The 256448-nt window shown below is 43.9% G+C and overlaps 6 protein-coding genes, 2 long non-coding RNA genes, 2 other non-coding genes and 1 pseudogene across 17 annotated transcripts; 4 read left to right on the top strand and 7 right to left on the bottom strand.

Moving 5' to 3' along the window:
* Positions 1–12968: 12968 nt before the first annotated feature.
* On the bottom strand, positions 12969–60468 carry KATNBL1 (katanin regulatory subunit B1 like 1). The gene is made up of 10 exons (XM_002718010.6): positions 60354–60468; positions 24860–24990; positions 24252–24292; positions 22466–22745; positions 20295–20413; positions 18066–18116; positions 17892–17981; positions 17474–17563; positions 16752–16845; positions 12969–13925 (listed from the first exon to the last, which is right to left on the bottom strand). Exons 2-10 carry the CDS (start codon positions 24974–24976, stop codon positions 13893–13895), a joined length of 915 nt encoding a protein of 304 aa, XP_002718056.1. The 5' UTR covers positions 24977–24990; positions 60354–60468; the 3' UTR covers positions 12969–13892.
* Positions 40433–40571, bottom strand: LOC127484037 (small nucleolar RNA SNORA46). The gene has a single exon (XR_007910818.3). It is a non-coding gene; the product is annotated as a small nucleolar RNA SNORA46 (small nucleolar RNA).
* Positions 60469–64599: 4131 nt separating the features above from the next.
* Positions 64600–65160, top strand: LOC149123066 (small ribosomal subunit protein uS15 pseudogene; annotated as a pseudogene).
* Positions 65161–69274: 4114 nt separating this feature from the next.
* LOC127483703 (uncharacterized) lies at positions 69275–71360 on the bottom strand. The gene is made up of 2 exons (XR_007910206.3): positions 70998–71360; positions 69275–70288 (listed from the first exon to the last, which is right to left on the bottom strand). It is a non-coding gene; the product is annotated as an uncharacterized LOC127483703 (long non-coding RNA).
* Positions 71361–71384: 24 nt separating this feature from the next.
* Positions 71385–77867, top strand: EMC4 (ER membrane protein complex subunit 4). 2 transcript variants are annotated; one of them, XM_002718012.6, is made up of 5 exons: positions 71385–71567; positions 71894–72008; positions 76523–76676; positions 76951–77111; positions 77329–77867. In XM_002718012.6, the coding sequence occupies exons 1-5, from the start codon at positions 71482–71484 to the stop codon at positions 77362–77364; spliced, it is 552 nt and encodes a 183-aa protein (XP_002718058.1). In that variant the 5' UTR covers positions 71385–71481; the 3' UTR covers positions 77365–77867. The 2 variants fall into 2 exon arrangements, with proteins under 2 accessions (XP_002718058.1, XP_051678086.1); XM_051822126.3 differs by having other exon boundaries at positions 71894–72016.
* On the bottom strand, positions 77550–199293 carry SLC12A6 (solute carrier family 12 member 6). 6 transcript variants are annotated; one of them, XM_008269264.5, is made up of 26 exons: positions 198517–199293; positions 197811–198068; positions 133334–133378; positions 114082–114176; positions 110547–110678; positions 109871–110017; positions 108459–108513; positions 106513–106643; positions 105638–105879; positions 102935–103149; positions 101445–101603; positions 101170–101268; positions 100842–100899; positions 96268–96442; positions 95862–95980; positions 92670–92768; positions 89980–90099; positions 89138–89242; positions 88542–88710; positions 87062–87257; positions 85337–85506; positions 82395–82526; positions 81753–81860; positions 81377–81561; positions 80886–81019; positions 77550–80500 (listed from the first exon to the last, which is right to left on the bottom strand). In XM_008269264.5, the coding sequence occupies exons 1-26, from the start codon at positions 198668–198670 to the stop codon at positions 80409–80411; spliced, it is 3594 nt and encodes a 1197-aa protein (XP_008267486.1). In that variant the 5' UTR covers positions 198671–199293; the 3' UTR covers positions 77550–80408. The 6 variants fall into 6 exon arrangements, with proteins under 6 accessions (XP_008267486.1, XP_051678068.1, XP_051678067.1 ...); XM_051822108.3 differs by having other exon boundaries at positions 197811–198085; positions 198517–198756; XM_051822107.3 differs by lacking the exon at positions 133334–133378 and having other exon boundaries at positions 198517–198806.
* LOC149123065 (U6 spliceosomal RNA) lies at positions 132638–132739 on the bottom strand. Its single transcript, XR_016218778.1, has one exon. It is a non-coding gene; the product is annotated as a U6 spliceosomal RNA (small nuclear RNA).
* A 55-nt stretch (positions 199294–199348) lies between the features above and the next one.
* On the top strand, positions 199349–202237 carry LOC149123064 (uncharacterized). Of its 2 annotated transcripts, none has more exons than XR_016218012.1 (2): positions 199349–199549; positions 201909–202237. It is a non-coding gene; the product is annotated as an uncharacterized LOC149123064 (long non-coding RNA). The 2 variants fall into 2 exon arrangements; XR_016218011.1 differs by having other exon boundaries at positions 199357–199549; positions 201913–202237.
* Positions 202238–204667: 2430 nt separating this feature from the next.
* Positions 204668–205392, bottom strand: LOC100344594 (H/ACA ribonucleoprotein complex subunit 3). Its single transcript, XM_002718016.6, has 2 exons — positions 205280–205392; positions 204668–205025 (listed from the first exon to the last, which is right to left on the bottom strand). The coding sequence occupies exons 1-2, from the start codon at positions 205331–205333 to the stop codon at positions 204885–204887; spliced, it is 195 nt and encodes a 64-aa protein (XP_002718062.1). The 5' UTR covers positions 205334–205392; the 3' UTR covers positions 204668–204884.
* Positions 205393–207087: 1695 nt separating this feature from the next.
* Positions 207088–218636, top strand: NUTM1 (NUT midline carcinoma family member 1). The gene is made up of 7 exons (XM_002718017.6): positions 207088–207118; positions 209482–210175; positions 212502–212630; positions 214676–214815; positions 215286–215572; positions 215820–215936; positions 216629–218636. The coding sequence occupies exons 1-7, from the start codon at positions 207103–207105 to the stop codon at positions 218582–218584; spliced, it is 3339 nt and encodes a 1112-aa protein (XP_002718063.2). The 5' UTR covers positions 207088–207102; the 3' UTR covers positions 218585–218636.
* Positions 218637–219556: 920 nt separating this feature from the next.
* Positions 219557–226670, bottom strand: LPCAT4 (lysophosphatidylcholine acyltransferase 4). Its single transcript, XM_017348160.4, has 14 exons — positions 226441–226670; positions 225110–225252; positions 224571–224791; positions 224136–224248; positions 223985–224045; positions 223637–223695; positions 223326–223360; positions 222844–222898; positions 222646–222728; positions 222276–222401; positions 221978–222110; positions 220709–220807; positions 220260–220416; positions 219557–219968 (listed from the first exon to the last, which is right to left on the bottom strand). The coding sequence occupies exons 1-14, from the start codon at positions 226552–226554 to the stop codon at positions 219793–219795; spliced, it is 1575 nt and encodes a 524-aa protein (XP_017203649.1). The 5' UTR covers positions 226555–226670; the 3' UTR covers positions 219557–219792.
* Between the last annotated feature and the right edge of the window lie 29778 nt (positions 226671–256448).

Raw genomic sequence — 256448 nt, 5'->3', positions numbered from 1 at the left:
TTGTAGATTTCAAAGTGTAAGTTTTGCACATTTGTTAAACTTAAAACATATATACAAGGTTTAATATGTATCATACAAAAGAAACAGACATTGTGAGGAATACAACGTTCTTTTAAAAGTCACATTTCCATGTCAAGGATGACAGTAATGCCTACTCACATGCCACATTCACTGAATTTTGCTAAGACTGCCCCACTGACAACCCTCTTTCTGCCCCAATCCTCTCACCTGCTATTCTGGGAGAAGAAAATAGCTGAACAGTTAGGAGTACAAAATTTGTAGTCAAACTGCCTGTTTTGCTACTGATTAGCTGTGTGGCCTTGGGCAAATCAGTTATATTCTCTGTACTTTCATTTCCTCATAAGGACAGTTATTAAACCTACCACATGGTGGTTGTGAGGACAGAAGGGGTTAACACAGACGTGCTCAGATCGCTTCTTGGCAGTTAGCATGCAGTAATTATTCTAACCTCCAGAAACACTTTTTCATCTGAGGTCCTCAATGACAGCAAGAGCTTCCTTCTAGAAAGTATGCCACAGTTCAATATCAAGAAGTCAAGCAATCAGAAAACTATGGATCAGTGTAATGCTGCAATCAGATACAACTCTTCAGTGGAAAACAGAGGGGGGGGAATCACCTGGTTATGGCGAAGCTCTGTCGGAGCCCAGCTGTCTTGGATAAACAGGTACAAAATGCTGGAGAAGTTCAGGAGTGGAAATCAAGATTCGAATGTGGGAGCAAAAATGTGCTTATGGGACACAATTACAGCTTCGCTGGTGCTTCACACAAACGATGGTTAAGTTCTCCAAAAGTGCTGAATGGAAAACTGAATCTAGTGACACAGCAAATCCTGTTAGGAGGCAATGCTAGTTACTGAGTGCTTTCCTGAACAAAGCGGGGTACTGTTTCTGTAAATACAGAAATTCAAAGCTCATAATCAACAAGCTATTGTATATTTACCAAACTCTTTAATACCTTAAGTATATAAAAAAAGGGCAGGTCAGGCTGCGGTGAAGGAGCTTAAGTTTATTAAGGCTTAAGGATTCAGCTCAGCCTTCAGGGATACAAAACAGGTTTCAGTTGATATAAAGTGTTGTCTAAGTGTCTTTCAAACCAAATCTGGCATAGCTTTATCAAGAAAATCTTCCATTGTGGTGTCAAAGCAGAAGTTGTACAATATGCTAAGGACATATCATGAGCCAAAGGATTACTCTGGAATGCTGAACCAAAGTCAGTCTCATTTCTCATAATCCAACTAAATAACACCCACTTCCTCTGATGATCTGGACCTCAGTTCTAAGTGTCTAGAACTCTGGGTCCCCTCAGGTAGTCCAGTGCCCTTTCTCCCCAGTCATTCTATTCGTGATTCTCCGTGTACTGAGGAGTGGTTCCTTCTGAATCGTTATAGGGAAAAATCAAGACAGAGGCAACTTTGGAATTCAGTAATTTCTTCTGACAGTTCAGGGAAGGTATTTCTCCTGGGCTAACTACACCCCTACACAGGGAGTGCTTTTGCATTTGGCTTTATCTTGTATGGCAATCCATCGTCACTGCATAGCCACCGTCCAATGCCAATTTTACCAGGTTATGGTATTTTATCTAAAATGGTTTCACAGGATGAGGAGGTAGTAGGGGGAAGATATATTTAAAAGCTACAATTTGGGGAGACCTGGATGAAGCTGCTGGCTTCAGCCTGGTCCAACCTTGGTTGTTGCGGCCCTATGGGGAATGAACAAGCAGATGGAAGATCTCTCTTTCTCTGTCTCTCCCTCTCACTCTCTCAAATTAATAAATATTTTTTAAAAAGCTACAATTTCACATAATTTATATATAAATCTTTTTCCTATAAGACAATGGAATCACAAACAGAAAAGAGCTATGGGTTTGCTTTTTACGTATCACTTACAATTTAAATGTGACTCTGCCCTAAAGAACCAAAAGTAGCAATTTAGAAAGAATGTTGCTGCAACAATTTAGGAAAGAAAAAATGAAAAACCAAATACTTCAAATGTACCATTGACTCCGTATGATTCAGGATACAGGCACTGAAAGATGTGTAGTCTAGCAGACATACAATCTAAATTAAATAGGAACATGGCTGTACATGGCCTGTAGAACACAAAAAGCCAAGTATCTTGAAGGAGCAAAACCTTTATTTTTAGCAAAACTTTGGGAATTATATTTGTCCTTGCAATGGAGCATTTACCTCAGGTTTTAAGTTATTAAAGGCTGAACAACAGACTCATTATTTCAGCACAACTAACAATGGCATGACACCAAAGAACATTAGAATGGGCAATAATTTTAAATTCTTAACCCAAACAAGAGAAAAGAGGAGTTGCAATTGGAATTTCTCGTAAGGAAACCTTCCCAACAACTGACCCATTCTACCAGTCTTGACATGTGGAGAAGGCAACAACCTTCTCTTGAAAGTTGTACCTTAATCCACTCGGTGCCACCACTCTCCAGACATCACACTGTGTGGACAATGAACTATATACATCAGTATGAATATCAGACAGCTAACTTAGAAATAAACAGGGATAGCCAGAAAACTCCCTATTGAACCTAGTGATTACCTGAGTTTGACCTATTCAAACCATGACCTACAGCTTCCCTCTTTTACAGCCAGTCATCTGGTAAAAAGTAACATGTAGTACATGAAGAAAAAAAAGCTGGTTTTAAAAAGAAAACACTACCTTTTTACATTTGAGTATGAAATTGCTTAGATCTGGATTTTTCTAAAACTATAGAATAAAAGACTTTCAAACTCTTTTATATTTGTATGGTTTTAGAATCAAATTAGTTCAGAACATTTTAAGAGCAGACACTGTACCTAACTTCTGTGCTTAACACTGACAAACTTACAGGGAGTAATCTGTTGATGGTAGTAGACAGTTTCACCACCTTAACCAGCTAACATCTTGCCTGTGCTTAGCATCCCAAAACAACCACTGCAGCAAATACAGAACTTCAGACATAATCTCAACCACACCTGTTAACATTCATTGGGGTATAAAACCACCTTCCCAACTCACCAATAAAATTTTTTGGAAAACTGAAACATGACTTCAGAGAATATATAATCAGAATGACTAACAGGAGAAAAGAGCTTTGTATTAGCCCAACCTGGAAAAAAAAAACATTCTACAGATTCAACTTTAATTTTCTGTTCTACATACTTGCACTTGTTACAATGTAATTGCTGAATGTTGAACCAACGAAATTTTCTTTTTGGTATCTTCTATTTGGCTGGTAATTATTGTGTACATACAAAAGGTCTTCAAGAAACTATGCATGGATTTCAAAATTTGTCCACACCAAAAACATTTCTATTTAATTCCATTTTCCACAAACTTTTTTTAGTGCCCTCACATATTTCTAAGCTATCTGTATTACAATTTACTTGGATCACTTCTAACAAACATTACTGGAATGTACCAGAGAACGCCCTTTTTACTATATGGTCAGTTGTTGCTTTATTCTTAAAAGATGGAACAAAAGATTGATCAAGAGATAAAAGCAGCAGACTTGAAATTCATACCACATGTGATATGACAAATGGGGGGTATGTCAGCTGCTACAAGGAGCTCATGGAAGCTGTATATATTTTATAAATATCTTTTAATTAAAATATTTTATTTCAAAGATAATAACGTACTTTCTCAAATACCACACTAGTCAATGCAACATTTGGATTTAAAACAAAAGCACTAAGGTATACATCATTTAAACACAAATTTACAATTCCCATATCAACTTATAATTTCAACAAATTATGTCTCATCATCTAACAAAGACAGAAAAAGGAGTCTTTTAAGCTTCACTTAGTCCAAATTACAAAAGTGTATCATTTGTCCAAGCAAATCTGGAGAAACATGGTATAACAGTATTCTAAAACATTACTCTTAAAGAATACTGCAAGCACATGTCAATTATTATGACCACTATAATTTTCATTATTCAATTCTAAACCTATCAATATTTAATCATAGAAATTTATAGACAATAACTATAGTTCAATGTTTCTAAAGTATAATTTTTAATTATCATTTGGAAGTTATAAGAAACTTTTAAAGCAATTTTTGCTATTTCCCATTTTGAAGATTTATAAAATGAAATCACTGCTGTCATTAATCTAACTACATGGAATCTGAGAAAGCAGAAATGATTATATTAGACTAAGCAAGCAATAGCATGGCCCTCAATCAACATTATCAGACATTCTTAAAAGCCTAATATATTAGGTTCATTTTGTTTAATTGCTATACTTGTATGCAGTTACTTTAATAAGCCAATTTTTTTTACCCTAAAAAGTACATATATGAGAAATCCAAAAAGGACAAAGATGTTAATTTTTTAAATTAGAAGAGTACTAATAATTCCGTTGAACTGTTTTCCTATTAACTGGCTTAGTAACTGTAAGTTTTATTTAAAAAAAAAAAAACAAAACTATACCAGGTTAAAATCACCAGTAACTTCATGAATGCAGAAGATGGCATTTTATTATAGCTCTTTAAAATATACACTTACATGCTTCTTTGTGTGCTCCTAGAGCTGATGAAAGCTGAGGAACTCTGCCTATTAGTATGCTAGAGATGTGCATTCAATGAGTCGTTAGTGCACCCCTCTCCTTTACCCTACAGAAATACACAGTAATTCTTATGGCTGATTATGGCAACCGGTTAGGCACAGGATAGTATGTAATTATTTGCTTTACCTATCTCAGTTTCTACTACTTACCACTGATTTTTCTGTTTCTAGCAATCACTGGTTTTACTCCAAGACACAATACAATGATTAAAGAACACAGAATCTATACAATATTAATTTAAGCAGGACAGTTCAGTTAGAAACACCTCATTAAATTCTTTGTAAAAAATGTCTTAAGAAAGGTAATTGGAAATTAGCATTTTTGGACAGGACTGAATCTTAAAAAAATCAACTCTTAGTTCCATATTGACTCAATATTCAGAGCATTGCTAAAGGTTATGTTCATTTTATTTCTTAAAAATTTACTTATTTGAATGAGAGAGAGAAAGAAATCTTCCATTCACTGGGTTACGTCCCAAATGCCTGAAACACCATAACTGGATTAGGCCAAGTCCAGAAGCCTGAAACTCCATACATTTCCCACATGGGTGACAGGGACCCAAGCACTCCAGCATCATCTGCTGCCTTCCCAGGTACTTTTGCAGGAAGCTGGACACACAGCAGAGTACCTGGCAGCTTAACCTGCTGTGCCATGGTGCATTTACTCTTACACATATGGTCAGAGCTACTTATTCAGAAGATTATGTTTGATGGCTGGAGAAAATATGCCATAGTATAAGTTGAAATCTTCCAATTAAGACCATTCAAACAAATCTAAACGATGTTTCTTTTTAAAATACAGAAATAATCTATTTTTTCCTTATAGGCTCTCTTCCTGACATGTAGTGGGGCGGGGAAGAGAAGGTAATAATTAGCAAAGGTCAACGAGAACAGAATCCTGTACTAAGAATGTTTCAAAAGCACTTATTTGGCATCTTCCAGTTTCTCCGAAGAAATTAACAGTAGCAGCTAGGGATGTGGTACAGTGGGGGCCTCTGCCTATGGCGCCTGCATCCCACATGGGCACTGGTTTGAGTTCCGGCTGCTCCACTTCCTACCCAGCCCCCTGCTAATGGCTTGGGAAAGCAGTGGAAGATGGTCCAAGTATTTGGGCCCCTGCACTGAAGTTCCTGGCTTTGGAACGGCCCAGCTTGAGCTGTTGCAGCCATTTGGAGAGTGAACCACCAGATGGAAGACCTGTCTTTCCCTCTCTCTGTAACTTTGCCTCTCAAAAAATAAACCTAAAAAAAAAAAAAAAGGAAAAGCTTTCAACTTTAAAAAAAATTAACAGTAATTGCTAAGAACATATGGCTTTAATAGTCAAAGTATTTAGTTACCCTCAAGTGTTTCTAGGGTAAGTAATGTAGGAAATAATTTACTAAGTATCAACATATAGAATATAAATCCAGTTAGCTTGAAAATACAAATACATGCAGAAGATAATCTGGAAGGATAGACACTCTGTGTCTGGGTAGATAAGATTATGTATCTTTGTTAGTCTGTTTTCAAAGTATGAACTACTTTTGTAATTTTAAAGAGACATAAGAAAAAAAACCACTATTATATCACACAATTCTCTATTACTTTTAAAGTAGAAAACACCAAGGACAATCTCAATTCTAGGAAAGTTTATGTATAATTTCACTTATTACATGACAATATCTCAATTTTACATTGGACAAAAACCTTTATTTTTATTCATAAGAGTGAGCACAAGCACTCCCATGTGCTGGTTTCCTACCTAAACACAACAGCTGGCACTGGGCCAGGCCAACGACCTGGAAACTCAATATGGGTCTCCCCTGTGGGAGCAGTCACTTGAGCCATCACCTGCTGCCTCCCGGAGTGCATATTAGCAGGAAGCGGCACTCTGACGTGGGTGAGAGCAACTTGAGTGGTGTCCTAACTGCTAGGCCAACTGCCTGCCCCAATTCCACACTCTGCCAATGGTCCTCAGGACCTAAGTTGATGGAATATAGAAACCGTACAACAGAATGACAAATACAATCACCTCATGGGTTGAAAATTTTAGCTAAGGAGTTTTAGCATGAACATTTGTAAATCAATTTCCCAAAACAAAAAAATGAGAAGCTAGAAATTTTTATTCTAGAACTACTCATTTTTGCTGCTATGCTATGCTAACATAAATACTTCTGCATTAATAAATTACTTCCTCATACCACATTTGCTTTTTTCAAATTAAATGCCAACTATCTGCTAGCCTTTGTGCTAGCTACTGGAGTGTAACAGAGAACATTATCTGGCTTCACAGAGTTATCAGTCTAGCTGAGCAGATTAAAAGTATCCGCACACACTGGTAAGAACAGAACAGTGCTGATGAATACAAGACACACTCCTGCACCCGGACACCCACCAGTTGAGGCTGCAGCAGTGGCTTCTCACAACTGCGTTGGGACCGATACAGCTTCTGCAGAGGATGTACAGCACTTTACAGAGACAAACAAGTGGATTCTGGCTGGCAGGGAGGTGTTGACAGAGCACAGCACACAGTATAGATTAAATGTGTCCCCTGAAGCTGGCACTGTAGCAGTGGGTAAAGCTGCTGCCTGCAATGCTGGCATCCCATATGGGCACCAGTTCCAGACCTGGCTGCTGCACTTCTGATCCAGCTCTCTGCTATGGCCTGGGAAAGCAGAAGCTAGCTCAATTCCTTAGGACACTACACCCACCTGAGACCCAGAAAGAGCTCCTGGCTTCAGATTGGTGCAGCTCTGGTGGTTGCAGCCATTTGGGGGAGTGAACCAGTATATGGAAGACCTCTCTCAAATAGATAAATGAATCTTAAACAAGTGTCTCCCAAAGGTCCTATGTTGGAAATTTAATCCTCAAACTCATGTTTTAGAAGCAGACTTTTAAATAGGTAACTGGAATTACGCTAAGTTGTTAAGTGTGGAGTCCTCACGATGCCTTAACAACTTTATGGAAGAGGGACCTGAGCTAGCACACTCCTCTCTAGCAGATGATGACCTCTGCCACGTTAGGACATGCAAAGAAAGCTCTCATCTGACCGCAAGCAGACGCTGATGCTTTGCTCTTGGACTTTCCAGCCTTCAGAACTGTGAGAAACCAATTTCTTTATAAGCTGCTCAACCTCAGGTATTTTGTTATAGCAACAGAAAATGGATTTTTTTTTTTAGCAGACTCTTCTTAAGAAGCCTTAAGGAGTGACATCAACAGGATTTATGCTTTACGAACAGTTCTGGGGTGAAATGTGTGAGAATGGGTTGTAAAAGGTGCGGGACCAATGCCAGAGAGACTAGTTATGAGGCTGCTAGAACAATGTACGAAATCCTTTAGGTTAATGGCAAAAAAGGTGGAAAGAGTAGAGATGAGAAAAATTTAGGGGGCTCCATTAAGATTTAATGAATGATTCAGAGATGATTCAAAGATGATCCACAGGTGTGTAGCTTGACAAATGCTGGTATTAGGACTATTAATTGAGACTAGAGACCTAGCATCCAGTAAGGGCATTTTGGGGGCAGAATGGATGGAAGAGAGAAGTAAAAAATAAGGTCAACTCTGGGTATACTGAATTCAGGATGTCTAAGATATCCCAATAAGTGCTTCCAAGCGGCAATATAATATACAAGGGTACTTCAAAACTTCATGAAAAATAGGATTAAAGAATACATTTATCTTCGTGTAAAAATCTTTTAAAATCCAGGCATGTGCATTATTTTAGAGCTAAGAGGTAGGCTTAGGGTAAGATACTTGAGAATGAACACAGTTCAGTGTTTTCTCAACCTTTCAAAAACTCATCTATTTGATCAACCAAAAAAAAAAAAAGTTTTCCTTCCAGCTCCCAAATGAGGACAATTAACAAAGTCATAGGAATAAATGACGTGTTTTCAGACACTGTGGCAGGGCAGGGCAGGGCAGGGCAGAGCAGAGCAGAGCAGAGCAGAGCCTTCACAATAGAAATCTCAAGAACATCAATGTCTAAGGACAGACGGAGGAGCCTTTAAAAGAGGAAAGAGGCCAGCACTGTGGTGTAGCAGATTAGGCTGCTGCCTTCAGCATCCCATTTGGGTGCTGGTTTGAGATCCAGCTCCCTGCTACTGCACCTGGGGATGCAGAAGATGGCCCAAGCGCTTGGGTTCCTGCACCCACGTGGGAGATCCTGAAGAAGTGCCTGGTTCCTGGCTTTGGCCTGGCCCAGGCCGGCCCAGCCCAGCCCTGGCCATTGCAGTCATTTGGAGTGTGAACCAAAAGATGGAAGACCTGTCTCTGCCACTCTAACTATTTGAAATACATAAAAAAAAAGAGGTGGCCACAAAACCAAAATAATACACACCTTGGAAGCTGAGTCTAAAACAAAGCATTTTCATATCAAGAGAACACAGAATACATGTTGACAAACTATACAAAATCTTGGAGTAAAATTTTTTCACCTGAAATAACTTATAACAGACTTGAGTTTTTAAACTTGGAAGGTACTCTTTATAGCCTAAGAATAATTGAGGGAAGAAGTGAAGAGATTTGGTTTCTCCCCTTGATCACTTAAAACCTACTTGAGAAGGAAAAAAGGAATTTGGGCCACTAAGGGAGAGGATTAGCCTTTTCCAAACTCCTTATGAGTTTAAAACTTGGCTTCAAGAAGAGTTTAATTCTCACATATCCTTCTGTGTTGAGGCAAGGCTGCAGATGTACAGAGAGGGCCTGGCAAGTGTACTACAAGGTAAGAGAAAGGTGAGGCAGGAGGTCCTCATTCAACTGTTCAGGTTTATACAACGGGCCAATGAGTTTTTCTTTCTTCCTCTTTAAAAAAAAAAAATGGAAGTAGAAAAGTAAATAGATGCTAACTCTGCTCCTGACTCCTGGAAGGTCAGGTCTAATTCCAATCCAAGCTTCATATTGCAGGTTTGGTTAATAAGTTCAGTAGAGCAATTCTGGAAGCAAGTAATTTTGACAGTTTAATGTGTGCCAGTATTTCCACAATAGTTCTTATCAAATACTCTGGATAAACTCTTCCTAGCTTTCAGGCAAATCCAGTGTCAAAACAGTACTGGACAGGTTCAGGACATGTAGAACTGAAAACAAAACACTGAGAACTTTAGATCAGTGCTAGCCCAAGTGCATTTGGGGAGTTGAAACCTCATCTGGACTAATAGGACCTCTCATTTGAAAACTTCTTAGTCCAGAGAATGATTAATCTGTATGTCAAAGCAATAATATACAGCAAGCTTTGCTATTAAAAATACATTGGTGGGCTGGCACCACGGCTCTCTAGGTTAATCCTCCGCCTGCAGTGCTGGCACTCCAAGTTCTAGTCCAGTTGGGGGTGCCGGTTCTGTCCCAGTTGCTCCTCTTGCAGTCCAGATCTCTGCTGTGGCCCGGGAAGGCAGTGGAGGCTGGCCCAAGCCCTTGGGCCCTGCACCCGCATGGGAGACCAGGAGGAAGCACCTGGCTCCTGGCTTCGGATCTGTGCAGCGCACTGGCCATAGCGGCCATTTGGGGGGTGAACCAACGGAAGGAAGACCTTTCTCTCTCTCTCACTCTGCCTGTCAAAAAAAAATTCATTGGTGGCTGTGGGGTTGACCTTTCATGGAATTATTGGGCACATAGTAACTGTTGTTTTGTATTTTATGACTCTTCACAGTAGTAAAATACTGTGGGATACATTGTTTTACTTTTAGGTGCATTTAATATTTATTAAGTTTTAGAAGATACTGTTAAAAATGACTTTAAATATATCATTGTAGATATGTATTCAAATACAGGTTATTCATTATAGAGTGTTTATTTTTGTTACTGTATTTGGTACTGTTACTGAACCATGAAATTGTATTAAGAAGTGTACAGTATTTAGGAATGGATATTTTTATTTTATGCTCCCTTTATAGAATTAAAAAAGAGAAGGGGTAACGTGTCACAAAGTTTTATGACAATTTTCATGACTAGAAGAATTAGAAAGGGAGAATGACTATCATAGGAGTAAAGAGCTACCAACACATGTCCAGCAATTCTATTTTCACCTGAATTCAGAAAATAAAAATCTGCACTGAGTGATAAGCAGCATGTGCAAATGGATCACCCAGCTGACTCAGCTGCTTGTGATTCTATTTTCTTTAATCACAAAAGAATAATACTATTTGGTTCTTAAATAAGAAGAAAGATAACTGGGAATGACTGGTGAAATATTAACTTAAATCTTGCTTTTCCAGACTGCTTAAGTAAATAAGAATTTCTGAACTAATGAGTAATGATAACAGGAATCATTTAATCTTCAATTATCCATTAATGTTGAATATGTCAGTAACTTACAAAATACAGAAATGTTCCAAGTTTGAGAAAATTACCATCTCAAAGGCCAGAAATACAGTTTTAAACCCATAGAACCATATTTAAGGTCAGGACATGACATGTAACAAGTATGGATTTTTGGAATTAATTCCTTTGTAGCCCTCATAGCACAGTATTGATATTTATGACTTCTCAAATGGACATAAATATATATTTCCTAGATGTCACATTTTAGAATTTATGTAAATAGTGCAAATTACCTTTAAAATCACTGCCAAAAAATTTTGAAAATACTTCCTAACTTTTAACCTTTATTGTGATTATGATCACTCATAACAGCCATTCACATATCCCTAATAGAAGTAAATTCCTTGATTATAATCCTCTATGGCCACAATAAACTACCTATCCTTATACTTGTAAAGTTTGCAAAGTCAAATATGGACTATCTAAGAAGGCAGACGAGCTAACAAAGGCATAGACACCTTGCTAGGTCTTTAGTTCTGTATACTACTTAGTAGCACAGCAACAAATGAGCAATGACAGACAGCAACTGACCCAATCTAGGTCAGTAACAGTCAAAACACTTTATAAACACTCTTTGGCTCTTTATGGAGATCAACACTGTTCTAACTGAAATGCTACAGCATGAGAAGAGCTTAGTAGCAACAGAGTATTCAAAAATACTTACTAACATCTTTTATCCAAGAATCTTAAAAACACTGAATCATCACAACTCAGTAACTGAGAGAGGTAGGTACTAAGGTAAACTGCAAAGGCCAGGAACACAAAGTAGGAGTGTATGCTACTAATGTTTGTGAGCTAAAGACTGCTGGCTTATATAACTCAGAGTATATAAAATGGAACATTGTCTTCCCGCCTTCAAGAAACCTAAATTTAAGCTCAAGAATTCAGTGTTAACAAGATACTTTTTCTTACTCTATTTCATTTGTACTTGGTTTTTAGCAGTTTGTTTTTCTAACAGTTGATTTTTGAAGATACTATTTAATGATTTGACAAATACAGAAAATATCTGACCTATTATTCAATACTGTGAAACTAAACATTACACAGAATTTACATATCTTATTTTGAATATATTATTTTGAAGTCTGCAGTATCATATATACCAATAATTTGACTTATCTTTCCATTTGAAGTTAGGTTTTTATGCTAAGCTCCATATGTCACCTTCCTTGTGACCCAGAACTGATTTTCAGTTTGAAATGAATGCAAGATGAGTACTGGAGGAAAGGTGAACTCTGTGATTGTAAAATTGTTTCTCTGTGTTTGTGTATGTAAAGTTAATGAACTTAAAAAAGGATTAAATTCCTGTCCTTAACCTCATAGCACCATACTCCAACCAAGTTAACTGGTTCAAACTGTTAGATAAGACAGTGATAACTAAAGCACAGCAACAACGAACAAAAGTTATATTTCATCATCTCAAGGTTTCACAGAGATGACACAGGTTTATGGTCCAAATTCCACATCCTGAGAAATGACTTCTTAAATAATTCACCTCTCATAGAAGCAGTTATCTGAAATCTAAAGACTGAAGAAAATAACAAATTACAACTAATATTCATGGTGAGGAATACATAACTATATGAAATATAGCCACACAAAAATAGAATTCAATGAAAGGTAACATTTTGAAAACAAAAAAGATGCTGGAGATCCATATCAGTAGTCACTAACTTGATAAATGTGAAAAGATTTTAATTCAAGTGCTTGAAGGAGTACTAAAGAGAAATCTGATTTTTAAGAATCTTTGCTCAGGCATCTGTCAGGCTTATTAAAGATGAGATGATGTATGAACCACCAATAGTGTTATTAAACTCAAATTACTTTCAAGATGGGTAACATTTAGAGTTGTTCAGTCATTCCAGGATTGGGCTAATTGACACTATAAGTGGAATTTTTAAAAAATGACCTCATACAGTCTGCTGGCATTTTATACTAACCATTATAGGAGGTAGTAAAATGCTGGAATTTAAAATACAAAGTCAGCATTAACTGTAAACAATTCTAAAGCACTGCAACTCTTTAAAACATGTAGTGATAAGAAATTAGAATGCATACAAAATCAGAATTAAAAAAGCAAAAAATAGAAATATTTAGTGAATTTACTCAAGTGAAGAAAGTTTAAATGATACAGAAATGAAAAATATTAGAAATATATATACAATAAAAAGTGAATATAAATTAGCTAATTCCATGGACATTTCCAGTTAAACATTCATACACATATTCACCTTTTTTATATAGGGATAATACATACATACATGGCATGATGATTCTGGCAAAAAAAAAATCAGAGATACTAAAAATATTCTCAAGTTTTAAAAATTGTGTGGAATATATCTGAACAATAACATTCTATGTGAATGTAAACCCCTGATTTAATTCCAGGATTTTATCATGCCAGAAGCATGGTTGGTTTCAATTTTTTAAAACAGATATTGGTATCATAATATATTGGCTTAGTTAATAATTAAGGCATTTTGCATAAACAGCATTTCAGTGTGAACATTTTTAATATTATTTACTTTAATGTTTTCACTTTCAAAGTCTTTCAACATAAGAAAATAGCTGCACACATTTAAGTTTTTTTATAAAACACAATCTTGAAAAAAAATCACGATTGGTCTTTGTAGTTTCTAGTAATAACTCTTGTCTTACTTTTGCAGAGTATAAATTATATTCTTATGCATGATTGCATTAAGACCCAGTAGTTCTTAAACAATGTTATCAAATAACCATACAGACCCCGAATGCAGCAAAGGCGAACAATCTTCATAGTGCACTTTCACCTCATTGAAGTTGAAGCTGCTCCTTTTGGATACTATTCCACTTCAATGTGAAGTAGATTGTTAGCATTTCATTAGTGGTTTCAATTTGTGGCTTTTTAAAAGAAAAAATGATTTTGATTTCTTCCACAGTTCACAGTTCTCAGAAGAGACCTATTTTTGGAAATCCTATAGTCCCAGGATGTCTCGAATAACCAAATGCTGTTTAGTAGATGAAATCTCTCAATGCAACTGTAATAAATAAGCATCTACATCCTTAGAGGATAAAACAGAAACATTTCATTAGCCAGTATAGTAAATACACATAAACAACACATTTTTATTTTCCTTTTTGGCTGCCTTAGTTTCCATTTGTGATCTTTTAACAGTTGAAGAGTGTTCTTCTCAACTTTTTATCTGCTTTTGTTTGGTACAGGGCCTGGGACATATCACACACTCGATAAATGTTTGCTAAGTGCTGAGACAATGTTTTGGTTCCTGTGCTCAAATAAGTTTGCATTCACAGGAATACCTTACCTTTAGAGCTATATAAACTCAAGGCCAGTTTCATAATAGACTCTCCAGTTTCTGCTCTCAGAAACTTACAAGTTAATTGAGAGCTTAATTTTGTAATAAAGTTTTCATTGTAACTTAAAGAACTTCACTTTGAACTATTAAATCACTTTAGTATAGTCTTCAATAATAAACATAGTATTTTAAGTCATGTTCACAATAAAGCTTCTCCCTTTATAAAGAATTATAATTAAAAGCAAATTTCTAAGAAATAATTATTCATTTCTATTCCAGAAAACAAGCTCCTATCAACCCGGAGGAAGCACCTGGCTCCTGGCTTTGGATCAGCGCAGCACGCCGGCTGTAGCAGCCATTTGGGGGGTGAACCAACGGAAGGAAGATTTGTCTTTCTGTCTTTCTTTCTAACTCTGCCTGTCCAAAAAAGAAAAAAGAAAAAAGCTCCTACCAAGCAAGAGGATGTGGTATGTATACTTTAAAAACCTAAAACAACCAAAATATTTCTAGAAATTGATTCCTAAGATTTTCACCATTAGGAATTCTTTAGTAGAGGCCAACATTGGGTAGCAGGTAAAGTTCCAGTCTATAATGCCAGCAACCCATATGGGCAGTGGCTCATATCCCGGGTGCACTATTTCTGATCCAGATCCTTGTTAATGGCCTGGGTAAAGCAATGGCAGATGGTTCAAGTACTTGGACCCCTGCCACCCACGTGGGATACCTGGATGAAATTGCTGGCTCATGGCTTTGGCCTGATCCAGCTCTGGCTGTTGTAGCCATCTAAGGAGTGAACCAGTGGACAGAAGATCTCTCTCCCTCTCCCTCTATAACTGATTTTCAAATGAAGAAATAAATCTTAAAAAGAAAAAAGAACTCATACAGTAAAATCATACAAAGTGGTAAACTTGAGGTCATCTTGCTTTTTTGGAAGTATCCATAAAGAATTTTAATAGTGTATGACATAAATTAAACTACATTTAATAAATTTTTTAAATCAAATATCACTTTCTATTCCTGGCTAATGCCCATTTATGATAGCAATGTGCCCACTAATAGGGCAGAAATATTTCTTAACTTTTTTTTTTTTGCAATTATATTTTAACTACCAATGTTTTTCTGGAGTTTAAATACCAAAATCCCAACTAGTAATGTACTTTTTCCTTTAAAAGACAAGCAAATCGATAAAGACCAATGTCCAATTCATTCTGTGATTTAAAGGTTACTTTTTCAAAAAGCATATTAGTAGGGCTGGCATTGTGGCATGGTGGGTTAAATCATTGCCAGCATCCCACATGGTTGCTGGTTTGAGTACTGGCTGCTTTTCTTCCAATCCAGCTCCCTGTTAATGTGCCTGGGAAAACAGTGGAGGATGGCCCAATTCCTTGGGCCCCTGTAGCCATATGGGAGACCCTGAGGAAGCTCCTGGTTCCTGGCTTCAGCCTGGCCCAGTCACAGCCATTTGGGGAGTGAGCTAGCGGATGGAAGACCTTTCTCTCTTTCTCTCCCTCTTTGTCTTTCCCTGTGACTCTTTCAAGTAAATAGAATAAATCTTCAAAAAAAAAAAAAACAAAAAAAAAACATATTAGCAAAGTAAAAATTAACATTCTAAACCCATCTGAATGTATTCCTCATCCCTTGTTTCCTTCTGATGTTGCTCTTATTTGGATTCTTAATTTTTCTTCAGATATTTTTCTATTAGAACTAGGTCATTAAATATCCTGTGGCATAGTATTTCTGTGGCTGTATATGAAACATTCAATGGATAACTCCTGTTCTTCCTGCCAAGGTCACACTCACATCCAGAGGACTTTAAGCACTTGCAAATATGAAACTGACTTGGGGCCAGCGTTGCGGCATAGCAGGTAAAGCTGCCACCAGCAGTACCGGCATCCCTTATGGGCACCAGTCCGAGACTTGGCTGCTCCACTTCAGATCCAGCTCTCTTATGGCCTTGGAAAACAGCAGAAGACGGCCCAGGTGCTTAGGCCCTGCACCCGCATAGGAGACCCAGAAGAAGCTCCTGGCTCCTGGCTTCAGATCGGCCCAGCTCTAGCCATTGTAGCCATTTGGGGTGTGAATCAGTGGATGGAAGACCTTGCTCTGACTCTGCCTCTCTGTAGCTCTGCCTTTCAGATAAATAAATAAATAAATAAGAGAAATAAATTGACTTAACACCTTGTTAGAACAGTACTCAATTATTTTGTCTAGAAACTGAAGAGCTCATTTACAAATGTATCCTATGTTATTTCTTGGTTTAATGCCTAATTTTTAAGTTTAAATGTAGATTGGGGCCAGCACTACCGTGTACCAGGTTCAAGTCCCAGCTTCTCCATTTCCGATCCAGCTCCCTGTTAATGCGCCTGGGAAAGCAGCAGAGGATGGCCCAAATCCTTGGATCCCAGCACCCACATGAGAGACCCAAATGAAGCTCCAGGCTCCTGGCTTTGGGCTGGCCCAACGCTGGCTATTGTGGCCATTTGGAGCATGAATCAGTGGATGGATGATCTTATTTCTCTCGCTCTCTGTAACTCTTCCTTTCAAATAAATATTAAAGAGAAAAACAGAGATTACCTTAGCTATATTACCAGTATATCCTGGAACCAAAGTAAGATGGTTTTCTTGTTCCCACAACCCACTTAATTGTTGTCTTAAAATCTGAATATTTCTAGGAGGAAAAAAAGAAAAACGAGAAAGCAAATATAGATGCATATGGCCTTTGTTAGTAAATTCACTTGATGAAAACAGTTTAAAATTTTCAAGTATTTATAAGAAAACTATAATGTAAGAAAATTATAAATGTTAAGGGGATTGTAGGGAGATTTTCTTTTTTTTATGGTTTCATGACAATCTGGCTCATTTGGTAGAATAACTGCATTCCCACACCAAAGCAGTCCTCAAATTATAATTATAAATATAGTTTCAGAACTGTAATCAACATCATACTCTCAGGATATGTCTAGGCAATCTAAGGACCCTGCAGGATGCTTCCAACCCTTATCCCATTACAGGTATTTTTTTCTCTCCTTTACTAATTAAACCCCTGTTAAATCATCATTGAACTTTTTCTTTCTTAAATGAAGGGTTGGGTTTTACGAGAAGAGATACAGGGGTTCCTGGGCTCTGGAACTCAACCTCTATGTTTTGATTTTCATGTATCACAACTCAGTATTTCTCTGAAAATGAAAAGAATAAATATATGCTGATGATACCAGTACAAAATTACCACCTAGTTTAATCAAGCGGCTTTTTTGAAAAAAGCTTCAGCACGACGGTACCTTTAAAGACATACTCACCCATCATTTCTGATTTCTGATTTGGATGACAGTTCTGACCACCACCTTTTTATGACTGCTTGAAGCCAGTTTAAACCAACTATTACATATCTGAAATGACAATGTTACAAAATGTTTTCATCTAAAAAGCCATTACAAAAGACACTTCCCTTCTCCAAAAACAGACATTGATCTTTCATCCCTTCTATAAACTTACTTCACTAGTTTCACGATCTATTTCATAAACTATATTTTATGTAACCCTTTTAAAACCCTTTTATGATTATGATTTAATCACTTAATGTTCTTCTAATTATACTATAAGCTCATGGAAAACAGAAACTACATGCCTCACATAGCCCAATTTGCTAATATGAACTCATGAAAACAAAATTAAGGATGTTCAAAAAGAAAAACAATTGATTCATTTGGCACTTACTCTTCAAATCTGCTTTTAAGTAATGACTTTACTAGAGGCAACAAGTCCACGCAGCAGCCAAGTGAGATATAGTGTTTTTCCTCCTGTAAACTAAAATAAATACTATGTTAAAAATACGTGCATTAATAAGTCATAATTTGTTCTGTAATTTTTTTGGTAAAATATTGTTTTTACCTATTGGTGAGTACAGGTAGGCAATCTACTACAACTCCAAGATCTTCTATCCTGTGGGTACAAAAAGAAAATTCCTAATTTTTTTATTTCAAGATTTATTTTATTTATTTGAAAGTCAGAGTTACAGAGAGAGAGAGAAAGAGGAGAGGAGAACAGAGTCTTCCATCTGCTGGTTCACTCCCCAATTGGCCACAACAGTCAGAGCTGTGCCGATCCAAAGCCAGGCGCTTCCTCCGGGTCTTGCACATGGGTGCATGGGCCCAAATACTTGGGCCATTTTCTACTGCTATCCCAGGCCATCGCAGAGAGCTGGATCAGAAGTGGAACAGCTGGGACTCAAGCTGGCACCCATATGGGATGCCGGCACCTCAGCAGCGGCTTTACCCCCTACACCACTGCGCCGGCCCCGAAAATTCCCTATTTATCTTTATGTTAAAATCTTCACACTGCTTTCAAGAGATTCACCATTTAAAAAATTTTTTTATTTATTTGAAAGGCAAAGTTATAGAAGGAGAGAAAGAGAGATCTTCCATCCACTGGTTTACTCCCCAAATGGCCACAATGGCTGGGGCTAAGGTGGGCCAGGCTGAAGCCAGGTGCCAGGAGCTTCTCCCTTGTCTCCCAGATGGGTGTAGCGGCCCAAGCACTTGGGTCATCTTCTGCTGCTTTCCCAGGCACATTAGCAGAGAGCTGGATAGGAAGTGTAGGAGCCAGTGCTCACATGGGATGCTGGCATCACAGGCAGTGGCTCTACCCACTATGCCACAACATTGGCCCCAGAGATCCACAAATTTAACAATTTCAATGTCTTTGATGAGCCAAGTACTAGGGACACAGCAGTGAACAAGAGATAGGGCTTGTATGCCCACTGTGAGTGAGGAGTAGGTTACAGACAGGCAAGGGATAGGGGCGGGGAGCAGCACTGGCTTTGTAGCACAGCAGGTTAAACTCCTGTATGGGAGAGTTAGTTCATCCCTGATGCTTTGCTTCCAATTCAGCTCACACTGGAAAGCAGCAGAGGAAGGTCCGTGTATTTGGGCCTCTTGTTTTCCATGTGAGTGACCAGGATGGAGTTCCAAGCTCCTGGCTTCTGCCTCATCCAGCACCAGCCATTGCAACCATTTAGGGAGTGAACCAGCAGATGAAGATCTCTCTCTCTCTATTGTTTTAACTCTTTGAAATAAATAAATAAATATTTTAAAAAAGAGAGACAGTGAACAAATAAGTAAAAATGTATAGAGTAGGTTGGTGATATTAATTTCTAAGGCGAAAAATAAAACAGGAGAGGGAGATGGGAAGTAAAGAGATACAATGGTCATGGAAAGTCTCACAAAGGTAACATTTTAGAGACTTGAATAAAACCAGGAAGGTAATGCTTAAAATTTGCAAATTCGCAAAGGAGATTTTTTTTTTTAAGATTTATTTACCGGGGCTGGTACTGTGGCACAGTGGGTTAAACTACTGCCTGCAGTGCTGGCATCCCATACGAATGCCACTTGGCCCAGCTGCTCCATATCTGGTACAGCTCCCTGCTGATGTGCCTGGGAAAGCAGCAGAGTGTGGTCCAACTACTTGAACCTCCATATCCATTGGGGGACCCAGATGGGATTCCTGGCTCCCGGCTCCTGGCTTCAGCCTGGCCCAACCAGGGCAGAAGTAACCATTTGGGAAGTGGACCAGCAGATGGGTAATCTCTAACTCTTTCAAGTAAATACATAAATCTTTTTTTAAGATTTATTTATTCATTTATATATTCATTTGAAAGGCAGAGCTAGAGAGAGGGGGAGGGAAGGAGAAAGAGAGACAGATATCATCCATCCACTGGTTCACTCCCCAAATGGCTGGTCTCTCAAGTGGGTGGCAGGGACCCAAGGACTTGGACCATCTTCCGATGCTTTCCCAGGCACAACAGCAGTGAGGTGGATGGGAAGTGGAGTGGCCAGGGTGTAAAGCAGTGCGCACTGTACCAAGACACCAGCCTCAAAAGGCATTTTAAAAAGGTTTCCCCATATTGGTATCTTAGTTTTATCGACAAGAACCTTAGAAAAACCAGTTTTGCTCAATCTGATAAAACAGATGTTTTCTGTAATTTTGGTTATTCATAGGCTGGGGGCAACTGTAATTTAAGCCAGACAGTTCCTATCAAAGCTAAGTACAGGCAGTTTAAAATTTTAGCCAGTAGTAAAATAAAGAAGATGTACTTCTAATTTTACACTCAAAATTACTTACCTCACCAAATAGGCTACAAGTTCACTTATGCTTCTCTTTCTCCAGAAAGTTAAAGCTACATTCAATCGCAAATTCCTGCTGAATAAAACCTGGGCCATTGTTTCATGGTCCTGAGAAACCTGGAAGATAATCATGATGGAAACAATTTTAGGATCTGTTTATTGTTTATCAGTACTTTTTCTAATACTAGCTACCATTTTTCTTTTACATTTCAATAACTCATGTAACAGGGACAGGCAGTGGTTAGATTGCCACTTGGGATGCCTACATCATATTGGAGTGCCTGGTAGGGTCCCAGGAACTCTGCTTCCAATCCAGCTTCCTGCTAATGTGTACTCGGGGAGGCAGCAGAGGCTCAAGTACTCATGTCCCTTCCACATAAGTGAGAGACCTGGGATTGAGTTCTGGAGGCTTCCAGCTTAGGACTGACCCATCCTTCACTGCTGCGGGCATTTGAAGAGTGGAACAGCAGATATGAACTCTGTCTCTTTATCTTTCCAAATAAAATGAAAACATCATTCCTTTTTTTTTTTTTTTTAAGATTTATTTATTTATTTGAAATTCAGAGTTACAGAGACAGAGTAATCTTCTATCTGCTGATGCACTCTGCAGATGGCTGGGCCAGACTGAAACCATGAGAAAGGAACTTCTTCCAGGTCTTCCACGTGGGTGTAGGGGTCTAAGCACTTGGGCCATCTTTCACTGCATTCCCAGGCTATTAGCAGGGAGCTAGACTGGAAGTGGAGCAGCCAGAATCTGAACCAGTGCACACATGGGATGCTGGTATTGTAAAAAGTTTAACACAGAACTGTATATATAAGAAAAAAACAGGGCCAGTGCTGTGGTGCAGTGGGCTACACCTCTGCCTGTGGCGCTGGTATCCTATATAGCTGCTCCTCTTGAAATCCAGCTCTCTGGTTATGGCCTGGGAAAGCAGTGGAAGATGGCCCAGGTGCTCGGACCACTGCAGCCACGTGAGAGACCCAGGCTCAGCTTGGGCCACTGTGGTCACTGGGGAGTGAACTGGCAGATGGAAGACCTTTCTGTCTGTAACTCTGCCTCTCAAATAAATAAATCTTAAAAAAAAAAAAAAAAAGAAGAAAAAAAAAAAAAAAAAAAGAATATTCTTTATAAGGAAAAAAAACCCCGCAAAATTCAAATATCATGCCCCAGAAATAACATTTAACACTGGCGTGTATCTTTCCAAATCATTTTCAAAGATAAATTAAGTACACAAAAAAGTCCATTTTTTTGTTTTTACAATCTTGTTTTTCACCTGTATAATCATTTTTCAATGTCAAAACAGATCAAGTGCATCTTTAAAAAACAGCATATTCTCCAGTTTTTAAATACCACAATTAATTTAGATTTTGGTTTCGACTTATTAAAACTATGCATCAGTCAACATCCTGATGTATGTCATTAATATGGACTTAGACAACTTATTTACTTATATAAAGGAAAAAATCCATGCATTTCATATATACAGTTTTAAGAACATAATAGCTTTTTTTGAAATTAATTTTACAAGTATTAGGTTTGCTAATAAGCCTTCCACTAGGCAATTCTGTGAACCCAGCCAACTATGCCTAGATAACCAGCCTCAGCGGTCCATTTTATTTATTTATTTTATTTAGTAGTTTAACTTTATTTTTCTAATTAGATTGTTTTTACTGACAAAAATTCTATATATTTATGGGGTACAATGTTAATATTTCAGTACATGCATAGATTTTAATGATCAAATTAGGATAATCAGCATCCATCACCTCAAATAGTCAAGATTTCTTTGTAGTGTGATCATTCAATAGTCTTTCTTCTAGCTATTTAGAAAAATATATTATTGTTAACTATTGTTAAGTGGTCCATTTTTTAAGCAAGATTTCTTTTTCCCTGGTTTTAAATTTCTACTGGCCAACCTGTCATTCTGGATATTTATAGCAGCATGTCAAGCATTTCAACCCACCTTATATATTGCTAACATAGAAATATAAAATTATTGATTCAAATATGGTTAAACTAAAAAACTGTCTCAAGGACTATCACTCAAGTAAGTTTGAATTCAATGAGTAAGAAAAATTATTTAGCTAGTACTATATAGCAATCAAAAAAACCCCAACAGGGTAACAGGAATAAAGGTAAGCTAGACATACCTTAGAAAAGTGACTTACCTCAGAAAAAAAACTACTATATTTTGATGATGGGCTTTCTGTCTGTGAAGAGCCAGGATCACTGGAATTAACCAAATATGTGCGACTATCATGGCGTAATTTTTCAGGCAGGTGACCTGCACAAGCCAGTTCATTTTCTTTATTTGCCATGTCACAGCCCCCAGTGCTAGGGGACTGTTTTTTTCTGTAACAAGGATTTGGAAAGGGATGATGAACTTTCTTTCTGCGATAGATCACCTTACGTAGTTTATCTGGGGTTTTCACAGCTTGTCCAACTGTTCTGTAAAAAGAATTTTTAAAGTAAAAAAATAATAAAAACCTTTAAAAGTTTTTAAATGAGATTTAATAGTCCACATTTTGCTGTAATCAACTGAAATTAGAAGTGAAAGGAATAATAAAGAATTCAAAATCTTAACTCTTAGTTTGAAAAGGAAAGCTACAAATTATCTGAAAGCAATGAGATGAATGACACTTTATAACAAATGAAAATGAAGATACATAGATGCTAACTATGATGCTTTTAAAATGAATCATTAAAGGCCATTCTGGAAATAAGAAAACTATAACACTTTCCTGTTACCTAATATTTGTCTAACAAAATGACATATTGTACAAGTCTGGATATTTTAATTATTTGATTAGGCTGAAATATACTTAATTCTGAACAGAACACAATACAGCAAACATGGTTCACTGGTTCTCAAATTATCTTTGTGTCAGGATGCTTCAAAATAAATTACTGAGAACTCAAAAAAGTGTTTCATGTGACTGAAACCTATTGATGTTTACTGTATCAGAAACTAAAACTAAGAAAATTTTAAAATATTTGTTATTTAAAAACAGACATTATATATCAACAAGAGATATGTTACACAAAAAATTGTGTTTCCCAAAACAATCAGAACAATGAGAAGGGTACTGCTTTACATTTTTTTCAAAATTCTAATATCTGATTTAACAGAAAACAGTTGGGTTCTTTTTTAAATCTGTATGCAATCTATTGTGACATAAAATGTCACAAATGTTTGGAAAACTCTACTATACAAGAGACTGAAAAGAAAAATGAATAATGTCTTGGTATTGTTATGAAAATAGTCTTGATCTCACATACTCCCTAAAAAAGCCCCAGAAACCTCTAGGTCCTCAGATTACACTTTGAACACCAGTGGTTTTGTAGAAAGTGCTTTTTATATTAAGTAGATTTGAGAATGAATGCCATGTTTATCACTTTCTGGTTATATGACCCTGAACAAATCACAACTTCTGTGAGTTTTAGTGTTCTCTCAGCTGCTAAGGGTAATACACTCAAGTACAACTGTTGTGAGGAAAAGAGATAATACTGATGTGTTTATCAGAGCAGAGCCTGTCACAATGAAGCTATCTAACAATAAATAAACTATTACTTTAATAAAAGAAAATACTTATTTCATCCACTATTTTCATCTTTACCCAGTTTTTCATATTTGCTATTTCCCTACAAACTTTAATTATATTTTACAATTTTAATTTGAGAAGCAGAGAGAGAGAGAGAGAGAGATGGAGAAAGAGATAAACAGAACTCCAATGCACTGGTTATGCCAATGGTCAGAGCCAAAGCTGGGAGCTGGGGAACTCAATCCCGGTAACCCATGTAAGCGCCCAGTCACTTCAGCCTCCCAGAGTCTGCGTTAGCAGGAGGCTGGATTCAGAAGAGGCTTCAAACCCAGGTCTTGTGACAGGGGACAAAGGTGTCTCAACCACTAGGGCAAACACTTCCCCTCTGCACAAACTATAAAGATGCTCTTACCTGTTTATGTAAGCAGCCAAATGTTTGGGAGATTTCTTAACCTGAAAAATGAATGTAAATAATCTAGTTACAGCATACTTAAGAGTTCTTTAACAGTTATGTAAATTTTGTGATTGATAAAGCTAAAATTCAACAAGTAGATTTTTCAGGTTGAAGTTTTTTCTGTTCTAATGCCGCAGTCTCCAGTTATCAGATACAAATGACATTGTATAAAAGTATTTTTGGCAAAGCAACATATCCATTTCCTTATTTACTAAGCCACTAGTCACATATACATATAAGGGTGCTTAATAAGGTGAGCTGAATTTTTATAGTCTAAAAGCAATTTTAGCAGTGCTAATGAGTCTTGCAATGGTTAAAAAAAGGAAAACCTCTGAGATTCCTCTTAAAGTAAAACAGTCAAATTATATAAAAACAGTACAGTAGCCAAGAAGTTTTTAGAGCTTCAGGTATTTCAAATGGTTATACTTTATTAACCCTACTTTGGGGAGATTAAGCAATTCTGACCCTCTCATTGTCTGAACAATTTAGCCATATCTAACCCTACCTGACTATAATTATCTGACAGTTTAAAATGTCTTACACTCTTTATCTAACCATGAACTTACCTCCTTCATGTTCTTATTGGTGAAATTAGAGATCCTTTTTCTAGGAAGATCAGTGGAATGATCCTCAATATTAGTACAAAAGTTCCGTTTTTTAACATTGTGGGTTTCAGATGCCATAATCTCTTAAATACCTAAACAACAAAATACAAATAAACAGAAAATAGAAAAGGCGAAAGAAATTGATTAAATCTTTAACAGGTACATAAATATACAGCAACAGCTCCACAACACAGCCTTATGTTTAAAGCAAAGAACATAGTTCTAATTTATATATTTGTAGAAACCTTAAACATGAGGGAAGCAGAAGGCAGGATATTTCAGGAACTTAAGACTCTTTCTATCCTTTCTCATTCTTTAGTAGCAACCTTTAAAATAATAGTGTGTGTGTGTGTGTATTTATACATACATATATATATATATAGATATACATACACATACATATATTTTTTAACCAAAGCCACATGTCAACCTCCCCATTTCCTCTATCACTAACCATTTACTAACTGCACAGGTTATAGAATAAAAATCTATGAAGAAGTAGTATCTTTAATATCCATTGGTTCATGTCCTGGCTGTTCCACTTATGCTTAAGCTCCCTGCTAATGGCCCAGGAAAAGCGGTGGAAAATGGCCCAAGTACTTAGGCTCCTGCCACCCAAATGGGAGACCTGGATAAAGATCCTGGCTTCCACCTGGCCCAGTCTGGGGAGTGAAAAACAGATATAAGATCTCTCTCTCTCTCTCTCCAACTCTTTTTTTTTTTTTTTGACAGGCAGAATGGACAGTGAGAGAGAGAGAGAGAGAGAGAAAGGTCTTCCTTTTCCATTGGTTCACCCCGCAATGGCTGCTGCGGCCGGCGTACCATGCTGATCAGAAGCCAGGAGCCAGGTGCTTCTCCTGGTCTCCCATGCGGGCGCAGGGCCCAAGGACTTGGGCAATCCTCCACTGCCTTCCCCGGCCACAGCAGAGAGCTGGACTGGAAGAGGAGCAACTAGGACAGAATCCGGCACCCCAACCAGGAGTAGAACCCCGTGTGCCAGTGCCGCAGGCGGAGGATTAGCCTATTGAGCAGTGGCGCCGGCCCAACTCTTTCAAATAAATAATCTTCCCAAAAAAAGTTTGTGAAAAAATGGAATTAAATGTTTTTTGGATACAAAAAATTGAAATCTGTCGCTCCCCGACTCACGGAGGAACGACATCAGAAGCTGTTTTCTTTCCCCGGTCCTTCCCGGATTTGCTGCCACTCCCCCGCTTTCGCGGAGGAGCGGCACCAGCTCTCAGGGGGGCCCCGCATGTTGTCTCTCTCTCTCTCTTTTATAGTCCTCTCCCACCAATCTGTGCTCTGCTGCCCACATGCTAAGCACGTGGCTTCCCTCCAAACAGGGGTTGGGTCAGGAATCAGCTATTTAAGGAAGCAGCTGTGTAAGATTTGTTTACTCCCTCAGAGCGGCCACATGGTGGGAGATCAGATGCATAGAGTTAGTCTTAATAGTCTCAGTGGTCCAGCCTAGTCTCGGTAGTCTCAGTACTTATTTCGCCATGTTGCGGGAGACAGGCCCTGCTCCCCACAGAAATCCGTGAATAATTTTTCAAAATATGCATTCTCCATGAACTATTTATAACCCTAAGCAGCCAAAGAAATCAAACATGGACTATACACATCTATACTTGTCCTACACCTAATCCTTATGCTTTTCTTTCATTCTTATAACTAGCTCTCTGAAGCCATCCAGACTTTGAAAAAAAAAAAAAATTCATGTTCCCTTGTTCCATTATTATTATATGCAAGGGGGGAAGGCAGAGTGAAAATGAATGTTATAACTTCATTTATATAACAGGAAATTAGTGATTTCCTACTTGTGTTCTGCTGACTTCACGCAGGAAATTTACTTTAGGTTATTCCTTTAAGTTAATGGAGATGATACTCAGATTCTCTTCTAAAGAATCATTTAGCAAACTTTCTGAAAATATTGTATTAAGCCTTAACTTCAGCGACTAGAACCCACCAGGTCGTTGGAGTTGAGTTCAAAGCAATTATTATTTGAATTATTATTCAAAGCAATTAAAACATTTATTTGGGGCCAGTGCTATGGCATAGCACAGAAAGCCTCCACCTGTGGTGTGGAAATCCCATATAGGCGACAGTTCAAGTCCTGGCTACTCATTCTGATCCAGCTCCCTGCAAATACACCTGGGAAAGCAGAAGACAGCCCAAAGTTCTTGGGCCCTTGCACCCAGGTCAAGAGACCTGGAAGAAGCTCCTGGTTCCTGGCTTCTGATTGGCCCTGCAACCATTTGGGGAGTGAACCAGCAGATAGAAGATCTCCTCCCACCCTTCCTTTCAAATAGATAAATCTTTTTAAAATATTTTATTTATTTGAAAATCAGAGTGATACAGAGGACAGACAAAAAAATTTTCCACCTTCTGAGTCACTCCCCAAAAGGCTACAATGGCCAGGGCTGGGCCAACCCAATGCCAGGAGCCAAAAGCTTCTTCCAAGTCTCCCAAGTTGGTGCAGAGGCCCAAGTACTTGAGCCATTTTCAGCTGTTTTCCCAGTGGAACAACCAGATCTCAAACTGGCACCCATATGGGAGCCAGCATCACAGGAGGCAACTTATTCCTCTCTGCCACAATGTCAGCCCCCAATTATTCATGTTTTGAAAATAAAGATACTCCAAACCCTTGGTTCACTCCCCAAAGTTGGGCTAAGCCATGTTGAAGCCAGGAGTCAGGAACTCCATTTGGGTCTCCCATGTGAGTTGCAGGAACCCAAGTACTTGAGCCATCCCAGGAAGCTGGATAGGAAGCATGAAGAGCTGGGGCTCAAAAAAGGCACTCAACAGGGGATATGGGCATTTCAAGCAGTAGCTGTGTCAATGCCTGCCTCGGAAATTACATTTTTTAAAAAGCTTCACAGGTGTTTCTGATGCATATTCCTCCCCCAAAACATGTACATACACATGAAATTTTGCAAATAATTTCAAGATAGTGTAAGTTTTCCTATATCTAATCCATGGATAGTCCTCCCACCTGTACCCTCAGGTTAAGAGTCTTCTAGAGTGAGATGTTATAAAAAGGAAATAATTGGAGTTGTCACTGTAGTGTACATATTTTAAGTCCACTTATGAAGAATTTTTAAATGATAAAATTATAGAAATGGATTAGTGTTTGCCAGGCATTAAGGGGAAAATACACAATTACCTAAAAATAAAATGCTTAATTTAAAAATTAATGTAGGGGCTGACACTCTGGCATAGCAGGTAAAGCCACCACCTGCAGTGCAGGCATCCTTCATGGGTACCAGTTCGAGTCCCCGCTGCTCTACTTCCGATCCAACTCTGCTATGGCCCGAGAAAGCAGCAGAAGATGGTCTAAGTCCTTGGGCCCCTGTACCCACGTGAGAGATCCGGAAGAAGCTCCTGACTCCTGGCTTCAGATCAGCCCAGTTCTGGCCATTGAGGCCACTTGAGGAGTGAACCAGGGGATGGAAGATCAGTCCCCCCACTTCCCATCTGCCTCTAACTCTGCCTTTCAAATAAATCTTGTAAAAATTCATGTAAATTACAAGTAACATAGATGTCACATTCTAGTAGCTGAATGAATGATCAAGAAAAACTTTAGAGCTTCTAAGTTATTGACTTAAAAACATTCTGGGGCCAGCACTGAGGTGTAGTAGGTTAAGCATCCACCCATCTACTCTACTTCAATCCAGCTCCCTGCTGATGGCCTGGAAAAGCAGAAGATGGCCCAAGTGTTTGGGCCGCTGTACCCATGTGGGAGACCTGGAAGAAGCTCCTGGCTTCGGATCAGCTCAGCTAGGGCTGTTGTGGCCATCTGGGGAGAGAACCAGTGGATGGAACACCTCTGTGTAACTCTCTCAAGTAAACAAATACTTCAAAAAAAAAAAAAAAGCATTCTGAATTCCAATACTAAAACCAGAAAAAGTCATTTTAAGCAAACAGACTAATTTCTCATGAACATCAATGCAAGGATTCTCAACAAAATATTAGAAGAAAATTATGCACCATAACCAAATGTGATTTAACCCACGTATACAAGATTGGGTCAACATTCAAAAATTAATTAATTCATCAAGTTAACAAGCTAAACAAGAAAAATGACATGATCCTATCAACAGATGCTGGGTGGGGGTGGAAGCACGTAATAAATTCCAACACTCATTCATCAAGAAACTGTAAAGGGGTAGACATGTGCCTCGCAACTGAGATGCTGGTTTGGGTAACTGCATCCCAGGTCAGTTTCTTGGTTCGAGTCTTGGCCCCACTCCAGATTCCAGCTTTCTACTAAGGAGAACCTGGGGAAGCAGCAGGTGATGGATGGTTCAAGGAGTCAGGTTACTGCCATCCACATGGGAGACCTAAATTGAGTTCCTGGCTCCCAGCTTTGAACTACTTCAGGCCTGCAAGTTGCAAGTGCTTGGGGAGTGAACCAGTGAATGGGAGCTCTCCATCTCTCAAATTTTTAAATAATAGGGGCTAGCACTGTGGCATAGCAGAATAAGCCACTGCCTGTAGTGCTGGCATCCCAAATGGGCACAAATTCTAGTCCCAGCTGCTCTACTTCCCATCCAGCTCCCTGTTAATGCACCTGGGAAAGCAGCAGAGGATGGCGCAAGTGCTTGGGCTCCTGTACCCATGTGGGAGACCCAGATAAAGCTCCTGGCTCCTGGCTCTGGCCTGACCCAGCCCTAGCTATTGCGACCATTTGGGGAGAGAACCAGTGGATTAAAGTGCTCTGTCTTTCCTTCTCTGTAATTCTACTTTTCAAATAAATATGTAAATCTTAAAGATAAAAAAAGATTATGATAGTCTGAAACGGTAGTATCCAGTTTAGGATTCTATAGATTTTTAAATATACAAAAAAGAGATTACTGAAGACTGCAAGTTGGGATGGATTCTCAGATGGCCAAACAGAGGTGTCCAAAGCTTATCTCTTCCTCCACAAAGAACCAAAGCAACAGTGCATAGCTGCATTTCCAGAAGAGCAATAAAAGGGAGAACGCTGGAAAACAGCAAGGAAGAGACGGGAACCCTGGAAGACACAGAGGCCTGGGATGGTAGAATAGGGACAGGAACAAAGCACACTGGCAGTGCAACCCTGGCTTGTTAACTGGAGGGACACTCCACTGCAGGAGAAAGGGTGAATGGGAGAGTACCACCAGGTCCCACTGCTGCAGATGCCAACAATCCCAGCTATGGGAGAGTTCCCCAATCATCACAGGCTTGAAGCCCACCAAGGGGAGTTACCCACAGCCCACACAGCAGCTGTGCTTCAGAGAAGAACACACACTGCCTCCCCAGCAGTCCCCAGAGCACAAGCTGCTGCAGGTCAACACCACCTTGAGAACAGAGCCTGTGTCAGAATTCATACTGCCTTAGGGACCAGAAGTCCCTGCACAGCCTCATCCCTGCCCCCACCCCCATCCTTAGACATTCTACCTCATGAGTACAGGGGGCTGCAGCCTCATGAACCTGACAAGACCTATCAGTGCAACTGACCACAGCACCCACACCTGCATAGTGGCCAGTACAAGAGGGACTTGGTGGTTCAGCTCTGTAAAAGTAGGGGGTGTCACTCCCAGGATCTGAGAGGTGGCCCCTGAGAGCTGCCCTCTCCGTGGCCAGCTGCCTCCTCCCCATTCCCTGCTGCTTCCTCTGACTGGATACCTATCAGCTCACTTTACCATTGGGCCTAAGGGTGCACACTCCACATAGGCTGCCACTGCAGAAGGTACATGAACCACACTCCTGGCACTGCCAGGGCTGCTGCTGAGGGGGACCTCGGCCAACGGCAGAGCTTGTCCCAGAGATGCAAAGGAAAGATCCACTGCACTCCATGCTCCCAGGGGCACCAATTCCATTGCTGGAGTAACCACATGGTGGTGGCAATGGGGTGGTGCTGCACCTTCCTGAGTCATGAGACTGCCCCATCCCTGCACGTCCCCTGGAAACTAATGGGCTTTCCAAGTCCACTGCCCCATGCACTGTGTCCAAAGCCATTGACTACAGGTAAAAAAGCTATATGGAGACCATACTATGGCACTTAGCCAGAACCAAAACCAACACAGCCTACCAAACCAACACCCTAAAACAGATCTTCAGCAGAAAGCCAATTACTACAAAAGCCATCTTTTAAAAATTATAGTCAACTGATCCAACAGATGCTCAAATATCAATGTAGGGATATAAGAAGTATGGAAATGCAAGGCAGGACCTGGTGTTGTGGTTTAGCAGATTATGCAACCGCTTGGGACACAGCTTCCCATATGGGAGTGCTGGAATTCCAATTACTTTGCTCCTGATCCAGCTACCTTGTAATGCATTCTGAGAAATGCCTGGGCTCCTGCCACCCATGTAAGAGACCTGAATTGAGTTCTGGGCTCCTGGCTTCAGTCTGGCCTAGTGCTGGATATTGCTACCATTTGGGGACTGAAGCAGTAGGTAGAAAAATGCCTTTCTGTCTCTCTGCCTTTAAAGTAGAATGAAGGAGGGAGAGAGGGAGAAAGGGAGAAATTGCAAGGTAAACAATGCTTCCAAAAGAACACAATTCTAACAGACTACAATGAACAGGATGTTGATAAAATGCCTAATAATGAATTCAAAAGAAAGATCCCAAGGAAACTCATTGAGATATAAAAGACAAATAATTCAATGAAATGAAGAAAACTTATGACAAAAAGGAAAAATTCAGCCAAGACAGATTATAAAAAAGAACCAAAGAGAAACCTCTAAAATTAAGCATTCAAACAGCCAAACAAAAATTACAGTTGAGGGGTAGGCATCTGCTGCAGCGACTAAGATCCTGCATTCCATAGTGGAGTACCCGGGTTCTGTCTCAGCTCTATTTTTTTTTTTTTTTTTTTTTTTTTTTTTGCCAGGCAGAGTTAGACAGTGAGAGAGAGATACACAGAGTTATAGACAGTGAGAGAGAGAGGTAGAGAAAAGTCTTCCTTCTGTTGGTTCACGCCCCTAACGGCCGCCACGGACAGCGCTGTGGCCGATCTGAAGCCAGGAGCCAGGTACTTCCTCCCAGTCTCCCATGCGGGTGCAGGGCCCAAGCACTTGGGCCACTCTCCACTGCACTCCTGGCACACAGCAGAGAGCTGGACTGGAAGAGGAACAACCAGGATTAGTACCCGGCACCCCAACCGGGACTAGAACCTGGTGCTGGCGCTGCAGGCGGAGGATTAGTCAAGTGTCACTTCTTTCTTCTTTTCTTTTCTCTTTTCTTTTCTTTTCTCTTTTCTTTTCTTTCTTTCTTTCTTTCTCTCTCTTTCTCTCTCTTTCTTTCTTTCTCTCTCTCTCTCTCTCTCTTTCTTTCTTTTTGCCACAGGGGGACGCTCATTTTATTTATTTTTTTATTTTTTATTTTTTTTGACAGGCAGAGTGGACAGTCAGAGAGACAGAGAGAAAGGTCTTCCTTTGCCGTTGGTTCACCCTCCAATGGCCGCCCCGGTCGGCACGCTGCGGCCGGCGCACCGCGCTGATCCGATGGCAGGAGCCAGGTACTTATCCTGGTCTCCCATGGGGTGCGGGGCCCAAGTACTTGGGCCATCCTCCAACTGCACTCCCTGGCCACAGCAGAGAGCTGGCCTGGAAGAGGGGCAACTGGGACAGAATCCGGCGCCCCCACCAGGACTAGAATCCGGTGTGCCGGCGCCGCAAGGTGGAGGATTAGCCTAGTGAGCTGCGGTGCCGGCCAGCTCTACTTTCAATTCCAGCTTCTTGCTAATGTACATGCTGGGAGGCAACAGGTGGTATCTCAAGTACATGAGTCCCCACCATCCCTGTGAAAAACCCAAACTGAGTTCTAGCCTCCTGGTTTCACCCTGGCTCAGCCCCAGCTGTTGCAGACATTGGGGAACAGAACCAGTGGATGTTGTTCAAATAAGATAAAGTTTAAAAATAAAAATTAAAAAAAAAAAAAAAAGAAAAAGAAGAGTGTCTCAACAACAGAGTAGAGCAAGCAGAAGAAAAACACTTCTGAACTTGAGGAGTGGTCTTTTGAAATATCTCAATTACACGAAAACAAAGAAAAAGAGGAAAGAACAAAAACAGCCTCCAAGACTTGTGGTGCACTATTAAATGAAAAAATACTTGAACTGGGGCCTGCACTGTGGCATAGTGGGCTAGGGCCTCCGCCCACAGTACTGGCATCCCATATGGGTGCTGGTTTATGCTCAGCTGCTCCTCTTCCAATCCAGCTCTCTGCTATGGCCTGAGAAAGCAAAAGATTGGGGCTGGCACCGTGGCTCACTTGGTTAATCCTCCACCTGCAGCGCCAGCATTCCATATGGGCACCAGGTTCTAGTCCTGGTTGCTCCTCTTCCAGTCCAGCTCTCTGCTGTGGCCCGGGAGGGCAGTGTAGGATGGCCCAAGTGCTTGGGCTCCTGCACCCGCATGGGAGACCAGGAAGAAGCACCTGGCTCCTGGCTTCGGATTGGCATAGCTCCGGCCATAGCAGCCATTTGGGTCAACCAATGGAAGGAAGACCTTTCTCTCTGTCCTTCTCTCTCACTGTCTGTAACTCTACCTGTCAAATAAAAAAAGAAAGCAGTAGAAGATGGCCCAAGTGCTTGGGGCCCCTGTATCCTTGTGGGAGACCGAGAAGAAGCTCCTGACTCCTGGCTTCAGATGGGCCCAGCTCCGGCCATTACAGCCATTTGGGGAGTGAACCAGTGGTTGGAAGACCTCTCTCTTTGTCCTTCCCTCTGTCTGTATCTCTACCTCTCAAGTAAATAAAATCTTTTAAAAATTTTTTTGAATTGTAGAGGCTTCAGAAACCAATGGGAAGGGAAAAGACATAGAAAATCTATTCAATGGAATAACTGATGAAAACATCCCTATCTTGTGAAAGATATGGATGTCCAGGTCCAGAATGTCAAAGGGACCTCAAACATACCTGACGAAAAGAGATTCTCAAAATGCGAATTACAGTCAACCTGTAAAAAGCCCAGGACAAAGAATTCTGAAAAGCACCAAGTCACACTCAAAGGAACCCCGAATAGACCAAAAGCCAACTTCTCAGCAGAAACCTAATACATCATAAGGAAATGGAATGACATACTCAAAATCCTGAAAGCATACATCTAACAAAGTGATCCTTCAGAAATGAAGAAGAAATAAAGACAGGCAAAAACTGAGGGGATTTATCCACCACCTGATCAGCCTTACAAGAAATGTTTAAAGGAGCTTTGCATCCAGAATTGAAAGGATAGCTACCATAACAAAAACACACAAAGGATAGGCTCAACTGGTAAAGCAGGACTGCAAATGAAAAAGAAAAAAGTCAAACCCTACACTATGATAGAAAACCACCTAACCACAAAAATAAACAAAAGAATAAACCATATAAGCAGAAAAAATTAACAAAATGGCAGGAATAAATTCTCATTAACAGTCATCATGAATGCTAACAGACTGAACTCCTTAACCAAAAGATAAAATAGAGTGGCTGAGTGGATTAAGAAGAAAAAGATCCAACCATATGTTGCCTATAAGGAACTCACTTCCCCAGTAAAGACACACAGAGGCTACAAGTAAAGGGCTAGAAAGATATTCCATCAAGGGGTTGGCATTGTGGTGCAGCAGGTTAAGCCATGGCCTGCAGCACTGGCAATCCAAGTGAAGCACCAGTTAGAGTCCTGGCTGATCCATTTCCGATGCAACTACCAGCTAATGTGCCTGGTAAAGCAACACAAGACAGCCAAGTGTTTGTGCTCCTGCCACCCACACAGGAAACTGGATGGAGTCCAGGCTCCTGGCTTCGGCCTGGCCTACGTAACTATTAGGGGGGTAAACCCGGGGACACAAGACCTCTCACTCTGTGTCTCTCTGTTTTTCAAATAAATAAAAACATCTTGAATCAAGAAAAGAAACTGAAACATCTCTACAAAACACCAAGAAAATAAATCATAAAAAACATAAAAAATGAAGACATTAGCTCATGCTAATGGATTCGAAGAATTTTGTTAAAATATTCATACTATTCAATGTGATTCATAGATTTAATGCAATCCTCATTAAAATATCAATTGCATTCTTCACAGAATTAGAAAAAAACCACAAAATTAAGATGGAACCATAAGATACAGAATAGTCAAAGCTATCCTGATGGAAAAAAAAAACAAAACCAAAAAATAAAACCCATTACTGGAGATATTACAGTATCTGTCTTTTGAACATACTACAAAGCTATCATAATCAAAATGGCATGGTACAAAATGGCATAAAAACAGGTACATACCCAGATCCGCAGAACAGAAAATCCACAGAAATTAATCTATATATTTACAATCAATGAATTTTTTTTAAATGTTTATATTTTTATATTTGAAAGGAGAGAGTGAGGGAAAGGGAAATAAATACTTGGGTTACTGCCACCACTTGGGAGACTAGGATGCAGTTCCTGATTCCCAGCTTCTACCTGGCCTAGTTAGGCTGTTGCAGGCATTTGGGAAGTAAACCAGCAAATCAAAGTTATTTCTGTGTCTTCTTCTCTCAAGTAAACAAATAATTTTAAAAGGGGGGAGGCGGCACTGTGGCACAGTAGGTTAACACCCTAGCCTGAAGCACTGGCGTCCCACATGGGCACTGGTTTGAGACCTGGCTGCTCCATTTCCGATCCAGCTCTCTGCTATGGCCTGGGAAAGCAGTAGAAGATGGCCCAAGTGCTTGGGCCGCTGCACCCGCTTTGGAGACCAGGAAGAAGCTCCTGGCTCCTGGCTTTGGATTGGCCCAGCTGTGGCCATTGCAGCCAATTGGGGAGTGAACCAGTGGATGGAAGACCTCTCTCTCTCTGCCTCTCCTCTCTGTATAACTCTTTCAAATAAATAAATATTTAAAAAGGGGGGGGGGGTGATTGGAAAAGACATTTTTCAAAAGAATATATACAAATGGCTAACAAGTACATGAAAAAGTGCTCAACATCACTAATCAGAGAAACGCAAGTGAAAACCACAATAAGGAATATCTTATCCCAGTTATAACAGCTATTATCAAATAGACAAAAAAATAACAAATAGTGGAAATGCAAGGAAAGGGAAACTCTTACACACTGTTGGTAGAAAAGTAAATTAGTAGCCATTATGGAAAACAGTATAGAGGTTCCCTCAAAACTGAGAACAGAATTACTATATGATCCAGCAATCCCACTACTGGGTATATATCCAAACATCGAAAGATACCAATGTGCCCAAGTTTACTGCAGCACTATTCACAACTGCCAAGACATGGAATCAATAAACATGTCCAGCAATGGATAAATGGACTTCAAAAACATGGTTTATATACATAATGGAATAATACTCAGCAATAAGAAAGGATGAAATCCTGTGCAGCTAGGTTGGTAGAACTGGAGGACGTTTTTAAATTTTTTTTTTATTTGACAGGTAGTTATAGACAGTGAGAGAGAGAGACAGAGAGAAAGGTCTTCCTTCTGTTGGTTCATCCCCCAAATGACTGCTACGTCCAGAACTGTACCAATCCGAAGCCAGGAGCCAGGTGCTTCTTCCTGGTCTCCCATGCGGGTGCAGGGGCCCAAGCACTTGGGCCATCCTCAACCGCCCTCCCGGGCCACAGCAGAGAGCTAGACTGGAAGAGGAGCAGCCGGGACTAGAATCGGCGCCCATATGGGATGCCAGCGCCGGCCACTGGAGGACATTATTTTAAGTGAAATAAGTCAGGCACAGAAAGATAAACACCACATGTTTTTGCTTATTTGTGGAAGTTGACCACATACTCACAGGACTAAAGAATAAAATAGAGGTCAGGAAAAGCAAGGGGAGAGAGAATAAACTGTGGGCAATGGGAACCAAACACAGAAGGGGAGTAGTTTTTTTTTTTTTAATTCTTCTGTAAATAAATAAATAAATAGAGATTTATTTATTTGAAAGAGTTACACAGAGAGGAGAGGCGGAGAGAGAGAGAGAGAAGTCTTCCATCAGCTGGTTCACTCCCCAGATGGCCACAATGGCCAGAGCTGTGCCGATCCAAAGCCAGGAGAGGCAGGAGCCTCTTCTGGGTCTCCCACATAGATCAAGGGGCCCAAGGGCTTGGGCCATCTTCTACTGCTTTCCCAGACCATAGCAGAGAGCTGGATCGGAAGTGGAGCAGCTGGGACTCGAACCAAAGCCCATATGGGATGCCAGCACTGCAGGTGGTGGCTTTACCTGCTAAGCCACAGTGCCGGCCCCAAGGGAGTAGTTCTAATGGTACACAGCACAACAGGGGAACAATAGTCTACAATAACTAATTATACATTTCAAAATAGCTAGAAGAGTTTGAAGGTACCAATACATGGATATGATAATATTTGAGGATATAGGAATGCTATTGACCCTGATTTAACCATTACACGCTGTATACTCGTATAAATTACAACACTATAACCCATAAGTACAAATTTTATAAGCCAAGCATTAAGGATAGATAAAAATTTTAGAAGAATACTATTTGGGAAACTAGTCTTGAGAGCTTAAAAACAGGTGGTCTGGAAATAATAATAAATTACAATAAAATAACAGATACCACCACTGCATCACTTAATATGAATCCACAGATGCTTTTTATCAAGCCTCTCATTTAATCATCAGCATAATCGATGCAGAAATTATACTTCCCATTTGTTTTTAAAGAATACAGGTTTGAGAATCACTTCATTCTAATGTATCAAAGATTTTTTTTCCTTTAGCACTAAATCTGCTCACTGAAGATGGATTCCAAAATCTCTCATCTCAGGACTCTGTACCCAGGAAATGCTTCCCCCTTATATAGTATTCTGCCTTGCTTCTTTGCATTTTCAGGTTCATTTTCAAATATCCTCTCTTCAGCATGGTTTTTCCAGAATCACTCTCCAAAACAGCACCCTACATTCACACTTCTTTACCTCCTTATTCTGCCCTATTTTTCTATACAGTACTTACTACTACCAAACATATATACATATGTATGTAAGTATAATTATGTATAAAATATATTTGTCTATCGTATCTTTTCCACTGGAGCAGACTTTGGTTGTTCACTATTAGAAGAGAAAGAGATCTGCCATCCATTGGTTCACTTCTCAAATAGCTGCAATGGTCAGGATGAGGCCAAACTGAAGCCAGGAGCCTGCAACTCCACGTGGATCTCCACATGGGTGGCAGGTGCCCAAGTACATCAGCCATCTGCTACTTTCCCAGGCACATTAGCAGGGAGCTAGATCAGAAATGGAGCAGCCAGGACTCAAACCAGTGTTCTGATATGCAATCCCTCGTTGCAAGCAGTGGCTTAACGCAGAGCACCATAATGCTGGCCCCAAAACAGGTGAATTTTATGATGTTTAAGTTATACTTCAAAAAAGCTTTAAAAATGAATGAAGAAAATTTCAAAATTGTAATGGTAAAGGCTCACTGCAAAGGATTTGTATCCTACAAATTCCATTTTCCTTCATGCCTCGTGCACTTGACAGCACCACTGTGCAAATAAAACTGGCTTAAAGCAATGGTTGAGGTCTCTGTTTTTCAAGTGCTATTTGATAATGTACAAAAAGAATCTGAAATGGGATTAAAGAGTTAAATAGCAATTGTAGAAATTAAGATAATCTCTTCAATAAAAAAGAGTAAAAGAAATAAGGTTCTAGAAGAATAAAAGCACGGGCTAAGCAACTGAGAAGGGACCAACATATTAACTTTACTTATAAACTATTGCAAATATTTCATATAGTCCACATTTCCTTCAATAAAGATAACACAGGGAGCCTTTGTTGTGGCACAGCAGGTTAAGCCACCATTTGGGACACCCACATCCAATACAAGAATGCTGGTTCAAGTAGCTACTCTGCTTCCAATCTAGAATTGCTAGATTGTGTCTGGGAAGCAATAGATAATGCCCTCCACTAATGCATCTGGGAAGCAATGGATAATGGCTCAAGCACTCCTATGTGGGAGAGACCCAGAGTTCCTAGCTTCTAGTATTGACCTGGCCCAGCCCCAGCTGTTGCAGCCATTTGGGGGAGTGAACTAGTGGGTGGAAGATTTCTATCTGCCTTTCAAATAAATATATCTAAACAAGTAAAAACTAAAAAACAAATAAAAGGCAACAGAGTGATTGCTATGAGCATTTTCTTCACAATGTAGAGAAACAGTGGCATGTAGAACTGGAGGAATGAATTCTCTTTACATAGTAGGTACTTCCTACCAGAAAGATGGCTTTCTTTTTATATTATTATTCATATACCACAGACTATTGGTTATTTACATTGTATTTAACTCTGTGATTTTACTAGGTAATTTCCTAGGAAAAACTTAGTTTTCCTGAGAAACAAAGTGTGGTTATGTACAATGAACCATTCTCCTGCAGTCACCACCACAGAGTCACTCTCAGTATTTCAAAGGGTATCTGTGGTTATCTACCAAGAGTCTGGAGGAAGAAAACAGTTCATAATCACTATCTTCTAACAATAAAATACATAAATAACAAAGGAGTTTTAAAATGTAAACCTTGATCTCTCTGCCTTTTTTAAAGAGAGACTGAAGTAACACAGTCTACTACATTCTACAATAGCTTTGTTTTCATTCCTTGAATCCAATCCATTTTCAACCACAGTAAATGTTTTCAATCCCGAATTACCAAACTTTAAAAAGCCTATTCTAGGAGCTGGTGCTGTGGTGCAGCAGGTTAAAGCCCCGGCCTGAAGCGCCAGTATCCCATATGGGCACCAGTTCTAGTCCCAGCTGCTCCTCTTCCTGTCCAGCTCTCTGCTATGGCCTGGGAAAGCAGTGGAAGATGGCCCAAGTGCTTGGGCCCCTGCACCCATGTGGGAGACCCAGAGGAGGCTCCTGGCTCCTGGCTTCAGATTGGCACAGCTCCGGCCATTGCGGCCATCTGGGGAGTGAACCAGCAGATGGAAGACCTCTCTCTGTCTCTACCTCTCTCTGTAACTCTTTCAAGTAAATAAAATAAATCTTAAAAAAAAAAAAAAAAAAAAAGCCTATTCCAGTCAAATAAGATGACAGCACCAATTTCTGAGGTGATGACAATAGACAGATAAATAAGCTATAAGCAACTTCCCAACCTTCCCTCATTTCATATGTGTCATTTTCTCTCAGGCAGATCTATAGGTCTTAAAGAAAAATCATAGGTTTCCCACGAGGCAGATGTCACCCCAAAAAATTATTTTTTCTCCAAGAATTTCAATGAAGAGGAGAGAAAAGAGAAGGTAGAGATGAGATTTTTCTGGGACAATCTTCAGGGCCTAGAGATACCGATTTCTCCTGCCTAAATAGCTGTCAGGCTGTCAATTATTGCTATGGTATGTTAGTGTTTATGCTTAAATGAAATCTGTAGCATTTTTGTTTAAAATGGAATCTGTATTGAATTGAAATCAAAGGTGATAAAAATGGAATTGAGAAAGCCAAGAATGACTTCGAATAGAATCAGTACTTACAATAGAATAGTTAAACTTTTTTCTAAAAAGCAAATAAATAAAAGGATTTTGACATCTTTCCTGGGAATTCTTGGGAAATTCCATGTATCCCAATAATCCTTGCTATCAGATAAAAGCCAAATAGTCAATGTCCCTTTTAACTCCATTAAGCAACAGCAGAATGGCACAAGTCAGCTGTGCAACAGATGGAGCCAGGAATTCTTTTGCACTACAGCGTAACCAAGAATGAGGAAGATTCTCATCCATAGGTTTAAATATAGTGCTGAAAACACTAATTTTCAAAGAACATTTTGTGAAATGGAAAGATTCAAAAAAGCTCTATCAAATTAACGGAAATTACTTATTACTGGTGGGAATGATGGGTGTTGTTTTCCTTCACATATTTCTGTTTTTACAGTGAACATGAATTACTTTTATAACCTGAAGAAATATTTAACTTTATGTTACTGCTTACAAAAAGTGACTGAATTGTCTGACTCCCCTACAGCAAACAAGCAGAACAGGTGCAAATGGCAATACATAGAGGTAATGTTTCATAAGAATCTATTTTAACTTTCCCAAATTAGGACAACTTCGTCTAATCTTCTCAATTCTTACCTTGAACTTTATTTAAACCTTGCTCCACACTTTTTTTTTAATCTTTGATTTCTTTCTTCCTTTAAACTGATTCCTCCCCTTCTGCTTTCAAACATGCTCAGGTTTCCCCTATCAACTTCCATATTCTTTGTTTCCCTTTGCTGCCAAATTTCTACAATGAGAGCCTTTTAGCTTCCATTTTCTCATTAACTTTATAATCTTGTTTTTATTCTACTCTCTCATCTGAAAAATTGCATCTTCAATGTCACCAGGAGCTATATGGAAGCCTTTATGGACCTCATGATGCTCATCCAGGTCAGCCAAGCCAACTCTAAAGACTTTGCTCATTCTTCATCACTATTTAGCTCTTTCATCACGTCACAGCCCATCCCTGATCCTTTCTGTTCACAGGAAGGCATGGCTGTCCTGACATGCCTTGTTCCCTTACCATTTTTCAAGTTCCTTTTCTTTCAGCAACTCTTCTTTCACTAGACTAACATTAGGGAAGTAAGTGTTCACAGCCTGAGCTATCTGTCTCTAGACTTCCTCACTTTCTTTGTAGTTGGCTTCCTGGTCTGCCATTGTTAGGTCCAAATCAACATACCTAAAACAAGTATCTTCAATCGCTTCAACATCAAACCAACAAGCTGCCCTTCCTAGTAACACAACTGGAATTAGTGGCATCAAATTTCTCTCAGAATATAAATTTGGGAGTTAGACTCCTCTCCTTAGTTCCAATAAATCACTAAGTTTTCTTGAAACTTCCTTCAAAATATTCTAACTTTCTCTTTTTCAATTTCATAAATAAAGCCCCATCACTTCAAGCCTAAACTACTGTAAGAATCATTTGAACTGATAAAGGATTAATATCCAAAATCTATAAAGAGCTCAAGAAATTCAACAACAAAACAAACAATCCAGTTAAGAAATGGGCAAAAGGGGCCAGAGCTTTGGCATAGTGGGTAAGGCCACTGCCTGCACTGCTGGCATCCCATATGGGCACTGGTTCAAGACCTGGCCACTCCACTTCCAATCGAGCTCTCTGCTATGGTCTGGGAAAGCAGAAGGTGGCTCAAGTGCTTGGGCCCCTGCATCCACGTGGGAGACCTGGAAGATGCTCCTGGCTCCTGGCTTTGGATCAGTGCAGCTCTGGCTGTTGCGGCCATCTGGGGAGTGAACCAGTGGATGGGAGACCCCTCGCTCTCTGTCTCTGTCTCGCTCTCTGTCTCACTTGCTCTCTCTCTCGCTCTTTCTCTGCCTCTGTGTAACCTTGCCTTTCAAATAAAATAAATAAATCTTAAAAAAAAAAAATAGGCAAAGGCTTTGAACAGGCATTTTTCAAGAGAGGAAATTCAAATGTCCAACAGATACATGACAAAATGTTCAGGATCACTAGCCATCAATGAAATGCAAATCAAAACCACAATGAGATTTCACCTTACCCCAGTTAGAAGGGCTCTTAAACATCACTCAACAAACAACAAATGCTTGCAAAGATGTGGGGGGAAAATATACCCTAATCTACTGTTGGTGGGAATGTAAACTGGTACAGCCACTGTGGAAGACAGTATGGAGATACCTCAGAAATATGAATACAGACCTACCATATGACCCAGCTATCTTACTCCTGGGAATTTACCCAAATGAAAATAAATCAGCATAAGAAAGAGTGATCTGTACCCCTATGTTTATTACAACTGAATTCAAAATAGCTAAGATATGAAATCAACACAGATGTCCATCAACTGGTGACTGGAAAAAAAATTATGGTACTTATAAAGTATGGAATACTACACAGTGGTAGAAAAAAAAGAAAAAAACATGAAATCCTGTTGTTTGCAACAAAATGGATGCAACTGGAAACAGCTATACTTAGCGAAATAAGCCAGTCCCCAAAAGACAAATATCGTATATTCTCCTTGATCTTTGGTAACTAACAGAGTACCTAAAAGGTAATTATAGGAGTGACATTGACACTTTGGGATATGAAGATTTTTATCAGCCTTGTCTCAACTGCTAAGGAACAGTTTTGTTTTGTTTTTTCCCCCATCATACTAGTTGTTGAACTCTTTACTTAGTGTAGGGTTAATCTTATGAGTATATAGTTAATTGAAAATAGATCTTTGTAAAAAATAAGAATGAGACTAAGGGAGGGAGGAGGAAGAGGGTGTGAGCACAGGTGGGAGGGAGGATAGAGTAGAAAGTATCACTATGTTCCTGAATCTGTATATATGAAATACATGAAATTTGCATATCTCAAATACGATTTAAAAAAAAATTTGATTTTTCTGCCACCAGTCTCCTCCTGGTACCCAAAAATCATCACATATAACATCTGCCTGCAGGATTCATGGAAAACTACTAGCACAGAACTTCAAGTTATTTTTAAAGAATCCACATAGATTTTAATAGGTGCTAGACTCTGTTCAAGTCTAGAGTTTAAACTATTAGAAATTACATATATATATTCAAAAGCTCTGAGAAACTTACATTATTACATTTAACTCTGTGATCTGCAAATTTAGCCACCATCCTTTGTTTATTTTTACAGATACATATAAAACCTGAAAGATGCAGATGTTCGCAAAATATAGTTTTCTGAACTGATTTACTAAACCAAAACTAAACTATTTATCTAAATATCAAAGGTCTTCATAATTGGGTACCTTATTGGAGATGAATAAATTTTATAATTAAGAGGGAAGAAACACAAAACTATTTTCCAGCTATTTTGTTACATGGGGTGTGAGGAGGGGCATACTACAATGGTGTTAAATAAAATAAGTCTGTATCAAAAGTGTACCACATGCCAGACATGAGCACAGTATATTATACCTTTCCATAGATGAGGACACTATAATACAGAAAGATAATTTGCCTAAGATCAAACAACAAAATGGTAAGAATAAGGACTACAAACCCAGCATTCCATGCCATTTGACTACTTTTTTCTTTTTAGATTTATTTATTTGTTAGAAAGGGAGACAGAAAGGGAGAGACAGAGACGTTCCATCTACTGGTTCACCCCTTTTCAGTTAAAATGTTTTCTCTCCTCAGCACTGTGGTGTAGTAGCCTAAGCCTCCACCATATGGGCTCTGGTGCATGTTCTGACTGCTCTTCTTCCAATCCAGCTCTCTACTATGGCCTGGGAAAGCAGTGGAGGATGGCCCAGACGCTTGGGCCCCTGCACCCTCAGGGGAGACTGGGAAGAAGCTCCTGGGTCAGGGGACAGTGCTGTGGTGTAGTAGGTTAAGTTTCTGCTGGCAGTGCCAGCATCCAATATGACTGCTGGTTCATGTTCTGGCTGCTTCTCTTCGGATCCAGCTTTCTGCTAAAGGCCTGGGAAAGCAGGAGAAGATGGTCCAAGTCCTTGGGCCCCTGCACTCATGTGGGAGACCCAGAAGTTATTCATGGCTCCTGATTTCGGATTGGCCCAGCTCTGGCCATTGCTGCCATTTGGAGAGTGAACCAGCAGATGGAAGACCATTCTCTCTGCCTCTCCCTCCCTTTCTCTGTAACTCTCTTTCAAATAAATATATAAAACTTAAAAAAAAAGCCTACGTTATTCTTTATATATATATGTACACACACGCATTTTTTTTTTAAGCCTACATGCTATACAACCTCATTTTTATGACATTATAAAAACAGCTGAAATACAGACAAGGAAAGAAAAAGATCAGTGGATATGAGAATAAGGGAAAAGGGAGGAAATTTACTACAAAGGGTAAACGTAAACTTTTTGGAGACAGAGACATGTTCTATATCTTGATCTCCATGGTCATTATATAACTGTGTACATGTCAAAAGTCATTGAAATGATACCTCAATAATCTCATTTCAAAGAAACTGGGGCACAGAGCAAATGTCAACCACAGCTTTTCACATTTGCCTGACAGAGCTGAAAATACAGCTCCCCTGGGAACACAATCTTTTTTTTTCTTTCTTTCTCCAGGAGACTAGTTCATACTTCTGTCCTGGAGGCTCCATCAGCATTCCTCAAAGCATCTGGAAAATAAATTTTTTCCAACGGGTAATTATCAAAGCCAGCCCTACTAGTTTTTTGGTTGTTCCATTCATAGTGTGGGCCAGGTCTGGAGATGCACTGAGTGCCCTCTGTATACAATGGCGTGGGGCAAGTGCTTTCACTTGAAGGTCAGGGGGAGTTAAAAATTTAATCCACCAAGGCCTCCAGGCTCTACCTGCCACTTTTAGTTCTCTGGAAAGCTTCCTGCTCACTATGCAATCACAAGTTACTACTTGGTAAAATAATTAAAGATTCACCCACCTAAAGGCTGACGTAGTTGATACGTCAAAGAGATCCGTGTTCAAATTCTTAGCTTTCTCACTTACCTAACTATGTGACTTTGGAAACAAGTTTCAATGTCTCAATCTATAAAAGATGTTGTGTATTTAACCTGTTCCACTCCAAAAGAATGAGAAAGCCTACAGTAAATAAAATTGGACTTTATTTTTAAAGATTTATTTATTAATTTGAAATGCAGAGTTACAGAGAGGCAGAGAAAGAGCTGGTTCACTCCCTAAATGGCCACAATGGCTGTAGTTGGGCCGATCAGAAGCTGGGAGCCAGGAGCTTCTTCTAGGTCTCCCATGTGGGTGCAGGGGCCCAAGCACTTGGGCCATCTTCTACTGCTTTCCCAGGCCATAGCAAAGAGCTGGATCATCAGAAGTGGAGCAGCTGGGACTCAAACCTGTGCCTATATGGGATGCCAACATGGTAGGTGGCAGCTTTACCAACTACACCACAGTGCTGGACCCAGGACTTTTTTTTTTAAGAGACAAGAAAACTAGGTTAAAAGGAAAAGGGGAACAAAAAAGTTAACTTAAGAGAATATTCTGAGTGTTCAAGTTGATTTGAAATAGGCAGTTTAGTGAGCACTATTACTGAAATGCTGCATAGAGATCAAGGGATTCAGTTCATGAGAAGATGGCAGAAACTAATCACAGTACAGCTTTTATAAAAGGAAACAGAGGGAAAAGCATAGAGACTCCTAAGATCCCTGTAAGCATCCCTAAACACTTACCAGGTCTCCTTTTCTAGGCTTTTGCTATTCATACCTCTCCTAATGTTTCATTTTTATTAAAACAAAATGTTTATTTTTTCCTGAAATGCCTCTTTTCTCTCCTTTCCAGTCCACCACAAGCCTCTCACCAAGAATGGGTTCAAGTCTTCCTCTCCCAAACATTTTTTAAAAAAAATTTATTTGAAAGGCAAAATTACAGAGATGGAGGAAGAGAGGGAGGGAGGGAGGGAGGGGAGGGTGAGAAGGGGAGAGAGAGCAGAGAGAGAGAGAGAGAGAAAATAAATGACTGAATCAATCTTCCATCTACTGATTCACTCCCCAAATCCCCAAATGGCCACAACAGCTGGGGTTGGGCCAGGTGGAAGCCAGGAACCAGGAGCTCCATTCATGGGTGGCAGTGACCCAAGCATTTGGGCCATCTTCCACAGCTTTCCCAGGAGCATTAGCAAAGAGCTGAATTGGAAATGGAGCAGCCAGGATTCAAACCAGCACTCACAACGGATGCTGGCATTGCAGGCAGTAGCTTAACCTGCTATTCCACAACGCCAGCTTCTCTGAAACATTTCTTGATTCTTATCTTCACTGATCCCTTCATCACCTTTGAAAAAATTTATTATTTTATGTGAAGGGCAGGGAGACAGAGAGCTCTCCTATCTGCAACTTCACTCCTCAAATGTCTGCCAAAAGCCAGAGGTGGGCCAGGCCAAAGTCACATGAGGGTAGCAAGAACCCACGTACTTGTGCCATTAACTACTGCCTTCCAGGTGCATTAGCAGGAAATTGGATCAGAAGCATGGAGTATGCAAGACATGAACTGACACTCCAATATGGGATGTGGGCAAGCTTGCTGCAGCATAATGCCTGCTCCTACACTCCTATTTTAAATGGTTATATTTACTAAATTGGAAACTAAGTAAACTTGGCCAATGTGGCAGAGATGGACAGATGTATTTTACTAACATTTTTCTAATTCAGATGCCTACCGGTAATTGCCTACCAGTAATTCAGATGCCTACCGGTGGAGAATGAACACAGGAATTTCTATATTATAAATTTTTCACAGTTGAAAATTTGACAGATGATAAACCTTATGTTTTAGTTTTAAAACAATTCATGTGAAGTTGTATTTTTCTTATATGATTTAACTGTAAAAATTACTCAGTAGGATATAACAAGAAAATACAACTTCTAGAGTCAGACTTCTGGGTTTGAGTCTGGTTTTAAACATTTACTAGTTATGTGACCTTAGATATGTTATTTAACTTCCTATTTTCAAAGCAGTGCTATGAGGATTAAATAACCCACTTGCCCCAATGTCTGGCACACAATCATGTATTTTTTATTATTTCTATATATAATTTTTTAGTTATTATTTAGTCATACATATATATCACTATTCAGTCAAGTTACTTTTGGTATAAGAAACATGAGCAATGGTATTAGCAAATTTTAATACCAGTTCCTAGATTCATTCTATGTATGTACATAGGTTCTTAAAAAAAAAAAAAAAAAAAAAAAAAAAGACAAAAAGAGATACCCCCAAAAATGCCTGCAACAGGCAGGGCTGGGCCAGGCCAAAGCCAGAAGCCTGTAATTCCATCTGGGTCTCCATGTGGGGGGCAAGGATCCAGCTACTTAAGCCATCACCTGCAGCTTTCCAGGGTGTACATTAGCACCAGAACCTGAACCTGAATCCAGGCAATCTTCTCACATGGGATGTGGGTATCCAAAGCATCATTTTAATCACTGGGCCAAATACCCACCCCATAAGAGTTCTTTCTAAAGGAATGTATTACAGGGGCCGGCAATGTGGCCAAGTAGGCTAAGCCTCTGCCTGCAGCACCAGCATCCCATATGGGTGCTGGTTTGTGTCCTGGCTGCTGCTCCTCCTCCAACCAAACTCCCTACTTATGGCCCGAGAAAGCAGTGGAAGTTGGTCCAAGTGCTTGGGTCCCTGCACCTACATGGGAGACTCAGAATTAGCTCCTGGCTTCGGACTGGCTCAGCTCCAGCCACTGTGCCCATTTGGGGAGTGAACCAGTAGATGGAAGACATTTCTCTGTCTTTCCCTCTCTCTCTCTGTAACTCTACCTCTTCAAATAAATAAAAATAAAAAAAAATAATAAAGAATGTTACAGTTCATTTTTTTCTGTTTATTTTCCTATAGTATCAATCTTCTTTGGTTTATTTTTGCTGCATCAATTATCCACAGTAAAAAATCACATTTCAAATAAAAATGAGTTTCTTAACAAGAGAACAAAAGCTTCTTAAGCCTTGAAACATACAAATTCCTATTATATAAAGTAACACAAAATAATTGAAAATTATACCACTTAATGACCTGAACCACTTAAATCAGAAGACTTCTTCGTGTCATTCACAGCTAAATTACAGCAATGAGTAGCTTCCTACCTCATTCCTGATCATACCCTTAAACTTTCCAACCTTTCCTACTGTGAAATCCTCTACTGTCATTCCAAGGCATATAGTGGAAGACGCAGAGAAATAAGCAGTTATAATATAGTATGTAAAGTATAGTGACATCCTTGAGGATTTATCTAACTGCTTAGGGGAAAAAGTATTCTTTCAGTTATAATATGAAATAGAAGACAGCAGCTTAGGCAAAGCTATTTAGAGTCATTTCACAGAGAGTAACAGTTTCCAGTGCAATAGGACCCACCCAGTGATTCTCACTAAATGTTAATCAATGTATAAAATGTATCTTCATAACTGCTACAAGAACATTCAAAAAATACATTCAGCTGAGCAGATCAGGACTTAGTATAAAGCTGGCAGAACTCACCTGACAAGAACTAAAAAACAAAAACAAAACACAGTTTAAGGTCAAGCCATATTCCAAGAAAGATATGATTCTCTGACGTTCCTTTCCTATGTACATTTGGTCAAGAGTGCCAGAGGTAGGAAGGTTGAGGGGATGGGGAGGAGGCTTACAACGGCAGTGAATACTTGTACTTGTACTCAAGAAGTATTTAATCATGTTTTTTATAAATTATTTGAGACAGTAACACACTGTACAGCAAGGACAGATTCAGTTATTTATTTTTGTATAGAGACTTTTAATCCCTACTACAGTCTTACAGGATTGAAGCTCAACATTTTTAAAGATCTGTCAATCAGAGGCCAGCACCGCGGCTCACTAGGCTAATCCTCCGCCTTGCGGCACCAGCACACCGGGTTCTAGTCCTGGTCCAGGCGCTGGTTGCCCCTCTTCCAGGCCAGCCCTCTGCTGTGGCCCGGGAGTGCAGTGGAGGATGGCCCAAGTGCTTGGGCCCTGCACCCGCATGGGAGACCAGGAGAAGCACCTGGCTCCTGCCTTCGGATCAGCGCGGTGCACCGGCCGCGGCGGCCATTGGAGGGTGAACCAATGGCAAAAGGAAGACCTTTCTGTCTCTCTGTGTCCACTCTGCCTGTCAAAAAAAAAACAAAAAAAAACAAAACAAACATTATCTTCATGATTTGAAACTTGCCACTTCATAAACCTTGTCATAAAGTATCTAATTTCTGTAGCAATGTAAGTCAAAAGTTGAAGCATGACCTAAAACCTTGGAAAACAATATGGGGTAAGCATTTGGCACAGCAGTTAAGATGCTGCTTGGGACTTCCATATCCCATATTGCAGTGCCTGAGTTCAAGTTTCAGCTTTGCTTCTGAGTCCAGCTTCTTGCTAATGCATACCCTGGGAGGCAGCAGGTGACAGCTCAAGTAGTTAGGTCCCCACCAGGTGCGGGAGACATAGATTGAGTTCCAGGCTCCCAACTTCTGCCTGGACCAATCTCAGCTGTTGCTAGCATTTGGGAAGCAAACCAGCAGATGGAAGCTCTCTCAGCCTTTCAAATAAAAAATAAGAAATATTTTTTTTAAAAAGTACAGATTGGGGCTGGCATTGAGCATAGTGGGTAAGGCTGCTGACTGTGACAATGGCATTCCCTATGAGTGCTGGTTTGTGTCCTGGCTGCTCTGCTTCTGGTTCAGCTCCCTGTTGGTGGTCTAGGAAAAGCTGTGGAAGATGGTCCAAGTGTTCACATGGGAGACCCAGATGAAATTCCTGGCTCCTGGCTTTGGCCTGGCCAACGCCAGGCCATTGTGGCCATCTCTCTCTCCTTTCATCTCTGTGGTTTTGACTATCAAGTGAATAAATCAAGCTTTAAGGGGGGGGGGGGGCAGCACAAATCATTTTGAAAATTAAACTGGGAAATCAATGGAAGATGCTGTTGCATTCAACATGTGAGGATTACAGTACATATAGGAGGTTGGCAAATGCTCCCTTACTCTTAGGGTACACTTCCTTCTCTAGCAATGTAATCAATCATACTAGGTATGACTCCTAGTTCCAAACTTAACTATAATCAAAATTAAAATATTAATCTTGCTTTAAAAATTTTTACCTTAACCTATGGACATATATGTACAACTGCCTACTACTCAACACCACATGGACATCTAAGAGCTGGCATTCTTTGGTATTTGAGCTGGCATTGTAGTGTAGTGAGTAAAGTTGACTATAATGCCAACAACCCATATAGGTGCTGGTTCCTGTCCTGGCTGCTCCACTTCTGATCCAGCTCTCTGCTAATGACCCGGGACAAGCAGCAGGGGCTGGCCCAAATGCTTGGGCCCTCGCCACTAGCATGGGAGAACCAGATGAAGTTCATGGCTGTTACACTACATGGGGAGTAAACCAGCAGATGGGAGACCCCTCCCTGTTTCTTCCTCTCTCTGCGTAACTCTTTAAAATAATAAATACATAAATCCTTTTTAAAAAGTCATTATTCTTGACTCTTAACATAATGAAAACAGAACTCTTAATATGCACCCTCTCAAATCTGCTTATCCCCATTATCTCCAACTCAGCTAACAAAATAATCAGCCTCTCAGTTTCTCAAGCCCAAAACAAAGGACTCAACCTTGATTCCTCTTTTCAATTCCCTACAGGAAATTCATTCCCTCTGCCTTTAAAATATACCCTCAAATTGTTCATTTTTCTTCATTTCCATTAACAACAACCTAGGTGAAACCACCAACCACCTTGGACAATAGTATCAACTTCCAAAATGCTCTAGCCACAGGTATTCAGTCCTTAAACAACCCAAACTTATTTTCCCATTTAGGTGGAGAGACCCAAGTACTTAAGCTATCTCCTGCCTCCCAGAGGACACATCAGCAGGAAGTTGGTGTAGAGAATTGGACTCAAACCCAAGCATTCTGGTTTGGGATGTGGGCATCCCAAGTGACATCTTAATGGCTTATGCCAAATGACTGCCCCATTTAGGAATTTTATGATGAAAAACTATTCTTGATTATTCATATGGTAGTTGTAGAACTAGGATGACTAGAAGAAAATGGTCAAGACTGCCAAATTTTCATCAATATATGATTTTTTTCTACAACATACTATCAACAATGTTATTAAGTGGTAGAATGGGGAGGGCATAGGCTTTTGTAAGTAAAAGGCACAATAAAAAATGTAACTGGCATTAAAGTAAAACAGAGTAATGGATAGAACTTGGCCAATGGCAGGGACAGTAAGGCAGCAATTGCTTAATAGTTCTGAAAGGAAGCAAAGTGAACAATGGATGCTTTACTACCATGAGGAAGAATTTTTATACCATCGGAGTGAGGTTACACTCTAACTGGTTTGTGTTCTGAGTTCTTTGAAGTTACTCAAGAATATCTGTACACAAGTTAGCCTTGCTCAGGCAAGAATCCATTACTTGTGTTATAGGTTAATTTAAGCCCTGGAGAAACAAAGATCCTGTCCTCCTGAAGCTTATATTCTAATGCATTTAAACCCTATTTAATACACATAAACTGTGTGCCTTTCCTCTCCCCAAAAAAATCTTATACTATTATATAGCTTTTAAAAATGTTTCTAGAACAGGCCGGCGCCGCGGCTCACTAGGCTAATCCTCCGCCTAGCGGCGCCGGCACACCGGGTTCTAGTCCCGGTCGGGGCGCCGGATTCTGTCCCGGTTGCCCCTCTTCCAGGCCAGCTCTCTGCTGTGGCCAGGGAGTGCAGTGGAGGATGGCCCAGGTGCTTGGGCCCTGCACCCCATGGGAGACCAGGAAAAGCACCTGGCTCCTGGCTCCTGCCATCGGATCAGCGCGGTGCGCCGGCCGCAGCACGCCGGCCGCGGCGGCCATTGGAGAGTGAACCAACGGCAAAGGAAGACCTTTCTCTCTGTCTCTCTCTCTCACTGTCCACTCTGCCTGTCAAAAAAAAAAAAAAAAATGTTTCTAGAACAAATAACTCCCAATTCATATTAAGATGTAACAAACTAGGGGCCAGCCATGACGCAGTAGGTTAATCCTCCGCCTGTGGCACCAGCATCCCTTATGAGTGCTGGTTCTAGTCCCTCTTCCAATCCAGCTCTCTGCTGTGGCCTGGAAAAGCAGTGGAAGATGGCCCAAGTGCTTGTACCCCTGCACTCTCATGGGAAACGGGGAAGAAACTCCTGGCTTCAGATCAGCACAGCTCCAGCGGTTGTGGCCATTTGGGGAGTGAACCAGCGGAAGGAAGACCTTTTTCTCTGTCTCTTCCTCTCACTGTCTGTAACTCTACCTCTCAAATAAATAAATAAAATTAAATTAAATTAAAAAAATATGATAAACTAGGTCTCCCTCCTCCTGAGAGGTCTCCCCTTGAGAAATAATCAGAGTTGGAAAGGACCTTGAAGATAATTTCAAAATGTAGATAAGATTAAGTGAGGAACACCCAGTTACTAAAGAGAGCCAGGCTTAGGGCTGTGACTTTGTGACTTCTAGTCATACTGCCTTTCCCACTATAAAACACTCAGCCACTTGTCTTAAGGCTAGTTAGAAGAGGAGATGCTAGAATAGGCAATTCATGACTCATACATAGTTGGTAGGTCTCTGGGTCATTTGTTCAAGCAAAAAAAAAAATAAAAATAAAAAAAAAAAAAAACAATTTCAGGCAGTGCATAAAGCTGAAGGAAAGATGGATGGTTACAGGAGAGAGAAGCCAAATAGAAGGATCTTACAGAACAGCATTTCTAAGATATCTACTCTCTTCGTGCCCCAAAACAAGAATGGCAAATACAAACTTCTCCAAAGTTAATAGATATAAGCTGTTAGTGAAAAAATGCTCATAAAATGAGCAAGAAATCATAATTTGATTTTGCCCAAAAACGGTCAAAGAATATCCTATCCAAATTAAGGTGTGTGTTCCCAGTAAACGTACCATTTATATCAGACTTGAGAAACTTTAAAAAACAAAATTTTACTTTCCCATATACATTTTCTAGAAAGCACCAAATTAACCAATAGAGATCAGCTTCTGAAGCTTGGGAAGTCTAAGATCCAGGGACCACATACAGTGAGGCCTTCTTGCTGTGTGGTAACACGGTGGAAAGCTTCACACGGTCAGAGTACACGTTCAAGGGAGGACAAGGGTACACAGAAGTGGAAGGGGTCTGGAACTCATCAGAATTTATTACTAACCCACTCCCCTGATAAGTAACTGACTCCCAAAACAGACATTAATCCATTCATGAGAGTAGAGCCCTCATGACCCAAACACCTCCCGTCAGGCTCAACATTCAAACAATAGCAATCAACAAGTACAATGATTGATAAAACATCACTGTAATAGGCAAGTATGAGATCATGACTCATCCTGTTTTTGGAAAAGCATTTTTAAAGAAAATTCCTATATTCACCACTGGCTTATAAAACTATAGCAATCTCGGCTGGTGCCGCAGTTCAATAGGCTAATCCTCTGCCTGCGGCGCTGGCACACCGGGTTCTAGTCCTGGTCTGGGTGCCGGATTCTGTCCCGGTCGCTCTTCTTCCAGTCCAGCTCTCTGCTGTGGCCCGGGAGTGCAGTGGAGGATGGCCCAAGTCCCTGGGCCCTGCACCCGCAGCGCGCCAGCTGCAGCGGCCATTGGGGAGTGAACCAACGGCAAAGGAAGACCTTTCTCTCTGTCTCTCTCTCACTGTCCACTCTGCCTGTCAAAAAAAAAAAAAACAAAACAAAACAAAACAAAAAAACTATAGCAATCTCTACATTTAAAAGATCAAAACTAGCCCTATACTGTCTTAAGGTGAAGATTTACGACTAACCAACCTAAGCCTTATTTACAATTTTAACTTGAAAAAAAATTTTTAAACCTTTCCAAAAAGAAGTGAAGAGGGGGTATTTGTGGAAAATAAGCCTAGTAAATAAATAAAGCAGTAAATCAATAAAAATAAGCTTTAGTAAATAAAGCAAAAAACAAAGATTAATTTTAGGAATCTGAGGAAGCTTGCAAGGTAACAGACATCTAGGGTCTTCATTAAAAACTCATTACTTGTCTTTATGAGTGGCAGATTCCAGTTCTAGGATGAAAATCATCATGATATTCTCAACTTATTTCAACAGTTCCACTCTTCTTTTAGTTTCCAGATATAAAACCTTGGAAATACCATGGACTTCTACCCCAATTCTTTTTTGTAGTTCATCAATCATCTATCTGTTCTAATACTTCTCTCTTCAAACTGTCTCTTTTGAATGCAAAGCAAAATTCCTGATTTCAAAAGAATGCAGACAAGCTGGGCATCTGGTGTAAGCTTGGGACTCCTGTATTCTACTCCAAGCACCTGGGTTCAAGTTCTGGACCAGCTTCTGATTCCAGCTTCCAGTTGTTACATGCCCTGGGAGGCAACAGGTGCTGGCAGCCCAGGTGGCTGGGCTCCTGCCAACCATGTGGGACGACACCCAAATGGAGCTCCCAGCACCAAGTACTAGCCTGACCCAGCCCCTTGCAGCCTTTTAGAGGGTAAACCAGTAGATAGGAGATCGCTCTCTCTGCCTTTCAAATTTAAAAAATTTTATGAAATGACTACAGACAAAACACTACAATTAAAAGTAACATTTTTCAAAGAAAGGAAAATACTCATGATACACTGAATCAAAAATGAAAACAAAAGCAAAACAATCCACAAGGAAAAAAATGTATAACCCCAGTTCCTTTTTTTAAATTTATTTTATTTGAAAGGCAGAGTTGCAGAGAAGCAGACAGAGATCTTCCATCCACTGGTTCACTCCCCGCAACAACTAAGGCTGGGCCAGACCAAAGCCAGGAATCAGGAGCTTCTTCTGGGTCTCCCAGGTAGGTGCAGGGACTGAAGCACTTGGACCATCTTCTGATGCTTTCCCAGACCATTATCAGGGAGCTGGATCAGAAGTAGAGCAGCTGGGACAACAGCAGTATCCTTATGTGATGTTGGAGTTACAGGCGGTAGCTATACCAACGCCAGCCCCCCATCCCAATTTCATAAGGGAAGGAGTCATCAGTATAAGAAGTTGAAAGGAAACACCACATTAAAATATTAACAATTTTTCTTTCTACTTGAGGGGTTTTAGAAGTGATATTTTTATTTTCCTTATACTTCCTCAATTTCCTGTAATATACATACATTACTTTTTTTTTTTTTTTAAGATTTATTTATTTGAAAGTTAGTTACACAGAGAGGAGAGGCAGAGAGAGAGCAGTCTTCCATTTGCTGGTTCACTCCCCAATTGGCCCGCCACAGCAGGAGCAGTGCCGATCTGAAGCCAGGAGCTTCTTCCGGGTCTCCCACTTGGATTAAGTGACCCAAGGACTTAGGCCTTCTTCTACTGCTTTCCCAGGCCACAGCAGAGAGCTGGATCAGAAGTGGAACAGCCGGGTCTCAAACCAGCATCCCTCAGGCCAGGGTGTTTACCCACTGCGCCACAGAGTCATCCCCATACATTACTTTTAAAAGTAGAAAAAATGTTATTTAGGAGCCAGTGCTGATGGCGCAGTGGGTTAACGCCCTGGCCTGAAACGTCAGCATCCCATATGGGTGCTAGTTCGAGCCCCGGCTGCTCCACTTCCGATCCAGCTCTCTGATATGGCCTGGGAAAGCGGTGGAGGATGGCCCAAGTCCTTGGGCCCCTGCACCCACATGGGAGACTTGGAAGAAGCTCCTGGCTCCTGGCTTTGGATCTGTGCAGCTCCAGCCCTTGCAGCCAATTGGGGAATGAACCATCAGATGGAAGACCTCTCTCTCTCTTTTTGCCTCTCTTCTCTCTGTGTAACTCACACTTTCAAATAAATAAATCTTTAAATAAGATGCTATTTAAGGGGCAGGCACTGTGGCCCAGAAATAAAGCTGCTACTTGAGATGCCCATGTTCCACACTGGTGTGCTTGGTGCTAGTCCTGGCTCTGCTTCTGACCCAGTTTCCTGCTAATGTATGCTGGGAGGCAACAGATAGCTCAAGGACTTAGATCCTTGCCTCTCACATGTGAGAACAGGATGGAGCTCAGGGCTCCTGGCTTTGGCTTGGCCAAGCCCCACCCATCTCTCTGTTTTTTTAAGAACTTAATCCTTTTTTCTTTTTGTTTTGATTTATTTATTTATTTGAAAGGCAGAGTTACAGAGAGGCAGAGGCAGAGAGAGAGAGGTCTTCCATCTGCTGGTTCACTCCCCAGATGGCCACAACTGGAGCTGTGCCAATCTGAAACCAGGAGCCAGGAGCTTCTTCCAGGTCTCCCATGCAAGTGCAAGGACTTGGGCCATCTTCTGTTTTCCCAAGCCATAGCAGAGAGCTGAATCAGGAGAGAAGCAGCCAGCGCCCATATGCGATGTGAGCACTCCAGGCTGCGGCTTTATCCACTACACGTAACTCTTGCATGCATTTGAGGAGTGAACCAGCAGATGGAAGATATATCCTTCTCTTGTTCTGTTGTCAAATAAAGAAAAATAAATCAATTGTTTCAAATAAAAAGGAAAAAATGCTATTTAAATAATGGTCTCATTACCACTACTTGCACGTTTTCATGGCTATCATCCAACTCCTACAGCCTCTCTATTCCCACATTCAAACAAAGGCCTCCTTCTTGAGGTCTCCGTGCCAGCTTTTCCCCAATGCATGCTCCCAAAATCCATGATTCATATTTATCTATCATCTACACATATGCAAGTACAGGCTAGCTAATCAGTTTAGGGGTTTCTCAACCCCAGCACCACTGACATTTGGGGTACTATTCCTTCGTGGAGGGGCTGTCCTATTATGAAACGTGTATCAGCATTTCTGGCCTCTTTCCAGTAGATGCCAGTAGCACTCCCTCACCCACAGTGTGACACTGCCGAGGGTTTCCTGAGGGGCGAAACCCAGTTAAGAACTCGACTTAAAAGTTTTAAAATTTCCAGAAGTCTATCTTATGCTGGGCACATTATGTCTTATACAACAATCCTCACAGTTTTGCCCCCTATAATCTTACTTATCAGGATCTTTCCAAGTAGGCTAGACCTACTGTTCCTTAGAAAAATAATTTCACTCCAACATCCAGGTCTTTGAACATATTGTTTCCTCACTACAATTCACATCAATCTTTCCATTCAGTGTCCTACATAAATCCTTCAATTGTTAGCTCTTTGCAGAAGCTTTACCCAGTTCATATCAGCATATGTTCACTGCGCTAATTAAGAGTATCAGAAGAGGCTGGCACCGCGGCTCACTAGGCTAATCCTCCATCTAACGGCGCCGGCACACCGGGTTCTAGTCCTGGTCGGGGCGCCGGATTCTGTCCCGGTTACCCCTCTTCCAGGCCAGCTCTCTGCTGTGGCCGGGGAAGGCAGTGGAGGATGGCCCAAGTGCTTGGGCCCTGCACCCCATGGGAGACCAGGAGAAGCACCTGGCTCCTGCCTTCGGATCAGCGCGGTGCGCAGGCCGCAGAGCGCCAGCCGTGGCGGCCATTGGAGGGTGAACCAATGGCAAAAAGGAAGACCTTTCTCTCTCTCTCTCTGTCCACTCTGCCTGCCAAAAAAAAAAAAAAAAGTATCAGAAGAAGACAGACACAAACACACTTGTCACACTTGTTAATCTCATATCCCAAATTGCATTAACCTCTCTAAATTTGTTGCTTAGCACATTTCTTTTGTATAGCCACTTGGCCCTAACAGTGTGCTGGGTATAGAAGCAATCAAATTTGTTAACTAATGGATAAAATGTAAAAGCTCTGCTATAAATAAGCATAAACTGGGGCCAGCATTGTGGCATAGCAGGTAAAGCTACTGCCTGTGACGCTGTCATCCCATATGGGCACAGGTTTGTATCCTGGCTGTTCCATGTTCGATTCAGCTCCCTGCTAATGGCCTGGGAAAAGCAACAGAAGATAGCTGAAATGTCTGGTCCCCTGCCACCCACATGGGAGATCCAGATGAAGCTCCTGGCTCTGGCCTGGCCCAGCCCTGGCTGGGCTGTTGCGGCAACCTGTGGAGTCTACTAGCAGATGGAAGCACGCGCTCTCTGTGCAACTCTTTCAAATAAGTAAATCCTTTAAAAAAAAAGTGTAAACTGATTTATTTTCAATTACCAATTTTAAATTTCCATGTATTTATTTGAGAGGGAGGGAGGGAGGGAGAGTACTCAAGCACACACATGCTCTCATCCACTAATTTATTCTCCAAATAACAGCCAACAGCTGACACTGGGCTGTCAGGAACTCAGTGTGGGTCTCCATTAGAGGCAGCAGAAGTATCATTTGAGTCATCACCTGCTGCCTGCCAGGGTTTGCAGTAGCAAGAAGCTGGAGTTGGAAGCCAGAGCTGTGAATCAAACCTAGGCTCTCTCAAGGGTGTAGAGCATCAATCACTACACTAACCACTTAATTCTTTAACTGTTGATTTCTCATGAAGTAATTTTGGTTTTGATCTATCTTTCTTGTCATGGAGTTATTAGCTGAGTATAATCATCCCAAGAACACAGTAACCACCAAGTAAGTTTTAAGAATGAAAACATTGATGTATAATGGTTTACTTTGAAGAAATACATAGGATTCTGTTCTTTAAAATGATAGGAAATAAAACAAAGTAATTTAAACTAGAAAATAACACACAAACCTCACAAATTCCATTTATCTTAAAATATTCAATGGAGTTTTCATTAGGCACAAAACTTAAGTTTGCTCAAAAAAAGCCATCTCAACTGAATGGTGTGTGAGTGTATGTGTACCCAGAGAAACATCCACACACTTATCTACGAAGTCGAGTAAATGAAAGCATTCTGTAAACTAAGAAGAACCACAAATAAAGAAGGCAGTGGAGCAGTATGAAGTCTGGAGGCAGTCTGCTTGGGTTCAAATTATACACGTGATCCCCAAAAAGCTGATGAAAAACGTGCATTATGAAAAAAACTGTACAGATTTCAAAAAGATAAACTTATCTTTTATTTCCCACAAACTTTCTGAAGTATTCATATTAGCAGTTTAAGCTTGTATAAGACATTTAACTCCCTCATGCTTCAGTTTCCTCGATGTCAAAATGTCGGTAATACCACCATTCCAAAGAAAACGCTTAAAATAATGCCCAGTGCATGAAGCACAAAGTAGAAGTACCCATTATTATTCCTGCAGTGCTAGCTACTAGCCGAGCAGAAGCCCCAGCGACAGGATTCTGCTTCAAGCCTGAAGCTGGCTGAAAAGCCAATCAAGACGACACTTAAGCACCCAAGTGTTACCAGGTGGACTCGCCCTCACCACCGCGGCCGAACGCTAACCTGGCGACTTCAGAACGAACTTCCCTGGCAATTTTTTTTTTCAACCTGCAAAGAAACTGACCTAGATGCCCCTGTTTAACTTCATAAGCCACAGAAGAAGAAAAAAAAAAACAATAACCCGCTGTTGCCTCTGTTTAGCCCATTTAAGAGAGCGGTTTAAAACAAAACCAAACCCTAGGCACGGTTACGAACGACTTTTCAGAAAACACAGCGACGTTTGAAAGTCGAAATCGGCAATTCCTATGCAGTTATGCGAAGCTTTTGTCCCGCAAGACAAAAGCTCATCTGTCAGGAAGCCGAGCAGCCCTCGGAAAACGAGGAAATGCGGCGGCGGGGCCTAGGCGGCTCTCGGAAACCTGTCCCACACGCCACGCCTCGCCTCGCCTCGCCTCTCCCCAGGCTGCAGACGCCGACTCCACCCCAGAATATGTGACAGCAGGTCCGGAGCCCCGGGCCCACTCGGGCGGCTGCGGGCCACGCTGCCCACGCCGCCCCGCCGCGGACACCCGGGGGCTCCACCCCGGCACGAGCCCAGGCCCCCGCGGACACCCGGGGGCTCCACCCCGCCCCGCCACGGGCCGGCCCGAGCCCAGGCCGCCGCGGACACCCGGGGGCTCCACCCCGGCCCTGCCGCGGACACCCGGGGGCTCCACCCCGGCCCGAGCCCAGGCCGCCGCGGACACCCGGGACTCCACCCCCGCCCCGCCTCGCCGCGGACACCCGAGGCTCCACCCCGGCCTCGCCGCGGACACCCGGGGAGCCCCGCCACGGGCCGGCCCGAGCCCAGGCCGCCGCGGGGCCTGCGAGCGGGCCGGGGCTGGAGAAGCCCTGGGCGACAGCGGCAGGCACGCAGCCCGCACAGGCTCGGCCGTCACTCACCTGCGCCTCATGGTACCTCGGCGCCTCTGCCCTGCCCCGGCGATGACGGACCGCGCCCGGCAGCCTAGAGAGTCCGTCGGCGGCCCCGCCGGGCCCGACGCACAGCCATTCAAACGCCGCCGTGCGCGCGGCCCGCCGGGATAGCTCCCGGTGGGCGTCGCCTTGGCTCCGCCCCCGCGCCGGCTCCACCCCTCTCGGGTCACAGAGCACAGGAGGGAGGGGGAAGAGGGCGTGTGACCACGACGCCTCCTGGTGGCCACGCGTGCAAACGGTAGCCGAGCTGGCCAGGGCTTGGCGAGTCCTAACTGCAAACAGGAGCTGATCCCAGGGCTCCGGGGGCAAACGACAGTTATTTCCTGAGCGTGACTCCCGCCAAGTAGGTGCGTTGTCTTGAAGAAGATAAAAATTCAGTACACCTGGGTGCGGTCACTTTCTCTCAAGCTGTTTCTTCATCAGCGTAAACAGGAATTTCTAGATGATCCACTATGCAAAATGCGTTGTGGTTGGCAGTCACCAGAAGAGGGTGAAAGAGTGTACGACATGGTCCTAGCCCTCAAGGGAGAGGGAAGATGTGGTAACGCAAGTAACGGAGCCCAGGGAATCTGCCTGCCCTCGGCTAAAACCAGGCCTCTGGTTGCCTCCCGTGCCAGGATTCTCGTGTGTGTGTGTGTGTGTGTGTGTGGGTGGGTGATTCCCCAGCCTTCACGGGCAGCAGCAGTCTTCCTGCCTCACACCCCTCTCTCTAAAGCGTACAGAACAATTCGGGGCAGCGTGTGTGGCAACCAGACCCCTAAGCACCCACAGGAGGAAGCGAACTCTCATACAAAGTCGTACACACACTTCTTGGCAGCCAGCAGGGGCAGGACTGCAGAAAAAAAGTTTGAGGGGGCACCTGCCGCGACGGACAGGACTTTTACAGGCAAGGTGTTCCATATGGAGAAGGGGAAACGCAAAGTAAGTTCCAGACCACCACCTATCCCAATGTGAGTGGAGTGAAGCGAGCTTTGGAGAGTGGCAGGAATGAAGACTGACACGTGTGACCACCTACAATTATCAGGAGAAGGTGTTTGGGCCAAGCAAGGAGACAAGAAGACTTGGAGCAGGGGAGCAACAGAATCAAGTCAACAAATAAATTTAAACAAAAAAAGAATTAAGTCAGTACTGTAGAAGGATGGATCTGCCACCAGAATGCAGGTTGCCGGGGGTAGAGGGGGTGTGGCTTGGTGGCAAGAACCTTAGATATCAAAGTGGCCGGATTCTGTTGAGAGGTTCCAAGCCTCATAGCATATACTGCATTGTCCTGTTCTCATTGACTTAGATGGATGCTGGGCCTGATAAAGGATGTTGAAGACACCTAAAGGAAACCAACAGCTCATCCATTCCCTGAGTAACATCTGCTGCCCAGCCTCAGCTCCTTTAGAAAATTCTGGGCCTGTGACTTTAGCAATCAAAATGAAAAGTTAGGGGGCAGGTCTTGTGGCTCAGTGGGCTAAACCTAGCCCAGCTGTAGCTGTTGCAGTCATCTGGGGAGTGAAGCAGAAAGATGTCTTTCTCTCTGTCTATCCCTCTCTCTCAGTTACTCTGCCTTTCCAGGAAACAGACCAAATCTTTAAAAGAAGGGAGAGTCAATCCCCACCTTCCTCTGCATGCTAAGAAAGCAGCGGCAGTAGGGAATCTTTCAGACAGAGCAGCTGCCGTGAAAATGAGCACAGCTCACTCCTGGCTTACAAGACTCACGATTGTTTCAAACTCTGCTTGGTGGCAGAAGCAGCAGTCTTGTTTGGGTTTTTAGGGAGTGGAGGGTGGGAGTGAATGGAAGTTGTTGAATGGTAGGGGATCCTATCATTAAGATTGTTTCAAGGAGCTGGCATTTTGGTACAGTGGGTAAAGCCGCCACCTGCACTATCAGCATCTCGTGTGGGCCCCAGCTCGTGAAGACGGTCCAAGTGCTTGAACCCCTGCCCAAGTGGCAGACCTGGGTGGAGTTCCATGCCCCTGGCTTTGGCCTGGCCCGGTTCTGACCATGTGGCCATCCGGGGAGTGAAGCAGCAGATGGAAATCTCTGTCTTTCCCTCTTTCTCTCGTTCAAATAAATACATTAACTTTTTATTTAAAAATTTTATTTATTTATTTGAGAGGTAGTTACAGACAGTGAGAGGGAGAGACGGAGAGAAAGGTCTTCCTTCTGTTGGTTCACTCCCCAAATGGCAGCAGTGGCTGGAACTGTGCCTGTCCGAAACCAGGAGCCAGGTGCTTCTTCCTGGTCTCCCATGTGGGTGTAGGGGCCCAAGCACTTGGGCCATCTTCTACTGCTTTCCTAGGCCACAGCTGAGAGCTGGACTGGAAGAGGAGCAGCCGGGACTAGAACCCGGCGCCCATATGGGATGCCAGCACTGCAAGCGGAAGATTAACCTACTGCGCCACGGCGCCGGCCCCAATACATTAACTTATTTTTTTTTAAAGATTCATTTATTTATTTGAAAGAGTTACACAGAGAGAGGCGAGGCAGAGAGAGAGGTCTTCCGTCCAATGGTTTACTCTCCAGATGGTTGCAAAGCCAGGAGCCAGGAGATTCTTCCAGGTCTCCCACATGGGTGCAGGGGCCCAAGGACTTGGGCCATCTTCTGCTGCTTTCCCAGGCCATAGCAGAGAACTGGATTGGAAGAGGAGAGCTGGGACTCGAACCAGTGCCCATCTGGGATGCTGACACTTCAGGCCAGGGCGTTAACCTGCTGCGCCACAGCGCCGTCCCCTAACTTTTAAAATGTTTATTTTGAAGTTCGTAGTTAACCTCTGTAACTGGGAAGCAGGTGAACCAAAAACATTTATGACCATGACAATATTTGATACTCGGCGACTTTCAAATCTGAATCCCAAGAGACCATCTCTCTCTACCCTCAAGTTCCTTTCCTGCAATTGGGATACTGTCAGCAAGTGGAAGGTGATAGAGGGCAACATGTTAGAGTGGGAAGAATGCTAGCGTTGGAGCAAGGCTCCTGGCTATTTGTAGTGGAATGAGAAGGTGAGAAGGTCATGCCAAGATGGCTGCCGACAACAGAAACTGCCTGCCAACAGGCCGTGATTGGATGGCTTCAGAAACCACATGACAACAGAGCCTGACAACAGGCTGTGATTGGATGGTTTCAGAAACTGCCTGGCAATAGTGCCTGCCTGGCAACAGGCTGTGATTGGATGGCTTTGGAAACTGCCTGGCAACAGGCTGTGATTGGTTAGGGCATAGACTGCCCCTGGACTGGATTGGCTGCCTTGGCTATATAAGCAGCGGTAGCAACTGAAATAAACAAGTTTGCTGCTGCTTGCCTCTGGCTTGCTTTCACCCGGCTCCCGGGGTCTGTGTGGTGACTCCGTGCCTCTTGTCCCCACCACGCTCCTCCTCTCAGAACGAATCCTCTCAGAAGAAATCAACTTCAACAGCTATTGAAAGCTTAACTCTTGCCTTTGGACCCTTTTGACAACATTTTGACCTTAAGTGCACAACAACTATAATAATAATAGTAATAATAATAATAATCTTTCAGGGGATCCTGGAAAATGGAGATACCATCATAAAACACCTAGAACAGTGATTAAACTTCTCTCAGCAAAACAGTCCCACCCCTAACCTCACCTGTCCAGTGATTTTTCCAGGATAGAGAACATGGTATGGTTGACTGCTGTCTTGGAAAAGCAAAGTGCTAGGAATAGACCTACTCCTTGGGGGCAGGAGTGGCAATACTGTGTGTGTGTTGGGGGGAGGTAGTGATGGAGGGACGAGTAACTGTGGTGCTGATGGCCTAGTAATTAAACAGGGTATCTGGAAGATATGATCATGTGCACAACAAGTTTGATTGTGCAGTTGCTGGGGCTGGAGTGAGGTGTTCAACACATGGGGCTTGGTAACAAAGAGGAATAGTGGAGAAGAGTTCAGGGAGAGCAGGCAGGTGGGAAGGAAATGAAGTGGGCCAGCCCTTGGTAGGGTGACCATCATTGGAATCAGGAGAATGTCCTTGGGAAGGGGACAGGACAGAGCAAAGCATTTCCCTAGCCTAGAGACAGGAACACTAGAAAAATCATGGAGTCCACTTCTTGGGCTGGACCCAAAGGCAGGACCACTCTTGTAACAAAACGGAGGTGGCTTGAGTTTCCTCCTAAAATTAGCTGCGTTCTTCAGATACTAGTTCTGCAAGATGTTGATAGATCCACAAAAGAAGAAAACAGCTCTGTTTGCTCCCTGTCTGCTGCCACCATGGGTCACATGCTTGCTCTTAGCAAGGGCCTGTCCCAGTGGGTTCTGCCCTATTGCCACTGCATCCCCACCTGGCTGGATTTGGCTTCCAGTGATGTGAAGGAGATTTACAAACTGGCCACAGAACACCTGACTCCCTTGCAAGTTGGTGTGATCCCGAGAGACTCATGTGGCATTGCCCAAGTGCGTTCTACGCAGGCAGGACCATCTCGGGACTCCTGAAGTCCAGAGGTCTTGCTCCTGATCTTCCTGAGATCTCTCTCATTTAGTTTAAAAAGCAGTTGCCGTTCAAAAGCACCTTGAGAAACAGAAAGGGTAAGGATGCTGATTCTGATAGAAAGCCAAACTCACCAACTGGCTCCCTACTACAAGACCAAGTGGGTCCTCTGCCCTACTGGAAATATGAGTCATCCACAGCCTCCGACCTGGTGGCAAAAGTTTGCCTAGGTACTCAAGCAATAAAATCATTGCTTAATTAAAAGATAAAGAAAACAACACAACTTTTTTTTTTAATGATTCATTTATTTATTTGAAAGAGTTACACAGAGAGAAGAAGAGGCAGAGAGAGAGAGAGAGGTCTTCCATCCTCTGATTCACTCCTCAAATGGCTGCAATGGCCAGAGCTATGCCGATCTGAAGCCAGGAGCCTGGAGCTTCTTCCAGGTCTCCCACGTGAGTGCAGGGGCCCAGGCACTTGGTCCATCTTTTGCTGCTTTCCCAGGCCATAGCAGAGAGCTTGATCGAAAGTGGAGAAGCTGGAATTTGAACTGGTCTCCATATGGGATGCCGGCACTGCAGGCGGCAGCTTTACCCACTACCCCACAGTGCTGGCCTCTAAAACAACTTTTAAAAAATGGTTTCCTTGACCACAGAAGTTTGTTAAGTGCTGGATTAAACAAATACATATATATATATATATATATATACACACACACACACATACACATATACTCATATATGTGTATATACATATATTTTACATTTATTTATTTATTTGAAAGAGTGTCAGAGAGTGAGGGACAGAGACACACAGATATCTTCCATCTACTAGTTCACTCCCCAAATGACTGCAACAGCCAGGTCTGGGCCAGGCTGAAGAAGGAGCCAGGTTCTGGGTCTCCCATGTGGATGGCAGGGACCCAAGCACTTGGGCTATCTTTTGCTGCTTTTCCCAGGCCATAATGGAGAGCCGGATCAGAAGTGGAGCAGCTGGGACTCAAACTGGCACCCATATGGGATGCTGGCACTGCAGGTGGTGGCTTTACCTGCTACGCCACAGCACCAGCCCCTGGAGGGGACACTATTAAAACAACTTACAATACTCTAGAAATAATTTATTTCCCAAGCTCTGGAAATGTAAATTAGTACATTTTAGAAGGACTATTTGAACCTATCAGCATTTAACTGTACAAACTATCTAGTAAAAAATCCTAATTGTATAGTTCTTCTACAAAGAACTGTTGGCAAATACCCAAGGATGTCTATAGCAACATTTTTGGTACTAGTGAAAAATGGGAACAACCTAAATGCCCACATCAACTGAGGTCTGATTAACTGAATTATCTCACATCCATGTATTCTCTGCAATTTTGAAAAAAAAAATGAGGTATATCTTCGTGACAGACATGGAAGATACCCAAGATAAAGTAAAAAAGCACATCACTGGATAGTATAAATTCCTATTTACGAAAGGAGCAAATGAAACAAATCTCCATTTATGTGTGTTTTAAATGATGAGTTTGTCTTTCAAGTACTAAAATAGGTACATATTGTCCTCCTTCAACTCTTTTGAATCCCACTTCATCCTCTCATTAGTATGGTTGGACTGCCATAACATAGTATCCGATGGCTTAAACAACATAATTTTTATTTTTTCACACTTTCATAGGCTGACAAGTTCAAGGCTGGTTTGGTTTCCTGCTTTGAGCTGTCTTCCTGGCTTATACATGGCCCCTGTGTCACTACGTCCTTATATGGTGGGGGAAAAGGCGGAAGAGACCTCTTTGGTGTCTCTTTGGTGCTATTGTGAAAGCCCCACCCTCGATTATGGCCCTGTCTAAATACTGACGGAGTTTGTGGACTCAAGAGGTTTCCATAGCCTTGGCAGCTCATGACAAGAGCCTCAGGTGATCACTGATGTCATAAATAAGAGTGTCAATTGTTAAATCAACAACGGGAGTCACTGTGCTACTGTGTGTAGGACATCTGTTGTTAATGTGTTGTACTATGAAAATTAACAGTAAAACTAGTCTTCAAACAGTACTTTATACTTTGTGTGTCTGTGGGTGCAAACTGTTGAAATCTTTACTTAGTCTAGAGTTGATCTTCTGTATCTAAAGATCATTGAAAATGAATCTTAATGAAGAATGGGATGGGAGAGGGAATAGGAGATGGGATGGTTTAGGGGTGGGAGGGCAGGTAGGGGGGGAAGAACTGCTATAATCCAAAAGTTGTACTTATGAAATTTATATTTATTAAATAAAAGCTTTCTATAAAAAAGCCCCACCCTCAAGACCTCATCTATCCCAAATTACTTGCAAAAGTCACATATGAGGCCAAGGGTTGAGAAGAGGAAGCACAGACTGAGTCCATCCAATTCTTTAGAAGCCTCAGGATATAAAACAATAGTTTATATCTGAACTGATTGAGGCTTTTAAAGACTGGCACATAGGGGAAAGAAACCCCAAAGGATCTGGATCAGTCCTTTGGATACTTGATGCAGAGATAGTTTAACACACTTTCAAGATAACCAGAGTGAATCCAGAGAAACCATGATTGGAGAGACTTGTTAGGCTGTCAGTGGTGTATCATTATGACTCATGCTGTGATTCAGATTCTTATCCTTTAATGGGATCTGTGGGAATGGCAACCCTCCCAGCTTCCTAAGCAAGTGCTTAGAGGGAAATGTGATATGACGAGAACTTGTTAAAATGTGAATTGCACAACACCCATCCTGAAAAGAAGAGAAGGTACTTGCTAAGAAACAGTGGTATTACTAAAAGTGACACCTTCTTCCAGTACTATACTACCAGTTTGTGTCATTACTGACATCTCATGACACTGCAAAAATTTATGAACTAGAAATTGAAAAAAAAATTATAATGTGTGTAGAAATGATGTGGTAACCCCACAGTGTCTACTAAGGAAGGATTGTACCCCCAGCCCCAAATTATTTTTCACTAAAGAGATCTGAAAAAAGTGTAAAGACAAAATGGTTTCCACTTAGGATCTTACCACTAGCACACAGAATAAATTGTGTCATGAATGAAATAGCATAGAGTGACCTTTTTCATAAGGCAATAATGATAACTGAATTAAAATAACACAAATAACTGGTCTGCAATGGAAGCCCATTTTATTGAAGCTGCAGTCTTAGGAGCTTTCAGAGTACACTGGGCAAATTATTGGACCAGAAAGGACAGCCAAATAGAATTATTTTTTTTTTTTTGACAGGCAGAGTGGACAGTGAGAGAGAGAGGGAGAAAGGTCTTCCTTTTGCCGTTGGTTCACCCTCCAATGGTCGCCGCGGCCTGCGCACTGTGGCCGGCACACCGCGCTGATCCGATGGCAGGAGCCAGGTGCTTCTCCTGGTCTCCCATGGGGTGCAGGGCCCAAGCACTTGGGCCATCCTCCACTGCACTCCCTGGCCACAGCAGAGAGCTGGCCTGGAAGAGGGGCAACCGGGACAGAATCCGGCGCCCTGACCGGGACTAGAACCCGGTGTGCCGGCGCCGCTAGGCGGAGGATTAGCCTAGTGAGCCGCGGCGCTGGCCCAAATAGAATTATTATAGAGACATTATCAAGTTGTATAGAGCAAAAACAAGATAGTATCTATAAAACTACTCCTTAAAAATTGTTTGAGGAGAAATTTTTCCTACTCTAGTTTCAATTTAAATGCAACTGCTCAGAAACAACATGAACTAGCTTCTTTGATTCCCAGAAAGAGGTGAAGGGTGAGATTAAAAAACACATACACAGGCTGGCGTTGCGGCTCACTAGGCTAATTCTCACAGGCTGCCTGTGGCGCTGGCACCCCGGGTTCTAGTCCCGGTTGTTCCTCTTCCAGTATAGCTCTCTTCTGTGGCCTGGGAAGGCAGTGGAGGATGGCCCAAGTGCTTGGGCCCTGCACCCACATGGGAGACCAGGAGGAAATACCTGGCTCCTGGCTTCGGATCAGCACAGCGCGCCAGCAGTGACAGCCATTTGGGGGGTGAACCACTGGAAGGAAGACCTTTCTCTTTGTCTTTCTCTCTAACTCTGCCTGGCAAAACAAACAAACAAACAAACAAACAAAAACAAAAATTACAGGTGGCACAAATTATGAAAGTCAAACAGAGGCAGGAGTTGTCGTGGGGGATTCAGCTGCTGTTTGGGATGACTGCATCCCATAGTGGAGTGCCTCAGACTGAGCCCCAGTGCCTCCACTTCCCATCCAGTTTTCTGCTAATGCACACCCTGAGAAGGCAGCAGATGATGACCCAGGTACCTGGGTCCCTACCACTCACATGGGAGACTCAGATGGATTTCCTGACTCCTGGCTTCCGCCTGGCTCAGCCCTGGCTGTTGCAGTATTTGGGAAATGGAAGATTTCTCTCTCTCTGTCGCTGTGCCTTTCAAATAAAAAATAATTATTTAAATAAAACTTTAAAAATGTCAAACAAGAAAACAATCATGGTTTACTTTCTTGTACTTTCTTTAATTAAAATCATCTTTGCTCAAAGGCACAAGTAAGGAAAGTTAAGTATGTCCATCATAATCAAGGTTTAATCCAGTGGGAGGCATACAAGGAGGCTCTCAAAAGCTAGTGGTTGCTAAAATTCTCGGTAAGTTCAAACTTTGTTATTGTGTTTGCTTATTTTACTCTTTAAATATTTTATTTTCACTTTATTTTGAAAGACAAGACAGAGAGATGAAGATAATCTTGTTATTTTGCAACAAGCTGCTTTAAGTTAGCAGTTCTCAATTCTCGCCCCACAGGACAACCACCCGGAGAACCATAAAAAACACTGGTGCGCAGACCCCACCCTTAGCAGATGGATCAGCATCTCTGGAGCTGCCCAGGCATCAGCATTTCAGAACGTGCTTGAGCTGATGCTCATGTGTGTTCAGAACAGAAACCACTATACTTCTAAGATTAGAATCACAATTATACTGTTTACATGTTTCTAACTACAAAAAATAGAACCTGCAGAATGCAGAGAACACGGGACAGCACAATTTAAAAAGATGATTCAGTGTCTCATGACTCTCATGTATCTTTTGTGCCATTTTTTCCTGAGTGTACTTGTATATGAATGGAATAACAATATGTAAAATGTTTTTTTCAAACGTATAATACATTTTAGAACTCACTCACTCTTAGAAATCACCTACAATCAGTCTCTTCTAGAGATGAAGAAATTAAGGTCAAAATGTTCCTAGATTATCTGGAATTAGAATTAGAATCCTGGGTTCTAGTCCCGGTTGCTCCTCTTTCAGTCCAGCTCTCTTCTGTGGCCTGGGATGGCAGTGGAGGATGGCCCAGGTCCTTGGTCCCTGGGAGACCAGGAGGAAGCACCTGGCTCCTGGCTTCGGATCAGCACAGCGCGCCAGCCGCAGTGCACCGGCTGTAGCGGCCATTGGAGGGTGAACAAATGGTAAAGGAAGACCTTTCTCTGTGTCTCTCTCTCTCTCTCACTGTCCACTCTGCCTGCCAAAAAAAAAAAAAAAAAAAAAAAAACTCGGTTTCCTAAGTTGATAGAAAAACTTATACTTATTTCCCTTTCCTTGAAAAAACAGTTTGTGCAAAAACCTAAATTTTCATAAGTTTAGTTTCAATTTGAATCCCATTTCTATAAAGGATCTATTATTTCTAACAATACTTTAATCTCCTGCCCTCGGGGATTTAGGTCAGGATATAGAGGAGTACGGGAGCTTCAGGAATTTCACAGAAAATTCTCATTATCCTGTAATTCAATTTTCCTATGAACTTTTAAAGCAGACACAATGCAATGTAAAAGTGCTATTTTGCAGAATATAGTAGACAAAATATGACAAACAGGATGTTCACATTGGTTATAAGAGCGGGCGGGAATCAATTTAAATATCCAATAGTGGGTTAAATTGTGAAAAGGTATAAAAGTTAGGTAATACAAAATCCAATCGCCAAGAATAACGATCTAAATTTTCAAATTCAACACATCATGCATGGGGTGGGTACCACGTAAGCTCACAATAAGCCGTAAAAATAGGCAGATCATCCACCTTTTACGGGTGAAGTTAAAGCACAACGTGTTCAAGCTGCGCAGGGTCACACAGTGAAAGCGGAGCCGAAGTGAGAGGCGGCCCTCTGACTCCAGTCCGCGGCTCCCAAACCCACCCCGCCACCCTGGCGTCGCGCAGAACGGGGCTCAAACTACCCAGCTCGAGGGTTGCTGTGAGAAGTCAGCGCAACTAAACAAAGCTCCGCGGGATACTCAGCACTCGGTACTAAATCACGCGCTCGAGGGCAGTCGGCGGTGCAGCTGGGAGTTACACCGAGGATTTCCACCGCTTCTTCCCGGGAGCGAGACGATGAAGAATTCTCTTCTTGGCTTCGCTTCCTGAGACAGAGTCACTTAGGGACTTTGCTTCTGCCCTGTAAAGCGCACCTCAGGTCAGGGAACACAGAGCAAGCCTATTCAGAAAGGTGCAAGCTCCCAGGAGTCGCTTCGGAAGCTTTTAAAACTTGCCCCACTTTCTAATCCCCGAACGCGCTTAGGCCCGCAGCGGAAGTGACGTCATACACCGGCGCCGGAAGTGTTCTTGCAGAACGGGACCTTGAAGTTAGGGACGCTAGTGGGCCTGCGGCAGGCGTACGGTTTGGGGTGAGAAGTTTCCCGGCTTTAGTAAGCGGTCGTTGCTATGACAGCCCAAGGGAGCCTGGTCGCGAACCGAGGCCGGCGCTTCAAGTGGGCCATTGAGCTGAGCGGGCCTGGAGGAGGCAGCAGGTGAGCTATCTGGGGAAGCTCGACACCAGTCTTCTATCCCAGAGCAGTACGAGTGATGGGTCCTGGGCCCTGAGGCGCAAGCCTCTGAACAGGTTGAGTGGCGCACAACCCGGGGAGGTTGCAGCTTCTCTGCTATTGGAGGTGATGTGACCAAAGGATGCTTTTTTTCTGTCTTGTTAATAAGCCCGGGGCTGACGAACTCACCAGAAGGCTTGGTCGAATTTGTATCGATGCATCTGAGGGTCTCTTCGTGTGGTTGGTAGAACAGGAAATGGGGATATAAGCGTGGGAGGTTCAGGTTTAATTTTTTGGCTTGGGTTTTTTAGGGGCCGAAGTGACCGGAGTAGTGGTCAGGGAGACTCACTGTACCCAGTCGGTTACTTGGACAAGCAAGTGCCTGATACCAGTGTGCAGGAGACAGACCGGATCCTGGTGGAGAAGGTACAGAGGTATAAATGTTACTGTAGTCCTTGGGCCAGTTGATCCATCATCCTCTTCTGGGTAGCATTACTGTTATCCTGGATGTTTGTGAGCTAACCTGCTTGAGTTTATTACAGAAGTCTGCTTAGCAGCTCCAAAAGTGCTTAATAATTGGTAAAACTAAGAGACGTTTGGAGCATAAGTTCTAAGAAGGTAGGTTGCAAATGATCTGTGTGTACCAGCAGTTTCCATCTCCTCTCTTTTGCACTCCCCTTCCCTTGCACAGTTCAGTCCAATCTACCAGAACGTTGTTGGCTTCATCTCCAAACTAATCTTGGTCCTACTGCTTCTTCCTGCCTTCATCTGTCATCCTGATCTAAGCTACCATCCCTCACCCAGATGTCTGCAATACACTATATATATTCTTGAGATAGAGCTTATGTACAGTTAATAACATATACACAATTAAAGCATGGTTTCTCAGCCTCGGCACTGTTGGCTGAATACTTGTGTGTGGTGGGGTATTGCACTGTAGGGTGCTGAGCAGCACCCCTGGCTACTACCCAGCAGATGCTAATAGTGCCCTTCCCTAGTTATGACAATCAAAACGATGTTTCCAACATTTCCTTCTCCTGGGAGGCAAATTGCCCTCAGTTGAGAACCATTATGCAATCTGACGACCGTTGACAGTGCTGTACCCCCATGAAACCATCACCACCTTGAAAGAGAAAATGTCTTCCTACAAAGATTCCTTGTGCCCTTATCTGCAGATTTTGGACTGGTCTTGCTTCTTCCATCTTACACCAGCACAGCAGTTTATGATCCTTTTTTAAACAAGTCAGATCATTCCTACTCAAAAACTCCCCTATGGCTCCCCATTCATTCAGCACCAAAGTCAATTTTTGTAATGTTCTGCGTAAGTCTGTATTGACCAAGCCCCTTAGAACCTATTTGACCTCATGTCCTACCTTTTTTCTCATCATTGATTCCATTGTAGTCACAATGGCCTCCTTGCTCTCCTTTAGAATGCCAGACAAGCTCCTGTCTTTTCCAGGCCTTCTTCGCTCTTCATGGAATGCTCTTCCCCAGCTACCATCCTGACTTGATCTCCTTTAGTTCTCTCAAGTGTTACCGACTTGGTGAAGCCTACCTTTATGGCACTAAGTATTTTGTTTTCCTATGCTGTGTTTCTCCATTATCAATCATATATGATGTGAATATATAATTTACTCATGTTGTTGCCTATATGCCTTACTATTTTGTTAAGCTCCATAACAGCAGGACTTTGATGTATCCCAAGTGCCTAGTACAGTGCTTGGCCCTTCCTTTCCCTTTTAGGTTTCTCTTTCAGCCATAATATTGTTCAGTATCATATGGTCTTTGTTTCATGGTGCACAGATGATTTTCACAAAATGAAAATGAGTACCATTATAAAATTTTTTTTAAGATTTTTATTTATTTATTTGAGAGGTAGAGTTACAGACAGTGAGAGGGAGAGACAGAGAGAAAGGTCTTCTGTCTGCTGGTTCACTCCCCAGATGGCCGCAATGGCCGGAGCCAGGAGCTTCTTCTGTCTTCTGGGTCTCCCACTTGGGTGCAGGTGCCCAAGGGCTTGGGCCATCTTCTACTGCCTTCCCAGGCCACAGCTGAGAGCTGGATTGGAAGAGGAGCAGCTGGGACCAGAACCGGCGCCCATATGGGATGCCGGCACTGCAGGCAGAGGATTAACCTACTGTGCCAAGGCACCAGACTCATAAATATTTTTAAGATTTACTTATTTGAAAGTCAGAGCTACAGAGAGAGAGAGAGAGAGAGAGAGAGAGAGAGAGAGAGAGATCTTCCATCTGCTGGTTCAGTTCCCAAATGGCTCCAACAGCAAGGGCTAGGCCATGGTCATGCTGAAGCCAGGAGCTTCATTTGGGTCTCCCCCATGGGTGGCTGGGGCCCAAACAGTTGTGCCATTTTCCACTGCTTTTCCCAGGCCATTAGCAGGGAGCTGGATAGAAAGTGGAGCAACTGGGACAGGAACCTGTGCCCATATAGGGTGCTGGCAACACAGGGGGTGGCTTTATTCTCTATACCACAATATTGGCCCAAGAATTTTTGTTTAAATCATATAAAAGGTACCTTTATTTATTTATCTTTTTTAAAAGATATTTTTATTTGAAATGCAGAGTTAGAGAGAATCTTCTATCCATTGGTTTGCTCCCCAGATGGTTGCAATAACTGGAGCTGAGCCGATCCAAAGCCAGGAGCAGAGAGTTTCTTCCAGGACTCCCATGTGGGTGCAGGGGCCCAAGGACTTGGGCCATCTTCGCTATTTTTCCAGGCAAATTAGCAGGGAGCTAGATTGGAAGCGGAGCAGCCAGGACTTGAATCGGTACCCTATGGGATGCTGGCACTGCAGGTAGTGGCTCAAACCACTTTGCCACAGTGCCAGCCCCCACTTTTATTGTTAATATTTATTTGAAAGGCAGAGAGAGAGAGAAAGAGAGAGAGAGATCATTTTTGGAACTGCTAGTTAATTCCTCATGCCTGCAACACCTGGAGCTGGACCAGGCCAAAGCCAGGCGCTCCATCCAGGTCTCTCATGTGGTTGGTAGGGACCCAAGTAGATGGGCCATTGTCTGCTAATGCATTAACAGAGAAAGCTGGATCAGAGCAGTGTAGCTGGAACTTGAGCCAGTATTCCCATGTGGGATGCTAGTGTCCCAAGCAGCAGTTAACCTCTACTGCACCCTAATGCCCACCCCTTGTTTTGGGTTTTTGCATTTAATGAGTGATAATTGACCTATAAATTTTTCTTATAATGTCTTTGTCAAGTTTTTGCACTTATTGAGACTTCACATAATGAGTGGTAGAATTTTTTTTTTATTCTCTAGAAGAATTTATGTAAGAATAGCTTTGGGGCCCAGCCTTGTGGCATATTGGGTTACACTGCTGTCTCCAGTACCAGCATCCCATATGGGTGCTAGCTGGTTCTGACTGCTCCACTTTTTATCCAGCTTCCTGCTAACACTTCTGGGAAAGCAGCAGAGGATGGCCAAAGTCATTGGACCCTGGTACCCATGTGGGAGATGCAGAAGCAGCTCCTGGCTCCCGACTTTGGTCTGACCCTGCCCTGGCTGTTGCAGCCATTTGGGGAGTGAACCAGCAGATGGAAGATCTTTCTCTGTAACTCTTTCAAATAAGTTAAAAAAATTTTTATTTTTTCTTAAATGTTTTGAATTTGCCAAGGAAAGCTGTTTGGGTTTAATTATAGATTCATTTCTGTAACAGTTATTGGACTGTAAGTTATTTTTTTAATTTTTTATGCCACTTTGGTAAGTCACTTTTTCCTAGGAATTTATCCATTTCTTAAATTTCAGTTGTATCGACTGACAAAGTTCATAGTATGTTCAACCTCTGATTTTATTTCATGAATTTTTGTTCTACTTTGTTTCTTTTCAGAATTCTTGGGTTTGTTCTTTTCTAGCTTCTGGAAATGAATGCATACTTTATTATAAATTTAAGATTATATATTTCTTAAAGCTCTGTATCACAAGTTTAACATTTGGTATTTTTGTTAACAGTTAACAATCTTAATTTTTATTGCACCTTTGATTCATAAATTACATTTTAGTTTTCAAACTAGGGGTTTTCTAGTTTTTATTATTGATTTATAGCTTAATTACATTGTAGTCAAAGAACATGCTTTGTGTAAACTGACATTTTCTCCATGACTTAACAAGTGATCAGTTTTTGTAGTCATCCTGTGTGTTTGCAAAGAATGAATTCTGCACTTGTTGAGTGCAATGTTTTTTTTCTATCAGTTGGGTTACATTTGTTATTCAGATCTTCTATGTCTTGATTTGTGTTCATGTTCTATTATTGAGGTGTGCTAATTTTCCACTCTGTGGAGTTTTTTTGAATTTAGATGGGACAATGATAAATGCAGAAGTATCTAAATAGGAAAATCTTTTCTTTAGCCAAACTCAGAAGAAGAAAAAATGACATCTGGAAAACCTATAGGGCAAAGCCCAATGTGGTGAGAATGCGTTAACTTTAGAAGAGAGAGCTTCCAGTGGCAACATCAAGAAAAAAGGTGGTAGAATTGAGGGGTCAACTGTATCAGAGGCAGGAATTGGGAATTCTGTAAATTTGATTTTTAAAAAAATATTTGAGAGGTAGTGTTACAGTGAGAGGGAGAGACAGAGAAAGGTCTTCTATCTGATGGTTAATTCCCTAAATGGCCACAATGGCTGCAGCTGGGCCGATCCGAAGCCCTGGAGCTTTCTCTGGGTCTTCCACGTGGGTGCGGAGGCCCAAGTGCTTGGACCATCTTCTACTGCTTTCCCAGGCCATAGCAGAGAGCTAGATCAGAAGAGGAGCAGCCAGGACTAGAACTGGCATCCTTATGGGATGCAGCATCGCCGGTGGAAGATTAACCTGTAGCACCACAGTGCTGGCCCATTCATCTGAACGGTAGTGATACAGTGAATCTGCGACTGAGGACAGTGATCAGATAGAGGTTAAAATTGTGTGTTTTATTTCAGCGTTGCTGGGATATTGCCTTGGGTCCCCTGAAACAGATTCCTATGAACCTCTTCATCATGTACATGGCAGGCAATACGATCTCCATCTTCCCCACGATGATGGTGTGTATGATGGCCTGGCGACCCATTCAGGCACTTATGGCTATTTCAGCCAGTAAGTATTGTTGAGATAATGATCCTTCCCTAAGTTTTAAGAATTACAGGTAAATTCTTGGACACAGTTCCTGGCTAGAGAATGTACAGGGGGTGGTGCTGATGGTAGTGGCATGGAGGGGAGAACAGTGCTTACCATGGTGTCCTGTTGACCTTTAGTGGTCTTATTTGCTATCTTACTATAGGCCTGTGTATATTATCTTAAAATGTGGTTGGCTTGATTCATACTGGAAAAAAAGTTATGTTGATTTTGACAGTTTCTGTTATCCCAACAGCTTTCAAGATGCTAGAAAGTTCAAGCCAGAAATTTCTTCAGGGTTTGGTCTATCTTATTGGGAACCTGATGGGTTTGGCATTGGCTGTTTACAAGTGCCAGTCTATGGGATTACTGCCTACACATGCATCAGATTGGTTAGCCTTCATTGAGCCCCCTGAGGTAAGGAACAAGAAAGGCTGGATACTGGGCAGTTCTAATGTGAGTAACAAGAATCACAGATCCATTTGATGGTATGGGATAACAGTTAATTTCTTCAGAAGTAAGAGTCATTGGAAATTTCAAAGTTATTAGAGTTTGTGAGTAAAATATTAAGTAATCGATTCAGGAAGCTATTTCAGCAATTTACCATTCACTTGTGTGCTTTTTCTCCTTTCAGAGAATGGAGTTCAGTGGTGGAGGATTACTTCTGTGAACCTGGCCTATGTATCCGCTTCTCATGTACATCCTTCTTCAGTCTCCATTGGCTCTTAAGCACACCCTTACAGTGATCACTGATGTTGGAAGAACCAATAGCTGTTTTCCCCTGGAGAGACAGCTTCCAGAAGGACAATGTGCATATTACTGCTGTCATAAAGAAATTGTACCACAACCCCTGACTGAAAATAATGTAGAAAACTTTATTTATGTTTCCAATACAGAGCAAAACAAACATGACCAGAACTCTATGTAAACAAAAGAACAGTTGCTGCTAAGTCAGTAACTATAGCAGCATTTCAATAAATTAAATGGTTGAGAACAATGCTTAAAAAAGTTGCAAAAGTTTGCTTTTAAATCTATTTTCCTTAATATCTCACTTCTATTTAACACAAGCTAGGACATAAAAATTCTCTCGAAGACACTTGTGGAATAAACTAATGCTTGATTCAGATTATACATGATGTAAAGAAAAATAAACCAGAAAAAAAAGCACATAAATATGCTTACAGTATGTAACTGTTATTTTAATACCCACAATAAGGGATTTTTAACATGTTTAGGGGGAATGAGGATTGGTGGGATCCTTGGGGCCACAGGAATCTGAGGCGATGGAGGATAAGGAGCACAGACCTTTTGCCTGCCAAGAGGAACCTGGCTGCTGTTGAGTAAGTGCTGCAGTTCCATCTTCAGCTTTTACAATAGCTGTGGAAGGCAGAGGGCCAGCAGGAGGAGAATGTATTATACCCTGCCCTACTAAAGTCATAGGTAAGATGTAAAAGCTGGGTCTCATTCCAAAGGCAGAAGGTCTGTCTTTTCTCTTCCCTCTTGAAACACAAAGCCCCTTCCCCTAAGGTGCTTTCTCTCATCAAGTTTTCAGTATTGCTTTATTTGCAGTGATTAAGAGACCAGACACTTTGCAGACAACATAAGCAACACATAGACATGAAATGCTTTAGACAGAGATGAGGATAAATCTGGCCTAATAACCATTTTTCCATGTAACAGTGATTTTGTGTTTTAGGGGTTGAAGTAGTGGCTATCTTAATAGCCACTAATTTCCTTATCCCTTTAAAGTACTCTTACAGAGTTCCAACCACTAGTAATCAGTTCTAAAGCTAGCCTTATTTTATGCTCATACTTGTCCTAAATGGGGAGGGAAAAAAAAAGTGTCACTTTGGCCAGGGGTGTATGTAAATGTTGGGGGATTCCTGGGCAGGCTAATCTTGACAGTACTGATCTTTAAGATCTTGGGTCCTAGAGGACCTGTCCCGCTATTACTGTACACAACTAAGCAGTGGAGTGTTGCAATGGGAATGGTAAACAATGTTTCTACCTTTTGTTAGAACCAACAGAAAAAAAAGACAGGATCCTGTCTGCTCTGCTGCCCTGAGTGGGCCTGGAGGTTGAAAGCTGAGCAATGGGAACAAATATGTAACGCAAGTTTCTTAAGCTCTAAGGAAGGATTTTCTTTGTTCTTATGAGTCAAATGAATAATTTTGACACCTACAGTTCAGCTTGCTTCAAATCCTGTTGAGTAATCAAAGATTGGCACTTTTTATCATTAGTAAAGCAAAATCTGAAAGCAGCCTGAATACAAGAAGAGTTTCTCTAAACACTTGTCCTGTAAAGGAAGATTTCACAGACATGAAATAAGCCAGGGTTTTTGTGACCGATAGAGTAGTGAATAAAAAAGCTGAGCTTTTTTATGTGTTTTCTTGGCACATTTAGAGCTTTCTGAAAACAAACTGCCGAAGACTATTTGCTTGGGTAACCTCTTAGGTCAGAGACAAGTTTCTGCAGTCAGAATTAGGAATCAAATTGAAAAGGGGAAAATGCTCCTCCTCTGGTGTTTAGGTGAGTGCCTCAAGTCTTAACTATGGCTTTGGAGATGAGGCCAAGGTTTCTTAGTGAAAAAACTCTTCAGTCAAGCCAGTGCCAATCTGTATGCCAGTTTAGTGAAGTAGGTAAGGAGAACAGCAGCTCAGTAATAACTTTGGCACTATGGAAAGCATATGGCTCTAGAATTTCCAGTTCTGTTGCTGAATTCATCCTTTAAAGATGGTCTGAGGTTTTGGGGGAGGATTTTAGCCATTCTTCCTACTGTACCTTATTTTTTACCTGTGCTTATGAAGAAGGCATAAAGAGAAAGAAAGGTGTGCATTGTGCCCCATATTTCTTAGGGAACAGCATGTATGTTTTGCCCATGTTGCATAGAAAACCAGACTACTTAAGTAAATCTTAATGACTATCTTGAAACTCCCTTAGTTCAGCCATTTGAAAAAGAACCTGAAATAATTTATACCCTTAACAAGCAATTCCATGGTAACAAGTTACAGCATGAGTTCTGAGTTAATATAAACAGCTGAAACATACACTGACACACTGGATACATAAGCCTGGCATTTTGGGGGAAATCTTGTTTTTGAGAAAGTAGACACTGCAGCCATGTCTCAGCCATGTATTTTACTACCCTAACATAAAATTACTGAGTCCTAAAGAGCAGTGGGTACAGAAAGAAATAGCTAAAAAAAGTTTCCATCTTGGCTTGCCATGGTTATCTCTACAAATGTAATGGATCCTCATACTTGGCTGTGAATTCTTCAGTAGGATAAGGTGGTCTCTGTGGCTGTTAACTCTGTGGTGTCATCATCAAGCTATGGTTTCTGAGACCTATCTTTACTGTTGGCTATGTTCTTGCTTTTTGTCTTCAGCTGACTTTCTAACCATCTCTTTTACTAATTCGTTTATTGGCTTAGCTTGTTAATTCTATTCTAACTTGCTTTCTACTGACGACATGGCTTTTGGGATTTGACCATTGTTCTGATGTTGAAGGAATATTTGCTTCATCTGTTAGGACAGCAGATCTTTTAGTACTGTTTTTGCAGAAGTACTTGAGGCTCAGCTCATCAAGAGTTCAGTGTATTGTGTATGGAACACAGGCCTCTAGTCAGATGGAGTGGTAGTAAAGAGCTGTCACTTCCATGGAGGACAGAAGCATTGTAGGAAAGGTGAGGCCAAGCAGAGTCATCCAGGAGCTGATTATGAGTAAATGGTGATCACTTCACTGCCACCGCCACGGACAAGGAGGACTCGCTCCAGTCCCTCCGTGAGCACTTCTAAGAATTCCATGTCTTCAGAACTTGTCAAGGAGACAAACAGGCAGAAGACAACACTTTACAATCTGGCATCATCATCATCTGAATTTAACTTATCACAGAACTATCTAGTAAGTACACATGTCTTAATTAATAAACTCAGAATTGGAAAGTCTAAATTCTGGATTTAGTTTTACCCTTTGAAGTAATCCCATTGCATATATACTACAAGACTCATTTGTTAGGCATTTTCTAAACCTTAAAAATTGGGAAACTCACAAAAAGCTTAATCAGTCTTATAATTTTGCATGAAACCCTGCCTGAGAAGTTTAAGGCTTCCTTCCTCAAAGAGGAAATGTCTCACTTAAGAAAAGGCTAAGAAGAATTTCCCTACTGGCAACTCCACTCTTCAAAAGGATACAGTTTTCATCACCTTCAGGGTTTCGGGGTGGCCCTGGCATATTCAACAGAACCAGCTTGGCTTCATGGGACTTGTTAACTATAACCTCATTGAGCTTCACTGCTGTATGCATCCGCCTCACATTTGACTGGTCTCTGGGTCAGGGAGAAATAGAAGTAGTTAAGGCAAAGAGAAAACTAGCTATAGTCATTCTCAAGATCCAGAGTTTTTCTTCTTGATATTGATAATATAAAAGTATTTCCATATGATAATAATATCCTGGGTTTTCTCATTTAATGTTTGCTTGTATTATACCAGGGACACACTACAGATATGAGCTACATGGAGAGAAAGAAGGATGTACTTGTGTACAGTGTTAATTGGGAGTTAATCTGCACACGCAAACAATAGAGATAGCTGGATTTGGAGTGAAATGAACAGACTATCCTTTGTGTCTAGGCAAAGTCACACCTTTGTCATTGATGAGAATTCTATTATGTGGGAAAACTCACGGACGCATGTTAAGCAGATCCTGGAATCCTTCCATCGACTTGGCTTTTTGCCCCCGGGATGCCATGTACTTGTCTTTTGTCCAAGTCATGTGCACCTTCTCCTGATAGGTTTCTGTCTCTTCATCTTCATCTGAGCCAATGCTGGTTAGTCGTAGCATTGAGTTCCTGTCTTTTACCAATTGGGCCTAAGGAAAGTCCAACACAGTTATTCTACCTAATTTTGCCTCATGCTTCATCTTTAATTATTTTGAAACAGTAGTGGTGTTATAGTGGAATAAGATGGAAAAAGATTGTTGCCCTATTAAAACAAATACAGTATCAACTGTTATACCTACAGACTTCATGGGGCTGGGCTTAGATGGAAGCAGGGTCTCACCTCTCTGTCGCGCTCTGTTTTGGAGAGCCTCATGTGCCGCAGCATCTGGGACCTCTGCTCCATCATCAGGGTGCGCTCATAAGTATAAGCTGAGATGTCACTGTCGTGCTGCCACAAATAGCATACCAGGTGGGCAGAAAGCACAAAGGAGAAAGAAAAGTGAGTTACACATTTTTATTCCCACTAACTTAAACCAGAAAAGTATCATATCAACCTAAGTTTCACCCTTATTTTGTCCAGTTTTTGAGCTACATGTTATTTTAGGTTGTAGATACAATCTAGAAGCCCTGAAGGTCTTTTCTATAGTCTAACCACCACAAAAAACATGAACTCAAGTGCTTTTTAAAATTACTACCAGGTTATAAAAAGCAAAGTCTGTAATCATAAATATGAATTAAAAACTATTAAAACTATAATCAGGAATATAAAGGCTGTGAAATAAACAAAAAAGCAAGATCGAAAAGCAACACCAAACATATATCACATACATATATTACTTATCTAGGTCAACCAACTAGGGTTTTGTTGGAACTAGGACATTCATCCACATTTACAGCTGAATAATTTCCCAAACCAGAAGAGGTTCTAGCAAGACAGGGTGGAGGCTGGGGGGTGGGGGGAGGGTGGTCTCTGCTTCCTCACCATCTCTACCACCTCCACCTCTGCTTCAATGCGCAGATGATACAGGAAGGTAGCCAGGTCCTTCTTCATCTGGATACTGTTGTCTTCTAGCTGGGCTACTGTGAAGATCCGGATGCTACATTTTCGCCACACCTGACAGGGCGCCATACATACATGGAAAATTAGGTCCAAGAAGTCAAAAGGAGTTGGTTTCCAAAACACAAGGCATTTTAGCCTAGAACAATCTCTGTATAGTATGAGGATATTTGTTCCTAGCTTCCTGCTTACTGAATTATTGCACTAGGGCAAAAGACAGAGTAACATTAAATAGTTCTAAGGAATTCTTTAATCTCTTAAGAAAAAACTGGCAAAGGAAAAGAAGGATGCTATGATATGAAATACACAGCTGGTCTTTGTCCCTGTTTCCTCGCATATATTCCTAAAATTCTAGGAATCTTCAAAGTGGTAGGAGTGTTTTTTAATGCTAATGACTGGTAGTTGGCTGCCCCAAGGCAGTTTCAGGATGGGGCCTGGTCACCAGAATGACCAAGCAGGATCAGTGGGCTGGGACTTTAAACCTCATTCTCCAACCCCTAGGAAGATGAAAGGGGCTGAAGGTAGCCAGTGATTATTCAACTGTGCCTGTGTAATGAAGCCTCCACCAAAGCCTGAAAGGAGTGGTGTCAGAGAGCCAAACGTCGAGAATCCTGCAGGGCACAGCTCCCAGGGAGAGCCCCTTCCCTCATGTGGCCCTCTGTGCATCTTCCCTTCCCTTTCTCCTTCCTTCCTTCGCCCCTTCTTTCGTTCTTTTGTTAGAGAGAGAAAAGAGACAGGAAAGAGATATCTTCCATTCACTAGTTCACTCTCCTGATGGCCACAATGGCTGGGGCTGGGCCTGGTTGAAGCCAGGAGCTTCAACTGGGTCTCCCACATGGATGTTGAGGCCTAAGCACTTGGGCCAGCTTCTGCTGCTTTCACAGGTGCATTAGCAGGAAGCTAGATCAGAAATGGAGCAGCCAGGACATGAACCAGTGCCCATTTGGATGCCAGCCAGCATTGCAGGAGGCAGCTTAATCCACTATGCCAGCCCTGCATCTTTTCATTTGTATCCTTTAAAATAACCTTGACAGGTCCGTTAAGCTAACACCTGTGATGTTGCTCCTCTTCTGATCTAGCTCCCTGTTAATATGCCTGGGAAGAGAAAGATGGCCCCAGTGCTACCCACGTGTGAGGCTCTGATGTATTTCCTGGCTCCTGGCTTTGGCCCGGCCCAGTACCAACTGTCAGGGCCACTGGGGAGGGGACTAGCAGATGGCAGATGACTCTGTCTTTCCCTTTCTGCATTTCAAATAAAGAAATAAATTTTTAAAATCCTTTATAATGAATAGGTGTTTCCCTAAGCTCTGTGAGTCACTCTGGCACCTTAACTGAACCTAAGGAGGGAGTTGTGGCACCCCAGTTTTTAAGTAGGTCAGTAAGAAGCACAGGTAGGCTGGCGCCACAGCTCAACAGGCTAATCCTCCGCCCACGGCGCCAGCACACAGGGTTCTAGTCCCGGTCGGGGCGCTGGATTCTGTCCCGGTTGCCCCTCTTCCAGACCAGCTCTCTGCTGTGGCCTGGGAGTGCAGTGGAGGATGGCCCAGGTCCTTGGGCCCTGCACCCGCATGGGAGACCACCTGGCTCCTGGCTTTGGATCAGCGTGGTGCGCCCTCCACAGCACGCCAGCCATGGCGGCCATTGGAGGGTGAACCAATGGTAAAGGAAGACCTTTCTCTCTGTCTCTGTCTACTCTGTCCAAATAAACACACACACACACACACACACACACAGGTAAAACCACCTGGACCTTGCAATTTGCATTCCAAATAGCAGGTAGCCTTGTGGGACTTATCCTCAATCTGTGGGATATGATGCTGCCCCCAGGAAGACAGTGTCAGAGTTGCGCTGAAGTAGAGGACACCCTGCTGGTGTTGACCGCAAAACCCCAGCTTGTTTGATGTGTGGGAAAAACCCCAGCACATGTGGTGAGTAAAGTGGGAGACACCCAGTTTGTTTATTCCTTGACTCGTGATACATCAAGAGATCAATGACATCATGCAGACTATATTATTTACTATTTTAAATTTCAGTTTAATTAGTCTTAGCAAAGGATGAGCATGTATGTGTGTGTGAAATACACATATATACACGCATATACTTTAGGTTTCTAGTATTTGAGAGATTTTTATTTATTTGCAAGGCACAAAGACATCTCCCATCTGCTGGTTCATTCTCCAAATACCCACAACAGGCAGAGCTGGGCCACACTGAAATCAGGAGTCTGGGATTCCACTGGGGTCTCCCATGTGGGAGGCAGGGATCCAAGTTACTTAAGTCATCACCTGACACTTCCCAGGAAGCATTAGCTGGAAGCTGGAATCTGCAGCAGAGCTGAGACTCAGGCACTCTGATATGGGATGTGGGCATACCAGGTGACATTTTAACCTATGTACCCAAATGTTGCCCTATTTCCCATTTTAAAAAAATAAAGATGTGTTGGCCGGCGCCGCAGCTTACTAGGCTAATCCTCTGCCTGTGGCGCCAGCACCCCGGGTTCTAATCCTGGTTGGGGCGCCGCATTCTGTCCCAGTTGCCCCTCTTCCAGTCCAGCTCTCTGCTGTGGCCTGGGAAGGCAGTAGAGGATGGCCCAAGTCCCTGGGCCCTGCACCTGCATGGGAGACCAGGAGGAAGCACCTGGCTCCTGGCTTCGGACTGGTGCTGTGTGCCAGCCCTAGAGGCTCTTTGTGGGGTGAACCAACAGAAGGAAGACCTTTCTCTCTGTCTCTCTAACTCTGCCTGTCAAAAAAAAAATATAAATAAAGATGTGCTAACTTCTTACAACATTATATCATCAAATAGGAAGATTTAGTCTAGTGAACCAGGACAGAAGGGAGAAACAGATTCTTCAAAGTTGTCTATGATACCTTGTGCTGTTTCAGTAGGAATGGTAATAGCATGAGCATCCCCCCATCATGCACAATCCACCACACGTCTATGTTGCCCTCAGAAAACTGCTCCACATTGCTGGGGAAGAAGGAGACGTTCTTCGCCACCAGCAGGGCGAGATGGGCAGCAGTTGTCACTCGAACTGTGCCTGAGGAGAAAAAAGGTCCAGGATGAGCAGAGGAATCCTTAGGCTCGCTTTGTTTCCCACCATGTCAGGAAAGCAAGAATAATGCTCTTGGTTTTATTTTATTTTTTAATTTTTTTGCCAGGCAGAGTTAGATAGTGAGAGAGAAAGAGAGACAGAGAGAAAGGTCTTCCCTCCGTTGGTTCACTCCCCTAATGGCTGTCACGGCCAGCGCTGCGCCGATCCGAAGCCAGGAGCCAGGTACTTCCTCCTGGTGTCCCATGCGGGTGCAGGACCCAAGCACCTGGGCCATCCTCTGTTGCCTTCCTGGGCCACAGCAGAGAGCTGGACTGGAAGAGGAGCAACCAGGACTAGTACCCGGTGCCCCAACCGGGACTAGAACCCAGAGTGCCGGCACCGTAGGCGGAGGATTAGCCAAGGGAACCATGGCGCTGGCCAGAATAATGCTCTTGTAACATTTCTGTGAACAAGGTGTCCTATTTACCTAAGAGATTACACCTCATTATGTAAAAAACAAAGATAGCTGGCGCCACGGCTTACTTGGCTAATCCTCCACCTGCGGTGCCAGCACCCCGGGTTCTATTCTCGGTCAGCGGCGCCGATTCTGTCCAGGCTGCTCCTCTTGCAGCCCTTCCAGTCCAGCTCTCTGCTGTAGCCCGGGAAGGCAGTGGAGGATGGCCCAGGTCCTTGGGCCCTGCACCCCATGGGAGACCAGGAGGAAGCACCTGGCTCCTGGCTTCGGATCAGCACGGTACTCTGGCAGCAGCGCACTGGCCCTAGTGGCTCTTTGTGGGGTGAACCAACAGAAGGAAGACCTTTCTCTCTGTCTCTTTCTAACTCTGCCTGTCCAAAACAAAACAAACCAAACAAACAAACAAAAAAACAGACAAAACCACTGAGAAAATCCAACTAGGTAACAGAATTAGATCGAGAACCACAGTTTATGTTACTAGACATATTCTGATTGTGAATTTCTAAGTGGGAAATGTGAATCTTGGGAGATACTGAGGAATAATCTCCCAATTTCTGTGAGGATGACAGTATGGGAAATAATCAATGAGAACATGGCAATTGTGGACTTGAAAGAGAGGGGGTGGGCACTTGGCTTAGCAGTTAACCGAGTTCAGACACCTGCATCCCATGTCGGAGTGCCTGGGTTCAAGTCCCAGCTATGCTCCCTATTCCAGCTTCCTGCTGATGACTCAAGTGGTCAGGTCCCTCTCACCCAGGTGGGAGACACGACTGAGTTCCCAGATGCTGGATTCAGCCTGATTCAACCCCATCTGGAGTGGCACTTGGGGACTGAACCAGTGCAGAGGTGATCTCTGACTCTGTCTCTCTTAAATGCATTAATAAATGACCTGACAGAGAGAAACAATTCATGGTCACAAACAGGTAGAACCAGGTTATTATTGCCAGTAGTGTTTTCAGGTGACTTTATAAAGCTATGTGCCAGCAATGGTACAGTCTCTGGGAAGCAAGGGGTGGGGTAAGGTGACCAGGATTAGACTGCATCTCTTACTTGGGCCCCTGGGTTAGTATAGGAAATGTTTCATACCAATAAAAGTTTTCCAGGCACGAGCATCTTCGCTTTGGCGCCAGCCATTGGGCCAGCCCATCACCACCGTGTTGTGCTTCATGCCCCCGAGGCCGCAGGACTGGATGAGGTGGGAAATGCCCTCTCTCAGCTTAGCGGCCACCACCAGCTGGCAGAATCCTTTCACTCTCTCTGCCTCCATTAGATGCTTTATGGTCTGAAAGAGTCACAGAACCACAACAATGAATTGCTTCACCCTGGACCTTTAAACCCAGTATTCCCTCTCCATTTTATCTTCTAAACTCTTGCCCACCCCTTCACAACACTATACTAACCTATAGAAAAGCCCAAAAAGTGAAAATTACCCCCCATGAAATGTCACCATCCTTTTTTGTTCATTAAGGGCTTAGTACATATTTTTACCTCTGCACATAGTTTCTCTACCTTTTCCTCTATTCTGCTTCTTCTTTTCCTTTCTTTGTAACTACCCCCTCCAAAAGAAAAAAAAAAAGAGAACAGAGATCTCCAGGAAGTAAATATTCACTGTTCTTGTTCAGCTGGCCAGGGTGAATTCACCAGCGTGAACGCCATCTTCTTCCTTCCTCAGCCCCGGGCATCAGCTGGCTTATCTACTAGAAATTCAGTCTGTGATGCAGTTTCACTTTGGACTTGTCCCAGTAAGTCTTGCTTTTCTACTGAGTTCCCATAACCCTCTAAGGGGTAATTTAACGGGATTACCGATGGCATTTGTATTTGCTCTGCTGTTCATTCATGTAGTCACGCCAACCTGGGAGAAACCTCACTGACTCTAATCCACCCTCCCCAGCAGAAAGGAGAATAATGGTGTGCAAGAAGATTTGACTTTCCAAAAGGTACAGGTCAGTCAGTGGTGTGGCTGGGAAAAGAACCAGGCTGTCCTGATTTACAGTCTGGTCCTCTGTTTTTAATAATTTTTACTGTCATTCTAGATGAATGTTTCTCAGCATTTCTAGATTTTAAAGTATTAAAGCATCCTAAAATGAGATTCAATAAAAAGGTTTTAAATACAATTAAAAATTTCATCAAGCAACAAGATTACTTTTATTACTTGATAATAGACATCAGAGTGAAACTATGCTTCTCCAGGTTCAGCATGAATATGTGGTGCAGCTATTCAGAAGCAGGCAAGGACCTTGTGATGCCACAAAAAACGGGTGAGGAAAGAGCAGGAGGAGCTGCTCGCTGCCCTTTGCCAAAGGATGCGAAGAAGCCGCCACACAGTTCTAGGGACCGCTCTTGGGCTCAGATCAGTGCTTGCAGTTCATTGGAAATGTTGAGCCTGGTATGCTCACAGTTTCATAATGCTTTACACGGGAAGGAAGAAGAAAAAGCTACCTTCTGGCTCATCTGATTATTTGGGAGGTAGGAGTGTTCAAAAGTCAGCAGTAAGCAGGAAATCTCCTAGATCACTCAGGGAAGGGATTCACTACTGACCACTAGGCCGGTAAGTCTTGCCTCTTACCTGCTCAGCAGCTAAAGCTTCACCATAGTTCTCCAGGAAGTTCCCCACAATGACTGAGCCCACGATAGTAAGGCCCTTTCCTGCTTTGAGCTGTGAGGCGAAAGTGAGGAGGCGAGGATGCTTGACATGTAAGTCTTCATCTAGTTTCAGTAACACAAGCAACTGAGGCCTGTGGAGAATGGGGGAAGGAGGAGGTGGCGGGTGAGAAGGAAGAGAGAACACACTTTAGGTCTGGTAAACAGAAGGGTAATTCCACCTTTAATTCAGCAGATTCATGTAAAACATGTAATTTGGCAGAAGGAAGTGATCAGAGGAAATGATAGGGTCAGAGCACTGAGTTATTTTGAATGCTTCCAATATCATTTTAGACTGATCAGACTTCACGCAAAAAACAGTCAATTATGAATATTAAGATCACAAGTCCCTTGAAAAGGTACCCAAAGAACCACGGGTGTGGGATCATTCAGAATAGGTCCTCCACACCAGTTCCTTGAGCCATACTGTTTCCTCTTCCTGTAATTGACGAAGCACACATTTCTGTATGTTAACCATGGGTCAAAAGTCACTAAGCACTAAGGTGAAGCTGGTTTCTTTACCTCCAGTTCTTAGTGTGTGGAGGTCCTTCCTCCAGGCGAAGCAAAGCAAACCGGGCTGCACTGAGGGACAGCCCACGGATCCCATCACCCCATTCCTTCTCAGCTCTGAGAGACAAAGGAGGAGACAGATTTAAACTAAATTGTCAAGAAATAAACTTTTTAATCTAAAGGTGACATATGCACTAGGTAGAAGATTAAAACTTTTACTAATGGCATATGCAGTGCTCTTTACTAACATAGTGAGCCCACGAGGCAGTCTATTGGAAATCTTTAGCCTTGATATGCTCATAGTTTAGTAATGCGGACCAACACCACCCTGCACCCAGACTGCACTGCACAAACATTGGATGGGTCACTCACTTGGTCCTTCTGTGCATCTACCCAACAACAGCAACTTGGGACTCAGAAATTATTATATATTCAGAGTTCAAGTACTATTAGAATTAAGAAGTTATTTATTTCCACTTTTGGAAGCTGTTAGTAAGGTCTTATTACAAAGTTATTGTGGGCTAATATATTTTTCATTTCAGAGACAATCCCATGACTGAAGTGATCAGCCAAAATATTCACATTTGTATTACACTCCATTTGATACTTATCAGTTTTACTCAGATGTGTCCTTTTATTTTTCATTGACCCACTCTTTCTTTCTCAAGAGGTTCCCCTTGGGATGAAAAACTTGTATCTGTAGGATGTTTAATAGAATTAGGGGTACCAAATTTGTGTAACAAGTTACAAATCAAACTACCTGGGTCCCAAATGTAGTTTTCATGGAGTTGGTTCTAACTAAACTAGCCCATTTATGTACGTTTAGCAGATATCAAGGTAAAATCCACACTCACCCTTGGTACTCAATGTACTTGTATATCATGCCAGCAATTACCATAGCAACAATGGCATAATACCAGGAAGAGATGAACATGAGTGCCAGACAAATACTCATTCCCATGAAAGAGAGGGCCCTAGAAAACAGGAAATAAAACACAAACAGAAATATGTCTTTCTGAGCAGCTAAAAAAGCCTATGCTAGAGGTATTTCTCATACAGGCTCTGGTGAGATATTTTCAAAAAATTTCCTATCTATTACAGAAAGAACTTTTATAAAGTACATTAACTGAGGTATCGGAAAAATTATGACATGCCTGGATGCTATGGCAATGTTGAATTGCTTAAACATTTCTAGATGTTTAGTCTCAGTTTCTATCACTGCCTCATCATGGACTGGCAACAGTCAATAAACTGTGCTGAGCCCAAACCCACCTGTACTGGTGGAGGCTGGAATAACATAAACGAACAGGGATGCCACCAAAATCAGTTGTTTTGAGGATGCTTAATACTTTCTGGGTAAAGCAGCAATGGGACATGTGGTCAGATATGTTAATAACTCTATGATCTTTTAAAACAAATTTCACCTAAATATTCCTAAAACTTTCATGAACATTTGTTAGCTTAATTGTAAAAGCCACTGAGAGAAAACTGCCACTAATTTTCTTACTGTACACAAGAGAAACTTGGGAGAGCAATAAAGTGCTTGTTTTGATCCGGGAAACTACACTTACCTGATCTTCTGTGTGTAGAACAAACTTCCTAGCTCTGTAATCACTTTAAAGAATGAATAGGAGAGTTGCTAATTTGGGGATTAGGTTCTAATGAAAAAATAGAGTAGAAGAAAATAAAGTAACAGGAGCAAAATAGCAACACACACAAAAAGTTCATAATGAAGCTTCAACTAAAGTTAAAGCTAGATAGGGGACCAGAGGTGTTACAATCAGTTAAAGATATAAATTGTTCCAGATAAAGGTCATATCACTGTCCACTACTGGTAAAGCAAAGCCAGAAAGGGATCTAGGAAAATCAGCAACCAGGAATGTGGTCACTGAGACACACAGGGCATAAAGAACGGTGAGGCCGGCATCTGGCACAGCGGTTGGTCTCTCTGCCCCACACTGGAACCCCCAGCTCCAGCTCCTGACTCCAGCTTCCTGCTAATGCAGATCTGGGAGGAAGCAGTGATGGCTCAAGTAACTGGGTTCCTGCCACTCAAGAGGACCTGGAATGAGTTCCTCAGCTTCCAGCTTTGGCCCCAGCTAGGGGCCACTGGGGACACTTGAGGAATGAACCCAAAGATGGGAGGTACCCCCCTGCCTCTCAAGTACATGAAAATTTTTGAGAACCCCAAAGACTCTTGATTATGAGAGAAATGAGGATGGTAGTTAAACAAAACAAAATCTAACAGGGGGCCAGCACTTTGGTGCAATGCGTTGAGCCAGAACCTGAGATGCTGGCACCTCATGTGGGTGCCAGTTTGAGCTGCTCAACTTCTGGTCCAGGTCCCTGCACAGGTGCTTGGGAAAGCAGAATATGTCCCAAGCATTTGGGTCCCTTCTATCTATGTAGGAGACCTGGATAGATTTCCAGGCTCCTGCTTCGGCCTGGCCCAGGCCAGGTTGGTGCAAACATTTGGAGAGTGAACTAGCAAACTGAAGCGCTCTCTCTCACCTTGTAACTCTTCCTTCCAAATAAATAAATGCATCTTTAAACATACACACACACACACACACACACACACACGCACAGATAGCTTCTGCAGGACTGGGGAGAGTTAATGACAACAACAATAGCAACACATTTCCAGAACTTTACTATGTACCAGGCATTATACTGAGCACTTCAAAGTTACTAGTCCCTGGACTGGCACAGTGGTACAGCAGGTTAAGCTGCTGCCTGCGATGCTGGCATTCTGGTTTTAGTCCCAGGCTGCTCTATTCCCAATTTAGCTTACTACTAACAAGCACAGGAAAGCAGTGGAAGATGGCCTGAGGGCCTGGGCCCTGCCATACATATGGAAGACCGGTATGGTGTTCCAGACTCCTGGCTTCTGCTTAGCCCAGCCTTGGCTGTTGTGGTCATTTGGGGAGTGAATCAGCATAGGGAAGATCTCTCTCTCTCTCTCTCCCTCTTTCTCTGTTACTCTGCCTTTCAAGTAAATAAACCTGTAAATCCTAAAAAAAAAAAATAGTTATTAGTCCCTTAGTAAAATGAAGGTTTACATGGTTATGTGCTCTGCTGAAGGTTACAACTAGGCAGCACAAGAGCTGAGCCTGGAACATGGGTCACCTTGCTCTAAACCTCACCCTCAGTAAACCTGTCATAAGGAAGAGTGTTTGAGAATGAAAATTGATGAGAATATTGAGTAAACATAGACAGGGATGGAATCCAGTGCTCAGTTAAAAGGCAAACAGGAAAATAAGATATGCAAAGAAAAGGTTGTTTTAACTTGAAGATTGTAGTGGGCTGGAAATACTTATTGTTGGTGGTTTTGTTCTTTATTCTCAGAAGTTGTTGTAAGTTACTATAGTAGTGAAAAAAATGCAATATAAGGGTGGCAATTCATAAGAAAACTGAAAGTTGAAACAGACAGTAGTGAATGGCTGGCCAAGAAAAATACTGTACTGAAAACCCATAATTTCCTAGGTTTCTAGGTCAACGACGGGTTCTTTCCAAATGTGGGGAAGAAGCAAAGCAGACTTACCAGTGGTAGTAGCGGAATCGGGGTCTCCAGTTGGGTGTTCGAAGTAATGTTTGCAAGGCACATGCCAAGTTCACAAAGAGGTAACACATGAGAAAAAACCTGGGAGATAAAAATAAGAGGAATGACTTACTGTAAAGTGATTTTTAAAATATTTATTTATTTGAAAGGCAGAGTTACAGAGAAGGGGGAGAGGAGTAGGGGCAGGGGGAAGGAGGAGGGGGCAGAGAGCGGGAGAGGAAGAGGGAGAGGGAGGGGGAGAGAGAGAGGGGGAGAGAGAGAGGGGGAGAGAGAGAGGGGGAGAGAGAGAGGGAGGGAGGGAAGGAAGAGGGGGAGAGAGAGGTATCTTCCATCTGCTGTTCATTCTCCAAATGGCTGCAACGGCCAGAGCTGGGCTGATTTGAAGCCAGGAGCTTCTTCCAGGTCTCCCACAAGTGTGCAGGGGCCCAAGTACTTGGGCCATCTTCCATTGCTTTCCCAGGTGCATTACCAGGGAGCTTGGACTGGAAGTGGATCAGCAGGGACTCGAACCAGTTCCCATACTGGATGCCAGCATGGCAGGTGATAGCTTTACCTGCTATACCACAGCACCAGCCCCAAGTGATTCTTTGAGGGTTATTTTAACTAAATAGAGAAGTTTTTATATTGAAGCCTGTTTCTAGACACTAACCCTTAATAACATAGGGTATAGAGAAACTTAAACCTGCTCATCATCCCATGTTCTCTGGCTCAAGTCAGTGGCACAAGCACTCTTTATCCAGTTGCTCTTGGGACAATCAAGGTTTCCTCTTCCTTATTCACTCTTGTTCCAGATTCACGTATCAAGTCATAAATATTCAACCTATTTAAAAATCCTTCTACTTTTTTCTTCATTTTCCACTCTACTACTGTCACCTTCTTAGTTCAAACTCCTACTTCTTCTTTCCAAATAGCATTTCTAGCTCAACTTTAGCTTCCTTATATCCACCTTTTATATCAAGTTCATTATTCTAAAACATAACTATGAACACAGTACCAATTGTTTTCGAAAGATTATCCACTACTTTCAGGCCAAAGTTCCGGGTCCTTTGTGATCTGCTCCATTACTTCTCCATCTGCCGCTCCCAACATGCACCTCCCACGGTAGACAAGCTAAGCTATTTTCAATCCTGGAAGTGCTACATAATTTCATCCCCTAGTTTCTTTATGCTTATTCCCTGCCTGGACTGTTCTTCATTGTTTGAGATGCAGGTGTCACTTCCTGAAGGACATCTCTCTTGAGTCTCAGTCTATTTCGATGCCTTGCTTTTGTGCTCCTAGGGTACCTAATGTTACTATTTGTTTCATCACACTACGTGCCCACTGGTTTCCTGATTTATAAGACTGTGCCTCGGGCCGGCGCCGCAGCTCATTAGGCTAATCCTCCGCCTAGCGGCGCCGGCACACTGGGTTCTAGTCCCAGTCGGGGTGCCGGATTCTGTCCCAGTTGCCCCTCTTCCAGGCCAGCTCTCTGCTGTGGCCAGGGAGTGCAGTGGAGGATGGCCCAGGTGCTTGTGCCCTGCACCCTATGGGAGACCAGGAAAAAGCACCTGGCTCCTGGCTCCTGCCATCGGATCAGCGCGGTGCGCCGGCCGCAGCGCGCCGGCCGCGGCGGCCATTGGAGGGTGAACCAATGGCAAAGGAAGACCTTTCTCTCTGTCTCTCTCTCTCACTGTCCACTCTGCCTGTCAAAAAAAAAAAAAAAAAAAAAAAAAAAAAAAAGACTGTGCCTCATTCATCCTTGTATTCATAGCACATTACAGAGTACCATATTATAGGTAGATAGTAAACCATCAGGCAAATGAATGAATGAAATGAACAAATGAATAGAAACTAACAATAGTAATAAAAGCTACAACCTATAGGAATCAGAAACGGAGGCAAATAACTTTTTTTCCTTCCATTTTTGTGGTGACATGTTTACTCATACCATGAAGTAAATGGCTCTCATACCAGTGTGCAGTGACACTGAACATTCTCATCTAACATAACTTGCTCAGATTATAGGCAGACTGACACTTCTCACAGGTATTGCAAGTTGCATGATGATGACCATGAGCAGGTGTGAGACTCAAACCTTTCAAAGCTTTACTTCTTTTATTAGCACTCCTAACACTACAAATGAGGAAAGCTCGACAACCCGCTCCCACTCAAATCTCCTGGCAAACCTAAATATGGGGATGCAAGAATTTCTTTAAAAGAATATTTGTTTAAAAGGCAGAACAATAGGCCGGCGCCGTGGCTCACTAGGCTAATCCTCCGCCTAGCGGCGCCGGCACACCGGGTTCTAGTCCCGGTCGGGGCGCCGGATTCTGTCCCGGTTGCCCCTCTTCCAGGCCAGCCCTCTGCTGTGGCCAGGGAGTGCAGTGGAGGATGGCCCAGGTGCTTGGGCCCTGCACCCCATGGGAGACCAGGAAAAGCACCTGGCTCCTGGCTCCTGCCATTGGATCAGTGCGGTGCGCCGGCCGCAGCGCGCCGGCCGCGGCGGCCATTGGAGGGTGAACCAACGGCAAAGGAAGACCTTTCTCTCTGTCTCTCTCTCTCACTGTCCACTCTGCCTGTCAAAAAAAATAAATAAATAAATAAATAAATAAATAAATAAATAAATAAAATAAAAAAAAAAGGCAGAACAATAGAGAGAAAGGGAGAGAGAAAGAGATCTTCCATCCACCGGTAGACTCCCCAAATGCCCAGAAGCTGGGAGCCCAGAACTCCATTTGGGTCTCACAGGTAGAAGGCAGAGACTCAAGCAGTTGAGCCATCATCTGCTGTCTCACGGGGTGCATTAGCAGGAAGCTGGATTGGAAGTAGAGTAGCCAGGATTGAACCAGGCACTCTGAGATGGGATTCAGGAATCCCTAGCAGCAGGCTAACCTGCAGCACCACATTGTTTGCACTCCCAAGCATGTTAATAATGCAATGCAGCGTTTTGGGGCAGGACATTAGCTCAGGCTGAACCCACAGCCAATGTCTCAGAAAGGTCATCCGCAGAGAACTTTTGAAGTTATGTAGGTACAGAAAAGAAACCAAAACAAAAACACAGTAATCTAAAAAGTTAGCCTTACATGAATGTTCTCAGGAATATTTATTAAGTGAAGTTACAGCTGTGTGTATGTGTGAATATGTATGTATATACCATTTAAGCAAGAATAATTTAAAAGAGTAACTAGCTCTTACATGGAGAGAATTGGGGCCACGAGATCCAAGGAGGCGATAAGGATTCCCAGCTCTGCAATAGCAGCAGTTAGAAGTAAAGCCCAGGTGGGTTCCCCGTTGGCTTTACTGTGACCAAAAACCTGTACATAGAAGAGAAAATATCAGGCACAGGAATGTTGAGTCAATGTTCCCTATTCCTCTGTCCCACAGTTTCAGACATCTGCACGGTAGGTGTTTCAACTGTGATCACTTTAAGGACCTGTACGGCCATCACATATATAAGCTCATAATAGGGATTTAGAGGATCTTGAGCTAAACACTCATGTCTCCACACTTACGATCTAGTAATTAATTCCTAAGCTCACAAAGACCACATTATTTTTCATAAAACCTGGGAAAAAAAGAGGGCATAGAACAGGTCACTCACCCTTAGAAATGGAATGATGTTATCCTTGGCAATGGCCTGTAGCAGCCTGGGTGCACCTGTGAGGCTCTGAAGTCCAGCCCCACACGTTGAAAAGAATGAGCCAATAACAATTACCCATGGGGATGGCCAAGATAAGGTGCCTACCACCAAATTACCTTTCACAGCATCCCCAAACCTGGAGAAGAAACAATAGGGACATTTAACCTGGAAGTAACTTTAGACAGAAAGATTAGAGAGATGTTCATTCAATATTTTCCAATTCATACTTTTTAGGGAATCAAAATTGAGACAGATTTGAAAATTAAGAAATGTAAAGATAGATTTGATCAAAGGCACTGCTATAATGGCCATCTGGCCTACAGTGAAGACACTAGTTAAAATGTTTAATGTGGTATCAGCGTTTGGGGGTTTGATTCTCAGCTCTGACTCCATATTCCAAAGTCCTGATTGAAACCTTGGGAGGCATCAGTGATGGCTCTAGTGGTTGGGTTCCTGCCACCCACCTGGGAGACCTGGGTTGAGTTCCTGGCTCAAGACTTCAGCCCAGCTCAGCCCTGGATGTTCTGGGCACTTGGGGAATGGACCAGTGTACTGGAAATCTTTGTCTCTCTGCCTCTCATATTTAAAAAAAAAAAAAAAAAAAAAAGGCACTTTTGACCTGTATTAAGAAAAAATAACCTGTAAGATTGGAAAATAAGCTAAGCATCAATTACAGATTTCCCCTTCAGATAATCAAGAGGTCTCCTTTTGGAGACAAATTGGAAAATCAGAGAAAAATACAAAGAAAGGGGAAAAACAGGAAATGGGGTGCTAGTGTTGTACAGCATGTTAAGTCACCACCTGCAACTGGCATCCCATGTAAGACCCAGTTCGAGTCCAGGGTGCCCAACTTCTGACTAGCTCTCTGCTAATGCACCTGGGAAAGCAGGCTTGAGTGCTTGGGTCCCTGTTACCCATGTGGGAGACCCGGATAGGCGCTCTGGGTGCCTGGCTTTGGCCTGGCTCAGTCCCAGTTTCTTTCATTCAGTCATCTGAGGGGTGAATCAGCAGACGGAAGATCTCTCTCACTCTCTCTGCCTTTCAAATAAATAAGTCAATCTTAATAAAAATAGGAAAGTAAATCCACAATCTTAACATTTTGTGTACTTTGCATATTTTAGTCTATTTATTGTTTTTTAAAACACGTGATCTCACTGCACCTGTAATTCTGTATTCTTTTAAAGCACATGCATTTTCCTGTGTCAAGAAAACTATGAATAAATTTCAGTGGTTTGAATAATATTACATTGTATTTTACATGGATCCATTCTTCCAGTGTTGGTTGTCTGCTATACTAAACACAACTAACATCTTCATGCCATAGCTACATTCACACTTCAGACTATTTTTCCTTATGGCAAACGCCTACTTGTTCCAAAAAGGCTCAATACTTTAAAACATCTCAACCTTAAAAGTCACTACCAAACTGCTTTCCAGGAAGGTTATACATTTTCTTCTCTTTAAATCTGATGTTAGATTTTAAATTTATTTATTTGAGAGAGAAAGAGACAGACAGGGCCCATCCACTGGTTCATTCCCCAAATGCCCACAACAGCTGGGTCTGGGCTGATACCAAGGTCAGGAGCCATAAGCGCAATTCAGGTATCCCCCATGAGGGGCAGGAACTCAATTACTGTCTCTCTGCCTTTCAGATAAATAAAAATAAACATTAAACAAAAAGAACTCTACTACTATGAAATTCTTGTGCATGTTTTTCTTTTTGGTAGTATTTACTAATTTGAAGATAGAAAAGACAGCTCCCATCCCTGGTTCACTCCCCAAATGCCTGCAAAGACTCTTTTGCCAGGACTGAAACAAAGCTAGGGCTGGGAACTCAATGAAAGCCTACCATGTGGGTGGCAGAAATTCAATTACTTGGCCATCACTGCTGCCTCCCAGGGTTTGCATCAGTAGGAAGCTAGAGCCAGGAGCTGGCTAAATGTCTACTCTGTCTTCTGTATGATTCCTTTGTTGTTCTTTATTTTGTTTTTTAATTGAAAAGCAGAAAAACAGAGAGAGACTAAGAGATCTTCACCAGCTTTCACTCCTTCAATTGTAATAGCTGGGGCTGGGCAGACAGAAGTCAGGAGTCCAAAATAAATCAGAATATCACTTCTGGGTGGCAGGGACCCAAGCACTCAAGCCATTACCTGTGTCTCCAAGGGTGCAGGAAGCTGAAATAGGAAGTGGAGCCGGGACTCGAATGCAGGCACTTTGATATGGGATGTGGGCATCACAATTTAACCTCTGCACCAAATGCATGCCCCATGTATTAGTGTTTTTGTTGTTGTTTTAAAATATTTCCATATATTTGAAAGGCAAAGTAAGAGTGAAAGAGAGAAGAAGAGGTGAGTGGAGGTAGAGAGAAAGAGAGAGCTCTTCCATTTGATGGTTCATTCCCCAGGGGCGGGCCAGGTCAAAGCCATGAGACTAGGACTCCATCTGGGTCTCTCACATGGGTGCCAGGGCCCCAGAGCACTTCAGCCATCATCTGCTGCTTCCCAGGATGCCTCAGCAGGAAGCTGAGTTGGAAGTGGAGACAGTCCTCAACACCAGGCACTTGGATACGGGATGTGGGCATCCTGTGGAGTGGCTTAACCTGCTGTACCACAACATCTGTTCCCTGTGTGTGACTCTTGATATACACACGCAAGTATTTCTGTTGGATATACCCAGAAGTGGAACTGCCGAGTTACAGAGAGGTGCACGTTCAACTTTAGGAGATAATGACCAATTGTTTTCCAAAGCACATTCCAACTTACATTCTCAACAATTTTTATAATATGGTATAATTTACCAGAGTTCCATAAATCTATATTTTCCACTACAGTATATTTAAAAATCATTGCTATTCTGATATATAATTCTCTATTAATACATGAATAGTATCATACTATACTATTCCACACACACACGTATATATACTATGCTACTTGTAACACACATACATACATACACACACATACATACACACATATACAGTGTGCTACTTGTTTTGTTAACAGTATTTATACTGCATCTATTAGGCTTCCTATTCTCACAAGAGTCAACCTAGTAGGGGAGAATAATCTGAAAATGAGTAGCTGCAATGTAGTATGGGGAGTACAATAACATAGCATGTTCAAATACGGTGGCTGAACAGAGGGAGGAGTGGTTAGGTAAGTCTGCAATAGCTCTAGAGGAGAGAAGGTACTTAGCCTAGTTTTAGAGGATGAATGTGAGTCTGCCAAATGTGTGATGGTTGGAGGTTTGAAATAACAAGGTACCTTTAACTCAAGATTATGTCTAGAACACACAATCTAGGAAGGAATGGTGGGAGTTACAGAACAAAGAGCAGACATGGCCAGATCAAAGTGATTTTTTTTTCTTTTGACAGGCAGAGTGGACAGTGAGAGAGAGAGACAGAGAGAAAGGTCTTCCTTTGCCGTTGGTTCACCCTCCAATGGCCGCCGTGGCCAGCGCGCTGCGCTGATCCAATGGCAGGAGCCAGGTACTTATCCTGGTCTCCCATGGGGTGCAGGGCCCAAGTACTCGGGCCATCCTCCACTGTACTCCCTGGCCACAGCAGAGAGCTGGCCTGGAAGAGGGGCAACCGGGACAGAATCCGGCACCCCGACTGGGACTAGAACCTAGTGTGCCGGCGCCGCAAGGCAGAGGATTAGCCTAGGGAGCTGTGGCGCCGGCCAAAAGTGATGGGTTTTTAAGGAGCGTAGGCAGGCTCTTAAGCAGAGAGGTTTGTCTGAAACATTTTGTGTTTTAGAAAAAGCTATCTGGGGGCAATGTGGGGGGATTAGAAGATGGTAAACAGGAAGGGAAATGATGACAGTAATGTAGGCAAAATATCCTGAGGGCCTTCACAAAGTGATGGTGATAAACAGAAGAGAAAGTGAGATCAGGGCTGAAAGGTGACATATACAGGGCTTAGGCATCAACTGGATGAGGCAGCTGATGGGAAATGTCTAGAGTGAGACTGATTCTGATTTGAGAGGGATGAATGGTGAGGCATTAACCAAGACACAGAACATCTGAGGAGAAGCAGCAGGTTCTGGGTAAGTATTTGCCTAGAAATCTCTTGCCAAACATATTTTATACTCCTAGGTGAGAGGAAAGGAAAAACATATTCAGTAGCCTTCCTAAAGGAAATGAAGAAAGTAAGTTTCAGGCTTTTATTCAGAATGCCAAACTGAATTAGATAATTCTGTCTCATAAAGAAGCTAGAGATATTTCAAAGGTTTGAACTTTATTAACTTGTCTTCCTTTTTGCCTAGTTTTCCAACAGTTTCTAATATACAAGGAAATCCTCACTATTCAAATTCGCTGTTTTTTTTTGAACAGCTATATTCACTGCATCTCATATATTTATAACAACATACTGGCCCTTATTATTCACTAGCCTTTTGGCGCATTATATATTCTAATTGTTAATCATGATTAAAACCTCAGGTTAGATTTCTGACATTCCAACTGTGTTGGAGCCAAGTGCGATGATCAGATGTTACAGAAGACAGATTATTATAACGAAATTAATCACTTACTTGTCTCTGAGCACAACCCCTTCAATACAAGCACCAAAAAGGACGACATTGCTTAAATCTACCATACCGAGAGTCAAGGAAACGGCTGTTTACCCTTTGACATGATAGAAAGTAGACACTTGGGATATTTCTTCTAACAGTAAAATGAGATGCTAAATATGCTAAATCTATAAATTCCTTATTGAATTTTGTACACAAGGTTTATCTGGCAAGAATTAGGTGGTAGAAAGCAGTTATCTTTATTACCAGGGTAAGAACCCCACCATCACTCTAGTTCTACTAGATGTTCCCATGACTCAGGCTCAGACTAGATCTGTGAAAAGGATACAGACAAAGGATGTGGTCAGAATGGCAAGGATAGTGCCGATGGGAATGGACTTCTGGGCATCCTTCAGATCTCCAGATCTGTTTGATCCAGCCATGATCCCTGTGGACAGGAGGAAAAATAAGTTAATTTTTGAGTTCCTGGGCACTTTGGTATTCATGCAATTACCAAAATCTAGAGACACAGCGTGAAACCCTGAGAACATAATTCTGTCTCCTGAGTCAAACAACTCCCTGGGTCTCACAGTTTCTAAACTAGAGAGCAGCGCCTCAGCTTACCTGTGACAGAGGGAAAGAAGATCCCCACCAGGAGAGTGAAGGAGGTGGTGATGTCGACAAGGACGTATTCATGGTTTAAGCTGCCCAGGACATCAGATGATTTGGCTGAGGGCTTTTCGATAATCTCTCCTTTAGGTAAATAATTACTCCAAAGATTTTCTGCAGTGGGGAAGAAAGATAATATAAGCAGCAGCAATATGGAAAGAAGATAATCAGATCATTTCTACTCAAACAGTATTCAAAATCAGCTTTCTCGTTTACATAGTTTATAAAGGGATTTCTGCTTCTTCCACACGAGCACATGTACACACACTTGTATGTGCTGCACAACAAAGCACACGTAAATGAAAACATAAAACCTTTCTCATTTAGTTAAAATATACTTGGAAAAAATGCTATGGCACACGTGAATGCAGTTAACTTTACTAATGCAAGTTATTAGAAATTAAGCAGACTAAAGCTGAATTCCCTGTACAATCCATTATTACAATCCACAATCCAGGGCCGACGCTGTGGCACAGTGGGTTAAAGCCTTGGTCTGAAGCGTTGGCATCACATATGGGCTCCGGTTCTAGTCCTGGCTGCTCCTCTTCCGATCCAGCTCTCTGCTATGGCCTGGGAAAGCAGTAGAAGATGGCCCACGTCCTTGGGCCCCTGCACCCACGTAGGAGATCCAGAAGAAACTCCTGGCTCCTGGCTTCGGATCGGCGCAGCTCTGGCTGTTGTAGCCATCTGGGGAGTGTACCAACGGATGAAAGACCTCTCTCTCTGACTCTACCTCTGTCTGTAACTCTGCCTTTCAAATAAATAAAATAAATCTTTTTAAAAAAATCCACAATCTATAACAACGCTATTTCTAACTCATTAATGTGAACTGGCTTATGTGCAATGACATTTGAGGACCAAGACACTTAAGACAGATGTTACTTAAAGAGTTTCAGGAATTTAGCTCTTAGGGAAACACACATGTGGATGTACTCGCATGAAAATAGTTCTATTTGGGGCCAGCACTGTGGTGTAGTAGGTTAGGCCTCTGTCTGCAGTGCTGGCATCCCATACGGGCACCGGTTTGAGTCTCGGCTGCTCCACTTCCAATCCAACTCTCTGCTAATGGCTGGGAAAGCAATGGAGGATGGCCCAAGTGCTTGGGCCCCTGCACACATGTGCGAGACCTGGAAGACGCTCCTGGCTCCTGGCTTGGATTGGCCCAGCTCCAGCGTTGGGGGATTGAACCAGAAGATGGAAGCTCACTCTTGCTAACTCTGCCTCTCAAAAAAAAAAAAAAAAAAAATTCTATTCCAGATGTCAATGCAAGAAAAAGACAACACTCTGCAAGGCAGTCCTAAATAAAGATAATGGTACTAACAGAAAAGCAGAAATTGTTGAACTAAGAGCTGTGTGTTGATCTGAAGGAGGAAAGGGGCACCAAGACTTCATGGACAACGTTAAGAGGTTAAGAAAACAAAACCCATTTTCCTCAGAGAACTTACCTGTAATGATACCACTAGCCAATCCAGGAATGCCCTGAATTGAAGTGACATTATTGTGAACAAAGTATTCATCACAGGTGGCATTGAAAAACTGACTTGAGTTACAGAAGAAGCCCCATAACTTTGATGGAACTGTCATGTTGTTAACTTCCTTGGTCTTAGAGCAAACATCGATGTGTCTTGAAGAAAGAGTACGGTTACCTAACATGCAGACCCTAAGTGAAGATAAATAAGGAGAAAGATCAAAGAAGAAAAAGAAAATACATTTTTCAAAAAGGTAATAGGTTAGGAAAGCACCCTCCCCCAAAATATCTCTGGGAGCTTTTGTTTTCATGGGTGGGAAGGAACTAATATTTATTAACTACCATTGTGAATGGTGAGTTATATTTTCTGTTAATTAAATCCTTACAGTGATCTCATAATGTTAATATTAATATTTTTCTATTTTGTCTATGAAGAATTACAATTTAGACAGTTATAGTATTCTGCCCAAGGCCGTACAGGTGGTAGGTGGCAAAGACAGAATTCAAACACATGAGCTTTCCAATGACAACTGAGCTGATTCATCCTTCAAATTTTTAGAAAATTAAAGAACTGCTGGTTCTATAAGCATCCTGGAGTCATTCTGTTCTTATTTTTAAAATGTCCTTATTATCATTGTTTTTTTTTTTGCCTAAAATTCCTTATATTCATAACAAACCCCTTGAAAATGGCGTGCTAAAGGTCAAACATTTTGGCTACTATTGTGAGGAAGGCAGTGTGGCTAAAACTGAAAAGCACATCCCTTCATGGCCCAAGAGAAAACAGCTTTTGAACTTCAGCCTAGACCCAGTGGGAGTGAGGGTATTTAAGGATAATACAAATAATAACTTCTTGTTTTATTTTCTTCTTTAACCCAGAATCATAAATATGAACAAAGAAATAATACAACCACAGTAAAATACCTCTCAGTAGGAACAAGGCAACTTTTAAAATCTGCAACCTGGCTGTACACATAATGAACCATGCAACTATTACTCAGCTTAAACAACTCTCAATATTTTTCAGAGTTGTTTTGTGCATTCCTCTAGGTTTTTAGTCTTGCTTTGCCGGAACATTTTAAAGAAAGTACCATATATAATGACTGTTTACCAACCAAGAAAGAAGAGGATAAGCAAAGGAGAATGTGAGGCAAATGGAATTTCCCAAATTGAGATGTAACCAGAATGGTGCTTTTATAATATTTACATTTTGGAGCCAGCACTGTGGCGTAGTGGGTAAAGTCAACGCCTGCAGTGCCGGCATCCATGTGGATGCCAGTTCGAGTCCCGGCTGCTCCACTTCCGATCCAGCTCTCTGCTATGAATTGCGAAAGCAACAGAAGATGGCTCAAGTCCTTGGGTCCCTGCACCGACATGGGAGACCCAGAAGAAACTCCTGGCTTCTGGCTTCAGATCGGCATAGCTCCATCCATTGCGGCCAATTGGGGAGTGAACCAGCAGATGGAAGACCTCTCTCTCTCTCTGTCTCTCCTTCTCTCTCTGTGTAACTCTTTCAAACAAATAAATAAATCTTAAAAAAACAAAAGACAGTCCATTATGCTACTAAGAATAAAAAATGCGGCTGGCGCCGTGGCTCAATAGGCTAATCCTCCGCCTGTGGCACCAGCACACCGTGTTCTAGTCCCGGTCAGAGCGCCGGATTCTGTCCCGGTTGCCCCTCTTCCAGGCCAGCTCTCTGCTGTGGCCCGGGAGTGCAGTGGAGGATGGCCCAAGTCCTTGGGCCCTGCACCCCATGGGAGACCAGGAGAAGCACGGATCAGCACGGTGCGCCAGCCGCAGTGCGCTGGCCGCAGTGGCCATTGGAGGGTGAACCAACGGCAAAGGAAGACCTTTCTCTCTGTCTCTCTCTCTCTCACTGTCCACTCTGCCTGTCAAAAAAAAAAAAAAAAAAAAGAATAAAAAATGCAATTATTTTAAAAATTCACATAAGAATTTAGGTTTCTTTTGACTCTCTTGATTTTTCATTAATAAAAGGAATCCAGCATTTAAATATCTTACAAAGGTTGCTAGCTATAACTACACTGTAAAGCCCTTAGTGAAAATATGTATAATTGGTATCAGAGGAACAAAACCTACTATCTGTATCAAATGAGGGTTACAGCTGCTGGTTCTATGCTGGGACATAGGAGCAAGATTCACATGACAGTGTTTAACAAGAGGCTTCTTGCCTGTTCGCTAGCTGGGCTTATCTAGGAGGCCAATCTTTATTTATTTATTTATTTATTTATTTATTTGACAGGCAGAGTTAGACAGTGAGAGAGAGACAGAGAGACAGACAGAGAGAAAGGTCTTCCTTCTGTTGGTTCACCCCCCAAATGGCTGCTACGGCCGGTGCACCACGCTGATCCAAAGCCACGAGCCAGGTGCTTCTCCTGGTCTCCCATGGGGTGCAGGGCCCAAGGACCTGGGCCATCCTCCACTGCACTCCTGGGCCACAGCAGAGAGCTGGATTGGAAGAGGAGCAACCGGGACAGAGTCCTGCACCCCAACTGGGACGAGAACCCAGGGTGCCAGTGCTGCAGGCAGAGGATAAGCCTATTGAGCCGTGGCGCTGGCCTAGGAGGCCAATCTTAGACACTGAAATTCAGATTGAAATTAGCACACCAGCAGATACATCAATGGCTTCCTATAATGATGGCTAAGCAAAAAGGCAGACACATACGGAAAGTGTGGAGGGGCAAAAGACGACTTGATGGCTCCAGCATAGATGGCCAAGATGGACACAATGACACAGGCCAGGAAAAGAGAGGCAAACTTGTTCACATAGCGCACACCGATGAATACCACCAATACCAGGAGAACCAAGAAAGCTGTGCCGTAGACACGCATGTTATTAAGCATGGCTGCTGATTCCTTGAGTGCATCCTCACTGCGAAAGATGGCAGCCCGGGGAAAAATATATACCTGTTAGATGAAAGAACAGGAAAATGATGTAATTTCAAAATAATCAAAGGGAAAGGCTGAAACAGTTTACATTTGCTTTCACAAAGGAAAGCATATAACAAATGGCTGGAGAATTAGCTGAATTCCTGTTAGGATTTGGAATGCCTACCAAAATGGGATGTCATAGATATTTTCCTCCCATGTGCTATTCTTTAAGATTACATTTCAAAACAGAGAAAAAAGGGAATTAATTTTATTCAGTGTTATATAAAATTATAATTATCCTGAGTCCTGCTCTGTTATCATTATTTTAAATTGTAAAAAAAACACATCCCAGTGAATATGGAAATGAAAAACATTTTATTTCATTGAGATAAAGGTCTCAAAGAAAGTAAATTTTGTTTTCCTTTTTCCTCATTGAGAGAAGTGTTACATCCAAGGGAGAGTGGCAGTAATAGAGTGGAAGGAAAGAGTTAGACAAAGGATACCTCAACCTTTCTGCCTTATATTCACAGTAAGAGGCCAGTAACAGATTAGAGTCAATCACCAGATGGATTCCTATAGGTGACCTCTCAGAAGCATTCATATCAAAGAACGGATTAAACCCAAATCTAACTCTTCTATATTGCAGACCACAAATAATAAAGTACTTACCAGAAAAATTTCAATTGCCCCAAGGATATACATGGCTGCTGCAAATGTGGTACCAAGATAAAAGCAGAGGCCAACAGCGCCACCAAACTCTGGACCCAGAGCTCGGGAAATCATAAAGTATGAGCCCCCAGCTACAAGATAAAATAGAAGGTGAACAGGATAGAGTGAGTGTGTTAATAAGAAACATGTAAACAAGACACACACAACAAAAATATGCATGAAGGATGTTTTTTAGGCTTCAAAATATCCTGAATGAGGGACTGGTGTTGCAGGTGTATCAGATAAAACCACTGCCTACAAAGCCTGAATCCCATAAGGGCACCAGTTCAATTCCTGGCAGCTCCATTCCAATCCAGCTGCCTGCCAATTCACCTAGGAGAGCAGCAGCAGAGGATGGCCCAAGTCCTTTGGTCCCTGCACCCACATGGGAGATCCAGAAGATCTGGGGTCCCAGCTTCAGCCAAGCCCAGCCCAGCCCTGGCTGATGAGGCTACTTAGGGAGTGAATCAAGGGATGGGAGACTTCTGTCCCTCCCCTCCCCCCACCCCATAACTCTGCCTTCAAATACACTTTTAAAAAAATTTTAAAGACTTATTTATTTACTTGAAAGGCAGAGTTAGAGGCAGATGCGGGGGGTGGGGGGAGAGAAAGAGAGAGAGAGAGAGACAATTCTGTGAATTGTTTCTCACTTTGAAGCTCAATTGTGTTGACTTGGACAAGTAGAATGTCCCATAAAAACCACTTAGGCCCCTGTTTGGAGCCTGGCTGGCTCTGAACACTGCCAGGGACCCACTCAGCCTGCCTCTGCCCTCCCTGTAGAAAGGCTCTGCCTGCTGCACCCAGCTTCCCTGACGGTGGACTGCAAACAGCCAGGGCTTAGTGTTGGGTCTCAAGTTAGTTGGCCAAGGTCTTTTGAAAAAAAAAAAAAAAAAGAGAGAGAGAGAGAGAAAGAAAAACAAATAAAATAAGGGGCCGGCACTGTGGGTTAAGCTGCCGCATCCCATATGGGTGCTAGTGCTGCTCCATTTTCAGGCCAGCTCCCTGCTAATGTGCCTGGGACAGCAATGGAGGACGGCCCAAGTGCTTGGGCCCCTGTACCCATGTGGGAGACCCAGGGGAAGCTCTTAGCCCCTGGTTTTGGTCTAGCCTGGCCCCAGCCATGGAGGCCATTTGGGCAGTGAACCACAGGATGGAAAACCTCTCTGTCTCTGTAACTCTTTATCTTTCAAATAAATAAATCTTAAAAAAAAGATAAAACCTTCTTTGTAGAATATGCCACATATGTAAAACATCACAAAACACATGTAGCTAATATTAGAAAAGAGCCGGTGCCGCGGCTCAACAGGCTAATCCTCTGCCTTGCGGCGCCGGCACACCGGGTTCTAGTCCCAGTCCGGGCGCTGGATGCTGTCCTGGTTGCCCCTCTTCCAGGCCTGCTCTCTGCTGTGGCCTGGGAGTGCAGTGGAGGATGGCCCAAGTGCTTGGGCCCTGCACCCCATGGGAGACCAGGATAAGCACCTGGCTGCTGCCTTCGGATCAGTGTGGTGCGCTGGCCGCGGTGGCCATTGGAGGGTGAACCAACGGCAAAGGAAGACCTTTCTGTCTCTGTCTCTCTCTCTCTCACTGTCCACTCTGTCAAAAAAAAAAAAAAAAATCAAAGAATATTTACTATAGGCATGAGACAGCCTTCCACTCAAATACATTCTAACTAAAATTTAAACTAAGAACATAACTGAAATGAAAAGACTTCTAAGTTTAGGAAATAGGCAGATTTTAAAGAAGCTATCTTAATGCCAAATAGTATTAATAATTAATAGTATTAATGTCTATGTCCTATAGTCTATTACTTTGGTATTCTGTTCCTTGGAAGTTTGCGCCTTGGCCTTTGTGGCATAAACACACAATAATCATTGACAACCCCTGAAATCCAACCTTGACCAACTGACCTGGCACCACTCCGTTAGTGGCAATGGCACTCATGGAGATAGCAGTCAACATTGTCTGCAGAGAAAGGGAGAGAAGATTGTCACTGATGGAAAGACATTTCTGTACTATTTCCCTCCTGCAGACCTCAGAGCAGTTTTCAAAAATTTGACTCTACCTACTTTGATGAACAGTTTATGTCAAACCTAATGGCCTGAAATCAGATAATGTGCTCCAGTTCACTGCATGAACCACCAATATCATCTGCAGGATTCTGCTAAAATGTTCCCACATTGCAATCAGTAAATTTGCTGCTATTAAGAACTGCTGATCTCACTCTGGGTCCTAGTTAAATAGGAAAGAAAGCATATTACATTGAAAAGGAAGTAATGAATTAATAAGAAACTCAGAAAATAGGTAAAATCCTGACAAAAGATTAACTGTGATACCAGAATAATATTCATTAAGAGAGGGAACCTTGGAAGACTTCTGATCATGTAAGTATAGTTTAAAATACTGTCTGGTACTATAGGACAGAAAGCAGTGCAGACAGGGAGTAGCTGGATTCAGAGGTACTGGTCAGTAGGATATTAAAGTAGTTCAATGACAAGTTTCAAATTACAGTGGGAGTAGGGAGAATAAAATGATAGGGTGGAATGTAAGAGATTTCACAGAGAATGGATTAGCCTTGGTAACTGATTAGGCTGAGAGGCAATCAAGGAGCCAAAGTATGCCCTTGAAGTTTCAAGCCTGAGAAACTGAGAAAGAAAACATGGAGCCTTGATTTTTCAGCTATTATTGATATGGGCTATGTCAAACCTCATTTGTATGGCTTTCAGCTAAAAACAATGTAAAAGGAGGGTAGAATGTGATAGTAATGAAAGAGGGCAGTAGAAATCTATGATAAACCAATAGATGTGACTGAGATACACAAACAGGAGGAGTTAAAATTAAAGGACCATCAGAATGTACGCAGCAAGTGGAGAGAAAACCTACAAAGAACAACTGAATCTTGAGGAAAGGGCTAAGGGGACTTCAAAACAACAAAAAACAAACCAATAGTCTACCTCGTAAGTAGCTCTGTTTTGGTTCTCAATAAGTACTGTAGCTAATGCATTACATTTTCTAACAGATTGTCACAAATTTGATGCTATTATGCTCAAATGGTTTGGACTTTTAAATTCTTTGAAGATAGAACTTTATCTTCTACTTCCGGTTGAAATCTTGTTTTGTAACTTCTAGTACTTCATATAAGAGATAGCAGACAGGGAACAGGCATTAAATAACTGAAAATCCTTCAAATTTTAATATCAGAATCTCTCTTGAGATTATGAATCTTCCCAAATGCTGTTTTATTCAACAAGAGGTCGTGTGCACATACTGATGAGAACTTGAAAGATTCCAGGTTAACTCCAGGAGCCAACAGGGGACTTACACAGCAGCAGCAGATGAGGACGATTGCAAAGGCCTGAAGAACTCCAGCAGTGCCGACCACCCATGTAAGGCGTAGAAAGAGGATCACTCCAAAAATATTTTGTAGACAGGGGAGGTAGACACCCATGAAAGTACCCATCTGGGGGGTCTGGGAAGAAAAGAGGTCGACAGAAAAAATTATACAGTCATCCAGAAGAGATGCTTTTATTTTTTACTGTTACATAAAAACTTGCTCCCTAATTACCAAAAATCTCAAGGAAGAGATAACAAGTTAAATAAATATCTTCAAAAGGCTCTCCTCTTACAGTGCTCTCCTCTCACAGGCTCACTCCCTCACATTAGTTAGGGTTCTCTTCAAGTATCACCTAGTCCTGTCTCTGTCCACTCTGTCAAATGTGGCGACCCCTCCACTTGGCATCCTTGCCAGTGATAGTCTGTTTACTCTGCATAAGTTTTTGCTACAGTAGTTATCAACACTTAATAAGAGCTTAATGATCATCTTCTCATATTAGAATTGAGGCTGCTTGGCAGCCAGGGCTCTGAATGTTCAGCGTATGCTAGGACCCCAGTAACAGAGCAGCACCAGGCATGTAGCAAGTCTCTAAGTCACTGGATGAGCAGTGATGCCCTGGATTTGTGGAGCCTTTTTATTTATCCTTATCATTCTGATGTCTCACCTTGGTGGGCTTCTTTTTCCCTTCAGTGATGTTTTCTGCCTCTTCATGTTCCTTTGCTCCTTGTGTCAGATTTGTGTAATTGGCCATGCGATTGAGGAGAGAAGACACTTTTGGTCTGGTGTCCATTTCTTCCTACAAAGCCAGAAGCATGGAAGAAATGAGTTACGAAAAACACTGAAAGCAAGCATCAAAATAACCTTTCTCCCAGAACACTGTACAATGAGAAAATATTTCATAGGTAAAAATTTTAAGAAAATTAATGACACTTAATTCTTCTACATTAAAAAAAGTCAAAATCAGGACATCACGAATCCTTGCTCTCTTTCATTCATATATATATATATATATATATATATATATATATATATATATATATATATAAAAAACTGGTAACAGTTATATGGGGCTGGCTTTGTGGTTAAGCTACAGCCTGCAAAGCCAGCATCCCATATGAGTGCTTGTTTGAGTCCCATCTGCACCACTTCTGATCTAGTTCCCTGCTAATGTATGTGGAAAGCAGAAGATGGCCCAAGTACTTAGGCTCCTGCACTCATATGGGAAACCTGGATGGAGTTCCAGGCTCTTCGCTTCAGCCTGGCCTATATCTGGGGAATGAACCAATAGATGGATGATCTTTCTCTCTCCCACTACCCTATAACTCTGCCTTTCAAATCAATAAATCTTTATTTAAAAAAAAGTTATATATATATTTGTAGCATACATGATTTTTTGATTTTATAAATATATAAAATGCAAAATGATCACATCAAGTGAATTACCATATCTCTCAATTACTTGTTTTTTAAAGTAAGTTTATTTGTTTATTTGAAAGGCAGAATGACAGAGAGAGGGAGAGACAGAGATCTTCAGTTTGCTGGTTCACTTGACAAATGGCTGTAAGAGCTGGGGTTGGTCCAAGTCAAAGCCAGGAGCTAAGATCCAGGTGCCAGGAATTCCATTCAGGTCTCCCACGTGGGTGGTAGGGACCCAAGCACTGGAGTCACCAACTGCTGCTTCCCAGGTGCATTAGCAGGAAGCTGGATTGGAAGCAGAGGTCTGACTTGATCCCAGGCACTCTGATAGGGGATGTAGGCATCCCAAGTAGCAGCTTAACCCACTGTGCCACAATACCAGCCCCTTAAATACTTAATTTTTTGTAGCTAAGATCATTTAAAATCTACTTTGTTAGCAATTTTCAAGTATAAATTAACTACATTGTGCTGTATAACAAATATAAAAAATGTATTCCTCCTAAGTGAAACCTTGTACTCTAACATCACCTTATTCCCTCCTCTGGCGCCTACCCTCTTACCCCATAATTACCATTCTACTCCCTATGAGCTCAACATTTTAAGAATCCACAATTAAGTGAGACCATGCCACATTTGTGTTTCTGTGCCTTCTTACTTGACGTAATATAATGCCCTCCAGGTTCACCCAGGTTCTTGCAAATGTCAGGGTTATCTTCTTTTTAAAGGTGAAATGTTGTTCTACCACATAAATATTCAACATTTTCTTTATCCATTCATATCTTGAAGGACACTTAGAAAGGTTTGTTGTCTTGATTGTTGTGAATAGTGCTGCCATGAATGCAGAAGTGCAGGTATCTCTTCGACACACTGATTTCACTTCTGAATAAATACCGAGTTGTGGTACGGCTGAATCATATGGTAGTTCTATTTTTAATTTTTTGAGGAACATCATGATATTTTATGATAACAAAATTCTTTTTTTCTACCTAAATTTGTTTGAGAGAGGGAGAGGGAGAGGGAGAGGAGGGGGGAAGAGAGAGAGAGAGAAAGAGAGAAAGAGAGAGAGACACTCTGTACAATGGTAACAGCCATAGCTGGGAACACAATCTAGGTCTCCCACATGGGTGGACAGAACCCAATTATTTCAGCTATATTTACTGCCTCATACAGTCTTCTTTGGCAGGAAGCTCGAATCAGTTTCAATAACAGAGAATCAAGGGCCTGTGCTGTGGCATAGCGAGTAAAGCTGCCACCTGCAGAGCTGGCATCCCATATGGGTGCCAGTTCAAGTCCTGGCTGCTCCATTTCTGATCCAGCTCTCTGCTATGGCCTGGGAAAGCAGTAGAAGAAGGCCCAAGTGTTGGGCTCCTGCACCGATGTGGAAGACCTAGAAGAAGCTCCTGGCTCCTAGCTTCCCAATGGCCCAGCTCTGGCTGTTGCAGCCATTTGGGGAGTGAAACAGCAAATGGAAGATATATTCTCTCTCTGTAACTCTGACTTTCAAATGAATAAATAAATCTTTTTTTTTTTTTTTTTAAGAGCAGAGAATCAAACCCAGGTACTCTGATATGGGATGTGGGCATATTAAACATTAGGTTAAACATCTAGTCCCTGACCACAAGATTTTTCAATGAAAATTTTCATTTCTCTTTCTAACAGCTATGTAACTTTAGAAAAACAAATTATTGGTCCTTAGAGCAACCTGTGAAAAACACTGGTAATAAGATCCTTAACTATAGTGGCCTCCCCTTTTTTGTTTACTAATACATAAGACTTTATTTACAACATGGAGCATGGACAGGTTGGGAAAGAACTTTACAACTGATCTAAATCTTCACATTAGACTTTTCCTTGAATAAAGTGAAAGTATTTAAAAAACACAGGCATTGAGTGAAGTGGAACTTGAATCACTGTCTAAAGCCAGACAAAGGAATTGACGGACTAAACCAGTCACCTTTCAACAACCAGACTCCATCAAAGTCCATGTTGTTGTAGTCAGGTAACAGATCCTCTTCATTATACTAAATGAAACAAGCCAGGCACAAAAAGACAGATACTGCATGGGCACATTTAAGTGTGGAAGTTAAAAAATTAAACTCACGGAGTCAGAGGCAGGGAGAAAGGAGGATGGGGAAAAGATATGGTGTCAGTCATAGGGTACAAAGACTTAGGAGGAATATGTTTTGAGACCAACAGTCAACAATAATGTACTGCATATTTCAAAATTGCTAAGAAAGTAAAATTCAAATGTTCTCACCACAATGAATAGTAAATGAGTATATGGTAATTCGATTTAATCATCCTACAATGTAAACATACATCAATATATCACACTCCACTCCACAAAAATATACAAGTCTTATTTGTCAACTAAAAAAAGACATATAGGTCCTCTTAATATGGCATCCTGCTTCCTACTGTGATTTTTTTTTGTTTATTTTTAAGGTAAATGATACTCTTGCAAACAGAAGCTTGAAAATATACTGCTTTATATTTAGGAATATTATCCCAATATAAACATTTAAGTTATAGGTGAATTAGGCTGTACATACTTCATAAATCTATATTCTTTCCTTACCTTATAGAAATCTGATTAAATGCCTTTTTAATATAATTAGGTTATACAGACAAAATTAACTGCAATGACAAGTTATAATAACTACTGTATTTTAACATTAGTTATTACATTATCTACCTGGTACAATTAAAAATAAATGGAGTAAACAGCTATTTTGAAATATCTGTTCCTGAGGTCTCCGTCAGAGTTTTCTCCCAAATATTACCTCAAAGAGTGCCAAGTTTTTATCAAAATATTCATCTCCTTCTTCATAATTGGAATTATTAAGATAAGCATTTCGAGCTTTCTTATGCCCATCATCTAGAAAAAAAAGTAAACTAAGTTAGATTTTTATTGCTGTTAAAGAAGCACCAGCACTATAACTCTTCACGGCCTTTGTATTAACAGAACTCATGGTCACATTCAGATCTTATCTAAGTGTGGCAGAACTCAGCACTGTTTGGAGAATGTAGCCCCAACAAGTCTCTGAAGAAGTAAACACAGACAATATAAAACCTCTGGAGACACTGCTCTTTTAGGATTCCAGTCTACAGAAATCCTACTCTTAAATAGGTTTTCTAAATCTAGGATGAAAAATAAGTACTTGAGTTTCTACCTGGTGTAAAATATTACGTTAGACATGGATTAAACACTACTGTTGCTGACACGGCAGGAAAAGCTCTCTGCCCCCAGGGCTGTCAACCCTTGTGTAAATTACAACCCTTGTGCTAAATTAGGCCATTTAACTAAGTTTTTAAACTAAGATTTATTTATTTATTTGAAAGGTAGAGTTATGGATGGGGGGGTGCAGAGGGAAAGAGAGAGGGAGAGAGAGAGAGAATATGAATCTTCCATCTACTGGTTCACTCCCCAAATGGCTACAATGGCTGGGTCTGGGCCAGGCTGAAGGGCCTAGAACTCTACCTGGGTCTCCCACGTGGGTGGCAGGGGCCCAAGTACTTGGGCCACTTTCCTCTGCTTTCTCAGGCTCATTAGCAGGGAGCTGGATCTAAATGGAGCAGCCAGAACTTGATCCAGCACCCATATGGAATGCTGGAGTCGCAGGCAATGGCTTAACCTGCTATGTATGGCACAATGCCAGCTCCATTTTTTGTATTTTTATGTTAAAGACGCATATTTTTATATTAAAGAGGCACACAACAGGAATTTGGTAAAACGGTTATAAAGAAGAAAAAAGAGGCCGGTGCTGCGGCTCAATAGGCTAATCCTCCACCTTGCGGCGCCGGCATACCGGGTTCTAGTCTCAGTCCTGGCGCTGGATTCTGTCCTGGTTGCCCCTCTTCCAGGCCAGCCCTCTGCTATGACCCAAGTGCTTGGGCCCTGCACCCGCATGGGAGACCAGGAGAAGCACCTGGCTCCTGGCTTTGGATCAGCGCCGTGCGCCGGCCGCAGCGCGCCGGCCACGACGGCCATTGGAGGGTGAACCAATGGCAAAAAGGAAGACCTTTTTCCCTCTCTCTCTCTCTCACTGTCCACTCTGCCTGTCAAAAATAAAAAGAGACTGAGTCACTAAGACAGCAGACTGTGTTGCATGCTTCCTTAACTTTGGTTCTTTATTGCTTAAAAGCAACATAATTACATGGTCTGGTAGGATATCAGAGAAAATAAAATATAATGGAACTAAGATCTTCAATATTAATGAAATAGATACTGATATAAAAATTAAAGAAATTAAAAACTCTATAACCTCATAAGAGGAGCTTGATAGCCAAAAAACTATCAAAATGATAGATGTTAAATCAAAAGACAAAACAACCAACTTGAAGAAATTTCCAATGGCTAAAAATGGGATAAATGAACACTACACATACACTTTTTAGACTGATATCTCCAATATGAAATATCCAAAATGATATTTTAAAAACTAATTACCTTTGCTAGGTTGTTAAGGACACACACACATAATTCTGAAAAATTATAAATGGAAAGAACCAGTTATCCTGCCTTGTACCAAGTGTTTCTGAATAGCTAAATATGACTAAAGAAAAAAATTTCATTATAAAAACACTGTTCCTGATTAATGATAAATGGAATGATATAATTAGAAAAAAACTCAGACTGTGGCTGGTGTCACTGTTTGGGTTGCCCGTGTCCCATATAGGAGAATCTGCTTTGAGTACTGGCTACTCTGTTCTGAACCAACCTCCTGCTAACGTGCATCCTGGGAGGCAGCAGGTGATAGGTCAAGTACTTGAATTCCTGCCACTCACATGGGAGACCCGGATGAAGCTCCAGGCTCAGCCCAGGCTATTGGGGGCCTATGGCTTTCTATGTCTCTCCCTCCCCAGTCCATCACTTTGCCTTTCAAATAAATAAAAACATAAACAAACTCTAAAAACAAACAAAAGAACCCAAAACCTAACCATTTGCAACCTCTAATGAATCTAGGCAGTGATCACAACCTCCAGGCCAAAGGCTGAGGTAGAATTACATGTGGATAGATCAGGGTGATCCAGAGCTGATGACACACCTGAACACCACTGGAAGTGGGACAACACAATTCCCTGATGTAGTACAATGAAAAGTATACTATACAATCATCTCTCATGTCTTCTTTTTCATTTTTTTATTTATTTAAAAGGCAGACAGACAGAGACAGACAAAAAGGGACACAGATCTTCTATCTGCTGGTATACTCCCCATATACCCAACAGCCAGGGCTAGGCCAGGCTAAAGCCAAGAATTGGGAACTCTGGTGGCAGGGATCCAAACACTTGAGCCACCATCTGCTGCCTCCCAGGGTACACATTAGCAGGTAGTTGGAATCAGAAGCACAGTCAGGACTTGAACCCAGATACTCTGGTATGGATGTGGGCATTCCAAGCAGCGTCTTAACCCCTGCAACAAATGCCATTTCCTCTATAATAATTCTTATCAAAAGAATGGAAATTAAATGTAATCAAGCCTCTACATCTAATTACTAGTTCACAGAAAACACAAAGGACAAATATGCAAAATATAACAAGAATGTAGTCACCTAATTCAGAATGCAGTACATTCTACATGACAATTTTATTTCTTTAGCAAATGACATAAATTCATAAATTAAAGAGAGACTTAGGAGTAACAGGTGGTTATCATAACAGTTAAGATGGTGCCTAACCTGGCTGTTCCAGCCAGCTGGAGAGTGAACCAGCAGATGGGAAGATCTCATTCACTGTCTCTCCCTCTCTCTGTAACTGACTTTCAAATAAATAAACCTTTTTAAGATTCTATTTTTTTAAAGATTTATTTATTTGAAAGGCAGAGTTACAAACACAAACACAGACACACACACACACACACATGAGTCTTCCATCTACTGGTTCATTCCCCAGATGGCCACGGCGGCCAGAGCTGTGCCAATCTGAAGCCAGGAGCTTCTTCCGTGTATTCCATGTAGGTACAGGGGTCCAAAGACTTGAGCCATCTTCCTCTGCTATCCCAGGTGCATCAGCAGGGAACTGGATGGGAAGTGGACTTGAGCTGGCGCTCATATAGGATGCCAGCACTGCAGATGCAGCTTTACCCACTACGTCACAGTGCCAGCCCCAAGTTTTTTTTTATTTATTTATTTATTTATTTATTTATTTATTTATTTATTTATCAGAAAGGCAGAGTTAGAGAGGGAGAAGGAGAGAGAGATATCTCCCATCCACTGGTTCACTCCCCAAGTAGCTGCAACAGCCAGGGCTGGGCCAGGCCAAAGCCAGGAGCATCTTCTGGGTCCCCCACATGTGTGTAGGGGTCCAAGAACTTGGGCCATCTTCTGCTGCTTTCCCAGGCACATTAGTAGGGAGCTGGACAGGAAGTGGAGCAGCTGGGACTCGAACCAGCACACATATGGGATGCTGGCACTGCAGATGGTGCAGATGGTGCCAAGATGCCTGCCTCCTGCATTGGAATGCCTTGTTTCAATGCCTGGCTCTGGCTTCGGTAACATAGACCCTGAGAGGCAACGAGGAGGGCTCAAGTAATTATATTCCTAGTGCCAATGTTGAAGACCTCAACTGATTCCTGATATTCCTGATTCCAGTCTTTGGTCCCACACAATCATAGTTGTTGTGGGCATTTAGGGAATGAAATCTGCAGATGAGAGGGCTCAGTCTGCCTCACAAATAAACAGAGACTTAAGAGACATAGCCAATTCCAAGGTGTGAACTTTGTTAGAATCCTGAGTTAAACAAGTCAAAAGCAAAGACATTTTTGAAACAAAAATTTGCATATATACTGGTTATTTGATTTTTTTAAAAGAAGGGGTAAATAAAACCATACAGTGTCTGGAATTTTCTTTTATCTTTATTTGAGACACATAGAGAAAGAAATAGAGAGACAGGGACAGGTAGAAAGCAATCTCCCATCTGCTGGGTCACTCTCCAAATGCCTATAACAGCCTGAACTGGGTCAGGCTGAGGCTGGGAGCTGAGAACTTAATTCAGTTCTCCCAACCAGATGTCAGGGACTCAAGCACTTGAGTCATCACCATCTACCTTCCAGGGTGCACATCAGTAAGAAACTAGAATTGGGAGCAAGATTGGGACTCAAATTCAGGCACTTCAATTTGGGATGTGAGGTCCCAACTGGTGTCTCAACCACTAGGCCAAATGCTTGCCCCTGGAGTTTTCTCTAAATTATTCTAATAAAAAACTGGGGGTGGGGCCCTTGAAAACAGATTCAAAACATTATTGAAGCTGAGTGACAGCTTCATGGAGGTTCACCATACTATTCTACTTTTCTATACCTATTGTCTTTAACAACACTTACAAAAAGAAAGGAAATTGGGGCTGGTGCTGAGGTGTAGCGGGTTTAAGCAGCTTCTTGTGATGCCAATATGAGCACCAGTTTGAGTCCTGAGTCCCAGCCATTTCACTTCTGATCTAGTTCCCTGCTAGTGTGCCTAGGAAAACAACAGCAGAAGGCACAAATGTTTGGGCTCCCACCGCCTGTGTGGAAGACCTGAATGGAGTTCCAGGCTCCTGGCTTCAGTCTGGTCCAGCCTCAGCTGTTGCAGCCATTTTGGGGGTGAACCAGTGGATGCAAGATTTCTCTGCTCTCCTCCTCTCTCTCTGTAACTCTGCCTTAAATAAATAAATAAATCTTAATTTTCTAAAGAAGGAAAATATATCATTTTGCTCTAATGGCTCCAGAAAATTCTAAAGAGAATAACACAGCTTAAAAATTATCATTTCTGCTTTTCACCAAGATGGCACTGAAGGCGAAGAAGTAAGCTCCTGCCCACTCCTAAAGCAGAAGCAAAAACAAAGGCTTTCAAGGCCAAGAAGGCGGTGATGAAAGGCATTCACAGCCACAAAAAACAACAACAACAACAACAAAAATCCACACATCACACATGTTCCAGCAGCCCAAATGTGCTCGGAAGAGCGCTTGACCACTATGCCATCATCAAGTTCCGCCTGACCACTGAGTCTGCCATGAAGAAGAGAGAAGACAACACCACACTAGTGTTCACTGTGGATGTCAAAGCTAACAAACACCAGATTAAACAAGCTGTGAAGTAACTATGACATTGATATGGCCAGTCAACACTCTGATCAGACTTGATCTGATCAGGAGGAGGGGAGGGGAGGGGAGGGGAAGGAGAGAGGAAGAGGAGAGGAGGGGAAGGAGAGAGGGAGAGGGAAAGGGAGAGGGAGAGGAGAGGAGAAGAGAGGAGAGGAGAGGAGAGGAGGGGGAAGGGGAGAGGGGGAGAGGGGGAGAGGGGGAGAGGGAGAGAGGGAGAGAGGGAGAGAGGGAGAGAGGGAGGGGGGAGAGGGGGAGAGGGGGAGAGAGAGTGAGGGAGAGGGGAAAAGGGAGAGGGGAGGGGGAGAGGAGGAGGGGGTAAGGAAGGGAGAGAGAGACTTTCTATCTGCTGGTTCACTCCCCAGATGGACACAATAGCCAGGAGCCTGGGATTCCATCTGAGTCTCTCATATGGGTGGCAGGGGCCCAAGGACTTGGACCATCCCCTGGTTTCCCAGGTGCAATAGTAGGGTGCTGGATCACAAGTGGAACAGCCAGGATTCAAATTGGTGCTCATATGGGATGCTGGCATTAGCATCAGGTGGTGACTTTGTGACTTTACCTGCTGTGCCACAACAATGGCCCCAGATGCGTAAGCTGATATTTTCATGTTAATGCTTGATGAATGAAGGGTAGAGAGTTGATCTAATTATGGCCGCTGAGAGTTGGAGCTGGTGGGAAGTCTTTGGATCATTGCGGGTGTGCCCTCAGAGAGTGGTTCTTGAGAGGGAGTTTATTATTGGAGGTTGGCTGAGGCTCGCTCTGCTTCCTGGCCAGTGATATGATCACCCCTCTGCACCTGCCATGAGCAGCCTTCGTAGACACTGAACTAAGGGGCCGTTTGAAGTGGAGTGAAACTTCCAAACTGTAAGCTGAAATAAACTTTTTGTTTCCCAAGAGGCTCCTCTCGAATATTTTCGTAAAAGTACTGAAAAGTAGACTAATACAAGATACAAGCTCCAACATACTGTTCAGCAACTTTATAATTGTGTTGGCCCAAGGTCTTTGCTGCCTCATTCTGCTGCCTGCATTTAAGTCACTTCCTAGCAACCTTGACATCTCTATATTTGGACCTTTCTAGTCTCAATTTTCAGGGGAAATTAATCACTGAAACTTTCAGATACCCTGTTTCTGGCCAAACTTTCATTTGCTTGCTTGCTTAATATTACTGGAGGGTGGAATAATGTCCCTGGAGACTTTGCCTATTTGTATGAGATCAATAATACCTTAAAAATTGTCCTTCCCAAAGTCTGTCTGTGGTGAAAGAGCTCTACAGAGGTCCTGGTAAATCACGAGGTCGTCATGGAAGGTCAAGGATTTCCAGGCAAGGGACAAAACTCCTGTTAGGCCTGGTTATACCGAAAGGCATGAAATTAGCATAGCTCACTTCTCAGCCTGAATATTTTGGTGGGAAGCCATGCTGTGGGAGAGTACACCCTTCCAAAGCCTGGGTCACTACTCTGACCCCAGGAAATATCAAATGGAAGAGTGCTTCTGGGGTTTCTGAATAGCAAGTCATCCTTTTTTTTTTTTTTTTTTTTTTTTTTTTGACAGGCAGAGTGGACAATGAGAGAGAGAGAGACAGAGAGAAAGGTCTTCCTTTGCCGTTGGTTCACCCTCCAATGGTTGCCATGGCCAGTGCACTGTGGCCGGTGCACCGTGCTGATCCAATGGCAGGAGCCAGGTACTTATCCTGGTCTCCCATGGGGTGCAGGGCCCAAGCACTTGGGCCATCCTCCACTGCGCTCCCTGGCCACAGCAGAGAGCTGGCCTGCAAGGGGGCAACCGGGACAGAATCCGGCGCCCCAACCGGGACTAGAACCGGTGTGCCGGCACCGCAAGGTGGAGGATTAGCCTAGTGAGCCGCGGCGCCGGCCGCAAGTCATCTTTACTCTGTAGGAACTACGAACCAAATCCATTTCCTAGGGCTCTTTCAGGACTATCTAGATTGCTTTGGAGGATACCTACTGAGACTGGCCTTGGTAATGTTTTGAATTATCAGCCCATCCAAATAATGCTGATATTACTAGGAAAGTTATTGGTATTTCATTGCATAATTCAAATGAAAAGTGACAAGAGAAACACTGGCTCTACTCAGGAGTTTAGATTTTTGGTTTTTTTATAGTGTGTGTTTATGTATTTGTAAGCAGAGAATAATGGTATACCAAATGTTTTCCTCATCATAAAAGCTTTATTGTTATGATGCTATTATTTCTATAATACTGCTTTTGAAAATTACCATTTATATAATCTCTTGGGCCTGAGATAAATTTCATATTACTCCTTTACCTTAATCTTGCTAAACAGTCTTTGCTGGTCTGGAGTAGGCAGAAGGCAGGCACAAGTGTTCTTAATTTCCCTTGGCACAGGTTTGGGTTTGAACTAAGTGACTACATGAACATGAAATGCTGCCTCAAATGCTATAAATTATGTTAATATTATAGCTTGTTTTAGTAAGCAGCCAAATAAGAAGCATACATTATGACTGGCTGCTATACCTCTTAAATCTATAAATTTCTGAAATAGACATTTGGTGGAGTAATTTCCTGCCTGGGATATCAGTGTGTCTGGTTTGAGTCCTGACTCCTCTGCTTCTGATCCAGCTTCCTGCTAACGTGCACCATAGGAGGCAGCAGATGATCCATTAAATTGCTAGGGTTCCTGCCACTCATATGTTCAGAGACCTGGAAGGAGTTCCAGGCTCCTGGCTCCGATCTGGCTCAGTCCTGGCTGTTGGCAGACATTTGGGGAGTGAACCACCAGATGGAAGACCTCTCTCTGCCATTTGAATAAATTTATATAAAATATATATTACATATATTTTCTTTTTCCCCTTCCAGTTTCTTTGTTGAAGACATGTCATTCATCCTGGAGAGTTTCTGATGGTATTTTTTTTAAGATTTATTTATCTCAAAGGCAGAGTGACACAAAGGGCAGGATAAAGATGGAGAGAGATCTTCCATCTGCTGGTTTACTCCCCAAAAGGGTACACTGGCCAGGACTGGGCCAGGATGAAGACAGGAGCCTCGAACTCCAGCCAGGTCTCCCATGTGGGTTTAGGGGCCCAACTAGTTGGGCTATCACCTCCTGCTTTCCTAGGCACCTTAGCAGGGAGCTGAATTCAAATTGGAGCAGCCAGGACTCACACTAGCACTCCAACATGGGATGCCAGTGTCACAAGAAGCATCTTAAGCCACTGTGCCACAATGCTGGTCTATGATGTTATGATTTCGATGATGGCCTCTGAGGGGGTTTAACATGTTCTATTTTTTTGTAATTCTTCTAAGTTGGTAGCTAAATTTAGAGGCATAATCATATTCATTCATTATTTTTAAGGGAGATGGAGGAAAGTGATTTTAAAATTTTTTTAATTTTAAATTATTTTTAAAAGATTTATTAATTTATTTGAAAAGCAGAGTTACAGAGAGGGAGAGGAAGATGCAGAGAGATAGATGTCTTCCATCCACTGGTTCACTCCCCAGATGGCTACAGGGGCTGGGGCTGGGCCAGACTGAAGCTAGGAACTAGGAGGTTCATCCAGCTCTCCCACATGGGTGCAGGGGCCCAAGCACTTGGGCCATCTTCTGCTGCTTTCCCAGATGTATTAGCAGGGAGCTGGCTGGGAAGTGGAGCATCTGGGACTCGAAACAGCATCCATATGGGATGCCAGCCTGCAGACGGCAGCTTCACCTGCTATACCACAGCACTGGCCCAAGGAAAACGACTAAAGTGTTTGTGATCATATACCAGGAGGTATACGTCATCTCGTTATCTTTTGAGATGTTAGCAACTGTTGATGATTAATGTATAGCTTCATCAATTTATGAGAAGTAACAAATTGGAGATATTGTCATTCTATTATTCTTTCTTTATTAGCTGAATATTTATATAGAGAGACATTCTCTTCAATCTACTATTTGGTTACCCAGTCCCACAGTTAAAGGCAAGACAAATGCGTCATTATTTCCTGTTATTGACTACTTCTTAGAGTAATGAATCAGTTAACTAGACTACTCCAATGGTAATCTATTAGATTTTTAAGTATCATTATAAACTCATGAATTTAAATATTGGGTACGTTTCAAATCAAGTGTTATTTCTGGATCTATTAAGATAATAAAGGGGTGGCCGGTGCCGCGGCTCACTAGGCTAATCCTCCGCCTGCGGCACCGGCACCCCGGGTTCTAGTCCTGGTTGCGGCGCCCGATTCTGTCCCGGTTGCCCCTCTTCCAGTCCAGCTCTCTGCTGTGTGCTGTGGCCTGGGAAGGCAGTGGAGGATGGCCCAAGTGCTTGGGCCCTGCACCCGCATGGGAGACCTGGAGGAAGCACCTGGCTCCTGGCTTCGGATCAGCGCAACACACAGGCAGTGGTGGCCATTGAGGGGTGAACCAACGGAAGGAAGACCTTTCTCTGTCTCTCTCCCACTGTCTAACTCTGTCAAAAAAAAAAAAAAAAAGATACTAAAGGGGCTGTCATTGTGGTACAGCAGCTTAAACTGTTGCCCAGGATGCCAGCATCCTATAGGAGTGCTGGTTTGAGTCCTGGCTGCTCTACTTCTGATCCAGCTCCTTGATGTTGTGCCTGGACAGCAGTGGAAGATGGCCCAAATGCTTGGGCCACTGCAACCACATGGGAGATCCAGAGGCTTCTGGCTTTGGCCTGGCCCAGTCCTGGCTGTTGAGGCCATTGGGAGAATGAACCAACAGATGGAGATCTCTTTGTGCAACTCTGCCTTTCGAATAAATAAATAAATCTTTTAAAAAACATGATATGATATTCTCTCCTTTAACATGGTAATATAATGATTTATGTAAGTTATTTTCAGTATTAAAGAAATGTATTTCTAGTAAAAATCCAACTTGGGATAATTTTTAAAAAATGTATTGCTCAATTCAAATAGCAAATATTTTACTTAGGATCAGATATGTGTTCATAGGTAAGACTGGCCCTTTCTTTCCTTAAGTCATCATTGTTAAATTTTGGTATCAAGGTTACAGAAGCCTCAAACTGAGTTACATAGTATTCAGTTATAGTTTTCTATTCCTTGAGACTGTAGATGATGAATTCTTTTTCCCTGAATATTTGGTAGAATTTCAAGTAAAAATGCCAAGATCCACCACTACTTGTTTGCTTGCTTGCTTTCTAAATTTCTTAAACTTAAACTTATACACATACTCACAGGGAAGTTTGATAAATCCTAAGTGTAAAGCTTGATTCATTATAATAACAACAGTTTCACCTTTCCATCTCCTCATTCTGACCCTAAGTGTTGCAAGAGGCTTGATGAGTCAGTGGGAACAGTAGATATGTTGAAATAACTGCACCCTGTTGGCAGGAAAAACATTTAGCAGGTCTGGAAGATGCTATTATAAATCCAATTCAGCAGGAAAGGTCTGAAAGATGCTATTATAAATTAAATTCAACAGGCAAGGTAACTGTACCAGGTTTTCACCTACTAGGCCAAATTACCCTAAAGAGAGAGCTGACAGAATATTAATTCAAGCTACCATTGCCTTCTCTAAGAAACTACAAGATATTTTTAAATATAGCCACAAATTGGGGGCCAGTGCTGTGGCTTAGTGGATTAAGCTGCTGCCTGCAGTGCCGGCATCCCATATGGGTGTCGGTTAGAATCCTAGCTGCTCCACTTCCAATCCAGCTCCCTGTTAATGTGCCTGGGAAAGCAGCAGCAGAAGGCCCAAGTCCTTGGGTCCCTGAACCCACGTGCTAGATCAGAAGCTCCTAGCTCCTGGCTCCTAGCTTCAGCTTGGCCCAGCCTAGGCTATTGTGGCCATTTGTGGAGTGAATCAGAGGATGGAAGATCTCTGTCTCTCCCTCTCTGTAACTTGGCCTTTCAAATAAATAAAATAAATCTTTTAAAAATATTTATGTAACAATAAATCATCTTTCACTATTTGCAGATTCAAAATTCTTTTTAATAAATCTTTCAAAAATTTTGAAGCTGTGGCTAAAACATATGTAGGGCAGAAGACAGAAGATGACCATTCTTGGGGCCAGCACCATGGCGCAGTAGGTTAATTCTCCACCTGTGGCGCTGGCATCCCATATGGGCACCGGTTCTAATCCCAGTTGCTCCACTTCCAATCCAGCTCTCTGCTATGGCCTGGGAGAGTAGTATAAGATGGCCCAAGTTATTGGGCCCCTGCACCCGCATAGAACACCAGGAAGAAATGCCTGGCTCCTGGCTTTGGATTGGCGCAGTTTCGGCTGCTGGAGCTATCTGGGGAGTGAACCAGTAGATGGAAGACCTTTCTGTCTCTCCCTCTCACTGTCTGTAACTCTATCTCTCAAATAAAATAAATGTAAAACAAAGATGACCATTCTTCAGAGAATTAGAAACAAAAGAACATACAAACTGACCTTATGAGCCTAGAAGAGAGAATCTAGGGTAGCAGGATGGACTGAGAATCTGAACAGAAGATGGTGCATAAATCCCTAGGCTGGTTAAAACTGAATGCAGCTGAATGCTGCCAAATGAGATTAATTTCTAGAGTAAGATCTTTACAAATACTCTGAGGACTTTTACGATCACATACTGGTTCTTTTGGCCTACAATTGTGTTTTTGCCTTTTTTTTTTCCACTCCAGAAGCTTAATGGGGAACAAAATTCAGTTTGGTAACATGGAACTGTACCAACTCAACTCATTCTGTCCTTAACTCTACTGTACATGTGTTCCTGGCCAGATAATGAACCACTCTCATACTTCTCCATCATGTATTGTACCAGAAACAGAAGGAATGGGGTAAAAGATGCGCTCTTCATGGTCTGATGGAATCGTTCAATGAAATCTTAGCCATTCCTGATACAAACATGACATTTTTATACACATAAAACTAATTTTGAACACTATAAAACAAACTAGCCAATAAAAACAGAGACAGCCCCAATCCCATAGAGCTAGGACCTTGGTGATCAGATTTCTATATTTATGCCAACCCATTTACATAAGAAATATTTATTGTGTACAGAGGGTATCAGGTACTGGTCTAGCACAAAAACTCATTGAAAGGAATGAGTTAGGATCTCAATTCAAAGAATCTTCTAAGTTTCTAACATAGAAAGCAAAAAAAGAACATCTCAGTTTCTTCAACTAACACACTGAAGCTTTTACAAGCCAACAAGTCACACCAAGCATTTTTCCTACTCTGAAGTTTTTGATAGCTTGTATTTTTCACACTTGCTTTGTACATATTCAAGCAGCTAAGAATTCAGCAATGAACAAAGCAAAAGACACATGCAAGTAAATGACTGGTAATATGTTAAAAAGCACAAAATGTCATAATTAAAGAACTATAAATAAGAACTAAAGATGAAAGTTTCACTTATTAGTAAAAGAAAAAGTTTTAAGACTGACAACACTGATAGGATAGGATCCAAGATGACTGAATAGGAAAAAGACATGCTGATTCCGACTGCAGGAAGATACCAGAACAGGGGAGGAAACGCATTCCCAGTGAACAGCTGGAGAGAAGTCTGCACTGGAGACAGACTCCATGGAGCAGTGGGGACAGTACAACCAGGCAGCAACCAGTGAGATACCACTGGAGACTCTCCAGCTGCTGGCTGAGGGGGACACTACCTTCCCTGGGCAAGGTGAAATGAGCCTGTAGCAGCCCACCACCACTGGTAATATCACCTAGAGGAGAACCTCATGGTCCATACTATCTTTGAGTCAGGCTGCCTACCTAACCCCATGAAGGGAGAGCACACTGCTTTCTTCCCGTACTCCCATCACAGAGGAAGTGCCACCATGGTAAGGCCAGTGGAAGCTGCTGTGGCCTGTGGGCCTTGATGGATTTTGTCAGAGGGAAAAGTCTGCAGTCCCCAGTAACTTTGAGTCTGGTCTGGGCACCCACTTGGGTCCATGAAGCGAGGCAATGTTGCTCCCTTCCCCTCAACCCACCAAGGTGTTGGACTCAGCTGGCCGAGGCAGAGCACTGATAAACCTGTGACAGATTAGCAGCTGGCTCTGGGAATGGGGTGGCTCTCTCCATGGAAGGGAGGCTTGTGGGGCAGAAAGCAGACACACTGTTTCCTGAGACTGCAGGAACCAAGCGCCCTGACTGTGGGACTCCTGTGACTGTGTGGTAGGGAGCAGGGTGTGGCAGTGTCTTTGGGTGATTACGGGGTCTGGCTCCAAAGGCTCAGAGTTCCCTGAGCGCTGGGGAGGATCACTGCAGAGGGTTCTGCTAAGCGCAGAGATCCTTTGTGGCGTCTGTGTGCCTGAGTGGGTGGGGTACACAGGCACTACAGGCTTACCCTGGGCAGTTGGTTAACCTTGGCAGAGAGGGGCTGGGGCCGTGAATGCACCAGCCAGTGCAGTCATAACAATACTGAGATCTACCATGCCCAACTTGGGCGTTCCTCTGGCAGCTGCCCCACCTTTAAGCACTAGCCTTTGTGCCCTGGCCCCACCCAGCACACACTTCAGGATATCCACTGAAAGAGCAGGCATTCCACTAAGCTATAGAGGCAGATTTCAAAGAACAAAGTCCTCAGGGGGAGGAAACCCACATTCTATGAATGTAGAAATAAAAAAAAAAAAAAAAAAACAGAACAAGGAAGACAGTATGACTCCCTAAAAGGAACACAACACTTTAATATTAAAATATGAAGATGAAGAGAATGATGAACTGCCTGAAAAGGAAATCAAAAGAATGATCATAAGATTACTCAGAGGGGCCAATGCTGTGGCATAGCAGGTAAAGCCGCCACCTGCAGTGCCGGCATCCCATATGGGTGCTGGTTCAAGTCCCAGCTGCTATACTTCCAATCCAGCTCTCTGCTGTGGCCTGGGAAAGCAGTGGAAGATGGCCCAAGTCCTTGGACCCCTGCACCCGCGTGGCATGTGGGAGACCCAGAAGAAGCTCCTGGCTCCTGGCTTCGGATTGGCGCAGCTCCAGCAGTGCGGCCAGTTGGGGAGTGAACCAGGGACAGAAGACCTCTCTCTTGCTCTCGCGTGCGCACGCTCTCTCTCTCCCTCTGCCTCTCCTCTCTGTGTAACTCCGACTTTCAAATAAATAAATACATCTTTTTAAAAAATCGTTAAAATAGACAATGAAGGACATTACGTGATGATTAAGGGATCAATTCAACAGGAAGATGTGACTATAGTAAATGTATATGGACCCAGTGTTAGGGCACCCAGCAATTTAAAACAAATGTAAATGATATAAAGGGAGACATAGGCTCCAATACAATAATAATGGGGGGCTTCAACACCTCACTTTCATCAATGGATAGATCAACTAGACAACAAAAACAGCAAAGAAGGGACAGAGCTATTTTATACTACTGACCAAATGGATCTAATTGATACCTGCAGGACAGTTCATCCAATAGCAGCAGAATACAGTCTTTTTATAAGTGCATGGAACATTCCCTAGGATAGGACACATGCTAAGCCATAATATAAGTCTCCACAAATTAAAAAAAAAGAAAAGAAAAGCAGAGAAATCATACCATGTATCTCTTCTGACAACAATGGAATGAAGCTGGAAATTAACAACTTATGAAACTCAGGAAAATACACAAACATATGGAGACTGAACAACATGCTTCTGTATAAACAATGGGTCACAGAAGCAATCAAAAGGGAAATAAAAAAATTCCTAGAAATGAATGAAGATGACAACATAACATATCAAAAACAAAAACAGTGTTAAGAGCAAAGTTTACAGTAATCAGTGCCTACATCAAGAAATTGGACAGGCATCAAATAAATGATCTAATAATGCATCTCAAGGATCTAGAAAAATAAGAACAAACCAAGTCCAAAATTAATAGGAGGAAACGAAGAAGAAAAATCAGAAAAGAAACAAACAAAATTGAAATTTACCCGGTGCCGTGGCTCAGTGGGCTAATCCTCTGCCTTGCGGCGCTGGCATACCGGGTTCTAGTCCCAGTCGGGGCGCCGGATTCTGTCCCGGTTGCCCCTCTTCCAGGCCAGCTCTCTGCTGTGGCCCGGGAGTGCAGTGGAGGATGGCCCAAGTGCTTGGGCCCTGCACCCCATGGGAGACCAGGATAAGCACCTGGCTCCTGCCATCGGATTAGCGCAGTGCGCTGGCCGCAGCGCGCTGGCTGCGGCGGCCATTGGAGGGTGAACCAACGGCAAAGGAAGACCTTTCTCTCTATCTCTCTCTCTCACTGTCCACTCTTTCTGTCAAAAAATAAAAGAAAATAAAAAAATTAAAAAAGAAATTAAAAAAATGATACTAAGGGGTCTGGCATTGTGGCATAATGGATTAAGCAGCCACCTGCAATGCCAGCATCCCATATGGGTGCCAGTTCAAGTACTGGCTGCTCCACTTCTGATCCAGATCCCTGCAAATGCAATTGGGAAAGCAGCAGAAGATGGCCCAAGTGCTTGGGCCCCTGAACCCTGTGGAAGATGTGGATGAAGCTCTTGGCTCCTGGCTTTGGCCTGGCCCAGAGCCAGCTGTTGCAGCCATTTGGAGAGCGAACCAGCAGATGAAGATCTCTCTTTCTGTCCCTCCCTCAGTGTAACTCTGCCATTCAAATAAGATTTTTAAAAAAGGATACAAAAGATCAGTGAAATGAGAGCTATTGAAAAAAAAATAAAACTGATAAACCATTGGCTCAGCACCCCCCCAAAAGGAAAAGACCCAAATTAATAAAATCAGAGATGAAAAAGGTGATGTTACAATGGATATCACAGAATCAAAAGAATCATCAGGAATTACTACAAATAGCTATATGCCAAAAAAATTGGAAAATCTAGAAGAAATGGATAGATTCTTGGGCACATGCAATTTACCAAAATTGAAGCAAAGAGACACAGAAAACCTAAATAGACCAATAACCAAGATGGAGACTGAATCAGTAATAAAGACCTTCCCTGGCCGGCGCCGTGGCTCACTTGGCTAATCCTCCGCCTGTGGCGCCGGCACCCTGGATTCTAGTCCCAGTTGCTCCTCTTCCAGTCCAGCTCTCTGCTGTGGCCCGGGAGGGCAGAGGAGGATGGCCCAAGTGCTTGGGTCCCTGCACCCGCATGGGAGACTGAGAGGAAGTAGCCGGCTCCTGGCTTTGGATCGGCGCAGTGCCAGCCATAGCGGCCACTGGGGGATGAACCAACAGAAGGAAGACCTTTCTCTCTGTCTCTCTCACTGCCTATAATTCTCTCTCTCTCTCTCTCTCTCTCTCTCACTAACTCTGCCTGGCAAAAAAAAAAAAAAAATTAAAAATTAAAAAAGTAACCCTCCCCACAAAGAAAAGCTTAGGATTGGACAATTTCATTGCTGAATTCTACCGCTTAAGACTAATCCCAATTCTTTTTCTTTTTTTTTTTTTAATTTTTTTATTATTTATTTGAGAGGCAGAATTACAGACAGAGAAAAAGAAAGACAGAAAGAAAGGTTTTCCATCCACTGGTTCACTGCCCAATGGCTGTGATGGCCAGAGCTGAGCCAATCTGAAGCCAGGAGCCAGAAGCTTCTTCTGGGTCTCCCACATGGGTACAGAGGCCCAAGCACCTGGGCCATCTTCCACTGCTTTTCAGGCCATAGCAGAGAGCTAGATAAGAAGAGGAGCATTGGGGCTTGAACCGGCACCCATATGGCATGCTGGTACTGCAGGTGGAGGCTTAGTCTGGCACGCCACAGTGCCAGCCCCAATCCCAATTCTTCTTAAACTGTTCAGAACAACTAAAAGGGATCAATCTCCCCAGATCTTCCTTTTATAAGGCCAGTATCATCTTAATTTGAAAATCACAAAAAGATACAACACCGAAAGAGATCTACAGACTAATATCCCTGATGAACACAGATGCAAAAATCCTCAACAAAATATTACCTAACCAAATCCAGTAACATCAGAAAGATCATTCACCCAGGTGAAGTGGGATTTATCACTGGTATGCAGGGAAGGGAATTTACCAAAGGGAAATAAAATCTGTATATGAGAGAGTTATCTGTACCCCTATGTTTACAGAAGCAAACCTACAATAGCTAAGCTATGGAATCAACCTAGATGTCTATCAACTGATGACCAGATAAAGACACTAGAATATTACTCAGCCATATAAAAGAATGAAATATTTTTGTAACCAAATGGATGGAATTGGAGACCATTATGCTTAGTGAAAAAAGCCAGTCCCCAAAAAACAAATATCATATTTTATCTGATTTGCAGTAATACATACAGTATAAAATATAATTAAAATGATTTATGCAATTTGATTATTGTTTATAGCCCTTGTGAATACTCCTGAGGAACAATGTTTTTTCTAGTTACTACTTGTTGAATTCTTTATTTAATATAGGACTCAGATGTGATTATAAAGTAAACTGAAAGTATGTCACTGCAAAAATTAAAAGAAAAATAAGAAAATATGGGGGAGGGGGAAGGACAGTGGTAGCAAAGAGGGAGGGTAGGATGAAAAGTATTATTATGTTCTTAAAACTGTGTATATGAAATACATGAAACTTGTTCCCTTTATATATGCATAAAACAACCAGATTGGTAATACTTACTTTGGATGACAAGGGTGCCAAGCATTCCTCCATACCCCTTTTAGGTGAGTACAGCTTAAACTGATTTTTTTTTTTTTTTTTGGAAATTTATATACCCTTTGAGCAAGGAATTTACCCTATAAATACTCTGGCCATGAGAATATAAGTACAAGGCACTCATGTTGCAACATGTGCAACAGTAACAGCCCTGGAAATAACCTAAAACTCTCATGAGTAGGATACTGCCTGAGTTAAATGGTAGTGTATGCCGATCGTGGTGCAATGGGTTAAGCCACCACTTATAACACCTACATGCCACATCGGAGTCTTGGCTATTGTGGCCATTTGGGGAGTGAACATGCAGATGGAAGATCTCTTTCTTTGTTTCTCCTTTTCTCTCTGTCACTCTGCTTTTCAAATAAATAAAACAGATCTAAAAAAAAATTATAGGCTGGGGCACAAAGGAATACTATTCCACCACCATTTAGATACTAATGAGATAACCCAGATAAAATGTTGTAAAAAAAAAAAAATAGCCTGTAAAACATGGCAGATCTATACAGTATAACCCCATGGGCACAAAATGGAAAAACAATAGTTATATACAGTAGTGGGAGAGGAGATATTTAAAAAACTTTTATTTTGTTTCTATTTTTCTTTCTTTTTTAAGATGAGGAGTAGGAGATGGGGCTTGAAGCTGAAAGGTCCTCAACTGGGTAAGTCACTTTACCAGTCTCATTTCCCTACTTATGAACTTAAGAAAAGGAAAGCAAAGTATGGAATGCTTCAAGTTTGTGTGTCATCCTTGTGGAGAGGCCACACTAATCTCCATATCAACCCAATTTTAGTATCAGTGCTGCTGAAACAAACACTCTTTTTACCTTTTGTACTGTCTGATTTTCTCACTAGAATGTTTTATTTTTATGTCTTGGAAATTTATCAGTTCTGAGATCTTGAGAAATTCTTGCCAAGTTATAAGCTTATTATAATTTAATTAAGTGATACCTAGAGGAAATGAATTCACTTTCATAACTTGTTTCACAGACAAGGAATTACAACACCAGTTTCAATGGGTTGCTGAAGGCCATGCTATTTCCGCAATTAAGATGAAGGTGATCAAAACGTCAAGAAAAGTAATAAGAGAAAAGCAGCTGCAAAGCCCATTACAGAATATCTTTTTTTCAAAACCATCCTGGAAAAAGAGGTTCTTATTCTGAGATTTTTATAAACCACAGACTATGTAACATTATTTTTTAATCTAACTAAACTTAGTCTTAGCAATCAAAGAAGTAGTTTCCTAAAACTTATGAAGTAGGAATAGCAGAATAAAAGTAAAGGGAATAACAGCATAGGATAAGCAGAAAAGGAAGGGGCAGAAAATAGAATTAAACAGGCATATAATGCCTGGTATAATAAACAGGTGAGGGATGACTTTAGAGAGAGTCGATCCCAACGTAATACTATACCTAACAGTTGGCTGTGTTCCCCTGTGATGGAGTTCTGACTCGGGTCTGAAAAACAAACAATTGAAAAGAAAAGAAAAAAATGAATGATCAAAACAAATAATTTCTTAAAAATTACCAACAAAAGTTAACCAAGGAAATAAGCGAAAATTAAAAAAAACTTATGAAACATTAATGAAAGGATAATAAACAACAGAATGGACTTTTATATAACAAACAAAAAAACTATCATTTTCCTCAAAAAATTAAATACTCAACTACTACATGACCCAACAATTCAACTCTTAGGTATATACTGAAAAGAAATGAAAATGAAGACTCGGCTGCTTGTACAAGTTTATAGCAGCATTATTCACAACAACAGATGGATGAATAAACAGAAAGTGGCACATGCATATAATGGGATACCATTCAATGGTCAAAAGAGTGAAATTCTGATACATGCTACACCATGGATGAGTCTCATGGACTTAAGGGAAATCAGCCAGACACCAGACACAAGAAGAGAGATACTGTATTGTGGGGAGCAACTCGGACTAGACTAAGTTACTGGAATTAAGACTTATTCTATGCATCTGCTCTCCCACAATATGGCGCTGGGAGAGGAGGAAACAGCTTCTACGCAGCTGCCTCTTGCCAACTTGAGTGATGACCTCCAGGAGCTGATCCTGCTCCTGATTGGAGGAGAGCAGCGTACTCGGCATGTGGGCAGCCGAGTTGGGATTGGCGGAAGAGGACTATAAAGGAGGAGAGAGACAACATGCACCAGGAACATCTAAGGGGAACACCTGTGCAGCCCCCGAGAGAGCCGGCCGGCGGTGTGCCGCTCCCCCGCGGAAGTGGGGAATGTGGCAGGGGGAACCGCCCTTCCACGGAGGTGGAAGGGACGGTAGCCAACCCGGGAAGGACCAGCAGCCAACCCGGGAAGAACCAGCAGCAAACCCGGGGAGGGCCGAGCAGACGAAAGAACAGCGCAGGGTCCTGTGTCGTTCCTCCACGAAGACGGGGAGTGACACTGTATAATTCTATTTATATGAAATCTCAAGAGAGGGCAACTTAATGGAGACAAAGTAAATTAATTAGAGGTTCCCAGAGGCTAGGTTGAATGGGGTAACAGATGCTATTGCTTGATGTGTACAGAGTTGTGGTTTGGGGTGATGGAAAAACAGTGGTAATATGCCTGCCACCAAGTTACAAACTTACAAATGATTAAAATGGCAAATTTTATGCCTTATTTATACATATATTTTTTAGCCACAATAAATCAGTTATCACACTAGCTTGATGAAGCAATAGTTCCATAAAGTAGAAGGATAACCCAGGGCTTATAACATAGGTTACATTTTCTTCTTTAATGACAAACGCATATATGGCAATAGCAGCTCAAAGTCAAGACATGAATAAAGCATCCATTACTACTACTAAGTTCTGATTTAATTTCCAAATAAAACGATCAAACTGCTTTTATAAATACCTATTTCTTTAGTCATCTGAAATGAAATTAGTGGCAATAAGCCAAGTTCCTAATGCAACAGATACTGACAATCACTCCTTAACAATCAGCCACTTGTTTATTTTAAAGGCTTGAAAAGCATTAAGGGCTAAATATGGAAAAGATCCCGAGCTCTACTTCCCTGGAAGATTAAATCTCTTGAGAAGTAGAGGATTACATCTGCCTTCCTTCTACATGTCTGAGGAAATAAAACCTTTAGGTCAGGGCGTCTATGAACAATGGGGAGGGGATTACACCTTCATTTTTACTAACTTCTAATTGAAGTTTAATATTTTCTCCAGTTATGATACAACTGATATACTATATAAAGTACTGTGAATTATTCAACAATAAATATAAAATTTAAATTTTTATTTATTTGAAAGGCAGAGAGAGATCAGTCTCCCATCTGCCAGTTTACTCCTCAAATGCCCGTGATAGCTAGAGCTGCGTCAGCAGCTAGGAACTCAATCCAGGTGTTCTACAGGAGCAGCAGGGACCCAACTACTTGGGCCATCACGGGCTGCCTTGCTGGGTACACATCTGCAGGAAGCTGAATTTCAAGTGGAGCCAGGACTAGAACCCTCACAACTCAGATACGGGATGCAGATGTCTTAACCACTGCGTCAAACACCTGCCCCCAAATATTTTTACATCACATTATTTCTCTTTTATACAAAATTCAAATATTTTTCCATTGCCCATGTGTTTTATATATAATTTAAGTCTGACACTTTGTGTCCCACACAGAAAATAAAAATCAGAAAGCTTAACAAATTCCAGTATCTGATAATATATTCTACATTTAAAAAAATTTATCATTTATTTGAAAGGCAGAGTTACAGAGAGAGAAAAGAGAATGAGAGAGAAAAAGAGAGGTATCTTCCAACCACTGGTTCACTCCACAAATGGCCGCAATGGCCAAGGGCTAGGCCAGGCAGAAGCCGGGAGCGAAGAGCTTCTTCCCGGTCTCCCACATGGGTGCAGGGGCCCAACGACTTGAGCCATCTTTGGCTGCTTTCCCAGGCCATAGCAGGGAGCTGGATCAGAAGCAGAGCAGCTGGGACTAGAATCAGCACCCATATGGGAAGCCAGCGCTGCAGACAGCGGCTTAACCAGCGGTACCAGAGTGTTGGCTCCAATATAGTCAACATATTCTAACCAAGGAGGAAATAAGGTAGAAACTCGATTTCCACAACTAATGTTTTTCATGCTATGTGAACATTTTAATATGTTTTCAGATAATTTTCTTTCTTCATTTGGCTTTGAAAAAGAGAAATTCCAAATTCTATTCTATGACATTTTTCCCAACATACCAGCAGGTGAATTCCTAACTTCTACTTCAAGCTTAACTGATTTCCCATCTAAATAAAGAACAGTGGTTGTTCCTGTGCATAAGACAAAGCATGAACAACAATTCTAAATTAAGCTCTTTCATTAGATCAGAGTGTCTCCTTTCCTTTCTCCCTTCCCTCCTCCTCCGTATGCAGGGGCAAAATTGGGGCTCTATTATTACAAGGAAACAGGTGTATAGGTGGCATGGAAAGCAGCAGGAAAGAATCACAGAATTTAAGAGCTGGAGGAATCCTGGTTATCACCAGACCTATGCTAGTGACCCTAAAGGAAGCTGAGAGAAGGGTTATCACCTTACCTCTTTTTCCTCCCTAAATTGAGCTAGCATCTTTGTTTTAAGATTCAGATTGCTAGGGGCCAGTGCTGTGGCGCAGTGAGTTAATGCCCTTGCAGGCATCCCATAAGGACGCTGGTTCGAGACCTGGCTGCTCCACTTCTGATGCAGCTCTCTGCTGTGGCCTGGGAAAGCAGTAGAAGATGGCTCAAGTCCTTAGGCCCCTGCACCCGCATGGGAGACCAGGAAGATCTTGGCTCCTGGCTTCAGACTGGTGCAGCTCTGGCTGTTGCGGCCAATTGGGGAGTGAACCATAGGCTAGAAGACACACTCTCTCTCTTTCTCTGTCTCTCAGCCTCTCCTCTCTGTGTAACTCTTACTTTCAAATAAATAAATAAATCTTAAAAAAAAAAAAAAAGATTTGGACTGCAAATACTATCACTAACGGGAATGCCTTATATCTCTTAAGTGTGCTGGGCCATAAAAAGTTGAAGATATCACCTTAAATATTTATACTTGAGAAAATTAATACTTGGGTTAATTACTGGCCAAAGACACATCATGCTAATGCCAAAAGAAAAAGGCCAGAGATAGTCTTTTTTAAAAATTAATTAATCTATTTGAAAGGCAGAGTTATAGAAAGAGGGACAGAGATATCTTCCATCCATCGCTTCACTACCCAAATAGTCACAATGACCAGGGCTGGGCCAGGCTGAAAGCCTGGTCTTTCAGGTCTCCTATGTGAGTGTAGGGGCTCAAGCACTTAGGCCATCCTCTGTTGCTTTCCCAAACACATTAGTGGGGAGTGGGATTGGAAGTGGAGCAGCTGGGACTTGAATCGGCACTCACATGGGATGCCAGTATTGTGGTGGTATCTTTACGCACTACTCCATAACACCAGCCCCCAGAGATACAATCTTAAGAATTTCTATTCATAAATAATCTAAATTTTTTGAGAAAATCTAAAATGAGTTATTTGGAATTGCTATGGAATTTGTCCTATGTCAGAAACAGAAAAACTTCTCAGAAAACTCAGGTAGGTTAGGTATGGTTTTAGGAAGGAAACTATATACTATTTTTTCTTCCTATACTGTATAATTCCTTGCCTTCTAAGTTACGCATCCATGATATACACCCATTCTCTGGTCAGACAACACTCTTCCTTTGAACACCCTCCTATCCTTGAGACGAATAGAAACAAAGCATTTGTGTAGTTCCCTACATATTCAACTTAAATTTTTGTTTTTCATTTATTATAATTAAAGGATTAGGGGCAAGAATTTGGCCTGGCAGTTAAGATGTAGATGTGTCATACTGGAGTGCTTGGGTTGGACACCTGCCTCTTCTCCTGACTCTAGCTTCCTGCTAAGGCAGATCGTGGGAAGGCAGTGGTGAGAAGGGAAGTTACTGGGTTCCTGCAACCCATGTGGGAGACCTGGAGAGTTAGTTCTAGTCTTTGGACTCAGCCCAGTCCCACCTGTCTGGGAATTTGGGGAGAGAAGCAGCAGCTGAGAACTCTATATCTGTTTCTAAAATCAGTAAACATTCTTAAAAAATTAAAAGGTAATGCTTAATACCTATTTTGAAATTTAAAGACTAACCTCTAAGAACCTGCAAATGCTTCACTAATATATGTTAGAACTAAAATATGTATAAACTGGAGAGTGAACAGACCCATAAACCCACGATAATGAAACCAGCAATACTTGCAGCAATCACAGTTGGTAAGCAGACTGAAGTTGAAGGGAGTTTATTGGTTTGCAATCCAAATGTGTAGTCAGCATACCTGAGATGTGCCTGGATACCTACTGCCTTTATCTGAGCTCTACTGTTTAACATTTTTGTTGCCTATGTCACTGGTGAGGGTACACCCAAGTATGCCTAAGACTGGGAGTTACTTGACTTAAAATGACATTTATTTTAACAAAATTACCTTCTGTAATAGGAACCATATGCTAATAAACTATTTTTTTTAAATTCTTGTTTAAATGTTGTTTGAAAGGCATGGATACAGACATACAGAGAGAGCAGGAATCCATTGGTTCACTCCCAAAGCGGGTCCCCAACAGTCCCTAGCTGGAGTTCAAGCTGGGTTCAGGAACTCCATCCAGGTCTCCCACGTGGGTGGTAAGAACCCCAATTATTTGAGTCATCACCACTGTCTCCCAGAGACTGTTTCAGCAGGAAGCTGGAATCAGGAGCTGAAGCCAGGTATCCAACATAGGCACTCTGATGTGAAACATGGGCTTCGTAACTGGTGTGTTAACCAGTAGGCTAAATGCCTGCCCCTACCTTACTATTTTTATCTTCACTGGCCTTCATGAATTAAGTTAATCCAAGGTTATAATGTAACAAGCTTATAATAAAAACCTTGAGCTACAAGTCAAAATGGTAGTCCGGTAGTCCAAATAAAAAAATAAGAACAAAAAAATACCTTTTAACAATTGATAGGTGCAATCATAAAATGAACAGAAAATACCTACTTGTAACAGTAGTGCTTTTACAAGTAGGCACTTGCTCAATATATTTAATTTATCCTGGGTAAATGATAGAGCTAGGAAGATGATTGTGGGTGGTACTCCCTTTCAAAATTGTCTCTGTAAAGTTTTTCTAAAGATTTTTATCTCCTTAGATTATCCATGACTGTTTTCTCCGAATTTCCTTTCAGAGTTATTTAAACTACCATGCACCTAGACAATGTAAAACAAGTAAAGGCTAGCTTGTATCTTTGTAGCAAAAACTCAGTGTAAAAGATCTGGATTAAAGAAAGAATCAGAGCCGGCGCCGTGGCTCAATAGGCTAATCCTCCACCTTGCGGCGCCGGCACACCGGGTTCTAGTCCCGGTCGGGGCGCCGGATTCTGTCCCGGTTGCCCCTCTTCCAGGCCAGCTCTCTGCTATGGCCAGGGAGTGCAGTGGAGGATGGCCCAGGTGCTTGGGCCCTGCACCCCATGGGAGACCAGGAAAAAGCACCTGGCTCCTGGCTCCTGCCATCGGATCAGCGCGCTGCGCCGGCTGCAGCGGCGGCCATTGGAGGGTGAACCAACGGCAAGGGAAGACCTGTCTCTCTCTCTCACTGTCCACTCTGCCTATCAAAAAATAAAAAAAAAATAAAAAAAAAAATCATTAATCCCATTAAGCAGTGAATAATAGAAAGTTTTGCCTAATTCTTTAGATAAAGAAGTAGACATGACCAAGGATATAATAAAACAAAAAGCTTTTAACATCAAGATCATTAGACTATTATGCTATTGGCTGTATTATCTAGACATCCAATTCAGGATCCCAAACACATGAAGTCACTGGTCACCCTTTTATTTTGTTAAAGTTTAAAAAAAAAAAAAAAATGGGGCTGGCGCTGTGGTGGAACAGGTTAAGCCTCCGCTTGTAGTGCTGGCATCTCATATAGGTACCTGCTCAAGTTCTGGCTGCTACATTTCTGATCTAGCTGCCTGCTTTTGCACCTGAGAAAGCAGTGGGGGACAGCCTGAATCATTGGGCTCCTGTACCCACTTGGGAGACCTGAAAGAAGCTCCTTACTCCTGGTTTTTGCCTAGCCTAGCCCTGGCTGTTTTGGCCATTTGGGGAGTGAAGGAATGGGTAGATCTCTTTTTCTCTCTGTATCTCTGCCTTTCAAATAAATACATAAACCTTTAAAAATTATTTTCATCTAGTTGAGAGGCAGAGTGACAGAGGGAGACACACACACACACATACATAGAGACAGACAGACAGAGAGAAACAGAGACAAGGAGAAGAGAGAGAGACAGAGAGAGAGAGAAAATCGATGGTTCTCTCATACTGGTTTATTCCCCAAATGCCTGCAAAATCCCTGGCTAACCTCAAGCCAGGAGCCAGGAACTCCATACAGGACTCCCACATGGGTGGCAGGGGCCCAAGCCCTTGAGCCATGACCTGCTGCCTGCAAGGATGCATCAGCAGAGGATCAGAAATGTAGTAGCCACTGGAACCCTGGCATTCTGATGGGAGGGGGCAGGCATCCCAAGCAGAGGTTTAACCCACTGCAACATAACACCTGCCCCCAAAGTCACTAGTCTTAATTTAACAAATTTCGTATGTTCTAGACTCCAACTTTAAAAAACCCAAAGCATCATCATCAAAAGAAATCATTTTGACTCAGAATTAGGCAAAGATGATTAAAAATAGTACCAAAGACAATTACAGTAATCTGACATTCATATCTGTTGGATCTTGCCTCTGAAAAGCCTACTCTCTTTATGTAACAGATTCTTAACTTACTGCAATAAAACTAAATAGAACTAGAAAACTCACATATTGATCAGTTTAAATAAATGGATATTTGAAAAACAGTGGGGGTTGGTGGCAGTGCTGGCATTGCAGTACAGTGGGTTAACCTGCCTCTTGCTATGCTGGTATCCCATTATTAGAGTGCTGCTTTGAGTGCCAGATACTCTACCTCCCATCCACTTCCTGCTAATGCACCTGGGAAGACGGCAGAAGATGGCCCAAGTACCTGGGTCCCTCCTACTTACGAAGGACACCAGAATGGAGTTCCTGGTTCCTGGCATTAGTCTGGCCCAGATCCAGCTGTTGTGGCAATTTGGGAGTAAGTCAGCAGATAGAAGACCTGTCTCTCCCTCCCTCTCTGTTGCTCTATCAAATGAATATAAATAAATAAATAAATCTTAAACTAACCACAGGCAATTTCTGGCAAACTAAGCAGTAAGATGGAAATGTAAACCAGCACATGCAAAAAGTCAGTAAAACTTTTTTTAAGGTTTACTTATTCTTTTATTTGAAAGGCATAGTTACAGAGAGGCACAGGTGAGAGAGATCTTCCATCTGCTGGTTCACTCCCCAAATGGTTGCAATGCCAGAGCTGGGCCAATCCAAAGCCAGGAGCCAGGAACTTTTTTCGGGTTTCCCATGTGGATGCAGTGGCCCAAGGACTTGGGCCATCTTTTACTGCTTTCCCAGGTCATAGCAGAGAGCTGGATCAGAAGTAGAGCAGCTAAGACTCAAACCAGTGCCCATATAGTATGCTGGCACTACAAGGGACAGCCCTACCTGCTATGCCACAGCACCAGCCCCAAAACATTACTTCTTTATGGTTCTAGTCTACCTCATAAATGGGAATAAAAAATAATTATCTTACATTTTAATAGAATAAGAATACTGTTGGGGGCCAATATTGTGGTGTAGCAGGTTAAGCCTCCACCTGCAACGCCAGCATCCAATATGGGCACCAGTTCAAGACCCAGCTGCTCCACTTCCAATCCAGCTCCCTGCTAATGGCCTAGGAAAAGTAGTGGAGGATGGGCCAAGTGCTTGGGTCCCTGCACCCAAGTGGGAGACCCAAAGGAACCTCTGGACTCCTAGTTTGGCCTGGCCAAGCCCCCAACCTTGTGGCCATTTGGGGAGTGAACTAGTAGATGGAAAATCTCTTTCACCCCTCCTCTCTCTGTAACATTGCCTTTCAAATAAAGAAAAATAGATCTTCAAAGAAAATACTGTTTTAAAATACTGTTTTAAGAGGGAGAGCTGGTGTTGGGGTACAACAGGTTAGGCCATTGCTTCTGACACTGGCATCCCAAATCAGAGTGCCAGTTTGAGTCCAGCTGCAGCTTTGTGATCCAGCTGCCTGCTAATGTGCCTGGAAAATCTGTGAACGATGGCCCGTGTACTTGGAGTCCTGCCACCACTTGGGAGATGGAGTTTCAGGCTCTTGGGTTTCCTAGACAGGCCCCAGCAGTTGTGGCCATTTGTGGAGTGAACCAGATGGAAAAAACCTCTCTCCTCCTTCCTTCATCTCCTCCTCTCCCCTCTCCCAACCCCCCATCACTCTGCCTTTCAAATACATACATATTTATTAAAAACTTCTTAAAAAGATATATTGGTGTGGGCATTTGGCACAGTGGATAAGACACTCACCCCACATCAGAGTGCTGGGAGTTGCCCAAATAGTATTTAAAATGACATTTAATTTAGGCTGGCGCCGTGGCTCACTAGGCTAATCCTCCGCCTTGCGGCGCCGGCACACCGGGTTCTAGTCCCAGTTGGGGCGCCGGATTCTGTCCCGGTTGCCCCTCTTCCAGACCAGCTCTCTGCTGTGGCCAGGGAGTGCAGTGGAGGATGGCCCAGGTGCTTGGGCCCTGCACCCCATGGGAGACCAGGATAAGTACCTGGCTCCTGCCATCGGATCAGCGTGGTGCGCTGGCCGCAGCACGCCGGCTGCGGCGGCCATTGGAGGGTGACCCAATGGCAAAGGAAGACCTTTCTCTCTCTCTCACTGTCCACTCTGCCTGTCAAAAAAAAAAAAAAAAAAAAAGACATTTAATTTAACAAAATTACTTTCTGCTTCTGAATCCAACTTCGTGTTAATGCACCTTCGAGGCAGTAGATGGTGACTGGGTAGTTGGGTCCTTGCCACTCACATGAGAGACCTGGATTGAGTCCTGGGATCCCATGGCTTCACCTTGGGCCAACCCTGCCTACTGTGGGCATTTGGTGAATGAACCAACAGATGATCTATCTGTCCCTTTTCCTTTCTTTCAAATGAAATGAAGTGGAAGAGATGGTGAAATAGGGAGGGGGCTTACTGCTCTATTCTAGGGGAAGATAGTTTAAAAAATAAGCAGTGAGCGAGCAGTACCAGTGAAGAGTTAGGGAGAAAACAGCAGAGGGAACTCCATGCAAGTTAGAGGGACACAGTGGATCTATGTGGACATGCACAACTCAAGACCTCAGCAGCCGAAAGCCTCAGCAACAGCATTGGGGTGAGGTGAGACCAGACTGTTGCAGCCCACGCAGCAGTACGTCATTGAAGAAATCAAAAAATTTTTGGAAATGAATGAAGATGACAACATAACATATCAAAACTTAAGGAATACAGCAAAAACAGTGTTAAGAGGAAAGTTTATAGATATTGGTGCCTCCATCAAGAAATTAGAAAGGCACCAAATAAATGAGTTATCAATGCATCTCAAGGACCTAGCAAAACAGCAAACCAAACCCAAAACTAGTAGGAGAAAAGAAATCATTAAAATTAAAGAGGAAATAAAAAAAAACTGAAATAAAAAAATACAAAACATCAGTGAAATGAAAAGTTGGATTCTTGAAAAAAAAAATCAACAAAATTAACACAACATTGTCCCAACTAACCATAAAAAGAGGGAGAAGACCCAAATCAACAAAATTAGTGATTAAAAAGGAAATGTAACAACAGATACCACAGAAATAAAAAGAATCATCAGAAATTACTACAAAAAGTTGTATGCCAACAAATCGAGAAACCTAGAAGAAATGCATACATTATACATTCCTGGACAACATACCTTAACTGGGCCATGAAGATATAGAAAACCTAAACAGACTAAAAACTAAGATGGAAACTGAATCACCACCAATAAAGACTCTTCCAGCAAGAAAAGCCCAGCACTAGATGGCCTCACGGCTGAACTCTACCACTGAAACAAGAACTGACTCCAATTCTTCTTAAGCTATAAAAAAACTGGAAGGGAGGGAATCCTCCCAAACTCCTTCTAGAAAATCAGCATCACCTTAATTCCTAAACCTGAAAAAGATTCCAAAACCTGAAAAAGAGAAAGAGAACTACAGACCAATTTCCCCGATGAACATAGACGCAAAAATCTTCAACAAAATATCAGCCAATCGAATCCGACAGCACATCAGAGAGCCCATTCAACTGGACCAACTGGGATTTATCCCAGGTATGCAGGGAAAGTTCAACATTTGCAAATACAATCAATGTTATACAAACTGAAGAACAAAAACCATATGATTGCCTCAATAGATGCAGAGAAAGCATCTGATAAAATACAACACCCTTTCATGATGAAAATTCTAAGTGAATTGGGTTCAGAAGGAACAATCAAGGCAATTTAGGACAAACCCATGGCCAGTGTCCTGTCGAATGCGGAAAAGTTGGAAGCATTCCCAGTGAGATCTGGAACCAGGCAAGGATGCCCGCTCTCATCATTGCTATTCAATATAGTCCTGGAAATTTCAGACAGAGCCATTGGGCAAGAAAAAGAAATCAAAGGGATACAAATTGGGAAGGAGGAAGTCAAACTATCCATCTTTGCAGATAACATGATTCTATATACAGGGGATCCAAAAGACTCCACTAAGAGACTACTGGAACTCACAGAAGAGTTTGGTAAAGTGGTAGGATAGAAAACCAACACACAAAAATCAATAGCCTTCATATACACAGACAATGCCACAGCCAAGATTGAGCTTCTAAGATCAATCCCATTCACAATAGCTACAAGTAAAATCAAATACCTTGGAATAAATCTAACTAAGGTTGTCAAAGATCTCTATGATGAGAATTACAAAACATTAAAGAAAGAAATAGAAGACACACACACACACACACACACAAAGGAAAAATGTGATATCAATGCGATACCAACCAAAATACCAAGGACATTCTTGTCAGAAATAGAAAAATGATGCAGAAATTCATATGGAAAAACAGGAGACCCTGAATAGCTAAAGCAATTTTATGTAACAAAGAGGCATCACAACACCAGATTTCAAGACATACTACATACTACAGGGAAGTTATAATCAAACAACCCTGAAATGGCTGCTACGGCCAGCATGCTGCGCCGATCCGAAGCCAGGAGCCAGGTACTTCCTCCTGGTCTCCCATGCAGGTGCAGGACCCAAGCACTTGGGCCATCCTCCACTGCACTCCCGGGCCACAGCAGAGAGCTGGACTGGAAGAGGGGCAACCAGGACAGAATCCGGCGCCCCGACCGGGACTAGAACCCGGGGTACCAGTGCAGCTGGCGGAGGATTAGCCTAGTGAGCCGCAGCGCCGGCCTAAAGACCTAAATTTACACCTGATACCATCAAATTATTAGATAACATTTGGGAAATCGTGCAAGACAGGCAGAGTCCTTGAGAAAGATCCCAGAGGCACAGGCATCAAAGCCAAAATTAACAAATGGGATTACATTAAATTGAGAAGCTACTACACTGCAAAAGAAACACTCAACAAACTGAAGAGGCAACTGAGAATGGGAGAAATTACTTGCAAACTATGTAACTGATAAAGGATTAACCAGAACATATAAAGAGATCAAGACCTCAACAACAAAAAACTCAGTTAAGAAATGGGCAAGGGGCAGCGCTGTGGCTTAGCAGGTAAAGCCACCACCTGCAGTGCTGGCATCCCATATGTGTGCCAGTTTGAGTCCTGGCTGCTCCACTGCCTATCCAACTCTCTGCTATGGCATGAGAAAGCAGTAGAAAATGGCCCAAGTCCTTGGGCCCCTGCACCCATGTGGGAGACCTGGAAGAAGCTCCTGGCTTCAGACTGGCACAGCTCCGGCTGTTGCAACCATTTGGGGAGTGAACCAGTGGATGGAAGATTCTCTGTCTCTGCCTCTCTGTAACTCTTTCAAATAAATATTTTTAAAAAATAAAAAGAGCCAGAGCCATGGCTCAATAGGCTAATTCTCCACCTGTGGTGCCGGCACACTGGGTTCTAGTCCCAGTCAGGGCGCCCAATTCTGTCCTGGTTGCTCCTCTTCCAGTCCAGCTCTCTGCTGTGGCCTGGGAGTGCAGTGGAGGATGGCCCAAGTGCTTGGGCCCTGCACCAGCATGGGAGACCAGGAGGAAGCGCCTGGCTCCTGGCTTCGGATCAGCGCGGTGTGCCGGCTGTAGCGCACCAGCCACAATAGCCACTGGGGGTGAACCAACGGAAAAGGAAGACCTTTCTCTCTCTCTCTCACTGTCCACTCAGCCTGTCAAAAAAAAACAATTAAAAATAAAAAAAAAATTAAAAGGGGCAAAGGACTTAAACAGGCATTTTTCAAAAGAAGAAATCCAAACGGCCAACAGACACATGAGAATATGCTCAAGATCACTAACTATTGGGGAAATGCAAATCAAAACCACAATGAGGGGCCGGCACTGTGGCACAGTGGGTTAAAGCCCTGGCCTGAAGCGCCGGCATACCATATGGGCACCGGTTCTAGTCCCGGCTGCTCCTCTTCTGATCCTGCTCTCTGCTATGGCCTGGGAAAGCAGTAGAAGATGGCCCAAGTTCTTGGGCCCCTGCATCCACATGGGAGACTTGGAAGAAGCTCCTGGCTTCAAATTGGCACGGCTCCAGCTGTTGCAGCCAACTGGGGAGTGAACTATCGGATAGAAGACCTCTCTCTCTGTCTCCACCCCTCTGTGTAACTCTGTCATCCAAATAAATAAAAATAATAAATAAATCTTTAAAAAAAAGCCACAATGAGGTTTCACCTCACCCCTGTTATTTTTTTTTTTTTTTTTTTTTTTTTTTGACAGGCAGAGTGGACAGTGAGAGAGAGAGACAGAGAGAAAGGTCTTCCTTTTGCCGTTGGTTCACCCTCCATTGGCCGCCGCGGCCGGCGCGCTGCGGCCGGCGCACCGCGCTGATCCGATGGCAGGAGCCAGGAGCCAGGTGCTTTTCCTGGTCTCCCATGGGGTGCAGGGCCCAAGCACCTGGGCCATCCTCCACTGCACTCCCTGGCCACAGCAGAGGGCTGGCCTGGAAGAGGGGCAACCGGGACAGAATCCGGCGCCCCGACCGGGACTAGAACCCGGTGTGCCGGCGCCGCTAGGCGGAGGATTAGCCTAGTGAGCCGCGGCGCCGGCTACCTCACCCCTGTTATAATGGCTTTCATACAGAAATCAGTGAACAACAAATGCTGGTGAGGATGTGGGAAAAAAGGTACCATAATCTGCTGTTGGTGGGAATGTAAACTGGTGCAGCCACTGTGGAAGACAGTATGGAGACACCTCAGAAATCTGAATTTCTACCATATGACCCAGATATTCTACTCCTGGGAATTTGCCCAAGGGAAATAAAATCAGCATATAAAAGAGTTATCTGTATCCCCATGATTATTGCAGCTTAATTCACAATAGCTAAGATATGGAATCAACTCAAATGCCCATCAACTTAAGAATGGATAAAGAAGTTATGGGATATACACACCATGGAATACTACACAGAGTTTCATATAAAATAAAAAATTCATATAAAATAAAAATTTCATATAAAAATATGAAATCCTGTCATTTGCAACAGAATGAATGAAACTGGGAAATATCATACTTAGTGAAATAAGCCAGTCAAAAAAGGACAAACAGCAAACAGGTTTTCCCTGATCTGTGATAAGTAATAGAGTACCTAAAAGGTAATCTACAGGAGCTGGTGATGTCGTGTAGTGGGTAAAGGTAACACCTGCAGTGCTGCCATCTCACATGGGAGCTGGTTTGAGTCCCGGCTGCTCCACTACCAATCCAGCTTTCTGCTATGGCCTGGAAAAGCAACAGAAGATGGCCCAAGTCCTTGGGCCCCTGCACCTGCGTGGGAGACCCAAAGAAGCTCCTGGCTCCTAGCTTCAGATTGGCTCAGCGCCGGCTGTTGCGGCCATTTGGGGAGTAAACCAGCAGATAGAAGATCTCTCTCCCTTTCTCTGATTCTGCCTCTCGTACCTCTACCTTTGAATAAATAAATAAATTAAAAAAAAATGTAACTTTTAACAGCCCTAGTCTCGACTGTTGAGGAACAGTTTTTTTTTTTTCCATACAATTTGTTGAACTGCTTACTCAGTATAGAGTTAATTGTATGTGTATAAAGTTAATTGAAAATCGATCTTAGTAAAAAATAAGAATGGGCATAGAAGAGGGAGGATGGAGGTGGGAGAAGGATGGGAGTGTGGGTGGGAAGAATATTCCTAAAGTTGTATTTATAAAATGCATGAAGTCTGTACTCCCTAAATAAAAGGTTTCTGGAGAAGAAAAAAGTAAAATGAAAATAAATTTATTTTTATTTTTTTTAACTTTTATTTAATGAATATAAATTTCCAAAGTACAGCTTATGGATTACAATGGCTTCCCCCCCATAACTTCCCTCCCACCCGCAACCCTCCCCTAAATGAAAATAAATTTTAAAAATTAAAATGATATACTGAGCTTATCATGCCTCCTCTTCCTCCAAAATGTCATTAGCTTGGATTTATAGTTTAGCTCAAATCATCTGTCATATAAGTGATTTGTGGATTGCTAACCATGGGTAGAACAGGTTATGGTAGTAGCACTGAACCACAACGTACTTCACTAACAGCATATATTCCTGAGTGTATTAATAGAGATTTGGTGAGAAAATGGTTTGGGGAGGGGATAGTAAGTAAATTTGGCAAATCTATTTAATATGTAAATAGAATTCTATAATGTATCTCATATACTTCAATATGCTAATTGCCAAAAGAATATTCTTAATTGTATCAGAAGAGAAAATTCATCTTCAATCAAGTAACTCATGTTACTAGCATTCCATAATGTATACTCCATGCAAGTTGAACTAATTAATATCAATATCCCAAGGTTAAGAGGTAACTCTCAGGATCATCATTCTCATTCACTTGTACATTCATTCACTCAACACTACATGTATTTTCATTTAATTAGTCTCTTCCAAATTTCCTAAGTTAAATGTATAAGTCATATAACTAACTTTAATGATTCAAGTTCAAAGGAAAAGCCAGAGGTTCTATAGTTTTATCAAGTGCAATGGATTACTACTTTTTAAATATTTATTTATTTATTTACTTGAAAGGCCAAAATGACAGAGACAGAGACAGACAGGGAGAGAAAGAGATCTTCCATCCGTTGGTTGACTCTTCAAATGACTGCAACAGCCAGGGCCAGGCCAGGCAGAAGCCAGGAGCCTGGAGCTCCATCTAGGTCTTCCACTTTAGTGGCAGAGACCCAAGCACTTCAGCCATCTTCTGCTGCCTTCCCAGGTGCATTAGCAGGAAGTTGGACCGGTCAGGCACTTTAACATGGGATTTTGGCATCGCAGGTGGTGGCTTAACCTACTGTGCCACAACACCAGCCCCTTGAATGACTATTATAAAGCTTCACTTACTCATTCATTTAGTAATCCACCATTCAAATATCTGAGTGACTAATAAGTACCAGGTATTTTCCTATGTGCTAGGGATAGAACAGTAAATAAGAAAAGGTTCCCGTTCTTAAGTAGATATGAAAAGATTAATAGAAAAACATTAATAAGATAATTTCAGTTTGATAAGTGTTACAAAGAAAATAAGAGGCTGGCACTGTGGTGTAGCAGGGAAAGCCACTGCCTGCAGTGCCAGCATCCCATATGGGCGCCAGCTCAAATGTTCCAGCTCTCTGCTATGGCCTGGGAAAGCAACAGAAGATGGTCCAAGTCCTTGGGCCCCTGCACCAGTGTGGAAGATCCAGAAGAAGCTCCTGGCTCCTGGCTTTGGATTGGCACAGCTCCAGCCATTGTGGCCATTTGGGGAGTGAACTAGTGGATGGAAGACCTTGTTCTCTCTTTGTTTCTACCTCTCTGTGTAACTATACCTTTCAAATAAATAGATAAATCCTTAAAAAAATGGTTGACGTAAATTTTATGTTTTTAAACAAGATTTTTATTTTTTATTTTTTTGACAGGCAGAGTTAGACAGTGAGAGAGAGAGAGAAAGGTCTTCCTTCCATTGGTTCACCCCCCAAATAGCTGCTATGGCTGGCGTGCTGCACTGATCTGAAGCCAGGAGACTGGTGCTTCCTCCTGGTCTCCCATGCAGGTGCCCAGGCCCAAGCACATGGGACATCCTCCACTGCCTTCCTGGGCCACAGCAGAGAGCTGGCCTGGAAGAGGAGCAACTGGGACAGAACCGGTGCCCCAACCAGGACTAGAACCCTCAGTACTGGCGCCACAGGCAGAGGATTAGTCTAGTGAGCTGCGGTGCCAGCCCATTTTTAAACAAGCTAAGAACAATTCATTCTACACTTTATATTATTAACAAATACATTTTTGGTCTTCATTTAGAGTAATCATAAGTCTAAAATGAGAGCTCAGTTTTCTATTTTCCAATGTGTATTAATTCTCTAGCAACCCAATCTCCCAAGTCACAAGATGTAAATACAATGTACTTCAGTAAATGAAATCATAAAGCTTACACATCTTGGTGTCTAATGCAGCTATAAAAATTACTTAATGTTGGGGCCAGTGCTGTGGCCTAGCAGAGCCGGCATCCCATATGGGTGCCGGTTCAAGTCCCGGCTGCTCCTCTACTGATCCAGCTCTCTGCTATGGCCTGGGAAAGCAGTGGAAGATGGCTAAGTCCTTCAGCCCCTACACCCATGTGGGAGACCCAGAAGAAGCTCCTGGCTCTTGGCTTTGGATTGGTTCATCTCTGGACATATGGGGAATGAACCAGCTGATGAAAGACCTTTTTCTCTGTCTACCCCTCTCTCTGTAACTCTCTCAAATAAATAAAATCTTTAAAACAAGTTACTTAATATTAACACAATATTGTTTGGAAAAGACCAATGAGGAAGTAAATTTAATGAATGCAAAAGAAATATTCCTGTTTTCTTAAATCTTGATTAATTTTGAGAGCTCTGACACATGACTTAAAGGACACAGCAATTAGATAAAACAGAGAAATCAGCAAAATATAGAAGTATTTTTTTTTTTTTTGACAGGCAGAGTGGGCAGTGAGAGAGACAGACAGAGAGAAAGGTCTTCCTTTTACCGTTGGTTCACCCTCCAATGGCCGCTGTGGCCGGCGCACCGCGCTGATCCAATGGCAGGAGCCAGGTACTTATCCTGGTCTCCCATGGGGTGCAGGGCCCAAGCACTTGAGCCATCCTCCACTGCACTCCCTGGCCACAGCAGAGAGCTGGCCTGGAAGAGGGGCAACTGGGACAGAATCCGGTGCCCCAGCTGGGACTAGCACCCAGTGTGCCGGCGCCGCAAGGCGGAGGATTAGCCTATTGAGCCGTGGTGCCAGCCTAGAAGTATTTCTATCAGGACCAACAGGAAGTTTAAAAATCATAGAAATCATTCACACATTAACATTTAACCTCAAATGCATACATTTATATATGTGCTTTGATTCACCAATCTTTTAGTGTAAGTTACATGACTTTGCTGATTGAATTTATTCACTCTTATTGCATACATTACACCCATAAGGCATAAGTCTGTGGTTTCCAGCTTTGATTGAAGACACTTGTAAAGCAATCCATATTATTTTTAAAGCTCTATAACCCACCCCCTACACACACAATCTTTTACAAGTCTCTTATCTACTGCTAATTTATGTAAGTTGTCAATGACACTAAATAATTCCTGTTAGCTTTCATAGGAACAATTTTACTTTCTCTATTCATACTGCATCAATTCATACCATACTTGTATCTAAATAAACTATGGGTTTAAAATACATATAAGTAGGGGCTAGGATTGTGGTGAGGGGTGGTAAGCTATTACTTGCAATGACAGCATCCCATATTGGAGACCCTGGTTCAAATCTCAGCAGCTCTGTTTCCAATCCAGCTCCCTAGTAATGTGCCTGAGAAAGCAGAAGATAACCCCAGTGCTTAGACACCTGCCAACTACATGGGAGACCTGAACTGAGTTCTGGGCTCCTGACCTTGGCCTGGAACAGCCCCGGCTGTTGCAGTCATTTGGGAATGAACCAGCAGATGTTCATTCCCTTTCAAATGAAGAATTCATTCTCCCTTTCAAATGAAGAATAAAATAAATCTTAATAAAATGCATACAAGTAGCAGAAACATATTTGGGATCAAATATAGCAATCTTCTGGTAAACATAACCGCAACAGAAACAATTAGCACTTATTAGGGTGCGTATGTAATAAACATCTAAACACTCTACATGTATTATCTCATTTACGGCAACCCCATCTTACGCTAAGACAATATCATTACTGTCTGGTTTTACAGGACAGGAAAAGGGAACCTCTAGATGACGGTAAAGAGGAAGCCCACTGCAACAGCTGTGCAGCTGTCCCAGAGAGCAGACACAAAGCAGAAAAACAAGGGAACCCACAACTGGAAGCAGATAAAGTTCAGGTGAGATTTTAGCTCTACCTATGCTTTTCACATAGCCCTGAAAAAATGGTTTAACATTTCTTAGTAATTAAGGTAAAGGAAATAGCAATAAAACATTTATGTAATAATTAAGTTACAAATCTTCCAAGCAGGTATAGACTGTGTTGTACTACATGGTGACTACAGATGACCATCTTGTGCCTAGTGCAATAGAGTTCAGTAACACTGTGTACCCAGCTAAGACTGCTCCCACCTCCCTTGCCAAGAGTGTGGCAGGATGTAGAGAAAGTAAAGGGAAACTCATATTTATGGAATGGATCCAGAGTCAGAAATGAAAGGACAGGGGCTGGCGCTGCGGCATAGTGGGTAAGGCTGCCGCCTGCAGTGCCAGCATCCCATATAGGCACTGGTTCAAGTCCTGGCTGCTCCACTTCTGATCCAGCTCTCTGCTATGGCCTGGGAAGACAGTGGAGGATGACCCAAGTCCTTGGGCCCCTGCACCCACGTGAGAGACCCAGAGGAAGCTCCTGGCTTCAGATTAGCGCAGCTCCAGCCATTGTGGCCAACTGGGGAGTGAACCAGTGGATGGAAGACCTCTCTCTCTCAGCCTCTGCCTTTCTGTAACTCTGCCTTTCAAATAAAATAAATAAATATTTAAAATAAAAAATGAAAGGAGATACTAGGAAGAGCTAAAGAACATCTACCTAAACCAGTAAATACACTTCTGTTTTTAATATTTGAAAAAAAAGTTCAGTAAACTATTTTGTATTATTTTTATACTTTTGATTTTGTTTTAGGGTTTATTTATTTGAAAAGCAGAGTGACAGAAACAAGGAGAGGAAGAGACAGAGAGATCTTTTCTCCACTGATTTGGTTCACTTTTCAAATGTTCAATAGCCAGAGATGGGCCAGGCCGAAGCCAGGAGCTACATCTAGGTCTCCTATGTGGATGGCAGGGACACAAGTACTTGGACCATCCTCCTTTGCCTTTCCAGAGAAAGCTGGATCAGAAGCAGGCTCTGGTATGAGATATGGCGTCCCAAGTGGCAAATCACCTTGCTGCATCACAATGTCCACCTCTGCTTTTGATTGCTTCTATAATATGTTTTCATAAATATTTATTGTAAGCTTAAATACAATGTTTATTAAATTCATTTTGTACAAAGCATCTTGAGTAGTTTTGATTGTGATTTTGGGTTTTCAGGACTTAATTCCATCTTCTTTCATCCTGCCATTAACCCAGTTAACTGAAAATATAAAGCACTCTACCAAACAGCACTTTTAAGTGTGTGCTAGAATGTATGTATTATCTCTTCTAAATTTGCTGATCTCTTTAACAGGCTCAGAGCCTCCACTTGGCAACAGTAGCTAACAAAACTAGTATTGTTTGTATTGTATCTATTTTTAATTTATACTCTATTTATGGCAGGCATGCTGGTACTTCATTTAGTGACAAGGTTTCCTTTTTAAAGGGAGCCATAAGAGCAGTGATGACTCAAGAAAAAAATATTAAATGCAAAGACAATCCACAAAAATGGAAAGCATTTAAGTAGCCTCTAAACAACTAATTTAGGCGACATTTCCTACCATTATTTGATCAAATATGCACAGCAACCTAGTGAGGAAGAATTTTTCCAACTCCACAAAAAAACTCGCTTAAAGAAAGCTGAAATGGGGGCCGGTGCCTTGGCACACTAGGTTAATTGTCCGCCTGCGGTGCCAGCATCCCATATGGGTGCCAGTTCTAGTCCTGGTAGCTCTTTCAGTCCAGCTCTCTGCTGTGGCCCGGGAAAGCAGTGGAGGATGGCCTAGGTGCTGGGTCCTGCACCTGCATGGGAGACCAGGAGGAAGTACCTGGCTCCTGGCTTTGGATCAGCGTAGCTCCGGCCATTGTGACCATTTTGGGGGGTGAACCAACGGAAGGAAGACCTTTCTGTCTCTCTCTCTCTCACTGTCTGTAACTCTCTCTACCTGTCATATAAATAAATATTAAAAAAAAAAAAAAGAAAGCTGAAATGATTTGCCCAATGTGGGTAGCCAGTGATGCCAAAGGGACTTTGGTCACTTGGTCTGTAGTGAGTGGCTCAAGGGTCCAAAAGAGGGGAACCGCGGAATGGGGCACTGTGCACCTTAAGGGGGACTTGGTAAAAACCTTTAAAATCATACATGATGGGGCCGCATTGTGGTGCAGTGGGTTAAGCTGCAGCTTGCCATGTCAGATACCATAGGAGCACCAGTTTGAGTTCTGGCTGTTCCACTTCTGATCCAGCTCCCAGCTAATGTGCCTGGGAAAGCCGCAGAAGATGGCCCCAGCGCTTGGGTGTCTGCACCTACATGGGAGACCCAGATGAAGCTCCTGGCTTCAGCCTGACCTACCCCCAGCAGTTGTAGTCATCTGGTGGGTGAACCAACAGATGAAAGATTCTTTCTCCCTCTGTCTGTAACACTGCCTTTGAAATAAATAAATCTTAAAAAAAATAATAAAGGATATCAAAAACAATTGAAATTCTCTAAGTCTAAAAATAAAGGCAATTTTTTGGTAAGGAAATGTGAGTGCAATGCGCAAAATGAAACAGATGCCAGATTTATTACACAGGCAGACACATTCAATATCAGATCACCAGAACTTGTGCATGTAACTAACAGCATTTCTAAGGTGGTCTCTAGGACAGTTATTAATTCAAGCAACATGCTGAATGTTTACATCAGGAACATGTCAGATACCACAGGTAACAAAAAAAGCAGTCCTTTGGTATCAAGTTCACAGAGCAAAGAAATACATGCACACTTACGCAACAAAATAATTGTTAAAGTAGAAATTCTACAGAACATCAGAAAGCAAAATAAGGGGCTGGTGTTGTGGTGTAGCAGGTAAAGCTGCTACCTGTGACAACCAGCATCCCATATGGGCACCGGTTTGAGACCAGGCTGCTCCACTTCCCACCCAGTTCTCTGCTAATGCATCTGAGAAAGCAGTGGAAGGCATCCCATGTGCTTGGGCCTCTGCACCCACGTGGGAGAGCCGAAAGACACTCCTGGCTCCTGGCTGGCCCAGCCTCAGCCACTAATTTAGGGAGTGAATTAGCAGATGGAAGATCTCGGTCTCCTCCTCTCTTTGTGTAACTCTGACTTTCAAATAAATAAGTAAATCTTTATTTTATTGTATTTTTTTCTTAAAAAAAAAACACAATAAAGCAGTAGTTGGGGATGGCGTCAAAGGGGTTAACTGAGCTCAATCTCAAATGATATATGGTCATCAAGCAGAAGAATGAACGGGAGGAAATGCAGCAGACATTCCAGAGGGGATGACAGGACACAGCTAACAGAGATGTCGCAGGGATAAACAAGATTTAGCACTGACAAGAAAGGAGAAGAAAAAGGGTGTTGCCACCAACAGCACAAGTAGGCAAAATAAGCAGAACCAGCCAGTGCATGTACTTTCAACTTTTAATTCTACCCCTCTTTCTCCATGCTTAGTCACCCGCTCAGTCAACTGTGGTTCACTCGGCTTCCACACCAATCTCTTCTTTTCCCTGCACCGCCATTATTTAGATTCTCATTCTTTTGGCTTAAAATAGCTCAATTGTTCTCCTTGCTGCCAACTCTCTCATCTTCAAACAACCCTGCATTTTCCTCCATATTAAGTAAGATTCTGTCTTTACAAACTTGCTTACTGCTCAAAAAAAAAAAAAAAGTTTTTTTCAAAGGCTTCCAAGTGACAGTGCCTAGAGTTCATAGTCATCTTGTGAAGAAAAGATCATTTTTATTTCATGCGTATTTATATCCTGACACCAAATGCGGGGTAGTAATCTGAGTCCCTCAGAGATAAGGGGAAGCAGGCTCTACTTCTTTTCCTACTTCAAAAGCTCAGGGTGGGGGATAGTGAGGGTGGTGGTGACAGAATAGGCTAATGGCTTAAAGACCTATAAATAGATCTAGTTTCCCCCTTGGTTTACAGGATAAACTTGAGAACTTACTCCGGTTTTCAAGTCCCTTTATATTCTGGCACCAGCTCACTCTGCAGCCTCATCCTCTCCTGCTCTTGGTCATGAACTCTTGGCTCCACAAGCTCTGGAATGCTATGTGAGCCTTGATTCTAGACGCGGGCATCTTTGTTCATGCCAACTTCTCACTGAAAATTTGTTCCCCTTCCTCTCCACTTCTAAGTTTTACTTCCTTCAAAGGCCTAACTCAAGTGCTTCTTCCTTAACTTCCTAACAAGTTTAATCTTTCTCTGAACTATCAGACAAAATTTGCTTTGTACTTCTAATTAACCAATTTATTGATTCTATAAATATTTACCAAACGCTTATAAGTGTCAGACTATGTGCTAGATGCTGGGGATACACAAAGATGAACCCAGCACAGTAGCTACCCTTAAGGGGGCAACACAAGGGATTACACTGGGTGATTTAAGTGCTCTATGAGAAGTGTAGGCAAAGAATCAGGCAAGTGTATATAGCACATCACATTCTCTGGAGCAATCAGGGAGGCTATTAAGAAAGAGGTGATTTAGGGGCTGGAGCCGTGGCTCACTTGGTCAATCCTCCGCCTGCGGCACCAGCATCCCATATGGGCGCCGGATTCTGTCCCAGTTGTTCCTCTTCCAGTCCAGCTCTCTGTTGTGGCCCAGGAAGGCAGTGGAGGATGGCCCAAGTGCTTGGGCCTGGGCACCTGCATGGGAGACCAGGAGGAAGCACCTGGCTCCTGGCTTCGGATCAGTGTAGCTCCAGCCGCAATGGCCATTTGGGGGGTGAACCAACGGAAGGAAGACCTTTCTCTCTGTCTCTGTCTCTCACTGTCTAACTTTGCCTGTCAAATAAAGAAAATAAAAATTTTTAAAAAATAAGTGATTTTGAGTTGTCTTAAAGGGGAAATATTTGCCAGGTAAAACTGGAGCAAAGAACATTCCAAGTCGATGGAACAAATATGCTGAAACAACAGAGACATTTAAGAATACATGTAGAGGGCCAGCGCCGCGGCTCACTAGGCTAATCCTCCGCCTTGCGGCGCCGGCACACCGGGTTCTAGTCCCGGTTGGGGCGCCGGTTCTGTCCTGGTGCCCCTCTTCCAGGCCAGCTCTCTGCTGTGGCCAGGGAGTGCAGTGGAGGATGGCCCAAGTGCTTGGGCCCTGCACCCCATGGGAGACCAGGATAAGTACCTGGCTCCTGCCATCGGATCAGCGCGGTGCGCCGGCCGCGGCAGCCACTGGAGGGTGAACCAACGGCAAAGGAAGACCTTTGTCTCTCTCTCTCACTGTCCACTCTGCCTGTCAAAAATAAATTAAAAAATAAAAATTATTAAAAAAAAAGAATACATGTAGTATCTGGTGTGCCATCTGTATAAAAGAGGAACAGGCAAGGAAGCTGTTACACTGGGATGCTCTGATCATGAGGCCACAGGTCTGACCTGCTAGGCAGTACAGACTTGAATCTGTGGGCCCTGGAACACCAGTCACAGAATGAGGTTCCCTTTTGGGGAAACTCCTCTGGTAATTACTGTAATGGATGTCTTTGGAACCCAGACAAAAAGTGACAGTGGACCACCTCTGCAGCAGTGAAGACGGGGAGGAGGGAACAGATTTAAGAAACATGTGACAGATGGAGCAGTAACTGGCAAGAAAGATAATAGAGGGAGAGGCACAAATTAAGTACAGTGATACTGAAAGGGGGAGGACTCAGTAAGGAGTGAGAGGAAGCCAGGACAGTCCTACAGCACAGGCATATGGATAAATATTGACTAGGAAGAAGGAAGAATAAAAATGTAAGAATTTGGGAATACAGTCTGCTCTGTGAAGTACAAGGCTGAGTCATATGCAAATAAGGAAGGGGACTTTTTAAATTTATTTGAAAGACAGAGAAAGAGATCTTTCATCTGCTGGTTCACTCTCCAAATGCCTCAAAATAAACTTCTACCATTAGCAGCCAAATCCCCATGTCACTCCCTACCTCACCCCACCCCATCCAGTCTAAGCAACCACCAGTCTGTGTTCGGTCTATAAATTTGCCTACTTAGGACATTTAACATAAATTGGATCATACACCATGTAGTCTTTTGAGACCAGCTTCTTTCACTTGGCATGTTTTCAAGGTTCATCTGTGTTATTGGATATATCTGTACTTCACTTGTTTTTATTGCTAAATAATATTCCATTATACAGATAATTTACATTTATCCATCCATCAAGTGGCAGAAATTGAGTTGCTTCTAATTTTTTGGCGACTCTGAATACTGTTGCTGTGAACATTCTTGTACAAGCTTTTGTGTGGACAAATACTCCATTACTGGGACAACAGGAAACTAACTTTTTGAGGAACCGCCAAACTCTTATCCAAAGTGGCTGTCCCATTTTACATTCCCATCAGCAGTGCACGGGGTCTTCAACGCCTCCACTTCCTTGTGAACATTTGTTCATCATACACAGCCGTCCTGGTGTTTGAGAAATGCTGTTGTGTTTTATATACTCTTCTCTGCTTACTAATGATGCTGAACATCCTTACATGGGCTTACTGGCACTACTCCTCCTTTTCTCCATTTGGAAAGCTGTTAGTTCCTTTTTCTCCCATAGTTCTGAGGTTTTCCTTGGACTTCATACTTTTACATTGTAAATATTTTTAAATTGTTTCCAGAGGAATGTACATTTTGGTTAAAATCTTTACTTAGTATTTACGTAACACATTTCCAGAGAATTTGCCATTTTCTACTATTCCTACCCTTTCCATTTTGTGATCTCTTTTCTGAATCATTTATTGTTTAAAATTCCTTCCTGCATATTGTCAGAGGAGTTAAGTATGTAACACACTCTTGAACTTTTGTGTAACATTTCTCTCTTGTAGAGGGATAGTATCTTCACTGGATTAGTAAATTGGTTTCAACTGTCTCCTGAAGAATCCCGATGTCAGATAGTTCACAAGTATAACCCATTCTATCTGGAGGCCTCCAACAAGAATCCCTGAAGTTCAAAAATTTTACTACAATATTCCTAGAAGAATGCACACTTCAGTTCAGGAAAATGTTTTCAATTTGCTTAATGTTTCTCCTCCATTTGTTCCCCCACCCCCTTTAACTTACATTAGATACACTAGGTGTCATGAATCTATTCTGAAAGTCTATCTTTTTTTAAAAAAATGTATTTTGAGGGCCAGAAGCCACTGCCTACAACATGGGCATCCCATATGGGCACCAGTTCAAGTAACAGCTGCTCCATTTCTGATCCAGCTCCCTGCTAACATGCCTGGGAAAACAGTATAAGATGGCCCAAGAACCTGGGCCCCTGATGCTCACATGACAGACCCTGATGGAGTTCCAGGATCCCAGCTTCTGCCTGGCCCAGCCTTGACTGTTGCAGATATTTGTGGAGTGAACCAGCAGACAGATAGATCTCTCTCTTTAACTCTTTCAAATAAATAAATCTAAAAAAATATTTTTTTGTATGTTTGGCTTTGTGCTTTGGAATATTTCCTTCTTGGGGGGATTTATTTATTTATTTATTTATTTATTTGAAAGGCAGAGATACAGAGAGAGAAGAGGGTGGGGAGAGAATCTTCCATCTGCTGATTCACTCCTTAAAAGGCTGCAATGCGCCAGCGCCGTGGCTCTCTAGGCTAATCCTCTGCCTGCAGCGCTGGCACTCCAGGTTCTAGTCCCGGTTGGGGTGCCGGTTCTGTCCCGGTTGCTCCTCTTCCAGTCCTACTCTCTGCTGTGGCCCAGGAAGGCAGTGGAGGATGGCCCAAGCGCTTGGGTCCCTGTACCCGCATGGGAGACCAGGAGGAAGCACCTGGCTCCTGGCTTTGGATCAGTGCAGGCGCCGGCCATAGCGACCATTTGGGGGTTGAACCAACGGAAGGAAGACCTCTCTGTCTAACTATGCCTGTCAAAAAAAAAAAAAAATTTATATATATATATATATATATATATATATATATATATATATATATATAAAGGCTGCAATGGTCAGGGCTGGGCAAGACTGAAGCCAGAAGCTTCTTCCAGGTCTCCCATGTGGATGCAAGGGCTCAAGAACTTGGGCCATTTTCTGCTGCTCTCCCAGGCACATTATTAGGGAAGCTGGATCAGAAGTGGAGCAGCTGAGACTCGGACTGGCATTCACATGGGATGCTGGCACTACAGGCAGAGGTTTAACCTTCTATACTACAGCAAAAGCCTAGAATATTTCTTTCACTTGATCTGCCATGACTGTGTGTTTATTCCTTTATCACTATCCTACTATATGCAGGACAGTGTTCCAGGCATCGGATGTTAACGGATTAGCAGTGTATATAGCAGCACAAAATAAACTAAGATGAAACCATACAATACCATACATGCCATCATGCAGCTTACATTTTTTTAAAAAAATTTTTAAGATTTCATTGATTTGAAAGGCAGAGTTACAGAGAAAAAGTGGGAGAGACAGAGAGAGCAAGAGATCTTCCATCCATTGGTTCACTCCGCAGATGGCTGCAACAGCTGGGGCGGACCCAGGCCAAAGCCAGGAGCCAGGAGTCAGGAACTTCTTCCAAGTCTCCTACATGAGTGCAGGGGCCCAAGTACTTGGGCCATCTTCCACTGCTTTCCCAGATGCATTAACAGGAAGCTGGATGGGAACTGGAGCAATCGGGACTCAAACTGGCGCCCATATGAGATGCTGGCACCACAGGTGGCAGTTTTATCCACTATGCCACAATGTTGGCCCCATGCTGCTTACATTTTAGTGCAGAAAAAAAGTGTTCTTGGATTGAGAGTTAGATGGTAATAAATATTAACTGGAAAATAATTTTTAATATAGTCTATTTTGTACTTCGTTTGAACTTCCTTAAACACTCCCATTATTTAAATGTTTGTTGGTGGATTAAAGATCTAAATCTACAACCTGATACCATCAAATTATTAGAGAACACTGGAGAAACCCTGCAGGATATAGGCACAGGCAAAGACTTCTTGGAAAAGACCCCAGAGGCACAGTCAGTCAAAGCCAGAATTAACAATTTGGATTACATCAAATTGAGAAGTTTCTGTACTGTAAAAGAAACAGGAAAGTGAAGAGGCAACCAACAGAATGGGAAAAATATTTGCAAATTATGCAACTGATAAAGGATTAATAACCAGAATCTACAAAGAGATCAAGAAACTTCACAACAACAAAACAAGTAAACCACTTAAGAGATGGGCCAAGGACCTAAACAAAATTTTTCAAAAGAGGAAATACAAATGGCCAACAGACACATGAAAAAATATTCAGGATCACTAGCCATCGTGGAAATGCAAATCAAAACCATTAAGCTGGCATGTACCAATGCCATCTTACTAAAGTGATCAGTTTCAGTTCATAATTGATCATAAAGATAGTATTAAGTATCAAAGGGATCACATAAACAAGACTAGTGTCTGCAAATACTAACTGATAGAATAAAAAAGGGAGAGAACGATCCAACATGGGAAGCGGGATACACAGCAGACTCACAGAATGGCAAATGCCCTAAACAGCACTCTGGCCTCAGAATCAGCCCTTAAGGCATTCGGATCTGGCTAAAAAGCCCACGAGAGTATTTCAGGCATGGAAAGCCAAGACACTGTGACAAAAAAATGACCTACATGAAAGATCTCTGTGAGTGAGATCCCAGTGGAAAGAACAGGCCATCATAGAAGGAGGTACCTTTCTCTGAAGGGAGGAGAGAACTTCCACTTTGACTATGACCTTGTCTAAATAAGGTCGGAGTTTGTGAACTCAAGAGGCTTCCATAGCCTTGGCAGCTCATGACGAGAGCCTTGGGTGATTACTGATGTCATAAATAAGAGTTTTGGGGAGTGAACCAGCAGATGGAAGATCTGTCTTTCCTCCTCTCTCTGTAACTCTGCTTTTCAAAAAAACAAAAAATAAATCTTTAAAAAATCAGGGGGCTGGCACTGTGGTTAGTGGGTAAAGTATCCATCTGCAATGCTGGCATCCCAGATCTGCACCACTTCTGATCCCACTCCCTACTAATGTGTCTGGGAAAACATCAGAGGATGGCCCAAGTCCTTGTGCCCTTGTACCCATGTGGAAGACCTGGAAGAAGCTCCTGGCTCCTGACTTCAGACTGACACAGCCCCAGTGGTTGTGGCCATCTGGGGAGCAAACCAGCGAATGGAAGACCTCTCTCTCTGTCTCTACCTCTCTCTGTAACTCTACCTTTCAAATACATGAATATTTAAAAAAATAAAAAGCAGCCCGAACAGAGTACACATTATCTGATTTTATATAAAATTCCACAAAACACAAACTAATGTACAGTGACAGAAAGTAGAACAGTGGGTGCCTGGGGACCAGGAATTAGGTGAATAGACTAAAAAAGGGCACAAGGAAACTTTAAAGGGTGATGAAAATGCTCAGTATCTTGATTATGATAATTCTTTCATTGGGTGTGTGTATATACATGTATGTCAAAACTCATTAAACTGCACACTTAAAGTATATGCAGTTAATTTTATGTTAATTATAACTCAATAAAACTGTAAAAGAAATATGGACTGGGAAAAATATTTATAACATATCAAAAAGGGTTTTTAAGTAGGTCTAAGTGCTCCCAAAAGCTATATCATTCTTGGGTGCTTCATTAAAGTTAATTAAGTCTCTAAAAAAGAAGTAAAATTAACTTCAAGATGCAATGACTTTGAACAGCCCTTGTTTCGACTATTGAGGAACAATTTGTTTTGTTCTTTTTTTCTTTTTTTTTTTTACTGTGCAAATTGTTGAACTCTTAGTACAGAGTTGGTCTTCAATGTATAAAGTTAACTGAAAATGGATCTTAGTGGAGAATGGGACTGGGAATGGGAGAGGGAGGAAGAGGAGGGGTGGGAGAGTGGGTGGGAAGAATCACTGTATTCCTAAAGTTGTACTTATGAAATGTGAAGTCTGTATTCCTTAAATAAAAGGATTCTTTGCGAGGGGAAAAGGGTTGATATCTCTAAGTATAAAGAATAACTAAGGGTAAATAAAGATACCAATGAGTAAGAGATATGAACATAAAGTTCACTACACTTTTCTGAGTCTGAAATTTTCCATAATCAAAGTAAAAACCACAATTTTCAAAAATAACATTAAAACAATCCCTCACTCTTGTATAACTCAAGATATAGTTGAAGAGATAAAAATACAATTATATTGTGATTCCAAGTTTAAGGCACACTGCAAAGTGTATTTGAGGGCTGACAGATACCAAGTGATGGAATAATCAAAGCTGGAGTGGCAGATTAGGCAGAAGACTGGAGGAAACAAATTAAGAGCCCAGTTGTTGAAGTAATGAAGATGAACATTAGAGTGCGTAATTTCTTAATGGCAGGCAAGGAATGAAAAGCAGCAAAGAGTTCAGATGAAGGAAAATAAATGAACGAGGCAATGAGGTGGAGCAAAGATGGAGACAACTTTTAATAAGGATTTTACTGTATCTTCATTTCTAATACAATAATCAGAACCTCTGTTGCTACAGTGGAGAAAACACAGGAAAGGAACTGAGGTGGTTCATTCACCCTGAAGGTTTAGAAGGATAGAATTGTTACTTAGGCACCACATTTAACCTTCACCATGTCTGTCTTACATTAATATTTTTCTCTCAACAAATTGTTTTTAATTAATTTCACTCTAAGCAAGATCTGTAAAATGAAACATTACACTTTTTGTAATATATTAAACCAAGTACATCTTGCATACTTTCAATGGCATATACACTCTTGTTATATTAAAAGACAATCATTTCATTTATTCAATTCTATATGTTCAATTTCCCTATCACCGACTCTTAATGTCTAAATCTTAGTTCTAGCTCATTGATAACTGATCTCTAGCCTTACTTGTACCTTCCTGCTCATTTTTTTAATTTGACAGGTAGATTTAGAGACAGTGAGAGAGAGAGAGAGAAAGGTCTTCCTTCCGTTGGTTCACCCCCCCAAATGGCCGCCACAGCTGGCTGACGCTGCGCCAATCTGAAGCCAGGAGCCAGGTGCTTCCTCCTGGTCTCCCACATGGGTGCAGGGCCCAAGGACTTGGGCCATCCTCCACTGCCTTCCTGGGCCACAGCAGAGAGCTGGACTGGAAGAGGAGCAACCGGGACTAGAACCCCGGGGCCCATATGGGATGCCGGCGCCACAGGTGGAGGATTAACCAAGTAAACCACGGTGCTGGCCCCATCCTTCCTGCTGATTAGACCCGGGGATGTAAGTAGTGAAGGTCCACTAAAAGGTGATCAGATTAAGCCCTATTCCTCACCTATTCAACTTGCAGCACCATTCGAAGTAATACCCTGATTTGGAAATATTCTCTACCCAGTAAGAAAGCAATCCAGCACATGAAACGGTAGAATAAGCAGCTGAGTTTCATTTAGTTGTGAGGAATCCGTGAAGACAAAAGAAATAGAGCCTAAGAAGCATTAGTAACTACTGAGAAAACAGAGCTGCCTAATTCAGAAAACAAATAATTACATGCATGCTTAAAAGAGAGGGACAGTGTGGTGTGGTGCAAAACAGAGAGCCTCCTCATCATCACCCTGAATTCCCAACCTGCCACTTAAGTCCTCTACCTAATTTCCTGGCACCTTCCTTTCCTCATCTCTGAGGTGCTGACAATGGTTTACTTGACCTAGTTGTGAAGATTAGGTGCTTCATGTGAACACTTGCTCTGCTACTCACTGTGCTCAACAATCGTAGCTGATATTTTAACATATTAACCTGGAAAAACCGTGAAACGATAGATTCTTAAAGCTTACCAGTTTATAAATAATTTCTTTTTAAAAAGATTATTTGAGAGGCAGAAAGAGAGAACTCTCATCCACTGGCTCACTCCCCGAATGCCCACAACAGCCAGAGGGCTGGGCCAGGACGAAGCCATGAAGCCAGAAACTTAATCCAGGTCTCCCCTAAAATTTGTTTCCTTGTATTAAGGTCTTAGGTAGGCCGGCGCCACGGCTGACTAGGCTAATCCTCCGCCTTGCGGCGCCAGCACACCGGGTTCTAGTCCCGGTTGGGGCGCCGGATTCTGTCCCGGTTGCCCCTCTTCCAGGCCAGCTCTCTGCTATGGCCAGGGAGTGCAGTGGAGGATGGCCTAGGAGCTTGGGCCCTGCACCCCATGGGAAACCAGGAGAAGCACCTGGCTCCTTGCTTCGGATCAGTGCGGTGCGCCAGCCACAGCGGCCATTGGAGGATGAACCAACGGTAAAAGGAAGACCTTTCTCTCTGTCTCTCTCTCACTGTCCACTTTGCCTGTCAAAAAAAAAAAAAAAAAAAGGTCTTAGGTAAAGAAAAAAAATCACAGTAAAAAGAATTGGGAAGGTATCTCAGGGAAATGTCAGTCCTTCTGATGACAGAATAGTGGTGTGTGGGGAGGCAGAAAAACACGCCTCACTGAGCATCAACTTTTGACCCTGAGATTTTATATTTCTGTTAAGTGGGTTGGTAAAAGCCTTGTATGAATAGTTAGAAGGACCAAAAGTGAGTGTTAAATCTCTACAGAACGGAATTTTGCTAGCACAGAGCTATTCTTTAGTTATCTGATTCAATCTACTTTAAAGTTAGTCGATAAAAGGTGGTCAACATAAACTCCTATGAATAAACAGAACTAATGTTTAAAGTCTAACACCCTATCTTAAAACTTTTTATTTATTTGAGAGGCAGAGTTACACACAGAGGGAGAGACATTGAGAAAGAGGGCTTCCATCCACTGGTTCACTCCTCAAAGAGCTGCAAGAGCTGGAGCTGGGCCAATCCGAAGCCAGGAGCCTCTTCCAGGTCTCCCACCTGAGTGGAGGGGCCCAAGCACTTGGGCCATCCACTGCTTTCCCAGGACATCAGAGAGCTGGATCGGAAGTAGAGCAGCCAGGTCTCAAACTGGTGCCCAGATGGGATGCCAGCACTACAGGCAGAGGCACAGCCTACCATGCCACTGCACTGGCCCCTATCTTAAAATTTTAACTCCATTTAATGGAAATATATCTCTCAATATGTTCTCATGTCATTTGTTTAACTTGTGAGTTAATGTTGGGAAATGCTGTTCAACACCAATACAGGTTTCCCTTTTTTTACTACAGGCCCATTTCTGAAAATGTCCCGGGGCTGGGGCTGTGTCTTAGAGGGTAAAACCGCTGCCTGCAGTGCTGGCTTCCCATGTGGTTTCCCACGCTATGGCCTGAGAAATCAGTAGATGGCGGCCCAAGTCCCTGGGCCCCTGCACCCACATGGGAAGACCCAGAGGAAGCTTCTTGCTCCTGGCTTTAGATGGGCGCTGCTCTGGCCATTACGGCCAATTGGAGAATGAATCAGCAGATGAAAAACTTCACTCTCTTTCTGCCTTTCCTTCTCTCTCTGTGTAACTCTGACTTTTTTTTTTCTAACTTTTATTTAATGAATATAAATTTCCAAAGTACAGCTTATGGATTACAATGGCTTCCCCCCCATACCGTCCCTCCCACCCACAACCCTCCCCTTTCCCACTCCCTCTCCCCTTCCATTCACATCAAGATTCATTTTCGATTCTCTTTATATACAGAAGATCAGTTTAGCATACATTAAGTAAAGATTTCAACAGTTTGCTCCCACACAGAAACATAAAGTGAAAAATACTGTTTCAGTACTAGTTACAGCATTAAATCTCAATGTACAGCACACTAAGGACAAAGATCCTACATGAGGAGTAAGTGCACAGTGACTCCTGTTGTTGACTTAACAAATTGACACTCTTGTTTACAGCATCAGTAATCACCCTAGGCTCCTGTCTTTCAAATAAATAAATTATATAAAAAAATACAATGTCCTAGACCCCTGTTTCAAAGGGAAGAGAAATCTCCCCCTCTCTTATATATGTCTAGAAAAGGCAAGCCCAGCAGTCCAAATCTGCCTAATCCATAGATACCATTAGATTTGAGGAACTGGTAAGATTCGAAATTGTTTATCTCACAAAAAAATACTTACATAAACTTAACACACATTTAAATAAATGAGCAGATATAGCATATATAGCATTCATACTTGAATGAGTGAATGCAATAAGCAGTAATACCTGGGGGGGGGAATTCATTGCTAGCCAAGAACACTATACCCAGCAAAGCTGTCCCTCAAAAAGCACCGCAGTGTCCTACTAGTGCAGATCTTTGGAGGCAGCAGCTGATGGCTCAAGTGACTAGGTTCCTGCCACCCTCGTGGGAGACCCAGATTGGGCTCCCAGCTCCCACCTTCAGCCCAGCACAGTCAGCCCCAGTTGTTGCTGGCATTTGCAGGAGTAAACTGGCAGACACAAATAATGCATAAAATGTAGTTTTATTATAATGCATAAATAAAAAATTAGTTTTGATAATATTCCTTTGTGGCCCATGTACATTAAGATATCTAGTTATTTGTTCTTAAAAACTAGGAATTTGCATCACAGTGCGGTGGGAATTATGTCCAATTCAGAATTTTGAACAGACTCTGCTATCCACCATGTGGCCTGAAGCAAGCCATAGATTGTCACTAGCCTCAATTTATCTCTATTACAGAGCAGAGAGAATGAAACTGTTAACACTTCAATTAACAGCATCAATGTTTGTCTCTGCTCCATCTCTTACCTCTTCACCACATGCTAACATGCTCTTACCCTAAACTTGAATCCCATACCTGCTACACTCTCCTCTCAGGCCTTCAAACTGTTCCTCTTGCTTGTGATCAACTTTTCTAGACCTTACTTCAAGATTCAGTTGTCCCATTCTCTGAGACATCTGTCCCCTCCATGCACTCTTTCTCTCCATCAACTGTTGCCCAAACTTGTTTCTTTTCCTTCCTAAGTCACTGATCACAATGTAACTAATAGAACAAGGTACTTATTTTTGACAGTTGTTACACATGTGCCTTATATACATTATCCCATGTAATCCTCACAACCACTCTGTGAAGCAGGTACTACTATTCTTCCCTTGGTTTCATCAATGAGGAAAGTAAGGATTAGGGAAGTTGAACAGCTTGCTGAAAGTCACTCAAGTAATAATTATTACAAATTATCATTACTACTAATTAGTAATAATTAGTAGGGCTGGGATTCAAAGTCACCCTGCTGCCTTTGGTGGGGGAACTTGTACTTCTTACACCTTTGTAGCCTTAGGAAAAGAGTACAACACCTGATGTGCTATTTGCATCAAACGTATGTTTGGTGAACAAGAAAGGCAGAGTGTGTCTTTCGATTAAACAGCGTATTAGGTGCCAGCCATTTGCTTAGGACAAGACCTCTGTCCTCAAAAAGTTTGTAACCAGTCTACGGGGGAAAGAGAAGCTGATGGTTGCAGGACAGAGTGTGGTAAGTGCTACTTCTGTGGCCAGGTTGCTGAGAAAACAATGCGGAGGAAGAAAACAGTCAAGATGTTAGAAAAGTTTGGATTTCTGTGTTTTCCTCTGAAAGCAAATTAAACAAGATTATGCTATATTGGTACACACATGGCAGGAATTAATGTACTTCTTGTTAAAATTAATTATCTATATTCATATATTACTATTTCAAATCACCCACCTATCTAGTTCAAATAAATCTCATCTTTTAAAACACATTTTAAAAGATGATCTACTTTCTAAATATGTTTGAGTTATGTGATACTACATATTTTTCTCTCCCACAGATATAAGAAAAACAATGAAAAAAAAAAGTTACTGGTTACATAACAGGCTCTTAGAACTGCTTACAGCAAAACACCATCATTTAGCTTTTTTTTTAAACTCAGGAAAACAAAGAGCTAAAACTTATTGTATTTCAAGCAACTGCTCCAAAGAAACCATTATACCCTGAACATTTATTCCATATACCCTCACCATTTTATCCCTAGGTTAAAAAAAAAGTTTAGATTTTCCGTATTCATTTACCTCCTTCCTTCCCTCTACTTTAATCCTACAATAAAATTAAGTGTAATTCTGATAAGGTATTCCCAGCAGTTATTCACTTGCTAAACAATTTATTCAAGTGGATACTTTCTAAGCTATTACAGAAAACATCAAAATAAGAGCCTTATTAAATTCAAGTTAGATTGTATCTGTCACTTCTTCCTTGTTCAAAGCAATTACCATGAAAGAAAATAAACTAAGCCTAAAAATGTCAGTTATTACAAATTTGGGTACTATCAAAGTTTTTATGGTTTTCTTGGTGACTATATGTAGATTAAATGATTTTAACACTGTTCTAAACCAAAGAAAATAGGTTTCCCTAAACATAGTGGGAGTAGTAAAGATGAAATAAAACAGAGAAGTAGAGGAGAAAGAAGAATGTGAAACAATGAGAAGCGTGATGAGGTACAGGTGGACTTCATTAGTTTGGCAAAATTGATGAAGACAACAGCGAGGACAAAAGCAACAGGGATTAAAATGTTAGGGTGGCAAATGTAAGAAATTTATATAGTTTTAAATACATACAGGACTGAGAGAGAACCTAACTCCTCTGAGCTCAAGTTGCACAGAATCGGGTTCAAGTTCAAAGTTGGTTAAACTTGCTTTCAACTTCTTATCATCTTGACTATTCAGCAAAATGAAAATAACATAGCAGACAAGGAGTTTACATGAAACCTACTTTCTTATCTTCCCCTAACAAATTCTCTCACTGGAAGGGAAAAAAAAAAAAAACAAAAGGAACATTTTATCTTAACAGCTTCCATTTTCAAATAAGTTAAAAACTCTTAAAGAATTCTCTAATGCATGGTAAGCAACAGAGGCGATCAGCAAGCAGCTGCTTATAACAAGGAACTGCAATGTGTCGCCTGCTACAGAGAAAAGTCCAAATCACGGAATTTTCAGTTTAGTCCCTCTCTTAGCCTGTATTCACGTATTACAGAAGTTGCTGACAATTTACATACTGAAGAAATAAGGGACTTCAAACTACAACTCTGTTTAATACCATAATATTAACTAAGATTTTAATTGCATGGTTAAAAATTTAAAACCACAATTCCCCTAGAAAGTATAACTGCCACCATTTAGAGAAAATAATAGGGCTAATCACATTCATCAAATGATTTTATTAAACCTGATGCTATGCTAGTCACTGTAATGACCAGCTATTGTACTTTAGTTCATTAAAGAATTCTTACGCCACTCACTACTGAATTACTGTTTAGCTGGTAAACTGAGGAAAAACCCCGAATAACCTGAAAAGACACAAGTACAGAGTCCATGGTACAAAATTACTGAACCATGCTCCCTCTTTACATAATAATATATAAACTGCTAAGTTTCAGTGTCAGCCACCGGGGGGCTTAGTCTTCTCCAGATACAATCCAACCTGTGTGAGTGAAAACTGAACTCCAGATTCCACATCAGTGACGTCTACGGTGCCCTTCTTTCTGCTTCCAAACCCTTTTCAAACACTGCCACAGATTCCATTTCACCTGGTGGTAGGCAACACTGAACTCATTGTGGGGAAACCCAGAGCAGTTATCAGATACAGCAGGGGGCGAGCCGGCCGCACAGCCCTTCAGCCACAGCGCTCCTGCATCCTTGGGCAAGCGTTCCGATTTTTGCTATCTTAGTTACCATCTCTCTCGGAAACTCCGAGGCTCCCCAAGGCGCCCCGAGTACTCACCTCGCTCATCAGAATCCTGACCCCGGGTTTTCACTTCGGTTCCGCTGGGCTCCTGGGAGCCCGAGGCCGCCGCCCCCTCCCCGGGGTCGTCCACCTTAGTCACGGTGAAGTGCGGCATCGCGGCGGCGGGAAGCGCTGCGCTCCGGAACCCCCTGCCCGCCTCGGGCTGCCTGCGCTCCGCAGACAGCGGCTGGGAATCGGGAAGTGCTCGTGGCTCACGTGACCCACAGCGCCTAGGGAGTGGGGCGCTGGGAGACACGCCTTCCACGGTGTTTATCCTTCACTTAAAAGGACTCGCACTCCACCCCTGTTGTTACTGACCTGCAGAACCCCAGAACCGTTCAGGCGGCCGTGCGGACCGGGCAGTTCAGGAACTCCCTGCGTGCGCCCCTGTCCGCTGCCGTCACTGAAACTGCGGCCACCCTATGTCTGCACTGTGACTTCAACCCCTGCCCTCCTATTTCACATGGCAAAGATTAGGGAAGAGTTCATTTTACAGACTCCTCTGAAGAAAGACTGGCCTAACGTCAACTAGAAAATGAAATGTGTATTGTTTGTAAGCCTCTGTTCTTTATTTCAAACCATATGCGGAAGAAAGTCATACAAACTCAGACTTTTTCTAACTCTCTGCGTAGAAACAATCAGCAAATATTGAATGAATTCTCATATTTTACACAAGGCAGAGTTCTAGACACTACATAAGGACAAAAAGAGATTAACTTCCCCCAAAATAGAACTTTGTTGAAAACAGAAAACTAGGTTTAAGTAGAAGATTGCAGAATTTGTTAGTATTGTAAAGAGAGCTTAAACATCGTACTTTAAAGAAAAAAAAAAAAAAACAAAGGAATCTCTGATTAAGAGGAATATAGTTCTTTTAGCACACACTTACAATAGCATACTCTTGGTGTATTTTGTCAGCAGTATCAGATTCTCGGTTGATGACTCCTAACTACACAGTAAGAAGTACTAACTCTGTGCTCAAGAGTCAGTAAATTGAGCCCTGTGTTAATTTCTATCCTGATGATGTAATCTAAGGGCTTTGTTAGGAATGCTTTCCACCTGACAAGTAAGGCTGGGCTAATTTTATTTACCAGAAAGGAATGATGGTTTGTAATCCCCATTCAAAGACTTGAATGTGAACAGAGAAGGAAACCAAAAGTTTGTGCTCTGCATTGCACTGGAAATTTTACATCGTGATTTAATCATCACAGAAACAGAAATATTCAGCTAAGAGCCTTGGCCAAAGTCACAAAGATTGTAAACGGTGAAGCCTACCTTAAGACCTCCAATGCCTTTGTGACAGGCAACACAGACAAGTTTTAAAGAGAGAAAACCCGGGCCGGTGCCAGTGCCATGGCTCAATAGGCTAATCCTCCACCTTGTAGCGCTGGCACACCGGGTTCTAGTCCCGCTCAGGGCGCTGGATTCTGTCCCAGTTGGAAGGCGAACCAATGGCAAAGGAAGACCTTTCTCTCTGTCTTTGTCTCTCACTATCCACTCTGCCTGTCAAAAAAAAAAAAAAAAAAAAAAAAAAGAGAGAGAGAGAAAACCTATACACACTTACCTAAACTTTATTTCATGGATTCTTAATAGCATTGTTCTATAACCTTGGCTGCACACTGGAACCACCTGGTGAGCTTTTAAAACTAATGATGCCTAGGTTCTATCCCAGATAGTCTCATTTTATTACTTTGGAATGCAGCCTGGGCAAACACTTTAAAGTTTCTTCAGGTGGTTCTAACTGCAACCAAGCTTGAGAATTACTGCTGTAGGGGAGGCAGAAAAGTGTTATCACCTGAGATGATTGGTAACTATTTTTTAATCTTTGAAAGAAATTAAGAGCTGGTAGTACTTTGGTGATTTTCCCATATTGCAAGTTAGATAGCTACACAAATAATGTATTTGTAGCAACTTAAAAGAATTACCAAGCTGTCAAAAATTTCAATATTAGAATATTCTGAGGTCCAAGTATGTTAATATTTCAGTGCCATGAGATATTTCCACTTGGATATTGCCTTTCGTATTTATTTTAGAGAGTCTGAACTGTGGCTAATCTTCTGTAGTTGATAGATGGAAACAATGACTCACATTTATAAATCTGTGTACAGCTTGTGTATATAAGCCTTTGTACAAATGTTACCCTACCAGCCCTCCTCTCTCAGAAAATTCCCAAACCAAATAACTAGAAAGGTGACCCATTCTGGTTAACTACAGTAGCAGTAACTTACTTGCCAACTTAATGTGTTGGGACCACAGTGATCAGCAGTTTAAAAATAGGTATCTCCTAGAGTTAACTGTAGGTAAAACTGAAGATAAAGGCAGCACAGAAAAAGCTCAGGTGTATGAGTGATATGCATAGGAAGTTTTAAAAAATTAAAAAGCTCGGTGTAAGAAATAACTATTTGAGGGGCCAGCGCCGTGGCGCAGTGGCTTAATGCCCTGGCCTGAGACATCGGCATCCCATATGGGTGCTGGTGTGAGACCTGGCTGCTCCGCTTCCAATCCAGCTCTCTGCTGTGGCCTGCAAAAGCAGTGGAAGATGGCCCAAGTCTTTGGCCCTCTGCACCCGCGTGGGAGACACAGAGGAAGCTCTTGGCTCCTGGCTTCAGATCCGTGCAGCTCCGTCCATTGCGGCCAATTGGAGAGTGAACCATCGGATGGAGGACCTCTCTGCTTCTCCTCTCTTTATGTAACTCTGACTTTCAAATAAATAAATAAATCTTTTTTTAAAAAAAAATAACTATTTCAAGCATCACAATTAGGTAACATTACACATACCAAGACAACTAACAATTAATAAGACGGCTAACATCAAACCTGGCGAGAATGTGGGACAGAAAGAACTTTCATACATTTTTGTGGGGGGTGTAAATTAATATATCTATTATGGAAAAGGGTCTGACACTTACCCTATAATCCAGCAACTCCACGCCTAGGTACTTACTTACTCCTAGAAGTGAAAATATATCCCCACAAATGCACTTGAACAAAAATGTTTATAGCATATTATTCATATCATCCCCAAACTAGAAACATCCCTCTTCCATCCTTAAAATAATGGATTAACAAAGCGTGATAGTCGAACAAAGGATTATTATTGAGCAATTAAAAAATGAACTATTGGTACATGCAACGTGGATTGATCTAAAAAATGTGCTAAGTCAAAGAACTTTACACAAAGTAGTAAATAACATGAATTCACAGTTACAAAGTTTTATAACAGGCAAAACTAATCTATGGTGCAAAAAAATAATCAGGAACATGGTTGCCTCTGGGGGAATGGAGGTAAAGATTAAGTGGCACCAGATAGGAGAGGACTTCCTGGAGCCCTGGAAATATTCTATATCCTTATAGGGTTTAAGGTTCTAACAGGTACAGGCATTTGTCAAAACTCAGCCAAGAGTCACTCAAAAAGTTTGCCTCAAAAGAAAAAAGAAAGTGGCAAACAAATACTGAATTTTAATTAATAATATGCTTCTTGAGGTATTTGGAGGAAGTGAACTGATGTCTACAATTTACTTGATGCTACAACAGTACAGACAGGTAAAAGGACAAGTACAATAAAATGTTAATAACAGAATATGGGTGAGGGGTGTACAGTTGTTCACTGTAAAACTTCTGCATGCTTGAAAAAATTACATAATAAACTGTTGAAAAAACACAATGAATTGACACTATTATGAAAATAAACTAGCAAATCACAGGGAGAAAATATTCAGCAGACATATATTTGACAAAGTACTCTTATCTATAACATCCTAAAAAACCCCACAACTCAAAAATAAAAAGATAACTCAAGGCCATCATTTTGACACAGCAGGTTAAGCTGCTGCCTACAATGCCAGCATCCCATATATCCCATATTGGAGCACCAGTTTTGAGTCCTGAGTCTTGGCTGCTCCACTTCCAAACCAACTCCCTGCTACTGCACCTGGGAAGGCAGCAAAAAATGGCCCAAGTACCTGAACCCCTTTCACCTACATGGGAGACCTGAAAGGAGTTCTGGGCTTGTGGCTTTGGCCTGGCCCAGCCCTGACCATTATGGCCATTTTAGGGTGTGAACTAGTTGGTGGAAGATCTCTTCTGCTGCTGCCTAAATGGGAAAACTGGATTGAGCTCTTGGCTCTGGCGGATGGAAGCTCTTTGCCTCTCTCTCACATAAATTAATTTAAAATTTTCTAAATATTTGGTTATTTATTTGAAAGGCAGAGTTACAGAGAGAAAGAGAGAGAGAGAGAGAAAGACAGAGAGCTCTTGTATCTGCTGGTTCACTCCCCAAATGGCCCCAACGGCTGGGGCTGTGCCAAATGGAAGCCAGGAGCTTCTTCCAGGTCTCCCATGTGGGTACTGGGGCCCAAGCACTTGGGCCATCTTCTACTGCTTTTTCAGGCACATTAGCAGGGAGGTGGACTGGAAATGGAACAGCTGGGACTCAAACCAGCATTCATAGGAGATGTGAGCACTACAAGCTGTGGCTTAAGCTGCTGCACCACAGCACTGGCCCCAACAAAAAATTTTTAAAGATCATTGGCATGGGGCCAGCGCCATGGCTCAGTTAGTTAATCCTCTGCCTGTGGCACCGGCATCCCATATGGGTGCCAGTTCTAGTCCCAGTTGTTCCTCTTCCAGTCCAGCTCTCTGCTGTGACCCAGGAAGGCAGTGGAGGATGGCCCAAGTGCTTGGGCGCCTGCACCTGAATGGGAGATCAGGAGGAAGCACCTGGCTCCTGGCTTCAGATTGGTGCAACTCCAGCCATTGCAGTCAATTGGGGAGTGAACCAGCAGATCGAAGAATCTCTCTCTCTCTCTCACTTTCTCTCTCTCTGCCTCTCTTTCTCTCTCTTTCAAATAAATAATAACTCTTTAAAAAAATTTACACTGAAAAATTACAGTAGGGTCAACATGTGGCCTAATGGGTTAAGCCACTGTTAGCAACGTTATCATCCCATATTGGAGTGCCAGTGCGTCCTGGTTGCTCTGCTGCAGATCCAGTTCCCTATTTATGTGCCTGGGAAAGCAACAAAAGATGGTCCAAGTATTTGGGCAGGTGCCACCCACGTGGGAGACCTGGAGTTCCTGACTCCTGGCTTCTGCCTCGCTCAGCCCCAACTGATGTGGCCATTTGGGGAGTGAACCAGTAGATGGAAGATCACTTTTACTCGGTCTCCCTGTCGCTCCCCCTCTTCGTGGAGGAACGACACAGGACCCTGCGCTGTTCTTTTGTCTGCTCGGCCCTCCCCGGGTTTGCTGCTGGTTCTTCCCGGGTTGGCTACTATCCCTTCCACCTCCGTGGAAGGGCGGTTCCCCCTGGCCACATTCCCCACTTCCGCAGGGGAGCGGCACACCGCCGGCCGGCTCTCTCGGGGGCTGCACAGGTGTTCCTTCAGATGTTCCCCTTAGATGTTCCTGGTGCATGCCGTCTCTCTCCTCCTTTATAGTCCTCCTCCGCCAATCCCAACTCGGCTGCCCACACGCCGAGTACGCTGCTCTCCTCCAATCAGGAGCAAGTCCTACAGTTTATTGGTTGAACTGGAGGCAGCTGTGTGGAAGCTGTTTACTTCTCTCCCAGCGCCATATTGTGGGAGAGCAGATGCATAGAATAAGTCTTAATTCCAGTAACTCAGTCTAGTCCGGTTTGCTCCCCACACTCCCCCTTTCTCTTTCACTCTGCCTTTCAAATAAATAAAACAAATTGGGGAAAAAAAAAGTTAACATTCCCCATTCTTCAGAACAGGTCTATCTTAGGAAGTATTTAGAAATTATAATTTACCATGCCACACTATCCAATTTTTATTATTTAAAAAATTTATTTGACATGGGGCTGGTGTTGAGGCATAGTAAGCTAAGAAGCTGCCTGTCATGCCAGCATCCTGTATGAGTGTTGGTTTAAGTCCCTGCTGCTCCACTTCCCATCCAGCTCCCTGCTAATGTGCCTGGGAAAGCACCAGTAGATGGCCCAAGTGTTTGGCTACATAGGAGACCAGGATGGAGTTCCAGGCTACTGGCTTCAGCCTGGCCCAGCCCGGGAGTTATGGCCACTGGGGGACTGAATCAGTGGATGGAAGATTCTCTCGCTCTCTCCATCTTTCTGAAACTCTTTCAAACAAATACATAAATAATCTTTTTTAAAATTTTGCAAGCAGAGATTCACAAGCAGAGAGAGTGAGCTGGTCCATTTCTCAAATGAGAGAGAAAGCAAGAGAGTGTGTGCTTCCATTAGCTTGTTCATTTCTCAAAAGTCAGAGCTGGGCAGGGCCAAAACTAGGAGCTGGAACTCCATCCAGGTCTCCCTCTGAGAGTGGCAGAATCCCTATCACTTAAGCCATCACTATTGCCTCCCAGAGTCTGCACAAGCAGGAAGCTGGAGGGAGAAGTTAGAGCCAGGAATCAAACTCAGGCACTCTGATGTGGGATGCTGGCATCTTAACCATTGAACACTTATTTTTAATTACTTATTTTTAATCATAGCTCACCTTATTTTGTTTTTTAAAGATTTGTTTATCTATTTGAAAGTCAGAGTTACATAGAGAAGGAGAAGCAGAGAGAGAGAGAGAGAGAGAGAGAGAGAGATAGGTCTTCCATCTGCTAGTTCACTCCCCAATTGGCTGCAATGGCCAGAGCTGCGCCAATCCAAAGCCAGGAGCCAGGAGTTTCTTCTGTGTTTCCCACGTGGGTTCAGGGGCCAAAGGACCTGGGCCATCTTCTGTTGCTTTCCCAGTCCATAGCAGAGAGCTGGATTGGAAGAGGAGAAGCTGGAATTTGAACCAGTGCCCATGTGGGATTCTGGCACTGCAGGCGGTGGCTTAACCTTCTACGCCACAGTGCTGGCCCCACTCACCTTATTTTTAATGGGTTGTTTTATTCAACTCATTTATTTAAAACAAATGAAGACTTATTAGATTTAGTGAGAAAACTGAAACAACTAAGAGTCAGTGGAAATTATTTCAACACAGTCATTATCAGATTGTCACACATTGATATATCATGAAAAATCACTCAATTTTAGAGAAAATCATATGTATTTTCTCTTAGTTCTCAAAAACTGAGAACTGTATCAATTGAAAGCTATACAAATAACGTAGAACCACTGATCTCATTGCTGAAAATTATCAAGTAACCATTCATGCTAAAAATGCATCCATAATGCAAGGAAACTTTTTTTAAGAAAACTTCTAGCTGGCGCTGACACACCGGGTTCTTGTCCTGGTCGGGGCGCCGGATTCTGTCCCGGTTGCCCCTCTTCCAGGCCAGCTCTCTGCTGTGGCCAGGGAGTGCAGTGGAGGATGCCCAAGTCCTTGGGTCCTGCACCCGCATGGGAGACCAGGAGAAGCACCTGGCTCCTGGTTTCAGATCAGCAGTGTGCCAGCCGCAGTGCGCCAGCCGCAGTGGCCAATGGAGGGTGAACCAAGGGCAAAAAGGAAGACCTTTCTCCCTGTCTCTCTCTCTCACTGTCTACTCTGCCTGTCAAAAACAAAACAAAACAAAACAAAACAAACCAAAAACCAACTCCTAGGGGCCGGTGCTGTGGCGCAGGGGGTTAAAGCCCTGGCCTGAAGCACCGGCATCCCATATGGGTGCCAGTTCGAGTCCCGGTTGCTCTTCTTCCGATCCAGCTCTCTGCTGTGGCCTGGGATAGCAGAATGACCCAACTCCTTGGGCCCCTGCACCCGTGTGGGAGACCTGGAGGAGGATCCTGCCTCCTGGCTATGGATCGGCCCAGCTCCGGCCGTTGCAGCCATTTGGGGAGTAAACCAGCAGATAGAAGATCTCTCTCTCCTCTCTGTCTCTACCTCTCTATGTAACTCTTTAAAATAAATAAAATAAAGCTTTAAAAAAATAAAAAAGAAAACTTCTATAATAAGTGAGTACTAAAAATCCTTGGAATTAAAAAGACACATATATTCTAAATACAGCAGTTGTACTAAATGTCATTCTGAAGAGCATTATGCAGATTTTTGAAAGTTCTGGTAATTTCTGGAAGTTTAAATACATTGGTAATGTATTTAATAGCATTCATTTTTAAATAAAACATGAGATTAAACATGATCAAAGTACTATTGGAAATGCTGTAAAATAAATACAAACTGCTCTAAAATTTAAAAGTGTAAAAACACTGTGGCACAGTGGGTTAAGCCTCTGCTTGCGATGCCCACATCTCATATTTGAGCTTTTAGTCAACTTTGAGTCAACTTTGAGTCTCAGCTGCTTTGCTCCTGATCCAGCTTCCTGCTAATGTACCTGGGAAGGCAGTTTATGACGGCCCAAGTACTTAGGCCTCTGCTATCCATGTCGGAGATCCAGAGGGAGCTTCTGGATCCTGGCTTTGGACTGACCCAGCCTCAGCTGTGGCAGCCATTTGGGAAGTGAGCCAGCAGACGGAAGAGTATGCACTCTTCTGTGTTTTTCCTTCTAACTCTCTGTTACTCTTTCAAATGCATACATACATAAATTTTTTAAAATGTAATAAAAAGAGTAAAACTGACTAGATTCTAGGAGAATAGCTACAGTAGCCTTAATTTATCTTTATTGGTCTACACCTTCTCATAGCATTCTCTCACTCAAATACATTAGCCAAGGCTTTGCAAAAGCATGTGCAAACACAAACAAAGATTTAGTGGGAATGCTGAGCAAAGAAAAATTCTGACTTCAAAATATTAAAATCGAATGGTCTTTCATATCCCTGTGGTTTTAAGGCACCATTCAGAGTGCTTGCTCCACTACTGAAATCTAGCTACACCTAAGGAAACTTTAAAATTGTAACCAACAAGAGTATCACATCTACAGTATTTAGTTTATTATAAATAGTGTTTTCAAAGAAATTACAACGTGGAATCTACTTCTAAGCCACTACTTCCAATGTAGTAATAAATATTTCAAAATATTTAATGCAGCCACCCTTTACTAAATCTCTGTAAGCATTGGCCAGCAATTAGATACAAATAAAAATTAGCTATATTATATCTTAATTTTCTTGATCAAGAACAATTTTTAAAAAATATTTACTTATTTATTAGAAAGGCAGATTTACTGAAGAAAGAGAGAGAGAGAGATTGAGAGAGAGAGAGATTTGCCATCTGCTGGTTCTTTCCCCAGATGGCCAAAGGCAGGAGCTGGGAAGTCCACGGGGGCTCCTATGCAGGTGCAGGGATCCAAGTACTCGGGTCATCTCTTGCTGCTTTGCCAGGCTCACTGCAGGGAGTTGGATCAGAGGTTAAGTAGCCAGGACTCAAACTGGCACTCATGTGGTATGCCCACAACACAGGCAGTAGCTTAACTCACTAAGCTACAATGCTGTCCACATTAAGGCAAATTTATAAGGAACTTTCAGCTACAAAGATTGATTTATGTTTTATACTCAACCACATATTTTATAAAGTTTTTATAACAAATATAAATAATTCATCCTATTAGAAGAGATGTTGTCTGAGAAAAAAAGTATGAATTATTTCTTTAATATACATGAATTAGGGACCAGCGCTATGACATAATAGGCTAAGCCCCTGCCTGCGGCACTGGCATCCCATATGGGCACCAGTTCTAGCCCTGGCTGCTCCTCTTCTGATCCAGCTCTCTGCTATGGCCTGGGAAAGCAGCAGCAGATGGCCCAAGTCCTTGGGCCCCTGCACCCACGTGGGAGACCTGGAAGAAGCTCCTGGCTCCTGGCTTCAGCCTAGCTAGCCCTGGCCATTGCAGCCATTTGGGGAGTGAATCAGTGGATGGAAGACCTCTTTCTCTCCACCTCACCCTCTGTGTAACTCTTTCAAATGAATGAGTAAATATTAAAAAAAAAAACTTCCAAAAGATTTTAATATGTCCACTGGTAGAGAAACACTCCTCCAAACCTCCTGTAGTGTGGCATCATTTATAAGGCTAGGCACAAAAACAAAAGGCTATGAACCACTGTTTTAGAGTGGTGCTTTGAAAATTATCTCTGGTAAAGATTTTTTTCTTTGAACTTCCAATATATCATAATTTATTTTTATGTTTTATTTTTTGACAGGCAGAGTGGACAGTGAGAGAGAGAGAGAGAAAGGTCTTCCTTTTTGCCATTGGTTCACCCTCCAATGGCTGCCACGGCCGGCGCGCTGCGGCCGGCGCACCGCGCTGATCCGATGGCAGGAGCCAGGTACTTATCCTGGTCTCCCATGGGGTGCAGGGCCCAAGCACTTGGGCCATCCTCCACCGTACTCCCGAGCCACAGCAGAGAGCTAGCCTGGAAGAGGGGCAACCGGGACAGAATCCGGCGCCCCGACCGGGACTAGAACCCGGTGTGCCGGCGCCACAAGGCGGAGGATTAGCCTAGTGAGCCACGGCGCCGGCCACATAAGATAATATTTTAAAAAAATAAAATGAATTATTAGGAAGATAAAATAAGTATATACCAAACAAGTTTAGATTCAATAGACATGAAATTGCTTATCAAACTATACGAGTTTCTTTAAAAAATTGTAAACTTATCTCCTCACAGACAGGTCCTCATACTATATGCTGAATATTTCTGTGTTAAAGAAGTCTATTAACAGGTTATGAGAAGAGATGGGCAGTTCTCTATTTAAATTTGGAGTTACTGCTACAGAGGGAGCGTGAAAAGTGTACTCCATTCATAAGGAGAAGATACGTATGTATGTATACACACACACATATACTTTTTTATCATATTCATCAAACCCTGAAAATATTAAAATATCAAAATTAATATTCTTGTTGAACTATGGTCTTTTTACTTGTTGAACTCTTTATTTAGCGGAGCATTAAGCCTTTGTCTATAATGCAAACCAGAGGCCCTCATTGCAGCACAGTGTGTTAAGCCTCCTCCTGCAATGCTGGTATCCCACATGGGCACTGGTTCTAGTCCTGGCTGCTTCACTTTTAATCCAGCTCTCCAGTTCTGGCTGCTCCACTTCCTAATGTGCCTGGGAAAAAGCAATGGAAGACGGTCCAAGTGTTTGGGCCCCTTCATTTACGTGGGAGACTTGGAAGAAGCTGTGCTGCTAGCTTCGGCTTGGCCCAGCCCCAGTTATTGTGGCTATTTGGGGAGTGAACCATCAGATAGAAGCACTCTCTCTCTCTCTGAACCATCCGGTAGAAGCACGCTCTCTCTTTTTCTCTCTCCCTATCTCTCTCTCTCCTATCATCCTTTCAAATAAATAAAAAATAAATCTGGTTTATTTCCACTTTCCATCTGCTGGTTCACTCCCCAAATGGCTGCAATAGCCAGGGCTGGGTATAGCCAGGAGCTTCACCCAGGTCTCCCACGTGGGTGAGTGGGGCCCAACCACTTGGGCTGTCTTTTGCTGCTTTTCTAGGTGCATTAGCAGGAAACTGAATCGAAGTGAAGCATGTGAGTCAGGAGCTGGTGCCTGTACAGGATGTCAGCGTCAAAGGCAGTGGCTTAACTCACGATGTCACAATGCAGGCCCCAAAATTATCACAAATTCTAAATTTTGTCTTATTATGTAGATAATTACAGAAAGAATTAAAATAAATCAATTACTCTGGTGAAGACCAACTAATAAGTAGGAAGGACTTAGTATCTAAAACTCCTGCATCTAAATATTATATGAAATTATATATGAAAATGGATTTTTATGAAATGATAACACTGATTATTATATAATGCATTTCAGGGCTAAGCACTGAAAGACGATAAAAATCTAAGAGAGTCATAATATGGTAGAGTAAGGAAGCCATAGTTCTCAAAACATCAGGAAAATTTCATGCTTTACTGAGGCTGAAGGAATTGTGCGTATATTCAATATTATCTGAGTGCCCAGTATGTGCCAGGAAGTAGCAATGAAGTGAAGAGTAAAGACTGTTCCTACCCTTAAGCTCACAGCCTTGTGCAGTTAGCTATGGAATAAAAGGTGACATAAAACTGTAAGTACAATATGCCACCAGGGGTGGAGAAACCTGTTCCCTGCCAAGGGCCATTTGGATATTTATAACATCATTTGTAGGCCATACACGATTATCAACTTGAAAATTAGCCTGCTTTAGATTTATTGAATTTCAAGTCCTGCCTGAAGTTGCCTTGGCAGGGTCAGACCAAATGATTTCGCGGGCTTATACAGCCTGTGAGCCAGATGTCTCCCTCTGCAAGAAGGAACCCTGAAAGTGTAACACACCACCACCTTGCCCAGTTACTTCTTTGGGGACCTCCAGCTATGAATCTTCACTAGGGGTAAGAAGGAGGTAGCAGGAGAGATGGCCAGCTAACTTGATACCTACATGGCCATTTTAGCTGCTGACCCAAATACTAAAGGAGACGTTATCAAAGGCCTCTGAGGACTCAGTCCTCAGCTTCCACTGTTACCTGTTTCCTGGCTGCTAGTGCTTTCTTTAGTCTATTGGCATTATAATCACGGTACAATAGGACTCCAAATCCAACCAAACAGGTAGCACTGACAGTCATGAACATGGATTACTCAATAGCCCACTCAGGTTTCATTTTCGCTGTAGGACATTTTATTCTTCTTTTATTACAAAATACTTGCTAGGTTAAAAAATGGGCTTCTCAGGGCTGGCGTTGTGGCACAGTGGGTTAAGCTGCCGCCTGTGAAGCCAGCATCCCATATGGGTACTGGTTTATGTCCCAGCTGCTCCGTTTCTGATCCAGCTCCCTGCTAATGCTCCTGGGCAAACAGCAGAAAATGGCCCAAGTGCTTGGGCCCCTGCCATTCACGTGGGAGACCAGGAAGCAGCTCCTGGCTCCTGGCTTTAGCCTGGCCCAGCCCATGCTGCTGGGGCCACCTGGGGCATGAACCAGCAGATGGAAGATTCTCTCTCTCTCTCTCGTAACTCTTTCAATTAAATCTTCTTTTGAAACATGGGCTTCCCATAAACGTGAAAACAGTGTACAGTAAATAAATCTGACATCAGACAACATATTGTCAAAACTAAGGATATATTTCCAAAAATATAAGGAAAGGAAAATGAAAACACACGTCAAAATTTCCTCGTTAATTTAATTCGCCTCAGAGAACAAAATATTTTTATAGGTCATTACTTTCTTCTTCCCCTGAAACAAAACTCCATTTTAAAATAGATTTCCTACTGAGAGTTCAATCAAAATATGAATCTGCATTAACTTTAGGACAGTTGGACTAATGCAGCAAAATAAATAAATGTTTGTGTAACTCAGTACTACTTCACTGTCCTAGCCATTTGCACATCATGTATGTAAATAGCAATGAAATCTATGTCTTTAGACCGGATTTGCTTTTAGGAACACAAATATAAATTACTCAGGGAATATGACACTGGGTTTTTTTTTTCTTTAAGATTTATTATATTTATTTGAAAGGCAGAGTTACAGAGAGAGAGGGAGAGACAGAGACCTTCCATCCACTGGCTCACTCCCCAAATGGCCTCAATGGCCAGGACTGGGCCAGACTGAAGCCAGAAACTTCCTCTGGGTCTCCCACGTAGGTGGCAGAGGCCTAAGCATTTGAGCCATCCTCTGCTGCTTTCCCAGGTGCATTAGCAGGGAGCTGGATGGGAAGTAAAGCAGCTCAGACTAGAACTGGTGCCCAAATGGTATGCCTGCTTCTCAGGCGGCAGCTTTAACCACTATGCCAAAATGCCAGCCCTGATGTTGTGTGTGTGTTTTTTAACCTTTTGTTTTTAATTTTCCCTCTCATGCCTCCAAATCAGGACAAAATAATGCCAAAAATGTCAACAGAACATAAAAACTGCATTTCTTTTACATTTTATCTACCCTGCTACACAACTGCAGCTTAATAAAAGTCTCTAACAGGGCCAATCATTATTAGTATACCAGAGAAAGTGCAGTATGATAACAAAAATACTGGTACTGGAATCACACATGCCTGGCCTCAAATCACGGTCCTTTAATTAATTACTGAACCAGTCTTGAACAGGTTACTTAACCTCATCAGCCTGTTTTCTTGTGGAAGAGAAAAATTTCATCTGATCACAAAAGAAAGTGACTTTGCTCTGCCTGCTGAGATGGCTTTCCATCCTGCAGAGCAGCATCTCAAACATGTCAAAAAAGACGTTTTGCTCCCTAAATTAATGAGAAAAAGCTAGAGAGGTTTTTCTGAACAAGTTGAAGATTTTACCAAATGTTGCAAGGAATCTGAAAAGAAAACTGCATTGAGAGAATGTCTAACTGCTGATTATAATGATCCAGCTTTCACAAAAATTAGAATTCCTATAAAGAAAAGAGTACAGAAGCTCCCCACCAGTACATAGAAAATATTCCCAAAACATTCAGAAACTCTAATATCCATGGAAGTCATTTACAGTATAAATCACCTGGAATAATGGACTCAAGATAGTTTCATCCTAATTATGAAAATATTACTTAAAGATCTTTATTTCAAAAAAACTTTCTTAAATGAAATAATATTGAAACATGATTTTTCAGGAAAGGAAAAGCAGTAATTCATCTAACTGGAAAGGATAATTCTCTATTTCTGACCAATTTTTTAAAGATTTATTTATTTATTTGAGAAGTACAGTTAGACAGAAAGGTCTTCCATCTGCTGCTGGTTCTCTCCCCAAATGGCCACAACAGCTGGAGCTGAGCTGATCTGAAGCCAGGAGCTGAGAGCTTCTTCCGGGTCTCCCAGGTGGGTGCAGTGGCCCAGGGACTTGAGCTATCCTCTACTGCTTTCCCAGACTATAGCAGAGAGCTGGATGGGAAGAGGAACAGCGCCCATATGGGATGCTGGCACTGCAGGTGGAGACTTAGCCTACTATACCACAGTACCAGACTCCTGATAAATTCTTAAAATGTGTTTGGAATGTGGCACATTGCTAAACCAGAAAAAAATAAATCATCAAAGCGAATTCTCTCCATGCTACTTAGGATGTAAATTAGCCAGTTGTGAAAATAAGTTACTATTTCTGGCTGTAAAAAATAATAGTTTAAATATGGTAAAGGCAAATGCTCTCAAAAATAGAACAAAAATATTTCAGTTGGATTCAAGTTCTCATGGCTCCTCAAAATGAAAATGTTCATGTATACATAAGAATTTTTAACTTATTAGTGTTTTCTTGGTTTTAAACTAAATATCTGAAAAATAAATAAACCCACCCCAAGTTAAAGCAGATCTGTCTGATAAATTACAGGAAGTTCAGATGTTATTTGCCAAACAGTCATGATTAAACAGATGAATGTCATAAACTGAATATTTTGTGTGGATTTTTCAAACCATTAGAAACATAACAAGGATACGCAATGCAGTAATGAAAACGTAAGCCAAAAGCTGCTCCACAGACTTAGTAAGGAAACGCCAAACCAAAACCCAGTTCTGAGCTAAAATACCAGGAAATTTAAAAACAAAACAAAAAGACTAATATTATTAGAATTAAGACCTAGACAAACCTGTCATTTCCTAATAATATACTTTTTAAAAAAGATTTTATTTATTTATTTATTTGAAAGTCAGAGACAGCAGAGGCAGAGAGAGAGAGAGGTCTTCCATCGATGGTTCACTCCCCAACTGGCCGCAACAGCCTGAGCTGCGCCGATCCAGAGCCAGGAGCTTCTTCCGGGTCTCCCACAAGGGTGCAGAGGCCCAAGGACTTGGGCCATCTTCTACTGCTTTCCCAGGCTACAGCAGAGAGCTGGATCAGAAGAGGAGCAGCTGGGTCTCAAACCAGCGCCCACATGGGATGCCAGCGCTTCAGGCCAGGGCTTTAACCTGCTGCGCCACAGCACCAGCCCCCAATATACTTTTTTTTTCCTTCCTATTTCTGCACATCTCAGCCACCCAACTACAAATTTAAGAAGCTAAAAGCTTCAGCTCTATGTTTTTCTTCTGTTAAGACATTCAAGGTAACTTCAAAATTTCAGGTTTGCATAGCTTCTGAGTAATTTATTTACATGACTGACTTTAATTCTGAATTGTCGACCAGCACTGTGGCATGGCTGGTGTCAGCATCCCATATGGGTGCCGGTTCAAGACTTGGCTGCTCCACTTCCAATCCGGCTCTCTGCTATGGGAAAGCACTAGATAATGGCCTAAATCCTTGGGCCCCTGCACCTGCATAGGAGACCAGGAGGAAGCTCCTGGCTCCTGGCTCCTGGCTCCTGGCTCCTGGCTCCTGGCTCCAGATCGGCCCAGATCTGGCCCTTGCCAACGTCTGAGGAATGAACCACTGGATGAAAGATCTCTCTGCTTCTGCCTCTCCGTAACTCTGCCTTCCAGATAAATAAATTTTTAAAAATCAATTATGTTAACTGTAAGTTTCACAAATGATTTAACAGTAGCTTAAAAATCCTTCAAAAATAAAATGCAGCTAAATGTTGGAAATGTTAAAATATGACAAATGTACATCTTAAAACCTAACAATATGGATATAGTATTTTCACTACTGAATCTTTGCAGTTATAGCAAGGTGTTGTATGTGTGTTATAGATTGTTCAGTTTTCTGCTCATACCTTCAAATGAAATCACTGAGATTCCACAAAATATATCAAAGCACTAATATCAGGGTTTTAACAGATAATATCTTGTTTTTCCATTCAGTTGTAAAATCTAAAAGCTTCATTAAAATAGTATTGTTCTAACACTCACAAAATAATAATAATTTACAAAATAAACTTTCATACCTACTGCCAAGAACACACATCACCAAAAACTTCAAACACATATAATCTGCATTAGTCTGAGTCAACAAACCCACCAGGGGTAGCCCTGCAGCCTGTGCACAAAGGTGTTAATAGGCAACAGGGCAAGGGGAAGGGGAAAGGGACTGAAATGCAGCCTGCCCTTCTCAGTAAAGATGACCTTAAAGCCATGATATCCAGGGCATAAGGGACTGTCCTTTCAGAACTTGCTCAAAGTTGTTGGTAGCCCAAAAGTATGTATTCCATACAAGGAGCAAAAACAGCAGCCATGAATCAAAAGCTTATGGTGTGGAAGGAAGACCTCTCTCCTGTCTCTCTCACTGTCTAACTCTACCTCTCAAATGAATAAATAAAATCTTTAAAAAAAAAAAAAGCTTATGGTGTAATTTTGCCCTCATCAGTCATCACAAGTTATCTATCAGTATTAAAACAATCCCCTTATCCTAACAGCCCATTTAAAAATGGGCAAGCATGAGTTTTATAAGGTTCCTAAACCTCCAAGAGTTTAGGAGTACTTCTTTCTCTATCCTTCCCCTTCATGAAAGATGATAGCAAAGTTTATGAGAATCTGAAGTCAAGAAAGGTGTTACTGATAGGAAAAGAATGAGGGCTCATGATGGAAAAACTTACGACAGAAAAGACATCACCAAAGATAAACGAAGTTGACACACTTTACCAATCACTGATGTTTAATCAAATATTTACGGTATTCTACTAAAGCAGCTTTCTTCAGAGCAATTCATTTGTTTACATTTTTACTGTAGATATTTTCAAACATAACAAAAGCTGAGAAAATGATAACATGAAATCTTCATGTACCTTTAAAAAAGATTTCTGGGGCCCGCATTGTGGCATAGCGGGCTGGACCTCCACCTGCGGCACCAGCATCTCATATGGGTGGCAGGATATAGTGCCAGCTGCTCCTCTTCTGATCCAGCTCTCTGCTATGGCCTGGGAAAGCAGCAGAAGAGGGCCCAAGGACTTGGGCCCCTGCACCCCCATGAGAGACCTGGAAGAAGCTCCTGGCTCCTAGCTTCAGATTGGCCCAGCTGCAGCCATTGTGGCCATTTGGGAAGTGAACCAGTAGACAGAAGATGTTTCCCTCTGTCTGTAACTGTACCTCTCAAATAAATAAAACCTTTAAAAAATTTATTTATTTGAAAGGCAGAGTTAAAGAGAAAGAGGGGAAGATGCAAAAAGATCTTCCATATGCTGGTTCACTCCCCAAATGACCTCATCAGCCAGGAGCTGGGTCTCCCATGTAGGTAGCAGGGGCCCAAATACTCCAGGCATCTTCTGCTGCTTTCCTACACACATTAACAGAAGCTGAACTGAAAGTGGAGCAGCCAGGACTCAAACCAATGCTTATACAGTAAGGAGTTAGATGGGTCAATAGGAAGTTAGGTAAGATCCCTGTTAGAATGGAAAAAGGAGGGGCCAGTGCTGTGGTACAGTGGATTAATGTCCTGGCCTGAAGCGCCAGCATCCTATTTGGGCACTGGTTCAAGACTTGACTGCTCCACTTCTGATCCAGCTCTCTGCTGTGGCCTGGGAAAGCAGCAGAAGATGGCCCAAGTCCTTGGATCCCTGCACCAGGGTGGGAGACCTGGAAGAAGCTCCTGGCTCCTGGCTTCAGTTCAGTGTAGCCCAGTTGGGGAGTGAACCATCGAATGGAAGGCCTCTCTCTCTGCATAACTCTTTCAAATAAATAAATAAATCTTAAAAAAAAATAATGGAAAGAGGAGAACAAAGTCCCTTCAAAAGAGAAAAAAGACAATGGTTGCTCCTTCTTGGGGAAGGCCTCTAGCTACCCATAGCTTCATCATAAAACCTGGTTGTTTGCTAGAGGTAGCCCACTGATGCCTCCCTGATCCCTGCCATAGGCATGAGATTCACTGCTTGCTGACTGGACAATAATTCCTACCCCATCTCCCTGAGTGTCTCCCTGAGTGGCTACTAACTCATTCTTACATAGGCCAATCAAAGTGCATATTCACATGATCCTTTCTGCTCCACTGACTGGACAAAGTTTTAAGAGTTACACACCCTTTTTGGCACCTTCATAAAAGCCTGCACCTGAAAGCTCTGGGGTCAGGGCAGGAGGCGACTCTTCCCGTGGAGTACCCCTCCCGACTACTGCATCAGAAGGCTCCTTGCTTTCAATAAAGCCTCTTATTTCTGCTCACTTCTGTAACCCTTGTGGAAATTCCTCCTCTCCAGGACGAGAACCAGCATGTCCTCCAGCTGTAACAATATGGGATGCTGGCATCACAGGCAGCGGCTTACTCTACTTTGCCACATGTATGTCTTAATCACTTGAACAAATTAAAAACATCTGTCAATCTTGATGTGTCCATCTCTACCCAACTTTTTCTGGGGGGGGGGGCAGAGGAGGTGCTGGATTACATGTCATTTCACCTGTAAATATTTCCAATATGTACCTCCACAGGTAAGAGCTTTACATTTGTATTTACATACCACAATGTCATAAAATATCTAAGAAATATCCTTAATGTTTTTTTAATATTGGGGTTGGTGCTGTGGAGTGAGTAAAGCTACCACTTGTGATGCCAGCATCCCATATGGGTATGGATTCGAGTTCCAGCTGCTCCATTTCCAATCCAGCTCCCCGCTAATGGCCTGGGAGAGCAGCACAAGATGGCCTAAGTACCTGGGGAGTGAACCAGCAGGTGGAAGCTATCTCCAACCCTATCTCTCTTTCTCTCCCCCCAACGCTTTCAAATAAATAAATAAATCTTTATACTTAATGTTAATACTAGGTACATATTAAAATTTCTCCAGTGATCTCCAAAGTGACTTTTTACAGTTGCTTTGTTCCACTGTGACCTAAAACAGATCCACACATTGCATCCGGTTGACTTGCCTCTTTTTATCTGTAATAGATTTCCCGCTTGTCCCATCACTCGTCTTCCACCCCAAGCCATTTGTTTGTTGCAGAATCTAGTTATTCATAAAGTTTCATACCTTCTGGATCTGGTTGACTGCTTCTCGTAGTATAAAGCAGTGTATTAAAAAGTTCAGTCACAGGTTATGAACTAGGGACAGGAGTATACAGGGATAGGACAGCTGTGGCATATAACCAACATGTTTTAGACAAGTGATACTATAAAGTCTTTTTTTTTTTTAATTATCGGGGCCGGCGCCATGGCACAGTGGGTTAAAGCCCTGGCCTGAGCGCTGGCATCCTGTATGAGGGCCGATTCTAGTCTCGGCTGCTCCTCTTCCAATACAGCTCTCTGCTATGACCTGGGAAAGCAGTAGAAGATGGCCCAAGTACTTAGGCCCCTGCACCCACGTGAGGAGGCTCCTGGCTCCAGATCAGTGCAGCTCTGGCCATTGCAGCCATCTGGGGAGTGAACCAGCAGATGGAAGACCTCTCTCTCTCTCTCTCTCTCTACCCCCCTGTAACTCTTTCAAATAAATAAATAAATCTTTAAAAAAATTATCAAAGCAAGCTATCAAACAAGCTGATAAGGTACCAAATCAGTGTAGTTTTTTTTTTTTTTAAATCCGTATTACTTCTTTATATAACGTTATACCTCACTAGTGGTAAGCCAAAGTAAAACATGGATAATACTCAAAAATTCATATAATTTACAAGTTATACTTAAGAGAAGGGGAAAAGTCACCTGTGACTGCCTATACAATATAATTCACTTATTTTGGTTTTGGACAGAAAAACTAGAAGTTTCTTTCAAAGTATTTTTTTTTTAAAGTGTGTGTGTTTGGGGTAGGGGTGGCAATCATCCTAGCAGTCAAGAAGCCAGTAAAAGGCACTGTCCTACATCAGTGTGTCTAGATTTGATTCCAAGCTCTGGCTCCTGGCCCGAGATTCCACCAATGCAGACTTGGGGAGGTATCAGCGATGGCTCAAGTAATGGGGTTCCTACCATCCTCCTCAAGGACTGGAACTGTCTTCCCTACTCCCAGCTCTCACCCTGGACCAGCTCTGGCTATTGCAGACATTTGGGAATTGAACCAGCAGATGGGAGCACTCTGTCCCTATGACTTTTGGGGAAAAAATTTTTTTTTATAATAAAAAGTTCTCTAGATCATTCCAACATGCAGCCAGATGAGGCACCACTGCTCTAACATGTACATTTGATTTGCCTTTATAATGGTATTTTAACATTTCTGTGTAATTTATTTTTTTCAGTCTAGATCATCAACACAGTATTAATTACATACAAGTTACCACACTGCACTTGGTACAAATAATTCCTGCGTCCTTGTCTTTAGGATCCTTACAGTCTGGTTGAGAAAGATTATATATAAATAAAAACAGTGAAATATAAGAGATTACTATACTAAAAGTTTGGATAAGGCATATAGGGGCACAAAGACCTGGGCTATTCCATCTAAGTGTGGGGTTCAATCAGAAAAGATTTCAGAGGAGGTGACACCTAAAGAAGGGACTCATTTAAATTATCTCTGGAACTCTAAGACCTCTCAACAAAAATCTAGTAACAACCGGACTCAGAACTGGTATACTTAGAACAACTTGATGCAACTGGCTTTTACTTCGACTCTGCTCTAGACCACACTAACACAGGAAATGGCCCACCTCTGACACTGTTCACCAGTCAACAGTCTGACCACAGTCTTTAACCTGGTTTTTAACTTGGTTACGTCTTTCGAAACCAGTCTCATGGTATCCTCACTTAACCTCATCATTTTAAGTTCATCATTTTCTTTGCGTATTTCTATTGCTGCACTAGTCATGTGGCATTATAATAATATATATATATATATATATTTTGCTTTCTTTATTAGATCATAACTTTCTTCAGAAGAGGTAACAGGTAACAGATTACTTTTCTCTGTCTTGTATCCTTAACACTCAGCACAAGGCCTGACCCATAACAAATACTGGTAAGGAAGGAAGGAAGTATGCTAATCATTTTCACCACTATACTATAAGATTTCTTAAGACAGAAACTACCTGCCTGCATATTTCCCACAGTACATACCAGAGTGCCTCTTCTATTCATATATCATAGTCTTGCACAGTATTTATGGAATTACAAAAGGTTAAACTGTAGTAGGGCCTGCATAGTATATAAAAATAGCTCTTTTTTGATATTATTATTACTTACAGATTTATTTATTCACTGGAAGGTAGAGTTACAGAGAGAAAGGGAGAAACAGAGATTTTCCATCCACTAGTTCACTCCCCAAATGGCTAGAAAGGCCAGGGCTGGGCCAGGCTGAAGCCAGGAGCCTAGAATTCCACCCAGGTCTCCTACATGTTTGGTAGTGGCTCAAGTACTTGTGCTATCTTCTGCTGCCTTCCCAGGTGCATTAGCAAGAAGCTGGATTAGAAGTGGAGCAGCTGATACTTGAACTGGTGTTCACATAGGATGCAGGCATCACACACTGTGCCACAATGCCTGCCCCTGGTATTCTTATTCTTAACAATAATTTGAATTAAAGAAATTAGTAAGCAAACGTAAAAGAGGTCAATCATGGTAGAAGAAAAATGATACAACAAAGAGCACTGCACAGAAGTCAGGAGGCCTGCACTTTGGCCTTCAGTTTGCCACTTATGATTTGATCTGTAGATAATTACCTTTATAAGTCTTATTTTCCTTGTTAAAATGAGACGACCAGAATTAGATCCTAAATCATCAGTTCTAACATGCTGTGTCTTCTAAAACAATTATAGAAGTGATACACTTGGGATCAGTGTTGAAGTCAAGATGCTAGCATCCCACGCTAGAATACCAGGGTTCAACAACCAGTACTCCTGACTCCAGCTTCGTCCTAGTGCATACCCTAGGGCACAGCAGTCATGAGTCAAGTGACTGGGTTCCTTCCACCCACATGAGAGACCTGGATTGAGTTTCCAGCTGCGAGATTCACATTGCGTCAGCCTATGCTGTTGCATACATTTGTGGGAGTGAACCAACGGATGAGAGCTCTCACTCAGTCCTTCTTTCAAAAAAACAAACAAACAAATTTTTTTAAAGTGATACACTCTAGGGACCAGCACTGTGATCCAGAGAGTTAAGCTACTGCTTGCAATGCTGGCATCCTACATCCAGTATCAGTTCAATTCCCAGCAACTCCACTTCTAAACCAGCTCCCTGCTAAAGTGCCTAGGAAGGCAGAGAAGATGGCCAACATAACAAGGCCCCTGCTACCAATTTGGGAGACCAGGATGGAGCACCTGGCTTCTGGCTTTGGGCTGGCCCAGATCTGGCTGCTGTAGTCATTTAGGAAGTGAACCAGCAGATGAAGGATCTATCCCTCTTTCAGTCACTTTGCTTTTCAAGTAAATAATTAAAAAAAAAAAAAAGTGACACACTCAAATATAAATATTATACATGCTTTCCTCATTCTCCACTCTATTTCATAACTTAATTTCTAAAACCATCTACTCTCAACTGTTTGTTATGTATTTTAAGGCACAAGGCAGGGGTTAGCGCTGTGGCATAGTGGGCAAAGCTACTGCTGAACTGCTGGCATCCCATATGGGCGCTGGTTCAAGTCCCCGCTCCTCCACTTCCAATCCCACTCTCTGCTATGGCCTAGGAAAGCAGTAGAAAATGGCCAAGTGCTTGGGCCCTTGCACCCATGTGGGAGACCCAGAAGAAGCTCCTGGCTCCTGGCTTCAGATCTGCCCAGTTCTGGTCATTGCAGCCATTTGAGCAGTGAACCAGCGGGTAGAAGACTTGTCTCTCTCGGACTTTGCCTCTCCCTTTCAAATAAATAAATAAATAAATCTTTTAAAAAATAAAAAAGCACAAGATCATACAGTTCTAAGATTCTTGATTGTACCAACTAGATAGTCCTAAAAATTTTCCTGGAATTTTACCAAAATGAAGAAAAAACTATAAATACTTTGGGAGCAAAAATAAAATTATCTACTCAGAAAATCAAAAGTAGGAAAATTAAAGTACAGAAAGCAGTAAGTACCTAAAACTTGTGTGCTGGGGTAATGTTGCTACAGTTTAGGATGCCCATATCCCATATCAGAGTGCCTGTTCCAGACCTGGCTGCTCTACTTCCTTTCAGTCCAGCTCCCTGCTCATGTGCCTGGGAAGGCAGCAGCAGATGACCTAAGGACTTGGGCCCCGTCACCCATGTGGAAGACCTGACTGGAGTGCCTGGCTCTTGGCTTTGGCCTGGCCTATCATGGCTGTTGCAGGCACCTGGGGAGTAAATCAGCAGATGGAAAGTTAGTTTCTCCCTTTCTCTCCATCATTCTGCCTTTCGGATGAATAAATGAATAAAAAAAAAGTGTCACCTCGTGTTTGTGTAATATGATGAGTAAAAGGCATGTAACAAGAAAAAAAGCTTTAGATAGGAAGTTTCTCTAGGGAAAAAAATGTGGGAGGCGTGGACTTGAGAGGAAAGGGGAATCGTTATCAATATTAGAATCACAAAAGTATGCAGAAAGGCAAAAAAAATTCACAAGATTGTAAGTGCTAAAAAAGCAAGCCCAATTCTGAAATATACCAGGAGCTTAAGGAGAGAGTCACTGCAGAAAAATGGTTGTATTCCCTCACTAAATGCACCCAGGGACAAAATGTGGGTTAGATCCCTGATTTTCTCAACAGCAGCATTCTTGCAAGATCTACATGTAAATTTAACAATAGTATTTACATACTATGAAGCCAAAGGTAAAATAAGTATATTTGTAACCAGTTATCTCTAATGGTTAGGAAAATTTACCATAGGATGATAGTTATCCTATGAATTTTTAAAAAAAGATTTATTTATTTATTTTCATAGTCAGAGTTACAGAGAGGGAGGGGGAGAGAGAGATTGAGAGAGAGAGAGAGAGAGGTCTTCCATCTGCCGGTTCACTCCCCAGATGACCACAAAGGCCCGTGCTGTGCCAGGAGCTCCATCTGAGTCTCCCACATGGATGGCAGGGGTCCTAATCCTTGGACCACTTTCTGCTGCTTTTCCCAGGCCATTAGCAGGGAGCTGAATCTGAAGTGGAGCAGCTGGGACAGATCAGTATCCATACGGGATGCCAGCATTGCAGGGATGGTTTTACTCACTACGCCACAATGCCAGGCCCCATTTTAAGAATTTTTTTATAAAATAAAAAGAGAGTAGTTTTCCAAGACAGAAATGCTATCCAGTGGCTACATTGCTAAATTCCCTTTCATCTGGTTATTAGATAGCATTTAGACATTAAGTAAGGGGCCCAAAGCAGTGGCTTAAGAGGCTGCTTTTAATACCATATCAGAGAATGAATTCCATATCATATGAATTCCTTATTAGAGTACAGATCTGGGTCCTAGCTTATGTCCCATCTGCTCCACTTCTGATCCAGCTTCCTGCTAATGTGTACCCTGAGAGGCAGAAGATGGTTCAAGTACTTAGGCCCCTGCCACCCATGTGGGAGAGAGACTTCAGGCTTTGGCCTGGCCCAGCCCTGACCGTGGCTGCCACTGGGATGGAAGACTTCTTATTGTTTTTCAAATAAAAATAAATAAATTTTAAGAAATAAACATTAAGAAGAGTTATAAAAGCAAGGTTAACTTTATACCCATGTAAACAACATAGATTTCACTCAGACATGTCCCCAAGTTTTACAAAAGAATACCAGTGGGGCCAGTGCTGTGGCACGGTGGGTTGAGCCATGGCTTGCAGTGCCGGTGTCCCATATAGATACTAGTTTGAGTCCCAGCCCTTACACTTCTGATCCAGCTCCCTGATAATGTGCCTGGAGAAGTTGCAGAAGATGAGCCAAGTCCTTGGGCCCATGAACCCATGTGGGAGACCCGAAAGAAGCTCCTGGTTTTGGCCTGGCACAGCCCTAGCTGTTGCGTCCATTTGGGAAAGGAACCAGTGGATGGAAGATCTCTCTCCCTCTCTCCTCTCTCACTCTGTAACTCCACCTTTCAAATAAATAAGTAAATCTTTAACCCCCTCCCCCCCCAAAAAAAACTACACCACTGCAGACTGTAAAGAATGCTTGAAGATAACAGCAATCTAGATAGACATGAATCCTGTCTTTCTGGTCTAACACATTACTGATGTAAGTCCACTTTTTAAAGGAGTAAAAATGCAATTCTATAACAAGTAAGTCACAACTCTAATAATACTCAACTACAAATTACCCAATGACAAACAGAACAAGAAAAAATTAACACTAGTATTGAGTTTACCTGATATTTTTACAATCTAAATACAGTGTGGTGAATAAAAACTAAAAGTAGAATTTAGAATTAATTTGGGGGAAGAGGTAATACTAAATTATTTTTACTATACACTTAACAGATCTACCTTGTCTCCAGACATTAAAAACACAAACAGAATAAAGGAACTAAAATCATTCTGGTTTCCTGAACCCTTTAGGTTGGGAGAATACTATTTCCTGACACCGGAAAATGTTAAGTCAGCTTCACTTTCACAAGCAAGCAGCTGAGGTCAGAACTTGGGTACAATACCATTTTAAGAGTCTTTCAGATTCTTAATGGGAAATTTCTATGATTGGAAAGACTACAATAGTCGTAAGTTAGCACAAAATGACACCCATAAAGCAGTGCTGCAGATCTCAAACTTTAACCTTAGAGTCTGAAATGTCTCAGACTCCAGTTTCATCTCCTCTCTCTCTTGCATCACTTTTCCCACTAAATCACATGAAAACTTCCAAGCTAGCTGACTCTGCTTTCATACCCTACAGGTCTGCAGGGGTCCGCGTGAGCCAGGGTGGCTGTGTGCAACTTCGCGGCTAGAGACAACACGGTCCTGAAGACTGCACCTAAAGCTCCCGGAGAAGAAAGCAGGCGGTGGCGGTCCCACCCTGGAAGGCTCTTTAGAATCCCTCCATCCGCCAGAACAGCACGTCCATCGATCGGACCTGAGCTAGCCAGAACCACTGTCTCTGGCAAAGTACCTATTTTCAAAAACCAATTTTGTAATGCACATCTAAAGTCTCTGAGGGAAAGTCACTTAATATACGATTAAGAAAATCCTACTCATTTTAACTGTCCTCAAAAACAGACTGAAAACTCCGAAGTCATGTAGGGAGCATCTGGCCAATCCGTTCATTTCTACAATTTGGGATTCTCTGTGCTGGAAAGCTACAAAACTCTTTGAGATTCACTCTTCACCAAGAGACTCATTTCAGTTTTAAGACAAAAATGAGGAAGTCAAAATACACACTTGCTGTCCTTCTTGCCACACACCTTCCCGTAAACCAAATTAATACTGCAGCCACCCGGTATTCTACAGGGTTCTAAGCACCTCAAGGAGCGGGGGCCTAACAGCCTCCCAGATGACCACCTGGATAAACAGTCCAGCGATGAGTCTCCTCCACCCGGACACCTACTCACCCTCGGTGCCATCCTGGGGGTTAGAGGTCCTGTCGCTGGCTGGATCCAGGGCGACCGTTGCCAGGGAAGTGGTGGCTCCCGACATCTCGCTCATGGGCTCGCTCCGGCTGGTTTCAGGCACGCTTTCCCGGGAGCTAAATCTTACTCTGGAGCTAGATCGAGAGCTGAGATCTGGGCTGGTATCTGACAACCCTGGAATGTCATCGATCTTGGTTGGTGTCACCATGAACCGAACTGAAGCCATCTTGGTGGTGGTTTCTGGAGGATGCATTTTTCTTTTTTCAAGAACAAAGAAAAAGGGACAAACCTCACAAAAAACTTTGCTCCTATGCTACTTTTGACTGCAGAAATAGAAAACTTTAAAACAAAGTCAACCTTCTGTCACCTCGGTTCACACCACACAAAGCCCCACACAAGAATCCTACTCGGAATTCAAGCTGACTGTCCTGAAAAGTGTACCCCCAACAGCTGAGGCATTTTCCCCCCTTTTTCTGAGGAAAAACCGAAACGATAGCAGCTTGGATGCTAGGAGGAAGAACGACCTAGCTGCCGCCCCCGGCCCGGGGCTGAGGGCGCAGGGCCATGGCCTCGCAGCGCTGCAGCGTCCTCGCCCTCCACCCCCAGGCTCCCTCCGGGGCAGCAGTCCGTGATCGGCGGAGCGTCCCACGGGTCTAGCCGAGCAGAGTGCGCACAGGCCCGCCCTTACCAGTGGATACAGCGCGGACCAGATTGCGAAAAGGTGTGCACCCGGCCACCTGTTGTGTATCAGGTGAACACCCCCCAGGGCTGGCTGGGAGGAGGAGCGTGCAGAGCCACCCGAGGTCGACAATCCACTCGGGTCTGGAGGGAGAGGTGCACATGCATAACGGGAAGAATAACCCACACTACTGGATGGAGAAGCGGGCGGCTGCCGGGCACGGCGGAGTCCTGCCTCCGGAGGCTGCGGGGGCGGCGCGCCCGCTCTTCCGGCAGGAGGCGGCTAGCGGGTCAAGACCCCTCCGACTGCAGCTCGGGGTCGTGGCGGGTCGCTGCGAGTCCACCGGCGCCCACGGCCGGCTCGCCGGGTCCTCCCGCGAGTGACAGGTGGGGAAGACGCCGTCTCCCCGCCCCCGGCCCGCCGCAGGTCTTCCTTCGGTCCCGGCAGAGGAGGAGCCCGCCAAGCACGCCGGCCCTGCCTGGGCAGGAGGGGCGGAGGTCGCAGGTGCGGGATGCCGGCGCCAGCTGATGCGGTGCGCGCGCAGCTGTTGTTTACGAGCCGGTAACTGTTTCTGAGCCGCGGCGCGCTCGGGATGCCGGGGAGCGGAGACGCCGGGGCGGCCGTTACGTGACCTCGCCGCCCCCCGCCCCGGGCCCGGCGGGCTCTGCCCGCGCCACCGCAGCCCTCCCCTTCCCTCCCCGCTCGTTCCTCATTCGAGGTCAGCCGTCCGAGGAGCCCCGCGGAACCGTGGGAGGGCGGCGCTGCCCCTCCGGCGCCCGCGGCCCCGCCCCGCCTCTGCGCCGGCGGGGAGCCCGCAGCGCGCCTGCGCCCGCCGGGGCCCGGGGGCGCGGGGCACGACGGGAACTGTAGTCCGCCTCGGAGCCGCGCTGCGGGCCGCCGCGGCGGGGTGGCGGTGCCCGACGCGCTCTGGAGGAACGCGGGCGAGCCGGCAGCGACCCTCACCCGCAGACCCTCAGGACCATTTCCCTAACAAGAGCGTCTTGGTAGACACCCATAACCTCTGTAAATACCACAAGCCCAGGTACGACCCTCATAGAAATCTGTGTAGCGGGTTAACCTAAAGCTTTGTGTGCTCGGTTACACATCTTCTGTCACACGTGCATTCTCCTTCCTCCTTGTCCTTTTAAGAATTGCTGTGCCCAGTTTCTAGTTATCCCAGATGCTCCGTTAAAGGAGTCGCCTTTAGGGGCCGTGGTTGCGGTGTGGTGGGTAAGCTAGCACCTGCAACACTGGCGTCCCGCCAGGTGCTGCATGGCGCCCCAGCTTCCAATCCAGCTCCCTGATGATGCCCCCGGGAAGGCGGTGGATGCCCCAAGTGCCTAGGCCCCTGCATCCGCCTAGAGGCTCAGGGCCTTGGGCTGGCCCAGCCCTGGCCGTGGCTGCCATCTGGGCAGTGAACCGGCAGATGGAAGATCTGTCTCTCCCTCTCCGTACCTGTGCCTTTCGAATAGATAAATCTTTAAAAAAAAAAATCGGCTTTAATTGTAAAAGCAATATATTGAACTATTTTCCCTTGGACATTTTTTTCTATAATTTACTGCATTAGAATATTTTTGTGTTTACTTAATGCATAAGTACAGGTGTTCAACAAATTTTTGTTCAAAGTTTTTTTTTTTTTTTTTAAAGACATTTATTTTGAAAGAGTTACACAGAGAGAGGGAGAGAGCTTCCATCTGCTGGTTCAACCCCCACATGGCCCCAAGGGAGCCAGGAGCTTCCTCCAGATCTTCCAAGTAGATGGCAGGGCCCATGCACTTGTGCCACCATCCTCTGCTTTTCCAGGCGCATTAGTAGGGAGCTGGGTCCGAAGTGGAGCAGCCGGGATACATCCATATGGGATGCTGGTGTTGCAGGTCCTGTTCATCAAAGTTTTCTGAAAATTTAGTTTCATCAAGACATCTAAATTTAACCATCCTGAGCCCTGAAAACTAGCTCCTTGCTTCTCACAAGTGGGAATGTTTAAGCAGAATCCCTAGCAATAGAACTGTATTTAAGACCCAAGCAAGGGGCTGGCGCTGTGGCGTAGCGGGTAAGGCCACCACCTGTAGTGCCGACATCCCATAAGGGTGACGGTTTGAGACCTGGCTGCTCTACTTCTGATCCAGCTCTATACTCTGGCCTGGGAAAGCAGTGGAGGATGGCCCAAGTCCTTGGGCCCCTGCACCCATGTGGGAGATCTGGAAGAAGCTCCTGGCTCCAGCTTCAGATTGGTGCAGCTCCAGCCGTTGTGGCCAACTGGGGAGAGAACCAGCGGATGGAGGACCTCTCTGCCTTTCTTTCTCTCTGTAACTCTTTCAAATAAATAAAAATAAATCTTTAAAAAAAAGTTCCAAGCCAAGAAATTCCCTTTTATCAATTGAGAAAGTGTGAAATCCAGTTGAAGAACCTAGTAACAAAATGAGAAACTCTCATATAAATGAAAATCTTTTCAAGCTTAACTTTTTATTTAAAGATTTAAAAAATTTTTTATTTGAAAGGATGAGAGAGAATGTTCCATCTGCTGGTTCACTTCCCAAATGGCAGCAATGGCCAGGGCTGGGCCAGGCGAATGCTCGGAGCCCCAAGCTCCATCCTAGTCTCCTGTACTAGGTGACGGGGCCCTCAAGCACAAGCACAAGCACTTGGGCCATCACCCGCTTTCTCCAGTGCACCTGCTTTCCATCAGCAGGAGGCTGGATTGGAAGCCAAGCAGTGGGGCCCTAAACCCTGGGATTCCTGACCCCGGCATTTTGAGGAAGAAACCATGTCCTGAAGCTCTTCCCTCAGGCAGGCCTGCTGTTTATTCAAACCTCACAGACTTTCTTTCCAAGGACCTGCTGCATGGGTTGGATGTTTGATACATGCATGGGATGCCTGCATGCCACATCACAGTGCTTAGGTCCTTGTCCCAGCTTTGCTTCCCGCATCAGCTTCCTACTCATGTGCACAATGGGCGGCAGCACGGTCGATGGTCCAAGTAGTGAGTCCTGGCCACAAATGTGGGAGTTCCAGGTTGAGTTCCAGGCTCCTGGCTTCAGCCTTTAGCTGTTGAAGGGATTTTTGGAGTGAATCAGTGGATGGAAGTTCTCTCAAATGAACAATAAAGAAAGGGTTTTTACGACATTCGATTTTGGTTTCCTTTCCGAGTGCATTTGCAGTCATCTATACATAATGCTTGTATTTGCCTCTTAAGACTCTTCTTCCTGTCTCCTAGCACTAATACAAATCTATGTCCAGGGACAAACCCAGGGATCTCTTAAGGAAAAGGAATATTCATGCCAGTTTGCCTTTTCTCCTCTGTATTAATTAGAAATATTTCCAAGTAAAAGTCTTTTCATTTTAGTTACACAGTTGATAGCATAGAACAATGCTAATCCTTTTTTGTTTTCTTTTTTTGTAAGACAGAAATGCATTCAACTCGGAGCCAGCATCGTGGCACAGCAGGTTAACCCAATGCCTGCTATGCCGGCATCCCTTATGAGTCCTGCTACTTCACTTTCCATCCAGCTCCGTGTTAATGTGCCTGGGAAAGCAGCAGAGAATGGACCAAGTACATGGGGCCCCTGCACCCACATGAGGGGACCCAGATAAGAGTTCTAGGCTCCTAGCTTCAACCTGGCCATTGTGGCCATTTGCAGAGTAAACCAGCGATCAGAAGATACTTCTCTGTAACTGTCTTTCAAATAAATTATAAAAAATAAAGAAATGCATTATTCAACTTTTTAAAAAAGACTGGTAGTGGTATTCATTTACTGATTTGGGTACTTACCAAACTTCAATAGCAAATCCTTTTTCTGGTCATTTGCAGATTTTTAGACATTGTTTTCAGTCATTACCCCTCACTAGGATAATAACACTTTAAAAATCCTTCAGGTATGGGGCAATTGTTGTGACAAAGTTAAGTTATGGTGCCACTTGCAACGCTGGCATCCCGTATCAGAGTGCCAGTTTCAAGTCCTAGCTATTTGGGCTTCTGATTCCAGCTTCCTGTTAATGCACCTGGGAAAGCAGAAGCAGATGGCCCAAGTGCCTAGACCCCTGTCACTTACATGGGAGACTACGATCGAGTTCCAGGCTCCTGGCTTTGGCTTGATCCTGCCATGGCTGTTGCAGCCATTTGGGGAGCAAGCCAGTAGATGGAAGATCTCTCTGCCTTTCAAATAGATTTTTAAAAAAGTGAGATCACTAGGAAACAGCAATTAACTTAATATAGAGAAAAAGAAGCTAGCTGGGATTTCTTGGATGCCTAAACACTGTATTTTACCTCACCATCCCTCTAATCCCTCTATTATGAAGTAATTGGATACAAATAATGTATAGCCCACCCCACACAGATCAAAAGAAACATCTCCAGGCTGTTTTGTTTTTAAATTAAGCCCCAGAGCCACTGTTGTGGTCTAGCGATTTAAGCTGCTGGGACCCCAAAACTCAAATTAGAGTATAGGCTGCAGTCCTGACTACTCCAGATCTAGCTTTGTGCTAATGCGGCAGATGACAACTCAAGTGCTTGGGCCCCCACGGGAGGACTTTATGGAATTCAGGGCTCCAGATCTCAGCTTGGCCCAGCCCAGGCTGTTGTGGGCATTTAGGATAGAAGAGCTCTTTCTTCGTTGCTCTGCCTGTCAAGTCAATAATTAACATTATAAAGGAAGCCCCAACCGAGCTTGAAAAACAGCCCAAGTCTTTGCATGAATCTCTGATATCTCTTCTTCTAAATTAAGCAGACTATGGGGTGGCTAGCTGCCAAGGAGAATATAAAGTTATGTGCAAGAAGACAATGAGGCCGGCCAGTGGGGCTGGGGCTGTGGGCCCCTCAGCCGTAGGTGGAATGTCCTTTACAAGCAGGCTGTCAGCTGTGGCTGGAAAGCCTGTCTCCAGACCAACTGGCATCTCCCCCACTAACAGCTTCTTGTGGGGCATGTGTGACCTTGCGGCTTTGAATCACACCTTCAGGGTGGGGGCAATATTTCACCCAGAGCTGGCAGGGGAAGGGGCTGAGCCTCTGGGGAGAGTCCAGCAGATCCAGGCTATCTTGTGTGACCTTATGGTTTTAAATCACACCTCCAGGGTAGCTGCAATCTTGCACCCAGAGTTAGTGGGGGCAGGGGCTGAGCCCCTAAAGACAGTCTCTAGGAGACCCCTGCTAGCTCCATGAGTCCCAAGTCAATCAACATACAGCATGTGAAACCCCTGTCCAATGGGCACCCCCAGAGAATGACCCAATGAAAAAAAAATTAATGCCTTAAAAATCGGGACACTCCTCAAAGCCAGTGTCTCACTCCAGCACTCCATCTGCTCCCCTCTTGGACCAGACGCTTTCTCTGTCCTTTGCCAACCAAATAAATGTTTCTAATAAAAATTTCTGCCTCTTTGCAAATTGTTTCCCGGCTTTTTATTTCCACACTAACCTGAGGAAAGCAACCCACGAAACTCGCTCTGGCAACCGTCCTCCCCTCTGCGACGGGTAACAAGTCCTTAAGGGGAAGGACTAAAGTCTGGGAATATTTCTAGAGGGTTTAGTTATTATGCCTAAAACTGTTCTATTCACACAGTTGGGCATTCTGTAATTACAATTAATGTTTCTTATAAATCAGAAATTGGGAGAAGAGGACTAACTAGGTTAAGTAACTTTTCTAAACTTGCACAGAGAACCGCAGTTTCCTGACTTCCAAGTCACTGCCATCATTCTATAAAGTAGATTGCTATTACTTCTTCCAGCACACTTCCAATTTAAGTCAAAATTATCATCTTCAAGGAGAACAAATTACTTGGGAGAAGAGGTATTTATCAGTCCACACTGACAACTGCGGAAAAGTCCGTCTCAAGCTCTCTTCCGCTTCCCCAACACCCTCCTGTCTGTAACAGCACATCACTACTCCTGTTGCAGAAGCTTGGGTTTTTCTTAACCGCCTCAGTGCCGGTTCAAGTCCTGGCTGCTCCACTTCCAACCTAGCTCCCTGCTCATGTGCCTGGGACAGCAGTGGGGGATGACCCAGGTGTCTGGGCCCCAGCATCCCAGGGAAGACCCAGATGGAGTTCCACACTCCTGGCTCGGGCTGTCGCAGCCATGTAGGGGAGTGAACCAGCAGATGGAAGATCTCTCTCCCTCCAACGCTTAAAAAAAAATCTTTAAAAGAAAAACCAACCACCAACACACAAGTGAGAGCTCTCTCAAGTCATTTTACATGTAATAACCCGGCAGTAATTCAAACCCTATGACAGAGTCGAACCTGTTTCCTTTAGGGCAACACACAAGCGTGATCAAACGCAAGAACGAGACCCAAATCCAGAGGCGGCTTCATGGCCGAGGTGGAGGGGGCATTTTTGGTTTATTTTACAAGGAGCCTCTGCGGAGCGGCAGGCGGTGGAGGAGGCCCTCAGAGCACAGGACGCGGCTGCTGGGTCATCAGCACCTTGAAGCGCTTCTTGATGGTGATGCGGTGTCGCGAGTACTTGTCGTCCGGGGAGAAGCGCGCAGGATGGGCCGAGCAGGTCTGCTGTCCCATAGGGTCAAACTTCTGCTCGGGGAAGAGAGAAGGCGAGCTGAGCGCCGCGCGCCCCGGCGCCTCCCCACGCGCGCCCCGGAGCTCGCCCCGGCGCCTCCCCACGCGCGCCCCGGAGCCTCCCCACGCGCGCCCCGGAGCTCGCCCCGAAGCCTCCCCACGCGCGCCCCAGAGCTCGCCCCGAAGCCTCCCCACGCGCGCCCCGGCGCCTCCCCACGCGCGCCCGACCTCTCCCACCGCCGCGTCTCGCCGTGGCCGTCTCGCCTCACCTTCAGCGTGTACACCCGGTCGCCCTCCTCGTTGAGATAATACTGGAGAAACATGACGACCCGCAGCGCCGGCTCCCGCGCCACACGCAGCCCCGCCGGCCGCTCGCGTGCTCGCCCACTTCCTTCCGGCGGCGCCCCGCCCGCCCCGGGCACACCGGGAAATGTAGTCCGCCCGTGCGCCCCCGCGGGCCGGGCCTGGGCCGGCTACACAGTTGCACAGTTCCACCCTTGCAGACGTTAGGAGACACGTGGAGGGTGCCCACGGTGTGCCCGGCACTGCCAAGCGCCGTAGGGGGGTAGGGAGGCACGGTCGGGGCTCGCACACTGGTGTGGACAAGCCCGCCTTCACCCCAGGATGCACACCCTCTCCAGAGCGTCTCCAGTGGGTTTCCAGGGCCCACAGAAAAGAGGGCTCGCGGATTCGGCGCCCCTTGACCCTAGGGGAGAAATAAGGTTTTCTGTCCTCCCCACTTTTACATCCGGTTCCTACGCCCCGATTCAAAGTATTGGCGGTAAAGAGTGCATGACGGGTATTCCATATTCTCTAAAGGAAAGAGCGTAAAGTTATTTTATGAGACCGGTCCAGTATGTCTTAGTGGGCGAACCCAGATTCAAACCCAGATCTCTTTCCAGAAAATTCAGCGCTCTTTCTCAGAGTGGTAAGTAGCTAAGAATAGCGTAAGATATATCTTCTAGGACTATGTAGAATCCGTAAAAGAACGTAGAAATTCTCCTTATAGGACTCCAGTTTAAGGACGTGACCACTACAGAGTTAGTTGTAACGGCAAAAACATTGGAACGTATGTGAATTTTGTAACGAGAAAAACCCAAAAGCTTTTTTTAAAAAAAAAAGAATATAGTTTGTACTTGCTTGTAGTTGATTAAAGTGCCGCTCCAGAAATTCACAAGAAACATGACACTCGCTCCCTCTGCTTTAGAGAATTTGGTTACAAGGAAAGACTTGTTGCTGTATAGTCTATTTTGTACAGTTTGACCTTTGAAATATTCTAATATGTGACCTATTTAAAAATTTCCAAATAACAAAATAATTTAACAAAAAACTGTCTGGTCTTGAAGATCTAGCCGCGTGGCAGTTTGAATTATGATTATTTTTAAATGTAATGGGGCTTCTCAGCGAAGGGTAATCTATGGTTTTTGCGGATTGCAGTTTCCACTAGTGGACTCCTGTGGGGCTGCAGGTCTGCTTTCCAAGGAAGTGATGTGCAGACAGCAACTGAATGCCCCTGGTCATGTGAGACAAGTCTAAATGCCAACGTTTTATTCCTTTGGCCCACATTGCAATGTGCTCTGAATTTGGTTCAGAAAATATAGCTGTCACTGAATTAAGTCAAGGGTCTACCACCTGCTATTAGTAGGAAGTCAGTTGGAAAATCGGATAGGTTTAAAGGGTACAAAACTAGGTACGAGATGGAAAATTAAAGTGTAGGGAACTGAAAGGTAAAACTGTATAGTATGATGTTTGGAATCTGAGGAAGATTTTACAAATTGCTCTAAAGAGGCACACAAGCAATTGTGTTGCCAAACTCTAGTTTTGGGGGATTCCTGGGTATTGTCTACTAATTAGAACCCTCCCAACCCCCACCTCATGCCCACCCCCCCCCCACCCCGCACTCCCTTCTCCCCTCCCCCACTGCAGAACGCCCGGAGTTCGCATTCTAGTTCTGTTTTGCTACAATCCTTACACGTCCTTCCTTGGATCCCTGTGTATCTATTGGAGCCAGGTTACTTTCTGGGACTCCAGACCTGACTGTCTCATTCTGGAGGCTTCCAGACAGCCAGAGTTAGTACCCAAGCCTGAGACCATGGCTTCAGATGGAAGTAAGTCTCAGGTGGCGGGGCAGGGCCCCATCCCCAACCACCTACTCACATCCTTGGGGATTCAAGTTTGACACTTCAGCAGGGCACAAGCTTTTTGGGCTGATCTAGAAAATGTGAGACCATCCCCCAAAGGCATCACCCCTGGGAGGCTGGGTCAGGCGCTTGTACCATGAACACTAGGGGTTAAGGAAGGAGGAGGGCCTCCTTCGAGTCAGATGGTGGCATCCCAGGGCAAACATGCTGAGTGTGGAGTACAGATGGCATAACTGATTCTCTGGAAGAGAATGTGTTTCTGCAGCCAGGGCAGGGGTATACGTGGTAGGAGTGGCACAGATCCACGGGTCTACATTACCAGGAAGCTGGAATTAGGAGGCAGAACTAAGAATCAAACCCAGGCACTCCACTGTGGGATGCAGGTCTCTTAACCTTCAGGCCAAGCATCGGCCTCTGCCCCCAGTGTTTCCTGACTCATCAGGACCAGAGGAGGTGGTTCATCACTGGCATGAGAGCCGTGGCTTCCCTAAAATATTCTGTTTCCCTACATTTTGTGGACCTGAGTCCTTGAGACGGATGACTTGTGTTTGGTAGTTCCTGGCATACTCCTGGCCCTCTGCTCTGTGGTTCAGATGAGTGAATCTTAGTTTGTCACATTCTAAATCTCTTTCAAGGTCAGGAAGTAGAACTGGCCTTAGTCTGCTGGTGGAATACTCTTTGTAAGAGGAGGAGGAGAGCACCGTGAAATCAGGCAGGTTTCCCACCTTTACTGTTATTAAAAGCCCTGGGAGACACAGGTCATGATTAACAAAGTATATGCGTGTGTTCTTACCCCTGGCCTCCTTGCCTAATGTCCACACAGCTCCTCCACAGCAGGAGCAGTTCCTGACTCAGCTGTCCCTGCCTCAGCGCTAGCTCAGTGTCTTGTTCCTAGTGGACCCTCAGTGTCTGCTATTAGCAGCCCCAAGCACTGCCAAACTTCAACATGTCCAGAGCGACTGAAAACCTCCCTCTCCAGGGCCATTTCCTGGTCTTTATCTAATCCTCTCTGGTTAGCTATTCCTGGATGTTATACAACATTTCTGGGAGTCAAACATCTAATCCACATACCTTCTCCTGGGATTTGCACTTCCATGAGTGGCGGCAGAGGCCACAGAGGACCTAGGAACAGAGGGTGGGGGCTGTGAATCCCATTTGGAATAGGTGGGAATAGGAAGCGTACATGTATGCAAGGTGTTATGGGACAAGGGCACCGCAGCTTTCATTGTGTTGTTTTAGGAGAGAAAGTGAAGATGCTGACAGGAAAGGGAAAAGGAGCAGGAGATGGGCCAGTGATTTTTTTTTAAAGACTTATTTATTCATTTGAAAGAGTTACACAGAGAGAGGAGAGACAGAGAGAGAGAGGGAGAGGTCTTCATCTGATGGTTCACTCCCCAATTGGCCGCAGTGGTCAGAGCTGCGTCGATCCAAAGCCAGGAGCTGGGAGCCAGGAGCTTCTTCCAGGTCTCCCACGTGGATGCAGGGCCCCAAGCAGTTGGGTCATCTTCCACTGCTTTCCCAGGCCATAGCAGGGAGCTGGATCAGAAGTGGAGCAGCCGGGTCTCATCAAACCGGCGCCCACATGGGATGCCGGCGCTTCAGGCCAGGGCATTAACCTGCTGCGCCATAGCACCGTAGCACCGGACCCATTTTTTTTTTTTTTTTTTAAGATTGATTTTATTTATTTGAGAGAGAGAGAGGTCTTCCATCTGCTGGTTCACTCCCCAAATGACCACACAACGGCCAGAGCTGAGCTGATCCGAAGTCAGGAGCCAGGAGCTTCTTCTGGGTCTCCCACCCAGGGGCCCAAGGACTTGGACCATTTTCTGCTGCTTTCCCAGGCCATAGCACAGAGCTGGATCAGAAGTGGAGCAGCCGGGACACAAACTGGCGCCCATACGGGGTGCTGGTGCTGCAAGCCGGGGCTTTAACCCCCTACGCCCCAGCCCAGACCCCCAGTAATCTTTTTTGAAACTGCCTCCTTTTCAAGGGCCCTGTGGGTACCTGGAGAGGAGCCAGAACTTCTCTGAACTAGTTCCGCTGCTGCTCTGAGTCTGCCACGGGCTGTTTTTCTTTCAGAGGTGTCAACCCTATCTCCTGTCTTGCTAAACAGCCTGTGGGGCTGGCTGGCAGGGAGGGTCCACCAGGCATCCCCTGGCTTAGAGAAGCTCTCAGAGGCGGTGGTGGCTTGGGCTTGCCTCTTCCTGATAGACAGTGTCTTGTTGACAAGGGGCAACTCCTCTAACACAGGACTTCTCAGCTAGCGCAGATTCCTAACTTCTGGTCTCCTTTTCTCCGGCTCCATTCTCTCCTTTTCTTTGTCTCAACAGCATCTCCATTGCCAGGACCGGACATGACCATGAAACCTGGTGCTGCCCTGTCTCCTTTCGCTGCACTTCCCTTTCCCCCTCCTACTCCTGGCCCGCCAGACCAGCCCCCCTGGGACCCACCTCCACAGCCCCCTGTGCCTTCGGCATTCTCAGGAAATAATCCTCTGGTGCTCTCTGCTTTCCCCAGCCCCTTGCTGATGACAGGGGATGGGATTCCTGGCCCCAGTGGGGCTGGGGCTAGTAAGGTCATAGTCACGGTCAAGACAGAAGGGAGCCCGGCTGAGCCCTCGCAAGCTCAGAACTTCATCCTTACTCCCACAGCCATCAATTGGATTGCCTCGGACACTGAGGGCCCCCCAACTCGCTTTGTGACAGCCTCTACTGTGAAGGCCATTCTGCCCCCTAAAGCTGCTGGCATGAGCCAGGAGGGACCCTCAGGCCTTCCTCCTCAGGCTCCCGCGCAAGCTGCCCAACTGGCACCTATGGTGCCCCTGGAAAAAGCTTGGCCGGGGCCACAAGGGTCACCTGAGGAAGGAGACCCTGCCACCGCCAGATCCCAGCCCCCGCTGGGTGACCTCTCCTGTACTTCCAAGGGTGTTTACGAAAACTTCCGTCGCTGGCAGCGCTACAAATCCTTGGCCCGGAGGCACCTATCTCAAAGTCCTGACACGGAAGCTCTTTCCTGCTTTCTTATGTAAGTGGGGAGACCAGAGATTAAGGAACTGAGGGTTTGCAAATTGAGCAGGGACTTTGGGATGGAGGCAGGAGTTTAGGCTGCTTAGGAAAACTTTGGCCAGGTCTCCAGGGCATACAGGTGCTGCAAACAGTCACAACAGCAACACTCCCCAGTTTATCACAGGCTTTCCGATGTCTACAAAAACCCCGACAGCCCTGTCAGTCCAGGGGAGCCTTTTCATGGGAACCCCTGTTTACAGAGAAGACTGAAGGTCAGGGAGGCATCCTGTCATAAAGCCAGGAGCACTGATTGGATTTACGTCCCTGACTCCAAGTGCCAGGGTCCTCCCACTCCCCTTGACTGTCTTCCCACAGCCTCCAAACCAGCCTGGTGAGGGAGCACTGGGAGAGGGCAGGGTGCTGTGGGGCAGGCCCTGGACTCAGTGTGCGCTGTGCCACTTCTCTCCTGGTCCCCATTCTGTTCAGGAGAATTCCCAACAGGATGGGGAGCTGCCAAAGCCGACCTGGTGGTCGGAAGCCCAGGCTCCATCAGTCCACTAGATATGTGATCCTGGGCAGGACATTTAACATCTTCCGTCTCAGTTTTCTGCTGAGAAGATTAAATGAGCTAATATAAAAGGGTACTTCAAAAAGTTTGTGGAAAAATGGAATTGAAAAGGGATTTTATTAGGGTGCAAAATTTTTTTTTGAAACCCATGAATAGTTTTTTTTTTTTTTTTTCATATCATCCATTCTCCATGAACTTTTTGAAGACACAGCCGTGCAAAGTGCTTGCTAGAATGGCTGGCAGAGAGAATGCTTCATTAAGTGGTAACTTTTATTATTATTGAAAGGCAGTCTAGAAGAGGAAAAGAATCCATAAAAGGCCCAAATGTCCTTGCTTAAGAGCGTGTGCTTAGCCAGCGTGCCAGGGGTCCCGGGCAGTTGTTAGTCTCTGGGAAATCTCTTTCCTTCACGCCCAGACCAGCTTGCTCTCTGTACCCTCCATGTTTTCTGTAAACCACTGTATGAAACAAATTTACCAAACTTTAAAAAGATCTACATGCGGCTCTTCCAGTGCCTGCATTCTAAGGATCTTCCCCACCCCCACAGCCCCACCCAGCCCTGACCCTGGAGCAAATGAATGGAGGTTCCCACAGGTCCTAGTCAGACAGCGTCTTACTGAGGCCCTGCTTTCTCAAGACAGCTCTGCATCTTCCAGGGTGGGCTCTCAAGGTGTGCTTGGGCTCATTCAGCTTTTAGTCCTGGCCTCCTCCTGCTCTCCACCCTCAGGGGCTCCAAGCAGCCCAGACTCCCCAGTCTGGAAAGCTGGTAGAATGCTCAGACCTCCTGGGATCCTGGGGCCCTGCAGGTCATGTTAATAACAAGCTCCCTAGGTGGTTTTGATGCACAATGTTGCACATCGGAGGGAAGTTAGAGCTGTCAAAATGATGGCCTGACTTTAGGCTCCTGATTTTTTTCTGGATCAGAAGGGGAGCTCAGGAGCCTTCTAGGAGTAGGGATGTACATTGGTGTTTGTCTTGGAGGGTATCCCAGAGATAAAGACACTGAAAAACCAATAAATACAAACACCACATAACCTTTAATTAGAGATTTGTTTGCGTTAGGGACTGCCTTTTTTTTCCCCCCTTAAAGCAGGATTCTTCTTCCTTTTTTTTTTTTTTGACAGGCAGAGTGGACAGGGAGAGAGAGAGAGACAGAGAGAAAGGTCTTCCTTTGCCGTTGGTTCACCCTCCAATGGCCGCCGCGGCCGGCGTACCACGCTGATCTGATGGCAGGAGCCAGGTACTTATCCTGGTCTCCCATGGGGTGCAGGGCCCAAGCACTTGGGCCATCCTCCACTGCACTCCCTGGCCACAGCAGAGAGCTGGCCTGGAAGAGGGGCAACCGGGACAGACTCCAGTTCCCCGACCAGGCCTAGAACCCGGTGTGCCGGCGCCGCGAGGCGGAGGATTAGCCTAGTGAGCCGCGGCGCCGGCCCTAAAGCAGGATTCTGAGCATGGGTAAGCCTACTTTAAGGCTTAAAGCACATGTGCTGCTTTCTTGTTAATACTTAGCCCAGGAAGGGCACCATGAGAATCAGGGACCGATTGTTAATGTGGTTAATTTCAACAGGCAGCGAGAAGAAACATCTGTTTGATATTGTGTGAGGAGCAGGGGTGGGAGGTTGGGACCCTGAAGTCTCATCCTAAGTGGGGCAATAGATTTGAGAAGCACTCTAGGTTTGATGAGGGGCAGGGGATGTGGATTGAGGCGGGTTCCAGGACAGGGAGATGGGGCGGGAGACTTAACTTAGAATGTGACTGACCCGATGGGGGTTTTAGCCCAGTGCTCCGTTCCCTGGCCCGGCTGAAGCCCACTATGACGTTGGAGGAGGGACTGCCAAGGGCTGTGCAGGAGTGGGAGCGCACCAGCAACTTTGACCGGATGATCTTTTATGAGATGGCAGAAAAGTGAGTCCAATGAACCTCTTTCTCCCAAGGTGGGCTGAGTGGCTGAGCAGCAAGGGCAGTCAAGCGAGGCTTGTATCTAGGTGTTTGGGGATTGCAGGGAAGTTAGGAGGGGGATGCAGTTTAGGGTAGAGTCTCATGGGGCTCCTCTTCCATCACCTTGACTCTGGATTTTTCTATCCTCCCTTTTCTTCAGACTTTGAATCTATACAGCAACTTATAAAAATTTTTTTAAAAAATATTTATTTTATTTACTTGAAAGAGTTACAAAGAGATAGAAGGAGAGTCAGAGAGAGAGAGAGAGAGAGAGAGAGAGAGAGAGAGGTCTTCCATCTGCTGGTTCACTCCCCAGCCAGAGCTGTGCCAATCCGAAGCCAGGAGCCAGGAGCTTCTTCCAGGTCTCCCACGTGGGTGCAGGGGCCCATGGACTTGGGCTAGGGCTATCTTCTTCTTCTTCTTCCTTTTTTTTTTTTTTTTTTGACAGGCAGAGTTAGACAGTGAGAGAGACAGAGAGAAAGGTCTTCCTTCCGTTGGTTCACCCCCAAAATGGCCACTACGGCCAGTGCACTACGCTGATCTGAAGCCAGGAGCCAAGTGCTTCCTCCTGGTCTCCCTTGCGGGTGCAGGGCCCAAGCACTTGGGCCTCCTCTACTGTCCTCCCGGGCCATAGCAGAGAGCTGGGACTGGAAGAGGGGCAACCGAGACAGAACTGGCACCCCAACTGGGGCTAGAACCCGGTGTGCCGGTGCCGCAGGCGGAGGATTAGCCTAGTGAGCTGCGGCACCGACCTGGGCCTTCTTCTACTGCTTTCCCAGGCTGTAGCAGAGAGCTGGATTGGAAGTGGAACAGCCGGGACTCAAACCAGCACCCATATGGGATGCCAACACTGCAGGCGGTGGCTTTACCCGCTATACCACAGCGCCAGCCCCCAATTTTTTTTTAATGATTTATTTAATTATTTGAGAGGCAGAGAGAGAAAGAGGGAGAGAGGTCTTCCATCCGCTGGTTCACTTCCCAGATGACTGCAACTGGAGCTGTGCCAATCTGAAGCCAGGAGCGTCTTCCGGGTTGCCGATATGGGATGCTGGCATCGTAGGCAGTGGCTTTACCTGCCATGCCACAGCACTGGCCACTGTAGTGACCTTGATATTCCAGGTTTTAGGATAGGACTGGATCCCAATGGATGTAAAAATGTTGAAGGGACCGAGCACTTGGGGCAATCCCTGCCAGGCAGGGTCTTTTCTCACTGACCAGGCGGCAAGTGGCTGTAGGTACAGAACTTCAGGACCACCTCTCCTTTGGAAAATCCTTTCCCACTCATCCCCAGAAGGGGCTGGTTCTGGAAGAGGCTGGTCGGGAGAGGCCAGGGTGGTCGCCTGGCTCTTAGTCCCCGTTTCTTCAGGATTTCTTTTGGCTAAAGAAGTAACTAAGCAGAATGAACCCTTTCCTCAAGCCTAGCTTCCACTTTCTTCCCCAAATCTGGGTCCACGCATGCCTGCTAGATTTACCCTGCCAAGTCTCAGCCTCCAGACTTCTGGGTCTCAGCACTGCCTCCTGGGGGAACTGCCTTGAATTGCAACCCCAGGCCCTGCCTCACTAATTCAGCCATTCTTTATGGTTGTAGGCAGGGTCAGAGGAGGCCTGGAGGAAGGGCCTGCTTGAAAGAGAGAGCCCTGCAGGTTGTTGTGTATCTGAACTTGACGTGAAGGGCTGCTGTATGCAGTGTATGAAGCTGGATGAGGCAGGTATGGGAAAGAAGTGTAAGTCAGGGCTGTGTCCTGGGGTTTACAAGCTCTAGATCATTCTAGATTGTCCATTTTCTTATGACCTTCCTCAGTGGTGCATGAAGGCACTATATGGTGACCTTGTGAGGTTTCCCTAGAACTGGTGTTAGGCCACCTGTGAGCACTAACTACCCTCTGGGTGATTCGCTCTGGCTTTGCCTTAAGGAGGGCACTTCCCAGCCGTGCTTGGCTACTGCCTTGTGCTTGGGTTCCTGATGGGACTGATCTTCTCAGCATGGCCTGTGTGTTTCTCATCCTCTGCAGATTCATGGAGTTTGAGGCTGAAGAGGAGATGCAGATTCAAAACACACAGCTGCTGAATGGGTCCCAGGGTCTGTCTCCTGCAGCCCCTTTGAAACGTGATCCAGCAGCTCCCCTGGCCCCTGAGGTTTGTCAACAGCCAGGTAAGGCTGCCCAAGCCCGGAAGGAGCTGTGGGCCAAAGGCTCAAAGGGAGGCACACTGAAGCCAGACATGGATTAGGGACGGCATTACCCTTGCTACTGCATTTCCCTGCAGGGAGTGGCATTTGATACTCCAAACAAGACACCCCTTAGGAAGCTGGGTTCAGTGTTTCCCTCTGTCCTGAACTAGGTATTGATCTTGGCCAACTCATCTAGATGTTAAGTGGGGCATACGTTACTTCAACTGCCTAAGAAATGGGGCTACATCAGGGAGTTCCAAGATTGCTCCTACAGTGATTCATAGTCTCCCTAGCTTCCCGTCTTCTGCCATGGCTGGTACTCATTCAGGTTGACTTGATCCAGGCTGTACTCACTTATTGTGTGCCCATATTACTGTCCTTAGAGCTGGGAGGTGGAAGCAAGCCATGGCTTCCGTGCCACTTCCCACTCTCCTTCCCATCTCTTCCCTTAGTGTACATTCCCAAGAAGACAGCCTCCAAGGCACGGGCCCCCCGCCGGCGGCAGCGTAAACCCCAGAAACCTCCAGTTCCTGAGGCACCCAAGGAGATCCCGCCAGAAGCTGTGAAAGAATACGCTGACATCATGGAAGGGCTAGTAGGGAGTTTCCTGGCTACTGGGGAGTCAAATGGAAAATGGGAAGAGGAAGAGGAGCAGCAGGACAGGGAAGAGGTGGACCCAGATCCAGACCTCTTGAGCTACATCGATGAGCTGTGTTCTCAGGAGGTCTTTGTCTCCAAGGTATGCGGGGCCTGAATAGCTGATTTCCAGCGGATCCTGGGGGTGGTCACTGTGGGGGAACAAAGGATCTGAAATTCTGTGCAAGGCGGTAGGAATTTGGCTGTATTCTGTAACTGAGAAATATGTGTGCATGCACGCACACGTGTGGATGTGTGTAGCTGGTGGTGGTCCTGGTTTACAGCTATCCCAGTGGTGAAAGATGTTAAATCCTCTTAAAGAAACACATCACCTTTCCTTCTTTCCCCAGGTGGAAGCTGTCATTCACCCTCGATTTCTGGCAGATCTGCTGTCCCCAGAACAACAGAGGGATCCCCTGGCCTTACTTGAGGAGCTGGAGCAAGAAGAAGGACTCACTGTTGCCCAGGTAAAACCTGGGAGACAGGGAATATTAGAATAAGAAGCTTGCATGATCTTATCTAATGTGATACTGTCTTGAGCACTGTCTCTAGATACAAACAGCTTGGGCTCTGGGTGCAGAACAAGTAGGCAGGGGGCTGTGGAGACAAGAAAGGAAGAGTATAAGGGATCAAAGCATGGAGATAGGGCACAGGAAGGTGGGAAAATGGGCTGGCGCCGTGGCTCACTTGGTTAATCCTCTGCCTGCAGCGCCGGCATCCCACATGGGCGCTAGTTCTAGTACCGGCTGCTCCTCTTCCAGGCCAGCTCTCTGCTGTGGCCTGGAGGGCAGTGGAGGATGGCCCAAGTGCTTGGGCCCCTGCACCCGCATGGGAGACCAGGAAGAGGCACCTGGCTCCTGGCTTCGGATTGGCATAACTCTGGCTGTTGTGGCCATTTGAGGGATGAACCATCAGATGGAAGACCTTTCTCTCTGTCTCTCTCTCTCTTTCTCACTAACTCTAGCTTTAAAAAAAAAAAAAAAAAAAAGTGGGAAAAAGGTGGGAAAAAAGAACTGTGTTATCTGTGTGGTATTATCACTCAAGCCACTTGCCTGCCTGCCCTGTCCTGTCCAAAAACCAGCTCCTACCACCCCCCCCCCCACCTCGGCCACCCCTTCTCCCAGCTATCAATGGAACCCATTTGTCTATTCCCTTCCAGCTAGTTCAGAAGCGGCTCCTGGCCTTGGAAGAGGAGGATGGGGAGGCGCTTCCAAGCTGCAGCGGAGCTCAATCGGACTCAAGTCCTTCTGTTTCCGATGAGGAGGAAGACGTGGGTGGGCGGCTTCGGCCCTCACCCGGGTCTCGGGGGGCTGGGGGCACTCCTCGCCTTGGGAAGGCTGCTTCTGCAGGAAAGCGAGCAAGAGAGGTGCACGGTGGGCAGGAGCGAGCCGTTGATGACCCAAGGTGGGTGCACAGGGACGGGGACACTCTGACACCCTCGGGCAGCTGGGACCTGCAGTTAGAACTTGCAGCTCCACAGGGAATTCAGGCATCCTTGGGCCTCAAGAGAAGAGGGTCTGCAGAGGTTATACAGCGGGCATCTCCACGTCAGGATGACCATGTAGGAAGTGCTGCGTGCCCTGGGTGCTGCCCGGTGGCTGACAGGACTTCAGAGGCCCTGCCTCTTTGCTGGCGGGAAGACCCGCAGCCCAAGACTTCCTGTTTGGATGTCAGACTGGCAGAGCTGGCTCCTCTGCGAGAACCTGGATTAGAAAAGCAGGTCCTGGGGTGTCAGGGAGCACAGACGGGGGCACTTGTGCCCTGGGAAGGCTCTTCAGAAACCATATGGGGAAATGACCAAGACCCTCCCGGAGTCCCAGGCTATGATCAGAACCGTTCCCCTAGAGCAGCTAGGGCTAGGGAAGGAGCCTCTCTGAGCCCAGGCCTATGGCTGCCTAGTGAGATAGATGCCGTAAGCCTGGAGTTGCCCTTACAAATCAAAGAGGTCATAGAGAACTTTCAGGATGGGGGACGTGTAACTGCGCTCCTGGGAGGCAGCCAGGCCCTGGGGTCTGAAAGCAACTTTTCTCTGGGTCCCGGAGAAGCCGTAGCACCTGGGGATGTAGGCAGCAGTGTCCTTCCCTGTGGAGGCACAGGCGCCACACCTGCCTTAGAAAAGAGAAACTGTTGCAGCTTGCCAGGACCCCTGAGGAGGGCCAAGAGCCCAGCCTTGAGGCCCAAAGAGAATAGAGAACAAAGTGCTGAGACCCTACAGGATCCCAGGGGTCTGTGGGCTGAAGGCTGCTCCCCACGGCTGGAAAGCAGAATCAGTGTCCCCACCATGGGGTCTTCTGCAGAGACCCTGCTGCCTGCATGCCAAGACAGCTTCCTTGTCCTGGGGACCCGGGGGAACTCCTTCCCTGAGGCTAGTCAAGTGACAGGGGACAGAGGCGATTCCTTTTCTCCTCTGTTGGAAACCACAGAGCACGTCCACATACTAGGTAGCAGAGATGACCGTGGCCTCCAGATAGAGGTCAGCAAGGACACTGGCTGGGGAGAGGGCAGGGAGAAACCCAACCTGTCTAAGCGCAAAGGCCCTGCTTTAAAAGAGCATCTAAAGCTTCACACGCAGAGGGCCCCCAAGTCAGCATCCCCCAAAGGCCTTGTAGGCGCTTCCCCGAGGTGGGGAACCCGGAATGCCTTAGCCCTGAGAGAAACCTCTCCTGTTAGTGAGAGACACAGCTCTGCACATGGGGCCCGAGGAAAGGAGAAAGAGAAGAAGAGGGAGCAGAGGAAGGAACTGGACGAGGAAGATGAAGACCTCTCCAACTTTGCCTACCTCTTGGCCTCTAAACTTAGCCTAGCGCCCAGGGCCCTTGCCCCCAGCCCTCAGCACACCTCCGGAGGTCAGGGTGTGCAGAGAGCATCCCAGCCTCCCTCCGCAGAGGAAAGAGGCCTTGGTCAACCTCTATATCCGGTGGCCAAGGCTGGCAAGCGAGCTCTTGTTGGAGGTTCAGCCCCTACTGAAAAGAGAGCCTGCCCAGACTCTCAACTTAGGGTCTCTGGGGAGAAACCCTCAGCCCTGGGAGTAGTAGTTCGAGCCTCACAGCCGCGAAAGAGGCGGCGTGACACTTCTGTCACGGGCAGGAGGAAGAAACGCCGCCGTAGCCAGTAGGGAGCAGCAGCAGCACCATCCTGTCCCACCTGCCATTCCCCACAGCCGGAGCCTCAGCCTCTGCCCAGTGTTGCTGTGTTCTGCAGAAGTGGCGAGCAGGTGGTCCCCTTGTTCAGAAATGAGTGCGAAGTTCTTTTGGAAAGAGTTGTGTGGCAAAAATAAACATTTTTTTTTTTTGCTGTTGAAAGATGTTCCCGTTGTTGAGTGCCTTTGCTGTCAAACAGGGAGAGATGCTATGAACGGAGGTGGGGGTGCCCCGATTTTATGGCTCCAGACACCTTACCTCTGCTCCAGCCTTATCTCGGCAACACACCGGCTTTCGGGTCCCCAAATGGGAGTCTGGTGTCTCCCGTGACCACTTTATTCACCCCGTGTTGCACGCCTGGATCTGGCATTGGGAGGGATTACCTAGATGTCGTACTATTAGCATTCTCTGCCACCCGTTAAGTCTGTAGAACTTTCTTTTTTAACCTGTCAGATCACTGGGATAAGAGCTAATTCTCTGAATTCTCCTAATTGTGTGCAGACACAGCATGTTGGGGGGGTTTTCCTTCCCTGCAGGGCTGGACAGCAAGGACTGAATGTCCTCTGCTCTCTTGTGGGAGAAGCCGTCTGATGTAGTTTGTCCCACCTGCTCCCACGGCAGGTGATGGCATCAAGCCTCAGGAGGGTTATTAAATGCAGAGTGGTACTAAGCTATTTTTTAATCTCTAATGAGGACAAAGCAAGAGGGAATGGAAAGGAACAGGCTGAGAACAGGTTCATGAGGAAGGAGATGCCGACACAAGGGGAAGCCATGAAGTCTCTAGGGATGATTTCTGTATGAGGAGGAGCCCTATCCAATCAGGGAGTGAGGAGAACTCATTTAACCGTACCTAAGAGGCCTGACCTTCGGAACCTTCCGGATCCTCCAAGGGCATCCTGTGACTATTTATCCCTTTCCATCCCGAAGAATGACACCAGCAGTGTGACTGAGCTTCATTTTTTTTTAATAGATATATATATATAGATTTATATTTATATATAAAATAGTTTCTTACAAAAAAACCCAAACAAACAAAAAATTGAAATCAACTTCAAACAAACAACAATAACAAAAATCAAACAGGAGCAGAATCGGGGTTGAGGCATAGGGTAGGCCCCTGGCGCTGCCCTGAGTGTGCGGGGCTGGGTGCAAGCCGCGGAGGTGGGGGTAGGGGCTGAGGTGCTCAGTCACCCTTCTGCTTGGGCGCCTGTACAGTGCCATTGGCCAGAGCAGTGGGGCTGCCTGGGGACGAGGCACGTTGCATCTGGGAGGTGCCTCGAGGGGTGTGTGGGGGGCGCAGGTAGGTGCTGAACAGCTTCCCATAGAGTGGGTCATGGAGGGAGAAGTTCTGGAACTGACCTGGACAAATGAGATAGGGAAAAACAAAAAGACCTAAGAACGAGGGCCAGGACATCTGCTCGTCTCAGAACGCGCACGTGCTGCCCCTCTGATCCTTTAACTTCTCAACTCCAGGTCTGCCATCTCGGCTTCTTGTCCGGCCTGTTCCTCCCAGCCTCACCTCTCAAAGACTTGAGTCCCCAGTACTGGGCACTGACCCTCCTTCCTGCCTGGCCCAGGGCTTTCTTCTCCAAGCCCCAGTGCTGACAGTGCCCCAAGTGCCTGTGCAGGGGCCGGGAGGCAGTGACTCACAGAGGGAGAGGCCTTGGCTGGGTCCTGCCTGGCACAGCTCAGCATGCAAAGTCGTGGCAGCAGGGTGGGGTGAACCCAGCAGCAGGTGCAGGATGGTGCTAAATCCGTCTTTGTACAGCAGGCGGCCAGGCCCCTCTGCCTGCTCCTCAGCAAAGAGCTTGGGAAAGAGAGGTTCACAGTCAAGTTCTTGCTGTACGCTGCCCCACAGATCTGCTCCTCCTCTTCCGAAAGTGTTGTGCACAGGCCCTGTCCGACTGCAAACTTCCTAGCTTCTGCCCTCTTCCTGCTAGGCCCTCAGCATGGAGACACTGGGGCTCTGCAGTTTTCAGCAGTGTGGCACTGGGTAGGATACCAAAAAACCTACTCTCTAGAAGCTACTGGGCAGAGCAGCCACACGGCCTCCTGGTGCGGGGTGAGTGTAGTCACCACGTACATCCCACCTCCAGTACCTCAAAGGCCAGGCGGGTCAGCTCCTCCAGGCTCCTGCCCCCATCTAGAGCTGCTAGTGCGAGCGCCACATCGCGGAAGTCCACCAAACCCTGGGCATCCTGCAAGGCAACAGAAACCAGGGCCATGCAGGAGATCCTGCCTTCTTTCCTCCTGCTCTCCAGATGCGGGCCCCTCCCTCTTCTGAGCAGGGATGGTGTGATGCCCCCCGCCTGCTCCTCTCAGACCTGCAAACCCAAAGTCTGCAGGATCTGTGACAGTTCTCTGAGGTCATAAGCTTGCTCAAGCTATACCAAGTCACCTGGTGAGAAAGCTGCCAGAAGGGGATCTCCCAGCAGTGTCTGGGGAATCCCTTAGACATGCTGAAGTTGCCATCGTCTTTCTGAGAAACCTCGGGTGGGGCATCCCTGGCCCCCAGTCTGGACAAACTGGTTCTCTCCTCTGACTCAGCCTATGTGGAAGAACTGGTCCAACACACTTGAAAGGGGGCCTGCTGGCCTCCTCTCTGCCAAAACCCAAGAGCGAAGCCTGCTGTGCCGGCTCTCACGTGGCATCTGGGTTTTGGGTTCTGCTCTGCTTCAGGCTAGGGGAGGAAGCTCCTTCTAGGCAGAGTCTGCCGCAGTCTAAGGAATCTGCATAGCTCGTCACCGCCTGTCTCTGCAGAGCACGCTGAGGACCACAGCCTGCTGCTGACAGCAGAAAGATCGAGAGCACTGCTGGCTTTATAAACATTAAGTCTCTGGCATTCTTGCAATTTGGGAGGGGAACCTGATTTAAATCCTGGGAATAGGTTGCTGAGATTCTTGAGAGAGTCAGGAATCACCCAGAGAAGCTCTAAGTATTTAATAAAATCTTCCCACATATTACGAGAGCTTCTGGGCCTCAAACTCTCAGCCTTCTCACCCCTGAGTGCTGTTGCTTCTGTGTGCCACCTTCTCACCTAACCTCATGACTCGTCTCTGACGACCTCAGAGCCCCACAGGGTCCCCATCGCTGCCAGTCTTTAAACTGGCTTCAGAAACGTATGCACACGTGGATGGGTTATGCCTCCTTTATTATTCCTCACAGTAATCCTTCAGGGCCCAGGTACTTGATACAAGTGTGCATCGCCCAGTGGATCTCGGTAGACGCCCATCTAGCAACAGCTGTTAAATACTCAGCGCAGACTCCAAACCAGGCAGCAGTGTGACTACCACGGCCACTAGGGTAAGCTTCTTGGATCCTGGGCATGTTGGTGGGAGAGTAAGCCCTCTGCATTCCAGCTCCTTTACCTGCTGGAAGTAGCTAAAGGCACCAGCCACCGTCTGAGGATCAGAGAGCTGCAGCTGCCTGGCAAACTCTTCCTGGCTGATCATTCGACTCCGGCCTGGCTCTGCCCCAGCGTCCACACGGCCTGGGGACAGCCTACAATGGAATTGTTGAAGGCAAAGAGCTGACTCAGTTTCTTTCTAGACATACCACGCAGCAGGACCTTGGCTCCAACCCCACGAGTGCTCCCCGTACATGCCCAGGTATTGCTCTGCTGAGATGACTCAGTCCTTTGAGAGCCTCATGTTCAAGGCCACTTACCCAGCCTTCCGAAGCACCTTTCCCAGTTCCCAGAGCTGCGGCTCCAACGCCACCTTCAGCCGGCCCACCACAATCACAGGCAAGCTCCCTACAAACTCACACTCGGTGGCTGGAATGCCCAGGGCCCTAGGGGATGAAGGATGGGATGGAGAGGAGGGGAAGCAGAACCGCTGAGAGCTCCCGGCTGACTCGGCTCTGCCGACCAGGAAGACGGGGCAGACCTCTTCAACTGTGTCCTCTTCAGTCCCTGCCATCCACTCGTGCTTCCCTTGGCCATTTCCCTTTTTTCGTCTCAAGACCCCGCCCCTCTGACCCCATCTTGTGGCTGCTCTGCGCTGAGTATCCAGGAAATACTTTGTGGAATACTCACTGTGCCATGACCCTCTGGACATTGTTAGCGTAGAGGGTGGGGTCCCTGCTCTCCTCCGGGCTGGGGTGATACACAGGGAGGAACTGAAACACACACAGTTCTTATCAGAATGAGGGGTGACCACTCCCTCCCTCCTTCCCAAGGCTTCCGGTGACTGGCATACCCACTCGGACCCTGCCCACGGTGGTGGGGCCGTACCTCCACATCCACGACGCTGCAGGGCTGAGAGGCTGTGAGCCAGAGGACTTTCAGTCTAAGGGAACAGAGACCACGGCACTCACCACTCTAAGGATGGCTCCTCCCACCCTGAGGACGGGGCTCAGGGTGGGAAAGTGCTGCCCTTCAACATAAACACGGACTCCCGGCCTCACAGTCGGCTGGGTGACCGAGGGAAGGGTCGGTGAGGGAGAGAGATGAGCGGCTGGCCACAGGCTTGGGTCACAGGAAAGGCAAGGGGCGTGCCTGGTGGAGACGGCTCTCCGGAAGAGACTGAGGGAGAGAGCCCTGAGAGATGTCGGGAAGGGAGAGGGAGCTGGCGTCATGGCAGGACGACTGCAGGCACTGCTGGGCTCTACAGGGGGGCCGAGGAGGAAGGGGTACCTCCTTCTCCAGAAAGAGGCTGGGCCAGGAATTCCGACAGACCCTGCCCCCACCTTTACCCCGAGGACCCCAGAACTCACACGCCAGGGCCCCTCCACGCCCAGCTGGTGGTGTCCTAGGGGAGAAGCAGAGGTGGGGCAGAAGAGCATTACCTCTCTGGAACCGGCCAGTGCTCAAGGTGCAAAGGCCTTGACCCCCCCCCCCCCGACGGAGCAGGGGCCTTGACCTGGCTCCAGCCTCCCCCACACGGAGCAGAGGCCTTGACCCCACCCCCCCCCCACGGAGCAGAGGCCTTGACCTCACTCCAGGTCCCCCCTCCCCCCCGCCAGCAGTTTCCGACAACTCCCACTTAGGGCGCATCCCTTCGGAGCCTCCTTGGACCAAGACTCACCAGACCGTTGGGGTAGCGGATGAGGACAGGCTGCACGGGCACCCCCGCGATGAAAGCTCCTGAATCCCATTTCCAACCCCCACCCCCACCAAGCAGAGGTTAGTGCAAGGGGTTAGCCAGAGGCACAAAGTGCAGGGGTCTGGGGCAGACCTCAAGGGACACCTGGCCATGCTGCATTCTTTTATCATTTTCTCTCAGACTCCTGGACTCATCAGCGTCAGCTAGCAGGTTCCCTGCGTCCCTTCCTCCCCCAACCCTTCCCACCCTACCAGGGTGGCCATTTCCAGAGCCCCTCCCCAAATCTGGGCCTCCTTTTGCCTACCGCCCTACCACCCACTCTCCACTCACCTGGCTTAAACTTAAGCAAAGCCTTCTTGTTGGAACAGGTGCCCTCAGGGAAGAAGAGCACCTGGGAGAGAAACCAGAAAGGCATGAGATGGGGAGGGCTGGGGGGGCCTCTTCGGGAGCACGTGGGGGGGGCTGGCAGACCCTTACCCACCTGGGGCCACTTGCCTCCGGAGGTGGCACGCCTTCGGACCTCCTCCACCACTCTGCGCCGGGAAGCTGGGTCATGCCGGGAGACGAGGATGGCTTGGTTGAATCGGAGGAGGGCTGAGGTTGGGAAAGGATACAGGGAGCAGTCACTTGGCCCCTACTGGGGGCACTGCGTTCACAGCCTCCACTTCCTCACAGTGTGCGATGTTTCCCAGCTTCCTCTCTGCCTGGGGGACAACCCCAGGATTGCACGTTGCCCTTTTAGAGAACCGGCTCTATGGCCTAGTCCTGGGAGACCAGCTGATCAGTGGGGTTACTTTACAGTTCACTCGCCAGCAGTCAGTCTGTGTTCTGTTTCCCCTCCTTCTCTCCCCTGTGCCTCAGGTCCCCTTGGCCTGGAACCATCACCCTCCCCTCCTCCCACACTGAACTCTCTTACCTCCAATGACAGGCACAGAGAGGTTCTCAGCTCGGGACACAACCTTGGGCAGGTCACAGGGCAGTAGGACAATGGGGTCAAAGAAAGTGGAATGGGGGGCAGCCACAAGGACAGGGGCTTGAAGGCGAGAGGCCCGCTGGCCCCGAACACGAATCCGGAGGAAGCCCAGCAGGAAGAAGAGGAGGCGGCTCAGGCCCAGCACCCCGTTGTGGCACACGGTCCTGCCAGAGCAAGGTCAGATGTCTGAGGGGATGGCACTGGGACCTCTCTCCACCCCCAAGGTTCAGGAACCCAGGAAAGCAGGGTCTCCCTTTTGCCCTCAAATACTTTGGCCACGGGGCTGGAGTCTCTGGCCCCTTCGGGAAAGGTCAGGTAACATCCCTTAGAGATGGGGATCAGGGAACCTGGCCGGGGCTGGCTGCCTCATCTCACCAACCCAGGCTGGGCAGGTGCACTTCACAGCCCTCTCATCTTCTCACAGTGGGGGCAGCACGGACAGCAGGGAAACAAGAAAGGGGTCCATCCCTTCCCCCACTTACTTCCTCCATCCTGTGATTGGCTCCTGAAGCTGCTCCTCAGTGAGACCGGCTACTTGCAGCCAGGCAAAGGGCCAGAGGAGAAAGAGGACGATAAAGGCCAGAAGCACTCGGACGGGGGCCAGCAGTGCCCCCAGGAGGCAGAACTGCAGAGGGAGAGAATGCCACTGCAGAGCTGGGAGATGACGCTCCGCCACGGCCAGGGACCCCCTCCCACAGGGACAGACCCAGGAGCCACCACCCCTTGCAGGTGCCAAGTGGCGTGCCAACAGGAGAGGGGCTGGGACCCAAGGAGGGCAAGAGGGTGGAAGATGAAGAGCGCAGGGCCTCCTGTTCTCACATCTCGCAGCTGGTCCCCACCCCACCTATAAAACCGAAGGCACAAACCGCATCAAGTACTGGGCAGGGCTGCTAGGAACACTTAAAGAGAAAACCCGTGAGAGCGCCTAGCACTGTGCTTGCTATGGAGTCCGCTGGAGGCAGGGCCTCCTCCCCCAACTCCCTTTCCATAAATAGCTCCTATGTCCAACAGAAACCAGGTGCATGGTTCTTCCCACTTTGGGCTTGGGAGGCAGAGGGCTGGAGACATCGAAGGTGCGCTTTTCAGTGGGTCGGTCTCCAGTACTGCCCAGCAGCAATCCCCTGGCACTGGGGGGATGGCAAAGGGCTGGACCCTACCCAGGACTCAAGGGTTGCCAGGAGCCAAGGTAACTCCATAGGCTGCCCTGGGGAAAGAGGAGGTAAACAAACCTAGTCCCTGGAGCCCGCCTCAGGGGAGGCGATGACAGCAGACACCTTGAACGCTCCCTGCCCACACCACCTCCACTTCCTGTGGCCAACCCTGCCCCCAACGGGAGGTGCTGCAGTGCGGGGCCTGGAGGTGGGGGGAACGGGCAAAGGGGGTGATGGAAGGGCGCAGGGGCGCAGGCTCCGGGCCCGGAACCGTCCTCCCTCCAAGTCAGAGCCCCGGAGGAGCCGTGCGCACGCCCCCGCCCCCAACCTCGGCTTCCCGGAGCATCCGACCCCTTCCAAGGCTGTCAGCTCCGCAGGACGCAGACAGCGTTTCCCAGGCTCCTCCATCTCCTCTACTCCTGGGTCCCCTCCAGTCCTCCATCCCCACCTCCTCGATTCTTTCACACCTTCGAGGTGACCCATCGCGTCCCCTCCAAGGCTCCTGCCCACCCACCCCCGGCCGCCCCCACGTGCGCACCTCCCGACGCCTGCTGCGCAAGCCACGCAGCCCGGATCCCCGAGCCCATCTGCCGCAGGGCTCTACATGGGCCCTGTCTCCCTCTGGCCGCGAGGGCTCCCGAAGCCCCCTGCCCACGCCTCACCTTAACCCTCTGGAGGCGGGAGAGATGTAACTCGTGCACGAAGGGGTTGGGGGGCGCCGGGGGCCCCGGGGTGGCATCGACGGGGGCCCAGCCCCCCGGGCTTCCCTGGCTCATGGCGGGAGGAGGTGGGCGGGAGGGCGCCCCGGCCCCGGCCCCGGCCCCGGCCCCGGCCCCGGCCCCGGCCCCGGCCCCGCTCTGCAGCAGCCGCTGCTCCTGCGGCAGCGCCGGCGCTCTGGCCTGGGCCCCGCCTGGCGCCGGCCGCCGAGGGGCGGGGAGCAGGCGGCGCGGCCCGGCCCGCCCGCGTTGTCAGGGCGCCGGCCGGGGGCGGGGCTTCCAGCGCCTCCGAGCCGGGCGCGATGCTCGCAGCGCCTGCGGCCATTGTCCGCCGAGGCCGGGCGCGACGCCGGCGCCGCGGCCCTGCGGTCGTTCCCCTCTGAACACCTGGCCGCCGCCCGCTAGCAGGCCTCGGGGCTCGGGGCGGGAGTGGGGGCCGAGGTGCGCGCGGCGCCGAGCGCGCCCTGGTCCTCGGCGGAGCGTCGGGAAGGGGATGGAGGCGCGGGTGCGCCCTCCGCCGGGGCTGGCCGCCGTAAGGGACCTTGGGGCCCGGCTCCTGAGCGGGCTCCCGAGCCCCGTCGCCGCTCCTGGTAGGCCGGCCACCTCTGCTTCCAGGTCTGGGCGACTCCGCCATGGCGCGCGGACTTGAGGCGCCGGCGCCCCCTGGCGGCCGTGTGGCGCCGGCTCCGCGTGCTGGCGCTGTGGGCCGCGGTCGGCGCGCTAACGCCCCGCGTGGCGCCAGGTGCCGGGAGAACGCAGTCCTGCCCGTCGCCCCCAGGGCCCAAACCACCCCAGAGAAGGCATTTCAGCGGCCTGGGTTATAAGGCCACAGTGAGATAAGGGACCCGGAAATCTGGGTGGACTTTGAGAGCCACAGCCAGGAACCCAGTAAAAAAAAAAAAAAAGACAAGTGCGACGGAAAAGGAATGCGAGTCGCATTGCCTTCAGCTTGTTAGGTAGAAAGGTAGGCATTAGCCTCGGCGTGTGAGAGGCTGAAGAACGCACACGGCGCGGGGCGGCGTGAGGAGATGGAGCCGGCTTTCGCGCTCGGAGGTCCCCGCCCTCCCCGGCACACCGCACACCGCGCTGGAAGCGTCTCCGCCCGTGCCGGGGAGGAATTTCACAGGTTGCAGGCCCAGCCATATTCCAGAGGAAGAGGGCGGGAGCAGGAGAACCGTGGGCCCCCAGACCCCTAGGAAATGCAGTCTGAGTGCAGGCGGGGCCTCGGGGTCTCTGCCGAGACGCCTTGCTTGGCCTGCCAGCTGTATTGTTTCACTAAACTTGAGCAGCTTGCTTACTGCCAATGTCCACCTCCCCTCTGAGATTCTCTCAGGAAGACGAGGACCTCTGTTCCAGCTGTGTTGAGTTCCAGGCTCACCTTGCTTTATTTATTCTGCCCCAGTGATTGGCAGTTAGGGGAGCTGAAGGGCTGTGGCTCCACTGGCTTCTTGAAACCAGGTTCCAGGTGGATCTGCTTCTGGGACTACGCTGAAAGGTATGCAAACTCATGCATCCTTTTGAGACCAAGGAGCAGGATTGGGGTATTTTTGTTTGTAACATGGAGGTCCCCACACGAATCACACATGATTTCCAGATTCTAGCTTTTTTAAAACCAATTTCTTTAAATTTTTAAAAAATTTATTTTCATTTTGTTTGAAAGGCAGAGAGACAGGGACTCAGAGATTTTTTCCATTCATTGGTTTACTCTTAAAATGCCTGCCACATCCAGGGCTGAGCCAGTGTGGAACCCAATCCTGTTTAGCCATGTGGGTGACAGGGACTCAAGTACTTGAGCTGTTGTCAGTTACTTCCTAGTGATATGCGTAGGCAGGTAGGTGGTGAGGGACAAGGAGCCAAGGAATGCCAACACCCAAGCCTTGTGCACCATTCCAATCCCATGACCTTCTATACCAATTCAGTATGACTGAAGGCTTGGCACATCCACCCCTGCATCATTCAGCTAAACCTCACTTCGCATCAAACGGCAGAAACCATGACATCTTTCTGGCGATCCATCAGATGTGCCACAGCCCCACCCCAAACCCTGCTTCCTTTGAATCTTCAATGAGGCCCTGCCCTACGCACCCTTTATTTAGTCTATTAAAAGGATAGCCTCAGTTTGAGTGGGGGCAGTTCTGTGTCATGAAGTTGGCTGCAGTCACATCTGAGTGTGTGCTGCTGCTTTGCCTTTCAGTAAATCCTGCTTTTTTGCTCACCTCCATCCACATCTCTTAGTTGTATTTCTACATATGTAGGAAGACAAGAGCCTAGAGTAAGTCTACCCATGGGCCTCTGTGTGTCCAGCCTGGGCTCCTGATCACCACAATATAATCTGAGGATTCTCACCGTAACACCAGGCTGCATGTTAGCAAGAAGCTGGATGTGAAGTGGAGGAGCTGGGACTTGAACCAGGCACCTTGTGTGAGATGTGAGAGTCTGGAGTTAGTGTGTCTTAACCAGTGCACCAAACACCTGCTCTTTTTGTGTGTTTGTTACAGAGGTGGGGAATGTCCAATCTGCAAGCCATATGAGGCTCACAGAGTAATTTAGTCTTTCTTGGCGTAACTAGCAGGCTCATTTTTAAGCTGGTTTTTTTTTAAAGATTTATTTATTTGAAAGTCAGAGTTATGCAGAGAAGGAGAGGCAGAGAGAGAGAGAGAGAGAGAGAGAGAGAGATGTTTTCCATCTGCTGGTTCACTTCCCAGATGACTGCGACGGCTGGAGCTGCGCCAAACCAAACCCAGGAGCCAGGAGCTTCCTTTGGGTCTTCCCAGGCAGGTGCGGGGGCCCAAGCACTTGGGCCATCTTCTACTGCTTTCCCAGGCTATAACAGAGAGCTGGATCGGAAGTAGAGCAGCCGAGACTCGAACTGGTGCCCATATGGGATGCCAGCATTGCAGGAGGTGGCTTTACACACTGCACTATGCCATAGTGCTGGCCCCAAGTTGATAATTTTGTATAAATCGCTGGTGCTGGTGCTGTAGCACAATGGGTTAAAACCCTGGCCAGCAACACTGACATCCCATATGGGTGCTGGTTCATGTCCTGGTTGCTCCACTTCCAATCCAGCTCTCTGCTATCGCCTGGGAAAACAGTATTTGATGGCCCAAGTCCTGGGCTCCTGCACCCATGTGGGAGACCTGGAAGAAGCTCCTGACTCATGGCTTCGGATCAACTCAGCTCTGGCCATTATGAACAACTGGGGAGTGAACCAGAAGTTGGAAGATCTCTCTCTCTCTCTGACTCTCTCTGTGTAAATAAATGTCTTTCAAATAATAAAATAAATCTTTTAAAAAAATCCCAAATCTCCCTTGGCAGAAGAAAGGATCCCCATCCCTGGCAAAGAGATATTTTCACCTCCCTGTGTTCTCATCAGAGCTAAGAAGGTACAGTTTATTAATCTTTCTTGCCTTGCCTTTGGAGAAGAGGAGGTTTAAAGAGTAAGGTAATGTTTAGAGCTTCAGAGACAGCAGAAGAACATGCTCAATAAGCACGATAAAACGCCAACTGTAGGGCTAGAAGTTTGATATGTATTTGCTAGTGGGACTGTTGTGTTGGGTTAAGCTGCTGCCTGCGATGCTGGTGTCCCATATGAGTACCAGGTACTCCACTTCTGCTCCGGATCCCTGCTAATGCACTTGGGAAAGCAGCAGATGATGGCACAAGTACTTAGGCCTCTGCCACCCACGTGGGAGACCTGGATGGATTTCCAGGCTCCTGGCTTCTGCCTGGCTCAACCCTGGCCATTGCAGTCATCTGGGGTGCTCTCCCTTTGTCTCTGTAACTTCCTCTCAAAGAAAAATAAACAAATCTTAAGGAGTGTTTACTAGTGTCAGTAATTCAGGATGAACTAGAAAGTTTGTATGAAAGAATCATGAAAACAATTACATTTACCCTTGTTTCTTTAAAAAAAAACATTTGCAAGGCAGAGTGACAGAGTGCTTTTAGAGTCACCATCAAATTTTGTTAAATGCATTAATTTTTATTATAAAATGCATTAATATATTATCATATAAAACATTTTGATAACTATATTTTGCTTTTTAAGATTTATTTATTTTTTTGAAATGTAGAGCATCGAGATTGGCGGGGAGAGAGTGTTCCATCTACTGGTTCACTGCCCAAATGGCCACAACAGGCTGGCCCAGGCTGAAGCTAGGACCCTAGAGCTCCATCCAGGTCTCCCGTTTTCCAGTGCTTTCCCAGGCACATAAGCAGGGAACTGGATCAGAAGCAGAGCAGCTATGACTCAAACTGGCACTCTGATCTGGGATGTTGGCTTTGCAAGTGGTGACTTAACTCACTGTGCCACAATGCTAGCCCTTCCCCTTGCTTCTAACCACTAAACAAACCATCTGGGTGACCTGTATGTAGATAATCTGAGAAAGGAAAGCCTGGGTAAAACATATCTTTGAGAAGTTGGTGACGGCATTTGTCATCCCCTGCAATATGCCTACCAGGCTAGGCAGGTTCCTTCTGCAGCAGAGCCCTGCATCCCAACAGTCAGTATTCCCAGAGGAAATGGGGACACTGGCAGATCAATGGGCCCCTAGATCCTTGGGCCTTGGAAGGCGGACCAGGCAGAAGCTGGAAGTCCTTGCCATGTAGATTCCTTCCTAACACCCCCACACTTTACACTTAGACGTGTGCCTCCATTCTCAAGGACAGATCAGTCAACATTCTCAGAGAAGCAAGAGCATATCCTACACAAAGTCTGTTGATTTTTGTTATGGGCTGAACGTTTGTCTCTCTCCCTGTTCATTCATGTGTTGAAGCCCTAGCTCCCAAGGTGATGGTTAATAGCTGGTTAGGCCTTTGGGCGATAATTAGGTCAGGAGAGGGGGGCCTGCATGTTGTGATTAGTGCTGTTATAAGAAGAGAAGGAGAACTGGTCCAGGACATTATAGGAATGTCAGTATAAAACAGTTACGTGTCATCTCGTAAATGCTTTCAAGTTTTTATTTCAACCACTGGTGGATAGTCAAAGAAACTGGGTCAAGAAGACTCAGCAAAAATCTGCCTGAGGGAAACCAACATCCACTTTTTGGAGTATTTCCTACTACTTTGTTTTAAGTAGCAACGTGTAAAAAGAAAGGCTCATTCACAACCATTTTCACCCATGATTTAATTTAGTCTTGATGGTTACTGATTATTTTTTTAGTGAGGGTTATTGTTGATCCAATTTTGTGACTTGTTTCACTGATTATTGTTGAGAAGGTAGGAAGCTTCTGCAGGAAATAGAGACTCCAACATGGAAAGAGGTAAAGGACCCCTTAAGGAGATGGCAAGGACAGCCCCAGAGGGGAGCTGAGCACCCACAGGGAAGGTGGGAAGGTAACTAGCCCAGAATGGAGGCTCCAGGATCTCTTCAGGATTATGGAGATGTGGGAAGTCTCACCAATCTGCATGTACTCATTTAGAAGCAAATCACATCACAGCAGAATTGAGAACCAGATTTCCTTAGGAAATAATGTGAACTGTAAGGAGAACAAAAAGTTGTGCAAGTAGCTCAGGTAAAGCTGCTGTTTATGTTACCGGTGAATGGCAGGGTTCTTGTCTTTGCGCAAGAAAGAATTCAGGCATGAGACAGAGTAGTGGAAAAGTAAAAGTAGCAAAGTTTATTAGAGAAGGGACATCCGTAGGAATGGATGGGCACCTCTCCAGACAGGACCTGAGAGAGAGTGCTCCATTGCTCGGACTGAGGGGAGGAGCAAGGTTACATGGCTGAGTGGAGAGATTACACCTGGGCAGGCAGACGGGTGACTCAGCATAGAGGCAGGGGGCTGAGCTCACGGTCCGGTTGAGGCCGGGGGTTTTTAAGGAGATGGGTCTTTGTCTTCACACATCTCCTCCTGAAACAAAGAATTTTATGGATGTAAATATTAAGAAGCTCCTATCTGAGTTTTCCCCTGAAGGTATCAGACAGGAGGAAGCCTATGTGGTACCTGTCCTGAGTTTAGAGGAAAAGGTGAGCAAGACCCCCTGGAGCTGGGTATTTGAAATGCAGATACTGGGCTGCATCTGGGAGATTGTGGAAGACTGCCAGGCAGAAGGGGCGGGGACCTCCACCTGGCAGGTTATCAGGTAGAAGGGGGCAGGGCAGGATGCGAACACTGGGCTGCCCCTGAAATGTTATCGGGATGACTTTGACATGCAGATGCATATGCTGGACATAGATGTCTTTTCTTTAGGCCTGTCACACATACATAAGCTCACATCTGACTTCCTACCTAACATTTACATTGTCATCATTAGGTAAACAGTAAGTAAGTATTGATCAAATCAATGTGAAAAAATGAAGAGGAAGAAGGGAGAGATCCTTTTTCTCACTGCACAAGCAGGGGAGGCCAAATGAGCACATCTACCCCAAGAATCAGCTAACAAGGATCAGAAGGCAGAGTGATGGAATGCAGAGAATCAGGGCTTTCAACGACAAATTTGAGACCCTGCACCACGGGGACTCTGTAGTACTTTTGGATTTCCTGTCATATGAGAGAATAAATTTCCTTACTTGTTAAGCTTGTGTTCATGGAAAAAAAAATTCATGACACTAGTTCAAGAAGGTAAGGCAGACTTTAGCTAGGCTACTTCAGTTGAATTTTTAGTGAGTGAGGTCAAGTGGAGACGTATAGCCAAGGGGCAGGAAGGGGGTTATTGGGTGGAAAATTACCCAGAAGAAGCATCAGGGGTCAGGACAATTCTGATTCAACAGACCTATGGGTGTTTTTGCTGAAGGCAGATATGGGTGATAAGATACTGAGGATGGGGGATAATGATTTTGAACAGACATCAAGGATGGGTGATTTTATATCTGACCCAGAAGAATTCTTGCTAAAACTGGACTAAGCAGAGATGAACACTGAAGCCCAAAAGTCAGGGCCTCATTCAGAAGGGAGTTCAGACAAAAATCTGATCCGAGTTCCAACATGGGAGAGAACCTTGTTACCAATTTGAGTCTGTTGTGTGCAGAAAGGCCCACTGTATCTGTTTTCCAGTTCTGTGTAATAAATTGCTATAATATTAGCAGCTTAAAACAGTGTCCATTTATTATTCTGGTTTCTTTAGGTCAGGAGTCCAGACATTCTTAGCTAGGTCCTCTGATCAGGAAGAAGCCAACACATTGGCTGAGTCTTGTTCTTTTCTGTTGGCTCAGCTGGATTAGGATCCACTTCTGAGTGCAGTCATTGTTGGTAGAATTCATTTCCTTGAGGCTGTGGTATTTGTGGCAGCTTACTTTGTAAAGCTTGCTCCCAGTCTCTCTGGCTGCTTCCAGTCTCTACCTCCAGAAACTATTTTTTAAAAAAATTTATTTGACAGGTAGAGTTATAGACAGTGAGACAGAGAGAGTCAGAGAGAAGGTCTTCCTTTGTTGGTTCATTCCCCCAAATGGCCACTACGGCTGGCGCTGCGCTGGTGCTTCCTCTAGGTCTCCCATGCGGGTGCAGGGCCCAAGCACTTGGGCCATCCTCCACTGCCCTCCGGGCCACAGAAGAGAGCTGGACTGGAAGAGGAGCAACTGGGACCAGAACTGGCGCCCATATGGGTTGCTGGCACCGCAGGTGGAGGATTAACCAAGTGAGCCACGATGCTGGCCCCTCCAGAAACTATTTTAAACGCCTCACCTGATTAACTTTGATACAATCCCTTTTGATTAATTCAGAGTTAATTAGCCAAGGACCTTAATCACCTCTGTCAAATCCATTCACTTTTGCCAAGTAATGGACCATGCACATGGGAGGTACATCCTTGTCAGCTTTGCCATGTTCTGTTAGAAGCAGTCACAGGTTCTGTCTGACTCATGGAGAGGGATTACATAAAGGCACTGCATGCTAGGAGGTAGGAATGACACTGCCCTAGGGTGTGTCTGCTACAGTGTAACTGATTCCGGGTCCAAGATAAAGGTTGCTCTCCTCAGTAAATATTCTCTTGTTCAGAGGTCATTGTTTAATAATTTTATGCTCATGATTACAAGAGCTATACAGAAATGCAGTTGTGAACAAGGGCTCTTTGAGCATAACAAAGGGAACAATTACGTTGGCTGTGATGACTCAAGAGGGACTTTCCTAGAGAATGTTGTTTGAATTACATCTTGGTGAATGAGTCTCAGTTTGCAAACATGTTAGGGAGGGGCAGATCATACAGAAATATGAGAGCATCGTCAAAGACAGGAGTAAGTTAATGAGGATGGGAACTCACCCCTGGGGTCAGATTGCTGGGAAGAGAATGGCAGGAGATGGGGCTATCGAGGGAGACTTTTGAGGATTGAGGAACAATTTATAAACCCTTTGAAATGCTCCAAATAATTTGTACTTGTTCCTCCCTCTAGAAAACATTGAGTAGAGGTCACAGATTTGACCATGTTCAGTAGGAGTTCTGCTTGTGGGGCAGGTTGTGCTGGAGTGGGGAGACACTAGCAGTCAGAGTTAAGTTATGATGCCTCATCATGTTCAAGTGGAAGTTGCTCCACATTTTTTTTTTAAGAGTTATTTACTGGGGCTGGCGCTGTGTGCAGCAGGTTAAAGCCCTGGCCTGAAGCGCTGGCATCCTGTATGGGCGCCGATTCTAGTCCTGGATGCTCCTCTTCCAATCCAGCTCTCTGCTATGGTCTGGGATAGCAGCAGAAGATGGCCCAAGTCATTGGGTCCCTGCACTCATGTGGGAGATCCAGAAGCTCCTGGCTCCTGACTTCAGATCTGCTCAGCTGTGGCCATTGTGGCCATCTGGGGAGTAAACCAATGGATGGAGGACCTCTCTCTGTCTTTACCTCTCTCTCTAACTCTTTCAAATAAATAAAATAAATCTTAAAAAATTTAAACTTAAAAAGGTATTATTCAAAAAGCTGTAAATATTTTTATATAAACCTAAAATTCCATTTACTACAAAAACTTATACCTTGAAATTTTCTTTTTTTCTTTAAATTTAAACATGGTAAGAACTCCAGTGGTAATATAGGACAGAGGATGTGAACTAACCCAAGATCTGCTTCTTTATCTTTACCATCACTATTCTATCATTGTTTATCTGAAGTCAGCTATTTAAACAGGAATGCACAGTACCACAGGTGCTGGACACATGACCAGTGCTTGAGGTAGGATGGAATGATTCAGAACCCTTACAAACTTACTCAAAATGTGTGGAAGTATGTACTGAATTCACTTATACAGTTTGGGTCAGCTGTATAATTGGAAGTTCTTTTTTTTTTTTTTTAAAGATTTATTATTTGAAAGGCAGAGTGACAGAGTGAAAGAGAGAGCGAGAGACAACAAAAGAGTGTGAGACAGAGACAACAAGTTTCTTCTACCTGCTGGTTTACTCCCCAGATGCTTGCAATAGCCAGGATTGGGCTGGCCAAAGCCAGGAGCTAGGAACTCAGTCCAGGTCTCTCACCTGGATTGAGTAATAAAACTGTTTGGGCCATCAACACTGCCTCCCAGGGTCTGCATTAGCATGAGCTGAAATTGGGAGCTAAAGCCAGAAGTCAAGCCAGAAGTCAAGTCCAGTGTCCTGACTGGGGTCTTAACCACCACTAGGCTAAACAACTGCCCCGGCCCAAGTTTTACACAATTGCTATGGATACTTTTGAATTTAAATATTTAAACATCAGATTGGAAGTTTTTATTAGATGCCCTTGAATAAGTACATTTCTCTGCATAGAGTTGGACTCAGCATATTCCCAGTTGGGCCGGGCATTGTTTTACAGTGGGTCAAGCTGCTGGTTGGGACACAGTTGTTTAGCTTGGGTACCTAGGAAATTTGAGGTTGACTATACATTTTAAATGCAAAGTACCAGCTAGATCCAGATGGCAGTGTCTAGTATGATTTAAAAAATTTAGATCTAGGGGACCAGCACTGTGGTGTAGTGGGTAAAGCCACCACCTGCAATGCTGGCATCCCATATGGGCACTGGTTCGAGTCCTGGCTGCTCCACTTCCCATCCAGCTTTCTGCTATGGCCTGGGAAAGCAGTAGAAAATGGAGCAAGTCCTTGGGCCTCTGCACCCATGTGGGAGACCTGGAGGAAACTTCTGGCTCCTGGTTTCGGATTGGCTCAGCTCTGGCCGTTGTGGCCATCTGGGGAATGAACCAGCAGATGGAAGACCTCTCTCTCTCTCTCCCTGCCCCCCTCTCCCCCTCTCTGTTTCTGCTGCTGCCTCTCTGTAGCTCTACCTTTCAAATAAATACATTAATTAAAAAATATAGATCTGGGGGCCAGCATTTTGATGCAGTGGGTTAAGCTTCCACTTGAGATGCCCACATCCCAAATCAGAGTGCTGGTTAGTTCTGGCTGCTCCATTTCTGATTCAGTTTTCTGCTAACATGCCTGGAAAGGCAGCAGAAGATGACCTGAGTCTTTGGGCCCCCACCATCCATGTGGGAAACCTGGATAGGGTTCCTGGCTGCTGGCTTAGGCCTAGCCTAGAATTGGCTGCTGTGGCCATTTGGAAAGTGAACCAACAGATGGAAGATCTCTGTCTCTCTGTCTCTCCTTGTTGCTCTGCCTTTCAAAAAAAACCCCAAATTTTTAAAAATGTAGATCTGAAGATCAAGGATGAAGGTAAGGATTTTAGAGAAATCTGTGTATATGGTTCAGGTATGTTTTGTTTCAAAGTGCTTCTTCTGTTTTAAAAAAGATTTATTTATTTGAAAGGCAGAGAGTTACAGTGTGGGGGGGTAGAGTGAGAGAGTGAGCAAATGAGTGAGCATGAGAGACACATTTTCCATTCACTGGTTCACTTCCCAAATGGTTGCAATGGCCTGAGGCAAGCCAAGCCTAAGTCAGGAGCCTAGAACTCCATCCGGGTCTGCAGTGTGGGTGGCAGGGGCCCGTGTACTTGGACCATCTGCTATTTTCCCAGGTACCTTAGCAGGGAGCTGGATGGGAAGTGGAGCAGCAGGGACTTGAATCAGTGCTCACGTGGGATGCTTGTGTCACAGGCGGCAGCTTAACCTGCTGTGCCATCACACCAGTCCCTCAAAGGTGCCTAAAGGCAGGAATTCTTCTGAGAGACCATTTTGTCAATTTTCAATTTAATTTGAAAACACTGGGTAACTCTTATGTTCAGACACCAGGTAAGGGCTAGGAATACATACATGGGCAAGATAGACACAGCCCCTGTTGTGGTTGTGGAAATCGGAATTCCAGCTGCCATATTCTGTCTTATCCTTGAGTCAGGATTTATGCTGAGGTACTTTTTGAAATTTCAGACTTTTAGAAAATCAAATTTTTGGGACCGGCACCATGGCTCACTCGGTTAATCCTCCGCCTGCGGCGCCAGCATCCCATATGGGCGCTGGGTTCTAGTCCTTGTTGCTCCTCTTCCAGGCCAGCTCTCTGCTGTGGCCCGGAGGGCAGTGGAGGATGGCCCAAGTCCTTGGGCCCTGCACCCGCATGGGAGACCAGGAGGAAGCACCTGGCTCCTGGCTTTGGATCGGCACAGCGCTGGCCGTAGTGGCCATTTGGGGAGTGAACCAACTGAAGGAAGATCTTCCTCTCTGTCCTCTCTCTCAATGTCTGCAATGCTACCTGTCAAATAAATAAATAAATAAATAAATAAATAAAAAGTGGTGGAAAAAGGAAGAAATTAAATGGGCATAAATTATAAAAAAATAATAAAGAAAATCAGATTTTCATTTTATTTGAAAAATGGAGAAGAGAGATCATCCATCTGCTGGTTCACTTCCCAAATGCCTACAACAGCTGGAACTGGGCCATGCCAAAGCCAGGAGCCTGAACTGAACCCGAGTCTCCCACGTGGTGGCAGGGACCCAAGTACTTGAGTCATTATCTGCCCCCTTCCGGGATGTGCACCCAGGGTGTGCATTAGCAGGAAGCTGGAACTGGAAGCAGTGCTGGGGACTTAAACCAGGCACTCTGATATGGATGCAGGTGTCCTAAGTGATGTCTTCACTGCTCTTCCAAATGCCTGTCCCTCAGAGAGGCTCATTTAATAAGAAGCTGGATTTCCTTTTTTTTAAAAAAACATATTTATTTATTTGAAAGGTAGAGTTGCAGAGAGGCAGAGGCAGAGAGAGAGGGTGGGTATCTTTCATCTTTCATCTGTTGGTTCACTCCCCAAATGGCTGCAGTGGCAAGAGCTAGGCTGATGCTAAGCCAGGAGCCTGGGGCTTCTTCCGGATCTCCCATGTGGGTGTAGGGACTGAAGGACTTGGGTCATCTGCTGTCGCTCCCCCTCTTCGTGGAGGAACGACACTGAACCCTGCCTAGGCTTCATATCCGAGTCACAGCACCATTATGTCGCTCCCCCTCTTCGTGGAGGAGCAACACAGGACCCTGCGCTGTTCTTTCGTCCGCTCGGCCCTCCCCGGGTTTGCTGCTGGTTCTTCCCGGGCTGGCTACTATCCCTTCCACCTCCGTGGAAGGGCAGTTCCCCCTGGCCACATTCCCCACTTCCGCAGGGGAGCGGCACACCGCCGGCCGGCTCTTCTCGGGGGCTGCACAGGTGTTCCTTCAGCTAGATGTTCCCCTTAGATGTTTCCTGGTGCATGCCGTCTCTCTCCTCCTTTATAGTCCTTCTCTGCCAATCCCAACTCGGCTGCCCACACGCCGAGTACGCTGCTCTCCTCCAATCAGGAGCAAGTCCTACAGTTTATTGGTTGAACTGGAGGCAGCTGTGCAGAAGCTGTTTACTTCTCTCCCAGCGCCATATTGTGGGAGAGCAGATGCATAGAATAAGTCTTAATTCCAGTAACTCAGTCTAGTCCGGATTGCTCCCCACAGATCCCCCTTTCTTTTTATTTTTGGCGTTGATACGCGCCTGTCTTCGGTGTCCCGCGGCACACACTCTGCTCTACTTGCTAGAGTTGCCACAGGTTCTTAAAAGTCCTATCAATCAGGCAAACCGAATCCGGGTCCTCTCTTCGCCATGTTGTGAGGAGGTTTTTAGGCGCTGATGCGTGCCTGTGTTCGGTGCCCTGCAGCGCATGCTCTGCTCTGCCTGCAGGGGCTTACAAGCCCTATCAGGCAAACCGAATCCAAGCCTTCTCATTGCCTTTTTGTGGGGAGGCCTTACTGATGTTAATTCGTGCCTGTCTTCGGTGACCTGCGGTGCATAAGCTGCTAGCCGCCGCAGGTGCTCATCGTGCTCATCGCCTCACTTAATCAGGCAGACCGAATCCAAGCTCTCACATTGCAGTGTTGTAGGGAGGCCTTTCTATTTCTCTATTTCTCTATCTCCGGGCATTCCTATTTCTCCCATTTTACTTCTATCTTCCAGCATTCCTATTTCTCTTTTACTTCTAAACTTCTGTTTCTCTTATCCCCGCGGCTTCCCGGCTGCGCCCGCCCCGAGGCTGCTTCTCGGCAGCTTTCCGGCTCTGAGCCGCTTCAGGCCGCGCCTCTCTCATCTGCGAGGCTTCGCGGCTCCGCGCGGCTCGGCTTTGCGCGCACACTCCACGGTCTCCGCGCTAGCCCCGCGTTCCCTATGTACTTGAGCCCCGCACGCTCTGTCTGCGCGCGGCAGCCTCCGCGAGTCACACAGCGTAGCTTACGTGTCCGCCACTAGCATTCAATCCAAGTTCCCCGGGCTAGCCTGGCGAATTCAACCCAGCTTACGTCTCCGCCCCACGATCTGGCTTCCCATCCTTTGCTCCCCGGGCTAATCAGACGGATCCCAATCTGGCTTACGTTTCAGCTTCTGGTTTCAACTTTTCGCCCCCTATTCCCGGGTTTCGGCACCATTATGTCGCTCCCCCTCTTCGTGGAGGAATGACACCAAACCCTGCCTAGGCTTCATATCCGAGTCACGGCACCATTATGTCGCTCCCCCTCTTCGTGGAGGAGCAACACAGGACCCTGCGCTGTTCTTTCGTCCGCTCGGCCCTCCCCGGGTTTGCTGCTGGTTCTTCCCGGGCTGGCTACTATCCCTTCCACCTCCGTGGAAGGGCAGTTCCCCCTGGCCACATTCCCCACTTCCGCAGGGGAGCGGCACACCGCCGGCCGGCTCTTCTCGGGGGCTGCACAGGTGTTCCTTCAGCTAGATGTTCCCCTTAGATGTTTCCTGGTGCATGCCGTCTCTCTCCTCCTTTATAGTCCTTCTCTGCCAATCCCAACTCGGCTGCCCACACGCCGAGTACGCTGCTCTCCTCCAATCAGGAGCAAGTCCTACAGTTTATTGGTTGAACTGGAGGCAGCTGTGCAGAAGCTGTTTACTTCTCTCCCAGCGCCATATTGTGGGAGAGCAGATGCATAGAATAAGTCTTAATTCCAGTAACTCAGTCTAGTCCGGATTGCTCCCCACAATCTGCTGCTTTCCAGGCACATTTGGAGGGAGCTGGATTGGAAGTGGAGTATCAGGGACTCAAACTGGCACCCATATGGGATGCTGGTACTACAGTCAATGGCTTTACCCATTATGCCACAGTGCCAGCCCTGGATTTCCTTTTCAAAAAAGATTTATTTATTTTATTTGAAAGATAGAATGATACACACAGAGAGGGGAAGAGACAGATACAACTTCCACCTGTTGGTTCATCCCCCAAATGGCAGCAGCAGCCAGAGATGTCTTGGCAAGAGCATGAAGCCGGGAACCCCATCCTGCTATCTGAAAAGGGGCAGGGGCCCAAGTACTTGGCTCATCTTTCTCTTCCTTCCCAGGTGTGTTAGCAGGGAGCTGGATTGGAAGTAGAGCAGCTGGGACTTGCACTGGCTCTCTGATATGGGATATCCGCATTGGAAGGCGTAGCTTTCAATATATATATATATATATATATATATACACACACACACACACACACACACACACATATTGTTTTAAGATTTTAACATATATATATATGTATATATGCTTTGAAATTTATTTATTTATTTGGGAGAGAGAGAGAAACACATCTTCTATCTGATGTTTTACTCCCTAAATGGCTGCAACACCTGGGGTTTGGCCAGACTGAAGCCAGGAGCCAGGAGCTTCATCCAGATCTCCCACATGGATGCAGGGACCCAAGCACTTGGGCCATTCTCTGCTGCTTTCCCAGGGATATTAGCAAGGAGCTGGATCAGAAGTGGAGCAGCCTGGATGATATGAACTGGTGTCCATATGGGATGTCAGTGTCACAGGCTGGGGATTAACCCACTACACTATGATGCCAGCCCTGAAATAAAATATTTTTTTTCCTGTCTTTATTGTAGGCTCATCAACACTATCTTTGGAGGGACTAGGATTGAGGAAAAAGAAATCAATCGAATTTTTTTTCTTTTTTTTTTTATTTAGTAAATATAAATTTCCAAAGTACAGTTTATGGATTACATTGGCTTTTCTCCCCCATAATTTCCCTCCCACTCTCACCCCTCCCATCTCCTGCTCCCTCTCAACATTCCATTCACATCAAGATTCATTTTCAATTATCTTTATATACAGAAGATCGATTCAGTATATATTAAGTAAAGGTTTCATCAGTTTGCACCCACACAGAAACACAAAGTGTAAAATACTGTTTCAGTACTAGTTATAGCATTACTTCACATTGGACAACACATTAAGGACAGATCCCACATGAGAAGTAAGTACACAGTGACTCCTGTTGTTGACTTAACAATTTGACACTCTTGTTTATGGTGTCAGTAATCTCCCTAGGCTCTAGTCATGAGTTGCCAAGGCTATGGAAGCCATGGCTGAGGAAGAACTACTAAGATCAATCCCATTCACAATAGCTACAAAAACAATCAAATACCTTGGAATAAACTTAACCAAGGATGTTAAAGATCTCTACGATGAGAATTACAAAATCTTAAAGAAAGAAATAGAAGAGGATACCAAAAAATGGAAAAATCTTCCATGCTCATGGATTGGAAGAATCAATGTCATCAAAATGTCCATTCTCCTAAAAGCAATTTATACATTCAATGCAATACCAATCAAAATACCGAAGACATTCTTCTCAGATCTGGAAAAAATGCTGAAATTCATATGGAGACACAGGTGACCTCAAATAGCTAAAGCAATCTTGTACAACAAAAACAAAGCCGGAGGCATCACAATTCCAGATTTCAGGACATACTACAGGGCAGTTGATATCAGAACAGCATGGTACTGGTACAGAAACAGACGGATAGACCAATGGAACAGAATAGAAATACCAGAAATCAATCCAAACACCTACAGCCAACTTATATTTGATCAAGGATCCAAAACCAATCCCTGGAGTAAGGACAGTCTATTCAATAAATGGTGCTGGAAAATTGGGTTTCCACATGCAGAATCATGAAACAAGACCCCTACCTTTTACCTTACACAATTGAATTTTTAAAAAGATTTATTTATTTGAGAGGCAAAGTTACAGACACAGAGAGAGGTCTTCTGCCCACTGATTCACCCCCCTTCCAAATGGCCACAACAGCTGGAGCTGGGCTGATCTGAATCCAGGAACTAGGAGCTTTTTCTGGGTCTCCCATGAGAGTGAAGGGGCCCAAGCACTTGGGCAATCTTTCACTGTTTTCCCAGGTCATCAGCAGGGAGCTGGATTGGAAGTGGAGCAATAGGGACTTGAACCTGTGTTCATGATGGAATGCTAGTGCTGCTGGTGGATGGTTAACCTGCTAAACCACATGCCAGCTCCCACAGTTGAATTTTATTTGCACCATATTAAAGAGTATTCAATGTAGGTTTGAAATCAGAAGTGTTAAAAAGGGAAGCTTTATGAGGGCACATGTGATAAATGTTTTTTGGGATTTGAAGTCTCAGCTTTTTATGTATTTATTCTCAAAAATCATATATGTATGTGTAAACACACACACATATGATAGAGACTCGGAGACCACTCTTTTTTTTTAAGATTTATTTATTTATTTGAAAGTCAGAGTTTCAAGAAAGAAGGAAAGGCAAAAAGAGAGATCTTCCATCCGCTGGTTCACTCTCCAATTGGCCACAATGGCTGGAGCTGCACCGATTCAAAGCCAGGAGCCAGGAGCTTCCTCCAGACCTTCCCTCTTGGGTGCAGGGGCCGAGCACTTGGGCCATCTTCCACTGCTTTCCTAGGCCATAGCAAAGAGCTAGATTGGAAGTGGTGCAGCTGGGACTTGAACCAGCGTCCAAATGGGATGCCAGCACTGCAGGCTTTACCCACTACACCACAGCGCCGGCCAGAGACTACTCTTACTTGCTTGTTCACTTCTCACGTGCCTGCAATGGTTGGGGCTGAAGCTAGGAGTCATGAAATGAATGAAGATTCCACGTGGCTGGTAGGAACCCAGCTACTTGAGCCTTTACTGCTGCTTCTCAGGGTCTAAACATTAACAGGAAGCTGTAGTCAAGACTGGAGGCAGGTATTGAATGCAGGCACTATGATATGGGTTGTGGGTGTTTTAACTGATAGCTTGCACCAACTCTCAGCTTTTTAAAAAGAGGCCGGTGATTCGGGGCCGATATTGTGATGTACCACATTAAACCTCTGCTTGTGACGCCGGCATCCCATGTGGGTGCCGGCGTTCAAGACCCAGCTGCTCCACTTTATATCTAACTCCTCGCTAATGCGCTTGGGAGAGCAGTGGAGGATGGCCCAAATCCTTGGGCCCCTGCAACCATGTGAGAGACCCAGAAGATGCTCTGGGCTCTTGGTTTTAGCCTGGCCTAGCCATTAATGTTGCAGCCAGTTGGGGAGTAAACCAGTGGATATAAGATATTTCTGTCTCTCTCTCTCTAACTCTCTCTCACTCTCTGTCTCTCCTCTTTTCTCTGTAACTCTGTGTTTCAAATAAAAAAAACCTAAAAAAGCATTATTATTAAAAAAAGATACTTCATGTGGATTCTTAGGTACTCCCTGTTCCTCCACGAGTTGCCTAAGTCTAGGAACCTGGAATAATAATCACTGATCCAGTGACTGCTCTGAGGTCTGCATTTCCAGTGAGCTTCATAGAATGCTAGGCTAGTAAGCAAAGTCCTATTTTTTTCTTTCTTTTTATTGCCATGACAATTTGGTTTTCTTTCTTTTTTTCCCCCAGAAACATTTTTTTTTAAGGAATAAAAACTTCATACATTTCATAATTACAACTTTAGGAACACAGTGATTCTTCCCACTCTACCCACCCTCCCACTTACTCTCCTACCCTTCTTCCTCCTCCTTCTCCTATTCTCACTCTTATTTTTTTTTTACTAAGATCTATTTTATTTATTTAATTATCTGAAGGTCAGTTACACAGAGAAAGAAGGAGAGGCAGAGAGAGTCTTCCATCCGCTCACTCACTCCCCAATAGGCCACAATGCCAGAGTTGAGCTGATCTGAAGCCAGGAGCCAGGAGCTTCTTCCAAGTCTCCCACATGGGTTCAGGGGCCCATAGAGTTGGGCCATCTTATGTTGCTTTCCCAGGCCATAGCAGAGAGCTGGATCAGAAGTGAAGCAGCCAGGACTTGAACCGGCACCCATATGGGATGCCGGCACTGCAGGCAGTGGCTTTACCTGTTATGCCATAGCGCTGGCCCTACTAAGATCTATTTTCAATTAACTTTATTTTTTCCCCAAAGAAACCTTTTATTTAAGGAATACAAGTTTCATGCATTTCATAAATAAAACTTGAGGAACGTACTGATTCTTCTCACCGTACCAACCCTCCCACCCACATTCCCACCCCTCTTCCTCATCTCTTTCCTATTCCCAGTCTTATTTTTAACTAAGATCTATTTTCAATTAACTTTATACACAGAAGATTAACTCTATACTAAGTAGAGTTCAATAAATTGTATAAAAAAGCTGTTCCTCAACACTTGAGACAAGGGCTGTTCAAAGTCATTGCATCTTGATGTTGATTTCACTTTTTTTTTTTTTTTTGAGAAACTTAGTTAACTTTAAAGAAGAATCCAAGAATGATACATCTTTTGTGAACACTTATGAGACATAAGAATATCCTCCACTGAATACACTAAAATGAAGTAAATCTTTGAGAACAATTTTTACTATTAACTCTCATAATACAACTATTTGAGGACAGAGACTTCTGTTGTTAATTTAACAATTAACACTCAGTGTCAGTGATTACCCAAAGCTCTTGACATGAGCTACCTAGGGTATGGAAACCTTTTGAATCCACAAACTCCTTCTGTCTTTAAACAAGGGCATAAACAAAGTGGAAGTTTCTTCCTTCCTTCAGAAAAAAGTACATCCTTTTTTGATGACCACTTTTTTTCACTGGGATCTCACCCACAGAGGTCATTCATGTAGGACACTTATGGCCACAGTGTCTTGGCTTTTCCTGCCTAACTTGACTTTCCATGTCTGGGCTTTTCAGCAAGACCAGAATGCTATAAGGGCTAATTCTGAAGTCAGAGTGGTACTTAAAGCGATCGTCATTCTACAAGTCTGCTGTGTGGATGCTTTCCATGTTGGAGCATTTTCTCCTTTTTAATTCTAGCTGTTTTTATTACCAAACACTTAATCCTATTTATATAATCATTTTAACACTTAATCCTATCCATATGATCACTATAACACTTAAAATGCTATTTTTACCACCCAGCTTAAGGGGATTTGGAGTCCCATGGCAAGTTTTTAAACTGTACTCTTAGAAGTAAGTCCATAGGAATGTATGAAGAACTATATAGTTTTACAGTTACATATATTTCATAATTAAAACTTTAGGAACATGGTGATTCTTCCTACAGTGCCTGCCCTCCCACCCATACTCCCACCCCCTTCCTCATCGCTCTCTTCTTCCCACTATTATTTTTTACTAAAATCTATTGTCAATTAACTTTATACACATATGCTTAACTCTGTTAGGTAAAGAGTTCAACAAATAGTATGCAAAAAAACAAACAAACAAACAAACAAAAACAAACTATTCCTTAGCAGTCCAGACAAGGGCTGTTCAGAGTCATTGCTTCTCAAAGTATCAATTTCACTTCTACAGATTGCCTTTTAGTTATCACAGGTCAGGGAGAATATATGGTATTTGTCCCTTTGGGACTGGCTTATTTCACTAAGTATGAGGTTTTCCAGTTTCATCCATTTTGTTGAAAATTACCAGATGTCTTTCCTTTTTTTTTTTTTTACTGCTGTGTAGTATTCTATGGTGTACACATCCCATAATTTCTTTAGCTAGTCTTCAGTTGATGGGCATTTGGGTTGATTCTATGTCTTGGGTATTGTGAATTGAGCTGCAATAAACATGGAGGTACAGATAACTCTTTCATATGTTGATTTCATTTCTCTTGGGTAAATTCCCAGGAGTGGGATGGCTGAGTCATATGGTAGGTCTATATTCAGATTTCTGAGGTATCTCCATACTGTCTTCCATAGTGGCTTTACCATTTTACATTCCCACCAACAGTGGATTAGGGTACTTTTCCCCCTACATCCTCACCAGATTTGTTGTTTGTTGGTTTCTGTATGAAAGCCAGATAATGAGGTTGAGGTGAAACCTCATTGTGGTTTTGATTTGCATTTCCCTGATGGCTAGTGATTCTGAGCATTTTTTCATTGGCCATTTGGATTTCCTCTTTTGAAAAATATCTATTTAAGTTCTTTGCCCATTTAATAACTGGGTTGTTTATTTTGTTGTTGTTGAGTTTCTTGATCTCTTTATATATTCTAGTTATTAATTCTTTATCAGCTGTATATTTTGCAAAAAATTTCTCCCATTCTGTTGGTTGCCTCTTCACTTTGCTGAGTGTTTCTTTTACAGTATAGAAGCTTCTCAATTTGTTGTAATCCCATTTGTCAATTTTGGCTTTGATTGACTGTGCCTCTGTGATCTTTTCCAAGAAGCTTTTGCCTATGCCAATGTCTTACAGGGTCTCCCCAGTGTTCAATAATATTTGATGGTATTGAGTCATAAATTTAGGTCTTTAATCCATTTTGAATGGATTTTTCTGTAAGGTGTAAGGTAGGGGGTCTTGCTTAATACTTCTGCATGTGGAAATCCAGTTTTCCTAGTACCATTCATTGAAGAGACTGTCCTTGAATCCAGGGATTGATTTTAGCTCCTTGGTCAAAGATAAGTTGGTTGTAGATGCATGGATTGATTTCTGGCATTTCTGTTCTGTTCCATTGGACTATCCATCTGTTTCTGTACTAGTACCAGGCTGTTTTGATTATAACTGTCCTACAGTATATCCTGAAATACGATATTGTGATGCCTCCAGTTTTGTTTTTGTTGTATAAGATTGCATTAAATATTCGGGGTCTCCTGTGTTTTCATGTGAATTTCAGCAATCATTTTTTCTATATCTGAGTAGAATGTCTTTGGTATTTTGAATGTTATCACATTGAATCTGTAAAATGCTTTCAGTAGTGTGGACATTTTGATGATGTTAACTCTTAAAATCCATGAACATGGAAGATTTTCCCATTTTTTTGTGTTTTCTATTTCTTTCTTTAATGTTTTGTAATTCTCATCGTAGATATCTTTGACATCCTTGGTTAAATTTATTCCAAGGTATTTGATTTTTTTTATAGCTATTGTGAATGGGATTGATCTTAGGGTTCTTTCCCAGCCATGGCATTGTCTGTATATACAAAGGCTATTGATTTTTGTGTATTAATTTTATATCCTGCTATTTTAGCAAACTCTTCTGTGAGTACAATAGTCTCTTAATGGAGTCTTTTGGATCCCCCAATATATAGAATCATGTCATCTGCAAATAGGGATAGTTTAACTTATTCCTTCCCAATTTGTATCCCTTTGATTTCTTTTTCTTGCTTGATGGCTCTGGCTAAAACTTCCAGGACTATATTGAATAGCAGTGGTGAGAGTGGGAATCCTTGTCTTGTTCCAGATCTCAGTGTGAATGCTACCAACTTTTCCCCATTGTATGGGATGCTGGCCATGGATTATTTTATAAATTGCTTTGATTGTGTTGAGGAATGTTCCTTCTATACCCAATTTACTTAGAGTTTTCATCATGAAAGTGTGTTGTATTTTATCAAATGCTTTCTCTGCATTTATTGAGATAATAATATGGTTTTTGCTTTTCGATTTGTTAATGTGGTATATCACATTGATTTGTGAATGTTGAACCATCCCTGCATATCAGGGATAAATCCCACTTGGTCTGGGTGGATGATCTTTCTGATGTGTTGTTGGATTCAATTGGCTTGATTTTGTTGAAGATTTTTGGGTCTATTTTCACCAGAGAAATTGGTCTGTGATTCTCTTTCTCTGTTGCATCTTTTTCAGGTTTAGGAATTAAGGTGATGCTGACTTCATTGAAAGAATTTGGGAGGATCCTCTCTCTTTCAATTGTTTTGAATAGCTTGAGAAGAATTGAAGTTAATTCTTTCTAAAATGTCCGGTATAATTCAGCAGGGAAACAATTTGGTCCTGGCTTTTTCTTTGTGGCAGAGTCTTTGTTACTGATTCAGTTTCCATCTTGCTTATGGGTTTGTTTAGGCTTTCTATTTCTTTATGGCTCAATTTAGGTAGTTTTCTTGTGTCCAGGAATCTATCCATTTCTTTTCATTTCCAAGTTTGTTGGCATACAGCTCTTTGTAGTAATTTCTGATAATTATTTTTATTTCTTTTTTAAGTTTTTATTTAATGAATGCATTTTTTCATAGATACAGCTTTAAGAATATAGTGGTTCTTTCCCCCATACCCCACCACCCAACTCCCATCCCACCTCCCTCTCCCTCTCCCTCTCCCATCTCCTTCTTCATTATGGTTCAGTTTTAGTTTGATTTTATATACAGAGGACCAACACTATGTTTAGCATAGATTTCAACAGTTTGCACCCAAGCACACACACAACATATAGAACACACTTTGGGAAGGAAATTTGCAGTCGATTCTCATAATACAATTCATTAGGGATGGAGGTCCTACATGGAAAGCAAGTGCACAGTGAATTCTGTTCTCAACACTTTTTTCATGACGTCAGTGATCACCCGAGGCTCTTGTCATGGGCTGCCAAGGCTATGAACGCCTTTTGTGACCATAGATTCTCATTGGTATTTGTCCACGGCCATAAGCAAAGTGAATGTCCCCCCCTCCCTTCAGAGAAGAGTCATCCTTCTTTGATGACCTTTTCTTTCCACTGAGGTCTCACAGAGATCTGTATAGGATTTTTTTTTTTTTTTTTGCCATAGAGTCTTGGCTTTCCGTGGCTGAAATGCTCTCACAGGCCTTTCAGCCAGACCAGGAAGCCTTAAGGGTTGATTCTAGATTCGTTTTACTTCTATGATGTCTGTTGTTACATTTCCTTTTCATCTCTAATTTTATTTATTTGGTCTTCTTCTTCCTTTTTTGTTAGTTGGGCCAGTGGTATGTCAATTTTGCTCTTCATTTTGCTGATCTTTTGTATTTTTTTTTGATTCGGTCTTGTTGATTTCTTCTCTAATTTTAATTATTTGTTTTCTCCTACTAGTTTTGGCTTTGGTTTGCTGTTATTTTTCTAGGTCCTGAGATGCAGTGATAGCTCATTTATGGTGCCAATTTCTTGATGTAGGCACTAATTGCTATAAACTTTCCTCTTAACACTGCTTTTGCTGTATCCCATAAGTTTTGATGTGTTGTATTGTCATCTTTATTTGTTTGCAGAGATTTTTTGATTTCTCTTTTGATTTCTTCAATGACCCACTGTTCATTCAGGAGCATGTTGTTCAGCCTCCATGTGTTTGCATATGTTCTTGAGATTCCTGAGTTGTTGATTTCCAGCTTCATTCCATTGTGGTCATAGAATTTACATGATATGATTTTGATTTTTTTGAATTTTCCGAGTCTTGCTTTATGGCCTAGCATGCAGTCAATCCTAGAGAAAGCTCCATGTGTTGGTGAGAACAATGTGTATTCATTGTCTGTAGGATGGAAGCTTGTTAGACATCTGTTAGATCCATTTGGTCTCTAGTGTTGATTAACTCTGCTATTTCCTTGCTGTTTTTCTGTCTGGTTGATCTGTCCATTGCTGAAAGTGGGGTATTGAAGTCCACCTTACTGTTATATTGGAGTCTATGCCTCCATTTAGATCTATTAACATTTCTTTTAAATAGCCAGATGCCTTGTAATTAGATGCATATATGTTTATAATAGTCCATCTTCCAGTTGAATTGATCCCTTAATCATTACATAGTGTCCTTCTTTGTCTCTTTTAACAGTTTCTGCATTAAAATCTATTTTGTCTGATATTAAGATGGCTACACCGGCTGGCACCATGGCTCAATAGGCTAATCCTCCGCCTGTGGCACTGGCACCCCGGGTTCTAATCCCGGTTGGGACAGATTCTGTCCTGGTTGCCCCTCTTCCAGGCCAGCTCTCTGCTGTGGCCCGGAGGGCAGTGGAGGATGGCCCAAGTGCTTGGGCCCTGCACCCCATGGGAGACCAGGAAAAGCACCTGGCTCCTGCCTTCGGATCAGCACAGTGCGCTGGCCGCAGCGCGCCAGCCGCGGCAGCCATTGGAGGGTGAACCAATGGCAAAGGAAGACCTTTCTCTCTGTCTCTCTCTCACTGTCCACTCTGCCTGTCCAAAAAAAAAAAAAAAAAAAAAAAAAGAAAAAAAAAGATGGCTACACCAGCTCTCTTTTGGTTTTTGTTAGCATGGAATATATTTTTCCATCCTTTCACTTTCAGTCTGTGTGTATCTTTGTTGGTGAGATGTGTTTCTTTAGGCAACAAATAGATGGATTTTGTTTTTTAATCCATTCAGCCAGTCTGTATCTTTTAACTGAAGAGTCTAGGCCATTTACATTCAAGGTGACTATTGAGAAGTAATGAGTTGGTCCTGCATTTTCCAATAAATATTCCTATTATTTACTTTGAATTTTCTTTGTACTTTTACTAGGAGATGTTCTGCCTCACCTTCTTTCATAGTGATGACCATGTTTCTGTGTTTTTGTGTAGCATGTCCTTAACCATCTTTTGTAAGGCTGGATGGATGATGACAAATGCTTTCAATTTGTTTGTTTTGGAAGGTCTTTATTTCACCTTCATTCAGGGTACAATATGTTGCGTTGAGTTTTTTTTCTCTTAAGACATGGAACATATCTCACCATTTTCTCCAAGCCCGTATTTTCTGATTAGAAGTCAGCTGTGAGTCTAATTGGAGATCCTCTGAAAGTAATCTGGCATTTCTCTCATGCACATTTTTATGTTTTACTGTCAAGAGTTTGACTACCGTGTCTTGTGGTGAAGATCATTTTTGGTCATGTCTATTAAGAGTTCTATATGCTTCTTGTACTTGGACAACCCTTTTTTTTTTCTCCAAATTAGGGAATTTTTCTGTAATTATTTCACTGAAAAGGCTTTCTAATCCCCTCTGTCTTTTCACACCTTCAGGAACTCCTAAGACCCATATGTTAGATCATCTGATATATCCCATAAATCTCCAACAGTGTGTTTTAGTTTTCTAATTTCTTCCTTTTTTTTGTCTGACTGAAAAATTTCTAGTGATTTGTCTTCTAACTTGGATATTCTTTCCTCTGCTCCACCAAGTCTGTTGTTAAAGCTTTCCACCATATTTTTTACTTATTCTATTGAGTTCTTTGTTTCCAAGATTTCATTTTGATTTCTCTTCAAGATGAATTTCATGGGAGAAATTTTCTCTTATGTCTTTTAAGGGTTTCATTAGTTTGTGGATTTGTTTCTGATTACTTCTAAGTAATCCTACCATCAATTTTTTGAATTCCATTTCTGGTTATTTCTTTAATCTCTTCATCTTCACATTCTAGTATTGAAGTATTGTGTTCTTTTGGGGTGTCGTGTTATCTTTCTTATTCTTGTTTCTTGAATTGCTGCATTTATTATTTGGCATTTATTGGTTTCTCCCCCCACCAAATCATGGCTTTTATCTTTTGACTCTTCCTCTGTGGCTTAGTGGAGTGTCCATTTTTTCAGTGAATACCTAGAGGCATGTGGTGGGTGTGGCTGGGGAGCTCTGTCAGTGCTCCAGGGTGAAAGGAGTGTCCAGGTGACACCCAGATTGGGTGTGGTATTTTTTTTTTTTTAATCAGGGAGGAGTCTTGTTTTGCTCTGTTGGCATAGTCTCATGCTCAACTCCTCTCCTCAAAGGAGACCAGTGCCTGGGTGCTAGCTCCAGTGGGCATACTATTCACCTTAACTGCAACAGAAATCACACAAAGATCACACAAAGGATCTGTACAGTCCTTGATATAAAGACAAATTCTGTAACAATGACCCTCACCAGGGAATCAGGGAGCCCTGAGCATGTGAAACCTTGTACAGTGACTGCCCAAATCCCACCACACCCTGAGCCCTCAGTGTTTTCACAGTCCCAGCACACAAACCTCCTACAGTCACGAGTACCCAGCCCCCTGTCAGTTCTCCCAAGCCAGACTCAGGCATCTCCGCTCAGCTAGTAGCTGCGAGTGTGGACATGAGCTGGTGAGGCTGTTACTTATGTCCAAAATGGCTCCCACCCTCTCTCAGCTTGTTACAAGATGCTGATGTGGAGTAGTTGGGGAGAGACAAACATGCCACAGGGCTCCAAGCTGGACTCCTGCCAGGTTCTTCCCACAGCTTTATTGCCAGTGGCATGGGCTGCTGCAGTCTGGTCTCATCTCACTCCAAAGCTGGTGCTGAAGCTCTTGGTTGCTGGGGTCCTGAGTTGTGCATGTCCATACCCTCCATTTCAGTCCATAGTGTCCCCCTAATTTGTGTGGAGTTTTCTCTGCTGTATTTCTCTAACTCTTCCCTGAGACTGCACTCTCTCCACTTTTTTTTTTTTATAAAAAAACTGTCTTCTCCTAGAGCAGTAAGCTCCCTCTATTCCATCATCTTGAATCCAATCTCAGAAAGAATAATCTCCTACTTTTCTCATTTATGAAGGTACCACGGCTGTCTGAGCTGTTAGATTTGCATGAATCCTTCATGAGAACAGAGGTACAAAATAAACAGCCTTGAAAGTGGCCCTACAACATTGTTCATGGGACAGTTACTGTTCAGTAACTTTGTTGCTTGGGACAAATGCTTCCATCTTTCCCCACATTCCTTTTCTACTTTTAGCTGCCTCTGGAGAAATTCCTTCCTACCATGTCTTCATCCTGAGTTTCCTGTTTTTAGGGGTTAGTAAAGAATTTGGTTTCTTGCTTTCTTCCTTTCCTCTTAGCAGTATCATTTAAATTTTGATGACATCCAAGAACTGGCAATGGAGCCTGGGCAAGAACTGGTTTAGGGACTGTCTGCAGGAAAGGGGAGCTTGGGAGAGGAGGTAGTGTGGTGGGAAAGACTTGGCTAGGGGAGGAGCTGGGGTCTGACAGCTCCAGCTGAACTTCTGCTGGACAGCTCCTCACCAACTTGGCGGCATTGGTGAGAGACAGCTCTTGGCGATTTGCCATTGGACAGTCACTGCCTATCCCATGACCTTTAGGTCATTATAATAAAATTACCATGGGGGCATACCCACTCCCTTCATGTACCTGACGCCATGATGTTTTCAGATATTTCCTAAAATGGGTGGTGCTCAAAGCCTCTCCCAAATGCCTTCTTTTGAATATTTAGCTGGGCTCTACCCTGGAGCCACTCCCCTAATATTCCTTTGGAGGGTATTGACCTCATTGACTAGGCCTTTTCCTTTGTGAAGGGTGTTTTCAGAGAAGGATTTTCCTTTCTTCTGGGGCCTTTTCGGACTTTTGGGTGTTTGCTCATGTGTTCTTGAGCTTGTGCTTTTGCTTTGCTCTGAATAAATCCTGCTTTAGTCTTTATGCCTCCACCTTTGATTTCTTTCAGGCATGGAGGGAAGAATCTGATGTAAGCCTGGCAGGGAGCCCCCATGGTCTACAACAGTAGGATATTGGAAGACGCCCAGCAGACTTAAGTGTTCACCTATGAGCCATATCCAAGTGGCCTTGCACAGTGCCTGGCACAATGTAAGTGCTTTATAATGATTGCTTTTTTAAAATTAAAGATTCATTTATTTTATTTGAAAGGCAGAGTTAGAGAGATGGAGAGATAGAGAGATCATCCAGCCATTGGTTCACTACCCAAATAGCCACAACAGCAAAGCTGAGGCTAGGAGCCTGAAACTCTTGGGAAGGGGCCCAAGTACTTGGTCCTTCACCTGCTGCCTCCCAAGATGTTCATTAACAGGAAGCTGGAATCCAAAGTAGAGCTAGGACTGGAACCTAGGCACTCTGATGTGGGATTCAAGTATCCTAACCACTGTGCTGAATGTCAACCCTGCCATTTTTTTTTTTTTTAATTTTACCTGTTCTAATGGGTGTGCAGTTACAGCTAGCTATGTTCTTAATTTGCATCTCCTAATGGCTGGTGATGTTTAACATCTTTTCTGTCATTGTTTAAAAAGTTTTTTGAAAACTTTCTGAACTGTGATAACAGAGATCATGTTAGTTAACACTCTCAGTCCTAATTACCAGCTTTCTTTTTACCCTCTATAGGTGAATATTTATTTTTCCTCTGCATTCCCCTGGATCTGGCATTCCCTGGGGGTGAACACTAACAAGGCTTTTTTTCTACACTTGATCTTAGCCAAAAGGCCGAGAAGTGATTAAGGCTTCTTTTCTGAATAGAGGCCCTGTGTTTGGAGATACTGCCTCCAGGAAACAAAAAATGTTCCAGTGTGTGGGGAGCAACCTGGACTAGACTAAGTTACTGGAATTAAGACTTATTCTGTGCATCTGCTCTCCCACAATGTGACGCTGGGAGAGGAGCGTACAGCTTCTACCCAGCTGCCCCTTACCAACTTGATAAGCTGCAAGAGCTGCTCCTGATTGGAGGAGAGCAGCGTACTCGGCGTGTGGGCAGCCGAGTTGGGATTGGCGGAGGAGGACTATAAAGGAGGAGAGAGACGGCATGCACCAGGAACATCTAAGGGGAACATCTATCTGAAGGAACACCTGTGCAGCCCCCGAGAGAGCCGGCCGGCGGTGTGCCGCTCCCCCGCGGAAGTGGGGAATGTGGCAGGGGGAACCGCCCTTCCACGGAGGTGGAAGGGACGGTAGCCAACCCGGGAAGGACCAGCAGCCAACCCGGGAAGGACCAGCAGCCAACCCGGGAAGAACCAGCAGCAAACCCGGGGAAGGCCGAGCAGACGAAAGAACAGCGCAGGGTCCTGTGTCGTTCCTCCACGAAGACGGGGAGCGACACAGTGGAGGCAAAGATTCCTGTTCTGAATATGATAGCTTTAGACCTTTGGGGTCAAATCCATCACGCTTTGTAATTTCCATGTTACTCAGAGACCCAAATTGGAAGTGTCCCCTGGACTATTATCAGGACCAGGAGTGGCTGTATAATTTACAAGGCCAAGTACAAAGGGAATATGTGGAGCTCCTTGTTCAACAATTTTCATAAATTTCAAAATGTGATAGGAGAACATTCAACCAAGTATGTGGCTCTTCTAAGTGCAGGGCCCTGTGTGACAGCACAGGCTGCCTGTCTGTGAAGATGGCCCAGCTCAGTGTTCTGAATGTTTGAGTTACAGCTCCTATCTGTTTGGTGTCCATAACTTTCTGAGGGTTGAGAGCAGCACAATGAGAAGAGAGTGGTCTGACTTCATCATCTTTCCAAACTTTGTTGACTTCATGATGCCAGACAGCATCAAGGGAACAGGTAGTACAACACAGGAGCTCACAGAAGTGCATTTTGAGAAGTTTCTTTTATATATATATATATATATATATATATATATATATATATATATGATATATACATATATATGATATATATGATATATAAACACACAGATATATATATATATATATCTGGAAAAATACCTCTGTGCATGACAGATTTGTTCATTCTGCCTTTCTAATTTGTTCCTGTTCCCCTTCAATCACTAACAACCCCAGGGCACCCTAAGGAACACATTATTCAGAGATCAGGGGTGGGAGGAAGACATTGTAGAAGAGAAAGATGCCTCGAGTGAGACATCATGGTAAAACTGTGACCTCAGCCTTCTGCAGAGTTGTTGGGTTAAGGCTCTCTGAGGTCATGGTGCTGACATCCTTCCCATCATGTGGTGTCAGTGGGATAAAATAAATGACAGGGTAACCAAATACTTCATATTCAGAAAGGAACAAGTAGAAGATCACAGCCTTAAGCAC

This window comes from Oryctolagus cuniculus, chromosome 12 (assembly GCF_051225735.1).
Source record: "Oryctolagus cuniculus isolate XC-2025 breed Fujian yellow rabbit chromosome 12, ASM5122573v1, whole genome shotgun sequence".
Taxonomy (NCBI): domain Eukaryota; kingdom Metazoa; phylum Chordata; class Mammalia; order Lagomorpha; family Leporidae; genus Oryctolagus; species Oryctolagus cuniculus.
This window is presented reverse-complemented; position numbering and strand designations above follow the sequence as displayed.

Bases quoted from the DNA above. Each gene is read 5' to 3' on its own strand.
- KATNBL1 (XM_002718010.6), bottom strand. From the start codon at position 24,976: ATGGCATCTGAAACCCACAATGTTAAAAAACGGAACTTTTGTACTAAT. The intron at 17,982-18,065 runs GTAAAAACAATA...TATTTATTTTAG, and splicing joins CTACCTGTACTCACCAATAG to TTTACAGGAGGAAAAACACT. The intron at 17,564-17,891 runs GTAAGTGCCAAA...TTGTCATTTCAG, and splicing joins CTTAAAAGCAGATTTGAAGA to ATATGTAATAGTTGGTTTAA.
- EMC4 (XM_002718012.6), top strand. From the start codon at position 71,482: ATGACAGCCCAAGGGAGCCTGGTCGCGAACCGAGGCCGGCGCTTCAAG. The intron at 72,009-76,522 runs GTACAGAGGTAT...GTTTTATTTCAG, and splicing joins ACCGGATCCTGGTGGAGAAG to CGTTGCTGGGATATTGCCTT. The intron at 76,677-76,950 runs GTAAGTATTGTT...TTATCCCAACAG, and splicing joins ACTTATGGCTATTTCAGCCA to CTTTCAAGATGCTAGAAAGT.
- SLC12A6 (XM_008269264.5), bottom strand. From the start codon at position 198,670: ATGTGCACCTCTCCCTCCAGACCCGAGTGGATTGTCGACCTCGGGTGG. The intron at 108,514-109,870 runs GTAAGTCCCCTG...CTTTCTCTGCAG, and splicing joins TCCTCATCTGCTGCTGCTGT to ACAATGTTGACTGCTATCTC. The intron at 80,501-80,885 runs GTATCCTTTTGA...CAAGTTCTGAAG, and splicing joins CCCTGAAGGTGATGAAAACT to ACATGGAATTCTTAGAAGTG.
- LOC100344594 (XM_002718016.6), bottom strand. From the start codon at position 205,333: ATGTTTCTCCAGTATTATCTCAACGAGGAGGGCGACCGGGTGTACACG. The intron at 205,026-205,279 runs GTGAGGCGAGAC...TTCCCCGAGCAG, and splicing joins ACCGGGTGTACACGCTGAAG to AAGTTTGACCCTATGGGACA.
- NUTM1 (XM_002718017.6), top strand. The intron at 214,816-215,285 runs GTAAGGCTGCCC...CTCTTCCCTTAG, and splicing joins TGAGGTTTGTCAACAGCCAG to TGTACATTCCCAAGAAGACA. The intron at 215,573-215,819 runs GTATGCGGGGCC...TTCTTTCCCCAG, and splicing joins AGGAGGTCTTTGTCTCCAAG to GTGGAAGCTGTCATTCACCC.
- LPCAT4 (XM_017348160.4), bottom strand. From the start codon at position 226,554: ATGAGCCAGGGAAGCCCGGGGGGCTGGGCCCCCGTCGATGCCACCCCG. The intron at 225,253-226,440 runs GTGAGGCGTGGG...CTCCCTCTGCAG, and splicing joins CCCGCCTCCAGAGGGTTAAG to TTCTGCCTCCTGGGGGCACT. The intron at 222,729-222,843 runs GTACGGCCCCAC...TGTGTGTTTCAG, and splicing joins GCAGCGTCGTGGATGTGGAG to TTCCTCCCTGTGTATCACCC.